At 48.8% G+C, this 216,683-nt stretch overlaps 3 protein-coding genes and 3 long non-coding RNA genes across 9 annotated transcripts; 4 read left to right on the forward strand and 2 right to left on the reverse strand.

Annotated features, from left to right (window-relative positions):
* The first annotated feature begins 217 nt into the window (after positions 1-217).
* Positions 218-49,747, forward strand: LRRC37A (leucine rich repeat containing 37A). The gene is made up of 14 exons (XM_030799785.1): positions 218-845; positions 984-2,995; positions 5,047-5,118; positions 7,878-7,949; positions 11,122-11,193; positions 11,842-11,922; positions 27,353-27,424; positions 27,981-28,055; positions 31,993-32,111; positions 34,043-35,574; positions 36,132-36,236; positions 45,579-45,628; positions 47,331-47,385; positions 47,464-49,747. Exons 1-14 carry the CDS (start codon positions 414-416, stop codon positions 47,602-47,604), a joined length of 4,890 nt encoding a protein of 1,629 aa, XP_030655645.1. The 5' UTR covers positions 218-413; the 3' UTR covers positions 47,605-49,747.
* LOC115831492 lies at positions 4,398-26,602 on the reverse strand. The gene is made up of 2 exons (XR_004026982.1): positions 26,521-26,602; positions 4,398-4,918 (listed from the first exon to the last, which is right to left on the reverse strand). It is a non-coding gene; the product is annotated as an uncharacterized LOC115831492 (long non-coding RNA).
* Positions 49,748-53,867: 4,120 nt separating the features above from the next.
* LOC115831493 lies at positions 53,868-57,804 on the reverse strand. Its single transcript, XR_004026983.1, has 2 exons — positions 57,481-57,804; positions 53,868-55,687 (listed from the first exon to the last, which is right to left on the reverse strand). It is a non-coding gene; the product is annotated as an uncharacterized LOC115831493 (long non-coding RNA).
* LOC115831491 lies at positions 57,052-64,416 on the forward strand. The gene is made up of 2 exons (XR_004026981.1): positions 57,052-57,086; positions 64,334-64,416. It is a non-coding gene; the product is annotated as an uncharacterized LOC115831491 (long non-coding RNA).
* Positions 64,417-64,986: 570 nt separating this feature from the next.
* PLEKHM1 (pleckstrin homology and RUN domain containing M1) lies at positions 64,987-118,172 on the forward strand. The gene is made up of 12 exons (XM_030799784.1): positions 64,987-65,151; positions 72,886-72,974; positions 77,267-77,514; positions 80,291-80,917; positions 87,427-87,811; positions 97,838-98,108; positions 101,999-102,916; positions 105,425-105,570; positions 110,141-110,334; positions 115,392-115,455; positions 115,984-116,141; positions 117,645-118,172. The coding sequence occupies exons 2-12, from the start codon at positions 72,927-72,929 to the stop codon at positions 117,754-117,756; spliced, it is 3,171 nt and encodes a 1,056-aa protein (XP_030655644.1). The 5' UTR covers positions 64,987-65,151; positions 72,886-72,926; the 3' UTR covers positions 117,757-118,172.
* A 4,421-nt stretch (positions 118,173-122,593) lies between these two features.
* Positions 122,594-159,627, forward strand: ARHGAP27 (Rho GTPase activating protein 27). 4 transcript variants are annotated; one of them, XR_004026984.1, is made up of 22 exons: positions 122,643-122,758; positions 123,163-123,296; positions 123,752-123,883; positions 125,204-125,878; positions 148,591-148,998; positions 149,659-149,841; positions 150,084-150,164; positions 150,237-150,320; positions 150,430-150,495; positions 150,668-150,735; positions 151,055-151,145; positions 151,947-152,051; positions 153,601-153,699; positions 154,625-154,736; positions 154,862-154,984; positions 155,075-155,173; positions 155,376-155,453; positions 155,543-155,677; positions 155,811-155,916; positions 156,020-156,218; positions 156,253-156,661; positions 159,618-159,627. XR_004026984.1 is itself a non-coding variant. In XM_030799786.1 (21 exons), exons 4-20 carry the CDS (start codon positions 125,222-125,224, stop codon positions 156,195-156,197), a joined length of 2,673 nt encoding a protein of 890 aa, XP_030655646.1. In that variant the 5' UTR covers positions 122,643-122,758; positions 123,163-123,296; positions 123,752-123,883; positions 125,204-125,221; the 3' UTR covers positions 156,198-156,218; positions 156,253-157,775. The 4 variants fall into 4 exon arrangements, 3 of the variants coding, with proteins under 3 accessions (XP_030655649.1, XP_030655646.1, XP_030655647.1); XM_030799786.1 differs by lacking the exon at positions 159,618-159,627 and having other exon boundaries at positions 156,253-157,775; XM_030799787.1 differs by lacking the exons at positions 122,643-122,758; positions 123,163-123,296; positions 159,618-159,627 and having other exon boundaries at positions 123,579-123,883; positions 156,253-157,775.
* The last annotated feature ends 57,056 nt before the right edge of the window (positions 159,628-216,683 follow it).

A 216,683-nucleotide genomic window follows, 5' to 3' on the forward strand; every position in this document is an offset into this window, starting at 1 on the left:
CCCTGGAAGGAAGAGTATTCTCGGATTTCACCTTGAAGGAGGAAGGCTGCCAGAACTGGACTAGCACTTCTGAATGTCCTGAGGCGAGGTCCCGTGACTTCCTTGGGAAGCTCTGCTGCGCCCCCACCCCACCCTACCCCACCCTACCCCACCCTACCCCACACAGCAGGCACTGGGGTCCTGGGACCACCAGGGTCTGAGGCCCAAATCCTTCCTCACTAAGGGGAGGGGAGGGGTGTTCCGGCAGGGCGGGGTGGGAAGGCGTGCTTGGGCAGGATTGTGACATAAGAGTGCCCTGGTGACATGGAGCAGATTTGGACCCAAGCCTAATAAAGGTGGCATAAATAAAGGTGTCATAAAGACAGGGCGGGGCTCACACTTGTAAGGGGCACGAGCATCTCCGGGCTGCCAGAATGGCTCCCACTCAGTGTGTAGCACTAGTGTGTGTCATGTCCCGGCTGCGTGTCTGGGGCCCATGGCCCCTCCTTATGTGGCAACTATTGTGGCCACTAGTCAAGGAGGCTCAGCCTCTGGAGTGGGTCAAGGACCCGCTCCAGCTGACCTCTAACCCCCTGGGGCCTCCTGAGCCCTCGTCTTCCCACTCCTCCCATCTCCCATGGGAATCTCCCCATGCGCCTACTCTCCCGGCGGATCCCGGGGACTTTGATTACCTGGGGCCCTCTGCTTCCTCAGAGATGTCAGCCCCACCCCAGGAATCGACTGAAAATTTGGTTCCATTCTTGGACATAGGTTCAGCTGGAGAGCTGCCCCTGGGGCCAGAGCAGTTCTCGGCTGCACAGCAGGATTTAAACAACAAGCTGACTCCGCAAGAAAGGCTCCCAGAGGTAGGTCCACTGCTAGATGGGGATCAGAGCCAGACCCTAGTTCAGCTTCCTCGCCTCAAAAGTAAGGTTCAAACTGCAGATCTAGATCGGGCTGCACATCATTAGGCAGATGAAATACTTGTTCCGCTAGACAGTAAGATTTCAAAACTAACCAAATTTATTGTTTTGCCCAAGAACCTGAAGAAAGATCTAGCTCAGCGTTGGAGCCTTGCTGAGATTGTTGGGATTACACGTCAATTATCCATACCTCGGAGTCAGAAACAGACTTTGCGGGATGAATATTTGAATATGGATACACCGTATCCCGGCAGCCTGCCCCCAGAACTCCGGGTGAAGTCAGATGAGCCTCCAGGGCCCTCTGAGCAAGTTGGACCTTCTCAATTCCATCTGGAGCCCGAAACTCAAAATCCAGAGACCCTTGAAGACATCCAGTCCTCTTCAGTCCAGCAAGAAGCCCCAGCACAGCTTCCACAGCTCCCTGAGGAGGAAGAACCTTCTTCAACCCAGCAGGAGGCCCCAGCTCTGCCTCCAGAGTCCTTTATGGAGAGTCTAACTCTACCGAATCATGAGGTGACAGTTCAACCTCCAGGTGAGGATCAAGCTCATTATAACTTGCCCAACATTACGGGTCAACCTGCAGATGTGGAGGTTACCATAACTTTAGAGCCTACCAATGACACAGAATCTTCCCAAGCCCAGCAAGAGGCCCCAATTCAGTTTCCAGAGGAGGTGGAACCTTCTGCAACCCAACAGGAGGCGCCAATTGAGCCTCCAGTTCCTGCTATGGAGCGTGAACTTTCCATCAGTGAGCAGGAGCAGCCAGCTCAGCCTTCTGAGTCTTCTGGGGAGGTCGAATCTTCTCCGACCCAGCAGGAGACCCCAGGTCAGCCTCCAGAACATCATGAAGTCACAGTTTCACCTCCAGGTTACCATCAAACTCGGCATTCAGATTCGCCCAATGTCTCTGTGAAGCCTCCAGACGTGCAGCTCACCATAGCGGCAGAGCCTAGTGCAGAGGTGGGAACTCCTCTAGTCCACCAGGAGGCTACAGCTCAGCTCTCAGGGTCAGGTAATGATGTAGAACCTCCCGCCATCCAGCACAGGGGCCCACCTCTGCCTCCAGAGTCATCGGAAGAGGCTGGATCTTTCACAATTCAACCTATTAATAATGAGAACCTCTCTCCAACCCAGCAGGAGGCTGCAGGTGAGCATCCACAGACCGCTGAGGAGGGTGAGTCTTTCCTAACCCTTCAGGAGGCCCCAGCTCAGACTCCAGAGTTCCCTAATCTAATTGTAGCTCAACCTCCAGAGCATTCACACCTGACTCAAGCTGCAGTTCAACCTTTAGATCTGGGGTTTACCATCACCCCAGAATCCACGACAGAGGTTGAACTTTCTCCAACCATGAAGGAGACCCCAACTCAGCCTCCTAAGAAAGTTGTATTCCAACTTCGAGTGTATCAAGAGGTAACAAATCCAACACCAGGTCAGGATCAAGCTCAGCATCCAGTGTCACCCAGCGTTACAGTTCAACCTTTGGACCTGGGACTTACCATCCCTCCAGAATCCACTACAGAGGTTGAACCTTCTACGGCCCTGACAACTACAGCTCCTCCTCCAGAACACCCTGAGGTGATACCTCCACCTTCAGACAAGGGTCAGGCTCAGCAGTCACACCTGACTCAAGCCACAGTTCAACCTCTGGACCTGGAGCTTACCATAACTACAAAACCTACTACAGAAGTTAAACCATCTCCAACCATGGAGGAGACCTCAACTCAGCCTCCAGACCCAGGGCTTGCCATAACTCCAGAGCCCACTACAGAGATTGGACATTCTACAGCCCTGGAGAAGACTACAGCTCCTCATCCGGATCAGGTTCAGACTCTGCATCGAAAACTGACTGAAGTCACAGGTCCACCTACTGAGCTAGAACCTACTCAGGATTCATTGGTGCAGTCTAAAAGTTATGCCCAAAATAAGGCTTTAACTGCACCAGAGGAACAGAAGGCCTCCACAAGCACCAACATATGTGAGCTCTGTACCTGCGAAAATAAGATGCTGTCATGTATTGATCTCAACCCAGAGCAGAGGCTCCTCCAAGTGCCTGTGCCAGAGCCCAACACCTACAATGGCATCTTCACCATCTTGTAAGAATCACCTTTCCTCAATTGTCCTCTGTGTCCTGCCTGACATGGCAGCCTTTTCCTGGAGGCCTTCCTGGGCCTTCTTTATCTCCCCAAGCCATACGGACAACTGACTTTCTGCTTTCACCTTTGCTTGTCAACTCTCCCTTCTCCTCATTCTCCTTTAATGTTAGGCCCCTTCTCCAGTCTTTTACTTGTACTCTAGTCTTTTACTCGTTTTCGTATCCATTTTTATTTAGCTCCATCACATCATTGCTTAACCGCTGCTCTCCTCCCATTTTCGCTTCACCCTCTTTACACCAGCCTGTCCCTCTCCCGATCTCAGTGATGATGCTCTAAGTGGTTAAGAGTTGATTCCGGAGCCAGGCTGCCTGGGTTTGAACCCAGGTCTATTTATTAGCTTGGTGACCCAGAGCAAGTTATTCTGCTCTGTGACTCAATTTCCTCACCTTTAAACTGCGGATTATGCTAGTTAGCATTTCATAGGATTGTTGTGAAATTAAGGTGAGTGAATATATGAAACACTTCATCAGTGCCTAGCATATGTAGGAGTGTTGGCTGTTCACATGATTACTCAGTCCTTTAGTTTTGTCCAGAAGTCATCTTTGTCCCTAGCTTTCTATATGTAGAAGTTGTTTTGTGTCAAACCCAGGGCCAAGTATGCTACTGTCTCCAGAACATGAAAAGGATAGGAGGGAAGAGGCTGGGCGCGGTGGCTCATGCCTGTAATCCCAGCACTTTGGGAGGCCGAGGCGGGCGGATCATGAGGTCAGGAGATCGAGACCATCCTGGCTAACATGGTGAAACCCCGTCTCTACTAAAAATACAAAAAGAAATTAGCCGGGTGTGGTGGCGGGTGCCTGGAGTCCCAGCTAGTCGGGAGGCTGAGGCAGGAGAATGGCGTGAACCTGGGAGGCAGAGCTTGCAGTGAGCCAAGATTGCACCACTGCACTCCAGCCTGGGCAACAGAGCAAGACTCCTTCTCAAAAAAAAAAAAAAAATGATAGGAGGGAAGAAGGAGAATAGGCATAAAAAAGGAGGTATATATAATTAAGTACTGAAAGATAATGCAGACCATTGGTGCTAGAAGTTGCCAGAATCTGTGATCCTTAAGGTGTGGAGATGCTACATGGGTAAGCTAAAACTTTACTTGGGTCTTAAAGAGCAGCTATAATTTGTTAAATAGAAAAAAAATGGGAGTACAGTCTAGGCAAACGCATGGCTACCGGTATGGTTGGAATTTAGTAGACCAATGTGGCTACAAAGAATTAGGTGAGGGAGCAATGAAGATACGATTCTGTAAAACCTTGATTATCAGCTATAGGAGTTTGAAAGTTACACAATGAGGTATGGAAAGCCATTGAAAGTTTCCAAGCAAGAGAGATTAAATGATTAAAACAGGAAGATTATTTTATTTTATTTTATTTTTTTGCATTATGTGCAAGTGTAGACATGCAGAGGATTATTTTAGAATCCAATGTAAAGTGCCCAAAAGGAAAAGCTTAATTCAGGGAGACAAAATAGAAAGGTCTAGCAAAATCTAGGAGTGAAGTGTGAAGGGGCCAAATCAGATCAGTTGTAATAGGAGTGGAAAGAAAAAGCCTAGGATGTTTCAACAGAGGGCACTGGGCCAAAGCTTTGATGTTACCTGGCATAGGGTTTCTTTCTTCTCATTTGTTGATAATGATAAGCTTTTGCCCGTATTTCTGTGGAATTATTTACCATTTTGGTACTGATTTGTAGGAGTCTGTTTAGACACATAAGTGCTTTTATATAAAATACTTACATTCAAAGTAATTAACTGGCATCATCTGTCCAAGAGATGGGATGGATAGGAAGTTAAGCTTCCGGGAGATGCCTCATCATTTGTGCCAGTGGCCCCGCATAATTTCTTGATGAATTGTGCAAACTGGGAAGCTGACAGCTCTGGAAATGAGAAAGCAGGTGTTATTTTCTGTTTCTGAATATCCCCAACAAGGTTGCAATGATTCCTTTACTTATCGTGTTCATTGTTTTCCTACCTATTCAAGGATATAAACTGTGTTTCTTCACAGAAATTTCCAAGGAAACTATATTTCTTACATTGATGGAAATGTATGGAAAGCATACAGTTGGACCAAGAAACTGTGAGTATATTCTCTCCAAATATGACAAAAGGCTAACTGCATTGTAAGATCCTTCTTGGTCCAGAATTTTAGGTCGGTACCTCTGAGGAAAGATATTTCTCCTCCATACCCCAAATCAACCACTGTTGATTGCAATCGTATGGTTATTTTAAAATTAAATTTGGTAGGCTCTCTTTAAAATAAGAGGCAATTTAAATTTATTTTTTATCATACAAATAATACATGGTTATATTCCTTTTTGTTCTCTCTTTTTTTTTTTTTTTTTTTTCAGAGACAGTGTCTTACTTTGTCCTCTGGGCTGCACTGCAGTGGCACAATCACAGCTCACTGCAGCCTTCACCTCCCAGGCACAAGTGATCTCTCACCTCAGCCTCCCAAGTAGCTGGGACCACAGGTGCATGCCACCACGCCCACCTAATTTCGTATTTTTTGTAGAGACAGGGTCTTCCTATGCTGCTTAGGCTGGTCTTGAACTCCTGGGCTCAAGTGATCCTCCCACCTTGGCCTCTTGAAGTGCTCATATTACAGGCATGAGCCACCACTCGCAGCCCATGATTCTATTTTTAATGTACAAAAATGCAATAACAGATATAACAAAAACCCTCCTTGTGCCCTACTCCTTCATCCCTGAAGTAATCCTACTCTGCATTTAGTATACATGCTTCCAGACTTTTCCCTATTTACCTACATACATATTTACATAAAGCAAAATAGATTTGTTTTGTGGTTTTTAAAATTTTTTCTTTACATAAATGGTAACATCTTGCAACTTGATTCTTTCACTTCATGATATGCCTTAGATTTCTTTCCTTCCCAGTACTTAGAGGGTCACCCCATTCATTTAAACTCCTGCACAATCCATAGTATCGATGCATCACAGTTTATTTAATAATTCCCCCATTGATGAATGTTTAGATTATGCTTAGTTTTCTTGTTACATGCATTGCTGCAATGAAATCCCTGTACATGCTTCTTTGTGAACATGGGCAAGTATTCCTGTAGCATAGATACCTAGAAATGGAATTGTTGGGGTGAAGACTATGTAGATATAAAATTTTAATTACCTTCAAAAATGTTGTGCCAACTTACTCGATTGTCAGCAGAATATGACAGCATTCATTTCCCAACACCTTTTCACCACTGGGTATTCTCCAACTTTTTGCTGAAGTTATGAATGAATAAAAGGGATTCCATCTAAATTTGAATTTTTCTGATTACTCATGAATTTAATTAAATATCTTTATATGTTTATTGAACATTTGTGTTTCTTCTCTGAGTTTTCTGGCCTTTGTTCATTTTCCTGTTGAATTGTTTTATCATTTTCTTCCTGATTTATAAAAGGAATTGGTTTAGACACAGAAGTGATTTTGGAAAAAATGCTTATATTCAAAGTAACTGACATTTTTCACAACAGTTTGTGTGTCACATCATTAGTTCAATGTATATAGACAAGTCATGATGAGTTTAAAAATAAAACATATGCTAGGCACGGTGGCTCACACCTTTAATCCCAGCACCTTGGGAGGTAGGCTGATCACCTGAAATCAGGAGTTTGAGACCAGCCTGGCCGATACGGTGAAACCCCGTCTCTACTAAAAATACAAAAAGCAGCCAGGCATGGTGGTGGGTGCCTGTAATCCCATCTACTTGGGAAGCTGAAGCAGGAGAATTGCTTTATTTATTTTTTCAGATGGAATTTTGTTCTTGCTGCCCAGGCTGGAGTGCAATGGTGCGATCTTGGCTCACTGCAACCTCCACCTCCAGGGTTCAAGCGATTCTCCTGCCTCAGCCTCCCGGGTAGCTGGAATTACAGGTGCCCTCCATCACACCCAGCTAATTTTTATATTTTTAGTAGAGACAGAGCTTCACCATGTTGGCCATGCTGGTCTCAAACTCATGACCTTAGGTGATTCACCCACCTTGGCTTTACAGAGTGCTGGGATTACAGGCATCAGCCACCACGCCAGGCCAGAACTACATTTTAAAAACAAGAAAATTATTACAAAGGTCAGGATAGTGGTTACCTATTAGGGTTAGAGAGAGGGATATGATTGGAAAGGGGCACACTGGGGCTTCTGGCATGCTAGCAATGATCTTTTGTAACGATGTTTACATGGGTATCTGCTTCATAATTATTAAACTAAATATTTGGCCAGGTGAGGTGGCTCATGTCTGCAGTCACAGCACCTTGGGAGGCAGAGACAGGAGGATCACTTGAGCCAGGAGTTTGAGACCAGTCTGGGAACAGAGTGAGACCCTGTCTCAAAAATTAAATTAAATTAAATATAAACAACATTTATGTTATGTGCGCTTTATGCACATTGTAGTTCTCAGATTTTTTTGATGGGGGGAAAGGTTGAATGGCTTCACTTGCAGCCCTGACATGGTTCCATGTGGGGCTTTCATAATAAGGTTTGGGAAAAGAGAGGAGGAAATGGAGGTTCTGCTGATCTTGGTGCCACCCAGTGTTGGATTCTGAAAGTGATTTTGTGATCTAGAGAGGAGGCATGAAATGATACCATTTGGTGGGAAGAGTGGGTAGGGGTGTGCTTGTGTGTGTGTGTGTGTGTTTGTGGTGGTGGTGGAGAGAGATGGACACAAAAAGGAAAACGTAAGAAAAGGTTTGAATGAAAGCACAGCAGATACCACCATCTTGAAGTGACCATGACCCAGCTTTCCTCCACATGCAGGAGATAGTCCTGTGTAGCAAATAGTTGTAGTTTGCATTTTAATCTAGAAATAACTTTTTCATTTTCCAGAATTCTCAGTGAAAATAACTTGACTGAATTACGTAAGGATTCATTTGAAGGCCTGCTATTCCTCCAGTATTTGTAAGTTAGTTAATTATATTTATGAGTTTTTAGTCATATTATCTGTAAAATGAATAAGGGGTTCAAATTAGATAATCTCTCAGATTTCTTCGAGCAATAAAATTCTGCAATTCTTTAAGTTTGTATAGGGTCTCAGCCCATCTCTAGCATTAGCTACCTCCTGTGCATTTTCAGTTTTTAAATTATATAGACAAAATACAGACAGAAAAAAATTTCACATGGTAAGAAAATCTGAGCAGTGACTGACACCCATATGAACCTTGTTTTATAAGGGTTCACATACCATTCTTTTTCTATTCAGTCTACAACCAATAGATCCAATCTAATCTATGGCCTATTTTTAAATAGCCCATTAAGTTAAGAATGGTTTTTGCATTTTTAAAGGACTGTGAAAGAAAAAGAAAAGAAACAGAGAAATATGCGAGAGAGATCATATGTGGCCCACAAAGCCTAAAATATTTACTGTCTGACCTTCACAAAAAAGATTTCAAAAAGTTGGTTCAGTAGGATGAAAGGAATGAAAGTTAACTTCAGATTGTTGCCTAAAGGAGAAGAAAATGGAGACCACCTACATTCATTTGAACGTCATTAATCCAGAATTTTTTGGTAATTTAATCGGAATTAAATTAACATTTAAATATTAAAAATCAGCTGAATTATATCAATAATATTATCAAGAATATTAAGCTACCAAGAGAATAGGCTGGTATTAAGGATTTCATTTCAGGAATTGTTATATTAAAACAGATGTTTAAAATGATGGTTAAGTGGTAGAGCTAGAAATGTTTACACTAAGAAGCACATCGGAAGGCCGGGCGCGATGGCTCAAGCCTGTAATCCCAGCACTTTGGGAGGCCGAGGCGGGCGGATCACGAGGTCAGGAGATCGAGACCATCCTGGCTAACACGGTGAAACCCCGTCTCTACTAAAAATACAAAAAAATTAGCCGGGCGTGTTGGCGGACGCCTGTAGTCCCAGCTACTCGGGAGGCTGAGGCAGGAGAATGGCGTGAACCCGGGAGGCGGAGCTTGCAGTGAGCCACTGCACTCCAGCCTGGGGGACACAGCAAGACTCCGTCTCAAAAAAAAAAAAAAAAAAAAAAAAAAAAAAAAAAAAAAGAAGCACATCAGAAATGCCCCTAACTCTTCACTAATTACAAAATAACGATCTCCCCAGCCCTGTTACCAAGAAAGGGATCCCTGTATTTCTGTCTGTTTAGAGACAAGAAGATACTATGTTCATTGCTATGAAAACTTGATTCTTACCCTTTGTCCATAGAGGCGTGCATGTCATTAATCCTTATTAAGCTCATTAGTGATGGTCTTTTGCAAACAGATTCTTTCAAATATAGAAGGCTTAGGGAAGTGGGTGTAAAGACCCTCAAGTGGATGCCAAAGTGCTACAGAGGCCATGAAATAATAAAACTACTTTTCCTTTAAGATAGCTATTTTCCTTCTACTCCCTCCCCCAGCTATTCATTTATTTTCCAAATATTTGAGTTTGCTTTATTTCCATGTGTCAGTTTTAAACATGGTGGGCAATGCAGATGAGCAAGACCTAGTCCATGCTTTCAAGGAGTTTATGCTCAGAAGAAATGGGATAAAAAATAACTACATTAAAAAGAAGAAGTGGATGTGGGCACTAGGAGGGATAAATTGTTTCTGGAGCATAGGAGGGATAAATTGTTTCTGGAGCATAGAAGAGGAAAAAATGCCTTCAATTTGGACCCGGGAGGATGTAACTAGAACAGTGCCATTTGAATAGGATTTTGAAGGGCCATTGTGTAACATCAGACACACATCTTGGGGAAAAAAATATTCTAAACTTGCAAAAGGAAAATGGGAGGGCAAAACACGGAAAGTATTCGAGGAATGCCATGAGTACCCGTAGAGTACAAGGTGGGAGGGTAGGAAAATGGAGCCAGATCTTCTAGGGCTTTGAATGCCAAGCTGAGGAGCCAACATGGGGAACCGTGTTACCACAGCAGTGCTGTAAGATAGATCTGCATCACAGTCATTGAGAGGGCACGTTAGAACTCAGTTCTGGACTCCACCCTCGTAGTTACTGATTCAGTTGGTCTAGAGTGGGACCAAGAATTTGCATCTTCAATAATTTCCTAGGAGATGCTGGTCTTTGCAAGCCACCTCTGGAGAGTTTATATGATGACTGTGTGCAGGATAGTTTAGGAAGGGAGAGGCTAGAGTTGGAGACATCAGCCAGACAACGTTACACCATCCAGGTAAAGAGGGAGGGACACACTCCATCACTGTATAACTGAAGAAATTTCTTTCATGAAATATTAAAGAAATATAAAACCAAAAATGAATTTCTATTAATATGATAGAAATTAATTCTATTAATATGATTTGAATTAGTTCAAAGTTATGTATTAGGTAAAAGGGTAACTTCCTTTCAAATGATGTGAAAGGACGTCTTTTATTTCTTCTGATATTGAACTGGCTTAGGAAAACAGACCGAAACTAAGAAGGTGTAGAAATGTGAGACTTTTTTGTTTGTTTTTGGTTTTTTTTTTTTTTTTTTTTTTTTTTTGAGACGGAGTCTCGCTCTGTCACCCAGGCTGGAGTGCAGTGGTGCAATCTCGGCTCACTGCAAGCTCTGCCTCCCGGGTTCATGCCATTCTCCTGCTTCAGCCTCCCAAGCAGCTAGGACTACAGGCACGTGCCACCAGGCCCGGCTAATTTTTTGTATTTTTTTGTAGAGACGGGGTTTCACCGTGTTAGCCAGGATGGTCTTGATATCCTGACCTCAGGATCCACCAGTCTCGGCCTCCGAAAGTGCTGGGATTACAGGCGTGAGCCACGGCACCTGGCCTGACTTTTTTTTTAATATTAGAAATTGTATATATAGAGATAAAATCTTTGAGCTCACAATCTAAGATTTGATGACACTACAAAAGGGCATCTAATCAAGTCTAGTGCTCTCAGGAGAAATTAATTCCAAAGTCCATTAAGTTGTATATTTATTAAAACCATGAAAGTGAGACTCTAGGAGAGGTATGGGCAGGGTTAGGGGCTCTGGAAAGTTCAAATACAAGTCCAAACGTTTAGAGTTGAGATGAAAAATGTGTATTCAATATTATTCTAAACTCTTGCTATTATTCATACTAATGGACATTTAATAACTAATCAAGGCAATATTTTCCTTTTCCTAGAGATTTATCCTGCAATAAAATACAGTCTATTGAAAGACGTACATTTGAACCACTACCATTTTTGCAGTTTCTGTAAGTTACAAATATAACTTGACTACATTTGGAATTTTTATAAAAATTGTAAACCTCTTTGCTATTCATTTTGAAATATGATTAAAATTTTACCAGTAGAAAGCTACTAAAATTATACAGCAAATCCTTTTTGTCTCTAGCAAGGATTATTGTGAGAATTATTACACAGATCTTAGTGAATCATCAGAGAGCAGTGGTTCTCAGCTGGTGTGATTTTGCACTCAGGTGGCATTTGGTAATGTCCGGAGATAGTTTTGGTTGACAAAACTGTGGGTGTGCTCCTGGCATCTGGTGGGCAAAGGCCAGAGATGCTGCTAAACATCCTTCAAGGTATAAGACAAACTCCCATGGCAAAGAGTTATATAGTCCAAAATGTCGATGGCACTGAAGTTGTGAAATCCTGTTCTAGAGAAATAAAGATGACTTAACACGGGTATTTACTGAGCATTCACTGTTTTGTAGCTAATGCGCCACATGTGCAGTGTTAAAGTATAAATTATAAGCCAGTATCTTCCACAGTGAGATTTCCTTAGTGCATAGAGAAAGGATTGAGGTTATGTTCCATCCTATATAAATTAGGATCATGGCAAATGGTAAATGTTCTGAAATAATTTTTTTTTCCTTTGGCTTGTGTCTTTTTTTTTTTAGAAATCTTGGTTGCAATATAATTACAGAACTCAGCTTTGGAACATTTCAGGCCTGGCATGGAATGCAGTTTTTACATAAGTTGTAAGTGAAATAGAAGATGAATACATGTAAACAACTATTTATGTACAAAAACTCATACAATGATTGGTTAGCTGGGTATAAGCCCCTTATGAACTCTGAAAAGCGTGTCTTAAGATCAATTCATTTTTCTCAAATGGGGAAACTAAGGTACAAAGAGGCCAAGAGACTTACGTAGCTTATATATGACCTCCTCTGCTTGTCCTAGTTCTGACCTATAGCATGGGCAAGAAAAGGCATCAAAGAAGTGACCCTCAAATTAGCCTTGTTGCTGGGCGGGGTGGCTCAGACCTGTAATCCCAGAACTTTGGGAGTCGAGGTGGGCGGATCACCTGAGGTCAGGAATTCAACACCAGCCTGGCCAACATAGTGAAACCCTGTCCCTATTATAAATACAAAAAAATTAGCTGGGCATGGTGGTGCAGTTTTTTGCTTCCTGGAGGATTTTGTGTTAAGCTTCCTTCCTTGCAGCTAAATGTTGCAGACCTTTAAGCAGTTAGAAACTCTGCATATGAGCAGGAATCAAAGTTAAATCCAAAGTGTAGGACCAGACTTGGTGGCTCATGCCTGTAATCCCAGCACCTTGGGAGGCCAAGGTGGGAGGATCACTGGAGGTCAGGAGTTTGAGACCAGCCCGGCCAACATGGCGAAACCTCATCTCTACTAAAAATACAAAAATTAGCAGGTCGTGGTGGTGGGCACCTGTGATCCCAGCTATCGGGAGGCTGAGGCACGAGAATGGCTTGAACCCGGGAGGTGGAAGTTGCAGTGAGCCGAGATTGTGCCACTACACTCCAACCTCCCCTCCAGGCTGGTCTCGAACTCCTGTGACCTCAGGTGATCCGCCCACCTCAGCCCCCCAAAGTGCTGGGGTTACAGGTGTGAGCCACCATGCCTGGCCAAGATGGTGTTTATGTTAAGCTATTGTGCAAAAAAAAAAAATTTTGTGAAGAAAATATATCGCTCTATCTTAATTCCATATACTTTCCTGACTACTCTTCTACCGTAAGTGCAAAAATTCTATGATTTCTCTGTATAACATACCCATCAAATCAGAGTGGGTATATTCAATGGCCTGAAGGGGACTCAAGGTGAAGATTCTCCTCTACAACTGACTTTTGAGAAGACTTTCCACCTGCCTTGTGGTTCAGAAATCTAGTTTCACACAGTACATTTTGAGATAGAGGGAGGCGTTCAGGATGTGTCTGGACTAGAGCAGCAGTTTCTGCAGATGCTCCTCTCTGTCCTCATTAATTTGCTGATGCCTAACTTAGGAAAAGGACACTAAGGGTCTGTTTTTCTTTTGCCCTCACACCAGAGAACAGGCTCATTAGGTCCCTCCACCAAGAGGTTTAGGTAGCATCAATATAAATGTTTTAAACTCACCATCTTTACTAAGCACTTTATACCACTGGGAGTCCCTCATAAAAATCTGGTGGCCGGGAGCGGTGGCTCCTGCCTGTAATTCCAGCACTTTGCTGAGGTGGGTGGATCACCTGAGGTCAGGAGTTCAAGACCAGCCTGACCAACATGGTGAAACCTGTCTCTACTAAAAATACAAAAATTAGCTGGGCATGGTGGCGGGCAACTGTAATCCTAGGTACTCAGGAGGCTGAGGCAGGAGAATCACTTGAAACCAGGAGGCGGAGGTTGCAGTGAGCCGAGATCGCACCATTGCACTCCAGCCTGAGCAACAGAGTGAGACTCTGTCTCAAATCATCATCATCATCATCATCATCATCATCATCATCATCATCATCTAGCCAGCTCCACTACAATTATGTAGGCAACACCAGGAAAACACTGGAATCACAGTTGATACAAATTAATGAATTCACTCAAAAACATTCACTGAGTGCCATGTCCATTTGTGCCAGGTACTGTACTAAGTGCTGGGGCTACAAAATCCATCTCAAAGACACACCAAGATAAGGACTTTGTCCCCAGGGGACTTTCATTCCTCAAGGAGGAAGTGGATGCTGATGGGAAAACATATGAAAGCCATGTGGGGATCTGTACGGCAGGGTGACAAGGAGAGGACAAAGCAGGAATGGGGGTGGGTTAAGAAAGACTTGAGGAGACACTAACTTTCTTATCTTGAGTTTCTGTGTTCATCTTAAACAACAGAAAAAGGCATTTGCTTCGTGGTGATGAAAAAATCAGAGCTAACTGATATTGGAAACTAGTACTCATTTCATATAAACAGAATAGAGCTGTACCCTTCAAACTAAGTCACGGTTACTTTCAAAGATTGGCACAAGGGTCTGAACACACCAAGTGTATGTTAGGGGCTGGGCTCCTTTGGGGTCAAATCTTCCTGGTAAACAAAGCTACATTGCAGAGTCATATTTGGCACATGTGACATATAGGCCCATTGCATTTCTTTCCAAAGGCAAGTTGCCAAGGGAAGGTGCCAGTAATGTTATGACCAATATGGCACCGTTTTGTGGTGTTTGTAAGTTGAAACAATATATTTCCCTGCATTACATAAGTTTGTAAAAAACAGAAAAAGAGGCCCCAGCTGTGGTTGATTGAAGATGAATTGAATAGAACGTAATCTTCAGGGCTTCTCACTTGCACAGGCCCTTCCAAGGTCCTGGGAGGGCCCCTGGAAATTTTTGTATTCATAATTTTTTATGTTTTTACTAGATAAGGTTCGGGCCCCACAAAATCCTGACATCATCCCTGGGTTCCAATAGTTACAACCCAGTAAATCCCTTGAATGAAACCTCTATGTTATTGACAAATACTGACTAGCCAAGTTAGCAGGGTGATAGGGTCAGTCTATTTTGAATCTGAAATCCATCTCAAAGACAGGCCAAGAGCTTATTAGTGGACTTAACTGGATTCTGCTGGCCCAAGCGCAGTAAAGTTAAACAACCATATTGAGGTTTTGCATTGGGGAAAGGAGGACATTTATTTGCAGGGCATCCAAGCAAGAAGGACCAGGCAGCTAACTATCAAAGTCCCTCGCTGAATGGGGGCAATAATCATATCTCTTACAGATGAAATCATGAATGAAATGGTTTATGGAAAAGCAGCAATGGTTGATAATCCTAAATGTTAAGTATGTTTATATTTTTTCCCTGACTTAAGTGCGTCTCCTTCATTCCTATACACAGGTCCAGACTGATGGCTTATTTTTGAAAATTCTCGTAGTCACTTCATTGGTTCTAACAATAATTTTAGAACCTGGATGACTTGGCAATGTAGAAAGGCTGTACTTTATTCAGAGAGAGCACACTCACATATTGGCTTGTCTATGGCACATCGATACTGTGCCAAGAATGTAAGCACTAAGAGAGAAGAAGAGGAAAATCCAGGCTTTATCCCTATTGAATTATTTATCCCACTATTAGGATATTAGTGAGGCAGGTGTGGCCACACTGTGATGGCAAATTGAGCTTCAGTCACAAACATGCCTTACTGTTCCCCCCGGTCTACTGACTTCGGCTTCCTTTACGTAGCGGTGGCTGCACAAAAGTTTGCGCAGTTGAGGGGTATTGTCATGTTTTGGTATGTACTGGAATCCTGGCAGCTTCTTCTCTGATTCGGAGAGGCACAAATATTAAAGACGAAAAGAACAACTCGGGTCTGTCCTTTGGGGTGATTTAGGGTGGCTGTTTAAATTTGTAATGGTTGAAAAGTCTTGAGATTGTCACACCTAGCAACTCATACTTTTCTTCTCTCAGCTGCCGCTTATTCTTTTCACCTGTGTAACAAGCTGTCTTCTCTTCTCACAGAAGCTTAGCATTTCTTCCTCTGCCCCAAAGCATTTTTTCAATACTTAATTTACTAGGTGCTGTTTATGTTGTAGGCACCTAAGTACTTATACAAGTGAGATAACATGTCCGAAGTTCTTAGAACACTGCTTGGCATATGGTAAATGCTCCATACATGTTACCTCCTGTGATATCTCATTTTCATTTTTCCAACAACTCTTGCGATGCGGTTATTATTATCATTTCTATTTTGCAGATGAGGAAGTTGAAACTCAGAGACGCTAGGTAATTTGCTAAGGTTCACATGGCCAATAAGTGGCAGAACCACTTACAAGCTTTGCAAGTAATTTTCAACGCAGCTCTTAGTTCCCCTGTAATAGGAGCTGAATGATGACAGTTTGGCTTTGTGTGCATTGTATCTTACTTTCTAACTTGAACAGGACCTGTACAGCAGTGAGCTCCATTTCCCTCTGAGAATCCCATGCTTCTGGAGCTCCTGGCTGTACCAGCTCTGGGCATCCCCAGGGTTTATGCTCACCGGTCAGTGCTGGTGTGACATGACGGCTGAGCACCGGCACTGTTTCCAGTGCACTGCTAGGCACTAGACACGTGCTCTTTCATTTATTCCTCAAATTGCTTTGTGCTGTAAACGCTACCCAGAAAGGCTCATGTTCATTACTCAAGTCACTTCACCAGAAAGTGACAGAGCCAGAATTCAAACCCGGGTCTGCCAGATTCCAGGTCCCTTGCTTCTTTGGTTTTCCTCATTGCAAGGGAGTCTTCTTCAAGGTTATTCTCAGGACTTTGATTAAGATACAGGCTCACAGCTGGGCACAGTGGCTCATGCTGTAATCCCAGCACTTTGGGAGGCCAAGGTGGGTGGATCACTTGATCTCAGGAGTTCGAGACCAGCCTGGCCAACACGGTGAAACCCCGTCTCTACTAAAAATACAAAAATTAACTGGGCATGGGGATGGGCACCTATAATCCCAGCTACTCTGAAGGCTGAGGCAGGAGAATCACTTGACCCTAGTAGGTGGAGGTTGCAGTGAGCCAAGATCACACCACTGCACTCCAGCCTGGGCAACAGAGTGAGACTTCATCTCAAAAAAAAAGGCTCACCGTTTCAGATTCTCTAGACTTTGCCCCTGAAAAATCATTTATGTGATGCAGTCCGAGGTCTTGTATTGAGGAGCGTGGTGTGGGGAGATGTGTGGCTCATGAACCTATGTAGATGAATAAAGGAAAGAGGTTACTTTCTCCCTAAGTACACTGCACATATTGGGTGAGGGTCTAGGTCATCTGCTTATTTCTTTGACTACCTTCCTCCATGGGACCAGTTTTCCCTGACTGCCTTGAGATTCTAGCATAGATCATTTTGGAGTTTGTCATTTAAATTTATTTTCACGGCCTGCTTTGGACATTTTTTCAGCTAAAGCTGTTAGGATTTCAGTACATTTAAGACAGTGATGACATGCTCCAGTCCTTTCATCTCTGTCTCCTCAGTTAATAGAAAGGAAACGTAGCCCATCTGTCTGGACCTGTACAGAAGAATTTGGAGGAAAAACAGGCAAGAAATGTTCCCTTATTTTGTGAGCTACCTTTATTCTGTCCCATTGTTCTACAGCAAAAGGCTTGTACAAAAATATTTCAGTTTTCCTCATCTAATAAGCCATATTTTAAAAAATTATTTAGAGCAGTACTTCTTAAACTTTTACTCTGAGACAGTCTTTGAGGCTAAGAAAAAGCTTGCCACATTTTACTCCCATAAAGATACCAAAAAGGCGATGGACTGGGAGTCAGTGCACCTTAGTTTAATGTATAAAATGAAGGAATTGAACCAGAAATGGAAATGATCATCTACTGTGAATCTAAAAACACTCGAGGCTGGGCGTGCTGGCTCATGCCTGTAATCCCAGCACTTTAGGAGGCCAAGACAGGCAGATCGCTTGAGCCCCAGGAGTTCAAGATCAGCCTGGGCAACAAAGTGAGACCCTGATCTCTACAAAAAGACTTTTAAAAAGTGGAAACATAAATATAAATAAATAAAAACATTCATATCATTTGGTTTGTGGAAAAGAGTTGCTGTAGAGTCCTCAAACTTGAGCCGTTGAGCCAGTTCCCACTCAGTCTCTCCATGGCCCAGGCACAACCTTAGTCAAGAAAAGAATGCCTTAGAACAGGAGGAAAATAGGGTAATATCGAGTGGCCCTATATTTTGATTTCATTAGGGACAAAGGCAAAGATCCTAATGTCAGCTGGAGAAGAGCTTCCTGGTTCAGAGGTAATGCTGAGCTCAAGGCTATGGATGAGCTGTCAAGAAAGAGGGAAGGTTGGAGAGTGAGATAATTTTGGAGAAAAGATAACAAACTTTGCTAAGTTGTTTGGCTACATATTGCTTTACAGTCATTGTTTTTGGTTGTTTTTTAAAAAAATAGAAACAGGGTCTCACTATGTTACCCAGGCTGGTCTCAAACTCCTGGACTCAAGCTCTCCTTCTGCTTTGGCCTCCCAAAGTGCTGAGATTACAGGCTTGAGCTGCTGTGCCCAGCCTACATTCGTTTTTAATAGCTGGGAGGAAAGTGGGCAGAGGAAGATATAGAATGAGGGAGTAGCCGACTGGTACAGAGCCCAGTGGTCTTACAAGTTTTCATGCCAAAAAAAATCACAAAGGATATTTAAAGCCCTAGTTTGAGAATCCATACTTAACCAGTCATGTGGCACTCACATTCTTCCTCTTTGTAACCTCATCTTATTGAATATTAGTGTTACAAAACAAATTAACGGCACTGAAAAACCATCTGGAATAGGAAGAGGAGGGGGATCACAAGGCAGGACAAGCTGTGTGGCTCCCAGCCTCGCCACTGACTCACTCTTGATCTTTGTCAAGGGAGAGTGAATCTTCACTCCTCTTTTTTCCATCTGCCAGCATGTTTGGTCTTCTGGCACCTGGTGTTCTATACAGTACAACATGCTTCTTTGTGTTAAATTGAGACATGATCCACATACCATCAACGCAGTATTATAAAGTGTACAATTCAGTGGCGGTTAGTATATTCTCAAGGTTGTATAGCAAACAATCACCATTATCTAACCCCAGAACATTTTCAAAAAGAAACATGGTACCCATTAGCCGTCACAGCCCAGTGCTGTCTTCCCTCAGGCCCAGGTAACTACTAATCTACTTTGAGTCCCTATGGATTTGCCTATTCTAGATCTTTCATATAAACGAATCATACAGTATGTGGCCTTTTGTGTCTGGTTTCTTTTCATGAAGCATGTTGTTTCTAAGGTCCTCCCATGCTGCAGCATGGATCATTCCTTTGCAAGGCTGAGTGATATTCCATTGTATGGAGCCATCACTATATCAGTTCATCCATTCATCACTTAGTGGACATTTGGTTCTTTCTACTTTATTTTGGCTTTTATGAATAATGCTGCTAGGGACATGCATGTACTACTTTTGGTGTGGACATGTTTTTAATTCTAGGGTGCATCCCTAGCAGAATTGCTAGATCATATGGCAACTCTTATGTTTAACTTTTTGAGGACCTGGCAGACTGACCTCCACAGTGGCTGCTCCATTTTACACTCTTCCATCTACAATGTTTGAGGCTTTCAATTTCTCCATGTCTTTGTCAACACTGTCGTTGTCTATCTCTTCTCATAGCCATCCCAGTGAGTGTAAAGTAGCATCTCGCTGCAGTTTTTGATGGATATTTCCCTAATGATTTAAGACATTCAACATTTTTATGTGTATATGAGCCATTTACATATCTTCTTTGAAGAAATATTTATTCAAATCCTCTGCCCATTTAAAAAATTGATTTGTCTTTTTATTGAATTATAGGAATTCTGTATATCTTCTGGATACTCTGGATATTAGACCTTAACAGATAATTTGCCAATATTTTCTCTCATCCTGTGAGTTCTGTGACTTTCTTGCCAGTGTTGTTTGATGCACAAAAGTTTTTAATTTTGATAAAATCTAATGTATTTTTCCTTTGGTTGTTTGTGCTTTTGGTGTCATGTGTGTGTATAAAATGTCTTATTCTTCTTTAAAAAGGTTCAGGGTTTGGTTTCAAATCAGGCTGTGTCCCTTTCATCAGTCTGACATTCTTTTCACCATGTCAGCTGCCTTCAGCTAGTAATACTTCATTAAATTCAAAAGACAAAATTGTTTTAAAAGAAAAAAAATCCAGTTTGGAGAAGAAAAAACTGTTGTCTAATCGGAGATTTACTCCCATGTTTTTGTCTAAGAGTCTTGTCGTTTTGGCTCTTACATTTAGATATTTGACATATTTTGCATCAATTTTTATAATCGTGTGAGATGTAGGGGGTCCACCTTCATTATTTTGCACATAGATGTTCAGTTGTTCCAGCACCATTTAAAAAAAAAAACATTATTTCCACATTGAATTGTTTTAGCACCCTTGTCAAAAATCAATTTTCCATAAATGTGAGGGTTTATTTCTGGGTTGTCAGTTCTATTCTATTGATTTATTTGTCTGTCCACATTACAGTGTCACACTGTGATTGCTGTAGATTTGATTTGGGTTTTGAAACTGGGACATTTGAGTCTTCCCACTTTGTTATTTTACAAGATTATTTTGCTATTTAGGGTTCCTTAAATTGCATTATAATTTTAGAACTAGCTTGTCACTTTCTGGAAAGAAGCCAGCTGGGATTTTAAGAATTGTACTGATAATAGCAAAGACATGTAATCAGCCCAAATGCCCAACCTAACTGCTATGTTATTCCTATTCCAATACTTTGCAATATATGTAGCTTTTTAGAAAGAGGATATGTTAGCAGGGCGCAGTGGCTCATGCCTGTAATCCCAGCACTTTGGGAGGCCGAGGCAGGCGGATCGCCGGAGGTCAGGAGTTAGAGACCAGCCTGGACAACATGGTGAAACCCCGTGTCTACTAAAAGTACAAAAATTAGCAGGGCATGGTGGTGGGTGCCTGTAATCCCAGCTACTCGGGAGGCTGAGGTAGGAGAATTGCTTGAACCCAGGAGGTGGAGGTTGCAGTAAGCCAAGGTCACGCCATTGCACTCAAGCCTGGGCAACAGAGTGAGACTCCAATGGAGACAGGGTTTCAGCACGTTGATCAGGCTGCTCTCGAACTCCTAACCTCAGATGATCCACCTGCTTCAGCCTCCCAAAGTGCTGGGATTACAGGCGTGAGCTACCGTGCCTGGACAATAAATGAAAACTTTTTAACTCTAAAAAACAACAATTGTGGTGAAACCGTAGATCAATTTGGAGAATCATGCTATTATTATCTGCTCCATGTTTACAGAATACTCTGTTGAATTTGGTTTGCCAGATTTTGTCAAGCATTTTTCCGTCTACATTCATAAGAAATACTGGTCTGTAATTTTTTGTGTGTGATGTGTTTAGTTTGGATACCAGGTTAACATCACCCTCATAGAATAAGTTAGGAAATGTTCTTTCCTCATCTGTGTTTTGAAAGACTTTATGAAGGATTGGTGTTAATTCTTCTTTAAGTATTTGGTAGATTCACCAGTGAAGCTGCCTGCTGGTCTTCAGCTTTTCTTAGTGGAAAGTTTTTTTATTACTACCTCAATCTCTTTACTTGACATAGGTCCGTCTATTCAGATTTTCTGTTTTTCTCAAGTCAGATTCAGTAGTTTATATCTTTCTGGTAATGTGTCTTTCATCCAGCTTATCCAATTATTAGCATATATTGTTTATATATATAATCCTTTTTATTCATATTATAATCCTTTTTATGTCTCTAAGAACAATAGTAATGTCCCCTCTCATTTCTAATTTTAATAATTTGGTCTTCTGTATTTGTGCAGTGCAATGGCTCACACCTGTCATCCTAGCACTTTGGGAGGCTGTGGTGGGAGGATCGCTGGAGCCCAGGAGTTCAAGGCCAGCCAGGGCAACATACTGAGACCTTATCTCTACAAAAAAAAATTTAAAAGTTAGCTGAGCGTGGTGGCACACGCCTGTAGTCACAGCTACTCAGGTGGCTAAGGCAGGAGGATCACTTGAGCCCGGGAGGTCAGGGCTGCAGTGAGCCATGATTGTGCCACTGCACTCCAGCCTGGGAAACAGAGTGAAAACCTGTCTTGAAAAATGAACAATAAAAAAACAAATGTTTGTGGCCAGATGCAGTGGTGCGTACCTATAATCCCTGTACTTTGGGAGGCCAAGGAAGGAGGATTGCTTGAGGCCAGGAGTTTGAGACCAGCCTGGACAACATAGTGAGACCCTATCTCTAAATTTTTTTTTTTGGTTAGCCGAGTGTGGTGGTGCAACCTGTCATCTCAGCTACATCTTAATTTTATAATGTTGTAGTTCAGATTAATTCCAACTTTGTTTCAATACTATACAAAAACTTTGCTTCTCTAAAGCTCCACTCTCACCCCCTCCTTTATACTGTTATTGTCACACATTACATCTTTATATACTTTATGTTCATCAACTAGATTTATAATTATTGCATTATGTAAGTATCTTTTTCTTATTTTTTTTCTTTATTTTGGGACAGAGTCTCACTCTGTTGCCCAGGCTGGAGTGCAGAGGCACAATCTTGACTCGCTGCAACCTCTGCCTCCCAGCTTCAAGCGATTCTAGTGCCTCAGCCTCCTGAGTAGCTGGGACTGCAGGCATCCAACACCACACCTGGCTAATTTTTGTATTTTTAGTAGAGACAGGGTTTCAACATGTTTGCCAGGCTGGTCTCAACCTCTTGACCTCAAGTGATCCTCCAGCCTCAGCCTCCCAAAGTGCTGGGATTACAGGCCTGAGCCACTGTGCCCGGCCAGTGCTTTTTATTTCTTTGTGCAGATTCACATTAGTACTCCTTATAGGGCAGGTCTTCTAGCAACAAAGTCTCTCAGTTTTTATTTATCTAGAATATCTTAATTTCTCTTCAATTTCAAAGGTAGTTTTGCCAGGTATAGAATTATCGGTTGACAGTTTATTCAGCACTTTGAATATGCCATTTCATTGCCTTTTGTCCTCCACTGTTGTGTGTGGTTGCTTTGTTTTGTTTTTAGACAGGGTCTTGCTCTGTTACCCAGGCTGGAGTGCAGTGGTGCAACCACTCACCTTGTTGCAGCCTCCACCTCCCAGGCTTAAGCAATGCTGTCACCTCAGCCTCCTGGGTAGCTGGGCCTACAGGCATGCACCACCACACCCAGTTATTTTTAAATTTTTTGTAGAGACAGGGTTTTACTATATTGCCAGTGCTGGTATCCAACTCCTGGCTTCAAGCAATTCTTGAGCCTCAAGCCTCCCAAGGTACTGGGAGTACAGGTGTGAGCAACCATGCCCAGCACCTCCATTGTTTTTGAAGAGAAATCAGCTATTAATCTTATTGAGGATCCCTTGTATGTGATGAATTGCTTTTCTCTTGCTGCTTTGAAGATATTCTGTCTTTGGCTTCTGTCAGTTTGATTACAGTATGTTTAGATGTGGATCCCTCAGTTTTTCCTACTTGTAGTTCCTTGAGCTTCTTGAATATGCAGATTGTTTTTCATCATGTTTGGGAAGTTTGGGGCCATTATTGCTTCAAATATTCTTTCTACTTTTTTCTGTTTTTCTTCTCCTGAGATTCTCATTATGTATATGTTGGTAAGCTTGATGATGTGTTCCACAAACAGGTCTCTGAGATTCCATTCACTTTCATTCATCTTTATTTCTGTTCCGCAGAGTCAACAATCTCAATTAACCTTCAAGTTCCCCATTCTTTCTTCTGCCTGCTGTGATGTGCCATTGAGAACCTCTAATAACTTTTCCATTTCAGTTACCATACTTTTCAACTCTAGAATTTCTATTTGGCTCCTTTTTATGGTTTCTATCTCTTTACCGATATTCTCTATTTGATGAGACGTTGCTTTCATACTTTCCTTTAGTTCTCTAGTCTACAGAACTGGATCGTTTCTCTTATCTCTTTGAATATATTTTAAATAGCTGAATTAAATCTTTCTCTAGGCCAAGCATGGTGGCTCATGCCTATAATCCCAGCACTTTGGGAGGCTGAGGCTGAGGCTGAGGTCAGGAGTTCAAGACCACCCTGGGCAACTTAGCAAGACTCCAGCTATAAAAAATAAAAAAATCTTTGTCTAGTAAGTCTAACATCTGGTCTTTCTCAGGGACAATTTCTGCTTATTTCTCCCCCCACCACATGTTTGGGCCATACTTTGTTTCCTTGCATTTTTCATACATTTTTGTTAAAAATTGAATATTTTAAATAATATAATGTAGCAATTCTGAAAATCAGATCTATGCTGCCAGGGTTTGGTGTTACTGCTGCTTGTGTTAGTAGTTGCTATTTATTAAGTGACTTTTCTGAACTTCTTCTGTAAAGTCTTGCATTATATGTCATGTGTTCCCACTAAAGTCTCTCCTCGGTTAGCTTACCGATCAGCTAATGATTAAATGAAGATTTACTTAAATTCCTGGAACTGATAAGTCTCCTAGTTTTTGCCAATGGGCTCTGTGTACACATTGGGGCATACCTTCAGCACTCAGCTAGACAATTTACAGCCATGCCTTAGCTTTCACTTCTTGCTTGTGCAGAACCTCAAGATAAGCCAGGGATGAGAGTTTGTGAACTTAGTAGGTCTTTCCTGACCATGCTGACAGCCTGCCCTATGCATGTGCATGACATTCCAAATCGCCAGGAATATGTCTTATGGACTTCTAGTTTCCCAAATGTATATCAGAGTGTTTCAAAATTCCTGTGGACATCTTATTCCTCAGCTTTTCCTATTAAGCTTTTTGATTAGGCTTTTTTCCCCCAAACTGTTATTCATTGCCCAATACAGTTGCCATGTTAAAACACTTGTCTGTAATTGTTTTCCAAAAACACCCTCTTGGAGAGGCTTTAGCACTAGACAGCTTTCATTCTGGTCAAATAAAGACAAACCTTTCAAATGAGGTCTTCCAGGGAACCACCAGACAGATGACATCATGACAGTTAACTGAGAATAAGGCTTTGAAGGAGCTCCAGCTCCATTCAGCTCCCTCTGGTTGGGGATGTGGGCTGTTTTTCAACTACTGAGCTAGAGAGTGAGGAATGGTCTAAGGCAAGTTAACACAAATCTCACTGTTCTTACAGAAATTTTTCTTGAATAAATGCTCCTTGGGTTGCTGCAAGACTTTGGTTACATTTCTAGAGTTCTGAAAAAGTTTATTCTGGTCAATTTTTTTTTTTGCCATTTTTTTGGTGTTTGTTGCTTTTATGAAGGGATGAATTTTTGGATGTCTTTTTTTTTTTTTTTTTTGAGACAGAGTCTCGCTCTGTTGCCCAGGCTGGAGTGCAGTGGCGCAATCTCGTCTCACTGCAAGCTCCGCCTCCTGGGTTCACACAATTCTCCTGCCTCAGCCTCCCGAGTAGCTGGGACTAGAGGCGCCTGCCACCATGCCTGGCTAATTTTTGTATATTTAGTACAGATGGGGTTTCGCCTTGTTAGCCAGGATGGTCTTGATCCCCTGACCTTGTGATCCACCTGCCTTGGCCTCCCAAAGTGCTGGGATTACAGGCGTGAGCCACCGCGCCCAGCCTGGATGTCTTTATTCCACCATTTTCACTGATGTCACTTACAACATGGTTTTAAATCTCTGAAGGCTCACTGGGCACATGCCTGTAGTCCCAGATACTCGGGAGGCAAAGGAAGAAGGATCCTTTGAGTCCAGGAATTCTGGGCTGTAGCATGCTATGCTGATTGGGTGTCTGCACTAAGTTCAGCATCAGTATGGTGACCTCCCAGGAACAGGAGACCACCAGCTTCCCTAAAAAGGGGTGTACCAGCCCAGTTCAGGAATGGAGCAGGTCAAAACTCCCATGCTGATCACTAGGGGGATCATGGCTGTGAATAGCCACTGCTCTCCAGCCTGGGCAACACAGTGAGTGAGAATGTGTCTCTTAAAAAAAAAGTCTCATTGACCATAGACTAATTAACTATTTAATCATGGGAAATGATTAGGGGAAAGACATAAAAAGAGAAACTGCAATCCACTTTTTTTTGCTCTGTCGCCCAGGCTGGAGTGCAGTGGCTTGATCTCGGCTCACTGCAACCTCCGCCTCCCGGGTTCAAGCAATTCTCTTGCCTCAGCCTCCGACACAGCTGGAATTACAGGCAAGCGCTGCCGTGCCCTGCTAATGAGAAATTGTAATTCTCATAGACGTCCTCCCAGAGGAGTAGAAGAAGGTTGAAAGGCACTTCTGTATTTAGTCTTCTCAAAATTAAGGCTGGGCCCAGTGGCTCACACCAGCACTTTGGGAGGCCAAGGCAGGCGGATCACTTGAGATCAGGAGTTCAAGACCAGCCTGGCAAACATGGTGAAACTCCCATCTCTACTAAAAACACAAAAAGTAGCCAGGCATGGTGGTGCGTGCCTATAGTCCCAGCTATTTGGGAGACTGAGGAAGGAGGATTACCTGAGCTTGGGAAGTGGAGGAGGTTGCAGTGAGCCAAGATCACGCCACTGCACTCCAGCCTGGTCAATGGAGCGAGACCCTGTTTGGGTAGGGAGGGGAGGGGAGTGGAGGGGAGAGGAGAAAGGAAAGAAAGGAAAGGAAAGAAAATAGAAAGCAGGAAGGGGGAGGGAAGGAAGGAAGGAAAAAGAGAAAGAAAGAAAAAGAATGAATGAATAATGAAAATAAAAATTTAAAAGAAAATCTAAGGTTAAAGTAAACCCTTTTTCTTCATACAGATTAAACACATGAGTTCAAATCACAGCTTTGCTGCTTAATAGCTTGGTGACCTAGGACAAGTTATATGACCTCTCTGTGCCTCAGTTTCCTCATTTAAAAATAGGGCAATAATAATATCTACCACGTAAGGTATTTGCTGATCACAAATACGTGGCAACGCAGTAGATACTCACTGTAATAATTATTATTTTTATAATTTCTGCAGAAGTACAAAGATGATTCTTGGGTTAACCTAAAGGCAGATTTTCTTTTATTTCTTCCTGTTTCTTTTATTTTTCTTGTTCACCTTAAAGAATTAAAAAGAAAATCGATTCCGGCATTTTGGAATAAAAATTTGCATCAAAATCAATTTATTCATTTTATTGACATATAAACAAAATGTCATTTGTTTATTCAGTAAACATTTGTTAAATGCCTAATACATTTCAGACATCATGCCAGGCACAGGGATGACAGGGCATGGTGGCGGGCACCTGTAATCCCAGCTACCTGGGAGGCTAAGGCAGGAGAATTGCTTCAACCCGGGAGCCGAAGATTGCAGTGAGCCAAGATTGCGCCACTGCACTCCAGCCTGGGCGACAGAGTGAGACTCCGTCTCAAAAAAAAAAAAAAAAAAAAAAATAGATGAACAACTTGAATTATGATGAGCAACTTGAATTATGGAGGATGCTAGAAATAGTGTTTCCTCCACAGTCAGGGCTTCCTACCAACATACTCACTTTTAGGGTTTTTGACCTGGAAAGTTCTGTGGCATGTTTTTTCTTTGCTATCCACTTTTTTTTCCTTGTAGTTCTTCCCCTCGTTCTATCCTTTATCTTCTAGAGACCTCGGTAGTTCCCAGAGGAATAGTGCTTTATGGAGTCTAATGGTGATTTCTTAGGTAAAAACAGGAAACATTTTTTTCTTTTTTACCTACAAGTTCCATACCAAAAAATGAATGTAAACTTTCCATGCAGTTTCACACACTGAAAATGCAGGTTATTTTAATTCCATTGCATTTTTCAGAATTCTGAATCGCAATCCTCTGACAACTGTTGAAGATCCGTATCTCTTTCAATTGCCGGCATTAAAATATCTGTAAGTACCATAGTACTCTCGTGAGTCATGAGATGATTTATGCTTTTTAAATTGTTCATCAAAGCTTAAGTATTTTACATTTAGGCTAAAATGTCATAATTCAAATTTTAACTGGGTTATTGAAAAAAAGTTATTGGCGAAGAAAAAAATTAAGAGGATGTATAATGGTCAAGACAGCCAGCAGGGGAAGAGAACAGCATTGAAGAACCCATATAGATTTGGAACATGTAGACACATGGAGGAATATTATTTAACCAAGAAAGCAAAGGGGAAAAGATGTTCATTATTCTAAAAATGAAGAAAAGCGTAAATAAGATGGTGAGTGCAATATGAAAGTGAGAAGATAATGGTAAAAAAAAGGTGTAAGTTCTGCTCTTGAGTATCATTAATTTGATGATGCAAATCAACTTTAATTTCTTTAATAAGAGTCCCCTGGAATTCTACAGCAAATAAACTCTTGAGCTGGCTTATTTAATAGAGAAGCCAAAATTGAATTGTTAAGTACAGAATTTTTTATTGGGGTTCATATCATGAATGTTTCGGCTTTCTTCTTCAGAGACATGGGAACAACGCTAGTCCCACTTACAACACTTAAGAACATTCTCATGATGACTGTTGAACTGGAAAAACTGTAAGTTATTTTTTTCTGAGATTTATTTTTACTTAGTTGGTTCTTTAGGTTCGTTTTATTATTTTCTTAAGTCAGGTTCATTGAGGTATAATTTTCATATAGTAACATTCACGCTTTTTAAGTATACAGTTTGATGAGGCTGACAAATGTATAGTTACATAACCACCACCACATTCCCAATATAAAGCATTTCTGACGCCTCAAAAAGGCCCCTCCCGTCCCTTTGTAGGCAATCCCGTCCTCCCACCATCAGCCCCTGTTAGCTACTAATCTGATTTCTGTTCCTATACTTTTGCCTTTTCCAGAATGTCTTATAAATGAAATCATATAGCATGTAGCCTCTTGTGTTTGGCTCCTTTCACAAAGCCTTTTTTTTTTTTTTTTTTGAGATGGAATCTCACTCTGTCGCCCAGGCTGCAGTGCAGTGGCATGACCTAGGCTCACTGCAACCTCCACCTCCCAGGTTCAAGTAGTTCTCCTGCCTCAGCCTTCCGAGTAGCTGGAATTACAGGTGCATGCCACCACGCCTGGCTAATTTTTGTATTTTTAGTAGAGACAAGGTTTCACCATGTTGGCCAGGGTGGTTTTGAACTCCTGACCTCAAGTGATCCGCCCGCCTCAGCCTCCCAAAGTGCTAGGATTACAGATAAGATCCACCTTGCCTGGCCTCACTCAGAAGAATTTTTTTTGAGATTATGCTGCCATCCATGTTGTTGCACCTATCACTAGAGCTGGCCCTCCATATCTGCAGGTTCCTCATCCGTAGATTCAACGAACCATGGATGCAGAATATTTGGAAAAAATAAAATATATAAAACAACAATACAATAAAAACATTAGAAAATTTAAAATACAGTATAATTATGTACATACCATTTACACTGTATTAGGTATTTAAAGTATACCTGAGGCTATATACAAACATGTCATTTCATAAAAAAGACATCAGCATCTGTGGACTTTGGTATCTGCAGGGGGTCCTGGAGCCAATCCCCTGCAGACACCGAGGGACAACTGTTCACTCCTTTTCATTGCTGAGTAGTATTCCGGTTGTGTGGAAACGCCATCTCTACTAAAAATGCACAAATTAGGCAGGTGTGGTGGCACATGCCTGTAATCCAAGCTACTCAGGAGGCTGAGGCACGGGAAGTGCTTGAACTTGAGAGGTGGAGGTTGCAATGAGCTGAGATTGCACCACTGCACTCCAGCGTGGGCGACAGAGTGGGACTCTGCCTAAAAAAAAAGTAAAAAATAAAAATGTTTTCTGAAGACCAGAAGTTTTTAATTTTGATCAGCTTTAAGTTAGCATTTTTTTCTTAAATGGCCTGTGATTTTTTGTTTCTTACCTAAGAAATCTTTAAGAACCTGTTGTCTAATCCAGCGTCTAAAAGATTTTCTCCTATGTCTTCTCCCAGAAATTATATACATTTAGGTCTATGATCCATTTTGAGTTAATTTGCATATATGATGTATCTTTTATTTTTATTTTTTATTTTTTATTTTTTTGTAGAAATTAGGTCTCAGTATGTGGTCCAGGCTCGTCTCAGACTCCTGGTCTCAAGTGATCCTCCTGCCTCACCCTCCCAGAGTGCTGAGATTACAGGCATGCGATACCGTGCCTGGCCTTCTTTGCAGGTTATATATATATATATCAGCCAGGAGTGGTGGCACACGCCTGTAGTCCCAGCTACTAGGGAACCTGAGTCAGAAGGATCACTTGAACCCAGGAGGCAGAGGCTGCAGTGAGCCAAGATTGCACCACTGCACTCAGCCTGTGTAACAGAACGAGACCCAGCCTCAAAATAAACAAAAGAAACACCTTTGTGTCAGAGTTAAGGTTGCTATATAACAAAATGCTGGGTTACGGTTCCAGGTCCATTCCATATGAAGATCAGAGGCTTCCACTGGACCCAAAGGAATAATACTAGTCACTTGTGATTATTCCTCTATAGGTTCGAAAGATGTGTCAGGCCAACTTATTGGATGCAGTTTTAATCTAAAACTCTATACATTGTACCCCCAACTCATAGACTTCATGTATCCATGAAACCCTCTTCTGTTTTCAGTCTTAATGTGGCCCTAATAAAGCCATCCTTTTGGAGGACTCAGAAGAGGCCCCCCAAAACCTCTGCAACATAATAATTATAGTTAACCCTTATTGAGCACTCACTGTGCACCAGGCATTTTTCAGGTATTGATTCATTTGATCCTCAAAATTCATTAGAGGTAGGTACTATTATAATGACAAGGCCAAGGAACAGAGATTAAGCAATTTGCCCAAATTCACATTATTAGCGGAGCTGAGATTTAAGCACAGTCTGGCTGTGGAATCTGTATTCTTAATGGCCATGCTATACTGCCTAAGATTAACCTTTTACTTCAGTTACAGGGATTGTTTTTATCTCTCTGAAAGTGCCCCCAATAAGCCACAACAATAAATTAATCAATTGTCTTGGTTACCTCTTTTGCCCAAATTTACATGTTGAAAAAAATTCAAACAAGCCAGAAAGATGAAAGAATAGTACAGAATCCAATCAAAGATCAGGCACTGCATGTCATGTCTTCATTTCCTTTAATCTAAAACATGCCTCTACTTTCTTTGATCTTTCATGACATTGGCATTTTTTAAGAGTCAAAGATAGTTGTCTTGTAAATTGTCCCACAGTCTGGATTTGTCTGTTTCCTCATGATGAAATTCAAGTTAAGCATTTTTGGGAAAAATACTGCATAGGTGATGTATCCTTCCTGCCTCGTAACTGAGGTGGCCTGTAATACTAAGTTTGATCACTTGACTAAGGTGATCTTCCAGATCTCTCCATTGTAATTATTTTGCTGGGTGCAGTGGCTCCCTCTTGTAATCCCAGCACTTTGGAAGGCTGAGGTGGGAGGATTGCTTGAGCCCAGGAGTTCTACACCAGCCTGAGCAACATGGGGAAACCCTGTCACTACTGAAAATACAAAAGTACAAAAAAAAAAAAAATTAACTGGGCATGGTGGTGCAAGCCTATACTCCCAGCTACTCAGGGGGCTGAATTTGGAGGATCCCTTGAGCCCAGGGGGGTTGAGGCTGCAATGAGGTATAATTTTGCCACTGTATTTCAGCCTGGGTGACAAAATAAAAATAAAAATAAAAAATAACAATTTTCCCCTTGGTAATTAATAAATAATCTGTGGGTTGTTACTTTGAGTTCAGTGAAGATCCTGTTCTCAAATGTCTCTTCACCCAAATGTGCATCAATGATAATCCTTGTCTGAATGAATTTGTATTACACTGATGGTTGCAAAGTGAAAGTTTTAAAAATTCTATCATTCCTTCTACATTTACTAGCTGGCATTATTTCACTGAAGAAGAACTCCCCCTCTTTCTTTTTGAATATCACTCTTCATGGATTCTTCTTTATATTAAATATGTTGTAACTTATTGTTGTTATTCTTTTGAATGCTCAAATTGTCCAGATTTGGCCAATGCAATCTTTGTTATTTTTTAACCCCGGAATCCAGGTTAAACTAAGCTATTTTTAATGCCCAGAGTAATTTATAATATTTCCCACTCCCAACAGGAATTGAGAAAGGGACTCCAGAAGTTGGGGGCTTATTCAGACTTCTTAAAAGTCTACCTTCTTCTTCTGTACTTTCAGCCCAAAGTGAGACTTTTGAGTTGGGAAGAGATACTTCTGAATTAAACTACTAATCACTGTCACCCACTTCTAATCCCAACCACCTTTATTCTAGGCATACCATACTCACTGCCATGTTTACCCTTCGGTTGGGCAACTTTGCCCTCCTTCCTGTTGGCCTTCTGGTTCCTACCCAACTGTCCAGTCCATAGGCTTCAATGGCACCCTTTTCCCACCCCTTTGGTAGCGTTGTCTGCCTCCTTTACCTACTCAAGTAACCGCTTTACCACTAATTTATTGCTCTCTGTTTTCATCTATAGGATCTTACCTAGCCATATGGCCTGCTGCCTCTGCCAATTTAAAAACAGCATTGAGGCTGTCTGCAAAACAGTCAAGCTGCATTGCAACAGTGCATGTCTGACAAACACCATACATTGTCGTGAGTCCAAATTGCGCGGTGATAAATTGTTACATTATTTGTTTTTAAACTTTTTATTTTTAATGATGATCAAATTTTAAGCTAATGACATAATTGCTTTATTTTTATTTACTCATTCAGAGTTAAACTCCCTCAATTTCTGAACTACTCCCTTGCTGAGAGTCAGGTTCTCAGTTATTATTACAAAATTTAATAATAGAACTGTTCCATATGCACAAAGGACCAAGACAAAGGAATGGGACGGCTAGGGAATACCATTAACATCCACACACTGTGTACTGTGCTCTCCGCTTAATGCTTTGCCCACAGTGATAATTTCTTCATATAGTGCAATGTAGTTTGTAAGCTGGTTTTAAATCCATGAGGTCTCAAGTACTCTCTGCCTTATAGGACAGATGTAGATACGGTTTTGGTTTTTCTGTTTTTACAGTTTTATAGGAGTACAAGTGATGCTGTTTTATTTGAAGCCTGAGAGCTTCTGGTTCCATAACCAGAAATTGCTACCTGGCTCTTCTAATGGAATGGAGGGCTTTTCCATTCTTAGACCATCCAACTCTGAACTTGCTCCGAATCTCAAACCTTTCTGTTCACAGAACAAACGCTCAAGGGCTTTCAAGAGTGTTTCTTAGATTAGATTTGTTAGCACCAACTTCATGACTTCTAAAATGTGACTGCTTTCATGTCCAGATAGCTTGAATACAGGTATCTACCAGTGATATGGGGTGGATAATTAATAATGCTTGGTTACATAAAGTCAGTGTTGCTTATTTTTCAAAACCTTTTTTTTTTTAACCAATTATATTATTCCCTTTTCCCCAAGAAGTGGGCAGAAAAGCTTTGTTAACCTCCTTTTACAGATGAGGAAAACAAGATCAGAGGTGCTAAGTGCTGTAGCCTAGTGCCAGGTCTTCTGGCCCCAGTTCTGGGTTCTCCCCAAGCCCATGTTTCCCCTTTCTCACAATCTTTACTTCTTCTGCTGACCCTCACCACCACCCAAAATACTTTTAATTCTGGAAAAGAAACCCAGCTGCACACTGGCACACTTGACCTTCATGCAGTCAGAAGCTTTGGATGATTCCCCATCCAAAATATTAGAGATGAAATGAAAGCAAAGTAGGCATCTGACAAAACTTGCTTTTTCCCTTCTGCATTTTAGGACCTCAAGTAATGTTTATCCAGAAACTGCTATCATACCACAGATTCATTGTGTATTTAACAACATAGGCATCCAATCTGGCAAATTTAAAAACCTCTTAACCTACACCACAAATCCCTGCCCAAATTTAAGAACTAGGGTGGACACAGTGCTTTTTTCCATGTCGCATCTTCTGTGATGGGGCTACGATATGTGGGAGCAGAGAATGGGGTGGGTGGGTGGAGCGCGTGCCAGATGAGGATCTATCAGCAATGGGAGGGGGCCTCCACTTTAGCATCTCCACCCTGCTCCTCTCAGAGGACCGCCTTTCATTGCATTCAGCTGTGATGGTAGCAAGAACACAGGCGCACCGAGGACGAGGAGAGCGGGAGCCTTGTGCTCTCTCTGCATCTGAGGCAGGACAGCACAGGGTACGAAGCAGTCTCCAGAGAGGCCAGCTCATCAGCTCATCAGGGAAGCCCTTGTCTTCCACCTTGGGCTTTGACTGAGCACTGGGCAGTTGGCCCCTGGGGATCAATGAAATAATCCTGAGCAGAGTTACTCTATGTCACACTATGGAATGTTCCAAGTAGGTGGCCGTGTTTTCAAAAGATGTATTTTCTCCTTTTGTTGTTGCCATTTCATAGGTTTAGGATTGGGTGTGTGTTTCTCCTCTCTGAATGGCACTCGAATGTTTGCTGACTCCTACTCTGTGTGACTGGGGTGTACAGCTATGGACTGATGCATCCCGTCCCATCATCTTTCATGATCAAAGCAGTCTCTTCTTTTTTGACAGCTGAAGAAGCATCTATAGGGAATCCAGAAGGAGCGTTCATGAAGGTGTTACAAGCCCGGAAGAATCACACAAGCACTGAGCTGACTGTTGAGCCGGAAGTGCCCTCAGACAGCAGTGGCATCAACTTGTCAGGCTTTGGGAGTGAGCAGCGAGACACCAATGACGAGAGTGATGCTATCGGTGCCCTAAGTTACATCTTCCCTTATTTCTCAGCGGCAAACCTAGATGTGAAATCAATGTTATTACCGTTCATTAAACTGCCAACCACAGGAAACAGCCTGGCAAAAATTCAAAGTGTAGGTAAAAACCTGCAGAGATTTAACAGAGTCCTCATGGGCCCAAGCAGCATCCAGAAAAGGCACTTCAAAGAGGTGGGAAGGCAGAGCATCAGGAGGGAACAGGGTGCCCAGGCATCTGTGGAGAACGCTGCCGAAGAAAAAAGGCTCGGGAGTCCAGCCCCAAGGGAGCTGGAACAGCCTCACATACAGCAGGGGCCTGAGAAGTTAGCGGGAAACGCCGTCTACAGCAAGCCTTCGTTCACCCAGCAGCATAAGGCAGCAGTCTCTGTGCGGAAACACTTCTCCAAGGGCGCGCCTTCTACCTCCAGCCCTGCAAAAGCCCTGCCTCAGGTGAGAGACAGATCGAAAGACTTCACCCACGCTATTTCCATTTTAGAAAGTGCAAAGGCTAGAGTTACAGATATGGAGGCTTCTATACCAATGATATATTCCAGAAAAAAATACCACCTTCCCAAAACTCGCTCCCACGTGGCCCACAGAACACCCAAGTTCAAAAAGAGTCCAAAGTTCAGAAAGAAAAGTTATCTCCATAGACTGATGCTCGCAAACCGGCCTCTGTTCTCTGCAGCAAACAGCCTCATAAATTCCCCTTCACAAGGGGTTTTTTCATCCTTAGGAGACCTGAGTCCTCAGGAAAACCCTTTTCTGGAAGTATCTGCTCCTTCTGTACGTTTTATAAAAAACACAAATGTAAAAGACACAACTGCAAGAAATGCCTTTGAAGAAAACGTTTTTATGGAAAACACTAACATGCCAGAAGGCACCATCTCTGAAAACACAAACTACAATCACCCTCCTGAGGCAGACTCCGCTGGGACTGCATTCGACTTACGGCCAACTGTTACACAAACTGAGACAAAAGGGGAACACAACAACGCGGGCACTGACCTGTCCCCCGAGCCCAAAAGCTTCAATGACCCATTGCTCTCGTCCCCAGGTGATCAGTTTGAAATTCAGCTAACCCAGCAGCTACAGTCCCTTATCCCCGACAACAATGTGAGAAGGCTCCTTTCTCATGTTATCCGGACCTTGAAGATGGACTGCTCTGGGGCCGATGTGCAAGTGACCTGTGCCAGGCTCATCTCCAGGACAGGCCACCTGCTGAATCTTCTCAGCAAGCAGCAGGAAGTAAAGGCATCCAAGGTAGAATGGGATACAGACCAATGGAAGACCGATACCTATATTGAGAGCACGGAAGCCCAGAGTGAACACAAAGAACAGAAGTCGCTTGAGGTGAGGACCACACAGAAACATGAGACCCAGATTTCCCATCATTTAGCATATCCCAGCAAAGTGCCCACACAGGAGAACCTGGGACTCCCAGGCCATAGCTTATCTTGGCCATGTAACTTTGGCCATGACAGTGATCTCCCACTTTGCTCATGTAAAGAGTGAAATAGATTAGGGAACAAGATGAACCATAGGCCGGGGGTGGTAGCTTACTCCTGTAATCCCAGCACTTTGGGAGGTCAAGGTGGGTGGATTACTTGAAGTCAGGAGTTTTAGACCAGCTTGGCCAACATAGTGAAACCCTGTCTCTACTAAAAATACAAAAATTAGCTGGGTTGATGACACATGTCTGTAGTCCCAGCTACTTGGGAGGCTGAGGTGGGAGGATCACCTGAGCCCAGGGAGGTCGAGTCTAGTGAACGGTGATTGCACCACTGTACTCCAGCCTGGGTGACAGAGTGAGACCCTCTTTCAAAAAAATAAAAAAGAACCTGTAAGCTACTCACCTGGAATACTGGGGTTTTGAATAGTTAGCTCTCATTCTGTTTGGTTTTTTTTAGCTCACAAAGGAAGTTCCAGGATATGGCTATAAGAAGAAACTCGCCTTCGCATTAATTGTGACTATCATAGTAACGAATTTGATTATACTTCTCTGCCTCATTGTGGTAAGGACAATAATTAATTCAGGTTTTCAGAATGCAGTCTTGTCTTTGTGTGGATTCAGAGCTCACAAACTGAAAACCAAAGTCACTTTCCCACCTGCTGCTACTTGACATACTTCTTCAGTCATTTAAGGCTGAGGTGTATGCTTTGCTCTTTTACTGCAGTGTATATTTCAGGATTTTTAAAGGATCCTCGCTTCCAGATCTCTGTGAATTGAAACCAAATTAATCCCACTAGACTATTTTAAGAAGTCAATATAATGGCAAAATTTCTCCCACCCAAAACTATGTCAACAATTGGATGTACTCACCAAATCACCGTTACTCTGCCACTAATTTATTTCCTTGTTGCTGAAATGATGAGAGGGGTATAATCTCCACCCTCACGGAGTTGTCATCACCCTGGAGAGGAAGGAGAGAGCCAAAAGAGAGAAGTATTGTCTTGTAGACTTATTAGATTCACACAGTATCGTCCTCCAGTGTATAAGGCATTGTCTAAATTGGTCCATTTAAAGCACTACAGAGTAGCCATCTTTTAAAAAATTGTTGGCCACATTTTGAAGTTCACAGGCGAGGGGGAACGTCTCATACTCCGGCCCTCCTGAGCCTAGGCCCTCTGTGAGATGTGTCACCGTTTCTTGGACCCCATGTGAGACATTCCCCCTCAGATTAGAGATGCTCAACCTGCATCAACTTATCTTTTATTTTTTATTTTTATTTTTATTTATTTATTTATTTTTTGAGACAGAGTCTGGCTCTGTCGCCCAGGCTGGAGTGCAGTGGCCTGATCTTGGCTGACTGCAAGCTCCACCTCCCGGGTTCCTGCCTCAGCCTCCCGAGTAGCTGGGACTACAGGCGCCCGCCACCACGCCCAGCTAATTTTTTGTGTTTTTTTTAGTAGAGACGGGGTTTCACCATGTTAGCCAGGATGGTCTCGATCTCCTGACCTGGTGATCCACCCGCCTCGGCCTCCCAAAGTGCTGGGATTACAGGCATGAGCCACTGCACCCAGCTGCATCAACTTTTCTAAAGCCTACATCTGGCTACTCTGGGGCAAGTCCTGTTTACAGTGCCCATTCCTGGAGCTTGCCTCCGTTTGTCTTTTGTTCGATTACATGATGTATTACTTTTCCCAACAGGCCAGTGCTAGCATATTGGAAGAGTGATTTAATAAGCTGGCAACCTTGACGCTATGCTACCAGTCCCACCCTATTTGCCTCATTTACCATTTCCATTATTGTGGCAGCCCTCCATTCCAGCCACAGCAGCCCCTCACCATACCCCAGTCACACCACCCGCATTTCTGCTTTTGTCTGTGTTTGTCCATAAAATGCCCTTATTTCACTCTGCCTGTGGGAGTCCTATGAATCTCTCAAAAGCCAACTCAAGTTTATCTTTCTTCTTGACACCTTCCCTGAATATTCCAGCCCTGCTGAGCCTAGTCCCTTTGTGAGATTTGTCACCATTTCTTGGACACCATATGAGAGACTTCAGAGGCTGAAGTGGGAGGACTGCTTGAGCCTGGGAGGTCGAGGATGCAGTGAGCTGTGGTCGTACCACTGCACTCTAGCCTGGGCAACAGAGCGAGGCCCTGTCTCAAAAACAGCCACCACCAAAAACTGTCTTGGGATTTGAATAGGATTACGTTAAATTTTAGATTAATTTGAGAATTGACATCTGTACGACATTCTAGGAACGTGCTATCTCATGTCATGTGTTCATTTCCTGTAATGTCTTTCAGAAGAGCTTTAGTGTTTCCATATATAGATCTTACACATCTCTTGTTAGATAAAAGATCTTTGTATTTTCGTTCCTAAATACTTCATACATTTCTATTGCCATTGTAAATGGGATCTTTCTTCTATTTTCTAATTAGTTATTGGTGGTACATGGGAAAAGTATTTGAGGTTTGTGTGCTGATTTCTTGATTTTGTAGATAGCCACTGTATTGAATTCTCATTACTTCCAGTAAAATCTTAGTTGATTCTCTTAGGCTTCTTTGGCTAACATTTATCATTTAATATGCAAATAATGATAGTTTTGTCTCTTCCTTTACAATACTTCTATTCTTTCCTTCCTTTCCCCTTTCCTTTTTCCTTTCCTTATTTTTTTCCTTCTCAGGGCCTTGTTGTCACCCAGGCTGGAGAGCAATGGTGTGATCTAGCTCACTGTAACATCAAACCCCTGGGCTTCAGGGATCCTCCTGCCTCAGCTTCCTGAATGGCTGGGACTACAGGCAGGCAGCTAATTTTAAAAATTTGTTTGTAGAGACAAGGCCTTGCTATGTTGCCCAGGCTGGTTTTCCTGCCACTTCAGAGGAGGGACTCAGGTTTCCTTTTTCTCCTACTTTTTTTTTTCTTTTTTTTTTTTATTATTATACTTTAGGTTTTAGGGTACATGTGCACAATGTGCAGGTTTGTTACATATGTATCCATGTGCCATGTTGATTTCCTGCACCCATTAACTCGTCATTTAGCATTAGGTATATCTCCTAATGCTGTCCCTCCCCCCTCCCCCAACCCCACAACAGTCCCCGGAGTGTGATGTTCCTCTTCCTGTGTCCATGAGTTCTCATTGTTCAATTCCCACCTATGAGTGAGAACAGGCGGTGTTTGGTTTTTTGTCCTAGCGATAGTTTACTGAGAATGATGTTTTCCAATTTCATCCATGTCCCTACAAAGGACATGAACTCATCATTTTTTATGGCTGCATAGTATTCCATGGTGTATATGTGCCACATTTTCTTAATCCAGTCTATCGTTGTTGGACATTTGGGTTGGTTCCAACTCTTTGCTATTGTGAATAGTGCTGCAATAAACATACGTGTGCATGTGTCTTTATAGCAGCATGATTTATAGTCCTTTGGGTATATACCCAGTAATGGGATGGCTGGGTCAAATGGTATTTCTAGTTCTAGATCCCTGAGGAATCGCCACACTGACTTCCACAATGGTTGAACTAGTTTACAGTCCCAGCAACAGTGTAAAAGTGTTCCTATTTCTCCACATCCTCTCCAGCACCTGTTGTTTCCTGATTTTTTAATGATGGCCATTCTAACTGGTGTGAGATGGTATCTCACTGTGGTTTTGATTTGCATTTCTCTGATGGCCAGTGGTGATGAGCATTTCTTCATGTGTTTTTTGGCTGCATAAATGTCTTCTTTTGAGAAGTGTCTGTTCATGTCCTTTGCCCACTTTTTGATGGGGTTGTTTGTTCTTTTCTTGTAAATTTGTTTGAGTTCATTGTAGATTCTGGATATTAGCCCTCTGTCAGATGAGTAGGTTGCAAAAATTTTCTCCCATTCTGTAGGTTGCCTGTTCACGCTGATGGTAGTTTCTTTTGTTGTGCAGAAGCTCTTTAGTTTAATTAGATCCCATTTGTCAATTTTGGCTTTTGTTGCCATTGCTTTTGGTGTTTTAGACATGAAGTCCTTGCCCACGCCTATGTCCTGAATGGTATTGCCTAGGTTTTCTTGTAGGATTTTAATGGTTTTAGGTCTAACATTTAAGTCTTTAATCCATCTTGAATTAATTTTTGTATAAGGTGTAACGAAGGGATCCAGTTTCAGCTTTCTACATATGGCTAGCCAGTTTTCCCAGCACCATTCATTAAATAGGGAATCCTTTCCCCATTTCTTGTTTTTGTCAGGTTTGTCAAAGATCGCATAGTTGTAGATATGCGGCATCATTTCTGAGGGCTCTGTTCTGTTCCATTGATCTATGTCTCTGTTTTGGTACCAGTACCATGCTGTTTTGGTTACTGTAGCCTTGTAGTATAGTTTGAAGTCAGGTGGCGTGATGCCTCCAGCTTTGTTCTTTTGGTTTAAGATTGACTTGGTGATGCGGGCTCTTTTTTGGTTCCATATGAACTTTAAAGTAGTTTTTTCCAATTCTGTGAAGAAAGTCATTGGTAGCTTGATGGGGATGGCGTTGAATCTATAAATTACCTTGGGCAGTATGGCCATTTTCACGATATTGATTCTTCCAACCCATGAGCATGGAATGTTCTTCCATTTGTTTGTATCCTCTTTTATTTCATTGAGCAGTGGTTTGTAGTTCTCCTTGAAGAGGTCCTTCACATCCCTTGTAAGTTGGATTCCTAGGTATTTTATTCTCTTTGAAGCAATTGTGAATGGGAGTTCACTCATGATTTGGCTCTCTGTTTGTCTGTGATTGGTGTACAAGAATGCTTGTGATTTTTGTACATTGATTTTGTATCCTGAGACTTTGCTGAAGTTGCTAATCAGCTTAAGGAGATTTTGGGCTGAGACAATGGGGTTTTCTAGATATACAGTCATGTCATCTGCAAACAGGGACAATTTGACTTCCTCTTTTCCTAATTGAATACCCTTTATTTCCTTCTCCTGCCTGATTGCTTTGGCCAGAACTTCCAACACTATGTTGAATAGGAGTGATGAGAGAGGGCATCCCTGTCTTGTGCCAGTTTTCAGAGGGAATGCTTCCAGTTTTTGCCCATTCAGTATGATATTGGCTGTGGGTTTGTCATAGATAGCTCTTATTATTTTGAGATACGTCCCATCAATACCTAATTTATTGAGAGTTTTTAGCATGAAGGGTTGTTGAATTTTGTCAAAGGCCTTTTCTGCATCTATTGAGATAATCATGTGGTTTTTGTCTTTGGTTCTGTTGATATGCTGGATTACATTTATTGATTTGCATATGTTGAACCAGCCTTGCATCCCAGGGATGAAGCCCACTTGATTATGGTGGATAAGCTTTTTGACGTGCTGCTGGATTCGGTTTGCCAGTATTTTATTGAGGATTTTTGCATCAATGTTCTTCAAGGATATTGGTCTGAAATTCTCTTTTTTGGTTATGTCTCTGCCAGGCTTTGGTATCAGGACGATGCTGGCTTCATAAAATGTGTTAGGGAGGATTCCCTCTTTTTCTATCAATTGGAATAGTTTCAGAAGCAATGGTACCAGTTCCTCCTTGTACCTCTGGTAGAATTCGGCTGTGAATCCATCAGGTCCTGGACTCTTTTTGGTTGGAAAGCTATTGATTATTGCCACAATTTCAGAACCTGTTATTGGTCTGTTCAGAGATTCAACTTCTTCCTGGTTTGGTCTTGGGAGGGTGTATTTGTCGAGGAATTTATCCATTTCTTCTAGATTTTCTAGTTTATTTGCATAGAGGTGTTTGTAGTATTCTCTGATGGTAGATTGTATTTCTGTGGGATCGGTGGTGATATCCCCTTTTTCATTTTTCATTGCATCTATTTGATTCTTCTCTCTTTTCTTCTTTATTAGTCTTGCTAGCGGTCTATCAATTTTGTTGATCTTTTCAAAAAACCAGCTCCTGGATTCATTAATTTTTTGAAGGGTTTTTTGTGTCTCTATTTCCTTCAGTTCTGCTCTGATTTTAGTTATTTCTAGCCTTCTGCTAGCTTTTGAATGTGTTTGCTCTTGCTTTTCTAGTTCTTTTAATTGTGATGTTAGGGTGTCAATTTTGGATCTTTCCTGCTTTCTCTTGTGGGCATTTAGTGCTATAAATTTCCCTCTACACACTGTTTTGAACGTGTCCCAGAGATTCTGGTATGTTGTGTCTTTGTTCTCGTTGGTTTCAAAGAACATCTTTATTTCTGCCTTCATTTCATTATGTACCCAATAGTCATTCAGGAGCAGGTTGTTCAGTTTCCACGTAGTTGAGTGGTTTTGCGTGAGTTTCTTAATCCTGAGTTCTAGTTTGATTGCACTGTGGTCTGAGAGACAGTTTGTTATAATTTCTGTTCTTTTACATTTGCTGAGGAGAGCTTTACTTCCAACGATGTGGTCAATTTTGGAATAGGTGTGATGTGGTGCTGAAAAAAATGTATATTCTGTTGATTTGGGGTGGAGAGTTCTGCAGATGTCTATTAGGTCCACTTTGTGCAGAGCTGAGTTCAATTCCTGGATATCCTTGTTAACTTTCTGTCTCGTTGATCTGTCTAATGTTGACAGTGGGGTGTTAAAATCTCCCATTATTATTGTGTGGGAGTTTAAGTCCCTTTGTAGGTCACTCAGGACTTGCTTTATGAATCTGGGTGCTCCTGTGTTGGGTGCATATCTATTTAGGATAGTTAGCTTTTCTTGTTGAATTGATACCTTTACCATTATGTAATGGCCTTCTTTGTCTCTTTTGATCTTTGTTGGTTTAAAGTCTATTTTATCAGAGACTAGGATTGCAACCCCTGCCTTTTTTTGTTTTCCATTTGCTTGATAGATCTTCCTCCATCCCTTTATTTTGAGTCTATGCATGTCTCTGCACGTGAGATGGATTTCCTGAATACAGCACACTGATGGGTCCTGACTCCTTATCCAGTTTGCCAGTCTGTGTCTTTTAATTGGAGCATTTAGCCCATTTACATTTAACGTTAATATTGTTATGTGTGAATCTGATCCTGTCATTATGATGTTAGTTGGTTATTTTGCTCGATAGTTGATGCAGTTTCTTCCTAGCCTCGATGGTCTTTACAATTTGGCATGTTTTTGCAGTGGCTGGTACCGGTTGTTCCTTTCCATGTTTAGTGCTTCCTTCAGGAGCTCTTTTAGGGCAGGCCTGGTGGTGACAAAATCACTCAGCGTTTGCTTGTTTGTAAAGTATTTTATTTCTCCTTCACTTATGAAGCTTAGTTTGGCTGGATATGAAATTCTGGGTTGAAAATTCTTTTCTTTAAGAATGTTGAATATCGGCCCCCACTCTCTTCTGGCTTGTAGAGTTTCTGCCGAGAGATCAGCTGTTAGTCTGATGGGCTTCCCTTTGTGGGTAACCCGACCTTTCTCTCTGGCTGCCCTTAACATTTTTTCCTTCATTTCAACTTTGGTGAATCTGACAATTATGTGTCTTGGAGTTGCTCTTCTCGAGGAGTATCTTTGTGGCATTCTCTGTATTTCCTGAATCTGAATGTTGGCCTGCCTTGCTAGATTGGGGAAGTTCTCCTGGATAATATCTTGCAGAGTGTTTTCCAACTTGGTTCCATTCTCCCCGTCATTTTCAGGTACACCAATCAGACGTAGGTTTGGTCTTTTCACATAGTCCCAAATTTCTTGGAGGCTTTGTTATTTCTTTTTATTCTTTTTTCTCTAAACTTCCCTTCTCACTTCATTTCATTCATTTCATCTTCCATCAGCGATACCCTTTCTTCCCATCTGCTACTGAGGCTTCTGCAATCTTTGTGTAGTTCTCGAAACTTGGCTTTCAGCTCCATCAGCTCCTTTAAGCCCTTCTCTCCATTGGTTATTCTAGTTATCCATTCTTCTAATTTTTTTTCAAAGTTTTTAACTTCTTTGCTATTGTTTTGAATTTCCTCTCGTAGCTCAGAGTAGTTTGATCGTCTGAAGCCTTCTTCTCTCAACTCGTCAAAGTCATCCTCCATCCAGCTTTGTTCCGTTGCTGGTGAGGAACTGCATTCCTTTGGAGGAGGAGAGGTGCTCTGCTTTTTAGAGTTTCCAGTTTTTCTGCTCTGTTTTTTCCCCATCTTTGTGGTTTTATCTACTTTTGGTCTTTGATGATGGTGATGTACAGATGGGTTTTTGGTGTGGATGTCCTTTCTGTTTGTTAGTTTTCCTTCTACCAGACAGGACCCTCAGCTGCAGGTCTATTGGAGTTTACTAGAGGTCCACTCCAGACCCTGTTTGGCTGGGTGTCAGCAGCGGTGGCTGCAGAACAGCGGATTTTCGTGAGACCACAAATTCAGCTGTCTGATAGTTCCTCTGGAAGTTTTGTCTCCGAGGAGTACCCGGCCGAGTGAGGTGTCAGTCTGTCCCTACTGCGGGGGTGCCTCCCAGTTAGGCTGCTCAGGGGTGAGGGACCCACTTTAGGAGGCAGTCTGTCCGTTCTCAGGTCTCCAGCTGTGTGCTGGGAGAACCACTACTCTCTTCAAAGCTGTCAGTCAGACAGGGACATTTAAGTCTGTGGAGGTTCCTGCTGACTTTTTGTTTGTCTGTGCCCTGCCCCCAGAGGTGGAGCCTACAGAGGCAGGCAGGCCTCCTTGAGCTGTGGTGGGCTCCACCCAGTTCGAGCTTCCTGGCTGCTTTGTTTACCTAAGCAAGCCTGGGCAATGGCGGGCGCCCCTCCCCCAGCCTCGCTGCCGCCTTGCAGCTTGATCTCAGACTGCTGTGCTAGCAATCAGCGAGACTCCGTGGTCATAGGACCCTCCGAGCCAGGTGCGGGACACAATCTCCTAGTGTGCCGTTTTCCAGGCCCATTGGAAAAGCGCAGTGTTAGGGTGGGACTGACCCGATATTCCAGGTGCCGTCTGTTACCCCTTTCTTTGACTAGGAAAGGGAACTCCCTGACCCCTTGCTCTTCCCGATTGAGGCAATGCCTCGCCCTGCTTTGGCTCGTGCACAGTGTGCTTCACCGACTGTCCTGCACCCACTGTTTGGCACTCCCTAGTGAGATGAAACCGGTACCTCAAACAGAAATGCAGAAATCACCCGTCTTCTGTGTCGTTCAGGCTGGGAGCTGTAGACCGGAGCTGTTCCTATTCGGCCATCTTGGCTCCACCCCTCTCCTACTTTTAAGAGTTTTTATTAGGAATTATCTGTTGAATGTTATCTAAAACAGTCAATAAAATGTATTAAGTGTCAGCTGCATGCAAGACCCTAAGTTAGATACAGTCAGCCCTCTTCATCAGCAGGTCCACATCTTCAGATTCAACTAGATCAGGCTGAATATTTGAAGAAAAAAAACCAACAAAAATACAAATAGAAAGTACAATATAACAACTGTCACCACTGTACAATATGTGTACATTTTATTAGTGATGACTTAAATTACATGGGGCCAGGCATGGTGGCTCACGCTTGTAATCCCAACACATTGGGAGGCCAACCTGGGCAGCATAGTGAGAGCTTGTCTTTATTAAAAATAAAAAAAAAAAATAGCCAGGTGTGGTGGTATGCACCTGTAGTCCCAGCTACTCAAGAGGCTGAGGTGGGTAGATCACTGGAGCCCAGGAGGTTGAGGCTACAGTGAGCTGTGATCGTGACACCGCACTCCAGCCTGAGTAACAGAGGGCAATCCTGTCGCTAAGTAAATAAAGTATAGGGGGGATGTGTGTTGGTTATAAGCAAATACTATAGCATTATATGTAAGGGATTGAGCATCCACAGATTCTGGTATGGTGTGGGGGCGGTATCCTAGAACCAGTCCCCCGCAAGATAGCAAGGATGACTGAACTATGGAAGAATCAAAGCAGTGTTACACAGCATACAATTCCTGTCTTCAAAAAAGTTACCTCGTCAGGTAGATGAGACTTATAATGAATAAAAGGAATCAATACAGATTTGGAGATAGTGGTTGTTGTCATAGATAATCTTAATTGTGTTTTCTTCTAAAACAGATTTGTTGTCACCAAAGGTCACCACAAGAAGATGAAGAAGGATTCTCAAGGTAAATATTAGTCTGGTGATTTTTTTTCTTTTCTTTTGAGACGAAGTTTCCCTCTTGTTGCCAGGCTGGAGTGCAATGACACGATCCCGGCTCACGGCAACCTCCACTTCCCAGGTTCAAGTGATTCTCCTGCCTCAGCCTCCCGAGTAGCTGGGATTACAGGCATGCACCACCACTAGTCTCGCAACGTTTTAATTAGAATTTTAGAATTAGAGGAGGGCTTAGAACTCTACCCTCATTTTTCAGTGAGGGAACTGCCCAAGACAGGACAAATACTTACTTATCCTAATGCTTAGCCTGGCTCCAGTGAAATTAGCTCCCCAGCCAAAGCTGAGCTGGATGGAACTAACAAGGACACACCTGCCGTCCCCAGCCCTTTCGGGAGGTGGGGAGGGATAGGAAGGAGAAAGGTTTTGGTCCCTGTTGCTGCTGATGGTGGGCATCAGGCCAGGCCAGGGGCCTTCTTGGAGGCTCTGGGAAAGGGGAAGGGAAGGCCACCGGGTGTGAGAGAGAGGGCACTCGTCTCCTTCAAGGCTGATGGAAGGTAGGATATGTGAGTCCTTCCTCTTAAGTGGCAGGAAACAGTACTTTCTCTTTTTTATTTATTTCTTTTTCCCCCCCGGATCCTAGAACTGAGGAAACACTATTTTCTCATCTTACTGGTTTTTGGGCCCCCACTCTATTCCTTTTATGCAAACCTCACAGAATTTTAACCAGAAAGGCCAGGCAGGATGGCTCACACCTGTAATCACAGCACTTTGGGATCACTTGAGGTTAGGAGCTCGTGACCAGCCTGACCAACATGGTGAAACCCCATCTCTACTAAAAATACTAAATTAGCTGGGTGTGGTGGCGCAGGCCTGTAATCCCAGCTACTTGGGAGGCTGAGGCAGGAGAACTGCTTGAACCCAGGAGGCGCAGGTTGCAGGGAGCCAAGATAGCACCACTGCACTCCAGCCTGGGGAACAAGAGCAAAACTGTCTCAAAAAAAAAAAAAAAAAAGAATTTTAACTATGGAGACCTTAGACAGTAGTTTGTCCTTTCATGACAGGAAAACTGAGAAGGAGAAAGGGAGAGTGTCTTGCCCCATGGTCACACAATGCACTCTGCCTTTTCCTATTTTATTCACATTCAAAAAGAACATGTTGTGCTTTAAGCTGATTTCACAGCTCACTCACTCATCAGCGACAGCCAGCCGTATGAAGACTGTGAGATAGAGAACTTGGCTAGCTGCACTCAGGCATTTGCTTGAGGTGATCCAACTTATAGAATAAAGTATCTAGAAAAGGAAGAACCACTTCATCTCCCACCCCCCATCAAATGATGCCTGTGAGACTAAGTCCGAAGGGGACTGATATAAAATGCTTCTGCCCAGCATGGTTGTGCAGTTTGTTCACTGCACAAGGGCACTTGGCCAAGGGGGTGAGTGGGACTGAACATCCTGCCCCTGCTCCGTGCTGAGCCACATACAAAGTCCCCCCAGTATATTGTGGGGCCCTTCTGGACAGACATGGAGAGCTTCTGAAAGTCCCACGTGCATGGAATTATTTTCAAGACCCCAGGTATGTGGTCTGTGGTGGTTCTTCTCACTGTGATTATGGACTGAGATACTCATTTAGTCCTAATAAGACCAGAGAAGTACATTGTGAGATACGTGGGAAAGGGCTGCACCACTCACTGTCTTGTGCATGTGTCTCCCCAGGGGCATTTTCAGATTTCTGCCACGGAGGAGATGCTCTTCGCAAAGGGAGAGTCAGGTACATTGGAGGATTCATTGCTGTGGCCAGGGAAAGCAGAGGACACGCAAAATTAATATTTCCCTTTCTGTCTTCTAGGATGGACTTTTCTCATTCAGTCAGCCGCTCTGGCTTAAAGATATGTACAAACCTTTCAGTGCCACAAGAGTAAATAATTGCACATGGAAGCTGTGCAAGTCATCGAATGAGGACGAGCTCCTCAACAAGGACCCTGGGTAAATGACGGGGCCCTCACAGTTCCCATCTAAAATGAGGGCGGGGGTGAGAAGCTTAATTGCTCCTTTCAAGAATCAAAACCTTGGCATTGTTATTCTTATCCCAGGGACAGCGAAACCGCAGCAGAGAAGGGGGAGGAGAGTGAAGCCCTGTCACAGGAAAACACAGACTGACCCCAGCCCACCTCAGGCCTCCTGCAAAAATACGTAGCATAAACAACAAGGGCCATCAGAAGGAAAAGCAGGACTGAAGCCGGCGGCCCATGCATCCAGAGGCAGGGGGCAGAGGAAGCACAGGGCCATCGTTCCATCCCTTGTTTCCCAGTATAATTAGTCACCCAGACCTGAAAACATATCCTCAGGGGGTGGAGATTTTGCAATTAAATACCATTGTTTTTGGTGCCCTGTCCCTTGGTTCATCAAGCACCAGTCATATAATCCCACATACTTGAACTCCTGCCCACAGGGGACCTCCCATCTCCTGGCCCCTATCATAGGATCACTGGGCCTACCTGCACTGTGGGGCCAAGCCCTGCCTTTTTCCCAAGCCCTCAAGCACATGCATGAATGTTCATCCAGACTTGGTAGGGGGCTTTTTACCCTTACAAGATGGCAAAAGGTTCACATTGCTTTTTTTTTAATTTGTTTTTCTTTTTAAAAATCCCAACCCTTGGATAGCAGGGAGGTGCTGGAGGGGTAGGGTCCAGAAGAGCGTGTGAGAACAGTAATTTCCCAAGACTGCCCTCTGCGGGACTGTATTTCAGAAAACATACTGGTGGGGCTACCTCTCCATTCACATGTACTGCCCTAGCCTTTCCCCATCCCCAGCTGATGCACATCCGTAACTGTACTGTTCCATAACAGCAGCAGAATGTTGCAGAAGGCGCCAGGATTCCTCCACTCCATCTTCAAAGAAAAAGTCACTAATAAATCACATTTGGTTAGTGAGCAAAAGAAAATCGGAATGAACAAGAATTGGTAGTCTACCTAATTGAACACAAATGAACTCTGGCAGTTCGGTAATAGGAGGTAAAGAACGGCGCTAACTGCAGAACAGCAGCCCCCCTACCTTCCCAGGAGCAGTGTGACTGGGAAGCAGCCCCGTGTGTGTGCTGGTGCAGGTTCTAAGCAAAGTGAGCTGCCCATCAGTTCCGATGAGTTTGCTAATGCTGGACATAAGACACCTGTTCTCTTGCTGCCTGCCCCAGTTATCTCCCAAAGTTCTTTACTGAGAATGAAAAGCATCTTTCTCTGTGTGGTGACTTCAGTGGGCCAACAAATATTTGAGTTTAAAGCACAAGACTAAATAATCATAGGCAGAGCAGCATCTACCATTTACAATTTGCTTACTTGATGCTAAACCCTGGGTTAGGCATTTTACAGTCATATCATTTAGCCCAGAAATTCATGGAAGCATAGTTGTTAAAATCATCTGACACTTTGGGAAGCCGAGGCGGGCGGATCACGAGGTCAGGAGATCGAGACCATCCTGGCTAACACGGTGAAACCCCGTCTCTACTAAAAATACAAAAAAATTAGCCGGGCGTGGTGGCAGGAGCCTGTAGTCCCAGCTACTCAGGAAGCTGAGGCAGGAGGATGGTGTGAACATGGGAGGTGGAGCTTGCAGTGAGCCAAGATTACGCCACTGCACTCCAGCCTGGGCAAGAGAATGAGACTCCGTCTCGAAAAAAAAAAAAAACATCATCTGACAGATAAGGATACAGGGCTCGAAGAACGTAGGTGACCTGCCCAAAGTGTCCAAAGCCACACATCCAAAACGACAAATTAGGGTTTTAAGCCAGCACTGTTAGACTTCAAAGCCTCTTAACCATTCCACTGCCCTGCTGTAGGGCATAGGGAGATGGGGGGATAAGCCAGGGTTGCCATCAAAGAGTTAATATAACAATAACATGCGGATGGTGAGGATGATTGCAGCTGCTGTTATTGGCACCAGCTGTGGTACAGGTACAGTGCTAAGCACTTTAATTACACTGTTAAGTCACCAGGACAGAAGCTCCCCACACCAGCTCTAACAGGGGTGAGTGTTGGACATAAGCAGGGAGCTGACAAGAAGCCAAGACAAGGCCGGGTGCAGTGGCTCATGCTTGTAATCCCAGCACTTTGGGAGGCTGAGGTAGGTGGACCACCTGAGGCAGGAGTTCAAGACCACCCCGGCCAACATGGCAAAACCCTGTCTCTACTAAAAAATACAAAAATTAGCTGGGGGTGGTGATGCACGCCTGTAATCCCAGTTACCCAGGAAGCTGAGGGAGGCAGAATTGCTTGAACCTGGGAGGCGGAGGTTGCAGTGAGCTCATAATGGGCCACTGCACACCAGCCTGGGCAACAGAGCGACATTCCATCTCAAAAAAAAAAAAAGCCAAGACTAGAGATCCTTGCACTGCTGGGCTCCCAAACTCTGGATTCCAAGCACCTCCAGATTCCTATTTTGGCATCTTTACATAATTTCACATTTTGATGCTTATAATGTTTTTATATAACAAGAAAATTTTATGTATCTCAAATGTGTACATTTTTTTTTTCAGACAGGGTCTTGATCTGTCACCCAGGCTGGAGTGCAGTGGTGCATTCATAGCTCACTGCTGCCTCAAGCTCTTGGGCTCCAAAGATCCTCCTACCTCAGCCTCCAGAGTAGCTGGGGGTCTACAGGTGTGTACCATCATGCCCAGCTGCAATTCTTATTTTTCCCAAATGCCACCCCACCATATTTCTAAAAACTCCCAAAGTAAGATTCTACTTTGCCCAGTTTGTCCTCAACTGAGCAGTTTTGTCTAAGCTCAGAGTTTCTGCTGGGCCAGAGTATGGATGAGCTGTCTCTCCCAGGCTGGTGCCCATGCCCGCCTGTAGCCTGGGAGGGGGAGTGGCACCCAGTGTCAGGTGGAACAAAACATGACTGCCTAGGGCTGCCTCTGTCTCCATCTCACTGATCGCAAATCACAGCTCAGACGGCCAGCTCTTAAGTGAGACCTGAGTGCCAGAGAGAGGTGGATACAAGGCCAACAGTTACTAAATGAATGAAAATTGTGATTCCAATGAAGCCTGCCAGAGAAATAAAGCATTTTTTAAAAGATGGAAATAAGGTGATATCTGATTAGGGCAAACATGATGCAGACAAGAAATGCAGCAGTTCAGAGGAGGGAAGGTCAGGCTGCCTGGGGAGAGTCCATGAAAAAGACGAAACGTGCCAGACGCTGTGCCTGGTGCTGGGAAAGAGTTGACTAGGCCAGCATCCCTTTCCTCAAAGGGCTCCTAGACTTGGGGGAGGGCTGGACATCTGAATACATCCTGAGGAGACAGTGTGGAATGGCATGGTGGCAGTGGAGCCAGCCGTGGTTCTGCTCTTGGTCGGCTGGAAAGGAGTAGATGTAAGGGATGGCTTAGAAGAAGGGAAGTGGAAGAAAAGTTTTCTGAGCTGACAAGAGGAAGGAAAGGCTTCTAGACAGGACACTACAAAGGCAGAGAAGCCCTAAGCAGAGTGAGCACCAGACTCCACAGGTTAAGGGCTCAGTCACACAGGACCACCCTCACGTCAGACCCCAGGTGCAAGGCCAAGCATCGCCTATGCATCTGACCAACTGGCTATAAATTGGAGGTCCCCACAACTCCCTCCTCAGGTTTGAACATTTGCTAGAACAGCTCATGGAACCCAGGAAAACAGTTTTCTTACTATTGCTGATTTATTACAAAGGATATTTTAAAGGACACAAATGAACAGCCAGATGAAGAGATACACAGGGTGAGGTCTGGAAGTGTCCTTGGGGAGTTGGGGTGCACCACCCTCCCAGAACAGGGATGTGTTCGCCAACCCAGAAGCTCTCCAAGTCCTGTCTTTTAAGGATTATTATGGAGGCTTTGTCACGTAGGCATGATCGAGCTCCAGCTCCGCTCCCCACCCCAGAAGATGGGGAATGGGGCTGACAGCACAACGCTTCCAACCATAGTTAGGTCTTTTTCGTGACCAGTCCCCAAATAAGGAGCCCACCAAGAGTCACCTCATGAGAACAAAGGACGCTTCTATCACCCAGAAAATTCCAAGGGATTTAGGAGCTCTGTGTCAGGAACCAGGTTTAAGGACCAAATGTTAGAACAAAAGATGTGCAACCATAAAAAACAGCGAGATCATGTCTTTCACAGGAGCACGGATGGAGCTGGAGGCCATTATCCTCAGCAAACTAAGACAGGAACAGAAAACCAAACACTGCATGTTCTTATAAGTGGGAGCAAAATGATAAGAACTCATAAACACAAGGGAACAACACACACTAGGCCCTACCTGAGGGTGGAGGGTGGGAGGAGGGAGAGGAGCAGAAAAAACTGTTGGGTACTAGGCTTAGTACCTGGGTGACGAAATAATCTGTACAACAAACCTCCATGACACAAGTTTAGCTATATAACGAACGTGCATGTGTATCCCCTAACCCAAAAGAAAAGTTTAAAAAGGAAAAAACCCCTGGGAGAAAAGAAAAATGATAAATGTTTTAAGAAAGGAAGACAATGCCCAGCACCCCCATCATTCAGGAGTTTCCAAGGGTTTTAGGAGCTTTGTGTGAGGAACTGGGGGCAGAGACCAAATGTATATTTCTTCTTATGTTCCACTACCCCAGATGGGAAAACAGAAATTACTCGAGATATTTCCAACAAAAGGGGTTGTATATAGGCAATTAGTGCTTATGATTGGAGGGGCTAGAGGTGGTGAAGGTTGGGGGGAGGGGGTTGCACCACTGGCTTTCAGGCTACTTTACCACAGCTGATTTCCAGAGGACGGAAGAAGTCAGGAAACTTGGGAAACCGCTGCTGAGGTCCTTGCAGTCCCCACAGTCCCCAGGCTGGTGACTGGTGGGGGAGTATGGAGTCCAGCTGACCACCAGAGCCTGCACGCCTGCTGCTACGGGGGAGGAAAGGATGACTTCTACCTCCTTTCCACATTCCAAATTCCACGTGACTACATTCTATTGGCAGCACCCCGCTGGCAAGTGAGCCTTGATATGTGCTTCCTGGGCTTCTGGCACCTGCACAGAAAGGGGTGAAATGAGTGTCACGAGCAGCCACCACTCTGCATCACACCTCCACATCCAGGAGTGCTGGACAGCCCCACTTATAATTGGAGGTGTCCTGGCACCCTACTCACTTTTGGTAGGTGTTTTCGTGTCCGAGGCTTTGCGAAAGAAGAAGGCATGGAGTCTATGGTGGAGTCACAAGGTGGAGACCTAGCTAAGTCAGAGGCCTGGAGAGGTGTCATTCTAGCTGGGCAGCAGGTGACACACAATCATGCCCTGAGTTGATTGGAGAAACACCTGGGATTGATTCAGAGTTTTTTTCTGGAATGTTTTCACTGGAATGAAAGCTGAGCGGTCCGCAGGCCATATAGTATTGGAGAAAACATACTCCTCATTGAAAAAGGCTGCCAGAGGAAAGGTATCCACAGGTAAATTCAAGAGTTTTGTTTGTTTTTTCTTCTTCTTCTTTTTTTCTTTTGAGATGGAGTTTTGCTCTTGTTGCTCAGTCTGGAGTGCAATGGCACGATCTCAGCTCATCGCATCCTCTGCCTCCTGGGTTCAAGCAAGTCTCCTGCCTCAGCCTCTCTAGTAGCTGGGGTTACAGGCATGCACCACCATGCCCGGCTAATTTTTGTATTTTTAGTAGAGACAGGGTTTCACCATGTTGGTCAGGCTGGTCTCGAACTCCTCACCTCAGGTAATCCACCCGCCCTGGCCTCCCAAAGGGCTGGGATTACAGGTGCGAGCTACCGCGCCTGGCTTGTTTTGGGTTTTGGGGTCTTTTTTTTTTTTTTTTTTGGAGACAGTCTCACTCTGTCACCCAGGCTGGAGTGCAGTAGTGTGATCTCAGTTCACTGCAACCTCTGCCTTCTGGGTTCAAGTGATTCTCCTGCCTCAGCCTCCCGAATAGCTGGGATTACCGGCGCCCACTGTCATGCCCGGCCAATTTTTATTTTTTTCTAAAAACGGTTTCACCATGTTGACCAGGCTAGTCTTGAACTCCTGACCTCAAGTGATCCGCTCACCTTGGCCTCCCAAAGTGCTGGGATTACAGTCATGAGTCACTGTGCCCCGCCAGGAGATTCAGTTTCTGAAAATACGCCTGTGGATCTCTAGCCTTGAACATCCTTGGATGCTGCTTTAAATGACTGATCCTCGATGCCTCCCTTCTAACTCACACTCCCCTACATCAATCTCCCAGAAGAAGGGACCTCTTTTATTCTTTTTTTTTTTTTTTTTTTTTTTTTCCCAGAGACAGGCCTCACTTTGTTGCCCAGGCTGGTTTTGAACTCCTGGCCTCAAGTGATCCTCCCGCCTTGGTCTCTCAAGTTACTGGGATTACAGGTGGGAGTCTCCACGCCCGGCAAAGCCTGTATTAAGCCCTTTTATGCTCACTCTGCGGTACTGCAGAGAGGGCAGGGAGGAAGCAGAGGTGCCCTGGTGTCTTCAGCTGGAGGTGAGCAGGGCGCTGAGGGTGGGAGAGGCCGGGCGCCTGGGGATGGGAGGCAGGACCGCACCTTCACACGGACGCTGCCACCCTACCCCAGAGGTCAGGGCCTCTCGCCCAGCTCTGGCTCTGAGGTCCTGGTGGGAGGGAGATGCTGTTGCGACTCAGAATATTGGGGGAGGGCCACCCCCATTCGAGAAGAGTGAAAATCCTGAGCCTGAAGAAGTGGAGCCGGTTGGAGCCTAGGCTTTAGAGGATGGCGTTCGAAAGAGGGTCTGGCGCCGCCCTGTGGACTGTTCGGGCTCGCAGGGTTGAAGGCTCGGAAGACTGAGACCTGTGAACTATGGGGAGGCTCCATGCGGATGGGGGCCACAGCCCCCCCGGAGCCCCCACACTAGTCCTGGACTTCTCCGCTGGCTTACAACATGAAAGCCCAATAAGCTCCTTATTTAACGCACGGTTGTATCAGGTCCCTGTGGGAGCCACTGGCCCTATAGCCTAATAAAGGAGCAGGTGCACGCATTGGATTGGTGAGCTACCGCCACGGCAACGCGTCCTAATCAACCATCCTAAACGGCGGCTGGAACAAGGTTCTCGCAGCCCTGTGCTTGAGCTTGAACGCTGGGCCGGCCGCTGCGCTCTGTGGCTCCCTGCAGGCCTGCGGATCGGCCAGGGGGGCTCCTCCGTTCCTTTTGGGCCGAGGCTGAAGAAGCAGTGGCTGCACCAGAGAAGGCCTTCTGGGTGAAGGTGGAACAGCACGGGGCCCGCGGAACCACCTAAGGCGACTTGAGACGTGGGCTCGGAACTGGCAGCCTTTCGTTTCTGCTTCATTCCACGGCCAGAGCAAGCCACGTGGGCAAACCCAAAGCCAGGGGGCAGGAAAGTACCCTCCACCCACAACAAAACCATGGCAAGCGGTGGGTGCAGGTAGGGCCAATAGTCTATCTATCCCGGTGAGTGAGGAGGCCTGCTTTGGGGGTTGCACAGCCTGGGTCTGCTTTTACAGTGGTGTCTGTCACTATGAAAACACCATGGGTCGCCATCAGGTCAGGGACCCTGACAAGGCAAGAACTGCATCTTCCTCTGCACACAGCTCTGCTCCCTTCCCCGCCATGCGTAACACCAAGCCCAGCCCTGAGGGATGACTCAGGAATATTACTGAGAGCATTTTAGGCCATTCCTTCATCATCCCCATGTGACTTGTTATGAAATATAGACTGACTTCCTGAAGATCAGCACATAGTGCTAAGTATTTGGCTTGTAATCTGTAGAGACTCTGCCATTTGGAGCTGGGATCTGTCCCCAGATCTGTCAGACACCAAATCCCGTATCTACTGCCACCCAAAGGAACCTCCAGAAGAAAGGGGTTATACAGGGTCAAACACCAAGGCAGGTTAGTGAAATTTCTCTAGAGGCCATTTAAAGCTGGAGTCTCACCACCTGAATTGCCCTCAGAGGAAGGCTGTCTAGGGCACAAACCTAGTCAGGGGTCCACATGGACTTAAGGACAATTTTTTTTTTTTTTTTGAGACAGTCTCATTCTGTCGTCAAGGCTCGAGTACAGTGGTGTGAACTCAGCTCACTGCAAGTCTCAACCTCCTGGGCTCAGGTGATCCTCCCACCTCAGCCTCCCGAGTAGCAGGGACCACAGGCTCGGGCCACCATGCCCAATTAATTTTCTTTTAAATTTTTTGTAGAGATGAGGTCTTCCCATGTTGCTCAGTCTAATCTTGAACTCCTGGACTCAAATGATCCTCCTGCCTCTGCTCCTCAAAGTCCTGGGACTACAGGTGTGAGCCAACGCACCTGGCCTCTTAAGAATAATTTTAAAAACAATGAGGTTCACCGTCAGAGCACCTGCTGCTCTACCAAGTCCCTTGGCCCCTCTCAACAGGGCAAAAGCAAGATCAGCCCCAGATGTTCTGCTTAATGACCACCTTTCCCAGGAGACTTTGCTCTTTAAAGGAGAACCACTTAGAGATATGAGCAACCTTAAAGAATGCCACTAGCACTAGTGAATGCCAGGCATGGGCCACGTGGGTGGAGAGTATATTTTAGGGCAGTCACTCATGGCAAATTATTTCCACCAGCCCCCAAAAGTGACTATTCAATGTCCAACTATGTCAGGCCCAGGCTGATAAAAGTAGAGGCATGAGGAACCTAGGGTTGTTTTGAAGTGCCTTGGTTATGGTATATGTGGAAGATTTTAGAGCTTGTTGTAAAAAGTGATGACCCATGGCTCTCCAGGCTGGGTCTGGGATTGCCTTTGTGGATTACAAGAGGATATTATGCAGCAGTTTTTAAAAATGAGGCAGACTGGGACAATCTGTCTCCAAGATGCATAGGTGCTGTTAAGGGAGCAAAGCAAGATTTAGTAGGGCGTGTATAGTATGCTACTCTGTGCTGTGCATTATCTGTACAGAACTGTGAGGTCTGATACAGTAGCCACTAGCCACATATGGCTATTTACATATAAATTTAGGTTAGGCACGGTGGCTCATGCCTGTAATCCTAGTACTTTTGGAGGCCAAGTGGGAGGATAGCTTGGGGCCAATAGTTCAAGACCACCCTGGGCAACATAGTGAAACCCCTTTTCTACAAAAAATTTATTTATTTATTTATTTATTTTTTTATTTTTTTGAGACGGGTCTCGCTCTGTCACCCAGGCTGGAGTGCAGTGGCGCAGTCTCAGCTTATTACAACATCTGCCTCCTGGGTTCAAGTGATTCTTGTGCTTCAGCCTCCAAGTAGCTGGACTACAGGCACGCACCACCATACCCAGCAAATTTTTGTATTTTTGGTAGAGACAAGTTTTCGCCATGTTGGCCAGGCTGGTCTCGAACTCCTGTCCTCAGGTGATCTGCCCGCCTCAGCCTCCCAAAATGCTGAGATTACAGGCATGAGCCACTGCGCCTAAGGCAAAAAATTTAAAATTGTAAAAATCAGCCAAACATGGTGGCATGCATCTGTAGTCCCAGCAACTTAGGAGGCTGAGGTGGGAGGATTTCTTGAGCCCAGGAGGTCAAGGTTGCAGTGAGCTATGACTGCACCACTGCACTCCAGCCTGGACAACAGAGTGAGGCCCTGTCTCAAAAAATAAATAAATAGGAGTTTGAGGCCATGTTCACACACCGCTGCAGTCCAGTCTGGTAAACAGAGCAAAACACTGAGTCTTTAAAAAAAAAAAAAAAATTTTTTTTTAAAGTCAGCTCCTAAGACACATTAGCCACATATCAAGTGCTCAACTGCCCCGTGTGGCTAATGGCTACCAAACTGGGCAGCACAGGTAACTGTTTTCATCATTGAAGTTCTGTTGGACAAGAATACCTCTGGAAGCACACACAAGAAACTGGTAATGGTGGCGGCCTTCAGGGAGGGAAACTGGGAGGGTGCAGGGCTGTATGCCCTTTTGTACCTCTTGAATTTCATATCGTGTTTGTATTAGGTGTTTACAAATTATTTTAAAAACATACTGGGAATTAGGAATCCCCATATGTCATCACTGCAGTGGGACACTGATTCCCAAAAAATTACTTTGCAATTTGCTTAAAACAAATTAAGCTAATAGCTATCATGATTTCATATTTAATATTTTTTCACAGCTTAGAGTTTTTTAGCTCCTGTTGCTATCTCTCTGCTCTTATGAGCTCACAGGGTGACAAAGTGAATTAGTAAGTAGCAGGAGAACATTAAAGGAAAAATTCCTGGGCAACATGGCAAAACCCCAGCTCTACAGAAAATACAAAACATTAGCCAGGCATGGTGGCATGTGCCTGTGGTCTTAGCGACTTGGGAGGCTGAGGTGGGAGGATCGCTTGAGCCTGGAAGGCGGTAACTCAATCCCAGCAGAATCCCAGGGAGCGAAGGTGGCACATCCCAAAAGAAAAACAAGAAGGAAATTCTATTACCAGAAGACAAAGGGATGAAATGAGGGATGGAGAATCAAAGACTGAAGCTACTAGGGTTTGTTTTTATTGATATTTAATTTTTTCAGAGGCAAGGGTCTCACTATGTTGCCCAGGCTGGTCTTGAACTCCTGGCCTCAAGCAATCCTCCTGCCTGAGCCTTCCGAATTGTTGGGATTACAGATGTGAGCCACTGCATCCAACTTTGGTTCTTGTTTGTTTGGTTGGTTTTGTTTTGTTTTTTGACAGAGTTTTGCTGTGCCACCCAGGCTGGAGTGCAGTGACTCAGCCTCGGCTCACTGCAGCCTTGACCTTCTTTCTGGCCTCAAGTGGTCCTCCTGCCTCAGCGCCACCCCCCACCGTCCTCCAATATCTGGGACTACAGGTGCGCGTGACCACGCACAGCTAATTTTTAAATTTTTTGTAGAGATAGGGTTTCGCTATGTGGCTCAGGCTGGTCTCCAACTCCTGGACTAAGTGATCTGCCTGCCTTGGCCGCCTCCCAAAGTGTGAGCCACCACGCCCACCCATTGAACATTGAAGCTAGCAAACCCTTAAGCCTAAACCAGTAACAGTTTTTCACAAGTTCGTAGATGTTACTGTGGTAAATAACACACAAATTCATTTAAAAGCACGTGTGTCCGCATGGTAATTTTTGGTCCTTATTTTTATTTTTATTTTTCAGTTAATGGATATTAAAGATACAACTTTTTTTTCTTTTTTTTGAGACAGGGTCTCACTCTGTCACCCAGGCTGGAGTGCAGTGGCATGATCAGAGCTCATTGCAACCTCCACCTCCTGGGTTCAAGAGATCCTCCTCCCTCAGCTTCCTGAGTAGCTGGGATTGCAGGTACGTGCAACCACACCTGGCTAATTTTTGTACTTTTTGTAGAGATAGGGTTTTACCATGTTGCTCAGGCTGGTCTTGAACTCCTGAGCTCAGGTGATCCACCTGCCTCGGCCTCCCAAACTGCTGGGATTACACACGTGAGCCACCACGCCCGGCCTAAAGATATAACTTCTATCATGAGGAGGTCCAAGAACTATTCTCTTTTTCTTTTTTTAATGTTAGAAAGGGATTCTTAACTGAGTATGTGCTGCAGCAAAGGGAGGGGAAATTAAGCAAGAAGAGAAGGGAGCCAGGAAATAAAGGCCCCAACCCAGGAAGCAGTTTAGCAAAGTTCAGGATGACCACATGTGACAAGTTTAGGGGATAACTTGAGCATATGGAGGACAGAACTTGGAGAGGGCACTGCAAGCATGGGCCCCACCTGCTCCGCCAGAGCACTGGAAGAGAACGAGGGCATGATAATGGCAGATGGCACTGAAAGAAAAGGAGAGAGCATGAGGCACCCTTGGGGGAAGCAGCCATCATCAGAGTGTATTTTATTTTTATTTTATTATATTTTGAGATGGAGTCTCACTCTGTTGCCCAGGCTGGTGTGCAGTGGCATGATCTCGGCTCACTGCAACCTCCGCCTCCCAGGTTCAAGTGATTCTCTGCCTCAGCCTCCCAAGTAACTGGGACTACAGGGGGGCACCACCACACCCGGCTAATTTTTGTATTTTCATTAGAGACGGGGTTTCTCCATGTTGGCCAGGTTGGTCTTGAACTCCCGACCTCAGTTGATCCACCCACCCTGGCCTCCCAAAGTGCTGGGATTACAGGCATGAGCCACCGTGCCTGACCTCACAGCACATTATTAAGCTCTGTGGTGAATACTATTTATATAGTCACAATTCTGTAAACACTTAATTTTCTACAAATTGTGGCATAACCAAACGTCAAGAATGGACAGGGCTGGGGTGTAAAAGAGCTAAGTCCTTGCCTGGTTTACTAGGAAGGCAACAGATAGTGTCTAAAACTATGAGACAGCTGGGCGCGGTGGCTCACGCCTGTAATCCCAGCACTTTGGGAGGCCAAGGCGGGTGGATCACGTGAGGTCAGGAGTTTGAGATCAGCCTTGACAACATGGTGAAACCCCACGTCTACTAAAAATACAAAATTAGCTGGGCATGGTGGCACGTGCCTGTAATCCCAGCTAGTAGGGAGGCTGAGGCAGGAGCATTGCTTGAACCCATGAGGCGGAGGTTGCAGTGAGCCAAGATGGCGCCACTGCACTCCACACTCCAGCCTGGGTGACAGCGAGACTGTGTCTCAAAAAAATAATAAAATACAAACAATGAGACATGCAGGAGATGTGGGGAGAAGCACCAGAAGATTCTGCTGAAAGCCTGCTCCCCAGAAGGGTGGGAACAGTGGGGACAATGAACTGCTGTTTTTTGTTTGTTTGTTTTTTGTATTTTTACTAGAGATGGGGTTTCACTGTGTTAGCCAGGATGGTCTTGATCTCCTGACCTCGTGATCCACCCACCTCGGCCTCCCAAAGTGCTGGGATTACAGGCGTGAGCCACCGCGCCCGGCCTGAACTGCTGTTGTTCGTTATGTTTCATCCCCATTCCGTTTCATTTTATTGAATTGTAAACCGTGTGTATAACAACACTTTTTAATCAATTTCTTAAAAAAGAGAGTGGAAAGAAACAGCTTCCTACAACAGAACTGAAGAGCACACCAGTGATTCCAGTGTCCAGAGAGGAGGGTGCATTAACGCTAGTTTTATGATTTCAATCAGATGCCAAGTGAGAATATATCTGGGGTTCAGACAAGAAAGGCTCTCATTCAAGTGCTTACAAGAGCAATGGAAGGCAAGCACCTGCCCAACTGGCAGGGTGAAAATTAGCCAAAACTAGAATAGTAACAGCTGTTCATCTTTGAGCACTTACTACAGGCCAGAACTTGCATTAAGGATATCATCTTTTTCTTTTCTTTTTTTTTTTTGTTGTGTTGTTGTTATTGTTTTGGAACAGTCTCACGCTGTCATGTAGGCTGCAGTGCAGTGGCGCAATCTCAGCTCACTGCAACCTCAGCCTTCCAGGTTCAAGCGATTCTTGTGCCTCAGCCTCACAAGTACCTGGGACTACAGGCATGCACGACCATGCCTGGCTAATCTTTGTATCTTTGGTAGAGATGGGGTTTCACCATGTTGGCCAGGCTGGTTTCGAACTCCTGGCCTCAAGTAATCCACCCACCTCAGCCTCCCAAAGTTATGGGATTACAGGCATGAGCCACTGTGCCCAGCCGGGATATCATGATAGTTAATCCTCACATCAACTGACATTAGCCCCTATTTGCAGATGAGGAACTGAGGCTCAGAGAGGTTTTGGCACTTGCCTGTGGTCACACACTCTGGGCTCTCTGCTTGGGGCTGAGGGCCAAGGGGCGTTGTGACTTACTTCGCTTTCCTGAACATCAATAAAATTCGATTTAGAAACTTCTGTCTTCAGTGCTATCTCAAGGGGCCTGTGAAAAATGCTGACTCGGTGGCAGCTGTCTTAGCCCCATACTCATCGGGTTGCCCTGGGCCCCACACTGTTTTAAGGAAGTCCCAGCAAATAATATGGGATAGAGGTGAGGTTCAAACCTAAGCAGCCCTGGCTCTAAAACCCACTGAACAAAGCTGAAACTAGAATCAGAAAGAACTAGGTAAGAATCCTACTTCTAGCACTTACTACTTCTGTGGCTGTGGGCCCCCCAAGTTACTTAACCTCTTTTTTTTTTTTTTTTCTTTTTTTAGAGATGAAGTTGCGCTCTGTCACCAGGCTGGAGTTCAGTGGTGTGATCTCGGCTGACTGCAACCTCTGCCTCCTGGGTTCAAACAATTCTCCTCCTTCAGCATCCCGAGCAGCTAGGACTACAGATGCGCGCTACCACGCCCAGTTAATTCTTTGTATTTTTAGTAGAGACAGGGTTTCACCATGTTGGCCAGGAGGGTCTGGATCTCTTGATCTCATGATCCACCAACCTCGGCCTCCCAAAGTGCCGGGATTACAGGCGTGAGCCACCACGCCTGGCCACTTAACCTCTTTTAAGCCTATTTTCTCATCCATACATTGGAGATAATGGCAGCACCCACCTTTCAGGTGGCTGGTAAGGAATATAAGGTGAACACAGGTGCCTATGTGGGTTCTTCCATTTTCCATAAATGTTAATTCCCTTACCCCTTATCTCTTAGGTTAGTCCCGGAGGACAGATTTGAAAACAGAAAGTAACTGCCAAAAGGGATTATTTAGGGCACAGATTCCCCCCTTTCATTATCCTTTAGGTCCTCAGTGGTGAGGGCAGGGGACAGGAGAGGTGGGGTCAAGCCCAAATTCTTGGACCTCATCCTAGAGTGACTCTTTAGGGTTAGTGTGGGGCTTAGGAATCTGCATTTTGGACCTGTCCCCAGGGCATTCTGATGCCTGCAGTTCTCCTGTCTGGCTTTGAATAACTCTAGGTAGTGCTTTAAATCTAAGCTGACAGACCAGTGGGATGTGAACCATCCTTGCAAATAGTTTGAGCCCTTCCTGCACTGGCCTCCAACTTTGCCTTGCTCAGTCTTCAGCTCCCCTTCCATTCTGGCCCTCTCCCCTTACCCTTTCCTTTTTCACTTCCTTTTATTTTTATTTATTTTTTTTTTATTTTATTATTATTAAAAATAATTTTTTTTGAGACAGGATCTCCCTCTGTCACCCAGGCTGGAGTGCAGTGGCATTATCTTGGCTCACTGCAATCTGCCTCCCGGGTTCAAGCAATTCTCATACCTCAGCCTCCCTAGTAGCTGAGACTACAGACGCACACCACCACACCTGGCTAATTTTTGTATTTTTAGTAGAGATGGGGTTTCACCATGTTGGCCAGGCTGGTCTCAAACTCCTGACCTCAAGTGATCCACCCGCCTTGGTCACCCAAAGTGCTGGGATTACAGGCATGACTCACCGCGCCCAGCCTCCTTTTTCACTTCCTACCTTCCTCCCCACCTCTGGGTGCACCCTCCCCTGAGCTCAGCCTGTATTCCTATCTGCTGGCCACTTACCAGCCAGTCCCTTCACCTGCAATGCCCTTTACTCACCTAGAAAGCTCATATCAAAAGTCGCCTCCTCTAGGATACCTCTCAGGTTCTCCTCTCTGGTCCCTTGGCCCTTTGCAGGTAACTTTTTTCTTGTGCAAGTCACATGATAATGTAAAGGTTTTTTTTTTCCCCCCATCTGGAGCCTGCCTGGTCCATTTGTGGAAACATGGCTTTGTGTTTGTGGAACACAAACATTTGTGGAAACAAATGGCTCATGGTCCATTTCTGGAAACATGCATTTCCCTCTCCTCCGCCCCCCTCCTTCATGATGCATGCTTTATGCAGCTTCCCCAAGGCATGCAGAGCAAGCTGAGAAGAGGTAGACAAGCCTGCAGACCTTTCAAAGAAGCAGGGTAGCTTGGGAAGTAAGAGCAGACCAGGAGATAGGGGCTCCTAAAAAGCAGACAAGAGATTACCGAGGGGTTCCCCACAGCTCCAGCACACAGCCGCTGCACAAAAATGCAGTGGAATTACTGAGGGACATTATGTGCTTGATGGGGGACAGGGAATGCTTGTGCCAAGCCACCAAGGATCATGCTGTGCCAGTTGTATACTATCCTTTTGCCAAGGTGAAAGGATTTCCCTACTAAATCCCTTACTTTCCACTTCGTTTAAAATGAGTTTAACACCAAGAGAATAGTTTGTCTCTGTGTCCTTATATCTAATCTTCCTGCTCAACCATTAACTGCACTAAACACACTCAAATCCACCTAGTCTAAAATTGAGAAGGGGAGGTTCTCACTCCTGGAGAGAGAATTACTGAAAGGGCGGCCCTCATACAGTCCAGGGTCATACCCGCAAGTGTTGGTTTTATACTTGAAAGCAGACAGTGGGACTCTGACCTTTGCAGAGATAGGAAGGACACCTTCCTACCCAGAGAAGCCAAAAGAGCACAGGACGCCCAGGCCGAGGGCAGTGAAGCTTGCTTCCAAGAACTGGCCCGTTCCCCAGCCAACCCATGTGCCCACTTAGGACTGGCATGTAGCAGTACCTCTCCTCATCTACACTCAGGCCCTAGGCTCCCAATTGACCAAAGCCTGCAAGTATAAAGTGTCCAGAGCATAGGTCCCCGCCAACACTCCCTGCCCTGCTCTTCACTAGCTGTGGTCACCACTTATGACATTTTGTTCCGAGTTCATCTGAAAGAGAAATGTCACTTTTGCGTTAGAAAGAAGACATACAGGCCAGGTGTGGTGGTTCATGCCTGTAATCCCAGCACTTTGGGAGGCCAAGTCGGGAGGATCGCCTGAGGCCAGGAGTTGGAGACCAGGCTAGGCAACACAGTAAGACCCCTGTCTCTACAAAATAAATAAATTTTAAAAAAAAAGAAAAAATTAGCTGGGCGTGGTGGTGCCCGCCTGTAGTCCCAGCTACTTGGAGGCTGATGTGGAAGAACCATTTAGTCTGTGAGGTCAAAGCTGTGGTGAGCCGTGAACGTGCCACAGCACTCCAGTCTGGGCGATAGAGTGAGACCCTGTCTCAAAAACAAAAACAGAAAGGAAGAAAGAAATCCTCTACATGGGCTAGAAGAGAATAACCAGGCCCCTAAGCTTCATGCCAGGCGGTGCCAATGGGTGAGTTACACACTGGAGAGTGCCCAAGGGGACCTCAAGGCGATCCCTTGGGATAAAGTGTGGTCAAAACAGCTATTTTTATCCTGAAAGCGCAAGGCGGAGGCTCCAATTTGGGCCCGGGCTCCGCCCCACGGGCTGCACTGCTGCCCTCGGGGAGGCAAAGATAGGACAGGCGTTATTAGTCCCACTCACAAGTGGGAACTCTTCAACTGAGGGAGGCGAAGTGACAGCCCCAATGTTGCACAGATAGTTCTGAGGCCAAACGAGGTCAGGAACCCAGAAGCCAGGATCTAGTTTGACGCAGACCTGCGGGAGGCGGGCGGTAACGGACGCGTTCCCCCTGACACCGGTGCCTTCGCCTCTCTGTGCCCGGCAGGCGCCCCCAGTTCCCCAGCCTCCCAGACCTCGCATCTGCCCTGGGGCTCAGCTCCCAGGGACTTCCGGGAGCAGCTGGCCCCGCCCCAAGGCTCCTCCGGGCCGCGCGATTGGCACCGCGGGCCGGGGGCAGGGCCGGAACGCCGAGCCAACGTGATGGCGTCAGGGGCCGGGGGCGCCGCTTCCTGTTGTCAGTGACCAAGAGACCGCATCGTCGGCTCGGAGGCTGAGGGGCTGCCGCGGCCGGGAGCGCCCCTCGCCTCGCTCCTCGCTCCGCTTGGTGAGTTAGGGGGTCAAGATGCGAGGAGGGCGGCGGAGGGGCAGCGGGGTCGAGGCGCGAACGGGCGGTGGGTCTCCCGCTCCCTCCGCGATCCCTGGCCCCTGGTTACTTCAGAGCCCTCAGCCCTGCCCAGCCCGCGCCCGCCCCGCTCCGACCCAGCCCTTCCCCCTGCACCGCCGCTGTGGCCCCGTCCCCTCCGCCTGTCCAGCCCCCAGCCCGCGCCCGCATCCCCTCACCAGCGGTCTTGTTTAAATGCAGCTTCACTGGTGACCTCACTTTACCCCAGTTCCAACCCCGACCTCGGCCATGTCCCTTCGCCCCGCCCTGACACACCTCATCCTCTCTCCTGACCCCTCTGGTAATCCCGATGCTCCGCGCTCACCTCCTCGAGACCCACCATTCAGGTTTCCCCTTTTCTGGCTCAGCTTTCTTATCCCAGTCACCCCCATCCCCTGTCCAGCTCCCCAAGATCTGCTCATCCCAAACATTCTACCTCTGCCCTCTCATCTGAGACCCACCCCCAAAGGAGGTGCCCTGTTGAGCTCACCGCTTTCTTCTGGATAACTCCGATCTCAGCCTTATTCCAAGTCTTAACTGTGTCTTCACATCCTTAGTCTCCTAGCCCACTGTATACCTTCCTTTGCATCTCCTGCCGTACGGAGGACACTCCATCCCTAAGTCTTTGCCAAACTGTCCCGAACTCTTGCTGCCTCCTTTCCTACCACCCTCACCCAATCTTGTTAAAAATGACATCTCCATGTCCTTTCACCCCCGCTGACCCACCGCAACTCTTCACCCCAACTCTGCGTCCATTCCTTCCCTCGACCCAACTCCCATTCAACCTGAAAACTTAGTGCAGAGTCGCCTGCCAATTCCACCAGCTGCCCCTCAACAGCCAAATGTAGGTGCTCACTCAGACCCTCAGTTACAGACTGAGCAGCATGATTGGCGGGTGCAGGGCCTCAGGTGGTAAATAAGGGTGGAGGAGCAGTGGGCTCTCCCCAACTCTTGGGTGGGGCCGGGGTTTTTCCTGGCATCTGGTCTCCTGTACCTGTCCTCAGGGATTGTGTTTCTGGCATTCATATTAAATGACTTGTGCTGGCCGCTGGAATGGTAGGTATCATTCAGATATCTGGAAGGTGAGAGATGACCACTTACTCAGCTCACTTAGCACAGAATGATGGAAGCTGTCACTTCCTTCTGGTTGGTGTTCTGGCCCTGGAGAGCCTCTGGGAAGTTCTGTGTGGTGTTGGCTGTGGTCACAGAATATTGTTCATGTTCCTTTTTCTTGGCACTTGTAAGGGCCTCTCCCTGCCAGAGCTGATGGCAGATCAGTCCTGATGCTGAATTCAGGGGATATGATGGGTGCCAGAGGCAATGTTACCTGTTGTGAAGAGTATAGGTGAGTAGGTCCTGGGGAGGCTGAGGCCTAGGTGGGTACAGAGGCTCTTGAATCGCTTTCCTTTCTTGCAAGTGCTGGATCATTGACTTTTGGCCATTTGGGTTCCATGAACACAGGGAACCATGTTATCTCAGAGTAGCTGAGGCAGAAGGACAGTCCAGAGGCACCCAAGTCCCATGCTCAGCATTTATAGTTTCCTGAGGGCTTTTTGGTACACATTTTCTCTGAATCCTGAGGATCCAGTGTCAGATGGGTGGGCCATTTGATTGCAGGTTTTTTTTTTCTTTCTTTTTTTTTTTTTTCGATGGAGTTCACTCTTGTTGCCCAGGCTGGAGTGCAGTGGCACGATCTTGGCTCACTGCAACCTCTGCCTCCCAGGTTCAAGCAATTCTCCTGCCTCAGCCTCCCGAGTAGCTGGGATTACAGTCATACACCACCATGCCCGGCTAGTTTTGTATTTTTAGTAGAGATGGGGGTTTCTCTGTGTTGATCAGGCTGGTCTCCAACTCCGGACCTCAGGTGATCCACCCACCTTGGCCTCCCAGAGTGCTGGGATTATAGGTGTGAACCACCGCGCCCGGCTGATTGCAGTTTTAAAGGGCCCCAAAGAACGTTGTCTCTGCTTGCCATTTATAGTCGTATTCCTTTGAAAAGTGAATGCTGTTTACCTTCAATGTCCTCCCATTAATATGCAGTATATTTAAGTTGTTTTCAGCCTTATTGGCAGCTTGGCTTAATGACAGGAGCTCCACAGTTGCCCCAGCACTTAAGAGTTATATACCCCAACTTCCCACAGTGTGTGAAGTGGAGGTACTTGCACCGTGCCTTGTTTTTATTTTATTAATCAATTCATTCAACAGCTTATTTTTTGAGCACCAGTGTGTGCCAAGCACTGTTCTAGGTACTAGAAATACAGTGGTGAATGGGTCAGACAACAGTGCTGTTTTCATTCATTCAGAGTTTGGTCCTCGTCAGAATCCTCTGGGATGTGGGACAAGAATACAGGGAAGCTGGGTGATATTGGATGGAAGGAAGGAGGGAGGAAAGAAAGATAGCCAGTGTTCACTGACTCCACAATTCTGCCCTCATCCACTAGCCCTGAGTCTGGGAATCACAAGCTAGAAATTTCTCACCCTTCATCTGGTATTTAATTGCTTCAAAGCTCCAACCCCCACCATTCCACCCATCACAGAAATCCAACTTTCCGCAGGTGGACAGAGGTGCAGTTTCCTCAGTCAGCACTCACATGCCTGAAAGATCAGCTGCCTTTCTGAATCAGAGGATAACTTTGTCATTCTTTTCCAACTGAAAAAACATGACTCATCAATTGGTAAGCAGTTGGATGGCTTAAAGCCAGGCTGTGGCTCTGAACAGCCAGTTACACAATTGAGGCAGTGGAGAGAAGGCCGTGGGGAGTGGCTGAGAAGTCCCTCAAGAGAAGAGGTTGCTGTTCACTGATGGTAGAGTGTTTTGAGAGTGGTGAAACCAGGTTATCCCTTTCTTCTTTTAACGTAAGTCTCATCCAAGTCATTCTCTTTTTTTGCTTCTTTGATCTCTGGAGGAAGTGAAATTGGACATATAGAGAAGGCCAGGCAGTATAATGCAGGAAACCATCCGTAACTGTTCCTTCCTAACTATGTTGGAACATTTAAGAAAGTATAGCTCTGAGACTTTAGGAGCATTGGTAGGACCTGGGCTCAGCTGGTTGGGGCTATAAACCTGATTGGCAGAACTATTTCTTGTTGGTTTTAGACCTTCTGTGATGAAATGGAGCTTCTGAGTACCTCTAAAGAAGAAGTAATAGTTTGCCTGAATTTGAGCCAAAGACCTGAGGCCTTTTGGTCCAGGGAAAGATGCAGGAGTTGGGATGAAGAAACCAGAGAGTTCTGTCCCTTACCCGAGGCCCATTGCTTTGAGCCTCAGTTTTGTCCTCTGTAAAACAGGGATAATCACTCTCTCACGGGATTGCGGTAAGAATTACATGAGGTTAGAGAGGGACATCAGAGAAGCTTGCTTTCTGCACTCTGGAGAGCTACGTGAGGGTGAGTGAATACATAGGGTGGTAGTAGACTTGGTGTGGTTTGGGGCTTCCTAAATGGCACCAGTCACCTTTCCCCTGCTAAGCTTTCACCCGTCATGTTCAAGAGCCCTTTGGTACTGTTGCCCAGCTTTGCCTTACTCCCTTCAGGTAGGTCTCCTTGAAGCCACACCTCTCTTCAGTTTGGTTCTTTGTGTCAATAAAGAGCGTTTTGAGGACAGAAAGTGGAACCAGTTCCATCGGATGGTAGATTCAGAATCTGGGCCACCAGGGTGGGTGACGCAGTGCTGTCCCCACAGTCAAGAGACACAAAGCCTCCTTCCGATTCCCGCTGTGAGTTCTTATGTCACTGACCATCTGAGCCCTGCCTCCCTGAGCATGATGGAACAGATACGGATAGGTGGGGTGCTATGGCTGCCTACAAACAGAGGTGTCCTGCATTGTGGCCGGAACCCCACAGGCTCAGTCCTATCTTGTGAATTTTCAAGTGGCTCTTCTGCTGGATTTCTCTGAGCTCTTGTCAGTCATTTTGTGGCATTTCTGACTCTGTTTTAGGCCAAGTGACCCTTCTCTTGTCTGGCTCTGTCTCTCTTAGCTTCAGTTTGTTATTATTAATGTTTTTTTTTTTTTTTGAGACAGAGTCTCGCTCTGTCACCCAAGCTGGAGTGCAGTGGCACGATCTCGGCTCGCTGCAAGCTCCGCCTCCTGGGTCCATGCCATTCTCCTGCCTCAGCCTCCCGAGTAGCTGGGATTACAGGCGCCCGCCACCACGCCTGGCTAATTTTTTGTATTTTTAGTAGAGACGGGGTTTCCCCATGTTAGCCAGGATGGTCTCAATCTCCTGACCTCGCGATCCACCCGCCTCAGCCTCCCAAAGTGCTGGGATTATAGGCGTGAGCCACCGCGCCCAGCCAGCTTCAGTTTATTATTTATTTATTTATTTATTTATTTATTTATTTATTTATTCTTGCTTTGCTGCCCCAGCTGGAGTGCAGTGGCACGATCTCGACTCACTGCAACCTCCGCCTCCTGGGTTCAAGTGGTTCTTCTGCCTCAGCCGGTATGGTAGCTGGTATTACAGGCGTGGGCCACCATGCCCGGCTAATTTTTGTTTTTTTAAAATTAGAGACAGGGTTTCACCATGTTGGCCAGGCTGGTCTCAAACTCCTGACCTCAAGTGATCCTCCCGCCTTGGCCTCCCAAAGTGCTGGGATTACAGGTGTGGGCCACGGCACCTGGCCTATTTTGTTTTCTTAGCATACAGTTACTTGGCCAGAGCACTCACTTAACCAATGGCCTGCTCCTCCCAGTGAATACTCTGTGAATACTCTATTACTCTCAGCTAATTAGTTAATGAGGTCTTAATGGGCTTGGGCTATAATTCAAATTATTGGGTCTAAGTCCTTAGGGTCCCGGCCCTGTAGCTGGCTAAGGGAAGGGCAACTTTGGGGCTTTGGGCTGTCTAGAAGGGTGGGCCTGAGGGCCTTAGGCCACTGGAAATTGTGGATTGGGATTGGAGCCCAGGGTTTCGGAGCCAGAGAAGCCAGACGTGGCCTGCTGAGCTGCAAAAGGGTAGCCTTGAAGGAGCCTGACCTCAAGACCAGGCCTGTTTCTGGAAGTGACCCTAGATGCAGAGTCACTGCAGCATACAACCGCCTTTTCCTATCACCCCATGGCCAGAATGTGGAACTGGTCTCTGGAGGAGGGCCCTGAGAATCCCTGGGTAGCTGGGAGCAGACTGTGGTGAAGGATGAGGCAGTCAGACTGAGGGCTCTTCTGGCCATCTGCAGCACCTGGCCTGTTACTGGGTCTGCAGGAACCATCCTCCATACACACCTGCTTCCTCCTGAGGGGTCTGACTTAGGGAGGTTGGCTCTGGGTCCTGACTCCCAGTGTCCTGTTTGCCCTCTGCTATCCCCAGAAGCCAGAGATCCAATCAGAGCACCTTCCACCATTTAGGGCCAGCCTGCCTGTCTGCTTTCCAAACCTCCTGCTGCTCCAGGACTGTCCAGGAAACCTTTCCTGCCACACTGGCCTTAATGTTCCCCTGCACCCCCTCTTCCCAGCCCCCAGCAAAAGGATCTTCCCAGACTACCCCTGGAATCCTAGCTCTGAGGTGATGGCACTGTTGATGAAAAAGCCAGACTCTGTTAAATATTTGAAGAGGTTTATTCTGAGCCAAATGTGAGGGCCATGACCCATGACGTAGTCCTGGGAGGTCCTGAGAATATGTGCCCAAGGTGATTGGGGTACAGCTTGATTTTTATCCAAGTTACAGGCAGAAGTTACAGGCAAAAACATAAATTAATATATGTAAGGTATACATTGGTGGGGGCAGGATAAGGTGGATTAAAAGATTTCCTGATTGGCATTTGGTTGAAAAAGTTAAACTTTGCCTAAAGAGTTAAAGTCAGCAGAAGAAAAGCTTGGGGTTAAGATAAGGTGGGTTGTGAAAGCCGAGGTTCATGTTATGCAGATGAAGCCTTCAAGAGAATAGATGGTAAGTGTCTCTAAGGTGTCAGACTCTTAGTTAAATCTCCTGTAAATCAGGAAAAGGCCTAGAAAGGGAAGGGAATCGCTGCAGGATATAAATTTTCCCCACAAGAGATGGCTTTGCAGGGCCATTCCAAACTATGTCAAAAATATACTTGGGAGTAAGATACTTTGATTTCCTTAGGGCCCGTTATCTCCCATGTGATGTTAGACCAGCGTCAGGTTGGAGTTGGTATCTTAATTGCTGAGAGTCTGTTCTGTCAGTCTTAGGATTCTGTTTTAATGTTAATGCTGGTCAATTGTGTCTAAGCTCCAAAAGGGAGAGGCTAGGATGAGGCATGGCCCACGCCCCACTTCCTGTCATGGCCTGAACTCAGTTTTCAGTTTTTTCAAAATCACTTTGGCCAAGGGGGGCCCATTCAGGCAGTTTGGGGGCTTAGAATTTTATTTTTGGCTTACAGCACTCACTCAGGAATCGAATTTTCCTAGGGCTGGGGTTGGCTTCCTCCTGGGGGCTGGTGGTGGAGTCAGGCCACTTATCAGCCCTGGGACCTCAGGAACTTCCTTGACCTGGGTCAGCTGCCATTTCTTTATCTGTCAAGTGGAGACAATAAAACAGCAGTCCTAGCGCTATAAATTAGGCAATGTATGTAAAGAGAATCGAGCCCATTTAACTTTTCTTGGTTTTGTTAACTTCTTTGTGCGGTGATTGTTTGAGAGCTGAGACAGCCATCACCTTTCCCTGCGTTCCCCTGATGCTCAGCCAGGTGTTCGCTAGAGATTTGTTTACATGTGAATGTGCCTGCCTAGCCCAGGTCTGTCCAAGTTGCTGGGGTGGGACCAAGCCAGCCAGCAGCCCCCTCAGGCTCAGGCTGTAAGTCCCCACCCCACCCCACCCCACCCCACCCCACCCACTCCCAGGAGGAAGCCGGCAGCCCTGAGGGATTTAACCACTCACTGACTTCAACTCTTCCTGCATACTCATTTAGGCGATGACATTCTTGGTCTGTAGGTTTAGGTGGTCACTACACGGGGATGACAGATACCAGGTACAACATATCAGGTACAGGTACATATCGAGCCCCGTGACAGGCATTTACACATTCTCCATCTGAGAGGTCTGTGCATGCCTCCCTGGTTGGTGGCAAATTGCGATGAGACCTCGTGGTCGTCCCGGTTAGACAAGTCCCTGTCTGTGCTGCTCAAGCCAGACCCTCGAAGCCCAAATGAGAAGCAGAAGTGCAGCAAGGGAGCCCTTCCCTTTTGAAGCCGTTCCAGTTGTACTTTTTACTGCTGAGCTGACAGACATCGGACTGGGACAGTAGTGAGGGGTGGGGGCAGGGTGTTGCAGGACCCAGTCCCTGATTGTGATGTGTGAGCCTGTGAGCCCCTGGCTTCCTGGTCCCAGTGGGTTCCTGCCACCTTCAGCTTCAGCCTCCCCCTCGAACCTACAGCTCCGTATCTGAATCAGCCTGTCGTTCCCTGCCTACAGGTTTCGATCCTACAGGGCCCTGGCTTTCTGGGCAGCATTTGATGTGAAGCGCCCTTACCACCCACTCCTTGGGGTGGACCCACCCCCGGCACCCAGGACTCCTTGCCTCCCAAGGACTGAGCCCCCTGGGCTTTCCTTCCTTGTTTCTTTCCTTCAAATCTATTATCAGTTTTTACTTTTGTGTTCTTCAAAGGCCTTTTTGGTTGCAGTTTGAGTAAGAGAGGCTGACCTCCTACTGCTTGCTGGGAATGGACTCTGGCTGGCGGGGAGTTGCCTGCCCATTCATCTGGCTGCCATCTGTCTCTTCAGGTGTCATGTGATTCTCTGAGGGAGCAGCTGCATGAGTGGAGATGCTCTCAGTGGTGGAGAATGGACTGGACCCCAAGGCTGCTATCCCGGTAGGTGGGCAAGGGAGGATCAAGGGTGGGGAAGGGCTGCAGGGGACAGTTGTATCATCAGCTTGGCTCACTTCGAAATGAATGGGCACTGTTCTGCAAGAGAGACCAGGTTGAGAAAAAGTTACAGCATAAGCAGGCTCCGAGGAGACCCTGTCCTTTCTAGATCACCTTATTGGTGATAAGATGGAGATTTATGAAAAGCAGTGGGAATTTAAGATCAGTAACCTGAAGACCAAGGATTTCCCTTCAGCCCTTCAGCCCTCTGCCCTTAGGCCATGATTTGGTCACAGTCTGGCCAAAGCACTGAATGGGTGGAAAACAGATATTCCCAGGCGCTGGTTTGTTGTTTCAGTAATGGGGGTAAATTGGTAACTTACATGTATCTGAACACTTACCATTTTCTAGGATATTCTAAATGTAATTATTTGTGAGCAGTTCACTGGAGCCCCCTAGGACCTTTTCTTGGACAGCCCTTTGCACCCTCCTGGGCTATCTTGGGTACTCCGGATGGAGCTCTCTGTTCTCTCGGAGAGGCAGGAAGTCAGGTAGCTTTGGGGCTGGTCCCTTAGCAGCATCCTGAGATGGCTTTCGGGGAGAAGCCAGGATTTCCCTTTCCTCCCCACTGCTGCTTCCCAGCTCAGAGAACTCTCTGCTTAAAAGAAACTGTAGCCCTGAGAGACATGCTCTTCCCCGTCCTGGCCACAGGAGAGTCCAGCTCCACCTGTTTCCCAGCTGGCTTTCATGCAGAAGCTCTTCCCTCCCCTCTGCACCCTCATTCTCCCACCCCCAGTGCCTGCCGAATCCCACCCCAGGACCCTCCAGAGCTAGGGCAGAACCCTGGCCAACTCAGCCTTCTAACAACAGCTGCACAAACTGACTCCATGAGGGTATGCGTTTCTTATTTCTCCCTGTGTACCCTAACCCAACACCTAGTAGGTGCTCAACTGAACGAAGTATGTATGTACTTTTAAAATATAATATACTAATAACATCTTGCATTTAAAAGAACATTTAAAATTAGACTATTTCAAGATTTAAAACTTTTGAGCTTCAAAGGATACTATCAAGAAAATGAAAAGACAGCCCACAGAATGGGAGAAAATATTTGCCAATCAAATATCTGATAAGGATCTAGTATCCAGAACATATAAAGAACACATAACTCAACAATAAAAAGACAAATAATCCAGTTATAAAATGGGTAAAGGATTTGAATAGACACTTCTCCAAAGAAGATACACACATGGCCAATAAAGATGCTCATTATCATTAGACATCAGGGAAATGCACATTGAAACCACAGTGAGATACTACTTCACACCCCCTAGGAAGGCTGTAATAAAAAAGGCAATAACTAGCGCTGGCAAAAATGTGGAGAGATTGGAACTCATATATTGCTGGTGGGAATGTAAAATAGTGCAGCCACTTTGGCACATAGTTTGGCTGTTCCTCGATAAGTTAAACATAGGGTTATGTATACAATTCCACTCCTAGATATATACCCACGAGAACTAGAAATATAAAGTCCACTCAAAAACTTGTACATGGATGTTCATAGCAGCATTATTGATAATAGCAAAAGAGTAGAAACAACCCAAATGTCTATTAACTGATGAATGGATGAATAAAATGTGGTGTATCTATGCAGCAGAATATTTTCTGGCAATAAAAAGGGATGAAGTCGTGATACATGCTACAGCATGATGGAAAATATGCTAAGTGAAATAAGTCAGATTCAAAGGGTCATATGTTTTATTGGTATCTATTCATGTGAGATGTACAAAATATGCAAAGCCACAGAAACAGAAAATAGATTAGTCACTGCATTCACTTCGTATTCCCCTTTCTCCCAGCCCCTGGCAATCACTAATATACAGTATTTCTTTTTGGGGTGAAGAAAATCGCTATTTGTTTGTTTGTTTGTTTGTTTTGAGACGGAGTCTCACTCTGCCTCCCAGGCTGGAGTGCAGTGGCACGATCTTGACTCACCACAAACTCCACCTCCCAGGTTCAAGCGATTCTCATGCCTCTGCCTCCCAAGTAGCTGGGATTACGGGTGTGCACCACCACGCCTGGCTAATTTTTGTATTTTTAGTAGAGACGAGGGTTTCACCATGTTGGCCAGGCTGGTCTCGAACTCCTGACCTCAGGTGATCCACTTGTCTTGGCCTCCCAAATTGCTGGGATTATAGGCGTGAGCCACCGTGCCCAGCCAGAAAATCTTCTAAAATTAGATAGTGGTAATGGTTGCACAATTGTGTGAATATACTAGAAACAATTGAACTGTATACTTTAAATGGGTGTACGTTTTATGGTATATGAATTATATCTCATTAAAGCTGTTATATTTTTTCAAATTTAACTTTTCAAAGAATGTTAACATTTATTGTTTTGGCTGAAATCAAAATAAAAGATTAAAATATGTATCCATAATCCTATCACCCAATAATTCAAACCAGTTTTTCTTTAATCCCTTCCAGTCCTTTTCCAAACATTTGTGATTTTCACATACTTATAATTATGCTCAATTTTTACTCTATATTTCCAAGACACTCTATGTACATTTTGTGGTGTATTCATTTAACTCAAATAACTTATTGAGTATTTCTATGTGCCAGGCATAGTGCCAAGTGTTGACACAAGGATGAATAAAACACTAGTCTTAGTGCCACACTCAGCTCTTTTATATGTATGTTTTTTGTTTTGTCTTGTTTTGTTTTGTTTTTTTTGAGATGGAGTCTCACTCTGCCACCCAGGCTGGAATGCAGTGGCACGATTTTGGCTCAGTACAACCTCCGCCTCCCGGGTTTATGCGATTCTCCTGCCTCAGCCTCCTAAGTAGCTGGGATTACAGGCACTCACCACCACACCTGGCTAATTTTTTTTTTTTTTTTTTTTTTGAGGCGGAGTCTCGCTCTGTCGCCCAGGCTGGAGTGCAGTGGCGCAATCTCTGCTCACTGCAAACTCCACCTCCCGGGTTCATGCCATTCTCCTGCCTCAGCCTCTCGAGTAGCTGGGACTACAGGTGCCTGCCACCACGCCCGGCTATTTTTTTGTATTTTTAGTAGAGACGGGGTTTCACCGTGTTATCCAGGATGGTCTCGATCTCCTGACCTTGTGATCTGCCCGCCTCGGCCTCCTAAAGTGCTGGGGTTACAGGCGTGAGCCACCGCACCCAGCCCACACCTGGCTAATTTTTGCATTCTTAGTAGAGACAGGGTTTCACCATGTTTGCCAGGCTGATCTCAAACTCCTGACCTCAAGTGATCCGCCTGCCTTGGCCTCCCAAAGTGTTGGGATTACAGGTGTGAGGCACCACACCCAGCCTCTTTTTAGAATTTATCTAGTAGGTTTCCTGGTTGTCACCAGAAACCACTTCTCTAAAAAAAAAAAAAAAAAAAAAAAAAAAAAAAAAAAAAAAGTAGTCCTGTCCTCAGGAGAATCCTCATAGTACTATAGTACTATAGATCAGAAAGTATTATTTCCACTTTAACAGATAAGGAAATTGAGGCTCAAAGAGGTTAAATGGAATGTCTGAGGAGGCCCATCTGGTTACTGACAGCTAGGACTGAGCCTAGTCCTCTGGCTTCCAGGCCTAGGATCTTTCTTTTTTTGAGACAAGGTCTTGCTATGTTGCCCAGGCTGGAGTACAGCGGTGTGATCACAGCTCACTGCAGCCTTGAACTCCTGGACTCAAGCAGTCCTCCTGCCTCTGACCTCCCAAAGTTCTGGGATCACAGGCTTGAGCCACCACGCCCAGCCTAGGATCTTTCTTAACGTAAGCCATGCTCCTGTTCTCCTCATGTTTTTATTGTTCTAAAGCAGTATGGGGTTTTTTTGGTTTGTTTTTGCCTCTTGGCTTACTGATTCTCTACAGAAGCTTGTCCATGTAAAAAAGGTGGGAAGCCCCACCCTTGTCCTAGATGGACTTACCAAGCTCCTATCACTGCAGCTATGGTGGGGCCAATATTTAAACACAAGATTCTATGGCTCTAAGTTCACTTAAGTTTGGTCTAAAAAACAAAAAGTATCTACACTAAAGGACATATGAAACAACAATAACGGTAATTACCTCTGGGTAGTGTGTGTGATTTTCCTTTTCTTCTCTATGCTTTATCTTTCTTTGCTGTAGTTAACAATGTGCTAATTTTGCAGAAGGAATCTACAGACACACCCATAGATGTGTGTGCATGTGGTTGCACATGTATTTGGCACCAGGTAAAGGATTACACTCTAGGGACTCTCCATAGGATTTTCTCCTAAAGGCTTGTGTTCTGTGTGGTGCTGCCTAGGTCATCAAGAAGAAGCTGGTGGGATCTGTGAAGGCCTTGCAGAAGCAGTACGTGTCCCTGGACACGGTGGTCACTAGTGAAGACGGAGATGCCAACACCATGTGCAGTGCCCTGGAGGCCGTATTTATCCATGGCCTGCATGCCAAGCACATCCGAGCTGAGGCCGGAGGAAAAAGGAAGAAAAGTGCCCACCAGAAGCCTCTGCCCCAGCCTGTCTTCTGGCCCCTCCTGAAAGCTGTCACCCACAAGTGAGATTTAGCTGTAGAGGTTTTGCTTTGCGAAGGAGCAGCAGAGTATGGGACACTTGGCTTTTCCTCTCCAGCTGTTCAGGAAGCCAACAGAGGTGCCCTGTGTTCTAGCATAGAGATAGGGTGAGGTAGGGGTTGAAAGTGTCTTCTAGAAAGGCTTATCTCTAGACCAAGCTTCCCAGCCAGTGTGCCAGCAGATCTTGAGACCCTCAGCACTCAGGCAAGAGCCTGTGGCTGCTTTGAGCCCTGGGACTGGTCACCTTTAGCAGGAAAAGCCTTTCTTGCCACACTGGGGCAGAGTTACATAGTTGCAACAGAGGTTGTGTGGCCTGCAAAGCCTAAAGAATTTACTATCTGGCCCTTTACAGAAAACGTTTGCTGACCCTGCCTTAGATTATTCAAACATCCGCATTGTAAATCTTTTTTTTTAGTTTGGGGGACGGAGTTTCGCTCTGTCACCCAGGCTGGAGTGCAATGGCGCGATCTCGGTTCACTGGCACCTCCGCCTCCCAGGTTCAAGCAATTCTCCTGCCTCAGCCTCCTGAGTAACTGGGACAACAGGCGCGCACCATCACGCCCAGCTGATTTTTGTATTTTTAGTAGAGATGGGGTTTTGCTATGTTGGTCAGGCTGCTCTCAAACTCCTGACCTTGTGATCCGCCCACCTCCGCCTCCCAAAGTGCTGGGATTATAGGCCTGAGCCACCGCGCCCAGCCATTAATGTTATCTCTTAAGGAGGTATGGGGTTATTTTTATTAAAGAGTGGAATCACGAAAAGCATATGAATATTCACCCTGAGACACTTATCTCTTTGACCCCTAACTGTCTGGGCTTTTGAGCAAGTAGCCGGCACTGTGCCTCTAAGGACTACTAAATGCCACCTTCAGCCCAAAAGAAGCCTTGTCAGTCTCTAATCTTCCTTTCCATGCCAACTGCCACTGCCTTGTCTCACGTTCTTTCCTGGGTGACACTGGCTTTCTGTTTATCCCCCTTATCTCACTCTGTCTTTCCTTGAGTCCATCATCTGGTCAACATTTACTGAGCTGAAGCTCCCTGGAGCTACTCACTGAGCGTAGTAGAGTGCGGTCTACATTCCCATGGAGGAGATAAACCCGCGCCAGGGACTGTGGTAACTCAGAGGGGCATGTACATCAGACTGAGGCATTCCGGGACTGAGTTTGGTACACCTGGGGTCTGATCTCCTTATGCAGAACATCTACCCTGCAGTCTGCATGACTGCGGTCAAGTCACTTTTCTAAACAAAAATCTGTAGCCCACAGGCTCCCAGATGCTAGCCTGGAGACTGATTCACTAGGTTGGGGCTCCAGAACTTGTATCCTGCTCAAGTTCCCCAGGGGATTCTTGTGCATGGCTGGGTGTGGGGCCATTGCCCCATGTTGCCTTATTGATTTGATATTTAAGACCCTCTCTTTCCTGGCCTTGCAACCAAACCACCCACTCTTCCACAACATGCTATAATTGGAGCGCTCCCCAATCCTCTTACAGGGTTGTTGATTTCCTACCCTTTATGCCTTTTTTCATCAGTCCCTTGTGCCTGAGGGCAGGGACCATGTCTTTACCCTGCATCTTCTCTGCTCCAAGGACTTTGCACTTAAAGAGCTCTGAGAGCATGCCTTGGATGAGCAGATGTGTCAGGGGCCCAGTGGTAGTTGGAATGAACATGGAAATTACCTTTCACAATTCCAATCTCAAAAAATATATATATGTAATATGTAAATATATATAATTTATATTTATATATTGTATATTTATATATTATATATAATATACTTATATATTTATATATTATATATACTTATATATAAATGTATTATATATAGATAATTATATATAAATATATATAATAAATATATATTTATTATAAATATATTATAATATATAATATAATTATAATAAATATATAATATTATAATATATAATAAATATATATATTATAATATATTATAATATATCTATAATAAATATATATATTATAAATATATATAATAAGTATATATATTATATTATAAATATATATAATAAATATATAATAATATATATAATAAATATATATTATAATATATAATAAATATAATAAATATAATAATATATAATAAATATATAATATTATAAATATATATATTATAATATATAATAAATATATATTATAATGTGTATATTATATAATAAATATATATTATAATATATATTATATAATAAATATATATAATATATATTATATTATTATATATATTATAATATATAATACATATATATTATAAGTATATATACACAATAAATATATATATTATATTATAAATATATATATATAGCCTAGGTCGGAGTGCAGTGGTGCAATCTCCGCTCACTATTGCCTAGGTCGGAGTGCAGTGGTGCAATCTCCGCTCACTGTGACCTTTGCTTCCCAGGCTCAAGCTATCCTTCCACCTCAACCTCTCGAGTAGCTGGGTAGCTGGGACTACATGTGCAAGCCACCACATCTGGCTATGTTGTTGTTGTAGAGACAGAGTTTCATCCTGTTGCCCAGGCTGGTCACGAACTCCTGAGCTCAAGTGATCCGCCTGCCTTGGCCTCCCAAAGTGCTGGGATTACAGGCGTGAGCCACCACATCTGGCCTAAAACACTATTACCCAATATTTTTTCATGCCTGTATCTATTTGCAGTGGTTAGTCCTGGTTCCTGCTAACCAGTGGATAAAAGCACATCTCTGTGATTTGGAGTAGTTTCTTGAAACACGTCTGTTCTCCCTTCCCAGACACATCATCTCAGAGTTGGAGCACCTGACGTTTGTCAACACGGATGTGGGCCGCTGCCGGGCATGGCTGCGGCTGGCCCTGAACGACGGCCTGATGGAGTGCTACCTGAAGCTGCTGCTGCAGGAGCAGGCCCGCCTGCATGAGTACTATCAGCCCACCGCCCTGCTCCGGGATGCTGAGGAGAGCGAGTTCCTCCTTAGCTTCCTGCAGGGCCTCACGTCCTTGTCCTTCGAACTCTCCTACAAGTCTGCCATCTTAAATGAGTGGACGCTCACCCCACTGGCCCTGTCTGGGCTTTGCCCGCTTTCTGAGCTGGACGCTCTCTCTACCTCTGGTGCAGAACTACAGCGGAAGGAATCTCTGGATTCCATTTCCCATTCCTCAGGCTCTGAGGACATCGAAGTCCATCACTCGGGCCATAAGATACGGAGGAACCAGAAGCTGACTGCCTCCTCCCTCAGCCTGGACACGGCCAGTTCATCCCAGCTGTCCTGTAGCCTAAACTCTGATAGCTGCTTACTCCAAGAGAATGGCTCCAAGAGTCCAGACCATTGCGAGGAGCCCATGTCCTACGACTCAGACCTGGGCACAGCAAATGCTGAGGACTCAGACCGGTCTCTGCAAGAGTGAGTACCCTGCCCCCACTCCTTCCCATCTTCTCTCCTCCCTCCTTTCTTTCCTCTCCTCCTCCCTTTCTTCCCATAGCATGTGATTGTCTGTTCCCGAACTCTATTAGTAATTAAAGAAAGCCAAGGGAGTCATCGACTTCTCCAGGGACTGGAGTCGCTGGGAACTGTAGCAGGCAATACAGGCATAGAGGAGAAAGTGGACTTAGAACAGCTTAGAGCCGGTTTGGGTTCCAGCTCTGCCCCGGTGACTTTTAGCAAGTTACTTGGCCGGGTGTGGTGGCTCATGCCTGAAATCCCAGCACTTGGGAGGCTGAGGCAGGAGGATTGCTTGAGCCCAGGAGTTTGAGGCCAGCCTGGGTAATGTAGCAAGATCCCACCTCTAAATTAAAAAAATAAAATAAAACCAAAACTAAAAACAAACAATAACAACAAAAAAACAAGATACTTAGTCTCTACAAGGCACAGTGTAAAATATTGTTGTCTTCATCTAGAAGGAAGGAAACTAATAGGTCAGAGTACATTTAAAACTTCCAACAAATAGATGAAACATAATGCATAAGAGTGTGACTTCACAGAATACCTCCTGGGGGCCACAGGACCTGAGTGCTGCATGCAGGAGGTGGTGGACAGCTGGGGACAGACAGATGTGTGGAAGAGTATGTGGGGCAGATGAACTAGGCTGAAGAGAGAACTGGGCAGAGCCTTCTTTGCACAGCCTTTTAAAAATTTTTTTGCAGCCGGGCACAGTGGCTCACGCCTGTAATCCCAGCACTTTGGGAGGCCAAGGCAGGTGGATCACGAGGTCAGGAGATTGAGACCATCCTGACTAACATGGTGAAACCCCGTCTCTACTAAAAATACAAAAAATTAGCCGGGCATGGTGGCGGGTGCCTGTAGTCCCAGCTACATGGGAGGCTGAGGCAGGAGAATGGCGTGAACCCGGGAGGTGGAGCTTGCAGTGAGCTGAGACCACGCCACTGCACTCCAGCCTGGGCGACAGAGCGAGACTCTGTCTCAAAAAAAAAAAAAAAAAAAAAATTTGCTTAATCTTTTTATGGTTAAAAAAAATCTAAAACGTATACAGTGAAAGCCTTTCCCATTCCTGTTCTCCCTCTACCCTATTCTTTCCTCCCACCCCTAAAACCATAATAATCAATTTCTTGTATATTCTTCCAGATTTCTAAATGCATCTATAACAAATACCAGTATAAAGATTTTCAGCTGGGCGCAGTGGCTCACGCCTGTAATCCCAGCATTTTGGGAGGCCGAGGCGGGCTGATCACAAAGTCAAGAGATCGAGACCTTTCTGGCTAACACGGTGAAACCCCATCTCTACTAAAAATACAAAAAATTAGCTGGGTGTGGTGGCGGGCGCCTGAAGTCCCAGCTACTCAGGAGGCTGAGGCAGGAGAATGGTGTGGACCCGGGAGGCGGAGCTTGCAGTGAGCCGAAATTGTGCCACTGCGCTTCAGCCTGGGCGACAGAGTGAGACTCTGTCCCAAAAAAAAAAAAAAAAAAAAAAAAAAAAGATTTTTAAAATTTCTTCCTTATTTATTACTTTCTCCCCTAAAAAGGCAGTATATACACACTGTTCTATATCGTGTTTTGGAGAAGATCTTTTCATATCAGAGCTTCTTCGTTCTTTTATTTTTATTTTTATTTTTTATAGAGACGGGGGTCTCACTGTGTTGCCCAGGCTGGTCTTGAACTCCTGGGCTCAAGAGATCTTCCTGCCTCAGGCTCCCAAAGTGCTGGGGATTACAGGCGTGAGCCACCACGCCTAGCCTCATTCTTTTTTTTTCTATTGCATATTGTTCTAGTGTATGAATGTACCTTAGTTTACTTAATCAGCCCAGTATTTAATGGGTGCTGGGGCCTGTGTTTTCATAAATAACCTTGTGTATGTGGTCTTTTAGTTCTGCATAGCTATCTCTGTTCAGTAAACTCCCAGAAGCAAAATTGCTGAGCAAAAGGATAGACTAATATGGAATGTTCACAGATTATTGCCCATTTACACTCCACCAGGAATGTCCTTGTTTCTTAGCCTTGCCAACTGATGGTATTAGTGAACTTTTGGAATATTTGCTCATCTGATAGGTGGAAAATGAGAACTTCTTATTAAAAGCCTCCTTCACTTGGATCCATGTTGCATCAGCGGAAAAGAAGGTCCCACGTGTTTGGGACCTTCTTTCCACTCATCTTGTGCCCTCGCCTTGGTTGAGGTCCCTCCACGGTTCTTATCCAGCATGGAAAGAGCACCAGCATTTGGTGGTGTTATGGACTGGTCTTGGAGCAGACCTAGTTTCAAGTCCTGTTCTACCACTTACAAGCCCAGGAAGGTCAGGCACATTGCTTGTTAGTCAAACACATATAAGAGATTGTCTCATAGGCCCAGAAATGGCTTCTGAGCACATTAGGTGGAGTTTTCAAATGTTAAATGGAGGAATTTAGATAGAATACATTGGGGAGGAACAATCTCTGCCTCCCGTGACCACTGGGACCATGGCATGACAGGCCTGCAGTGTGATCCGGGCACAGGGCATGACCTAGGTTCACTCACCTGTCAGTCCTTCCTGTGTGTCTGCCTCCTCTGCAGACCAGCTAGCCATCCCCTTGTCATATGTCTCGCCTTTATCTCATATGTCTTGTGATTGGAAAATTCCAGCTTAAGGTCACTGAATCAGTAACCATCCTCTCTGTGCAGGAAGTGTTGTCCTGGCTATTGTGGGGAAACTGGAGGGGCAAGGGTCAGGATGTATAGACAAATGCCAGACAGTGGTGTGAGTAACTGGCAAATGTAAGACATACAGATGCACAAACACACAGCCAGCACCAGCATTTGTAGAGCTGGGCCTTGAAGTTAGTCCTTGAGCATCCACAGAGACCAGCATTTCTTGAAGTGTATATTTCAAGGGTAAAATGTTCTCACCCATACTTAGAGTTCATCAAAGTTATTACATTTTTTAAATATTTGTAACTTGAAATTAGACATAAATTCCTTGTGCTTATCATTAGACATATGAAATCAAAACATCCACAAATTAAACATAAAGAAAAGCATAAAAGACACAACATTCAAAATGAAATTTATTAATATAAAGCGGTTCTGTTTGGCAGAAACCAAATTGCAATTGGCCTAGTGAATTGACTGTCCTGAATAGCTTCTTCCGTGTAGATTGGATCTGTATTATAATCATCACTGGATGGCGTAGGTATAGTTCGGAGGGTTTGCGTACTTAGATTTAAGTACTTAGAATGGTCCCTGGCACAGAGGCATCAATAGTGCTCAATTGATGGTATTGTTGTATTTTATTTTATTCTATATTTTATTTATTTTTTGAAACGGAGTCTCTCTCTGTCCCCCAGGCTGGAGTGCAGTGGCATGATCTTGGCTCACTGCAACCTCCGCCTCCTGGGTTCAAGCGATTCTACCTCAGCCTCCCGAGTAGCTGGGATTATAGGGGCCTGCCACCACACCCAGCTAATTTTTGTACTTGTTGTAGAGAAAGGATTTCACTATGTTGGCCAGGTGACCTCCTGACCTCAGGTGATCTGCCTGCCTCAGCCTCTCAAAGTGCTGGGATTACAGGCATGAGCCACCACGCCCAGCCTGGGTAGACATATGTTTTTAATTCTCTTAGATACGTAGGGGTGGAATTGCTGGGTCATATGTAACTCTATGTTTAACTTTTTGAGGAACTACCGAATTGTTTTCTGCAGTAGTTGCGTCATTTTACATCCCCACCACTAATATATACGAGCTTTAATTTCTCTACATCTTTGCCCACCCTTATTATTTTCTGTCTTTTTTATTATAATCAACCCAGTGGGTATAAAGTGGTATTTCATTGTAGTTTTGATTTGCATTTCTCCGATGACTAATAATGTTGAGTACCTTTTCATGTGCTTATCAAACATTTGATATCTTCTTTGGAGAAATGTCTGTTCAGATCGTTTGCCCATTTAAAAATTTAGTTATTTGTCTTTTTATTGTTGATTTGTAAGTGTTCTGTATATATTCTGGATAATAGGCCTTTCTGTATAATTTAAAAATATTTCCCCCATTCTTTGAGTTGTCTTTTTACTTTCTTGATAGTATCCTTTAAAACACAAACGTTTTGGCCAGGCATGGTGGCTCACTCCTGTAATCCCATCACTTTGGGAGGCCGAAGCGGGCAGATCACTAGGTCAGGAGATCGAGACCATCCTGGTTAATACGGTGAAACCCCATCTCTACTAAAAAAAAAATACAAAAAATTAGCTGGGTGTTGTGGCGGGCGTCTGTAGTCCTGGCTAATCGGGAGGCTGAGGCAGGAGAATGGCATGAACCCAGGAGGCGGAGCTTGCAGTGAGCCGAGATGGCGCCACTGCACTCCAGCCTGGGCGACAGAGTGAGACTCAGTCTCAAAAAAAAAAAAAAAAAAAAAAAAAAAAAAAAAAAAAAAAAAAAAACCACACAAGCATTTTTTATTTTTGTTTTTTGAAACAGAGTTTCACTCTGTTGCCCAGGCTGGAGTGCAGTGGTGTGATCTCGGCTCACTGCAGCCTCCCCCTCCCGGGTTCAAGTGATTCTCCTGCCTCAGCCCCCCGAGTAGCTGGGATTACAGGTGTGCACCACCACGCCCAACTAATTTTTGTATTTTCATTAGAGACAGGGTTTCACTATGTTGGCCAGGCTGATCTCGAACTCCTGGCCTCAGGTGATCCACCCGCCTTGGCCTCCAAAGTGCTGGGATTACAATTTATTTTTTATTGCTTTCTTATGCCGTAGATCTCACATCTAAGAAACCATTGCCTAATCCAAAGACATGAAGTTTATACCTCTCTTTCCTTCTAAGAGTTTTACAGTTTTAGCTCTTACCTTTAGGTCTTTAATCCACTTTGAGTTAATTTTTGTATACAATGTGAGATAGCAGTCCAGCTTTTTTCTTTTGCATGTGATTATCCACTTATCTCAGCACAATTGTTGAAAAGACTATTCCCTCCCCATTAAAATGTGTTGGTGTCTGTGTTGAAAATCAGTTACTTTTTTTTTTTGAGATGGAGTCTCGCTCTTTCACCCAGGCTGGATTGCAGTGGCACAATCTCGGCTCACTGCAACCTCCACCTCCCGGGTTCGAGCAATTCTCTGCCTCAGCCTCCTGAGTAGCTGGGATTACAGGTGCCTGCCACCAAGCCTGGCTAATTCTTGTATTTTTAGTAGAGATGGGGTTTTACCATCTTGGCCATGCTAGTCTTGAACTCCTGATCTTGTGATTCTACCCACCTCAGCCTCCTAAAGTGCTGGGATTACAGACATGAGCCACCACACCCAGTCAAAATCAGTTATGGATTGGTCACCTATTCTTGACTATAATGTCTTGAAATGTTGTTTGGGGTTAAGATGGTGCAGAGCTCACTGGGAAGACAAGTTTCAGGTAAGCAACTTGAATTCTAAAATCCTCATTTCCATAAGCCCAAATTAAGCAGAGCTTCATGTATCTTCTGGACCTAGTCCAAGCCATCAGGGCAGATGCATAGAGGCTTTGGGACCTTAGACAGCCTGTGGTCACCTGAACCTGGCTTTGCCCATGACATGCTCCCCTGGTTTTATAAGCAGAACAGATAGCAAATGGGTTTATTTTCAAAATGGAGCTTGGATCTTCAGAAGCCTCAGGAGAGGGAGGAGCAGTTGCTAGTCAGTGCACATTCCAGAGGGCCCAGGGCATGTTTCTGTGCAGTGTGTATGTGTGAGTGTGTGTGTGCACGCACGTGTACCAAGGCAGTAACATTTGCTCCCTGTGGCCCCAGGAAGCAGCACGGAGGAGACAGGGAGTGGCAGTCCCACCATGGAGAGTGAGCAGGGGCACATCTCAGGTGTACTCATATCCACCCTCACACACCTGGTATACACTGAGCTCCAGCAGCAGTTTCTGGGGATGTGAGGCTTCGCTGTCTCCACATCCAGTCCAGCTCTGAGGGGACCAGTCCTTGCACCTCCCCTTGCTGTCCCAGTGCCTGCACAGGAACAAAGTATGACCTCGCTTAGGAAACCTGCCTAGCCCTCGCTTCTCCTAGTCCCTGCCCCACGGCACAGAGTCCTGGCACCTCTACTCCCTGTGCTGGGGAGGAGGAGGCTCTGCTGCATACCATGTTTGGGGATATGATTGCCCACATAACCATGTGTTTGGCTGAGCAAGCTCTCCAGGCCCACAGCTAGCCTGCTCAGAATGCCAGTAAGTCCTCATTCATACCAAGTCCTCTTTCTCTGGGGAGCTTTTTCACCTGAGATCCCAGGCTCCACAAATCACCTGTCCACCCAGTCTGCCTAAATCCTGGCCAGGAAAAAAAACGTGGTGGGAGTGTCAGAGGAGGACCGTGTGAGGGGGAGTGCAGTGGATAATTTAGAGGGTGTGGGTTGTTTTAAATCATAAAACAGCAGTTTTGCATTCTTCCCTCTGCCCCAGTTGCCTTGGGCATTATCGCAGACAACCTGTCACACAGGTTTCTTTGTTTAAAACTTCTAGGGTATTGTTGGAATTCAGCAAAGCCCAGGTAAACTCTGTGCCAACCAACGGACTGAGCCAAGAAACGGAGATCCCCACACCACAGGCCTCGCTCTCCTTCCATGGCCTCAACACCAGCACACACCTGCACTGTGAGGCACCTGCAGAGCCCCTTCCTGCCCAGGCAGCCTCTGGAACTCAAGATGGTGTCCACGTGCAGGAGCTGCGTCCCCGGGCGCCCAGCACCCTGGACTTACAGCAGCCTGTAGAGAGCACCTCAGGCCAGCAGCCTTCTAGTACTGTCAGCGAGACAGCCAGAGAAGTGGGCCAAGGGAGCGGCCCGCAGAAGGCCCAGACTCATGACGGAGCTGGTCTGAAGCTGGTAGTTTCCTCACCCACCAGTCCGGTGAGTGGTGCAAGCCATTCAGGGGGCAGTCTTGGGAAATGTCAGCTGACACAGGGTTTCCCCAGCTAGTGACCCTGAGTGGTCTCTGCCTTCTGCCTGTTAGCCTTCCTCTCCCTGCATAGTGATAGTGTTAATAGCATCATGATGATGGGGCTCATGTTTCTTGGCATATGAGCTGTAGATATAAGCCCGGCACTGTGCTGATCACTTCCCGTGTGTATCTCCTGTCATTTTCACGTCACTTTGTGAAGGTCGTTCTCATCTGACCGCAGTCTCAGCTCTTTAACCACTACCACTCACCAGCATAAGGCCTTGGGCAAGTCACTTCAGCTCTCTGAACCTTCATTTCCTCCTTAGTACTTGTTATTATTAAATTAATATTTTTTGATTTTTGGTTTTTGGTATTTTTTTCAGATGGAGTCTTGCTCTGTTGCCCAGGCTGGAGTACAGTGGCACAATCTCTGCTCACTGCCACCTTCACCTCCCGGGCTCAGCGATTCTCCTGCCTCAGCCTCTCGAGTAGCTGGGATTACAGGTGCCCACCTCCATGTCCGGCTAATTTTTGTATTTTTAGTAGAGATGGGGTTTCACCATGTTGGCCAGGCTGGTCTCGATCGTCTTGCCTCGGCCTCCTGAAGTGCTGGGATTACAGGCATGAGCCAGTGCACTCAGCCTATTAAATTAATATTTTTAGAAAATACTAGGCCTTGAACATATTCACTATGCAACATGACCCAGGTTTTAGAGCTGTGCTGTCTAATATGGCAGCTACAAGCCATGTGTGGCTGTTGAACACTTAAAATGTGGCAAGTCCAAATGGAGATGTGCCATGTGAAATAAGCGCTGGATTTCAACAACTTAGCATGATAAAAGAATAGAAAATTTCGGCCGGGCGCGGTGGCTCACGCTTGTAATCCCAGCACTTTGGGAGGCCGAGGCGGGTGGATCACGAGGTCAGGAGATCGAGACCACAGTGAAACCCCGTCTCTACTAAAAAATACAAAAAATTAGCCGGACGTGGTGGTGGGCGCCTGTAGTCCCAGCTACTCAGAGAGGCTGAGGCAGGAGAATGGCGTGAACCTGGGAGGTGGAGCTTGCAGTGAGCCGAGATTGCGCCACTGCACTCCAGCCTGGGCGACACAGCGAGACTCCAACTCAAAAAAAAAAAAAAAAAGAATAGAAAATCTCATTTTTATGGATTACAAGTTAAAATGAAAATATTTGGGGGCTGGGCATGGTGGCTCACACCTGTAACCCCAGCGCTTTGGGAGGCCAAGAGGGAGGATTGCTTGAGCCCAGGAGTTGGAGACCAAACTGGGCAACAAAGTGAGACCCCATCTGTACAAAAAATACAAAAATTAGCTGGGCATGGTGGTGTGTGGCTGTACATGTAGCATGAGGCTGTAGTTCATTCTTTTCCATTGTTCTGCAGTATTCCATTGTAAAAATATATCGCAACCTATTATCCATTCTCCCGTTAATGGACATTTAGGTTGTTTCCAGGTTTTGACTATTATGAAGAAAGCTGTAGTGAACATTCTCATACATGCTTTTGGAGAACCTCGGTGCTTATTTCTGTGGGTATATATACCTGGGAATGGAATTTCTAGGTCCTTGGGTGGCTTATGTTTAGCTTTAATAGATACCACCACCAAACAGTTTTCTAAAGTGTTTGTGCTAATTTATACTCATATTGGCAACAAATGAGCATTCTAGTTGCTCTTTATCCTGGCCAATGGTGTTACCAATCTTTTTAATTTTAGCCACTCTGGTAGATGTGTAGTGGTTTTAATTTTCACATCCTTGCTGACTAAAGATGATACCTTTTCATTTGCTTATTGGCCAGTCAATCCTCTTTTATAGAATGTCTGTCCAAGTTGTCATCCCAGTCTTAAATTGAGTTGTATGTGTATGTGTTGATTTGTAGGAGCTCTTTATATATTATAGATATAAGTCTTTTACTGGACAAAAATAGTATATATATCAAGTATCTTTTTCTAGTCTATAGGGCTTGACTTTTAAACCTCCTAATGGTATTTTTATTGAACAGAGATTCTTTTAATGATGTGCAGTTCATCAGTCTTTTTGTTTATGGTTTGCTTGGTTTTTGTCCCATTTAAGAGATATTCATCTCCCCCAAGGATCTGAAGGTATTTGCCTATATTATCTTCTAGAAGCTTTAGTGATTTATCTTTCACAATTAGGTTTATGATCTTTCTGGGATTAATTTTTGTGTGTGGTATTAGAAGTCAGAGCTCATATTTTTCCATATGGATATCTGATTGGCCTCGCTCTGTTTCTTGAATATGACCACGTAAATCACAAAATTGTCAGTGTGGGTCAGAGTCTTCGAATTTGCTACTCTGAAGATGCTTCAGTACATCCTGAAGATTTCCTTCCTGAAAATGAATGCTGTAGGACCCTGAAGGTTGTGACTGCACCTGCCAACTCAAGCTGAAGGCTGAAGAGGAAAGCTCTGCAGCCCCTTCCTCGAGCTGGAGGCAGAGTGACGTCTGCTGGGGATGCAGGCTGTGCGCCCCACAGGACTCCAGAGTGGCACTAACCATGTTGAGTTCACTCTTGCCCATGGTCTAGCTTCTGCTTTGCAGGCTCAGGCATCTTATCTTGCCAGGGCCTCAAAGCTGATGGGACAGAATAGCATCTTTGCTCACTAAGCTCTAACCCACCGGCCTTCTTGCAGCTCTGTAGTCCAAGCGAGCTCCTTCCAACATCAGGCTTCTTTAAAAAAAAATTTTTTTTTGAGGCAGAGTGTCACTCTGTCACCCAGGCTGAAGTACAGTGGTGCAATCTCAGCTCACTGAAACCTCCGCCTCCTAGGTTCAACTGATTCTCATGCCTCAGCTTCCCAAGTAGCTGGGATTACAGATGCCTACCACCATGCCCAGCTAATTTTTGTATTTTTAGTAGAGATAGGGTTTCACCATGTTGGCCAGGCTGGTCTCAAACTCCTGGCCTCAAGTGATCTGCCCACTTTGGCCTCCCAAAGTGCTGGTATTACAGGCATGAGCCACCATGCCTGGCCCAGCCTCAGGGTTTTACATTTGCTGTTCCTTCTTTCCTGACTCACTTCATTGTTGTCTCAGCCTTCCCTGACCGGACCCCCGTAGCTCAAAAGCACCATCCTCAGTGACTCTCTGTCCCATTCATCTGCTTGACTTTGCTTATAACACTCATCACTATGTGCAATTACAGTATATTATCTCTTTGTCTCCTTGTTTATTTTCTGTCTTCCTTACTAGAATATTAGCTCTATGATACAGAGCACCAGGCCTGTTCACTTCTGTATCATCAGCACCAAGCACTGTACCTGGGAGAAAGTAGGCATCGATGAATAGTTCTTGAACTCCCAAGAGACTCTTGAGATGCCAATTCCTAAGTTTATTTTATTCCCCCATCCTAGCTATAAGGCTGTTTGGAATGGTTCTTTTTCTTGGTATCTCCAGCAAGTACCTGGCCCAGAATCATACAAGATGTGTGAATAAATCATGACCATCCCAATGTCTTTAATATAAAATGACAAAGATAAGTCAAGGGGACTGGAAGGAAGGAGACAAATGTGAAATTTAAGATTATGGATGTTCAGGCTGGGTGTGATAGCTCACACCTCTAATCCTAGCACTTTGGGAGGCCAAAGTGGGTCATCGAAGTGTACCATCGAGTGGACAGGGTGGTCAGGTTGGTGTGATCATGGCAGGCTCTGTCTCTGTGCCAGCTACAGGGGACTCTGATTGCTGGAAGTTTGCTTAGGGAATGTGACATCTAAGCGCTTGGTGCTGAGTCTGATGTGAGAATCTCGGATCCTGCCCCCGTCCTGTGTCTGTCTCACAGGGACGTTGTGGATTCATTCACTGCTTATTCAGTAGGTAGTCGCCAGGTGCCACTGAATAGCCTGCCAGCTTACGTGGGCCTGCTGGGCCCCTGGCCTGTGGATGGTGCCAGGCTGTGCCCTGCATGTCTGCCCCTGTGGTCCTCATCTTTCTATACTTCTGTCAGTTAGCTCCGTGCTTTTTATTTGATGTTATTTTGGGGGAGATGTTGGGGTCACTGTCAAGTTTTATAGTGTAGAGACCCCTTCAGTCTTTCTTTTAAAAACATTTATTTTTAATTCATTGAACCCAAAACACCTACTATAAGCCAAGCACCATGTTAGGTGCTAGGGGTAGAGTGATACAACAGGACAGACAAAGGCCCTTTGGGAACAGACATTAAATTAGACAAATGATTATCCACATCATAATTACACTTGTGCCAAGCACTGGGAAGGAGAGGTGCAGGGAGTAGGGGCCTCTCAAGCGTGACGCATGTTTGGGATCTGGGGGTTGTGAGTTCATTTCAGTTTAACTCCCAAAAGGCAGTGTGAGTTCTAGGACTTGGTCTTAATCACTGTCCCCATGGACCACTTGCCCATGGTATGTGGTTCCCCTTCCACAGTTATGAGTACAGGCAGTTCCTTTGCCTGGCATAATGAGGACAGGCTGGACAAAGTCTCATCCTTCTGAAAGTGTCCCAGAGACCTTCGTCTCACTCCTCAGCCACACTCCTCTCGGGGATTCAGCTGTTGTATATGGTGTCATGAGCCCTTTAGTAACGCAAGGTGGCATTTCTCTGTCTTGGGTCCCTGGTGGCAGTTGCAGCTCTGGTATAGATCCTTAGTCGGTGATAGTTTCTCTCCACTGTTAAAGGGCAGGGTGCTGGCCAGACATGGACCCTGAGTGAGCAGGTTGTCGGAAGGTGGTGGGAAAAAAGGAGAGAAGGGGGCCAGGTGCAGTGGCTCACGCCTGTAATCCCAGCACTTTGGGAGGCCGAGGCAGGTGGATCACCTGAAGTCGGGAGTTTGAGACCAGCCTGACTAATATGGTGAAACCCCATCTGTACTAAAAATACAAAAATTAGCCAAGCATGATGGCATGAGCCTATTATCCCAGCTACTCAGGAGGCTGAGGCAGGAGAACCACTTGAACCTGGGAGGCAAAGGTTGCAGTGAGCCGAGATCACACCACTGCGACCCAGCCTGGGCGACAGAGTAAGACTCCATCTCTAAAAGAAAAAAAGGACAGAAGAGAGAAACACTGGTGTTCATGCGTGCACTCTCTCTCACACCCTCTCCCTGCTCCCCACCCGCCTGGGGCCAGGGGCACACAGCGTCAGAGCTCTGTCCAGGCCCACGTGCAGAAGCTCCAAGGAACCTGCATTTCCACTGTTTTTTCCCCGTTGCTTAAGAGAGCAAAAGATGTTCCCTAGTTTCATTTCCTGGCAGCTGTGCTCAATGGACTGTGTCTGAACATTTCCTAGTAGTCTCTTCCCTCAAAGGAGAGAGAAGTCCTCCCCAGTGAATGTCCATAAACTTTTTTTTTTCTTTGAGACAGACTCTTGCACTGTTGCCCAGGTGGGAGTGCAATAGCTCCATCCATCTCGGCTCACTGCAACCCCTGCCTCCAAGGCTCAAGCAATTCTTGTGCCTCAGCCTCCCGAGTAGCTGGGATTACAGGCATGCACCACCACGTCCAGCTAATTTTTGTATTTTTAGTAGAGACGGGGTTTCTCCATGTTGGCCAGGCTGGTCTCAAACTTCTGGCCTCAAGCAATTTTCCTGCCTCAGCCTCCCAAAGTGCTGGGATTACAGGCGTGATCCATCACGCCTATTCTGCATGTCCATAGCTTAAAATTTACATTTGCCTCCTTCCTTCCAGTCCACTTGACCCACCTTTGTTATTTTATGTTAAAGACATTGGGATGGTCATGATTTATACCCTCATCTTGTATGACTCTGGGGCAGGCACTTGCTGGAGATATCAAGAAAACCATTCCAAACAGCCTTATAGACGCTAGAATGAGGGTAAGCACAGAATATTGTGGGATCCCAGTAGGGGCCCTAACCCAGCTAGGGGGTGGGAAGGGGTGGAGGCTGGGGAAGGGTGAGAGAAGTTTCCAGGCAGAGGTGATGGATGTCTCCTGAGCTGAGTCTTCAGGGACAGTGCCCTCTCCCACCAGGCGCTGGAGATCACACAACTTCCCAGGTGTAAGTGAGGCTGCCAGGACAGCCACAGGGTTGCCGGGGAGCTGTTTATTCCACCCATTTTCCTCAGGGAGGTCCCCCAGGTCTTGATGACCTAGGCAGACTTTGCTCAGAATCTCGTGTTGTGGCTGGTCCCCAGTGGCTGCCCTGACTGGCACATCATCTGTCAATGGCAGGGGGAAGCACCTGCCAATTCTGAGGGCCCCATGGAGGAGTCTCTGGGGACCTAGTTCTGTGAGCCACCCCCCAAGTTGCCTGAGTCAGAACTTGCCACCCTTGGCTTGAGGAGTCGTGTAGCATCTGAATGGATCCAACTGTCCAAAGCAACCCTTCCCTGTTTACAAAGCAGGGAGTGCAGTCTTGATTCAGGGACTGGAAATGGCGATGTCAGGGTGAGGTTAGTGGCACTTAACAAAACAGCAGGGCTGGTCCCACTGCTTGTGTGACTCATTTCCTCTGTGTACACAGCCACTTAGAGTGGCCCAGCCAGCTTCCTTGCCTCTACCCTTCCATGTTGAGGCACAGAAAGCCAGGGAGGACTTGAAATACTGGAGAAAAGGAACCAGAATCCACTCCCACAAGCCCACTCACCCCAGATGCTCCCCGCAACCCCATCTTCCCCAGCCAGTGAGCAGCTTCAGATTCAAAAGAGAACAACAAAGGGAAGGGGCAGGGCCTGGCTGCCTGGGGTCGCAGGGGCCTGTACAGAAGTGGGCGGCAGAGGCAGAGGCAGCCAATGAGGACCCTGAGGCCTGCTCGCCAGGACTCCCTCATCTCAAACCCAAAAGCAGGACTGAAAAACCCTACATGCAGGGACAGCTGAATACCCACCTGCAAAATAATAACACCCCTTCCCTTACACCTTACACAAAAACTAACTCAAAATGGATCAGAAACCTGAATGTAAGAGCTAAAACTATACAGCTCTTGGCAGAAAACACAGAAGTAAATCTTTGTGATACTGACTTAGGCAATGGTTTTTTAAGATACAACACCAGAAGCACAAAAACAACAACAAAAATAGATAAACTAGACTTTATCAAAACTAACAACTTATGTGCTCCAGAGGGCACACCATCCGGAAAGTGAAAAGACACCTCACAGAATGGGAGAAATTATTTGCAAATCATAAATCTGATAAGGGTCTCGTATTCAGAATATATAAAGCACCTTGCAACTTGAATTAGTTCCTAGGGCCGCCATAACAAAGTACCATACACAGGATGGTTTAAAACAACAGACATTGGCCGGGCGCGGTCGCTCATGCCTGTCATCCCAGCACTTTGGGAGGCCGAGGCGGGCGGATCCTGAGGTCAGGAGATCGAGACCATCCTGGCTAACATGGTGAAACCCCGTCTCTACTAAAAATACAAAACAAAATTAGCTGGGCGTGGTGGCAGGCACCTGTAGTCCCAGCTACTCAGGAGGCTGAGGCAGGAGAATGGCGTGAACCCGGGAGGCGGAGCTTGCAGTGAACCAGGATTGTGCCACTGCACTCCAGCCTGGGCGACAGAGCAAGACTCTGTCTCAACAACAATAACAATAACAACAACAACAACAACAAAACAAAAAACAAAAACAGACATTGCTGGGCAGGTGGCTCATGCCTGTGACCTCAGCACTTTGGGAGGCAAAGGTGGGTGGATCACTTGAGTCCAGGAGTTCAAGACCAGCCTGGCCAACATGGTGAAACCCCATCTCTACTAAAAATACAAAAAATTTGCTGGGCGTGCTGGTGCATGCCTGTAGTCTCAGCTATTCAGTGGGGCTAAAGCAGGAGGATTGCTTGAGCCCGGGCAGTCAAGGCTGCAATGAGCTCTGATTGCGCCACTGTACTCCAGCCTGGGCAAAGAGCGAGACCCTGCCTCAAAACAAAACAAAATAGGCCAGGCACAGTGGCTCACGCCTGTAATCCCAGCACTTCGGAAGGCTGAGGCAAGTGGGTCACCCGAGGTCAGGAGTTCAAGACCAGCCTGGCCGACAAGGTTTTGTCTCTACTAGAAATACAAAAATTAGCCTGGCGCGGTGGCAAGCATCTGTAATCCCAGCTACTCGGGAGGCCGAGGCAGCAGAATTGCTTGAACCTGGGAGGCGGGAGTTGCAGTGAGCTGAGATTGCACCATTGCACTCCAGCCTGGGTGACGGAGTGAGGTTCTGTCTCAAAAACAAAACAAAACTGATATTTATTCTCTGATAGTTCTGGAGGCTCCTGGAGAATCTAAGGAAGAATCTGTTCCCGCCTTTCTCCTAGGTTTTGGTACTGCAGGTGCTCGTTTGCATTCCTTGGCTTGTAGACATGTCACTCTGGTCTCCCCTCTGCTGTCACACATGTTCTTCCTCTGTATCTCTGTCTTCACTTGGTGTTCTCCTCTCTTTGTGTATCTTTTCTCCTCCTCTTATAAGGACATCAGTCATACTGGATGAACAGCCTATTCTACTCCAACATGACCTCATCTTAACTAATTACTTCTGCAAGACTTTTTCCAAAAAAGGTCACATTCTGAGGTACTGGGGGGTAGGGTTTCAACATGTCCTTTTGGGGGGGGGTCACAATTCAACCCACAACACAACTCAGCAACAAAAAGACAGCTCCATTTTAAGACAAACAATGGATTTGAGCAGATTCCAATGGATTTGGGTAGATTTCCCAAGGAGAGAAATTGGAACCCTCGTTCATTGCTGGTGGGAATATAAAATGGTGCGGCCACTTTGGAAAACAGCTTGGTAGTTCCTCAAAAAGGGAAACATAGAGTTACACATGACCCAGCAAGTCTACTCCTGAGTATATACCCAGGACAATGAAATATGTCTACACAAAAACTTGTGTATAAGTGATCATAGCAGCATTATTCATAATAGACAAAAAGTAGAAACAACCCAAATGTCTATCAGCCGAGGAGTGGATAAGCCAAATGTGGTGGATCGAGACAATGGAATATTATTTGGCAATAAAAAGGAATGAACACTTAAACATGCTTATATAACATGGATGCACCTTGAAAACCTTCCACTAAGAGAAAGAAGCCAGGCACAAAAGGTCAGGTGTCATATGGTTCCATCTATATGAGATGTCCAGAACAGGCAGGTGTGTAGGGACCGAAAGTAGATAAGTGGGTGCCTAGAGCTGCAAGTGGCCAGGGGAAATGGGGATGACGGCTAATGGGTATGGGGTTTCCTTTTTGGGTGAGGAAAATTTGCTAAACTTAGATGGTGGCGACGATTGCACAACTCTGTGACTAAGCCAAAATGATTGAATTGGACACTTTATTTATTTATTTTTTTAGAGATGGGGTCTCATTCTGTTGCCTAGGCTGCAACCAGGCTGGAGGGCAGTGGTGTGATCACGGCTTACTGCAGCCTTGACCTCCCTGGCTCAAGCGATTCTCCCGCTTCAGCCACCTCAGTAGCTGAGACTACAGGTGTGTGCCATCACACCCAACTAGTTATTTTTTGTAGAGATGGGTTCTCACTGTGTTGCCCAGGTTGGTCTCAAACTCCTGGGCTCAGGTGATCCTCTCACCTCAGCCTCCCAAAGTGCTGGGATTACAGGTGTGAGCCACCATGGCTGGCCGAATTAAATACTTTAAGTGGGTTAATTTTATGATATATGAGCCATATCTAGATAAAGACTTAAAAAAAAAAAAACTTCAGGCTGGGCACAGTGTCTCACACCTGTAATCCCAACACTTTGGGAGGCCGAGGTGGGTGGCTCACCTGAAGTCAGGAGTTCTAGACCAGCTTGGCCAACATGGTGAAACCCCATCTGTACTAAAAATACAAACATTAGCTGGGCATGGTGGTGGGCGCCTGTAATCCTAGCTACTCGGGGGACTGAGGCAGGAGAATCGCTTGAACCCAGGAGTCAGAGGTTGCAGTGAGCTGAGGTTGCGTGATTGCACTCCAGCCTGGGCAACAGAGCGAGACTCCATCTCAAAACAAAAAAACAAAAACACTTTAAAACAAACAACTGTTGTCTTCTTTCCCAACAGAAAAACAAGAGCTGGATCTCAGAAGATGACTTCTACCGGCCTTCCCAGGAGCAACCCCTGGAGAGTGCTTCAGACCACCCAATAGCTTCTTCCAGGGGGACTCCAGAGTCAAGGCCTGGTCTCCACAGGCATTTTTCTCAGGGACCAAGAAAAAGCTGCTCCCTGGGGGCGTTAGACCAAGCGTGTGTACCTTCCCCAGGAAGAAGGCAAGCCCAGGCAGCCCCATCCCAGGGGCATAAGAGCTTCCGGGTGGTACACCGGAGGCAGATGGGTAGGTGACCAGAAGGGTCCTGGGTGGGTCCCATCTGCAGGGACCAGGCCTTTCAGAAGGCAGCTCTGAAGTTCTGTTTTCCATTGCTAAAGGGGTAGTGTGTTCCCACAAGTGTTATAAAACCTCATTCCAGAATCATCATAATCATGTTCATTCAGGGAAGCATTTCAGGAAAAGTAGTATATTGTCTCAAAACTGCCTACAGAGGACAAAAATACTGTTTCACCAAATAGGAAAATATTTTCCCTGAAAACTATGCAATTTATGATCATAGAAAACTCTTGATTCCACCTGTAGCTCAGAGCACATCTGGCCCCATGAAGCCCCAGGTGTTTTAAATGGTCCTTCCAAACGTGTTTACCCTCAGTAGTTTATGTAACAGCTCTGGGGGGCTTGATCAAATCTGCTATTTGTTTTGTTTGTTTGTTTTGAGATGGAGTCTCCCTTTGTCACCCAGGCTGGGGTGCAGTGGCATGATCTCTGCTCACTGCAACCTCAGCCTCCTGGGTTCAAGCAATTCTCCTGTCTCAGCCTCCCAAGCAGCTGGGATTACAGGCACCTGCCACCACACCTGGCCAATTTTTGCTTTTTTTTTTTTTTTTTTTTTTTGAGGCGGACTTTCCCTCTTGTTGCCCAGGCTGGAGTGCAATCATGGGATCTCAGCTCACCACTGCCTCCCGGGTTCAAGCAATTCTTCTACTTTAGCCATCCAAGTAGTTGGGATTACAGGCATGAGCCACCATGCCTGGCTCATTTTGTATTTTTAGTAGAGACAGGGTTTCTCCATATTAGTTAGGTTGGTCTCCAACTCCCGACCTCCAGTGATCCACCCGCCTCGGCCTCCTAAAGTGCTGGGATTACAGGTGTGAGCCACCGCGCCTGGCCAATTTTTGCATTTTTAATAAAGATGGTGTTTTGCTATGTTGGCCAGGCTGGAGGATCTGCTATTTGTTTAATGTCCTCCAGTGCTGCTTTTTTTTTTTTTTTTTTTTTTTCTGAGACAGAGTCTTGCTCTGTCACCCAGGCTGGAGTACAGTGGTATGTTCTCAGCTCACTGCAGCCTTTGCCTCCCGACTCAAGTGCCTCAGTCTCCCCAGGAGCTGGGATTACAGACATGCACTGCCACACCCAGGTGATTCTTGTATTTCCAGTGGAGATACGATTTTGCCATGTTGGCCACGCTGGTCTGAACTCTTGGCCTCATGTGATCCACCCACCTTGGCCTCCCAAATTGCTGGGATTACAGGTGTGAGCCACCACGCCCGAACTCCCCAGTGCTTTTTACAGCAAGGTCAGCTTGATCTCCACACACTGTGAAATTCCAGAAAGCCTTAAATAACCATAACCAAATTTTTCTGTAACCCTCATGATGGGTTTCCTCTTCAAAACAAAAAAAGTATGCTCTAGAATCGGTGTCTTTCTGTCCTCATTTTCTGTTTGCAGTGACCCGGCAGAGAATCCTGCCTAGCTCAGGGGGCCTTGCTGTGAGTAGCCCTGGCATGGGTTGTGTGGGTAGAGCCTGTCTCCGGGCTGGCTTCTGTTAGGTTTGTCTGTCAGCCCGTGTGATGGCTGTGATCTCTAACCTGCCAGCGAAGCTGTGCTTCAGGTCTAGGCCATCAGGTTTCTTGAGGGGCAGGGAACCCCGCTATACAATAGTGTGAAATCTTCCAGGCTGGTGGAGAGAGAATTGTGTGTCCTTTGGACACCCTGGTTGTTGTCACACCCCAGGGAGCAGGGAGCTTTGGGCAATATGTGATACATAGGCACTCACCTGCTCATTCATTCAGCAAATATTATTGAGCCTCTGTGATGTGCCAAGCACTGTTCTAAGTGCTGGGGACATAGCAGGAAGCAAAGCAGTGTCCCTGTCTTCATGGGATTTAGATTCTAGTAGAGGAGATGGGAAATAAAATTAACAAGTAAGCGTAGTGTGTGGTCAGGTGGTAATAAGTGCTATGGAGGACAGTAAATCTCTGCCTGTCTACAGAGGTAGAGAGTGGACCACTGCATATAGGATGGCCAGAAAAGCCCTCACCAATAAGGGGATGTTTGCGAAGATGCGAGGGGAGAGGGGGAAGGAGGCTTGAGGTGATGTACATGTTTCAAGCAAGGAGAACAAATGCAAAGACCCTGCGCTGGGGCTGCGCTTGACACATCCAGGGACAGTGGAGACCAGAGTGGCGGGAGAGAGGAGATGGGGGCATGGCAGCAAGCGATGAGGTCAATCTGACGAGGCCTGTGGGCCACTGGAAGCACTTTGGCTTCTGCTAAGGGAGATGGCAGCCACTGTGGAGTTTTGGGGCAGAGGGACATTCTCTGACTTCCCTTTAAATGGGTCATCATGGCTCCTACGTTGAGGGACTACGGGGGAGAAGGGGAGAAAGACCAGTTAGGAGGTTGTCATCACAAGCCAGGCCAGAGATGACAGTCGGTGGGGTGCAGCTGGGGAGAGGCAGGGATTCCGGATGTGTGGAAGGCAGAGCCAATGAGATTTGCTGATGTAGGCTGCAAAAGAAAGAAAACCTGGGGTAACAACAAGATTTTTAGCCCAAGCATCTGGAAGGATGAATTTTGCTATTTGGTGAGATGAGGACCATTCAGGAGGAAGCAGGCTGGCAGCAGGAATTCATCCTGGACATGTCAGCTGAGGTCCTAGTGGACATGGATGGCACAGGTGGATATGTGAATGTGGATTTCAAGAACAAGGTCAGGCTGGTGATAAAAATTGGGAGCTAAAGCCTGAGAGCAGGTAGAGTGGTGAGAAAGTGGCATCTACAGAGAGGAGACAAGGACCCAGGACTGACATCTGGGCACTCTAACGTGAGAGGCCACGAGGAGGACCGAGCCAGAGAGATAGAAGGGTGGGGGCGAGGGCTGAGGAGTGGCCTTGGGGGTTGGCAACGAGGAGGGCATTGGCCATCTCAGAAGCAGTGTCAGTGGAATGAGGGGAGAGAAGCCAACTTGGAGCAGGTTCGAGAAGGAATGGGAGCAGGGAAACTAGAGACCAAGAGGTTTTTTGTTTTGTTTGAGATGGAGTCTCACTCCTCTGTTGCCTAGGCTGGAGTGCAGTGGAATGACCTCAGCTCACTGCAGCCCCCTGCCTCCCGGGTTCAAGCCATTCTCCTGCCTCAGCCTCCCTAGTAGCTGGGATTACAGGTGCTCACCACCACACCTGGCTAATTTTTGTATTTTTAGTAGAGACGGGGTTTCACCATGTTGACCAAGCTGGTCTCAAACTCCTGACCTCAAGTGATCCACCCACCTCAGCCTCCCAAAGTGCTGGGATTACAGGCGTGAGCCACCGCTTCCGGCCAAGACCAACAGTTTTGATGCCTCTTCAAACAGGTTTTCTGTAAAGGGGCCTGAGAAACCTGGTGGTCATTAGGGAAGTGTGTGGAGATGAGAGGTGTTTCTAAAGATGGGAGAAATGACAACGTGCATGTGTGCTGATGGGAGTCACCCCACAGAGAAGGAAGAAAGCAGCAACAGACGAGAGAAGGACTGCTCCTTGTCCTTGAGTAGTTGGCCAAGGGAGAGACCTCCTGCACAAATGGAGGGTTTGGTCTCACACAGAAAGAAGCACACTTGGTTCATCCCTGGCAACGGGGGGGACGGCGTGGGTGTAGGGAACAGGGCGTGTGGAGGTGATCTTTTGGGTGCTCTTATTTTCTCAGTGAAATACAGGACTCAAGAGCAGCAGTGGACGGTGAGAATGGTGATGTTCCCATCCAGCTTTCAGGGTCCCATGTGATAGTGCCCCGTGGCTGGCCTGTGTTCTGGGGACCGTCACTGGCCACACGCACTGCAGGGCATCAGGCAGCAGAGGCTGCCTTGGGCAGGACAGAGACAGGCCCGCCAACTAATGTGCCCCTTTTTGCCTCTGCCTCCAGGACTGTCCAACCCATTCCGGGGTCTCATGAAGCTGGGCACCGTGGAGCGGCGAGGGGCAATGGGCATCTGGAAGGAGCTCTTCTGCGAGCTCTCCCCGCTGGAGTTCCGCCTCTACCTGAGCAACGAGGAGCGCACCTGTGTGGAGAACTGCTCCCTGCTTCGCTGTGAGTCTGTGGGGCCAGCCCATAGTGATGGGCGCTTCGAGCTGGTCTTCTCTGGCAAGAAGCTGGCCCTGCGCGCCTCCTCCCAGGATGAAGCTGAGGACTGGCTGGACCGGGTGCGGGAGGCCCTGCAGAAGGTCCGGCCTCAGCAGGAGGATGAGTGGGTGAACGTGCAGTACCCAGACCAGCCTGAGGACCCCCCCGAGACGCCCCAGGGCTGCCCCTCTCCCTCAGACCTGCTCTCGGAGCCCGCAGCCCTCCAGGGCACACAGTTTGACTGGTCGTCCGCCCAGGTTCCAGAGCCAGATGCCATCAAGGAGTCCCTGCTGTACTTGTACATGGACAGGACCTGGATGCCCTATATATTTTCTCTGTCCTTGGAGGCTCTGAAATGTTTCCGCATCAGGAACAATGAGAAGATGCTGAGTGACAGCCACGGTGTGGAGACCATCCGGGACATCCTGCCAGACACGAGCCTTGGGGGCCCGTCCTTCTTCAAAATCATCACGGCCAAGGCTGTCCTGAAGCTGCAGGCCGGGAACGCCGAGGAGGCCGCCCTGTGGAGGGATCTGGTCCGCAAAGTCCTGGCATCCTACTTGGAGACGGCCGAGGAGGCGGTGACCCTGGGCGGGAGCCTGGATGAAAACTGTCAGGAGGTGCTGAAATTTGCCACCCGGGAGAATGGCTTCCTGCTGCAGTACCTGGTGGCCATCCCCATGGAGAAAGGCCTTGACTCCCAAGGCTGCTTCTGCGCAGGTGCCGACTTGCTCTGCTGCCACCCCCAGCCTGCCAGCCTCACTCTGCCTCCTGCAGGTTCCTGATTTAGGCTCCCCACCCTTCTGCCTCCCCGCAAATGCCCCCATCCTTCCCCTAGGGATGAGGCCACAGATCAGGCTTGCTCTACAGCTTCTGCTCCTCCCCAGCCCTGGCTGGGGCCAGTGCCCTGCTCATAGGCTGTGGGCCCTGCTCACCTGTCCCTCTCCTGCCACCTCCCGCTGATGGGCGACAGGCTGGCTACTCACTGCACTGCTCAGGGAATCCCAGCCTGCTTCATTTTCTTCTTGCTCTACTGTCCTGTTCTTTCAGAGCAGGGGCATGGTTTCCTTCCAGATATTTCTGCTGCTTTTATAAGTGTACACCCTTTTTTTTTAATTACAAAAATGGGCTCGTGCTATTCAGTGCTGTCCAATAGAACTTTCTGTGATGATGAAAATGTCCTCGATCTGTGTGTCCAGTGCCATAGCTGCGAGCCATGTAGTGCTACCAGGTGCTTAAAGTGTGGCTAGTGTGGTTAAGCAATTGAATTTTCCATTTAAATTCATTTACATTTAAAGGGGACACACGGGGCTCTTGGCTGCTGGATATATTGGTCCACAACTTGGTTTTTTCCTACACTGTGGATGTTATTCCAAGTCAATACATCTGCTATGTCTTCCTCATCATCAAATCTAATACTTCTGTGCTGGGCACTGGGCCAGCTGCTTTATTTGGATTATCTCATTTAAGTCTCATAACAAGCCTGTAGAGATAGGCGCTGCTATTATCTCTGTTGATAGGGGAGGAAACTGAAGCACAGAGCTGGTAAGCACCTGGTTGGTGTCTGCTACTGAGCTCACACAGCTAGTCAGTGGCAGAGGCAGAATTTTCCTTTTTTGTTTGTTTGTTTTAGTAGAGATGGGGTCTCCCCCTGTTGCTCAAGCTGGTCTTGAACTCCTAGGCTCAAGTGATCCTCCTGCTTCAGCCTCCCAAAGTGCTGGGATTACAGGTATCAGCAACCATGCCTGGCCAGAGGCAGAAATGGGACCCTGATGGTCAGGCCCCAGAGCCTGTGCTCATAGGCAGGACCCTAGAGGGCATCCCTCTAGGGGCAGATGGCATCCCATCACCATGGGACCCTTAGGTGACCTGTGAGGGGGTTGCCCTGCTGCAGAAGGCCAGAGCAAGAAGCTGAGCCTTGGTTTGGGAGCTGTCCTGTTGGCACAGACTGGAGGGAAGCCTGTTTCAAGCGTCTGAAAGGAAGCGGTCTGCGGTTGGCCCCGGGAGGATGGGAGAAGCTAGGCAGAACAGAGCTTCCTGCAGAAAACACCTGCAAGCCTCGCTTGGCCTCTCCCCTGCCTGCCCCAGCACTCACACTTTGCTCTTCAGCCTGTGGAGGCCAGGCTCTGAGGGGGCCGGGACTCCAGGGCTTGCAAGAAAGGGTTCCTCGCCTGTGGGTGTGAATGCTGCAGGGGCAACTCTCACCATGGCTGCCACCCACCAGCGGGTGGGACTGTGCCACCAGGGAGTTTGGGTTTCCTTTCTACCCAGCAGGCATGGCTCAGTGGCAGACACCAACCACTGGCATCTGGGTTGTATTTCATAATTTGCAGGGTACTTGCAGAACCTTGTCTCATTTAAGCTTTGTAATAACCCCACAAAATAGCTGGTAGTAGCTGAATTTTACAGTCACTGAAATGGAACCTTGAAGAAATTAGGTGAAGGTCAGGGTGAGGCTGCTGGTGAGCAGCAGAGCCCGCCCTCTGGTCCCAAGGCCCGGGGACCCTTCTGCCTGCCCCTGGAGGAGTCAGGGCACATGTTCAGGGTTTGAGTCAGGGCCTCTGCTTTCTGCCCAGGGCACACCCCACTCCCATTCCCACTGGCCTCGGCTGTGGAGACGCCTCCAACCAAGGGGGCTGAAGCCACCAACCAAGGGGGCTGAAGCCAGCCCTGCCCCACAGTCCCGAGGCATCAGACACTGTACAGACTCCCCTGCCCCCCGCTGGCTGCCCATCCGCTCCCTGTTGCCAGTGCCGACCCCAGTCCGTCCCCCAGCTACTTCGCTGCTTGCCACAGCCCCTACTCTGCTGCTTCGATTCTGGCGCCTGAGTGGAGGGGTGGACCTAGAGGAGGTTGGCATTGCCAAGCCAGCAGTGGGGACACGACACAGGCAGCAAGGGGTAGTGGAGCAGAACTCAGGCTCTAGAACCAGCCAAACCCAGATCTGAATGCCAGCCACGCCACTTCATCACTATGTGACCAGACAGATTTCCTAACCTCTCTGAGCATCCATTTCTTCAGCTATAAAATGATAGTTCTTCCAGTGTGTTGTTGTAAAGATTGATTAGTAGGTGAATTCTGAGTGGTGGAAATACAAGTGGTGGTTATTCTTGTGTTTGTGCCTACCTTAAAAAGAAATCAACTAGCAGATCCTTTCCACCACAGCAGCTCCCAAGTTACTAGGAGCTGACTCTGGCCACACCACTCACTCTCCACCCATCTCCCCAGGCTGCTCCCGGCAGATCGGCTTCTCCTTTGTACGACCCAAGCTCTGTGCCTTCTCTGGCCTCTATTACTGTGACATCTGCCACCAAGACGATGCCTCAGTGATTCCGGCCAGGATCATCCACAATTGGGACCTCACCAAGCGCCCGGTAAGTCTCGAGCCCAGCCTGTCACAGCCACTCAGGGCTGCTGAGGGACAGAGGGGTGTTCACTCCTCTTTGCTGCTGCTGTTCATCTATTTAGAGGAGTTTGGCTCCTCTAAACAAGGGAAGCCAGGGTCACTGGTTCAGGCACTGTGATGTGAGGGAGCTAATCAAGAGAAAAGCTTGGTACCTGTTCACAGCCCTGGGCAGAGCTCTATCGGTGGCTGTCTTGGTCCCTAGGAGGGAGTTTGAGGATGGTTTCCTGCAGCTACAAACGTAACTGCTTAAGGCACCAGCAGATAAATGATAGAGAGATAAAATAGATTTGATAGATTAGATAGATAGATGGATGGATTGTGGATCGGCAGGTAGGTAGGTGGATAAGCAGGTGGCTAGGTGGATGGTTAGGTGGATGGGCAGGTAGGTTGGTGGATGAGCAGGTGGCTAGGTGGATGGTTAGGTGGATGGATAGGTAGGTGGATGGGGGGTGGGGTGGGGTGGGGGATGGAGGTAGGGGTGGATGAGCAGGTGGCTAGGTGGATGGTAGGTGGATGGGCAGGTAGGTAGGTGGATGAGCAGGTGGCTAGGTGGATGGGTAGGTGGATGGGCAGGTAGGTAGGTGGATGAGCAGGTGGCTAGGGGATGGTAGGTGGATGGGCAGGTAGGTAGGTGGATGAGCAGGTGGCTAGGTGGATGGGTAGGTAGGTAGGTGAATGAGCAGGTGGCTAGGTGGATGGGTTGGTGGATGGGTAGGTGGTTGGGTAGATTGGTGAATGGGTGGATAGGTAGGTAGATGGGTGCCTAGATAGGCAGATGGGTAAATGGTTAGGTGGATGAGTGGATGGGTTGGTGGGTCAGTGGATAGGTAGGTAGATGGGTAGATAGGTGGGTGAATGGGCAGATGGCTAGATGGGTAGATGGTTAGGTGAATGGGTGGATGGGTAGGTAGATGAGTAGATGGGTGGACGGTGGGTAGATGGCTGGGTGGATGGGTAAATAGGTAGGTGGATGGGTAGATGGGCTGGCCAGCGAGCTGGCTATACCTTGGAGCAGTCATCCCTGCCTTTGCCAATCCTATGAGGCCCAGGTGACTGCACTCCCCTGTAGGCCCTACATGGGCTTATTTATTTTATGTTTTTGAAAAGCACTTTTTCTGTGGCTCCCCCCATTATTAAGATAATACACGGTTATTGTTTAACATTTTAAAGTTACAGAAAAGCCCAAAGACCAATCAAAATTCTGTGTCATAACCGAGAGATCACCATTATTAACATTTCGGGGTATACCCTTTTCTGTGCATTTATTGACATATGCATCTATTTTTTATAAAGTTGGGATCACACAGGACTCATAGTGCTTTATAAGAAGCTTGGTTCACTTAATATTATACCTTGAGTACTTTTTTATGTTCACCAAATGCTTTTGAATAAGATGTATCCTAAAGTCTTTCAGAATTTTCCTTTTCTCCAGCTGAACTTAGCCACTTTCCTACCTGTGTTACCATGAGCAAATTAGCTTCAGTTTCCTCATCTGTAAAAGGAGGGTTAACAACAGTGTCTGTGTCAGGGTTGTTGGGAGGGCAGGTGTGGCACAGTGTGTGCCTGTGAGAACAGTGTCCTTTCCCTCCCTGGGGCCTGTCACACCTCCTGCTTATATTCACCCACCCATCTACCCATCTACCTAATTCACTTGGTCAGTGTCTGCCTCAAGGGGTGCAAATTTGGTTTTCTTCCAAAGGCACAGATTTCTACTAAGACAGACACAGAAACACAAGGAAGAAGCTGTTTGCTCCTCTGGAGAGCCAGGGCCTGCCAGCTCTGTAGTCCTGATGTGTGGATGTGTCTTCATCATAGTACAGGGTGATTCTCTCAGTCAGTTCTACCTCAGCCTCCACCTCCCTGGGGCGGGGAAACCCCGCAGAAGTTGGCTTCATTTTGATTTTTTTGTTGTTTGCCTTGTCCCCACCCTTGCTCTCAGTGTTAAATATTTAACTAACTACATAGAGGAAATTAAGCCTCAAAATCACCAAAAATGCAAAGAACCCTTTAATCATAAAACACGTTAACTATTTACAGGACCCTGATACTTCCGTTGAGCCATCTCCTTATTCACTGCCCTCATCCTGGTGCCACTTCCTCTTCTAACTAGAAAAGTACAATCCTAGCCGGGCGCGGTGGCTCACACCTATAATCCCAGCACTTTGGGAGGCTGAGGTGGGCGGATCACCTGAGGTCGTGAGTTCAAGACCAGCCTGACCAACATGGAGAAACCCCGTCTCTATTAAAAAATATAAAAATTAGCTGGGCGTGGTGGCACATGTTTGTAATCCCAGCTACTCGGGAGGCTGAGGTAGGAGGATCACTTGAACCTGGGAGGCGGAGCTTGCGGTGAGCTGAGATTGCGCCATTGTACTCCAGCCTGGGCAACAAGAGTCAAACTCCGTCTCAAAAAAAAAAAAAGAAAAGTACAGTCCTTCTCTAGGCATATCTGAGATCAGGAAATCCTCAGCTTGCTCTCCCTCTCAAAGATTGCTGGCCTAGGAAAGACAGGGAAATTCAAGATAGAAAGTGGCTGGCCCACAGGTTTGGGGCCTTATTGTTCGCCGTTGCTGTTCTGGCTGACCCACTTGTGCTGAGGTCTGGCTGGCACTGACAAGATGTCAGCCCAGGAGTGGGGCTTCTTTCTGTCTGTCTCCTCCATTCCCACAGGATAGGAACAGTCGCTGGGGAGCACAAAGCCCCTGCCCATCTGCAGTGCTTGGCAGTGTTCAGCGCACATTCCTGTGTGTTATTTCACTGGAGCCTCACCCAAGGCCTGGGGCCAAGTCATGGGAAGAGCTGAGTTAGGGTTAGAGAACAGCAGCTTGACCCAAGTCACCAGGAGTTTGCCATTGGGCTGTCCCTAGGCTGGGGGGCTGGTACCTCAGGGCTCCAGGCTACGGGAATAGAAGAGGTTGTCCATTGCTGGGGGAGGTGAGAGATGCTGGTGGAGCTGGGAGACAAGAGGTTAGAGGCCCCCTCAGCCCCCAAATACAGGGGCAGGTCTCCTGAGGGCCAGTTTAGTCTCCCAACCCTCAAGGGGACAACAGGGCCACACCAGGAACTCACACAGCAGCTGTTAGCAGCTCACATTTACTGGGGATGTGCCACCTGCCAGGCCCTGTGCCAGGAGCTCTCCTGGAATACCTCTTTTAATCTGAATTCAAAATAATCCCATGAAAAAGAAGCCCCAGTCCCGGGCTGACATCCTGCCAAGTGCCAGGCCTCAGCACTAAAGCAGCAGCAGCAAACGAAAAGGCCCCAAACCCGTGAGCCTTAATTGCTCTCATTTTTCCCATTTTACAGATGAGGAAACTGAGTCACAGAGAGGGATAAGTTTCACCAATTCATATAGGTATAAAGTGGTGGAGGCATGATTCAATTCCATTCTGACTCTGAAGCCAGACTTTTTTTCCCCTACACAATTTATTAGAATTTGAAAAGGTTGCTGGATACGACAGTCAAATAAATCAATTTCATTTCTATATATCAGCAAACAAATTACTACTTTAAAAGATAATCATTTATAATAGTATCAAAAACAAAGCCACCAGAAATAAAATATGTAACAAGAGGACTAGTTAAGATGTTAAAGATCTGAGCCAGGCCAAAGCCAGACTTCTAATCACTATGCACTTGTCGGCTGTGGAGACAACGGCTCCTCTGTCCTTATGATGCAGCGAGGCCACTGCAGGGGAGGCGGCTTCTGGTTAGTGCAGCAGCCTGGTGTTCAGAGATGACAGCTCAGCTCAGACCTGGCAAGTTCTGCAGGCAGGTTGTATAGTTACGTTAGCCCCTCTAAGCCTCCATTTCCTCATCTAGAAAACGGGGACAGGGACATCCTCCCTAACGGGTTGTTCTGAGAATGACGGGAGGATGTGGTCAAGTTCCTGACCCAGTGTTTTGCAAATAGTAGGCGCTCGATTACTGGCGTTGGTATTAGGATCAGGGCCAAGAGTAGAACCTTCAACACCCTGTCAGCCAGGAGAGACTGAGATGGATCACTCAGCTGCACACGGAGTCCCGGTGTTGCTACTGGTGTGAGCCGAGGGAGCTCAGGGAAGCCTGTTGGTGAGCTGTGTCTGATCTGCAGCTTCCTGTGGCTGGAGCCTGACTCAGCCCGTCACCTGGTTCCTGAGTCAGGGCACAGAAGGGAGTGCCTGTTTCCTTTAGTCAGGGGAAATCGGGGCTGGGAGGACAGGAAAAAGTGGGAAGGATCTGTGAGGCCCAGAGGGAGGGGGCGTTACCAGAGCGGTCCCTCCCTCATCTCAGCATGATTGGGGAGGGGGCAGTGACCCTTGCCATTAGAGGGACAGTGGGTTTGGGAGTCAGATAAACTGGGTTCAGAGCTTGACTGTACCATTTACAAGCTGGGTGACCCTAGCCAAATCTCTTCATCTCCCTGAGAGCCTCAGTTTCCCCATCTGTAAAATGAAGATAGCCCCTCAGGTAAGTGAGCAGGTCATGTGGCACCTGGCCAGGCAGTGCTCACTGAACAGCCATTCTTTCCCATCCCTAATGCCTGGTGGTACCCCCAGATCTGCAGGCAGGCCCTGAAGTTTCTGACGCAGATCCGGGCCCAGCCCCTCATCAACCTGCAGATGGTGAACGCGTCTCTGTACGAGCATGTGGAGCGGATGCACCTCATTGGGAGGAGCCGGGAGCAGCTGAAGCTCCTGGGGGATTACCTGGGCCTGTGCCGGAGCGGCGCCCTGAAGGAGCTCAGCAAGAGGTGAGCAACCTCTACGTGTATGCGTGTGAGTGCACGTACACACGCACATGCATGCATACGAACACACATACATATATGCACATGTACACACAGACACACATGTGCACACACACCCACACACATAAATTTATACACAAATACATAGACATCCACACCCATGCACATGCACACAAATGTACACACATGCAGGCACTTGTGCACACGCATACACACACGGGGGCAGTGCCCAGGGCAAGGCGTCCACCTGGAGGAAACCAGGGCAGAGATCTTCCCACTGGGCCTGGGAAATGATCACATCTTTTGGGGGTGATTTTGGGGTTTTGTTCATGTATCTATTTGTTCACTCAAAAACATGGACTGAGAACATACTAAGCACTGCACGCCTGGAGAGGCATGTGGGCTCCAACACTGAGCAGGGCAGAGCCAGGGCCGACCCGCCGGAAGCCTCTGGCCTGGCAGGGAAGACAGGTGGGAAAGCCAGCAACTCCATCCGGGGGTGAGGGTGAGAGGCAGGATGTCCTGGAACCACAGAGGCTTGACATCCAGCCCAGATCAGAGGAGGACAAAGCAGAAAGGACTTCCTGGAGGAAGTGACTTCTAAGGTGAGACTTGAAAAATTAGGAAGAATCAGAAAGGAGAAGCAAAGGGGGAAAGAGCGTTCTAGACAGAAGGAATGGCACGCACAGGCCATGAACGAAGGCACCATTGGTGGAAAGCCCAGGGAGAACTTTGGCTACAGTGAGGAGGGAAGTGGGGAGTGTGGCGAGAGGCAGGCGAGGGCCGGATGTTCCCACCTCTTCCCTGTACCAGCCAGCCGTCTGGCCCATGCCAGCCTCCCTCCTGAAGTTCTCCAAAGAAGTGTGATCGGGGCGGGGCCCTCAGGATGTCCTTCAGGAAGCTTCTCTTACCTAGGGCCTGGGGCCTTTGGTGCTCAGGAATGGGATGTGATGCTGGGCTTCAACAGGGACTTAGGCCTCTCCATGCCTGTCATAAACGCTTCCTAGTCCTCAGGTCACGCCCAGGCCGCAGTCTTCCCAGGGCTGTGCTCTCCCGGCACCCTCAGGAGGGCAGACCTCAGGCAGAGAAGCCTGCTGGTGCCTACTGCCCAGAATGGGCTTCGAGTCCACCTCTGCTGGGTTTCTGGGGGCAGGGACCAGTTCACAAGCCCCTCCAGGTTCCCCTGTCTGGCCTTCCCTCCCCACAGGGCTGGCCTAGACAGCGCCTCTCTGAAGACTGCCTCCTCCATCCTGGCTGCAGTGCTCCCAGAGCCGGGCCTCCTCAGGGCCAGGGTGTGCCTCGAGCAGGTCCCCAGGGGGCTCTCCCCTAGGCAAAGAAGAGAATCTGGCCCCACAGCTGCCAGCTGAGGCTTGGTCTCCTCTGCAGGGCCTGGAAGAACAGAAAGCCCTCTGGGGACCACCATGTGGGACCCTAGACCCTTAGAAGGCTTCACCCCAGGAGGCTCTGCGCATCCCAAGCATCACGGGTGACTGGGTCTCCACCTCTTGGCCAGTGCTGACTCACTCCCTACCTCTGAGAGTCCATGACCCAGGGCTCCAGAGAGACTATCCTCCTGCCCACCTAACCAGGTGGCAAAATCTCTGGGGTCAGGTGGGGCCTCATCACCCTCCTTGGTCAAGGAGCCAGGTACCTGCACAGGCCTGCAGACCTGTGTAGACCAGATGCCTGTGGGGTGGGTTGTGGACCCCAGCCCCATTCACCCATCCCCGCCCTGCTGAGAGAGTTTGTTCATCGGCTTTACTGACCTGTCTCTGTGGGCACCAGGGGCAGCCCTGTCTCTCTCTCCCTGACCCTCCTGCTATGCACTCAGCCTGCTTCCCATGCCTGTGGAAGTCCCATGGAAACAGCATGGGGTAGGGGAAAGAGCATGGGAGGCCCTCACCCACTGCAAGTCAGGAAAGTTGCTTCACTTCTCTGGGTCCAGCTTTCCCATCTATAAAATGGGCCAGTGATTCCTCCATTCCTGTGGCCTCCTGAGCAGTGGTGAGGGCTGCATGAGGGACCCAGAGTCTGGGCCACAGATGGCCCTGGGTCAGCATCGTGTGTGCCCTGAGGGCACCTGATCCAGCCTTGGCAGGGCCCAGAGGAGCTCCCAGAGGAGATGGCATCTGAGCTGAGGGCATGCAGAGATCTTTTCCAAAATGTTTTTCTTCTTTACAAAGGTCAATCTTCCAAGCGAGGAAAATTTATGAAAGGGAATAAAGGAGACCATTCAATCAGCCCTTCTCAGAGCCCACCACCACCTGCTTCTGCACCTCACTCCATCCACACACACACGTGTTGCCACACCAGTGGCATCGTGTGTTTGTTGAACTGGTGCTTAGAAAAATGAGAGAAGAGTAGAAAGGGCAGGGGAGAACCTGGCTTTCCTGGCTAAGAGACCGGTAGCAAGAGGCGGGCAGGAGCACAGCTCACTGACACCCTTGAGGGGCTCTGGGCAGCTGGGCTTCAGGTGCAAGGCCCAGAACTCAAAGGGCCCTCGAGACCTTTGGATTTGATCTGCCACCTGTGGGGAACGATTGAAGGATTTTGAGCACGGGGCTGTCACTTCCAGTCAGCGGCTTAGAAAAGACCACTCTGAAAAGACCAGGTGTGGTGGCTCATGCTTGTAATCCCAGCACTTTGGGAGGCCAAGAAGGGTGGATCACCTTCGGTCAGGAGTTCGAGACCAGCCTGGCCAACATAGCAAAACCCCGTCTCTACTAAAAATTAGCCGGGCGTGGTAGCAGGCACCTGTAATCCCAGCTACCAGGGAGGCTGAGGCAGGAGAATCACTTGAACCCAGGAGGCAGAGGTTGCAGTGAGCCAAGATCACGCCACTGCACTCCAGGCTGGGAGACAGAGCGAGACTCTGTCTCGAAAACACAAAACAAACACACAAAAAGACGATTCTGGCCCCAGTGGAGTGCAGTTGGTGAAGGGGAGCGCCCTGGGTGGCAGCTGGTGCTAGTAATTAGCCCAGGGAGTTGCGCTTGGACCGAGTCAGCCAGAGGGAAGGTTGAGAGGAGAGGGCTGAGGCATGGGCAGGTCGTGGATGTCAGGGAGTCAGGGAGGAGCTGTCCTGCACTAGTGGCAGCTGCCTGGCTGGGTTCTCTCCGGCAGACCTGGCACATGTCTCCAAGGGCCAGAGAAGCCCCTGAGAGTGTCCTCTCCAGCCCTTGGGAGGAAGCCATCACAGAAATGCCCCACACCCTGTCCACCCACCAGACCTCATTGTCCCTCCCGACAGCCAGGGAGGGGTGGGCAGAGGAGAAGCCAGGGCTCAGGAGACAGGTGGCACCCAGGCCCCCCACCCACGTCCCCCCGATCTTCCAGCCCTTGCCTGGCCCTTTCCTTCCCCATCACTTCATCGGTTCCAGGAGCTAAGATTCGACCTCTCCCCTCATCTTCCTCTCTCCCAGAGAGCCCTCCAGATTCCTCTGGTCTCTTTCCCAGGTAGCCAGCCTCACGCCAGAGGACAAAGAGGGTTCTCCTCATTGTGTGGGTGGAGAAACTGAGGCCCCAGGTAGGCCTGGCTGTGCCCCGGTGCATGAGAGTTTCTCTCCTGGAGGCCAGGAGGAGAAGTGGCCTCTCACCCCTGGGTCAGTGCCCTCTCCCCTCTGGCCTTGACTAAGCCACTTGCAAGTCCTTGCTGAGAGGGTGACAGGCCCAGGGCACAGGGGCTCCCAGGGCTTCCATGACTGTGGTCAGAGGACAGATGGCAAAGCTAATTCTCCATCCAGATCAGCCCACCCTCCTGCCAGCTGAGGGCCAACCTGTGTCCCCCCAGCCCGCTGTGTCCCATGTTTTCTTGGTGACAAATGGCAGCTTCCCTTCCTAGAGTGCAGGAAGTTTACTGGGGATACCAGCATGGTAAACTGAGGGGCCAGTTGGCATCTTGGCCTGTGTGGCTGCTTGGTGGGACTCACCCTCTCCACCCCGGATTGGGCTCCCCTGGACCACAGCTGAGGCCACCAGCTGGGACAAGGCCAAGCCCCCATTCCAGATGCTCCACAGCTTGCACCCCAGAGGTCCAGACCCAGGGCTGGCACCATCCTGTCCCCAGATATCTGGGGCATCCTGGGGCAGGTTCCCAAGCATCCTCTGACTTGGAGTAACCTCCCACCCCCAGTACCCACGCAAACACACACAGCCAGGCCAGGCAGGTTTTGCACTAAGGGACTTTCTGCAGGTGTTTCCTCCCCATCAGGATGGGGCCCACTGGATCCCTCCCGTTGGTGTGGTGGAAACTAGAGCTGCGTTGGTGGCTGAGCCCTTGTTCTCTGCTCCCCCAGCCACCTCTGAGATGGGATCTGCTGTGCTTAGGACATGTCTCAGTTGCTTTCATGTAGCACTGAAACCAGACACTTGAATGTCTGTCCCTCGGCCAAACCAGGGGCCACAGGAGGGCAGGGTCATATCCTGTGCATTGCTGTCCCCAGCACTGTCCCTCGTATGTAATGGTGGCAATAATGACAACAGCCTGCATCTCTAGGCATTTGCCAGGTGGACAGGGGTGCAGGCTCTGGAGCCAGGCCCCTATGTTCAAACTCCAGCTCTCCCACCTACTAGCTGTGTGACCTCAGGCAAGTGATTTAACCTCTCTGTTTCCTCTTCTCAAACTTCGGATTGTGATAGTACCAGCCTCACAGGATTATTGTGAGGATCAAATGAATGAATGCGTATGAAGCTCTTAGCCCAGTTCCTGGTCCCAGGTGTCTGCACCCATCCTCCTCCTCATGGTTAATTACGTGTTTACTGTGAGCTCTGTACCAAGCCAAATGCTTTAAATAAGTTACTTAATCCAAACAACTCCATTTCCCAGAGAGGGAAACCCAAGGTTCAGAGAGGTTAAGTAATGTGCCCAAGGTCCCACCAGCTAGTTAGTTACCTTGAAGACCAGGCCCCAAGCCCAGGCAGGCCCAATTACACTCCTAGCCCCTGCCCCGCCCAGGCGGGAGGTGTCTGCCTGGTGAGCAGCGCCAGGGGAGTATAAACAAACACAGGCTGGCCTGGGTCCTGGAAACCTTTCTAAAGAATCGCTTGTGTTTTGTTTGAAGGCTCAACCACAGGAATTATCTCTTGGAGTCTCCGCATAGGTTCAGTGTTGCTGACCTCCAGCAGGTGAGAGTGTCATGCTTCCCCCGCCCAGACCTCTAGAGAGACTTCATTCCCAGAGAAGTCAGCAAGGAAGATGGAAGAGGGGGTGTCTGTAGTTTACTGAAGAAGACAGCAGTCTGTAGCTTTTCTGCAGCTCAGGGTGGGTTGCCCTGCTGCCCCAGCTTCCTGGGCAGGGACAGATACCCCCAGCACCCCTGGAATAAACAAGCACTCCAGCAACCCCAGGATCACAGGGAAGAGAGTTTGGAATACTCCTATCCCCAAGGGGAGGGTACAGTGGATTTGGGTCTCATCTATAAATCCCATTAGCCCCCAGTGACCTCAGTGCCCACGGGCTGGACGCTGGCATTGCTCAGCCTGATTCAGGGAGGTTTTCTTTTCTTGCCCACGTGGAAACTGCGGGTAGAAGTTCTCCAGGCAGGGTGCCATGGCGCCTCAGTGCAGCTGCTTGAAAGGCCTAGGGCCTCAGTTTACCAGCCCTCCACAGATCGCAGACGGGGTGTATGAAGGATTCCTACTTGCCCTCCACAGATCGCAGACGGGGTGTATGAAGGATTCCTCAAGGCCCTGATTGAATTTGCCTCCCAGCATGTCTACCACTGCGACCTGTGCACCCAGCGCGGCTTCATCTGCCAGATCTGCCAGCACCACGACATCATCTTCCCCTTTGAGTTTGACACCACAGTCAGGTATGTGGGACACCCAGACAGCTGCCTCCCAGCCCCACCCTTCCCCACACCCACAGCCTGGCCCAAGCACGCAGGGCAGCAGGCTTTGCTCTGTGGGCAGGAACGTATTGAACATCCACTTTGTGCTGTGCCAAGGGGTGGTGCAGTTGTTGGGGCAGCCCATGCTGTGGGCAGTCATGGCCAGCTCCAGTCCAGCTCAGGGGACAAGACAAGCTTTCCCAGGACTCCTCTGCCTCTACGGAACCATCTGTCTTCCTAAAGAAGAGGTGGCTGCCGGCTCTCTGAGTGGAGCCTCCTGGCGCCTCAGTGTATGCATGGGTTGAGGAGGGTTGTATGAGTTACCACCCTGCACTGTTGGCATGAGACCGGGCACAAAGTGGGCACCTGGTGGGTGGTACCTGCCACTGCCACTGTGTCTGTTGCTGAAATGATCCCTCTTGTTCCCAGTTATTGCTCATTATCCGCAACCTCTCAATGGAAGAATTTGTCCAGACCTTCCTGCAACCCATGTGGGCGTGGAAAACTGAACTGGGAACATTAGTTCTTTTTCTGTTGGTGTCCACTGGCCAGGATTCAGCCCTGAATGGGCCTGGGGCTGAGTTTTTAAAATTATACCATCTTGGCCGGGCGTGGTGGCTCACACCTGTAATCCCAGCACTTTGGGAGGCCAAGGCAGGTGGATCACTTGAGGTCAGGAGTTCAAGACCAGCCTGGCCAACATGGTGAAACCCCGCCTCCACTAAAAACACAAAAGTAAGCCAGGTGTGGTGGTGGGCACCTGTATCCCAGCTACTTGGGAGGCTGAGGCAGGGGAATCACTTGAATTCGGGAGGCAGAGGTTGCAGTGAGCCAAGATCGTGCCACTGCACTCCAGCCTGGGCAACAGAGCAAGACTCTGAAAAATAAATAAAATAAGTAAAAATTTTTTTTTTTTTCTTTTTGAGATGGAGTCTCGCTCTGTCGCCCAGGCTGGAGTGCAGTGGCGCAGTCTCGGCTCACTGCAAGCTCTGCCTCTCGGGTTCATGCCATTCTCCTGCCTCAGCCTCCCCAGCAGCTGGGGCTACAGGCACACACCTCCACGCCCGACTAATTTTTGTATTTTTAGTAGAGATGGGGTTTCACCGTGTTAGCCAGGATGGTCTCGATCTCCTGACCTTGTGACCCGCCCGCCTTGGCCTCCTAAAGTGCTGGGATTAAAAGCGTGAGCCACCGTGCCTGGCCATAAATATTTTTTAAATATAGGCAAGAGATCTTTAATGAATCTCAAGCAGCATTTATAAAAAATGCAATAGGACAGAGAATATCAGTGTGCATTGTATGACGTATGGGTAAGCACTGTTTCGAGAATCTCCTGTTCCAGAACGGAGAGGCACGGTGTGTATGCATCGGTTACACAGTACGTCACAGCCGTATCATGGGTTCTGATCAAAAGGGCTGGCCAGCGTGGCCACAGGGCAACCTCCAGCCCAGCCAGCACCAGCAGGCATACTGCTCTCTCCCCAGGTGTGCTGATTGCAAGACCGTCTTCCACCAGAGCTGCCAGGCTGTGGTGAAGAAGGGCTGCCCCCGCTGTGCCCGCCGGCGCAAGTACCAGGAACAGAACATTTTCGCCTGATGCCCACCTGCTGACCCCGCTCTGAAGGCCGGGGGTGAGTGTGGCTCAGCCATCCCAGCTGGGTTTGCCATCAGCCCAGGATACTCACCGTGTCACAGCTGTGTCCCCTTGTCAGGAAGACCCTCAGATGTGACCAGAGCACCGGCCTCCCAGAGAAAGCCCAGGAAGTCCCCGTGATGTCCCCTGGCCCTCCCCCCACCCCTCTGCTGCAGGAGGCGTGGCCACCGCCAGATGCTCCCTGTCTCGGGGCAGACAGGGCCTTTACTCACCAGGCCCTGGCTCACCAGCGGCCCGGCGCCTCCGTGAGGGCTGCCCAAACACTGTGGAAAGGGGACTTGGGGAGCATTTTCAATTCCACATTCCTGATTAAAAGGTCTAGTTTTTTAAGGTGGATTTTTCCCATTCATATTTCAACAGAAAGTATTTTTTTATTCTTGACCCTACGTGAGTCACCCATGAAATCCAGACATTCTCACCCCCAGCGGATGCACAGGAGCCACTCAGGCCTGGCCTAGAGGCAGCGGGTTAGGCTGGCGGGCAGGCCACTGCTGGGACAGGGCCTGTGGGTCTACCCGGTGCCTTTCCTAGCCCTCACTGCCAGTGCCAAACCGCCCCTCGGCAGGGCAGGGCCAGTCCTGGTGACCCCACTTCCTCTCTGTCTCCTCTTTACTCCCCACCCCAGTGCGTCTCACCTGCTGAGCCCACCGCTTTCTCAGCGTCAGAGCCCCTAGCTCTTCTCTAGCCTGGGGCCTCGGCCCCATTAGGAGAAGGAGAAATGACTGGAAACCAGCACTGTCAGCACTTTGAGCCCTCCTCGGTTTAGGGAGGGTCGCCGTCTTGCCCACCCCCGATCCCCGTGCCCTCCTCACCCCTCTACAGACAGGGGCGCTGCTGCAGATGCTCCAGGCCCACCTTGGTGGGTGCCCGGGGTCACACTCTCTGCCTGACTGACCCCTGCCAGGGCACAGATAGGCAGGACCCCACAGAGGGCAGGCAGCCGCACCCTGCACTGTGGAGAAGTGACCTGGTCCTTCGCCCTAAGCTGTGCAGGGCGTGTGGGGGAACTGCCCTGTGGATGCAGCTGCCGCCTCACAAAGCCATTCAGCATCACTGAACTTGCCCAGCCAGGACACTGGAGACTGAAGAACTTCCCCGGAGCAGGACTGCCTTTGAAGGGGCCTTGGGGCTGGGGCGGGAGCCTTTCAAAGTGAAGTTCAGACCCTCCAGGCTTCAGGGAAGTGTGGGTTTGCTGGTCTGTCTGTCGCCTTCCCCCACCTCTCCTGGACCCAGCAGGCCCTCAGTCCTAGCTGTCTTATCTGCAGGCCCTCAGTCCTAGCTGTCTTACCTGCACTCAGCTTGGAGTCTGAGGCCTCAGGTGGAGAGCCGCATGTCACTGTCAGAGATGAGCCCACCCCCACCCTTCCCTGGGGGCGATTAGCTGCTGAGTCACCCACCCAGCCTTGGAGCTGGATGCCTGTGCAGCAGAACAGAGGTGACGGTGGCAGGCAGGTGGAGGCTGTGCACAGCTTCTCCCAGTCATGGCGCACACCTGTGCCCAGATGCCAATGCCTCCTAAGCCAGGAGCTGGGTTATGCACCCGCCATGGCCCCCATTAACGCTCCACCACAAGCCCGGCCTAGTCAGAGCCCTCATTGCCCCATCCCTGTGTGGGCAGGAGCCTGGCCTGGGGAGGGCTTGGGCCTGTGAGGATTCTCCCCGAAGGTGCCCTCGGAGGCAGCAGGGTTGAGGCCCTGGGGGGCCCGTTCCCCAGAAGCTGCCAGTGCTTTCAGATGCATTGACTCTTCCCGCCTCCCCTCCCTCAGAAAGGTAGTGCCCACACTATTTTTAAAATGTTATTTTATGCAATACACTGTTCCTAGTGAGCGGGGCTCTGGCCCTGAGGAGTCTTTGCAATGTATTGAAGGAATTGCTGCCGTGTGAGTTTTGAATGATTTTGCAGTAAAGACCTGATCTTTCTCATCACTGGTCTGGCTTCTGAATTCTAGCACTGCCACTGCCTGGGAGGAGACCACCAGCCATCCGTTACCATCTGTCAGGGTCCCCTACCCTCATGTTAGTCCCTGGCAGGGGGGAAGGCTTGGGAGGTCCGTGGCAAACACTTGTAGGCAGAGGGCTTGCATGCCAGGAGTGGGCAGGGAGAAGAGAGTAAGAAAACCACCTTGCCAAGCCCAGCAGTCAGGCTCTCCCTGGGGTAGGATCTCAGGGTCTCTGGGGAGGTGTACTCACACTTGTATAACAACTCAAGCTGATCCCACGCCGGTGGCTTCTTTTCCTGTGACTTAAATGTCAAAGCACAGACCCTTGACACTGGATCATGTGAAACCTCAGGATACAGGGGACATTTCTCAGAGGAGAAATAAAGGAGAGACGGGGCTCAGGAAAGATGGGTTATTTAAGCGGAGCCCCCGATTCAGGGCTCATGGTTTTAGGGCTCAAAATGACTTTTACTTGGCTGCTGACCTTCCTCAGAAGTTCCAGGAGAAGCCCAGGGGACCCCTCCAAGGGGAGGCCCACACCATTGTCCATTTTAAGAACAGGAGCAGGAAACAGACTAATTCTCAGGGAAATCAGGTTGCAGTAAAATGGGATGGAAACAGACAACATTCAGGTCTGAGATTTCCTGTCCTTAAAGGCCCCTTTCAGATTACAAGGTGGCACCCTCTGCCAATCTAGGTGCCCCAGCTTCCCCCAAGGGCCTCACCTCCCTCCAGGACAGTAGATGGGTAGGCCCGGAGAAGAGAAGAGAAACTGGGAGAGGGAGGCCCACAGCACGTGACCTGGTGCTGCCCTGCCGGTGGGCTCAGGCCCTCTCCAGCCTCAGCAAAGCGCCCCTGAGGGCACTTGTTTCCCCTTCTCCCCTCCCTTTTTTTTTTGGATACGGTCTCACTCCGATGCCCAGGCTGGAGTGCAGTGGCGTGATCTTGGCTCACTGCAACCTCCACTTCCCAGGTTCAAGCAATTCTTCCACCTCAGCCGCCTGAGTAACTGGGACTTCCCCTTCTCCTCTTCTCCCTGAAAGAGGACAGGTGGTTTGGAGATTCCAATCCAACCCCCAAGAGCTTATCACATAATATAAGTAGTCATAATAGCTGATATAGCCAGGCATGGTGGCTCACACCTGTAATCCCAGCATTTTGGGAGGCCAAGGAGGTTGGATCATCTGAGGTCAGGAGTTCAAGACCAGCCTGGCCAACATGGTGAAACCCCATCTCTACAAAAATACAAAAATTAGCTGGGCATGATGGCAGGTGCCTGTAGTCCCAGCTACTCAGGAAGCTGAGGCAGGAGAACCACTTGAACCCGGAGGCGGAAGTTGCAGTGAGCCCAGATCGTGCCGCTGCACTTCGGCCTGGGAGACAGAGTGAGACTCCATCTTAAAAAAAATGGCTGATATATTGTGTACGCTGGGCATGTGGTAAGCACTGCTTAGTGGAACTCATTTAATCTTCCCAATAATCCAGTGAAGTGGGTGTTACTATCCCATTGACAGGAAAGAAATCTGAGCTGCAGAGATAAGGCAGAACTCCCAAGGCCTACCAGCCGCCAAGCAGCAGAGTGGGGCATCATACCTGCCTGACCCCATGCAAAGACCACCACCACTGCCAGCTGCTGCCTGGCTGTGCTGCAGGTGGAGAGGGACCTAAAAGGTAGGGAGGGAGAGAAGATTCCTCCAGCCACTATTTTCTTTTTTTCTTTTTTTGTTGTTTTTTGAGATGGAGTCTTGCTCTGTCGCCCAGGCTGGAGTGCAGTGGCATGATCTCAGCTCATTGCAAGCTCTGCCTCCTGGGTTCACACCATTCTCCTGCCTCAGCCTCCGGAGTAGCTGGGACTACAGGCTCCCGCCACCACGCCCGGCTAATTTTTTATATTTTTAGTAGAGACGGGGTTTCACCGTGTTAGCCAGGGTGATCTCGATCTCCTGACCTCATGATCCGCCCGCCTCAGCCTCCCAAAGTGCTGGGATTACAGGCATGAGCCATCGTGCCCGGCACCAGCCACTATTTTCTAAGCATGTCGGACACCAAAGACCAATGCTGAGTTCTGCTGTGTGCTCACCCTGGAGGGTCCCAAGGTGCCACCAAGGCTCAGATACACTGAGATTCTCAGAGGAAGTGTGGACTCACAGGTGGGCAATGCCTAGCAGAGGCAAAGATACAGAGGTAAGGGAGTTCCAGAACGAGCGTGGCCCGATTCAGCTTCCCACCCAACCCTGGGTCCCCAGGAGGTGGTGTCAAGAGAGGCCATGGCCTGGGATGCGGGCCCTTCTTCCTCCCAGAACACTGGCCTGAATCAGCCAGCTCTTGGCACACACAGCCAGGTCCACAGGCACAACTGTTCCTTGGGGCCCCTGAGGGCAGGGGGTGTGCTGGGGCTGTGGCTTGTGATGTCTGGAGTGAGTGCAGGCTCAGTTCAGGGCGAGGCTGCTTGTCCAGAGAGGCAAAAAATTCCCAAACAGAAGACCCCCAAGGCGGAGGGCCCTGGGGCTGGACTCCTGGAGGTTGTTCTGAGCTTACCCTGTGGACGGATTGGAGGGTGGCCCTCCTTCCCCACAAGGATCAAGAAGGGGTGGGGGATGGTGGGAGGGCAATCTGGCCAGGAGAAGCTGCGGGGGAGGCTCCCGGCCTCCCCAGTCCCACCATCTCAGCCCGGCAGCCTCTTTCTCCCTGGAGACAGCCAGGTGTGGCCCAGGATCCCGGGAAGTGCAGGGGAGGGGGTGGCGTCTTCGCTCCTCAGGCGCTGGCCCGGCCCAGAGGGGACAGGAAGCCAGGACACCGGGGATTGTCTCTCGCAACCGCAGCCCAGCCCCAGTCCGGGAGGAAGTTCTGCCGTGCGCTCTCCGCCGGTGCCTCCCTGGTTATATTGTTGAACAGGAAACCCGGCAGCGCGGGAGCCGCACGGTCGAGGAGGGAGCGCGGGACGCCGAGCCCACGCGCGCCTGCCGGGGCAAGTGGAGGCGAAGCCGGCGAGCGGACGCCCCGAGGTGCCCGGGCAGGCAGGGTCGGGAGTGGGGCGCCGAGCGGGGGTTGGGGGGTGGGAGGTGGGGTGGGGGTGGGGAAAGGGGCAGGGTGGGGGAGGGAAGGGTGCGGCAGGTGGCGGGTCCGCACCCGGGAGCTCCGCGCGCCTGCTCCCCTTGTCTCCGCACTGGGGCGGGAGCTGCGCGGGCCGCATCCCACGGGGAGGAGAAGGTAGGCGAAGGGCTGCCCTCCGTCTGGGGGCTGGAGGGGAGCAGGCCCGGGCCCCCAGCGCCGACCCAGGCGTTGACGCCGCTGTAGCTTGAGTCGCCTGGGCAGTGGACGCAGGGGACCTCCTGGCGACTGGTGCGCGTTCGCGCTCCAGGGATCCTCCCGGCTTCCCCAATCCCTCCCCTTCTCTGTGTTTCCCCAGGGTCGGGGAAGGAACCGAGGCCGGGTCCCCTTCTTATCCAGCCCGAGACATTGAGCTCCGGTGGGTGTCCCTGCGCTGGGAATCCCGCTCGGAGTTTTTCCAGGCCCGGCCGGGCTGCGCCGGGAAAGGCCCTGGTGAGGGAGGAGGTGGGCCCGGAGCGGGCGGGTTTGCAATCCGGTTGAAAGGGCTCGCAGTGGGTCATTCAGGGTGCAAATAACCTCACCGGGAACGGGAACGCCCGCACGAGACAACCAGCCCCAGCCCGGCATTCCCAGAGCCGCGCACGGGAGGGACGCAGGGACTCCCGGACAGCAAATCCCGGGGCGGGGGGGGCTGGGAATGGAGGGGGAAGGCGGAACAGGGGCGGTCCCATCCTCCTTGGGCTCCGCTCGCGACCCGCCAGTGCCCCTTCAGACGCAGCCGTCCCGGCTCCAGGTGCCGGCCTTCCGCTCTGGGCCTCGTCCCAATGCCCCCCAAGGTCCCCAGCAGAGGCATTCAGGCTCCTCCTCGCCCCACCCAGACACGGCTGCTTTGGGTATCGGTGACAGCACTCCTGAGCGTCCCTGTCCCTCTTCGCTCTACTTGCCAGCTCCGGTTCCGCGCAGCCTCTTCGGCCTCGCCCCTGGAAACCCCGCCCAGGGCGATGGTAGGGGTTTAACCTGCAGCCACCGCCGGCTCCGCCCACCCAGCCCATGGGCTCCCTGAGGCCCGCCCAGCCGACGTGAGTGCGCTGCGGGGTCCAGGGGGAAGGGGCGCCGGGGGAGTGTCCTGCTTGGGGTTTGTTGGCTCAGCACTCGGTAGCTCGATGACCCTGCCTCCGGGGCCCAATGTGCTTAGTGACTCAGTTTACACCCTTTCCTCGTCGAGGAACGCTTGACAAAGTGGCGGAGGAGCCCTGCTGGGGCCCCCGTTGGAACCTGCTCCTCTGCCTCGGCAAGCGGCGGTCTCCTGGCCCCGGGTCCGGGCCACCTTAGGGGGCAGGAGGAGGTGTGGTCAGTGTGGGAGTTTGGAGGGGCCATGCACTTCCGGAGAAAACCACCGACTCATGGCTTTGGTGGAGGGGCGCAGGCAGATTTAGTTAGGCTCTCCCCCATCCCTGACACCCCAAGCCCGGGCGGGAGCGGGGCTTATGACCACCACTCCGGAGAGCTTTGGGTGGCCCTGCTCTGGGACTCCGCATTTATAGTCACTGTCTCAGAGTGCATTCTCCAGGAGCCACTCGTGGGGACACTGTAGGGGTGACAGGGCAGGTGGGCAGGCCACAGGGGCAGGGCCTTTCTCGGGAGGCGGCGTGAGAGCCGGAGAGCAGGGGGTGGTGCGGGCCGGGCTGGGCGGGCCGGGCTCACGTCTGCGGTGATGCAGCTGGGGAAGGAAAGAGAAACCAAGAGAACCGGTTCCCCCGCATTGGCAGCGGAGGCCTCTACATCAAGGTCCTTGGACTAAGCGGGACAGGGACAGCCCCCAGGTAGAGCTGTTCGCTGGGCCCCCTACAGAGCCCGCATCCCAACTCTGACCAGGGGGTGGGGGCGCCAGCTCCTGGAGGGAGACAGTGCCAGGAGATCGTCTGCGGATTCTCTGCGGGCGGGAGGCTTCCAGGCGGGACAGAGCCGGGGAGCGGCAGTAAATGGGGTGTTCTTCCTACTTGACGGACGGGAAAACTAAGGCGCAGTAAGCTATTAAGCAAGCGTGGTGTCGACCTTAGAGCGGGCAATCACCCCTCGTTTTAAAGCCAAGACTTCCCTCGCAGTCGATTTGGACCAAGACTACCCACAATCTCCCCACCGCAGGACTGAAGCAAGGGTGAAATCTTATAATCAACCCCACAGAACGAAGGGTTGTCCCAATTCCAGCACTGAGTGTAGGAATGGAAGCCTTAGATGTGATTTTACGCAAGTTGCCATTTTAGAGATGGGAAAACTGAGGCCCGAAGGCGAACGGCGAGTGCAGGATCGGGACTCGAACCCAAGTCTGTCCCCGAGTGCGGGGCTATTCCAGGCTCGGTGGTCTTGACCTCCGCGGCCCTCCTTCTTGTTGCCCGCAGGAAAACGCCGCGGCCGCGATGGCGGCGGACGTGGAGGGGGACGTGTACGTGCTGGTGGAGCACCCCTTCGAGTACACCGGCAAGGACGGGCGCCGCGTGGCCATCCGGCCCAATGAGCGCTACCGGCTGCTGCGGCGCAGCACCGAGCACTGGTGGCACGTGCGGCGTGAGCCCGGCGGCCGCCCCTTCTACCTGCCTGCGCAGTACGTGCGCGAGCTGCCCGCTCTCGGCAACCCTGCCGCTGCCCCGCCGCCATGTCCCCACCCGAGCCCCGCGGCCCCTGAGTCGCTCGCCTACGACTACCGGTTTGTGAGCGCGGCGACGGCCGCGGGCCCCGACGGCGCCCCCGCGGAGTCCGGAGGCAGAGCCAGCTCCCTGTGCGGCCCTGCGCAACGCGGCCCCGTGACCCAGCGCAGCAGCCTGGCGCCCGGCCTGCCAGCCTGCCTGTACCTGCGGCCCGCGGCGCCCGTGCGGCCCGCGCAGTCCCTGGACGACCTGGCCTGCGCCGCCGTCTCGCCTCCCGCCGGCCTCCTAGGAAGCAGCGGTAGCTTCAAGGCCTGCAGCGTGGCGGGCTCCTGGGTGTACCCGCGGCCCCTGGCGCGCAGCGACTCAGAGAACGTCTACGAGGTCATCCAGGACTTGCATGTCCCGCCGCGGGAGGAGAGCGCAGAGCAGGTACCTCCCCGGGCGCAGGGGCGTGGAGGCGGGTGGCGCGCTAGGGACCGCGCCCGCACGGAGCCGGGGCGCGAGGAGACCCGCTCCTCTCAGCGTCGGGCACGACGCCCACCTCTGTCCGAAGACTTCGGATGAGCTCCCTCTCCCCAACCGCGAAACGTGAGGGGTGCAGGCCCGCAGTCCCTCATCAGCAATTCCCAAGCTCCAAAGCTCCGTGGAAGCCCAGAGGTTTTTCGTAATCCAATTGGTGGCAAAATTGCACTTGAACTGATGTGAGGCTGCTGATGGTCTTTATTTATCGCACTTGTGTGAATATTCATGTTTCGCTGCAGAAATGCAAATGAGCTCGATGGTCGGCTGCTGCCCCAAGCCCTGCTGGGAGGTTATATAACCTACTGCAGGTGTGTGCACTATATTATCTTTCCAAGTCCCAGCTGTTCTGTATTCCGAAGCGCATCTGGGCATGGAACGGGGGATTGCGGGCCTGCCCCGGCTTAACGGCCTTGCCGGTCTCCCAGGAGCCTGGGGTCATATGAGAGGGTCGATGTGAAAGTCAGGCGTCTGCTTCCCTTTGAGGGTGCTTCCAGCATTTCAGTTCCTTTTTTTAAAGAACTCTTGATGGGTTTGTTTCAGAAAGACGTCCGGTTAAGTGAGGTTGTTTTTTTTCCCCTCTTCAGAGTCCAATTGTGTTAATCTGGGAAATCGAAAATAGAGCACGTTTTAAAAACAGGTCTTACATCCTCAGAACACTCTGGGCGACCCTGACATTTTGAACTTTAGGAACTTTTCAGAGAGGGGCAGCCCTAGGGGAAAAAAAAATGCTCAGAACCGTTCTGCCATCTGCCACCGGCCGTGTGGTGATGATCTAGGGGCAGTTCTTTTCCTCTCTTAGGGTCTCGGTTTGTTCTTTAGCCCAAAGGGAGGGGTTGGACAGATGACCTCTGATCCTTGGGAGCTTCTGACTTCTTTCGCTGTGCCTGATGTCATTACCATGAACACTGATGCCCACCATGTGCCAGGACTGAGTCCGGAATGCCTAGACGAAGGAGACACGCCTTAGGCCCGCTGCTGGGTGTTCCCTCCGCCCGACTCGTTATAATGCAGAGCTCAGGTTTTGAGACTAGGGAAAGGGGAACTGGATTCTGCTGGGTCACCTGCCAGCTGCTGACAGCCACTTAACTTACACCGAGGACCCTCCCCCAGGCCCAGTGTCCTCTGGTGTAAGCACAGTACTTAAGGATTAGGGTTGTGAGCCTTAAACGAGGTAAGGCTTCGAAGCGCTTGGCAGCAGCAGGGGGTCCACCCAGGCTGTCTGGGTAGTCCTCCTTCGGCTTCCCTGGGTCTCCGCCGCCTTCACTCGGGCTTCTGCAGCGGCAGCCCGCCGCCTTGTGGCCAGGGTGGGGAACGGCATCCGGCGGGCGGGGCTGGGCACCGCGGCGGGTTCCTGTCTCGCGCCCCTGCCAGCTGGCCAGGCAGCTTCTCTGGGATGGGTGGTTGGATCCCAGCGCTCTTCCCCCACCAGGGCCCCTCCAGTTCCTGCACAGGTTCCCGGTGGCACACTTCTGGGCCTCTCCACATTCTCTGTCCTAGTGACGGTGGGAGGGTGCCTGCCCATCTGAGCGGAGCCCCTGGAGGTGGGGAAATGGCCTTGCTCTTTGAACTTCGCATCTGGCCCACGGTCTGGCTCAAACAGAGTGCACAGAGAGTGTGTGTTGAGGAGCGCAGAGGTGCGGCAGCCCTTTACCTATGAGTCAGGGCTCTGTAGGTCTGCAAGGGCCAACACCCCAGGCCCCAGGACCAAAGAGGAAGGAGACTGCCCAGGTCCTGACATCTCCTGAGAAGACAGATCACCCCAGCTGCCAAGGCACCTGCCAGGTGGCCCCTCTGCCTATCCTTCCTCCAGCTCCCAGCAGGTTCCCAGTTGCAGTGGCATGTGGAGGGAGGGGCACTGGTGATGGGGGTAGAGGACTTACCCAGGGGGGAATCTAGGACATTGGCCAGAGACAGGCAGCTCCCTGGCCCCACTTGTGGCCCTAATTCACTGTGTGACCTCCACAAGTCACTTTGCATCTCTGGTCCTGTTTCCTCCCCTGTGCGATGGGTGCAATAATACCACGTTCCCTGTCACAGAGCTTTATTCAAGAGGCAGCTGTGGGTCTCCCTGGTGCTCCACCCCCAACAAAGTCCAGGGTAGGGAGTTGGTCCTGCCCCCCACAAGGGAACCCCACCCCTGCTCTTAGTTGTCCCAGGCGGTGTTTCCCCACCATGATCCTCCAGGCCCATTCTCTCGTTCATTAGGCATGAACTAGCTGAATACCTGCCAAGCCCTGGCGAGCCTTTGGATCTAGAGAGGACTGAGGCACAGCCACAGTCCTGGGGGACTCACCCTCTTGGATAGGAGGCCAGCAAGAGAAGACATGGGGCCGGGGCTCAGAGTGGAGCATGGGGTTGAGAGTGGGTGCCCACCCGGGCAGGGCCTCATGGGCCCTTGCCAGGAATGTGCACATTATCCTGCAGCCGCTGTAAGCCTTTTAGCAGAGACAGGAGTGGGATTGAGAAAAACATCCCTGTGGCCAGGGCTTCAAGAATGGCTGAAGCTTTTGGTGGTCTCGTGGGCATGTGGTGGTAACAGAGGTTTGGGAGGTGGATGGGCAGGGTCTGGGGGCTGAGGGAGGTGGGAGGGAAATCGAGTTGAGTTCTAGATTCCCAGTGGGCACTCGTGGGCAGACAGTGGTGCTGCTTACTGAGGGGGGAATGACTTGGGGAGGAGCAGGGTGGAGAAAAGATGGGGCCCGCCTGGATTTAGGTGCCAAAGGGAAGAGAAGCATGACAGTGCTGGCTCAGAGGCCACGAAGTGTCCAGAAGAAGGACACACAGGAAGGTCATGTGAGAGAAAGGCCATATAACACTTATCCTAAGTGACCACTAGACGCTCAGCTGGGCACGGGGCTGCTGAAGGCAGAGGGCAGTGGTCAGTAGTGAAGTGAGGGTGCGAATTGAGCGTGTGAACAATGGGCAGAAGGAGAGAGACACAGTGTGGCCAGAGGGGGTGTAGGGTCATGGATGGAACCGTCCCCAGGTTCAGGTGGGTGGGCAGGAGACGGGGAGGCTAAAGATGGGGAGAAGGTTGCTGCTGAGAAGATATCTCAGAAGAAAATGGGTGCAGAACAGAGGGGGCAGGATGTGGGGATGGCATGGCACAGGGGCACTGGGGAGTGTGTGGGGACGCCCTACTGTCAGGCAGCAGCTCAGGGCTTAGGGCAGGCTACCCGGCAGGGCCAGGGACGCCCAGAACAGAGGAGCTCCTGCCATGGATGGTGTTTTACAGCCTTGTCACTCCCCGTGCACTCTAATCGTGCATATTGAGCACTTGGGGTGGGCTGGTCACCGTGCTGGACACTGGGGACAAAGTGTGGTAAGATGCAGTCCCAAAGGGGCTAACAGTCATGTGGGCTCTTGCTCAAAGGCTTGTAACCCAGGGTTAAGCTCCCAGGAGCTTGGAAGGCAGGCGTAGGCACCTCCATTTGCCTTGAGTACAAACAGAGGTTCAGAGAGGTTTAGTGACAGGACGAAGCTCACACAGCCAGGAAGTGGCTGTGTTCAGGACAGTTCCAAGCCCCCTGACCCCAAGCCCCACCCTGGCCACCAGGTTCAGTTTCAGGCAGGTGGCCTTTAGGGTTGGCTACCCTGTTCCCCTCAACAAGAACAGTACAAGCTGAAGGCAGGCACACGCTCCTTCTTCTGAGCATCCTGTGTGCCCAGCCCTGTTGTGGAAGAGTTGATGTCCCAGGAGAGGGACATCTGTTCTTTTGCTGCCCAGGAGAGGGCAGAAGCAAACCCTTCTGAGAGGGGAGAGAGGGAGACAGGGAGAGCTAAGCAGGGATGACTCCTCCCCTCCCCCCAAAAGGCCACTCAGGGAGCCCTGGGAAGCCAGGCCAAAGGCGGTGCAATAAAGGGGCCTCTGAGACTCTTCCCGTGGCTGTGGTCCTGGCTCTGGGATTTCAGGGTGCGGTCACCATTCCCGCCCAGAGGTGGGAAGGCCCAGGCAGGTGGAGCTGGCCTGGAGCCCGCCCCTGCTGCTGGGGCATTGGCCGCTGGGAGGGAAGTTCCAGCCCGGCCGCTGCACCTTCTTATACAAGCAGCCCTGGAGGCACCGCACCTGAGCAGGCAGCCCCGACTGGAAGGAGCCCGGGGCCCTCATTCCTCCTCCTCCGCTGGGAACTGAGTGAGTCCTCGCCCCTGAGGGACTAGAGGGCAGCCACAGCAGTTTCCCCACTCTCTCCCCTCCCTTTCCCGAATCCTAAAACCCACCTGGGGGCCCCTCCTCCCTGGATCCAGGCCCAGCACCCACTTCCTAGGACAAACTCCAAGGACAGCCCGAGGCCGCTGTGATTGAGAGAAAGAAACTGGCCTTGGGACAGACCCTCCTGTCCCCCTTCGGGGCCAGCCAGGGGGCCTTTGGCAAGGGCGTCGGTAACAGCAGGAAGCTGAGGCCAAGTTGAGGGGACTCCAGCTAGCCCCTTGCTCGTACTTTCTCCTCTGGCAACCCCCACCCCCAACCCCCAGGTGGGGCAGCCGCCCTTGGGTGGCCCTGCTGGTTTCTTTACACCTGACCCAGTTCCCTCCCAGTGACTCACCTGCAGCCCCAGGCTGTCCCAGGAGCCCCTCTGCCTGCCTAGGACCTGACTTAGGAGAGAGCAGCTTCTTGGATCTCCCTCCCACCCTCACCCCACACTGCTGTCCACCCAGAGATCTTCCTGCCCACCACCCCCACCCCCCGGCTCTTCTGCAGGCCCCATGATCTCATCAGGTCTCGCTGGAGCTTGTGCCTGGTTCTCACCTCTTAGTCCCTGGCTCCCTTCACCGCCCAGGGGCCTGAGATGGGCCCCAGGACAAGCCCACCTGCCCCCTCCCTTTCTTCCCAGGCCTCAGCAGTTGACCTCACTCTAGACCTATTTTTTGTAATGTTTACTTCAATGGTTTTGTGGAGCAGGTGGTGTTTGGTTACGTGAATAAGTTCTTTAGTGGCTATTTCTGAGATTTTGGTGCACCCATCACCCCGAGTGGTGTGCACTGTACCCAGTGTGTAGTCTTTTATCCCTCACCCCCCTCCCACCCTTCCCCTACTCCCAAGTCCCCCAAGTCCATTATATCAATCTTAGGCCTTTGCGTCCTCATAGCTTAACTTCCATAGACCTGTTTTCTCTGCCCTTCTTAGAGCTGACTGTGTCCAGTACAGGGAGGGGTGGGCATCAGTACTGAATGCCAGCCTGGATGGGTGGCCAGTGCCAGGCCCTGGGGAATGGGAAAGTCCATGATCATGACCAGTGGGTAGCTGATGACCAGGGATGTGGTCGAGTCTCCATGCCTGAATGTTAGGGAGATTTGGAGCTGGATCTGTGCCGGGGAGTGAGAGGTCAGTGGCTGTTGGTTCATATTGAAGGGGAAACAGGGCTGCCAGGACTAGGGCTCTGGGGCACAGGGGCACAGGTGCTCTTGCCAAAATTTGGGAAGCTCTGTTTCCAGATTGCAGAAGGATTCTGGTGTTGAGGGAACTTCCAGAGCTGTTGCCTGGGCCGGGTGAGGCCTGCAGGACTCTTCTGTCCAGCTGAGGCTGCTGTGGGTGCCCACCCTGCCTCCTCGCCTTCTCCTGGCTGGGGGTCCCCTGTGAGGCATGAAGGGAGGGGGGCATAGGCCCCTGCCTAGGCCTCCGTGTCTGTCTAGGGACTGGGCCAGAGAGAGGAAGCAGAGGTAGCAGAAGGGCCTGCCTGCAGAATCCTCCCAGCCTCCCCCTTCCTTTCTCCTCCTTGGCCCAGTTAAATGTGTAAATCACTATTCCCTCCCTACAAAAATAGCTTAACTCCATTACAAATATTTGAATAATAGGAGGAAATCTCAATCGAATGACTGTTAGCATGTTGGTTTCTTCCCATTTATTCTGCCTTCTTATGCGTATGTCTTGGGCAGTTCCCGTAGAGACATCACAGCGTAATGACTATCGTGCCTTCTGCTTTTTCACTTACCATATTCACCTAGTCAGTGAATGTTCAGCCGCTGTACTGGGGGCTAGGGAGCAATGAAAAATAAAGGACAGTTCCTGTCCTCAGGTAGCTTACTGTCCAGGAGAAATTGAACAGCAGATCCAGTGATGATATTGTATGGCATGGCAGTTATGGTATGGAAGATTATGATATGATATGATATGATATGATATGATATGATATGATATGTCTGCAAAGACCTGTGGGGGGCATGTTGGAGGAGCTGCCCTCCCAGAATCTTGTTGGCAAGAGGGAAATCCAAGAGTTCATCCTGGAGGAGGAAGGTGTTGGCAGAGATGAATTCAAAAGGTTTCTACAGTTCCCTCTCATGAAACCCTCTGGACCGGGTGCCTTTTTCAGTGGCAGATTTTTTTTTCCATCAGTGGTAATTAGTTTATTTGAGTTTCTACTCACTTTCTAGTTAATTTTGGCCATTTTATATTTTACTAGGAAAGCATTCATTTTCTCCAGATGTGTAAACTCTCCACTTTTAAAATTTATTATGAATTTCTTTGTGACCAAGTAAATTATTTTGCTAAGTTTTTCACAGACATATAAGAAAAATGCATATTTCTTTTTTTATTTTTATTTTAATTTTATTTTTTTGAGATGGAGTCTTACTGCGTCACCCAGGCTGGAGTGCAGTGGCATGGTCTCGGCTCACCGCAACCTCCACCTCCTGGGTTCAAGTGATTCTCCTGCCTCAGCCTCCTGAGTAGTTGGGATTGCAGGTGTGTGCCACCACACCGGGCTAATTTTTGTATTTTTAGTACAGAGGTGATTTTGCCATGTTGGCCAGGCTGGTCTGGAACTCCTGACCTCAAGTGATCCACCTACCTCAGCCTCCCAAAGTGCTGGGATTACAGGTGTGAGCCACCACGCCTGGCCGGAAAAATGCATATTTTCCATTTAAGGGATATAAGGTACTATCTGCATCAAATCATGTTTATTGATTATATTATTCAAACTTTCATTTCCTTTGTATCCTTTGCTTGGGGGCAGGGGTCTTTTGCTCTAATTCTGATAGAGATGTGTTATGTTAAACCTTCCACTCAAATTTTCTCTATAAAGCTCTTCTGGTGCTTTTCCTAGTTTTTGCTTTTTATGTTTAACTACGATGCTGTCGGGAGGATGCAGATTTCAAGTGTTCTGTCGTTACAAATTGTGCTTTTCTATCATTACATGATGTCCCTCTTTATCCTATTATAGTGCTTAACCTTAAATTTCGCCCTTCTATTGTTAATATGACCACTTCTTATTTTACTTTATCTTTTTTTTGTACTTGCTTAGCATTCTTTTATTTCCTACTATTATCATTTTTTGAAACTACTAATTTCTTGTATATGTCACATCACTGTTTTGTTTTGTTTGAGACAGGGTCTCCCTCTGTTGCCCAGGCTGGAGTGCAGTGGTGTGATCATGGCTCCCTGCAGCCTCAGCCTCCCTGGCTGAGGCAATTCTCCTGCCTCAGCACCCCGAGAACCTGGGACCACAGGCTCACGTGCCACCATGCCCAGCTAATTTTTTTTTTTTAATATTTTTTGTAGTGATGGGGTTTCTTCATGTTGCCCGTCACCACTGTATTTTTATTATTTTCATGGATTTTTGTTTGTTTTTTGAGATGGAGTCTTGCTCTATCACTCAGGCTGGTGTGTGGTGCTGCGATTTCGGCTCACTGCAACCTCTGCCTCCCAGGTTCAAGTGATTCTCCTGCCTCAACCTCCTGATTAACTGGGATTACAGGCAGACGCCACCACATCCAACTAATTTTTGTATTTTTAGTAGAGACAGGGTTTCACCACGTTGGTCAGGCTGGTCTCAAACTCCTGACCTCAAGTGATCCACCTGCCTCACCCTCCCAAAGTGCTGGGATTACAGGTGTGAGCCACTGCACCCAGCCTATCACTGTATTTTTAAACCCAAGCTGACTCTTTGTCTTTTAGTGGGAGAATTCAGTCTGTTCACGTTTCATTTAACAACTGATCTACTGTACTTGATTTGATTACCTTTGGCTTATTTTACATTTATTGGTTTACCTTCCAGTTTTTTCCTTCTGATCTCGTTATCGATTTCCTTTTTCTTCCCGTTACACTTTCCATTTCGTTACTGGCAGCTGTCCCTTCTCTGGGATTCCTAATCAAACACATTCTTTAGCACATGCCTCACTGGGGATTCTTTTCTCAGCACCCTCATCTGGAGCTTACAGGACCTGTCACTCTGTAGACTCTGGTCTTTTTTCAGCTTAGGAACATCTATTTGTTGCTTGATTTGATTATTGTTTCTTTATTTTTTATTTTTTTGAGACAGGGTCTTACTGTGCCACCCAGGCTGGAGTGCTGTGGCACGATCACGGCTCACTGCGGCCTCGACCTCCTGGGTTCAAGTGATCCTCCCACCTCAGCCTCCTGAGAAGCTGGGAATACAGGCGCACGCCATCACGCCCAGCTAATTTTGTTTGTATTTTCTGGAGAGACAAGGTTTCGCCGTGTTGCCCAGGCTGATCTTAAATTTCTGGGCTCAAGCAATCTGCCTGCCTTGGCCTCCCAGAGTTCTGGGATTACAGGCATGAGCCACTGTGCCCGGACTGTTGCTCGATTATTGTCTCTTTTACCTTTTCTTTCCTTTGCATGTGAGCTCTCCTGACTGGGTCTCCCCCAATTTATCTTTGGCCTCTTTATTTCATTCTTGTACTTCTGCTCTGAGGTTTGATATTTCTTCTCGACCTTCCAGGCTGCAAATTTGAATCTCAAGAGTGAATTTCTTCTCCTTCAACTAGTACAATGACATATTTTAAGTTCTAAAAATCAGTCCTTTTTTTTTTTTTTTTTTTTTTTTTGAGGTGGAGTCTTGCTTTGTCGCCCAGGCTGGAGTGCAGTGGCGCGATCTCGGCTCACTGCAAGCTCCGCTTCCCGGGTTCACGCCATTCTCCTGCCTCAGCCTCCTGAGTAGCTGGGAGTACAGGCGCCCCGCAACACGCCTGGCTAATTTTTTGTATTTTTAGTAGAGACGGGGTTTCACCGTGTTAGCCAGGATGGTCTCGATCTCCTGACCTCGTGATCCACCTGCCTCGTCCTCCCAAAGTGCTGGGATTACAGGTGTGAGCCACCGCGCCTGGCCAAAATCAGTCCTTTTTTAAAACTCTGCTTGATTTGAGTCTCCTTAAGAGTTTGTATTCAAGTTGTAATTGCATTCTCCAGCCCCTCCATTTTGCCAATAGCCTTGAATTTATTTTACTAGATAGTATATTTACAGGTTTTTTTTTAAATCAAAGCAATGTTTTAAAGTCTATAGTAAAAATCTCACATGTACACCGTTTCCCTGCTCTGTTCTCCATCAACTCAAAAGTCACCCCTTTCATTCATTCTTTCTTCATTCTTCCAAAGTTTCTGAGTACAAACTAGTATAACTATGTATCTGATTACTTAATTTTCTCTCTCTCTCAAGCAACACTGTCCTGTGTGTAAAACAAGGTAAAAAACAAAACAAAACAAAAACCTTGTTTACTTTTTGTTTTATTTCTTTGACAACGTATCTTGGAGATTGTACCTAGAGAAGTCTGTCTCCTTCCCTACAACTACAAATAATCCATTTTACCAGTCTCCTGTTGACAGGCATTTGGGATGTTTCCCATTTTTTTCTGTTACAACAATGTCATAATGAATACTCTTTTATATACTCTTTTATATATGTACAGGTAGAAGTAGGAAAAATTCCAGAAGTGGGATTTTGGGGTCAAAAGGTAAATAATAGGTATTTGATGAGTATGTCCCATGAGGCGTATACCAATGTGCCCTCACCAACACAAATTAGAGTGTCTGGTCCCCAAAGCCTTGCCAACTGACTGTTGTCAAACTTTTGTTTTCTGCCAACCTGACCATAAAATGTATTATCTTAAGGTACTTTAAATTTGCATTTCTCTTTCCAGTAAGATTATCTTTTCATATATTTAAGGGCTGTTTGTTCCCCCCCCTTTTTTTTTTCTGTGAATGGTCTATTTATATCCTTTGCCTGTTTCTGTATTGGGTTGTTGGGCTTTTTTCTTACTGAGTTCTAGTAGCTTTTTCTATACTAGGGAAAATAATCCTTTGTCTATTATTACATGAGTTGTAATTCCCTCCCCCACCCTGAGTTGTTTTTTGACTCTGCTAATAGCATTATTTTGCCACACAAGTTTTCTTAAAATATACTTATGTAGTCCAATGTATCACTCATTTATTTTATGGCTTTTATATTTTGAGTCTTCGTTACAAAGTCTTTTACATATATATATATATATACACACACATACAGCATATTTGTCTTTTATATATATACACGCCAGCATAGTATATATTATATATATTTACATGTACATACAGCATATTGAAGTCTTTTATCTATATAGACACATATATAAAATATATAGGCTTATCTATATGTATATACATACAGCATATTAGAATTTGTTTTCTTCTTTGATTGTATTTATGGCTTCATTTTTAAAAATGTAAATCTTTAATCCTTTCAGGGTTATTGTGGATGGACAGAGTGAGATGTGGACCCTCCCTTATTTATATACTTGTTTATTTATGTTTATCTCTGGATGGGCAGCCAGTTGTCCTGTGACCTTTCACTGACAAGTTTGTCTTTCCCCATGACCTGTGATGGCATCTTTAGTGCGTCCTGCGTCCCGGCTGTGCTGGGGTCTGGTGGTGGCAGCTGGTTTGGTGGTTCTCTCTGTTCCCCCTGCTGAGCTGTCACAGAGTGAGTTTATATGACTTTGCTCCCCGGAGCTGGGGTCGAGCTGCAGGAGTACCCCACTTGGTGGGGGGGCCCTAGAGTGGAGAAGAGATGGTGGTCTCTGCCAGTGGGCCTGTGGGCATGGGACATCTGTGATGTCAAAACACCAGCAGGAATTCTCCCTGTCTCCTTGGTGCCCTGGCCTTATGGGTAGAGATTACCTGGCCCACCTGTTTGGCCCCCCTCAGCTCCTGGGCGCAAGGGTACAAGAGCCACCCTGCCTTCTCCCCAGGGTCCCATGATGGGCCAGCCTGCCCCAAGGTTCCCCTGGGAGCCTCCACCTCAGACACAGCCTCTCACCTATGCCAGCCAGGTCCCACCACCCACCCACTGCCCCAGCCTCTGCTTGACTCAGGCAGTAGTAGCAGGTGGCAGTTGGGAGCAGAGGGGAAACAGGGCGTGTTTAAGTGGCCTTATTCCCAGAATCCTGGCTCCAGAGCTGTGTCTGAAAGGGAGAGGAACTACTTTGTAAACACTTCGGGGGCAGGGGGAGCTGGAAGGGCAAGTCTGTTTCCAATTGAGAAATAATGAACAACTTTTTTTTCTTTTCTTTTTTGAGACAGGGTCTCGCTCTGTCACCCAGGCTGGAGTGCAGTGGTGCGATCACGGCTCACTGCAGCCTCAACCTCCTGGGCTCAAGCAGTCCTCCCACTTCGTCCTCCCAAATAGCCGAGACCACACGCTTATATGGTAGTGACAGTGAGGATGGAGAATAGTAAAAATTTAAGGGATTTTTTTTTTTTACTTTTTATTATGAAAATGTCCAAATAGGCTGGGCCTGGTGGCTCACACCTGTAATCTTAGCACTTTGGGAGGCCAAAGTGGGAGGATTGCTTGAACTCAGGAGTTCGAGACCAGCCTGAAAAACGCAGTGAGACCTCGCCTCTATATTAAAAATAAGTAAATAAATTTAAAACTAAAAAAAAAAGAAAATGTCCAACATGAAGAAAAGTAAAAACTTTTTTTTTTTTTTTTTTTTTGAGACAGAGTCTCGCTTTGTCCCCAGGCTGGAGTGCAGTGGCGGACTATAGGCGCCTGCCACTGCACCCGGCTAATTTTTTATATTTTTAGTAGAGACGGGGTTTCACCATGTTAGCCATGATGGTCTCGATCTCCTAACCTTGTGATCCACCCGCCTCGGCCTCCCAAAGTGCTGGGATTACAGGCGTGAGCCACCGCACCCGGCCAAAAAAAATTTTTTTTTGAGACAGAATCTTGCTCTGTCACCCAGGCTGGAGGGCTGTGGCAGAATCTCAGCTCACTGCAATCTCTACCTTCCAGGTTCAAGCGATTCTCATGTCTCAGCCTCCTGAGTAGCTGGAATTACAGGTGCGTGCCACCACACCTGGCTAATTTTTGTATTTTTAGTAGAGACGGGGTTTCACCATGTTGGCCAGGCTGGTCTCAAACTCCTGATCTCAAATGATCCACCTACCTCTGCCTCCCAAGTTGCTGGGATTACAGGTGTGAGCCACCATGCCTGGACACAAAGAATTTTTTTTTTTTTTTTTTTTGATACTGAGTCTTGCTCTGTCGCCCAACCTGGAGTGCAATGGCATAATCTTGTCTTATTGCAACCTCTGCCTCCCGGGTTCAAGTGATACTCCTGCCTCAGCCTCCCAAGTAGCTGGGATTACAGGCATATGCCAACATGCCCCGCTAATTTTTGTATTTTTAGTAGAGGAGGGGTTTCGCCATGTTGGCCAGGCTGGTCTTGAAAGTCTGACCCCAGGTGACCTGCCTGCCTCGGCCTCCCAAAGTGCTGGGATTACAGGCATAAGCCACCACGCCTAGTCAAAAATAATTTTTTTTTTTTGAGACAGAGTTTAGCTTTTGTTGCCCAGGCTGGAGTGCAATGGCTCGATCTCGGCTCACCACAACCTCCACCTCCTGGGTTCAAGTGATCCTCTGCCTCAGCCTCCCAAGTAGCTGGGATTACAAGCATGGGCCACCATGCCCAGCTAATTTTTTTGTATTTTTAGTAGAGACGGGGTTTCTCCATGTTGGTCAGGCTGGTCTCAAACTCTCGACCTTGGGTGATACACCTGCCTCAGCCTCCCAAAGTGCTGGGATTACAGGCATGAGCCACCGCGCCCGGCCAATAATATTTTTAAGAAATGAATACAGGCCGGGCACAGTGGCTCACGCCCGTAATCCCAGCACTTTGAGAGGCCGAGGCGGGTGAATCACAAGGTCAGGAGTTTGAGCCCAGCCTGGCCAAGATTGTGAAACCTTGTCTCTACTAAAAATACAAAAAATTAGCTGAGTGTGGTGGTAGGCGCCTGTAATCCCAGCTACTCAGGAGGCAGAGGCAGAGAATTGCTTGAACCTGGGAGGCAGAGGTTGCAGTGAGTCAAGATTGCACGACCGTACTCCAGCCTGGGCGACAGATCTAGACTCCGTCTCAAAAAAAAATTAAAAAAAGAATACAGTTACTTATTGCCTAGATTTAACACTAGCAAGGAGCCAGCTCCTTGCTGGCTGCTCTACTAGAAAAAAAAAAGAGAAAAGAGAAAAAATAATATTTGCCATGTTTATTTTTATTTATTTATTGCTGATGACTTTAAATTCTAGGCCAGGTGCAGTGGCTCACGCCTGTAATCCCAGCACCTTGGGAGGCCGAGGTGGGTGGATCACGAGGTCAGGAGATCGAGACCATCCTGGCTAACACAGTGAAACCCCGTCTCTACTAAAAATACAAAAAATTCGCCGGGCGTGGTGGCGGGCGCCTGTAGTCCCAGCTACGCGGGAGGCTGAGGCAGGAGAATGGCTTGAACCCGGGAGGCGGAGCTTGCAGTGAGCCGAGATCGCGCCACTGCACTCCAGCCTGGGCGACAGAGCGAGACTCCGTCTCAAAAAATAAAAAAATAAAATAAAATAAATTCTAGACATCATATTTCACCCCTAAAAACTTCAGCATGCATCTCTGAAAAGTGATGTCTTTCTCCCTAAACACCCTACCATTATTATATCTGACAAAATTAACAATAATTCCTTAGTGTCATCTATGACCTAAGCTATCGTCAGATTTCTGCCTTATCCTAAAACATCTCTCTCCCAGCTGGTTTGTTTGGTTCAGGATCCCGTCCAAGTCCATGCCTTGTATCTGGCTGTCTCTTCAATCTCCCTTGAAGAGCCCCGCCCTTTCCTTCTGCCTGGACATTGACTCATTGCCCTGCCTGCAAGGTGTCTGTTTGCTTCCTTGCAGCAGTGTTTCCGTCTTCCTCTAACCCTGGTGTTACCTGAGAACTGGTAGGCAGGTCTGCAAGGCTTAGGCTGGTCAGATCAACGGGGCTCAGTGTCAGATGAGGCAAAGCCAGCAGGAGGCAAGTATGATTCTACCTTGAGTGACAGAGGTAGATGTCACTCAGATGCTAAGATCGGGGAAGGAGGAGGGAGAGAACAAATTTGATTTGGGGCACACAGTTTTCGACATGTACAAAGGACATCCAGATGGCAGTGGGATATGGGAGCCTGGAGACTTTGCTGTGAGTTGTTGATCTACAGCTGGTGGGGCTGGGCTCTCCCAAGGCGGTGGAGTGAGAAGCCAGGTGAGACACCAAGCATGAGGCCGTGGCAGAGGAGGTGGAGTCTGGGAGCCAATTACTGAGCAGTAGCAGAGAAAAAGGAGGAAAACCAGGAGGCCTGGCCCGAGGATGCCCAAGGAGAGGATTTTAAAGAGCAAACACTGGAGAGAAGTCAGGCCAGAGGAGGACCAGATCTGTCATCAAGGAAGTGGTGGAAGGCCTCTAAGCAGTGGGCTGGTTGTCTAAGTGAGGGGACAGAGAAGTTGGCTCAAAAAGAAGGAAGGGAAAAAGGAATTAGTTGTTAAAAGGGGATGCAGAGCTGGGTCCAGGGAACAAAACATTTTTTTTGTTTTGAGATGGACTCTCTCTGTCACCCAGGCTGGAGAGCAATGGTGAGATCTCTACTCACTGCAACCTCTGGGTTCAAGTGGTTTTCCTGCTTCAGCCTCCCAAGCAGCTGGGACTACAGGCACCTGCCACCACGCCTGACTATTTTTTTTTTTTTTTTTTTGGTATTTTTAGTAGAGATGGGGTTTCACCATGTTGGCCAGGCTGGTCTTGAACTCCTGACCTCAAGTGATCCTCCTGCCTCAGCCTCCCAAAGTGCCGGGACTGCAGGCCTAAGCCACCACGCCCAGCCCCTCATGGACCATTTCTGATCCCTCCTGTCCCCAGTGGCCCTGCTGGGTCTCTGCCAGCCTTACTTAGAGCACAAGCGGTGTGAGCCCTGTGGAGGCCCCACCCCAGCTCCCACCCCACCCTGGAGGAACAGGCCAGGCAGGCAGCCCCATGAGGTCACCCAGAGGCTGGGGACGGAGTCCAGAGCTGAGGGCCCCCAATCGAAACCTGAAGTCAGAAAAGCAGAAGTGCAGGCCTGCTTTCCCCCAATCCCCATGGGTGTGGGAACCCAGGGCCCGCTCAGTTCTTTCATAGAATCAGCCCTGTGACGGGGTAGGGTTGACAGCTCTGTTCTACAGATGAATAAACTGAGGCCCAGAAATTCAAGCAGCTGCTCGGCGAGACGCTGAAGTAGAGTCTAGACAAGAGTCCAGGTCTCTGGACTCCGGCTCCACTCTTTTTCCCTCTGAATCAATGGAAGCTTCTGCCCCAAGCCCAAGAAAAGGGTCTCATCTGAAACCGTTACATTTGGAATCTCACCCCACATCCATGCAATAAGATTACACTGAGTCAGCCGGGCTGCTCATGCCTGTAAGCCCAGCATTTTGGGAGACCAAGGTGGCGGATCACTGGAGGTCAGGAGTTTGAGACCAGCCTGGCCAACACGATGAAACCCCATCTCTACTAAAAGTACAAAAATTAGCTGGGCACGGTGGTGGGCACCTGTAATCCTAGCTACTCAGGAAGCTGAGGCAGGAGAATCACTTGAGCCTGGGAGGCAGAGATTGCATGCAGCTGAGATCAAGCCACTGCACCCCAGCCTGGGTGACAGAGTGAGACTCCATAAAAAAAAAAAAAAAAAAAAAAAAAAAAGATTATACTGAGCCGTGGCACCTCACCTGGGGGGCACAGTCAAATCACCCAAGGAGGCTTAAAATTCAACACTTTCCCCAGGTCCCGGCCCAAACCACTTCCATCAGAATCTCAGAGGGCTGAGCTAGGCATGGTTCCCTAAAGCCTACTGAGGCCTGAGGCCCAGGACCCTGTGGGGTCACCCCCAGCTCCCCTGGTCCTGCCCCTGGACATGTAGCTCTTGGCCAGGCCGGGATGGTTAAAGGGAGACCCAGTTTCTGTCCTGGAGAACATGTGTTTGGGGGAGTGACCTCTTGTGTGAACATGGCTGAGCTCCTTGAGGCAAGGATCACCATTCCTTCCGGCTCTCCCTCCACCTGGCCTGGGTGGCACAGAGCAGACTCACTGAGTCAACAAAGGACACCATGTCCCCTTGCCAGCCCCTGAGCCAGTTCCTGGGCCAAGTCCTGGTTTGGAGGCGTTCATTTTGCCTCTAGCCCCAGGGGACTGGGTCTTCCTAGTGCACCTGCTCCTGCCCCAGCACTTCCTATGAGGGTTTGGGAGGGAAGAGTGAGGTCAGAGTGGAGAAAGGAGGGGTGTTGTGCAGGTGGTTTGTTCTAGAACCTCTCCTGACCCTCCCCCTTGTGCCTCTCAGAGGCCTGAGGGTGTGGTGGAGGGAGGTGGACCCCTCTGGGAGCCACTGTGGTAATCACCTCCTCTCACTGGGGGAAGGGAAGCCCAGACAGGGCCTGAGAGCCAACTTCTGTGGCCAAGAGCAGGCAGGAACTGTGTAAGTTTGTTCACTCCCTATAGTTTGGGGCTGGAGCCCCCTGGGAGACCCACATCATGGAGGCCCAGCTTCCTACTGGGGAAGAGAAGCAGGTGAGATGCCAGATGAGTTGCTGGCTGCCCATTTGGCAGTCCCAGCCCTGACACTGACACTCCTGGCCCCTGCCGTAGGGAGTCACTGCCCCCATTCTACCTGCAGGGCAGTGCTGAGGGCCTGAGTTCCACACCTGTCCTCTTCTCTCCCCTCCCCACCCAGCTCCTCCCTGGTGGCTCAGAGTTTCTGGCCTCTCTGGAATTTACAGAGGCTCTTCCTGTCTCTGGGGCCTGGTTGCATATCCCTTGGTGACCTGTCATATGCCCACACATGTGTGTAGTGTGTGTGTGTGTGTGTGTGTGTGTGTGTGTGTGGGAGAGAGAGAGTCCGCATCCCTGGCCTCAGGGTGGGGACAGAGATGGGTCAGGTGTGTGATAAGCATGAGGCCTCCAGCCTTCTGTGATTCCCGCTGTCCTCCACCCTGGTAGGGAGGAGGGGATTAGTCTACCCCTGGAGTCTGGGCTTCTCAGTCAGGCACAGGGGATGGGACACTGGTATGAGAGCTTTTGTGGGCCGAGCAGGGCATGGGGCACAGTCTTGCTCCTAGTGTGATCTCTCCAAGTGTCTCGTGCCCCACATTCACACTGTGCCTGGCTCTGCTTGGGGTCCTTGTCCCCAGCGCACAGTGGGTACAGGAGAGGAGGGGCTGAGAGACATGGCAGGGGAGAAAAAGAGAGCCAGGGCGGGGGCCGGAGGAGGAAGAATGGGCCTAGAGTGGGAGGGTGGGGGTCAGAGCCTGACCAGGAAGGGAGGTGGCCTTCAGCAGGGGTGGGCTGGTGGGCTTAGTGCTGCCTGGCCCTTAAGCCTGGGGAGGAAGCATTTCTAAGGGAGGAGGGAAGATAAGATGGACCCATGGGCTCAGAGGAGGGGCTGTAACTTCTCACTCAGGGCATGTGTCCACTGTGCGTGGCTGGGGTCTGTCACCCCCACACGAGGGGGTGAAGGGAAGAGAGGCCAGGAAGAAGATCTAACCTTCCTCCTAGAAGAAGCTGGTGCCTGGCCCTCTTCTCTGGGTCCTTAGAGAGGAGGGGACAGGCACGGGCATACTTGTACATGTATGTTGACACGCAAGTGGGAGTGGGCGCATGTGGGCATGCAGGCGTGGGAGGGCATATGCATCTTGGTGATCGAGTCTGCAGGAGACAGACCCAGGTGGTCAGGCGGGCAGATGGTGGTGTGGTCAGAATCCTTCCTGTCCTCCTCGGGGCTGGCACAGTCCAGACGCCAGCTCCCTGCGATATCACATCTGCCCAGACCCCTTCCTCTTTGGGAACCCTTCCCCTCCCCCCCTCAACAAGCTTCCTCTTTCCCATCACGCCTTCCCTGGGCCTAGAGGGAGTGGACAACCACTCATTGTCCTGTTTCCGCCCCAGGAGCCACTCCAGGCCAGCCCAGGCCCCCGGCACTCAGCGCCCCCTCTGCTCGTCCTGTCTGTGCAGCGCGCCCCTCCCCCACAGGCTCAGCCGTGATTTTCTCTGTGCAGTTCATGCTGTGGCTGGGTCTGGCCGTGATCTTCCCCTGTGCAGCCCACACCATGGCCGTGTCTGGGCCTGGGATGCGGCTCACTGGTCATTAGAGCACTGAGTGGGGCAGCCAGCAGTGTTTCTAGAAGCATAAAAATACCCTCGACCTGAGGCCCCTCCACCCCCCGCGCCCCAACTCAGGCAGCACTTCCGCAGCCCTGACAGGAAATGGGCTAGAGTCTCAGCCTCCCGCCATCTCGGCAACTTCTTGTTTCCCTGTTGCCCTGTGCCAGCACTGGGGTAGTGCCCCTGGGCTCCACCCCCAAAACCTTCCCAGGGCTCTGTCCCGGCAGCTCAGAGGGGCCAGGATGGTGGACATGATCGCCAAAGTGACCAGGAGGCAGAGTCGAGCCTTGCGGGCACAGGTAGGGGACACTGGGGTCAAGGGGTGCCCAGTGGGCCTCTACCCCAAGCCCTTTTAGGAGCTGGGTGAGGTGGGGCTCAGAGCAGGGAGCCTCTTGGAAGTTGGGGCTCATACTTCCTTTTCTCTTTCCTTCTCAGCGGCCCTGCCCATCCAAGAGGTGGTCAGCTTGGGGCAAGAGTGGCGGGGTTGCCACCCGCTTGTGGACAGGGGAGGGAACTGGAGACAAGGGGTGAACCACTGTAAGGAAGTGCCAGGGGGCTGGGCAGCCTGAAGCCTGAGAGCCGGGTCCCTCTTGGCTCCTCCTCTGGCCTGAGGTGGGAAGGCCACTTCTTGTCTCTAGGATGCGACCCAAGAGCCATTGATCCTGTAGTCAGGCCCCTGCTTATGAGCTGCATCTGGGTCTTGTCTGGGCCTCCATGAACAGGAGCCAGGAGGAGGGTAGGGGTGGCAGGCGCTGCTGTAACTCCTTGAAGGCCAGAGGATGTGGAGGGCGTAACTGCACCTGGCCCCAGGAGCTGGTTAGAACCCAGCTGAGGCTCTGCCAGGAGAGAAGAGCATCTCTATCTCAGCACTGTGCGGGGTCTGCCGAGAGTTCTAGAGTTTGAAGGGGCCTGAAGGACACTGTAGTTCAACACCCACAAGGCTGTGGCTTCCCTAACAGGGAGTAGACTCTGCTCAGTCACCTCCAGTGAGGGCCCCTCACTACCTCCAGAAGCAGCCTGTGTCTCTGGCAGCCCCAGTCCTCAGAATGCTTCCTTCAGAGGAATGCTGCTGTGCCCCTGCAGCGTGATACCACGTCTTCTCTTCCTTGTGACAGCCCTGTCATGCTGGGGACCTAAACTTCTACCTCCCAAATCTCCTCTGTACCTGCTGGGGACATTCCTTCGTGTGAGGGCCCCATCAGCCTCACTGGCCTGGGACTCCTCGTGGACTCAGAGCCATGGCCTACAGCCTGCCAAGTAGAAATTCCTGCTCCAAAGAGCCTGCTCCTTGTCAGCTCATCCACCCCTGGTGGAGCCTTTCAACCCCTGCCCCAGTGGGTTCAGCTGGGAGGATGAGAGGTGTGTCTGGTTCTTCTGCCTTCCTCTCCCTGCTGCTTCCATCCTGCCCTCCCCAGGAATCTCCTGGTTTCTGTGGCTCCAACCCTCCTCCTCAGAAAGCTCAAGCTCATTCCAGGCTCTCCTGTCATGTCAGGCATGTTTGTTGCTGAAACTGGGCATGGGTTAGATTTGTGTACTCAAGCAGTTTGTGGCAGACCTGCTGTGTGCTTCAGGGCATTGGCTCAGCTGCTGGGGGGCAAATGGAATCAGCTACATTATCCTTAGTCTTGCTCTCAAGAAAATCCTGCCTTTTGGGGCAGAGGAGGTGGGCAGATGGTTGGACAACTGGCTGCCCACCAAGGCAGAATGCCATTGGGCCTCAACAGAGCAGTGAGCAGAGTGCCAGCAGGTTTGACCTCTCCCTGGAGAGGCTTGTCAGCTGAGCACCGTGAGAGAGCACGATTTGGGTAGGCAGAGAACCAGAGAAGGGAATTCCAGGCTGAGGGAACGGCTGGAGCAAACACATCGAGATGGGAGGATGCCTTTTCTCTTGGGGGCCAGTGAGAGGCCTGTTGTGGTTGGACTACAGGATGCCACATCAGAGCTATGGTGGGGGTAGAGAAAGGACAAGTGGGGTGAAGGGTCCCCTCTCAGCCACACAGGAGCCTGGAGGAAGGAGAGAGGAGCGAAGAAATGATGGGCTGGGATTCCCCAGCTCTCCCTGCCCCCCGGGCGCCTGGGGACCAGCACCCTGTCTAAAACTGTAACATCCTCTTCTTTGACAGCGTTTTCATTTCTTGCTTAGCAGTGATCAGCACGGACATGCTGTCCAATTACTCATCACCCCCACCATTTACACACAGGTGCACTTGAGTGCCAGCTCTGCCAGGGAGGGATTTTTGTCCCTTTCTTCCCTGCTGTATTCCCCGTGCCTCAAACAGTGCCTGGCACAGAGCAGGTGAATCTTTGCTGGGTAAACAAATGTTCTTCTTTTCCTTCTTCTTTTCGTTGTTTTGGTTTGGGTTGCTTTTTTGGCATCAGTTTGGTGAAAAATGTATTTTTTTTGTTTTGGCATCTGCCTAAGGCTCAGGGAGAGGCCACCTTGAACAGATGCTTCCTCTTTCGAGGAGTTTACAGCTTAGTGATGGTGTCACAGTCAGCAGAGGAACTACTGTGAATTTTTAAAAGTTTTGTAGTACAAAATTTTGAGGCTGCAGGAAAGTTAAAAGAAAACAAAACAAAAACAAACCCCTATAATCACAGTGCTCAGAAGGGACCTCTGTTAGCATTTTGGAAAGTTTCCGAAAACACAAAATTGAAATGTAGAAATCTGCTTTCCCCTGAAGTATTGTGTATGCTTAGAAAATAGTAGTAATCGGCTGGGTGCGGTGGCTCACGCCTGTAATCCCAGCACTCTGGGAGGCCCTGGTGGGCGGATCACCTGAGGTCAGGAGTTCAAGACCAGCCTGGCCAACAGGGCAAAACCCCATCTCTACTAAAAATACAAAAATTAGCCAGGCGTGGTGGCGCATGCCTGCTATCCCAGCTACTCGGGAGGCTGAGGCACGAGAATCGCTTGAACCCAGGAGGCAGAGGTTGCAGTGAGCTGAGATCACACCATTCCACTCCAGTCTCGATGACAGAGCTAGACTCCATCTCAAAAAAAGAAAAAAAGAAAGAAAAGAAAATAGTAGTATCCCCGTATGCCATGCTGCTGCCTGGGGTTTGAGAATGTAGTCATCTGTCCCTCTGTGGGGCCAAGGGTGCTGGGCTGAATGTGGGGGCACAGGGATGGGGGGAATCTCGGGAAAAGGCTGGAACCTGGCACCTGAGCTGAGTCCTGAAGAAGGAATTGGAGTCAGCCAGGCAAAAAAAGGGGTGGAAATGGGCCTGGGCAGGCTGCAAATGAGCCTAGGCCTGGAGGAGACACAGCAGGGAAGGTGGGGACCTCTAGCAACTGGTGCTACTGGAGCTTAAAGTTCAAGGCAAGGGGCAAGGAGTGGCAGGAAATAATAGTGGAAGCACAGGCCAGTGAGGGACTGTCTCTTGTGCCTGGTTAAGGGCTTAGACTTTGCCCTGCAGCCAGCAGGGAGCTCTGAGGTGTGAATCAGGAGAGCCTCTGTTCCGGGAGGCTCTGTTCCGCGTGGCTAGGTTTATGTTCTATGTAATTGAACCCCCAGCTGCCCTCACTCTCCTTTGGGGTGGAGTAAAACAATTTACCTCTCTTTGCCCCTCCATTCTCCAGCCCATCTGGCTGTCCTGTCTCCCTCTCTTGTCTGGAATTGGTTCTGACACCTGCAAACTTCACCTTGGAAAGTTCAGTCCCCAAATCCAGACAGGGTACTGATTCCAATCCCAGAGCTTTCTGGGCTGGGAGTAGGGTGGGGCGGGTGCTCTCAATGGAGCTGTAAGAATGCAGCTTGAACCCAGGGGGCGGCGGTTGTAGTGAGCCAAGATTGTGCCACTGCACTCCAGCCTGGGTGACAGAGCTAGACCCCATCTCAAAAAAAAAAAGAATGCAGCAGGGCCCTGAATGGGCACCATAAACAGGGGCACGCCCCAGGCCACTTCTCAGTTCCTGCCCAACCTCTGACTTGCCTCTGTGAGTGCACAGTTGTGAGAACTGGGTTATCGATGTTTTATTATTATTGATAAATATAATTAATGTAATTGACCCACCCATCTGGGACACTAAATACAAAGTACTTTCAAGAGCATTTTCTCATTCACTCTTCACTACAATTTCCGGAATGGGCAGAGCAGACATTTTACACCCAGGAAACTGAGGCAGAGAGGTAGTGTGACTTTCTGAAGGTCGCCCAAGGGGCTAAAGCTCAGGGAGAGGCCACTTCTAACAGGCACTTCCCCTTTCAAGGAGTTTACAGCTTAGTGATGGTGTCATAGTCAGCAGAAGAACTTACGTGATTTTTAAAAAGCTTTGTTGTACAAAATTTTGAGGCTGCAGAAAAGTTTAAAGAAAATAAAACAAAAACAAACCCCTATAATCGCACTGCCCAGAGGGGACCTCCGTTACCATTTTGGAAGGTTTCTGAAAACACAAAATTCCTCCTTTCTCCTCCCGCAGGTGGACGATCCCCCGGAGCCCGTGTACGCGAACATAGAGAGGCAGCCCCAGGCCACTTCACCGGGCGCCGCTGCAGCCCCGCTTCCCAGCCCGGTGTGGGAGACGCACACGGACGCGGGCACCGGGCGCCCCTACTACTACAACCCAGACACGGGAGTTACCACCTGGGAGTCGCCCTTTGAGGCTGCCGAGGGTGCCGCCAGCCCAGCCACCTCCCCTGCCTCGGTGGACAGCCACGTGAGCCTTGAGACCGAGTGGGGCCAGTACTGGGATGAGGAGAGCCGCAGGGTGTTCTTCTACAACCCGCTGACGGGCGAGACGGCCTGGGAGGACGAGGTCGAGAACGAGCCCGAGGAGGAGTTGGAGATGCAGCCGGGCCTGAGCCCTGGCAGCCCCGGGGACCCGCGGGTGAGGGGCAGGGCCAGAGTGGGCGGTTCTACCTCTGAGCGCCTCTGATCCCGCCTCCTGCTCCCAGAGGCCGGAGGACAGACGGGTGAGGGGTGGTGATGGGTGGGCGGGGCTACCTCTGAGAGGCTTTGACCCCTTCTGCTCCCACAGACCCAGGGACCCCAGGGTGAAGGGCGGGGCTGGAGTGGGCGAGGCTACCTCTGAGCGCCTCTGATCCCGCCTCCTGCTCCCACAGACCCAGGGACCAGAGGGTGAGGGGTGGGGCAGGATGGGTGGGGCTACCTCTAAGCGCTTCTGACTCCGCCTCCTGTTTCTGCAGACCCAGGGACCAGAAAGTGAGGGGCAGGGCTGGAGTGGGCAGGGCTACCTCTGAGAGCCTCTGAGGCCTTCTGCTCCCACAGCCCGAGGGACTAGAGGGTGAGGGGCGGGGCCATGGTGGGCGGGGCTACCTATGAGTATCTCTGACTCCACCTCCTGCTCCCACAGCCCCAGGGACCAGAGGGTGAGGTGCCGAGCAACCTCTGAGCGCTTCTGACCCCGCCTCCTGCTCCCACAGCCTCAGGGACCAGAGGGCAAGGGGGTGGGCCTGGTCCAAAACGGCAGGGCCAGCAGGCAGTACTGGCACTCAGAGCCTCTGACTCCACCTTCTATTCCCTGCAGCCCCCCACTCCCGAGACGGACTACCCCGAGTCGCTGACCAGTTACCCCGAGGAGGACTATTCTCCCGTGGGCTCTTTCGGTGAGCCCGGCCCTACCTCTCCCTTGACCACACCCCCCGGCTGGTCTTGTCATGTCAGCCAGGACAAGCAGATGCTCTACACCAACCACTTCACCCAGGAGCAGGTAGGGGCAGGGGGCAGATGGACCCGGACAGCCTCAGAGTCCTCCCCACAACCTTCCTCACTAGTAGGTCGCCTCAGTGCTCTAAACTGCAGCTCCCACACAGAGCCTAAACCAGCCAAACGCAGTCACCTGCACCTGCCCCTCCAGACTCCCTGGTGCTGTCTTGGAACCTGGTTAGAGGGAACCTTTTCCTCCCCTCTCATGAGCCGGGCTGGAGGCCCTGACCGTTCCTCTCCCCACAGTGGGTGAGGCTGGAGGACCCCCATGGGAAGCCATACTTCTACAATCCAGAGGACTCCTCTGTTCGATGGGAGCTGCCCCAGGTAACAACCTGGGGAAAGAGGGGTGCTGGGGAGAGAGGAAGAGATCACATACGACTGTGTCTTTCTCCCCAGGTCCCTGTCCCTGCCCCTCGAAGCATCCATAAATCCAGCCAGGATGGTGACACCCCAGCCCAGGCCAGCCCTCCAGAGGAGAAGGTAGGGGAGGAGCCATTGAGGTCCTGGCAGGACCACCACAGAAGCAGTGGGGGGCTTCTGGAGGTCCTGGGAGGAGGGACTGGGTGGGATATATCTGTCTCCCCCATAGGTCCCAGCAGAGCTGGATGAGGTTGGGAGCTGGGAGGAAGTCTCTCCTGCCACAGCTGCTGTGAGGGTAGGCATCGCCCCCTACCCCCAGCCAGGTGGTGGGGCTGGCGAGGAGGGTTCACTGGAGACATGGGCCCAGACCATACAGAGTGGCAGCTGAGCAGGTGACCAGCCTCTACTCCCCATAGCTCACCCCTTAACTACCCACTCTTGCGCCTGCTCTCTCTTCTCTCTCTTAGACCAAGACCTTGGACAAGGCAGGCGTGCTCCATCGCACCAAGACGGCAGACAAGGGAAAGCGGCTCCGGTGAGAGCCCATCTACACCCAGGCCGTGGCAGGGTGGGCCTTGGTGACAATGTTCACTGAGCACTTCCTGTATGCCAGGCTCTTATTAATCCTCACAACAACTTTGTGAGTGGTCCTCTATGGACCCTGAGACACTGCGAGATAAAATGGCTTGCTCAAGGTCCCTTGGCTGCTAGGTGTTAGAGTCGGAATTCCAGCCCTCATAATGGGGTGCCCTAGCCTGTGTTCCTAAGCTCTGACTTGTTCCTGGGGTAGGAGGGGCCCTCAGCCCAGGACCACATCTAAGTCCTGCCACCCCCGCTTCCCCACCCCCACCTAGGAAGAAGCACTGGAGTGCCTCCTGGACTGTGCTGGAGGGTGGCGTCCTGACATTCTTCAAGGACTCAAAGACCTCGGCTGCAGGCGGCCTGGTAAGGCCAGGCCCTCAGGGCAGGGACCACCCCATCTGCTTTTTTTTATTTTTATTTTTATTTTTTTTTGAGATGGAGTCTCGCTCTGTCGCCCAGGCTGGAGTGCAGTGGTGTAATCTTGGCTCACTGCAACCTCTGCCTCCTGAGTGCTCCTGCCTCAGCCTCTCGAGTAGCTAGGACTACAGGCATGTGCCACCATGTGCGGCTAATTTTTGTGTTTTTAGTAGAGATGGGGTTTCACTATGTTGGCCAGACTGGTCTTGGACTCTTGACCTCAGGTGATCCGCCCACCTCGACCTCCCCAAGTGCTGAGATTACAGGCATGAGCCACTGTGCCCAGCCCCCATCTGCTCTCTCTAGTCTGGCTTGGAGATGACCAGGTCTGAGAGAGTGGTCCATGAGTGTCAGAGGAGCTGGGCCTTGGCAGGAAGGGGGTGATGCTGGCAGATTCACTCCAAGATAAGTAGTTTTAGCCCATTGGAGATGGGGAACAGTCTTGAGGGTGGCCAGCTCCAGCCTGGAGGGCAGGGAGGCTGGGGGAGGGCGCACCTGCTTGCAGGGATGCAGACTGCACTCCTTTCCTGCCCTCCCCTGGGTGGGTGGGCAGCAGTGGACATGCCAGCCAGCAGGCTCCATGGTTAAGAAGCATCAGGGTCTCTGGGTTCAGGAACCCTTGGGGCTCTTTTCCCCAGAGTTGTTTCCTGGCCATGCCAGTGACCCCATCCTATTCCTAGGGTCAGAGTGCCACAGCAGACACATCTGAGCTGAGGGCTCCCTGTGACCTTCCTCCCTCTCCCACAGAGGCAGCCTTCCAAGTTTTCCACCCCTGAGTACACAGTGGAGCTGAGGGGGGCCACTCTCTCCTGGGCCCCCAAAGACAAATCCAGTAGGAAGAATGTGCTGGAGGTGAGTGGCGGGGTTGGGGAGAAGGAGGGAAGGGGCTTAGTGATGCCTGCCAGCCCTCTCACAACTATTGACCTGGAAATGACCTGGGGGTTTTTGACCCTTAATTCCCTATGATCCAACACTGAGTGCAGCTTTTGGCTGTATTAATAGAGGTAGGAACCCAGGCCCAGCTAATTTTTTGCATTTTTAGTAGAGACAGGGTTTCACTGTGTTAGCCAGGATGGTCTCCATCTCCTGACCTCATGATCCACCCGCCTCAGCCTCCCAAAGTGCTGGGATTACAGGCATGAGCCACCGCGCCCAGCCTGTTTTCATTTTAAGCAGTTTAAATAGTCTTCAAGTATAAGTTTGAAAGGACAGCCAAAGATAGTCCATTCCAATTCTAGAAGTTGTTTCCTGGGGTCTGAGACAGTTTCTGTTGTCTCTGACTCTCGCTGAACCGAAAGCGCAGGGTTGGTGTGAGCTGTTGCCGCCAAACATTCACATTAACCTGGAACACTGGGTCCTCAGAGCCAGAGGCTGATAAGGAATCCATCTAAGCTACCATCCAACTCAGAAAGGGCTTTGGGCATCAGTCCTGCGGTGGCAAGTTTCCCTCTGGTGTTTTGTTTAATTCATACTTCATGATGAATCAGGCTAACAGAAGATGTGTTGCCCAGGCTGGAGTGTGGGAGGTGGTGGGGACTCCTGGCTGCAGAAGGTGGGGCAACGTTTCTGAGTCCTCAGTGTGTGTATGGGGAGGGGCAAGGGGAGACCTTGCTTTCACTGGGATCAGCCATGATCGGCTTTCAAATCCTCTCTCCCTATATTCACTGTTGCTTCTAGTAGACAGGGGTCTCAACATAGGAAGTTTCTGGGTTTTTGTTTTTTTTTTTTGAGACGGAGTCTTGCTCTGTCGCCCAGGCTGAAGTGCAGTGGCATGATCTGGACTCACTGTAACCTCCGCCTCCCGGGTTCAAGCAATTCTTCTGCCTCAGCCTCCCAAGTAGCTGGGATTACAGGAGCCCGCCACCATGCCTGGCTAATTTTTGTATTTTTAGTAGAGACAGGGTTTCACCATGTTGGCCAGGCTGGTCTCGAACTCCTGACCTCATGATCTACCTGCCTCGGCCTCCCAAAGTGCTGGGATTACAGGTGTGAGCCACCGCACCTGGCCTCACATAGGAAGTTTCTTTCACCTAGTTTGCAGGCCAGTGCTCTGCATGAGGCCTGCCATGTTCTGTGGCTTGCAGGGAGGCAGGATGGGGGAGGGAAAGTGTACCAGACAACTGAGCCATGCAGCTCTGTGCCCATCACTCACTAGCTGTGTGCCCATGAGGAAGCAGCTAAAACTTGCTGAGCCTCAGTTTGCTCATCTGTAACACAGAGATGCTGTCAGCCACTGCTTTACGTGAGGCAGAAGATCCAAGACTTGGCCTGGGGTGAGGCCCTTGCTCCATTAAGCTCTGAGTGCCTGGGGTCAGGGACAGGTCACCTCTATCTCTGTACCTACCCCCAACTAGGGCCAACCCCCGTACCAGAGATGACCCAGTGACTTGTGTCCCTCCAGCTACGGAGCCGAGATGGCTCCGAGTACCTGATCCAGCACGACTCAGAGGCCATCATCAGCACCTGGCATAAGGCCATTGCTCAGGGCATCCAGGAGCTGGTAAGCAGAGCCCAGGGCCTCTAGGGGTGGTGGGGAGGAGGTGGCCATTATGAGTGGGGCCCTCTGCTCAGGCTCAGGGAGCTCTAAGGTACCAGTGGGTAATGCAAATGCAGTCCCCACTAATGGCTAGGATGGCAGGGTAGGCTGCTGAAGAAACTGCCTTCTGTAAGTCTGCGAATCCAGGCCTGGGGTTGGCCCTGCAGGAAGACTCTCCAGGTGAGGGTAGGGGCACATTCTAAAGGAATTTCCCATTTCACGGGAGGCAGAAGGCCAAATAAGTACTCTGTAAGCCAACCAATGGCAGGCTGAAACTAGCAGATACAATTTTAAAGGATTGATTTCAATAGTCGACCATTTTTTTAAGGCTCAAAATACCAATTGCATAAGTAGAGCTAGGACAGGGGCCCTCTGAAAACTACTGACCTGGAAATGACCTGGGGCTTTTTGACCCTTAATTCCCTATGAGCCAACATTGAATGCAGCTTTTGGCTGTATTAATAGAGGTAGGAATCCAGAGCCAGAGAGGTGATATTGGTGCAGTTGTTGGCAGTGCTCTGGCCACAGCTGGAGGTGCAGGCTCAGAAGTGGGAGCCACGTATTGAGGAATGCTGACCTAGTTAGAGGAGCTGAGGAAAATAGAGAAAGAAGGCACCAGGTGGGTAGGAGTCGCCCGGATAGGAAGGGGTGTGGGAGAACAGGATGACTGTCTCTGCACCTTAAGGGCTCCATGCAGCTAAGGGAGGTGAATGTTCTCAGGCTCACTGGTGGAGGTAAGGAGAGTTAACCTGGTTAAGGGAAGAGAGGACTCTTCGCTGAGGGTCTCCAGGCCATGCCTGTTGGGAGCGCATTTCGGGTCCCTTGCCCCATCCTGGAAGGCCCCGCAGCTGGCGCAAGGCCCCGCCTCTCTGAGGCTATGGGAATCCAGTCCGCAGACCTGCCCCCAGAGGAGGAGAGCGAGAGCAGCAGAGTGGACTTCGGGTCGAGTGAGCGCCTGGGAAGCTGGCAGGAGAAAGAGGAGGATGCGCGGCCGAATGCAGGTGTGCGCAAGGCAGGATGGGGTGGGGGCTCCAGGAGGCCTCTCCTGGGGAATGACGATTGCTGGGGCCTGCCTGGCCTGCCCTGGCGCTGCCTCCTGACTCAGTCCTGCCTTTCCCCGCGGCAGCCGCGCCGGCCCTGGGCCCCGGGGGCCTGGAGAGCGACTTGAGCAAGGTCCGGCACAAGCTCCGCAAGTTCCTCCAGAGGCGGCCCACACTGCAGTCGCTGCGGGAGAAGGGGTACATCAAAGGTACCCGAGGCCTGCGGGGAGCGGGGAGCGGGGACCCGGGAACGGGGACGGGGCGCAGGCTGGGCAGGAGCTGATGAGCCTCTGCCCTAGACCAGGTGTTCGGCTGCGCGCTGGCCGCGCTGTGTGAGCGCGAGAGGAGCCGGGTGCCACGCTTCGTGCAGCAGTGCATCCGCGCCGTCGAGGCCCGCGGTACGTGCGCTGCGGGGGTGAGGGCGGCAGGCATTGGGGTGCCAGCAGGCCTCCTGCCAGGACCGCAGGCTGGAGACCCCTGGATGGACGCAGGGTCCAGGGGGAAAGTACGGGAGGCCCCGAGTGGGAGTCATAGCAGGGACCCGTAGCCCCACCCTACCCCCATCCCTGAACCCGGGATCAGCGCCTCCCTCTGGCCCAGGGCTGGACATCGACGGGCTGTACCGCATCAGTGGAAACCTGGCCACCATCCAGAAGCTACGCTATAAGGTGGACCACGGTGAGGCCCGTCCCCAACCCCTGCCCCAGGGCCTGAAGGCGCGAGGGGTACTGACTTCCCTTCTATCCTCCTCCCTTCCTCCGCCACAGATGAGCGCCTTGACTTGGACGACGGGCGCTGGGAGGACGTCCACGTTATCACTGGAGCCCTGAAGCTCTTCTTTCGGGAGCTGCCCGAGCCCCTCTTCCCCTTCTCGCACTTCCGCCAGTTCATTGCGGCCATCAGTGAGCACCTGGGGCAGGTGGGGCGGATGGGGTAGGGGCGTGGCGGGCCACCCCTTTAGCAGGCTCCCCTCGCCCAGCCGACACCCCCTACCTCCCGTTCCGACTCCCTCCCTCTAAACCTTCCCTCACCCAGAGTTGCAGGACCAGGCCCAACGCAGCCGCTGTGTGCGTGACTTGGTGCGCTCGCTGCCCGCCCCCAACCACGACACTCTGAGGATGCTCTTCCAGCACCTCTGCCGGTGAGCCGGGCGGGCCGCACGGGAAGTGGGAGGCAGGTTCCGGCTGGAGCCCCCAGCGCCTCCCCGCAGTTCGGAGCCCTGAACCCACCCACCCCTGCCACAGGGTAATCGAGCACGGCGAGCAGAACCGCATGTCGGTGCAGAGCGTGGCCATTGTGTTTGGGCCCACGCTGCTGCGGCCTGAGGTGGAAGAGACCAGCATGCCCATGACCATGGTGTTCCAGAACCAGGTGGTGGAGCTCATCCTGCAGCAGTGCGCGGACATCTTCCCGCCGCACTGACTGCTGGCCTGTGGGGCGGCGGCCACGGTCCTGCCACACAAGCTGGGCGGCGGAGGCCACGGTCCTGCCACACAAGCTGGGCGGCGGAGGCCACGCAGCCGGGCCTTCTTCTCTCTGGGAGCCTCCGCCAGCGCATAGCCGCAGGCCGGTGTGACTTCTGCACCCTCGGTTCTGAGGGTACGGTGACCCCTAGTGGGCAGTTTGCAAAATGTGATTCCTTCCCCTCAACTCCCCATCCCCCCCCCTCCTCTCCCCGTCACGTCCTGTTTGGGGGTTAATTAGGTTTTTTTCTCTATTGCATCGCGCCTACTGTGCGTGTGCGATAGCGTGTGTGGGGGTGAGAGTTTGTTTTCTGGAATGGTAGGTGCTGGGAGGAGGAGTTTGATGGGGGGCTTCCTGGTTGCTTCTGGCCCTCCCCTCGGGGAGGCCTTCACAGAGACCCTGTGAGCCCTGGCACTGTGCCAGTCATGAAGCAGCTGTGACCACTTCCCCACTGTGGAAACAGGACTGACCCAGCCTTCAGCGTGGGCAGCTGAAGCTATCCTCCTTAGGCCTCAGGGATGACCTCCTGCCTCAGCCTCTCACAGGCTGGCTGTGGGCCAGTTTCATCTGCTTTCCTGTTGGGGGTCCCCGGCCTCTGCTGTTGCTGACCCACTGGTGTTCTGTGCAAGGCTTCTTCCCATTCACCAAGTGCACACCTTGCATCTGCCGCTCGGCATGCACCAGTTCCACACAGCATCCCATTTTACAGACAAGGACGCTGAGGCCTGCAGCAGCAGTGTGACTTGCTCAAGGTCCAGTGAGTGACCTCATTCCCCAGAAAAGGCTCCTCCCACACCAGAGTACAGCCTGGGTAGGGGGGAAATCAATTCTTTCAGCTACCACCCCTCCAACCTTTGGGCCTATGCAAAAAGAAAGGAACTAAACTGGGTGTGTTCTGTCTGGACCTGGGGACGCCCCTGAAGGCAAAGAGGGAAACTGCCCCAACTATTCTGTCCTAGGGGAGGGGAATATAGCCCTAGCAGGAGCTCCCAGCCCCTCTTGGCACTCTGACACACAAGTACGCCCATCTGGGGCCCACTTTGCCATGAAGAGCTGGGCAGGCCTGCAGGGTGTGGGGAAGGAGGACACAACCTCAAGAAAGGAAGCGTGAACCCCAGGGAAACAGCCGGTCCCTTCCCTCCTGAGACACAAGCCACCTCAGCTTGTGGCTCTTGGCCCCCAGCCCCACCAACCCACCTGTTCATTTATTCAACAGACAATGACAGCTGATATTTATTGGACATTTGCACCATGCCAAGCATTTGGCTTGGATTATCCCATTTGTTTCTCACAGCCGGTATTTATTGTCTGCTCTTCTGTGCCAGGTGCTGTGCTCTGGGCAGGGGCACTGCATGGGCTGCCTGCTCTGGTGGAGCTTGTGGTCTGATGGGTGAGGCTGACCCAAGCCCACCCCATTGCCAGCAGGGCCAGGGCAAGAGTACACACAGGGGCCTCATACCATATGTCTAAATATTTAAAAGTTATCAATCAAGCTAACAACTGTTAAATAAAATATGTTCTATTCTCCTACTTTGACAAATGTGTCTTGATAATGACCTGAAAGGCCAGTTTCTAATTTAAACTTCTTTGACTTTTCCAAGTTCCATGCCCAAATGTGGTGGCCGGAGAAGGGCAGGCCTTGGGCTCAGCCTTCCCTCTCATCTTCCCCCCCAACAGAGCCCTCCTCCCCCAAGCAGAGGCTCACGGGCACATATGTGGACATCATAGTCCATGTGTGCAAACTGCCCATACCCCCTGCAGCCAGCTGCCACTTGGCTACCCCACTGGTGACATAGCCCACCCTTGAGGGAATGGGCTTGGAGCTATTTGGGCAGGGCATGCTGGGGCCCCATGTATCAGAAGCATGTTCTAAAGGGCGGGGGTCCAGGCTACAAGAGGGCTCCCCAGATTCCTCATCCTGTGGGAAGAGCCACAGACACAGGAGCCTTCAGAACTGCAGAGGACCCATGGCAGGGACCCCTCTCATTTGAGTCCAAGGGTGAAACTAGACAGACAGTAAGCAGCTAATTACTTGGTTACCACATTTGTACAAGAGCTAGCAGAAGTGTAGAGTGCTCAGAAGGTGTGTCATGGGGTGTGAATGTTCCCCAGGGACCTGAGATGCTTCTGCAGAAGCCACATTTGAGAGAAGCAGTAAAGAATGAAGAGGAGTCGAGCAGGCGAGGGCTTAAGGGAAGGGTGCTAGTCAGTGGGAGTGGCACGGGTAAAGGCTGTGGGGCAGGAAAGCTTGTGGGGAGAACAAAATCTGAGAGAAGACCATTGTAACTGGAGCCCAGAAAACCAGGGAGCATGGGTACGAGGTGAGGCTGGAGAGCTGTAAGGGACAGAGCATGTGGGGCCTTATGGCCAAGGACATTGGGTCCCCAAGACAAGGAGCTGAAAGGCAGGGAGATCTTGGAAGGTGTCCGCTCCCCACCTCCTTCACCACCCCAGGCTTCTGACCCTGCCAAGGCCTCAGTGGGCAAATAATACAGCAGCAGGCAGGAATTATCACATTTTTGTCATCAAGGGGAGCTTCAGAAATCACCTACCACCAATGAGGAAACCTCTAGAGAGAACATCATAAGTCACCTGCAGCCACATGGCAGGTTGGTGGCAGAACCTGGCCCAGAGCTTCATTTGCACAGTCTAGGGACCTACTGTGCCCCTCACCAGAAGTCCGAGGCTCAGTCATATGTCCCCAGCCCTGAGCACATGCATGGTGAGCACTGTAGGTGTGCATCGAATAGGTTTGGAACGAATTGGATTGTTCTGAAACACAAAGAATGTAGAAGTGGTGTCTTCCCTCTTGAAGCTCCGTCTGGTTGGGGAGAGCTATGAAAAGGGGCTACAGTGGCACAGCTGATAAGGGCTGCCACGGGGATCTCTCCCCAAGCCTACTGCCTCTCAGCAGATGCCCTTAAGTCCTCCTGCAGCCTACAGTCTGCCCCTGAAGCTACTCTCAGAAAGGCCATGGTGCCACTTGGTTGCTAAGTCGGGGGACGTGCTGAATCCTGTGCAAGTAAACACATAAACTGTCTGTTGTCCTTCCTGAGACACACTGTTCCTTTGCCTGCAGCAACATGGGGTTTCCTTTTTCTTTCTTTCTTTCTTTTTTTTTTTTTGAGACAAGGTCTCACTCTGTTGCCCAGGCTGGAGTGCAGTGGTGCGATCGTAGCTCACTGCAGCCTCAACCTCCCAGGCTCAAACCATCCTCTTGCCTCAGCCTCTCAAGCAGCTGGAACCACAGGCACACACCACCATGCCTGACTTTTTGTAGAGATCGATCTCACTATGTTACTCAGGCTGGTCTCAAACTCCTGGCCTCCAGTGATCCTCCTGCCTCAGCCTCCCAAAGCACTGAGATTACAGTATGAGTCACTGTGCCTGGCTTACGAGTCTTCTCTACCACTCCACCCCTCTCTTCTCAGCTCCCTGTGTGCTCTGCTTGCCCTATAAATGGTGATGCCGCCACCCCTAGATTGTGCCCTTGGCCCGCTGCTCTCTCCCTTCCATATCCCTCATCCATTCCACCCTGCAGAGTCAGCCACCAAGCCTGCACCCATGTCACCCAAATCTCTAGCACCAGCTTGGAGTGCTCTCTTGCGAGTCCTGTGCAAAATCTACCTGCTCAGGAGACACTTCCATGTGGATGGCTGCCAGACACCCAAAGTGCAATCCATCTGCAACAAAGCTCAAACCACCCCTGCTCCCTGTCTCTGAGCATGGCACCCCCAGTCCCCAGAGTCCCAATCTTCTACTCCTAAATATGTCCCATCCTCCATCAGTCTCCCTCATCTGGGTGATCACAGCGGCCTCTGAATGGGTGCTCTCCTCCCCATTTAATACTCCACCCAGCAGCCACCCCTCCTACCTATGCACACCAGCTGTGCCCACGCTGCCCCGGGACACTCCAGGCTGCTTCTTGCCTCGATACTTTTGGGCCAACAGTCTTCCTGCCTCCTTCCCTTTCCCCTGGCCAGTTCCTCCTCCTCCACCACCAAGCCTCAGTTCACACCTGCCCCCTACACCCTCCTCAGATCTCACCCATGTGTCTCTCTCATCACACTTAGCTCACTGGATACAATTGTGCTTCCGTGGCCAGGCCTTCCCACTGGGCTGTGAGCTGGCAGAAGTTTGCAAGGTTCATCCAGGTCATGGCCTGCATCATTACCTCATTCCTTTTTATTGTATTTATTGTATTTATTTATTTATTTAATTTATTTTTGAGACAAAGTCTCACTCTATCACCCAGGCTGGAGTGCAGTGGTGCAATCTTAGTTCACTGCAACCTCCACCTCCCAAGCTCAAGCAATCTTTCCATCTCAGCCTCCCAAGTAGCTGGGACTATAGGCGTGTACCACCACACCTAACTTTTGTATTGTTCGTAGAGACAAGGTCTTACCATGTTGCCCAGGCTGGTCCCGTACTGCTGAGCTCAAACAATCCTCCGGCCTCCACCTCTCAAAGTGCTGAGATTAGAAGCATAAGCCACCACACCTGGCCCTCATTCTATTGTCAAATAACGTTCCATTGTATGGATATATCACATTTTGTTTATCCATGTGTCAATTGATGGATGTTTGGGTTGTTTCCACTTTTTTTTTTTTTTTTTTTTCTGAGATGGAGTCTCACTCTGTCTCCCAGGCTGAAGTGCAGTAGCATGATCTTGGCTCACTGCAACCTCCGCCTACCAGGGTCAAGCAATTCTCTGCCTCAGCCTCCCGAGTAGCTGGGATTACAGGCGCCTGCCACCACACCCAACTAATTTTTTTTTTTTTTGTACTTTTAGTATTCTCGGGGTTTCACCATCTTGGCCACGCTGGTCTTGAACTCCTGACTTCGTGATCCACCTGCCTCAGCCTCCCAAGGTGCTAGAATCACAGATGTGAGCCACCGCGCCCAGGTGGGTTATTTCCACTTTTTGGCTAATATGAATAATGCTGCCATGAACACTCACATACAAGTTTTTCTGTGGACGTATCATTTCGGTCAGCTAGGGCTGCCATAACAAATACCACAGACTGGGTGGCTAAAACAACAGAGATTTACTTCCCACAGTTTTGGAGGCTGGAAGTTCGAGTAAGGGGCCAGTACAGTCAGGTTCTGATAAGGGCTCTCTTCCCGGCTTGCAGACAGCCACCTTCTCACTATGTCCTCATGTGGCACAGAGTGAGCTCCAGTCATTTCCATTTACTACAAGGACACTAATCTCACCTTTATGGTCTCACGTGAACCTAATCACCTCCCAAAGGCCCCACCTCGATACCATCACATTGAGGGTTAGGGCTTCAACATATTAATGGGGTAGGAGGCACAAACACTCAGTCTATGACTCATGTTTTAATTCTCCTGTGGAATTTCCAGGAGTTTGCTGGATTAAATTGCTGAAATAAAAGGTAACTCTACCTTTAACCTTTTGAGGAACCATCAAATTGTTTTCTATAGGTGCACAATCTCCCACCAGCTGTGTTTGAGGGTTTCTGTTCCCTCTCGCCTTCTGCAACAATTGTTTCGGGTCTTCATTCCCTCCAGCTCCTGGCCCTCCCGGCCTTCCCTCTCTCAACAGGTGACCCACCTCCACCTCCCGGAATGGTGGACACACTTAACATCCCACCACAAAGCTCAGCCCTCCCTCACCACAGCCTCGCTGGCCTCCTTTCCTCGGTACCTCAGAGCAGACATTTCTCCAGGGTACAGCTCATCTGTTTTTTCAGGAAATAGCCACGATCACTGGCCCCTCTTCTTGCTATTTAGCTGCTGTCTCGGGTTGAATGTCCCAGGAAACAGAGACGCTGGCAGGGGGCTTGCTGGGTGTGATCTCGGGATCAATGCCTGAGGGGCGGAGCCAGCAGGAGTGGCTGAGGGAGAAGCTGAGCTGGCGCGCAGGCCCATCTAAGGCCTCAGCCACCCCATGGGAAGCCCTGGAGCTGGGACAGCCTCAGCCTTGTGTCCCGTTATGGCCAGGGGGGCCAGGCCACTGGATATGGGCTGCCTTGTAAGGTGGGAGAAGGGAGGGCATGGATTTCGGCAGAGCGGCTCTCTTCAGACCAGGACACATCCTGGAGAGAGGCTCAGATGAGCGCTATTGGCCGCTGACCCTCCCTGCACTTTGGGAAATCCTTGCTCAGTCCTGGAGGACGGCATCTGAGCAGCACCCATGGTATCCACTGCATCAACTGGCCACTTCCCCTTGCCACGGGAACATGCTGAAGTGCCTCTCTCTGAAACCCGCCACAACCCCACATCTCTCTGCAGCTGCCACCATCCTCCTCCCCCTCCCCTTTGCAGCCAAACTTCTCAGAAGTCATCTACACTCACGGTATCCATCCGCTTCTCTTGTTCGCTTCTCAACCCCACCCCCCACCCACATCACACCACTGAGTTTTTTCCCCTAAACTCACCGATGATTTCCCATTGATAGCTGCTGGATATTTGGGGGTCTGTATTAATTGCTTTTTTAGCGGCACTCTATCCTCTGCTGACCACCCCATTCTTGGAAATGTTCCCTTTCTCTTGGCTTGCACATTCCCCTCGTTTTCCTCCCACCTCGGGCCATGTGTCTCATTCTCTGCTGCACAGCCAGTACAGGCAGAGTCCTTGGGGTCCACCCCTCCTCTACTGTCCTCCCTCCCTGGATGAAACTGTCTACACTCACAGCATCAGCAACTCACTGATCCATAGTACCAGGCCTGACTGCTCTCTAAGCTCCAAATCCTGGTGTCCTCTGACAACCTGACATCTGCTCCTCTGGGACGGTCCTCAGCCCAAGACTGGATTTGTGATTTTCCCCAAACTTGTACTCCTCCGGGGTTTTACCTGTCCCAGGCAAAGTCTCCATCATCCCCCAAGTGAGGTGAGCCAGAAACCTGGGAATGTGGCCTACTTCCTCCATCTCATCTGTCTCTCCTGCCTCCATACCTGATCTGTGTCAGTCAGTCCTTCCTGTGTGATCCACCCCTCACCATCACTAGGGCCCCTTCATGGTCTAAGGGGCTAATATCTCCGGCCTGGACCCTGCAGCAACTCCCAGCCCCCTTCCCCATCCAGCGTCCTCATTGCCCCCACTGCATCCAGCCTCATTTCAAAACACGTCTGATTAAATTATCACCCTGCCTAAAAGCCTTTCCACTCATCTAAGGAAAAGACCAAGCTTCAGCATGGCCTGCCTTCTCTCGTGAACCAGTGTGAGGCAGTGGCTCAGAGCGTGGGCTCTCGACTCAGGCTCCCTGGATTCAAATGTGAGCTCCACATTGCCCCTGCCAGATGGTTCTGGATAACTGACTCATTCCTTTGTGCCCCAGTTTTTTCATCTGGAGAATGGGGATGTAATAGCAGCACCAGCCTCACAGGCGGTTGTGAAGATGCCATGAGATGATACTCACAAGGCTCTGAGAACGCAGTCTGGCTGCAGTGAACACTTGCTGGATCCTGTGCCTTACATGCTCTTTGGTTTCCAGACTGCAGCTACACTGGCCTCCCATCGATTTCACAAATGTTTCACACTCCCCTCTGCCCTAGGACCTTTGCATGTGCCGTGCCCTCTTTGCAATTCTCTTCTCCCTTTGCTTAGTCATCTTTTAGCACTGTGCTCAGGTAACTTCCTTGGGCAGCTCCTTCCAATGCCCAGCTAGGTCAGCGTTCTTTGTTACACACCATCAAAGACCCATATGCTTCTCTTATCTAAATTTGTCATTTTACAGTCATATATATCATGATTATTTATTGCTGTCTGGACCTCCCCGCCATGATACTATAAGCCCAGGATGGTGGGGACTCTGTCGTTGCTCACCATCGTATGCACAGTGGCTGGCACATAAAAGGTGTTTAAGAGACCAGGCGCGGTGACTCACGCCTGTAATCCCAGCACTTTGGGAGGCCGAAGCAGGCGGATCACGAGGTCAGGAGATCAAGACCATCCTGGCTAACACGGTGAAACCCTGTCTCTACTAAAAATACAAAAAGTTAGCCGGGCATGGTGGTGGGCACCTGTAGTCCCAGCTACTCAGGAGGGTGAGGCAGGAGAATGGCGTGAACCCAGGAGGCAGAGCCTGCAGTGAGCCGAGATCGCACCACTGCACTCCAGCCTGGGTGGCAGAGCAAGACTCCGTCAAAAAAAAAAAAAAAAAAAAAAAAAAGAGTGTTTAAAAGATACCCATTACTGAGCTGATACATGAAAAGGAAGACAGAGTTCAATCCCCAGCGCTGCCATTTCCTATAAAGTGATCTTGGGCAAGTGGTTCACTTCAGTATGCTCATCTGTAAAGTTAGGACATTCACGCCTACCTCAGAAACTTCTCACCATTATAAAATGACATGTGTAACATGCATGGCCCAGCACCTGGTGGTGGAACATTTGCAAAGTCTTGATAGTGTCTGTTCCTCAGGCCCAAGGATAGTCCTGGGTGCTGGGGTGAGACAGCCTCTGTGGTGGGACAAGACGTGGAAGGGCTGTAGAGAAGCCCCTGGGGTGCAGCCAGATCGCCTGGTGGACAGTAGAGCACATTGAGTCAGTGACTCTTTGGTTTTCAGAGCACTGGAACCGTCCTTTTTCAAGTCTTCAGTCCAGCAGTATTGTAGGGAAAGGTACTTTTGTCTGGTTTGGGCAAGAGCATCAGAAGCAGAAGACTGTCTCCTCAGGTCAGTACAGGAGGGGACCCACTGGTATCAACAAGAGAGGCTCTGCTGGGTAGAACTGGAGCTGTGAGTGAGGTACAGCCCCCTGTGTCCTCCAAGAGTGGATGTTCTTGTTTTGTTGCCAGTCTCAGAGCAGGGCTTGGTATATTAAGGGAGATGGCAAATGTCATTCCAGAAGAAAGGGCCAGCCCATGAAGGGCTCCTGTGCACTGCTGGGAGAATGGACTTCATCCTTTATGGCCCACTGGGGGCCACTAGGTGATGACCAGGTGGACAATATGGCCAGGGATGCTTTTCCCTTTTTATAAACTTTTTATTTTGAAAGAATTATTGACTCACAAGAAGTTACATAAGTAGTACAGAGAGGCCTGGTGCAGCCAGCACCTGACTTCCCCTGGTGGTGCCATCTTACGTAACCATTGTGCCTTATCAAAACCAGGAAAGCGATGTAACTAACTATAGACCTTGCTTGATTTCACCATTCTTTGCATGCACTCATTTTTGTTTGTCTTTGTGTATAATTCCATGACATTTTATCACGTGCACAGATTCATGTATAGCCAGCACTGCAGCAACCAAGATACAGAATGTTCCATCATCTCAAAAGAAACTCCTTATGCATCCCCTTTCCACTGACATCCTCCTGCTCTTTCCCTAATCCCTGGCAACCTTGTCTGTATCCATCTCTATAATTTGCTTCTTTTGAGAATGTTAATGGATGGAAATATACAGTATGCAACCTTGCAAGGCCGGCTTTTTGCACTCTGCATAATGCCCTTAGGATCCATTCAAGTCATTGTTGAATATCAATAGTTCATTACTTGTTACTCCTGAGTGGTATCCTACAAATATGCTTTTAAAGAGATTTTCCCAGCTGTGGCTGAAGGAGGGAGGGATGGGACCAATTAGGAAGCTGCTGGTGTTCAAGTAAATATCACAAGACTTCCATCCTGGTCCAGCCCCCACACCACCTCTCTGCAGCCTGGAATTGGCCCTAGAATTGTTCAGGCTGGACCTCACTTCAGACAGGGTTGAAGCGTTGAGGGATTGGGAGTCTTGAAGCTGAGCTGCCAGTAGGGGGCGCCAGAGGCCTTTTGCCCAAGGGGCGATTCCGAGGCGGGAACAGCAGGGAGTGTTAGAGGGAGCTTTGGGCTGCTATGCATGGGGCCAAGAAAATCCTGAAGTCTTGGCCCTCTCTCGACCCCAGCCCCCATGTTTCCGGCCAGTCCTGAGCTTCGAGGCTGGGGGATGAAGCTGATGACATGTAGTCGAGGAGGAGACAAGGTGAGGTGAGGCTTGGACAAGGAAGAGGCGGTCTGGGGTCAGGCAGAGGGAGGTCCCTGTGGGCCTGGGGTTCCCCATCAGAGGGCGGATCTGGGATCAGGCCACCAGGCTGGGCATTGGCACCTCTGCCTCGCCCATCCTTCCCATCCTCAGCAACCAAGGATTCTCCCAAGAGAATCCCTCTCCCAACAGAAGTCTCCCCAGACCCTGGAGTGTGTGCTAGCCCCTCTTTGCTCCCGCGCTCTATACCTGGCTCTTGCCTCCCTGCAGGATGCCTTTCCTGATGCCCCACTGCCCTCCACTCAGTGCCTTACCCAGCATGCTCTGGGCTGCGTGGATCCCGCACTTGTGCAGGGCGCAGAGTGGGCGCTTACTAAGCTCTGGCACCTGCTAAGTGCTGAGGAGCCAGGAAGAGATGCCCTGTCCCCAGTATCCCAGGGGCCTTGGCATTCAGCCGCCTCTGACTCCTGTCTGCTTGGTGGAACATTCCTGAGCAGCAGGTACTCTCCTCAAAACCCGCACGGGTCCTCCATGCCCTTCAGAGCTCAGCTCGCTCTCCCTGTGCGATCTTTGCCCCATCCTCGGCTCCTTGTCCTCTGGCTGACTCTCTCTGCTCTCACGCCTATCCCCAGCCTCCCGGGATGCCTCTGCTGTCCGTGCAAGCCCTGTGGGTCTCGCTGCCACGCCCTCGCCCCCACGCCCTCGCCCCCATTCTCTGCCTCCTGCCCCACCACCATGAAGCCTTCCCCAGGGCCTTGCACATATCAGGCTTAAAAAATGTGAGCCCCCATCTTCTGTGCCCCCACAATGCGTGGGCATGTGGACTTCGTAATAGAATCTCCTTCATGTGGCCTGGTCTCCTCACTGGCACACAACACACCTGTCGCCTCCAGAGGCTTCTCATTCATTTCTGATCACCCAGAGCCTGGCACACAGAAGGAGTCAAGTGAACTTAGATTGAATAAATGCATGAATATGCCAGTTGCCATATCTTTGAACCCTCCTCCTGTGACTGGTTGCCCGTCTGATTGCTCCTTGGTGGTTTTCCTTGTGGGCACTCCTTCCCCTGTGGCCTGTAAATGCTGGCAGGCCACCCTCCCCTCTGCTCAGCTCACTCTGCCCCCTCCCTAGGCAAGCTCACCCATCCAGCCAGCTGTAACTGCTGCCCTTCTGCTTCCAGGCCCCAAATCCACTCCACAGCCTGGAGCCCTGAATCCCAGGCATACCTCCCACCACTTCCTCTTTATTTGCTTGTCTTTATCTGTCCTTCCCCCTATCTGTCTTTCCCACAAACGTTAAGCTCCATTAGAGCAGGAATTTTGTCTTGTCTGATGGACGGCTGCATGCCTGGTGCCAGCACATGTTCGGTAAATATGAATGAATGAATGAATCTCCCTCTGAGGTCCTGTAAACACTTCCAATTCAACGTATCCCAGATTGATTTTGTCATTTCCTCTCTCCCCATAATTTCCTTCTCCCGTCTTTGCTACCTCTCTCCTCCCGGTCCCCCAGTTTAGAAATCCCAGTGTTGGCTGGGCGCGGTGGCTCACGCCTGTAATCCCAGCACTTTGGGAGGCCAAGGCGGGTGGATCACGAGGTCAGGCGATCGAGACCATCCTGGCTAACACGATGAAACCCCGTCTCTACTAAAAATACAAAAAATTAGCCAGGAGTGGTGGCGGGCGCCTGTAGTCCCAGCTACTCCGGAGGTTGAGGCAGGAGAATGGTGTGAACCCGGGAGGCGGAGCTTGCAGTGAGCGGAGATCGCGCCACTGCACTCCAGCCTGGGCAACAGAGTGAGACTCCATCTCAAAAAAAAAAAAAAGAAAAGAAATCCCAGTGTCACTTAACACATCAACCCACCAAGCAGTCACTGCTTTCCCAGATTCTACCTCCAGTCTTTCCCACTCCACCCCACCCCAGCCCCTGGCTCACTCCTGGCTTAGACCCTCCCCATTTGCCACCTGGATCTCCTCAACTGCTCCTCCCTCGGGCTCCCCTCCTCCACTTTTGCTTCTGTGCTCATTGCCACTTGATTTCTCTAAAACACCACTCTTATTATGTCAACCCCTGCTTAACAACCTCATTGCATCCACATCCCATACAGCTGTGTTTCCCTAAGTGGAGGACTCACCAAGTGAGTGGCACATGGCATGATTCTAGGAGGTTCAAGGACCCCCATACCATGTACCAAAGGTGCACTGCAGTGATCTTTAGTAGTTGCAAGATGAGGAACTTGTTTCTTCTCTAACTCTGTCCAGCCTTTTGAGTACACCAAGGAGAGTCTCCCTGTTATCCTTCACATCTGTTTTTCTCTTGCTAATCTCTCATTTTTGCAGGGATCAGGATCCCAGCCACAGCCACCAGCAGCAAGATATCAAGCTAGAATGGAAAGATAACATGGTCTTAATTTTATTTATTTTACAGTTACCTACTATGTGTGACATGTGATATTGGGTCTTTAGTTATGGTAGTAATGTTCCATAAAATAAATTTATCTGGGAGACAATATTGCAAATTGCATATCTATCAAAGAAATAACATCCCAAATATATCAAGAACTCTTGGCCGGGCGCGGTGGCTCACGCCTGTAATCCCAGCACTTTGGGAGGCCAAGGCGGGCAGATCACGAGGTCAGGAGATCGAGACCATCCTGGCTAACACGGTGAAACCCCCGTCTCTACTAAAAAATACAAAAAAATTAGCCGGGCGAGGTGGCGGGCGCCTGTAGTCCCAGCTACGCGGGAGGCTGAGGCAGGAGAATGGCGTGAACCCCGGGGGACGGAGCCTGCAGTGAGCCGAGATCGCGCCACTGCACTCCAGCCTGGGTGAAAGCGCGAGACTCCTTCTCAAAAAAAAAAAAAAAAAAAAGAACTCTTGCCGGGGTGCAGTGGCTCAGCACTTTGGGAGCCTGAGGCTGACGGATCACTTGAGGCCAGGAGTTCAAGACTAGGCTGGCCAACGTGGCAAAACCTGTCTCTACTAAAAATGCAAAAATTAGCTGGGCATGGTGGTGCATGCCTGTAATTCCAGCTACTCAGGAGGCTGAGGCACGAGAATCACTTGAGTCCAGGAGGCGAAGATTGCAGTGAGCCAAGATTGCACCACCACACTCCAGCCTGGGTGACAGAGTGAAACCCTGTCTCAAAAAAAAAAACCACTCTTACTTATCAATTTTAAAAATCAATAGAAATAAAAATGGGCAAAGGCCTTAAAACTTAACAAAAGAGGATATGTGAGTGGCCAATAAACATGAAAAGTATCAATTTCATTAGTCATCAGAGATATGCAAAACCACAGCATGATATCACTATACACCCACAGGGCTAAAGTGAAAAAGACAGTATCAAATGTTGGCAGGGTGTGGAACAATTGGAAGTCTGATTTACTTCTAGTGAAGATATAAACTGTAACAACTGGAAACTGGCCATATCTACTGAAGCTAAACATATCTACACTACCCTATGACCCAGGAATTCAATGCCTAGGTATAATTCCAGCAGAAATGAGTATGTGGCATTTACCAAAGTCATGCACAAGCATGTTCATAGCAGCTTTATTCATCACAGCCAAAAATGAAAAATAACCTGTATGTTTATCAGTGGAATGGGTAATGTGGTATATTCACATAATAGAATACTGTATCAAGTGAAAATGAATTAAGCCACACAAATGCTGAGCAAAAGAAGCCAGGCACAAAAAGAGCAGTTGTTATGTTTCCATTTATATAAAACTCAAAAGCAGGCAAAATTAATCTATGCTGTTAAAGCTTGGAGGGTGGTTGCCCTGTGGAGTTGTTCTTGGGAGGGGGCTGCTGAAGACTCGTAATATTCTGTTTTTGACCTGGGTGAAAAATTACTGTGTTCTCACACAAATGAAAAGTGATTGATTTGTGTACTCTTTCATATGTACATTATGCATCAAGAAAAAATTATTTAAATTTTTTTTGAGACAGAGTCTTGCTCTGTGGCCAGGCTGGAGTGCAATGGTGCTATCACAGCTCACTGCAGCCTTGACCTCCTGAGTTCAGGCGATCCTCCTGGCTCAGCCTCCTATGTAGCTGGGACCAGAGGTGCATATCACCACACCTGGCAAATTATTTGATTCTGTGTAGAGACGGGAGTCTCACTTTATTGCCCAGGCTGGTCTTGAACTGGCCTCAAGTGATCCTCCCACCTCGGCCTCCCAAAGTTCTGGGTTTTGGGTTTTTGTTTGTTCGCTTTTTGTTTTTTAACGTGAAACATTTAAAGACAAACATTAAGAAAGTGAGCCAGGTGCAGTGGCTCACGCCTGTAATCCCAGCACTCTGGAAGGCCAAGGCAGGCAGATCACCTGAGGTCAGGAGTTCAAGACCAGGCTGCCCAACATGGCAAAACCCTGTCTCTACTAAAAATACAAAAAAAAAATAGCCAGGCATGGTGGCGGGTGCCTATAATCCCAGCTACTTGGGAGGTTGAGGCAGGAGAATCGCTTGAAACAGCAAGGCGGAGGTTGCAGTGAGCCGAGATCGCGTCACTGCACTCCAGCCTGGAGCAACAAGAGTGAAACTCCGTCTCAAAAAAAAAAAAAAAGAAAGAAAGAAAATGAAAGTTCTAGGCTCTGACAGCTTTAACTTGAAGGTACAGCGCAAATAGCAGGTATTTGGGGGAACTTTGCCTTGGATCAAGTCCAAATTGCCATGCCTGGCTTATGAGGTCTTGCATCATATTATAAAGGCAGTTCCTCATGGTAGTTCAGAGCACAGATTTGGGAAAGGGGAGCTTAAAAAATAAGAGCACAGATTTGTGAAGCTGACAAACTTGACTTTGAATCTGAGCTGTGCCACTGGCTGTGGCACTCTAAGCAAGTTACCCAGCCTCTCTGAGCATCAGCTTCCTCACCTATAAATCACCTTAGAGGATGATGGACTTGCTAAGTGGGATGAAGAGGCCCAGCACTAAATACACCGGGTGAGTGGGATAGCTGCCTGCTGCTCCCTGAACCAGCCCTGCTGTTTCACACGCACCTCTGCACCCCCAGGTGTTTGCACATGCCATTCCTCTGGAATGCCTTTCCACCTGGCGATCACACTGCTCATCCTTCCATGTCTAGCTCAAGCGCCTCCTCCCATGTGATGCCAGCCCCAGGTGGGGGCGGCATCACTCTCTCTGCACCATTCCACTCACGACATGTGCACGTCCGATGCTAATTATATCCTATTTGGGCTATTTATATGGTTGCTATTCCTGTAGCTGTTGGCACCGTACTCGGCTCCTAGGAGGAGGCTTTCAGTACCTACTTACTAGACAAATGAAAGAATGGACAACTCTTCAAATGATTCTAATTTCCCTGCAGCTTCCTGGCAGGGAGGGCCTGGTTCCTTTTGCGTGCTCATGAGAACATCAGACGTGCAGCCCTGTGTTAGGGACCTTATCCATCTTATGGAGAACTGGCACCACAAGATGTGTTGTGGGTGAGTGGTTATCACCATGACGTCAGCCTCAAAGGTTAGGGATGTCCCCAAGTCATTCCAGTTCCCTTTAGCACCCTATATGGATAGGTCACCCATAAGAGCACCTCCAACTTCTACTTCATTGCAGAAGGGTAACAGGTTCCCTAAGCCAGGCACTTGCTGCGTAAGAAAGGGATGCTTTTATTTTTTTTTGAGATGGAGTCTTGTTCCATCACCCTGGCTGGAGTGTAGTGGTGTCATCTCAGCTCACTGAAACCTCCGCTTTCCAGGTTCAAGCCATTCTCCTGCCTCAGCCTCCCGAATAGTTGGGACTACAGGTGCGCACCACCACACCCAGCAATTTTTGTATTTTTAGTAGAGACGGGGTTTCACCATATTGGCCAGGCTGGTCTTGAACTCCTGACCTCAAGTGATTCACCCCCCTTGGCCTCCCAAAGTGCTGGGATTACAGGCGTAAGCCACCACACCCAGTGCTTTATTTTAAACTTTTATAAGTAATCAGCAGGTGCAGGGGGAAGAAAGGGGCATCTTGTTCTGATTTGACTTTGCATGTGACTGAGTTCACAGTTCCCTTTGTGGTTTGATAAATTGGGCCATATTCCTTTAACAAGAAAATTGCCATAGAACCCCTTTGAAACCTGTGCTGCCCTCCAAGATCTGGCGAGACAATGAGCATCTCACTTCACCCCACTCCCCTGCACTCGTTGCTCTCCCCAAATATGCAGGCACTTACACAGCACCTGGCTGTGGCCATGCCCGTCCCTCAGCCCTACCTTTTCCACCGGTGGAAGTCAACCCACAGGTACAGTTACCACCAAGTGCTGGCCTTGTGCTGGTCAGAATAAGATGGAAACGGCAAGAACCCTGTCGTCTTATCTCCTATGCGGAGTCAGATACAGACAGAAATTCACAGTACAGGATGGTGCGTGTCGTGGGGGAGGAGCATGGGGCCTGAGGGAGACCAGAGATTTGGGGACGGGTAGGGAAGGCTTCCTGTAGGAGGTTGACGTTTTGATTGCTGGTGAGTTTGCTCTGTCCCACTAGAATGTGAGCTGCATGAGGGCAGGGCCCTCCACCTTGTCCTCAGCTCTTTCCCCAATTATGAATGCTCAGGACCACGGTGAACATACAGGAGCTGTTTAATCAACAACTGCAAAGAAATTGGGCAATTGCTAAGCTAGCTTGGGAGGGCTCCGTGACAGCTGGCCCTTCTGAAGGCATTCTAGGATGGAGGTCCTTGGTGAGCAGAGGCCTGGCACGGGGAACCAGAAGGATGTGTGAGGGGGATGGGATGCAGTTGGAGTAGACAGGCAGAGGCTGGATGCCCAGCAGGCAGGGCAGGGCCGGGCAGCGGGAGCCCTCGCCCTCCCTCACCCCCTTCCTATTCTGAGACCCCATTGCCCCTGGCTCTTTGTGTATACTTCCTACACACCCTAAATCCCGCCTCGTGTGACACAAGTTCATTTATCAGCACTTATTGAGCACCTACTGTGTGCCAGGTGTGGTGCCAGGGCAAAACACCTACCATGTGCAGCATGAGGCAGTTTCCAGAGTGATTTCCCATCCAGTACCAGCATCCCTAGAGAAAGGGATCCATCCATCCATACATCCCTTTATTCATGCAATCAATGACAGGCAGGGAACACAGCAGGTACAAAGGTCCTGGGTGGGACAGCGCTCAGGCACTGGAGGAGGAGAGGAAGGTGGTCAGTGTCTATGGAGAATGGGAATGTTTGATGGCGGTGAAGTGGGAAGTGGAAGGTTTGAGGTAGGAGCCAGCAGCCAGACTGGGAAAGGCCTGTAGACATCTGGATTAATTCTGCAGTGAGATGCAAATCCACGGAAAGCCTCTACAGAGGTGAGGATGCATTCTGGTTGACATTTTAACAAGACCATGGGGCCAAGCTAGAGTTAGAGGACGTAGAAAGACTGGCATTAGCTTAGGGTCTATGCAGGAGGTAAAACTGTGGAATCAATTGTGGAAGCCATTGTTGCTGTCCCAAACCTTTCTCCCCATCATTTCAGAAAACGGTACCACTAGAACCCTATTGCCCCAGCCAGAAATTTCTAATTTCTGCATCCTTTCTCTCTTTCACCTCTTACATTCGATCAGCTCTGACAGTGTCCAGCAAGAAAGTGGAACAGCTTCCAGGCAGTGCCATGCGTGCATTTCAGGTTAATGTGCACCATCAGGCAGCCTGGCTATGAGATGGGCTCAGCAACTTCGGCTTCCCTGGTGCAGCCGGGGGAAAAGCGCACAGTTGTCTCTGCCACAGTGAGGTTCTGCCAGCTGAAGACGACAAGGGGAGCAGGAAACAAGAGCTGGGGCTGTTACAAGACAATAATCAACATGGTAGACCACGGACCCCGAGGTGGGAAAGGAGGGAAAGAAGTGGGGGATGGCCGGAGAGAAAGTAGAACTTTAGAAGGAGCCTGCCCCAGAGAAAGGGAACTGGAAGGATAAGAGGTGTGGTCAGGATAAAAATTCAGGGATGGTGCTGTGATAAAAGAGGACAAGGTCTAGGATGTGACCGTGGGAGCGGACAGCTGGGTGCAGTGGAGAAAGTAATGTCTGGAGGCGAGGAGGTCGGGATGCAGACAAGGCACCGTGTGGATGTTAGAGTCATTTTGAATGAGGCTGGGTGGACCACAGGCAGTGAGCCAGGAGCTAAAGGTGCCCCAGTGAGGGGGAGTGGCTGGGAGGTGGTGGGCACCAGCACTGGCAGGGGCATGGGTGGTTGGTGTGTTCAGAGGAACCGAGGGGCTGGGCGATGTGGCTTACACCTGTAATCCAGGCACTTTGAGAGGCGGAGGTGGAAGGATCGCTTGAGGCAAAAGTTCAAGACCAGCCTTAGCAACATAGTAAGACCCCTGTCTCTATACATAGGTTAAAAATTAGCTGTAGGCCGGGTGTGGTGGCTCCCACCTGTAATCCCAGCACTTTGGGAGGCTGAGGCGGGCGGATCACGAGATCAGGAGATCGGAACCATCCTGGCTAACACGGTGAAACCCTGTCTGTACTACAGGCGCCTGTACAGGTGGCACGCGCCTGTAGTCCCAGCTACTCAGGAGGCTGAGGCAGGAGAATCGCTTGAACCCAGAAGGTGGAGGTTGCAGTGAGCCAAGATTGTGCCATTGCATGCCAGCCTGGGCAGCACGGTGAGATTCCATCTCAAAAAAAAAATTAGGTGAGTATGGTGGCATGTGTCTGTAGTCCTAGCTATGCAGGAGGCTGAGGTAGGAGGATTGCTTGAGCCCAGGAGTTCAAGGCTGCAGTGAGCTTTGATCACCCCACTGCACTCCAGCCTGGGTGACAGAGCAAGACCCTGCCTCAAAAAAAAAAAAAAAAAAGCAGCAGCCAACGGTTGAAGGAAGCAGGGTTTGGAATTGGCCTACCTCCACGTCCTGGCAATGAGGTGCTGCCTCTGAACAGGGCTGCTGGGACGCTTCTCCCCGGGGCCAGGAAGTGAGAGGTGGGGGTAAGAGAAGGATGTGGGGATGGTGGGAGGATAACACTGGAGGGAGGGAGGGTCCCAAGGAGGGTGCAAAGTTAACTATCTGTTTAGCACAGGCTAGCTTTTCTAGGATGGCCTTTAGCCCCTAAACTGCTCAAACTGAGTTTTGCCGAGGTCTTTCCAGGCCAACACCACCAGTCTCCCTCAGTTCACTCCCTTCCTCTACACTCCGGGGCAGACCCAGGTGTAAACAGCTGAAGGGCACAGGGGGCAGGCCCCATCCCTTCAGCCCTGCTCCTTTGTAGATAATCTCTGCAGGCACCAGAGAGGTGCCACCTAACGGCACAGAAACTGCTCTTCGACCATCAGGAGGGTTGGGGGAGCCTGGGGCTCTGTATTAGCCACCAGGACCCCCTCATTCTCTGCTCTGTTTGAAGAGAAAGCAGGTGCCTCCCAGAGGGCCACTGCTGCCTTGTCTGTGTGTGCAGGTGGGGCCTGTTTAACGGCAGCATTTCCTTTGTCCTGATAGGCTCGGCATGAGATTTCTACCTTCTGGGCAGGAAATGGGAAGACATTGGCCCTGTGATCCATCGTCTTGGCTTTTTCTTTTTCTTTTCCTTTCCTTTCTTTCCTTCCTTTCTTTCTTTCATCAGGTGATCTCAGGGGACGCTCTGAACAACTCATTTTCCATTCTCCAGCGCTGGGCAGGAGGGGTATAGACCCTGGGATAAAGGGGATGAGGCCTGGTCCTGAAACTCCAGGATTTCAACAAGTGATCAGTGGGCCAGAGCTGGAATTGGAGTACAAACAGTGAGGGAGTGTGGGATCTCTAAGGAAGCTCACAGGTTGGGTGTCTTCATGGAGTCTGGGCCAGGGGCAACAGAAAGCCTGGATTTGTCTTTCCAGATGGAGGGACTCGCCTAGTGGCCCTGTCACAATTGAGAAAGGCAACACTCCCAGCAATCCCCATCTGAGCATTAGCAACGTATTAGGTCACCCTTTCCAGTGACCTCACCACACCCCTGATGGGTAGGCAGTGCCGCAGCTTCCATTTCACAGAAGAGAGAGCGGTGCCCAGTCTACAGCTGGTTTTGGCCTCACAGTAGCAGGCATGTTACGCATCCATTCACTTATGCGTTCAGGGACTGTTTATTAAGCACCTATTATGTGCTAGGCACTGTTGTAGGCATTGAGGATGCAGCAGATTACAATGCAAAGAAACCTCCCTGCCTTCATGGAGCTCACACTCTACTGGGGAGAGAGCTAAATAGTAAAAAGAGCTGACGTGGTTTAACATCACAGACCACCAGGCGCAGTGGCTCACGCCTATAATCCCAGCACTTTGGGAGGCCAAGGTGGGCAGATCACTTGAAGTCAGGAGTTCAAGACCAGCCTGGCCAACATAGCAAAACCCCATCTCTCAAAAGTACAAAAATCAGCCAGTCGTGGTGGTGCACGCCTGTAATCCCAGCTACTCAGGAGGCTGAGGCAGGAGAATTGCTTGAACCCAGGAGGCAGGGGTTGCAGTGAGCCGAGATCACACCACTGCACTCCAGCCTGGGCAACAGAGCGAGACTGTCTCAAAAAACAAAAACGAAAACAACAACAAAAAGAAAAATCAATCAATAAATAATATAAATAAATAAATAAATGTCTTCCTAAAACGAAATCTCTAAAGATACTGACTACAATAGAAATACAACTCCCATGTAACTGCCAAACCCACAAAATAAATAAATAAGATGACTCCACAAATGCTGACCGCCCTGAGGGAGTCTGAGGGCTTATAAATAGCAAAGGGTTTGGGATTGAAGAGCCAGAGAGACCCAGGAGAAAAGGTCTTGTGCCGGCTTTGAGGAGAAAAGACACAGACTTCAGTTTCTTTTTTTTTGAGACAAAGTCTCACTCTGTTACCCAGGCTGGAGTAGAATGGCGTGATCTTAGCTCACTGCAACCTCTGCCTCCCAGGTTCAAGTGATTCTACCTCAGCCTCCCGAGTAGCTGGGATTACAGGCACACGCTACCACACCCAGCTGGTTTTTGCATTTTTAGTTGAGACGGGGTTTCGACATGTTGGCCAGACTGGTCTCAGACTCCTGACCTCAAGTGATCTGCCCACCTCAGCCTCCCAAAGTGCTGGGATTACAGGAGTGAGCCACTGTGCCTGGTCAGACTTCAGTTCTTGACGGGAGGAGTGCCAGATAATTTGCAGACATTTAGAACTGCCAAACAGCTAGGAGTGGTGGCATCAGAAGGTGAATGTGGGGTGTCTGATGACAGAGTCTACACACTAGGACTCCACACACTGCCAGGCTGCAGGGAAAGAGAGGAGAGGGTCTCTGCTAAGGCGGTGGATGTGTGGATGGGGATGGAACAGACAGGAGACATGCTAGGAAGGTCAAAGTGTTGTCCTAGCTGGCATGGACACCCCAGCTTGGGCATGCAGAGGCTGGTGGACTGCTGGGTTGGAAGGGGGGCTCTGTGGGCTGGAGATGTACGTGCTCAGGAGGCCCCTTCTCCCCTGCTGGGGGCCTGGATCAGTCCCTGGGGCCAGGGAGAAGGGAGAAGGAGGGTCCTGCATTCAGTTAGCCCAGCGGGGTTTTGCAAGGAGCTGGCGAGAGAGCACTGGGGATGCCGTTGCCCAGATTGTAGCCACCACAGCCCTTGGGAAGTGAAACTTGTTCAAGGCCAGCTTTCTCATTTGTTTGAGGTTGACGTTCAGTGGCTCTCCTGTTCAGGGAGGCAGACAGAGGCCTGGTGGCCCCAGCCCAGGGCCTGAAACACACTGAAACTTGCATGGGGGATGTGGGAGAAAGGAGGCCTCCCAGATGACCCCCCTTCCCAGTGGGGATTCCCAGTTGGGTAGCGGGGAGGGCTGTGAACTCCCAGGGCCTGAATTCACTGGGTCCTTCTCCTTTAACACTATACTCAGGGGGTAGAGGTGGGGGTGGGGCAGGGACTCTGGACTGGCTTTTGGTAGCCGCTCCACCAGGAAAGATTTTTGTGACTTTCATAGGTCACTTCCCTCCTGAGTACTCAGTTTTCTCATCCACCAAATGTCAGGTCAGGCGATCTTGAAGGTCCTCTGCTCCCCCAGCATCACCAGAAAGATTATTCACCTCAAGCTCCTTCTCTTAGCCCCCAACAACGGTTGGCTGGCTGGACGAATGCCCAGGAGGTGTTCTTAAAGATGAGGGTGGGGTCAGCCCGGATCCACCATGACCTCAGTCTGGGCCTTACGGCAGCTAGACCTGCCACCTCCCAACTTGCTCCATTCACAAGTGAAATGGGGAGAGAATGTGGGTGGCTTGGGGTGGGCTCAGGCCCCCTTCACTTTTTTTTTTTTTTGAGACGGAGTCTCACTCTGTTACCCAGGCTGGAGTGCAATGTCACGATCTTGGCTCACTGGAACCTCTGCCCCCCCAGGTTCGAGTGATTCTCCTGTCTCAGCCTCCAGAGTGGCTGGGATTACAGGCACGCGCCACCACACCCGGCTAATTTTTGTATTTTTAGTAGAGACGGAGCTTCACCATGTTGGCCAGGCTAGTCTCGAACTCCTGACCTCAAGTGATCCTCCCGCCTTGGCCTCCCAAAATGTTGGGATTACAGGTGTGAGCCACCACGCCTGGCTGAGGGTATCATTATTATGCCCCTTTATGGATGCGGGAACTGAGGCACAGAAGGGCTAGGTAACCTGTCCAAGGTCACACAGCTGAAAAGTGGCCAAACCAAGGCCAGGGCCTGGGGAGCTGGAGCCCTGAGTCTGGGCTTAGTTACCGAGATTTCTTGTCTCCCAATAACTGCCTGTAAGAATGCAGGACCCTCCTTCTCCCTTCTCCCTGGCCCCAGGGACTGATCCAGAGCATTGGCTCTGCCACCCAAGAGGGGAAAGGTGTTTGCCAAGGATGATGTCTTTGGCTGTAGTGGACAAGGAGAGCTTTCCAGAGGAAGGACAGGAGAGGGAGTGGGACAGACAGGGTGGGCACAGCCTTGTGGGCAGCCCCGTGAAGAAGACAGGAACTCGGGCTTAGACCCACTGGCTTGTTTCCGGCTGTGACTTGACCTCTCTGAGCCCGGGCTGCTCTGTAAAATGGGTATAACACAGACCCACAGTTTCTTACTTAAAATCTTGGGGCCAGATGTGCTTTGGAATTCAGAATTCTTTAGATTTTAGAAACAAAATTTGGTGGGTGTATAGAATGGCACCCTCAGGGTACCTGGGACCGCATTCTTGTAATCAAACATGTACTTTTACTTTTTTTTTTTTTCTTTTTCTTTTTCCCTCAGCAAACATACAAGTATTCACGTGCAGCCGGATAAGTGAAACTGCAACTTAATCTCAGGTTGGTTCAGGTCAGATTTCGCCATCCTGTAAGCTCGGTTTTCAGGCATTTCGGGATTCTGGAATTGAGGAGAGGGGAACGTGGTTCCTTAGATCAGGCCTGCGAATCCCCGCACGGAGAGAGAGGGCGCTTCCTCCGCAGGCTTCCCTGCCTGCTGGGGGGCCAGGGAGGAGACCAGCTTGTTGGAAGCGGAGGCGTCTAAGGAGTTTCCAAATAGGAAAACCAGCGGCTGCAGGCCTCAGGACGTGGCCAGGCGAGCCGCAGTCTCATCCCGCGAGCGGGCGTTCCTGAGCTGCCTGCACCGTGAGTCACCCGGGCAGCGCGCAGGAATGCGGCCCGGCCAATCGGCGGGGAGCGGGTGGGCGGCCGGCAGGCGAGGGCACCTCCGGGCCGAGCCGCTGCGCGTGACTCATCAGGGACCCCCTGAGCGGGCGAGCCGGCTGCTGCCCTGCAGGGGACCCACCCGCTGGGACCTTGGTAGGGGATACGGGAAGAAACTGTACACCTTTCCATTTGTATTTATTTGTATTGCGTCCTTTTACGTTTCAATTTATTTTCAAATAGGTAGTACCTTCATATGCTTTAAAAAAGTAAAGCGGCCGGGAGCGGTGCCTCACACGCCTGTAACCCTGGCACGTTGGGAGGCTGAGGCAGGAGGATTGCCTGAGACCAGGAGTTCGAGGGCAGTCTGGGCAACAGAGGGAGACCCCCGTCTCGACAAATAAAATAAAATAAAGATACAAAGATCTGGAAGAGATACTTGTACACCCATGTTCATAGCAGCATTATTCACATTGGCCAAAAGGTGGAAGCAACCCAAATATCTATGGAGAGATGAATGGATAAACAAAATGTGGCCCACACATATATGATTCAGCCTTAAAAGGGAAGGCGCTTCTGTCACATGCTACAACATGGGTGAACCTTGAGGACATTGTGCTCCGTGAAATCAGCTTGTCACAGAAATACGAATACTGTGTGATTCCACTATATGAGGTGTCTGGAGCAGGCTTCTTCACAGAGAAACAGGGGTGCCAGGAACCTAGGGAGAGGGGAACTGGAGTTCTTTTACGGGTACAGAGTTTCAGTTTCGCAAGATGAAAAGAGCTCTGGAAATGGATGGTGGTGATGGTTGTACCAAAAGGCGAATGTACTTAGCACCACTGAACTGTACACTTAAAAAATAGCTAAGATGGTAAACTTTGTTATGTGTATTTTACCAAAATTAAAAGGAAAAAATGTAAAGGTACAAAAATCACTCTCCCAGTCCTGGCCTGCAAGCCATCCACTTCCTTCACCCAAAACACCTAGTCTCACCAGTTTTCGTGTATCCTTCCAGAGCGTCTGTGCAAATCCATATAGGCATGTGTAAGTATAAACATATAAATATAAATCTGCATAATAGTCTATATATACACACCTGTTCCTCTTTAAAAAACACAATGGGGCTGGGCGCGGTGGCTCACACCTGTAATCCCAGCACTTTGGGAGGCCAAGGCAGGCGGATCACTTGAGGTCAGGAGTTCGAGACCAGCCTGGCCAACATGGCGAAACCCTGTCTCTACTAAAAAATACAAAAAATTAGCCGGGTGTGGTGGCAGGTGCCTGTAGTCCCAGCTATTCAGGAGGCTGAGGCAGGAGCATGGCACGAACCCGGGAGGCAGAGCTTGCAGTGAGCAGATTGCGCCACTGCACTACAGCCTGGGCGACAGAGCGAGACTCCGTCTCACAAAAAAAAAAAGAAAAGAAAAATTAGCTGGGTGTGGTGGCAGGCACCGATAATCCCAGCTACTTGGGAGGCTGAGGCAGGAGAATCGCTTGAACTGGGAGGTGGAGGTTGCAGTGAGCCGAGATTGTGCCACTTCGCTCCAGCCTGGGCAGAAGAGCGAAACTCCATCACAAAAAAAAAAAAAAAAAAAAAGACAAAACAATGGTAGCATATTCTGCGCTTTGTTTTTCCATTTAAAAATACACCTTGGAGGCCAGGCATGGTGGCTCACACCTGTAATCCTAACACTTTGGAAGGTGGAAACAGGTGGATCCCCTGAGGTCAGGAGTTCAAGACCAGCCTCACAAACATGTTGAAACCCTGTCTCTACTAAAAATACAAAAGTTAGCTGGGCATGGTGGCAGATGCCTGTAATCCCAGCTACTGGGGAGGCTAAGGCGGGATAATCGCTTGAACCTGGGAGGCAGAGGTTGCAGTAAGCAGAGTTCATGCCACTGCACTCCAGCCTGGGTGACAGAGCAAGACTCCGTCTCAAAAAAAAAAAAAAATCTTGGAGACCTTTCTAAACCAGTACCTAACAAGCTTCCTCATTTTGTTTTTTTTTTAAACAACTTCATTGAGATATGATATAATTTACATAAAACACATCCATTGTAAATGTACTATTCAACAGTTTTTTTTTAAGTGTATAGAGTTGGGCAGCTATCACCATAAGCCAGTTTTATAACATTGCCATCATCCCCCAAAGTCCTGTTGGATCCATCTGCAGTGAATCCTCACAGCCATCCCAGCTCCAGCAATGACAGATTTGCTTTCTCTACAGATTTGTCTTTTCTGGAAATTTCATATAAATGGAAGCATACAATATGTAGTCTTCTGTGTCTAGCTTCTTTCACTGAGCATAATATTTTTGAAGTTCATCTATGTCATAGCTCGTTTAAGAAGTTTGTTCCTTTTTTGCTTTTTGTTTTTTGTTTTTTGATACCGAGTCTCATTCTGTTGCCAAGGCTGGAGTGCAGTGGTGCGATCTCGGCTTACCGCAACCTCCGCCTCCCAGGTTCAATCGATTCTTGTGCCTCAGCCTCCTGAGTAGTTGGGACGACAGGCATGCGCCACCACTCCTGGCTAATTTTTGTATTTTTAGTAGAGATGGTGTTTCACCATGTTGGCCAGGCTAGTCTCAAACTCCTGGCCTCAGGTGATTCACTTGCCTCAACCTCCCAAAGTGCTGAGATTATGAATGTAAGCCACTGCGCTTGGCCAATTTGTTCCTTTTTATTGCTGAGTAGTATTACACCAAATGGATATTTCACATTTTGTTTATCCAGTGACCAGCTTTTGCACATTTGGATGATTTACAGGGTTTTTAAAATGCACAATGCTGCTATGAACATTCACGTACAAGTCTTTGTGTGGCCACATGTTTTTACTTCTCTTGGGTAGTTTCTGTTTAACTTTTTAAGAAACTGCCAAGCTGTTTTCCAAAGTGACTGCATCATGTTACATTCCCACCAGCAGTGTATGAGGCTTCCACTTTCTCCACATTCTCCACCACACTTGTTATTATTATCTATCTTTTTGATTATAGCCATCCTGGTGGGTCTGAAATGGTATCTCATTGTGGTTTTAATTTGCATTTTTCTAATAACAAATTGAAATTGAACATTTTTGTATGCTTATTAACCATTCTTTTTTTATTATTATTAGGAGAGAGACAGAGTTTTCCTCTGTCACCCAGGCTGGAGTGCAGTGGCACGATCATAGCTCACTGCAGCCTTGAGCTCCTGAGCCCAAGAGATCCTCCTGCCTCAGACTCCTGAGTAGCTGGGACTATAGATACACACCACTATATCAGCTAAATTTTTTTTTCTTTTTTTTTTGTGGAGATGGGGTTTTGCTATGTTGACCAGGCTGGTCTTGAACTCCTGGCCTCAAGCAATCCTCCCACCTCGGCTCCTGAAGTGCTGGGATTATAAGTATGTGCCACAATATCTTGAGCCATGCCAGCCCATATATTTTCTTTGAAGAAAATGTCTATTAGAGTCTTTCATCTTTTTTTTTTTGCAGCGGGAGTTTTGGGATGGCGGGGGGGAGTCTTGCTCTGTTGCCCAGGCTGGAGGGTAGTGGCACAACCTTGACTCACTGCAACCTCTGCCACCTGGGTTCAAGCGATTCTCCTGCATCAGCCTCCTAAGTAGCTGGGATTACACGCGCCTGCCACCACACCTGGCTAGTTTTTGTAATTTTAGTAGAGACAGGGTTTCACCATGTTGCCCAGGCTGGTCTCGAACTCCTAGCCTCAAGCAATCCACTTGTCTCAGCCTCCCAAAGTGCTGGGATTACAGACATGAGCCACCACACCTGGCCTGTTTTGTCCATCTTTACATTTAGTTGTTTGTCTTCTTATTATCGAGTTATAAGACATCATTTTAAAAAATAGGTCAGTCATAGTTGATTGTATGGATGGGACGTCATTTGTTTAACTTGTTTCCAGTTGATATCTCTTAAATTTTTCGTTTTATACATATTTTTATAATGGGCATAATATATTAATGCAATAGTTTATGTTCCTGACATAAATAAGTAAATACAATTGGAATACATCCTCAAGTTAGTTTGCTGAGAGGGGATCATTAAAGCCTGGTGAGCCCTGACCTGAGCCTTCCTCCCCCTCCCCCCCTCCCAGCCTGTCCCACCCCATCCATCAGGCCCTTTCTAGCAGTCTCAAGGTTTGTAGAAACCTTGTTAAAAGCCCTCTCTTCTGGCAGCCTCTGACCTCCAAAAAGCCTGATTGGGATCCCCTAACTGATGAGGGAAGCTGAGGCTGAGGGAATCCACCCAGGGTAACATTGGCACGGTCTGAATCGCAGGGCTTTCTGGAATGACCCAGAGGCCACCCCTTCCTTAATTTGGGAAGCTCCAGGCTAGAGGACGTGATGAGTGTTCATGTTAAGGTTATCCTGAGTCCAGCAGCGTGAGGCGAGCTCAGAGCCCAGGAGTGTGGTTCGGGATGGTGCTGCCCTCAGCCCCCGTGCTGTGTCCTGAACCCCCGCCCATCCATCTGCCCAGCTTGTCAATGTGGACTCACTCACACCTGGTGTCACCTCAGAGCAATCCAAAGGAAAAGACCCTGCTGGTCCATGTCTCCCCTCCTGGTGGTTCCTTCATCTCCATTATCTTCTTCTTCATCATCATCATTGTCACCACTTACTGCAGACATGTCCCATGCCTTCAAGTGACATCCGGGATCCTGTTTAATCCTCCAACAAATCCTATGAGTTGGAGCTTATTAGTTCTCTATTGCAGAAGAGAAAACTGAGGCTCCAGGAGGCTATGTGACTTCTCTGTCCCATCTTAGCAACAGAGGTGGAATCCACAGTCTGCACTTTTGACTGGGACATGGCCCTACCCACCCTTCAGGGGCTGAGAACTGGCACAGACTCAGCCTTCAGCTGATTTTCACCTGATTCTTAGCAGACGTCTTGGAAAAACCTCCTGGTGACATAATAAGAGCAGTGTGGCTCCAGGGTCAGGGGAGGAATTTAGGGGGTGAGAATTGGGGGTGCCCCCCTTGCCCTGAGCCAGGGCAGCTTCAGAGAAAGTACTATTCAGGGCAGGGCAGGAGTGGACCCTGGAGAGCCTGAGGGTCCCACAGGGAGAGCATGCTGTCTATCCCCAGCACAGCCCCCGCCTATCCTGGGACTCAGCAGACAGAGGGGAGAGGGCAGGTTAAGCCCAGAGAAGAGGGACTGTCACAGGTACCCTATCTGCTTTGGCAGGAGAAAGCTAAGGTCTGTAATCACACTTTCTGAGTAAGCATTTCTACTGGAAAACTCCAGACTTGTCTGAGCTGAACGAAAGGAAAAAGGATCTGTGGGCACCCAGAGCAGGCCAGGGCTGGGGGTGGGGAGCTGGGCACCTGAGTGGGTAGTATGCATTTCCAGGGGCTCAGATCTGATGATCCCATCCTTGGCTCCGCAAATTCAATCCATGCCCCTTAGCTTGGCATTCGAGGCCTTTCCTTCATCCGGCTTCAGCCCCTGCTTCTCTCTGGGCTTACGTCCAGGTTTCTGCTCACGTTATTCCCTGCGCCCACAGTGCCCTTTCCTCCCACCCTAAGAGATCCAATGCCCAAACTCTGGTCATCCTTCAAGGCCCAGCCCAGATGCCTCCTCCTCCATGAAGCCTCAGCTGGATATGACATCTCCCTCTTCTGAATTACCACAGCCCTTGGTTCATATTTCTCTGAGGGCGTATTCCATTCTCCCACCAGCAGCAGGCCTTTGTTGTGACTCTACCCAGCATCCTTCCTCCTCCTGATCAAAACACTCCAATATTCCATGAGAAACATCTGTCCCCCCACCTTCAGACATGTGGTCCAGAAGAAGCTGATTCCACCCCCCGGATCCAGAGAGGCTTATGAGGCCCAGGCCTCGAAGTCAGAGTAGCCCATCTTTTCTCCCACCCCCTCCACTCCTGAACCCTGTGCTTGCTACGGGATCAGTTCAGGTATGGGGCTGTGACTCAGTCACAGCCAGAACTGTATCAGGGCTTTTTTTCTCTCTCTCTCTCTCTTTTCTTTCTTTTTCTTTCTTTCTCTTTCTTTCTTTCTTTCTTTATTTATTTCTTCTTTCTTCTTTCTTTTCTTTCTTTCCTTCTTTCTTTCCTTCTTTCTTTCCTTCTTTCCTTCTTTCTTTCCTTCTTTCTTTCGTTCTTTCTTTCCTTCTTTCTTTCCTTCTTTCCTTCTTTCTTTCCTTCTTTCCTTCTTTCTTTCCTTCTTTCTTTCTTCTTTCTTTCCTTCTTTCTTTCCTTCTTTCCTTCTTTCTTTCCTTCTTTCCTTCTTTCTTTCCTTCTTTCTTTCCTTCTTTCTTTCCTTCTTTCCTTCTTTCCTTCTTTCTTTCCTTCTTTCTTTCCTTCTTTCCTTCTTTCTTTCCTTCTTTCCTTCTTTCTTCTTTCCTTCTTTCTTTCCTTCTTTCTTTCCTTCTTTCCTTCTTTCTTTCCTTCTTTCTTTCTTTTCTTTCCTTTGTTGTTGTCGTTGTTGTTGTTTTGAGACAGAGTCACCCTCTGTCGCCCAGGCTGGAGTACAGTGACTGCAACCTCCACCTCCCAGGTTCAAGCAATTCTCCTGCCTCAGCCTCCTGGGTAGTTGGGATTACAGGGGCATGCCACCACCCCCAGCTAATTTTTGTATTTTTAATAGAGACAGGGTTTCACCATGTTAGCCAGGCTGGTCTCAAACTCCTGACCTCAAGTGATCTGCCCACCTCAGCCTCCCAAAGTGCTGGGATTACAGACGTGAGCCACCGTGCCCAGCCTCTCTATAGATCTTACCCTGGCCCTGGGTTCGCATCACTTGCAAGTGAAAAATCCCTGACTGCTATTTGTTCCTTTGCTCTGTTTCTCTGCAGCTAATATCCTGCTTGGGCCTGCAGGATGGAGGCTCCTGGAAGTCAGGCGCCATGATCTCTTGCCTTTGTGCTCCCACAGCACCAAGCACAGGGCCAGCCGCACAGAAAGTTTCCACGAGGGTTTGCAGAACCGTCTGTGGGAGGAGTGAACACGCTGGCCGTCCTGCCCCTCCCCACCCCAACCAGGAGCCCATCTCAGGCCTGGGACTCTCCACCTTCTCCCCAGACCTGACCTGGCAGCGGACAGCCCAGACTGGAGCTTCCTGCCTGCCACACTGGCTCTCCAGTCAGCAGAGGCCAGAAAGTGGTGATTTCCTGTATTGCAGGATCAGATGGCAGAATCGCAAGAGCTCCGCATCCCCAGGGACTCATCTGAAAGACAATGTGAAGCAAAGACAATGTGAGGTGTGGGGAGACTTCCAGGCACTTGGCGGCATCTGGGGAGGGGCCAGTGGTGTCTGAGCTTTAGCTTCTGGAAGCCGGCTGCTGGGGGTGGAGACAGAGGGGCTGTGCCAGAGTGGGGAACAGCTCTAGAAACCAGCAACAGGGAGAAGTTTGATGCAGGCCAGAGGGGAAGCTGGGATGGGAGGCTGGGCAAGGGGCTTCTGCTCCCCAAGGGGCTGATGAAGACCCTTGGTGTTCTCCCACCTGCCTCTGGGAGCTTGTGGTGTTTTTGTTGTTGGGTTTTGGTGTTTTGTTTTGTTTTGTTTTGAGACTGGACTGAGTCTCACTTTGTCGCCCAGGCGAGAATGCAGTGGTGCAGTCTTGGCTCACTGAACCCCCGCCTCCCAGGTTCAAGTGATTCTCCTGCCTCAGCCTCCTCAGTAGCTGGGATTATAGCGCCCGCCACCACGCCCAGCTAATTTTTATATTTTTAGTAGAGATGGGGTTTCACCATATTGACCAGGCTGGTCTCGAACTCCTGACCTCAAGTGATCCGCCCACCTTGGCCTCCCAAAGTGCTGGGATTACAGACGTGAGCCACCGCGCCCAGCTGGGAACTTGTGTTTTAGAAAGTCCTTCAGTTCCATCCTTACTCTGGAGCACTGTAAAGTTTATAAAACAAAATGTCTGAGAGCACTACCTTGTCAGTAAGCAACTGAGTGGAACCCTACTCTGTCTGGTGTCCTGTTCTGGTATATTGGTCAGGAGAGGCTATAGTGTGCTGAGGTAAACATTTACCTCCAAATCTTAGCAGCTTCTTGACGCAACCAAGGTGTATTTTTCTCGTTCACACAAAACTGCTGCAGGTTGGGTAACTGTCCAGGTTAGCTGTCCCCTGTACAGGCTACTTCCTTCTAGTGGCTCTACCATTTCAAACCATGGCCTCTGTGGTTGCCACTAAAGGCTAAGAGAGAACAAGAGGGTTGGACACCAGCACTTCAGTGTTTCGGTCCAGAAATGACACCTGTCATTTCCATTCACAGCCTGTTGGTCAGAGTCTGTCTCATGACCCCACCCTGACTGCATGGAAGGCTGGGAAGTGTGGAGGAGGACATGGGTAGTCAATGAGCATTGAGTGCCTCTGCCATGCTGGGTATCCCAGGGGAAGAGGAGACAGAGGCACAGAGGACTGGAGGACTTTGAAGTTGGATATCTAGGTTTAAACCCAAGCTCTTCTAGAATGACTAGAAGCTATGTGACCTTGGGAAAATGACTAAATGTCTCCGAGTCTTGCTTTTCTCCTGTGCCAAATGGGGATAAAATAAGAGTTCCTACCTCACTAGGTTGTGGGGAAGGTAAATCAGACCATGCTTATAAAAAGAGCTAGTGGTGCCCAGCACAAGGTTGGCATTTGTATTAGTCTGTTTTCACGCTGCTAATAAAGATATATCCAAGACTGGGTAATTTATAAAGAAAAAGAGGTTTAATGGACTCACAATTCTACGTGGCTGGGGAGGCCTCACAATCATGATGGAAGATGAAAGGCATGTCTTACATGGTGGCAGGCAAAAAGAGAATGAGAGAAGCAAGTGAAAGGGGTTTCCCCTTATACAACCATCAGATCTCATGAGACTTATTCACTGTCATTCAAACAGTATGGGAGAAACCGCCCCCGTGATTCAATGATCTCCCACCGGGTCCCTCTCGAAACGTGGGAATTACGGAAGCTACAATTCAAAATGAGATTTGGTTGGGGACACAGCCAAACCATATCAGCATTTAATAAGTGGACACTATTTGATTAGTCTGTTTAGAAAAAGTTGAAGATGCTCAACATATGACTGAAAAATAGAGCTGATTGAAAAATATAGCCGAAACCTCCCTTTCAATAGCTGGCTCCCTTGTCTGCCCCTGCCCAGGGTCCCCTTGCTCTCCTTCCCTCCCCTCTGCAAGGACTTATAAGGATCCCCCAGTCAACCACTCCCCTGTGTGCGAGAAGATCTGCCCCCTCCCCCCAGGGTGTATGTATCTGACGTCTTAGTGTTGGGTACACGCATCTGAAGTCTTGGTGTTGATCGTGGGGAGAAAACCTTGGTGCTCTGTTGAAGAATACCAAACATTAGCAAGCAGATGAGAGAGGGGCACATATGTTCCCCAAACAGTGCTCCTACTTGTGTTTATGGCAAACAGGGTGCCCAGAGAATGGAAGATGCTGAGATCCTTGAAAAGTGTCTTGGAGGAGGTCAGGTTTAGGCAAGCGACTAGAAGGAGGGGGACCCCGGGTGGCTGAGGGAGGTGGGAAGGGCTGGAGAAGAGCCTGTAACAACCTCAGCAATGGAGGAGACAGTAAGAAACCATGCTGGTGATGGGGTGGGAGATAACTCCTCACATCCAGAGAGCTCTGCACAGTTTAAAAGCAAGGCCACCTGACTGGTGAAAACTCAACAGAGCTCAGTGGCAGGGACAGCAACATCTGAACTCTCCTTTCCAGTGTTGCTGTCACTAGGAAGCAGTTGCCAAGCCAGGGACCACATTTCCCAGGCCCCCTTGGCCCCATGCCACGTTCTTGCCAATGGAATGGGAGCAGAATAACGTGTGTCACTTCCAGGCCAAGGCTTTTGAGGAGTGGTTATGCCTTTCATGGGGTCTCTTTCCCTCCTATTAAATGAGTGTAGAAGATGATAGTAAGACCAGGGGGTGATAGAGCCTCAAAATGGAAAAAGCCTGGTCTCTAAATCACTGCATGGGGGAAGGTCACCTGCAAACCAAGAACATCTGCAACAAACTGGTAAATGAGTGAGAAATAAACAAAATATATTTGGGGGTTTATTTGTTGTAGCAGCTAGCATTGTCTTGAAGCATGGCGAGTACGTCTTTCTTTGAAGGGGCTTCTGGGGCACTGTGAGGGGTACAGAGGGATGAAAACCCCCTTTGGCACTGCCACTGCTCCTCCCCCAATGGTCCTCTTGCTTCACAAGGGGGAAGCTCTCTTGCTCTCCTTCCCTCCTTCTCCACCCACATTCTTCCCATCAAGACAGGGACAGGACCCAGCATGGGTGGAGTTCTGGACTGTCCAGTTTTTTATTTCTTAAGAATCCTTCCTCAGAGCATGAGTTGGAAGTTTTGGCACTTTTGAGAGATGTGGCCAGCTGACTCTATAACTGGGTGGGGCAACATGGGAAAACGGGATCGAGAGACCACGAAGGGAGGCAGTCAATGGAAGGGAGCGGAAAGGAAAGCCGGGCCAGGAGCTTGGATATGATTTTTTTTTTTTTTGAGACAGAGTCTTGCACTGTTGCCCAGGTGGGAATCCAGTGGTACGATCTCCAGTCACTGCAATATCCACCTCCCCAGTTTAAGTGATTCTCCTGCCTCAGCCTCCCAAGTAGCTGGGATTACAGGCGCCTGCCACCACGACCAGCTAATTTTTGTATTTTTAGTAGAGACAGGGTTTCACCAGGGTTGGCCAGGCTGGTCTCGAACTCCTTACCTCAAGTGATCCGCCTACCTCGGCCTCCCAAAGTGCTGGGATTACAGGCGTGAGCCACCGCACCTGTCCTGGCTATGATATTTTGAGTAGAGGGAAGTCCAGGTGTTTCAGCCCCCATCTCCTCCCTGCAGGCTGAGCCAGCTAAGTAAGGATCAGGGGCCATTGTGGCTTCTCCTGGAGAGGGGAAGAGTATACCACCTGTACCACTGAGGCCAGCTCATCTGTCCCCAGAGGACCATGCTCATGTCAGGCCATGGTGGCAACAGCCCCCACAGAGGGGTGGCTGCATGATGCAGCTCAGAAGGCTTGGGGGAACAGGAACACCTTCCCAAGGCTCCTTGGCATTGTCCTGCCTTCAGCTCCCAGGAGAGTGCTGAGGAAGAACATTCCTTCTTAGTAACAAGGCAGAGAAAGGAAGACAGTCTTCCCCGAAGTGTTATGCATCCGACTTCCCCCCATCACATGGCCACCTTTCTTTTCCACCCTCCCAGATCTTGCACAGCCATCTGCAAATAAGTGGTGTTCCTGCACCCCACTTCCCCACACCTAGGATATCCTGATGGACTGTCTTTTCTGGTTCTCACCTCTGCTACTGTCAATAGAAAATGAAATTTTAAAAATTTCCTGGCCGGGCGCAGTGGCTCATGCCTGGAATCACAGCACTTTGGAAGGCAGAGGCAGGGGGATCACCTGAGGTCCAACCTGCCCAACATGGCAAAACCCTGTCTCTACTAAAAATAAAAAAAAAAATTAGCCAGATGTGGTGGTGGGCACCTGTAATCCTAGCTACTCGGGAAGGTGAGGCAGGAGAATCGCTTGAACCTGGGAAGTGGAGACTGCAGTCTTGCTCTGTCACCCAGGCTGGAGTGCAGTGGCACAATCTCAGCTCACTGCAAGCTCCGCCTCCCGGGTTCATGCCATTCTCCTGCCTCAACCTCCCGAGTAGCTGGGACTACAGGTGCCCGCCACCACGCCCGGCTAATTTTTTGTATTTCTAGTAGAGACCGGGTTTCACCATGTTAGCCAGGATGGTCTCGATCTCCTGACCTCGTGATCCGCCCGCCTCGGCCTCCCAGAGTGCTGGGATTACAGGCGTGAGCCACCGCACCCGGCCAAAAACAATGTTTTTAAAATTCCATCTTTAATAGCTCTTTTTAAAACCATGAAATACTTAGACATAAATTTCACAAAAGATACGTAAGACCTCTACATTGAAGATTACCAAATATTATTGAGAGAAATTCAAGACCTAAATAAATGTTCATGGATTGGAAAACTCAATATTGCTGGGATGACTATTCTTTCCATAATGATCTCTAGATTCAACTCAATTTCAGTCATAATCCTAGTAGACTCTTGTCAAAATTGAATGTGTTGATTCTAAAATTTTTATGGAAATGCAAAGGACCTAGAATATCCAAACTGCCTTGAAAACAAACAAAATTAGAGGATTTATCCTGTCTGACTTCATGACTTTTATGACTTTTTTTTTTTTTTTTTAGATAGGGTCTTGCTCTGTCACCCAAACAGGAGTGCAGTGATGCAACGATAGCCCATGGCAGCCTGGACCTCCCAGACTCAAGCAATCCTCCTGCCTGAGCCTCCTGAGTAGCTAGGATTACAGGTTCACACGACACCTAGCTAATTGTTAAAATTTTTGTAGAGATGGGATCTCCCTATGTTGCAAAGGCTGGTCTTGAACTCCTAGCCTCAAGCCATCCTCCCACCTCAGTCTCCTAAAACACTAGGATTACAGGTGTGAGCCACTGTGTCCAGCCTTCATGACTTATTAATTATAAAGCTATAGTAATCAGAACATCGTGGTAGTAACATATGGTTAAACAAACAGATAAATGGAATGAAGACCTCAGAAATAGACCCACAATCAAACAGTCATTTGATTATTGTATAAAGTCATCAAAGCAGTCCAATGTAAAGTCTATTTCACAAATGGTTCCAGAACAATGGAATATCCATATGGAAAAAAATAAACTTTTTTTTTTTTTTTTTAAGACAGGGTCTCACGCTGTCACCCAGGCTGGAGTGCAGTAGCGTGATCTCGGCTCACTGCAGCCTCTACCTCCCAGACTGAAGCAATTCTCCCACCTAAGCCTTTTGAGTAGATGGGACCACAGGTCCTCACCAGCACGCCTGGCTAATTTTTGTATTTTTTGAAGAGACAGGGTTTTGCCATGTTGCTCAGGCTTGTCTCGAACTCCTGGGATCAAGCAATCCACCTGCTGTGGCCTCCCAAAGTGCTAGGATTACAGGCGTGAGCCACTGTGCCCAGCCTGGAAAAAAATAAACTTCAACCCCTCCTCCCTCACACTATTCATAAAAATTGATTTTAAATAGATCATAGAAATCAATCAAAAGCTAATTTCTAGAAGCAAACAGGAGAATATCTTTGGGACTTGGGAATAGGTAAGGTATCTTAAAATAGATCACAGAGAGCAATATATATATTTTTAAGATTGATAAATTGACTTAATCAAAATTAAAAATTTCTGTTCATCAAAAGACACTATTAACAAAATTATATGCAAGCCTTAGGGATAAAATATTTGCAAAACATATCTGACAATGGATTTATATGCAGAATATATAAAGGATACCTACAACTCAATAATAAAAAGATAAATACCTCAATTTTTAAAATAGGCAAAATATTTGAATAGACACTTCACAAAAGAAGACACACAGATGGCCAAGAAACACATGAAAAAATGCTCAACATCATTAGTCATCAAGAAAATATAAAATAAAACCATAATGAGACACCAACATACACCCACCAGGAAAGCTAAAATTAAAGATTGACAACATTAAATGTTGGCAAAGATGTGGAACAACTGGAACTCTCATACATTATTAGTGAGAATGTAAAATGATGCAACCACCTTGGGTAAAAAGCTAGTAGTTTCTTATAAAATGAAACCTATCTACGACCCAGCAATTTCATGTTTAGGTATTTACCTAAGAGAACTGAAAGCATATGTCACAGAAAGACTCATAAAAGAATTTTCACAGCCGCTTTATTCATAATTGCTAAAAACTAGAAACAGCTCCAGTGACTATCAACAGACAAACAAATAATTCTTCTGTTATAATTGCCTAATACAATATCACTGAGCAACAAAGGATATTAACTACCAATATGAGCAACAACAACATGGATGACTCTCCCACTGCAGTAAGTGAAACTAGCTAGATCCAAAAGAGTACTTACAACCGGGACTCATATTGTAAGTCATAAAATAGGTGAAAACTAATCTATGGTGACAAAAATAAGAATGACTGAGAAGTTGCATGAGGGGACTTCCTCAGGTGATGATAATGTTCTTGATTTTTTTTTTTTTTTGAGACGGAGTTTCGTTCTTGTTGCCCAGGCTGGAGTGCAATGGCGCGATCTCGGCTCACTGCAACCTCCGCCTCCCAGGTTCAAGCAATTCTCCTGCCTCAGCCTCCCAAGTAGCTGGGATTACAGGCATGTGCCACCACACCCAGATAATTTTGTATTTTTAGTTGAGAAGGGGTTTCTCCATGTTGGTCAGGCTGGTCTCGAACTTCCACCTCAAGTGATCCACCCACCTCGGGTGGCTCATGCCTGTAATCCCTGCTGTTGATATCTTGATAGGGGTTTGAGTGACACAGGTACAGGCATTTGTCAAAACTCACCTTAAACTCACTCATATTTAAGATCTGTGCATTTCCTGTATGTAAATTTTACCTAAAAAAGGCAAATATTGAACTCTAGTTAATTATATTCATCCTGAAGTGTTTAGGGGTAAAATATACTGATGTCTGCAACTTTCTTTAAAATGATTCAAAAAATAAATAAAAAGGCGGAAGGATGGGTGGATGGGTGGGTAGACGGATGGGTGATGGAATGATGGACGGACAGATGGATAGATGGACGGATGGATAGATGGAGACAGAGATGTACAGATATGTGATTAAGCAAATAGAATAAAACATTAATTGTAGAATCTATGTGGTAGTTATATGAATGCCCACTGTATAATTCTTTCCAGTTTTCTGTCTGTTTGAAATTTTTCACAATAAAATGTTTTGGAAAAAAGGCAAAACAAATCTTGGGCAGCACAGTCTGGACCATTTTTTCTCCTCTTAAGAGACCGCTGGGTTGGGCGCAGTGGCTCACACCTGTAATCCTAGCACTTTGGGAGGCCGAGGCGGGCAGATCACGAGGTCAGGAGTTCAAGACCAGCCTGACCAATATGGTGAAACCCCATCTCTACTAAAAATACAAAAAAAAAAAAAAAAAATTAGCTGGGCGAGGTGGCACGCACCTGTAATCCCAGCTACTCGGGAGGCTGAGGCAGGAGAATCACTTGAACCTGGGAGACAGAGGTTGCAGTGAGCCAAGATCGTGCCACTGCACTCCAGCCCAGGCAACACAGCGAGACTCTGTCTCAAAAAAAAAAAAGCAAAACAAAACAAACAAACAAAAAAACAAACAAAAAAACAAAACACTGAAACTACCCCATCAGGCCTGCATCCTTGTTCACTGGAAGAAGCCACCATTGATCCACCATTACCAGACACTCATCCCAGGCGGCCCAAGCCTTCTTCTCATCTTCCCAAGCCCTCCCCCTGGGCTCTCTGGAACTCCCACTCTACCCGACTCTCAACCTCTCCTGGAAGTTTCCCCCTACTTCCTGGCCCTAATGGAAACCAAGCAACTCCCTGAGATATACTTCCTCCTGACTCAGAGGAAGCTATTGTTTCTCTCCGATTCCAAGATCCTCAGAGCCAGGAGGTGAGAGGGGCACGTGTTTTTCTTACTCCCTACTACTCTTTCCAAGTCCTTTCTCTTCCTTCCTCCTTCAAAAACCCTAGTTCTTGCCAGGCGCAGTGGCTCACACCTGTAATCCTAACACTTTGGGAGGCAGAGGTGGGTGGATCACTTGAGGTCAGGAGTTTGAGACTGCTGGCCAACATGGTGAAACCCCCATCTCTACTAAAAATACAAAAATTAGCCGGGCAGGGTGGCGCACACCTGTAATCTTAGCTACTCAGGAGGTTGAGGCACGAGAATTGCTTGAACCTGGGAGGCGAGGTTTCAGTGAGCCAAGATCATGCCACTGCTCACCAGGCAGCCTGGGTGACAGAGTGGGACTCTGTCTCAAAAATACAAAAACAAAACCAAAAAAACCCTAGTTCCTTTGAAGTGCACACTAACTGGCTAAACCACTTTGGACCTCTCCCCAGTGCATCCATCTGTCTCCTGCCCAACCTCCTTCTTCATTGTGGACTTTAGCTCCAGGCACTGTCTCCACTCCAGCCCCACACCCTGTCAACATTCTTGTGACCTCACCATCCACATGTGTGAACTTCAATACCCTGGCTTCTCAGTCACTTGACCTCCTCACCTCCAAAGACCTTTTGCTCCACTCCAACTCTGCCACCCATTTGTGTAGCGCACTCTAGACCTTGTCCCACCTCCAACATCCTGATTTCAGGATCCCACACTTAGACACAATCACCCACCCCTCTGGCCCTCTGGCTCTCATTCCCCACTGCACCAGTGTTCTGAGTGTGAGGAGAGCTGCAATGCGGCCAACCCACCGCTTTTCCTCCACAATCCTTCTCTTGTTTTCTTCTTCCCATCAAAATGCCCTACCTTCTTGCTTGCTTGCTTTACTTTTCTCTGTAGCGTTGGCCACCTTCTAACATCGATAAAACTGACTTATTCATTTTATTAGTTGACACTCTCCACCCAATAGAATGTGTGCTCTAGGAAGATAGGGGATTTTGTATGTTTATTTGCTACTATAGTCTCAGTGTCTAGAGCAGTGCTGTGGCATGCAGTAGGTGCTTAATAAATGCTCATTGAAGGAAAGAGAGAGAGGGAAGGCAGGAAGGCAGGCAGGCAGGAAGGCAGGCAGAAAGGCAGGAAGGAAGGAAGGCAGGCAGGCAGGCAGCAAGGCAGGAAGGAAGGCAGGAAGGCAGGAAGGAAGGCAGGAAGGCAGGAAGGCAGGCAGGCAGGCAGGCAGCAAGGCAGGAAGGAAGGCAGGAAGGGAGGCAGGAAGGCAGGAAGGCAGGCAGGCAGGCAGGCAGCAAGGCAGCAAGGCAGGAAGGAAGGCAGGAAGGAAGGCAGGAAGGCAGGCAGGCAGGCAGGCAGGCAGCAAAGCAGCAAGGCAGGAAGGAAGGCAGGCAGGCAGGCAGCAAGGCAGGAAGGAAGGAAGGCAGGAAGGCAGGCAGGCCACCTTTAATTAAAAAACAGTACCTGTGCCTCCTCAGGAATGCCCTTTCCTTCCCACCTCTCCATCAGTGCCATGTTCTCCTCCTCGTGACAATTGGAAGTGTATCCCTGCTCCTCTCCAAGGCCATTTGCTCCGCAAGTGCAGTAGACGCTGTCTCGTCTCACCTCCTTAAGAACTGATTGGACTCGTAAGACATTCTCCCTCCTCTGCCATCACCAGTCTCTGTCTCTGAATTAGATCGTTTCAACTGGGCGTGGTGGATCATGCCTGTAATCCCAGCACTTCGGGAGGCTGAGGCAGGTGGTTTGTTTCAGCTCAGGAGTTCCAGACCAGCTTGGCCAACATGGTGAAACCTGTCTCTACTAAAATATACAAAAAATAAAAATAAAAATAAAATAAAAATGAGCCGGGTGTGGTGAAGCGCGCCTGTAATCCCAGTTACCTGGGAAGCTGAGGCAGGAGAATTGCTTGAGCCTGGGAGGCAGAGGTTTCAGTGAGCTGAGATCGCACCACTGCACTCCAGCCTGGGCGATAGAGTGAAACCCTGTCAAAAAAAAAAAAAAAGATATTTCATTTGCCTCTACTATCTTCCATCTTTTAAAATTCCTCTCCTGATGCATGTGCACATGCAACTACTGTGCCATTGCTTTGCTCCCTCTGCCTCAATTTCCATTCATTATTATCATTATTTATTTATGTATTTATTACTCTGTCTCCCAGGCTGCAGTGCAGTGGCATGATCTCGGCTCACTGCAACCTCCACCTCCCAGGTTCAAGCAGTTCTTCTGCCTCAGCCTTCTGAGTAGCTGGGACTACAGGTGCGCGCCACCACCCCCGGCTAATTTTTTTTGTTTGTTTGTTGTATTTTTTTTTTAGTAGAGATGGGGTTTCACCATGTTGGCCAGGCTGGTCTTAAATTCCTGACCTCGTGATCTGCCCACCTTGGCCTCCCAAAGTGCTGGGATTACAGGCGTGAGCCACCACGCCCAGCCCCCATTCATTCTTAGACCCACTTCAACAGCCATCTCGGCCCAGGAAAATCACGTGCTAGGACGACACAGAGAGACATAAAGAGCCTGAATTCCCAGTGATGCCAAGGAAATACAGAACCAGCCCAGGACTACCTACTTCCAGGCTTCTATTTTGTGTAAGTGAAATAAGTTCTATCTCATTTAAGCCATTGCTATTTGGGGTTTGCTCTTATGTCAACGGAATCTTCAGTGATAGATCTTATCGCTCCTACTAGGCTGAAAGCAACTTGAGGGCAATGGCTGTACTTATTTTCTTCAAGTGCTTTTAAGAACATAGGTTCTAAGTAAATGCTTGTTGGGGTGAATGAGATCTTGAAAATTAGCCAGACGCATCACCCTAGAAGACTGAGGACCCACGCTGAGCACCAGCCTAAGGTTAGCGGCCAGGATTCCTTTGTTCTGTGGATAAGTGTTGTCACGTGTGGGATGGGGAAGCCAAGGGGAAACACACTGAGGACGGAAGAGGAAGTGAGAGGTGGAGGTAATGAGTCATGCTTGGTCTCCTCCTGGGTGTGAGGAGGCTGATTGATCAGGGGGTGCAACTGGAGTTCCATCCCTAGGTTTCTTTTCTTACAGTTTTATTGAGATATAATTCACATACCATACAATTCACCCATCTACAGTGTACAATTCGGCTGGGCACAGTGGCTCATGCCTGTAATCCCAGCACTTTGGGAGGCTGAGGTAGGTGGATCACTTGAGCTCAGGAGTTCAAGACCAGCCTGGCCAATATGGTGAAACCCTATCTCTACTAAAAATACAAAAATTAGCTGGGTGTGGTGGGGGGCGCCTGTAGTCCCAGCTACTCGGGAAGCTGAGGCAGGAGAATCGTTTGAACCCAGGAGGCGGAGGTTGCAGTGAGCAGAGATTGTGCCACTGCACTCCAGCCTGGGCGACAGAGCGAGACTCCATCTCAAAAAAAAACCATTTAAAACATTAGCCTGGTGTGGTGGCACATGCCTGTAGTCCCAGCTACTTGGGAGACTGAGGTGGGAGAATTGCTTGAGCCTAGGAGGTTGAAGCTGCAGTGAGTCATGATCACCCCACTGCACTCCAAGCTGGGCAACAGAACAAGATCTCCCCTACAAAAAATTAAAATTAAATCAAAAATAAAATAATAAGGTGTACAATTTAATGATTTTTAGTATATTCACAGAGTTGGGCAACCATTGCTACAATTAGTTTTAGAACATTTTTATCACCTGAAAATGAAACCCCATACCCATTGGTGGTCATCCCCCACTTCCCCAACCCTCATTTTAACCCTAAGCAATCATTAATCTACTTTACATCTCTATGGATTTTTACTTCTTCTGAACATTTCAAATAAATGGGATTATACAGTACATGGCCTTTTGTGCCTGACTTCTTTTACTCAGCATGCTGTTTTCAAGATTAACCCAGGTCATAGCATGTATCAAGACTTCATTCCTTTGCAAGACTAAAATAATAGCCTTGTATAGATATATCACATGTTATTCATCCATTCATCAGTTGATGGGCATTTGGGTTGTTTCCACCTTCTTTAGCTATTATGAATAATACTGCTATGAACATTCACATGCAAGCGTTCTTGTGTCTGTATATTTGTAGTTATCTTGGGTAGGTACATAACTTGGAGCGGAATTGCTGGATCATACAACTCTGTGTTTAACCTTTTGAGGAGCTGCCAGTCTGTTTCCCAAAGCAGTTGCACTGTTCTATATTCCTATCATCACGTTTTCTCCCCCACATCCTTGCCAACAATTGTTATTGCCTGTTTTGGTCTTTTTAATCTCAGCCATCCTAGTAGGTGTGAAATGATATTTCATTATGGTTTTAATTTACATTTCCTTGATGGCATGATAGTGAGCCTCTTTTCACGTGTTTATTGGCCCTTTGCATGTCTTCTTTGGGGAAATGTCTATTTAGATCCTTTACTCATTTTTAAATCAGGTTATTTTTTATTGAGTTGTAAGAGTTTTTATATATCAGGCCCTTATCAGATACATGATTTGTAAATATTTTCTCCTATTCTGTGGATTGCCTTTCACTTTCTTGATGGTGTCCTTTGAAGCACTAAAGTTTTCAATTTTGATGAAGTCTATCATCTATTTTTTGTTGCTGTTGCTTGTGCTTTTATTATCATATCTAACAAACCATTGCCTAATCCAAGGTCATAAAGTTTAGCCCCATGTTTTCTTCTAAAGAGTTTTATAGTTTTAGGTCTTTCACCCACTTGTAACTTTTTTTAATATAATGTGAGGTAGAGAGGCAACTTAATTTTTTGTGTTTGTGGCTATTCAGTTATCCCAACACCATTTCTTGAAATTCTTTCCCCATTGAATTGTTTTGGCATCCATGCCGAAAATTAGCTGATCATAAAGGTGAGAGTATTTCTGAATTCTTGATTCTATTTCACTGATCAATATGTCTATCCTTATGCCAGTACCATACTGTCTAGATAACTGTAGCTTTGTAGTAAGTTTTGAAATTGGCAAGTGTGAGTTCTTCAATTTTGTTCTTCTTTTTCAAAATTGTTTTGCCTATTCTGGATCCCTTGAATTTTCATATGAATTTCATAGTCAGTTTATTGATTCCCGGAAAGAGGCCAGCTGAGATTTTGATATGGACTACATTGAATGTATAGATACATTTTGGAAGTATTGTCATCTTAACAACATTAAGTCTTCCAATCCACAAACATGGGATGTCTTTGCATTTATTTAGATCTTCTTTAATTTCTATCAACAACATTTCGTATTTTTGAAAAGTATAAGGTTTGTACCTTTTTGTTAAATTTATTCCTAAGTACTTTATTATTTTTGATGTTCCTACAAATAGGATCATTTTAAAATTTCATTTTCAGATTATTCAATGCAAGTGTATAGATGTACAACTGATTTTTTTAATCCTACAACTTTGCTGAACTTGCTTATTAGTTCTAATAGTTTTTTTAAATGGATTTTCTATATAAAAGACCATGTCATTTGAGAATATTGACAGTTTTACTTATTCCTTTCCAATCTGGATGCCTTTTATTGCATTTTCTTCCCTAATTGCCCTGGCTAGAACCTTCAGTACAATAGTGAATAGAAGCAGCAAGAGTGAATATCCTTGTTTTGTTCCTGATTTTAGGGGAAAAGCATCCAGTCTTTCACTATTAAATATGATGTTAGCTGTGAGTTTTTTGTCTACGCCCTTTATCAAACTGAGTTCTTTACTAGTCTGAGTTTGTTGATTATTTTTATCATAAAGGGGTGTTGGATTTTGTTAAATGCTTTTTCTGTGTGGATTGATATATGATGTTTGTCTTTTATTCTATTGATACAATGTATTATATTCATTTTTTTTTATTCAACCAACTTTGCATTCCTAAAATAAATCCCACTCTGTCATGGCGTATAATCCTTTGATATACTGTTGGAATTGGTGGTTGGTATTTTGTTTCTATTTTTATATTTTAAATTTTTCTTATTTTTAAAAAAATTTCAATAGCTTTTACGGTACAAGTGTTTCAATAGCTTTTATGGTACAAGTGGTTACATGGATGACTTCTATAGTAGTGAATTCTGAGATTTTAGTGTACCCACCACTAAGTGTACACTAGTGTACAACCAAGTAGTGTACACTGTACCCAATATGTAGTCTTTTATCCCTCACCCTCCTCCCAATCTCTGCCTCCCGAGTTCCCAAGGTCCATTATATCATTTTGTGTGTCTTTGCATCCTCATAGCTTAGCTCCCACTTATAAATGAGAACCTGAATTACTGAATTACTTCTTGAATGACTTCACTTAGAATAATGGCCTCCAGCTCCACCCAAATTACTGCAAAACATATTATTTTGTTCCTTTTTATGGAGCAAAAAATATTAGTACTTTTTAGTAGTAGTATTCCATTGTGTATATATACCACATTTTCTTTATCCACTCGTTGGTCGATAAGCACTTAGGTTGGTTCCATATGTTTGCAACTGTGAATCGTGCTGCTATAAACAGGCATATGTATGTGTCTTTTTCATATAATGACTTCTTTTCCTTTGGGTAGATAACCAGTAGTGGGATTGCTGGATCAAAAGGTAGATCTACTTTTAGTTCTTTAAGGAATCTCATACTGTTCTCTGTAGGAGTTGTACTAATTTACATTCTCACCAGCAGTGTAAAAGTGTTTCCTTTTCATCACATCCACACCAATATCTTTTGTTTTTTGACTTTGTAATTATGACCATTCTTGTTGGAGTAAAGTGGTATCTTATTGTGGTTTTAATTTGCATTTCCCACTGATGTTGAGCATTTTTTCATATGTTTGTTGGCCGTTTGTATATCTTCTTTTGAGAAACGTCTATTCATGTACATTGCCCAATTTTTGATGGAATTATTTGATTTTTTTTCTTGCTGATTTGTTTGAGTTCCTTGTTGATTCTGGATATTAGTCCTTTGTTGGATGCATAGTTTGCAAATATTTCCCCCATTCTGTGGGTTGTCTGTTCACTCTGCTGATTATTTCCTTTGCTGTGTAGAAGCTTTTTAGTTTAATTAGGTTCCATTTATTTATTTTTGTTTTTGTTGCATTTGCTTTTGGAGTCTTAGTCACGAATTCTTTGCCTAGGCCAATGTCTAGCAGAGTTTTTCCAATGTTATCTTCCAAAGTTTTTATAGTTTTAGGTCTTAGATTTAAGTCTTTGATCCATCTTGAGTTGATTTTTGTATAAGGTGAGAGATGAGGATCCAGTTTCATTCTCATGCGGCTTGCCAGTTTTCCCAGCACTATTTATTGAATAGGGTGTCCTTTCCCCAGTTTATGTTTTTGTATGCTTTGTTGAAGATGAGTTGGCTGTATTTAGTTTTATGTCTGGGTTCTCCATCTGTTCCATTGGTCTAAGTGCCTATTTTTATACCAGTACCATGCTGTTTTGGTAACTATAACCTTGTAGTATAATTTGAAGTCCAGTAATGTGATGCTTCCAGATTGTTTTTGCTTAGCATTGCTTTAGCTATTTGGGCTCTTTTTTGGTTCCATATGAATTTTAGGATTGTTTTTTCTAGTTCTGTGAAAAATGATGATGATGTTTTGATGGGAATTGCATTGAATCTGTAGATTGCTTTGGGTGGTATGGACATTTTCACAATATTGATTCTTCCCATCCATGAGCATAAGATGTGTTTCCATTTGTTTGTGTCATCTGTGATTTCTTTCAGCAATGTTCTGTAGTTTTCTTTGTAGAGATCTTTCACCTCCTTGGTTAAGTCTGTTCCTAGGTATTGTATTTTTTTTATTTGTTTATTTATTTATTTATTTATTTATTGCAGCTGTTGAAAAAGGGATTGATTTCTTGATTTGATTCTCAGCTTGGTCGTTGTTAGTGTATAGCAGTGCTACTGATTTGTGCACATTGATTCTGTAACCTGAGACTTTACTGAATTCATTTATCAGATCTAAGAGCCTTTTCGATGAGTCTTTAGGGTTTTCTAGGTATACGATCATATCACCAGAAAACAGTGATAGTTTGACCTTCTCTTTTCCCATTTGGATGCCCTTTGTTTCTCTTGCCTGATCGCTCTGGCTAGGACTTCCAGTATAAATTTTTCTTATTTTTAATTCAACAAATCCTCATTCTGTACCATAGAATGCATCTATATTCATAATATATATTGGTCTGTAGTTTTCTCTTTTTTGTGTTATCTTTGCCTGGTTTTGGTATCAGGCCTCAAAGAATGAGTTGGGAAGTGCCAAAGTTTCTTTTTGACTAAACTGTTGGTCAAACTTATATCTTGATATTTACAACACTCAGAAAAAGCCAAGGCCCTGCAAAGTTTATCTGGTATTCTCAAGTGGAACATACATCACCATCAACTGGGCACTGTTCAAAGCAAATTCCTGGTTCCTGGGCTCCAGAGACTCTGATTTGGAAAGTCTGCAGCAAGGCTGGGTACTCTCTATTTCCTTTTTTTTTTTTTTTTTTTTTTGAGACGGAGTCACTCTGTCGTCCAGGCTGGAGTGCAATGGCACAATCTTGGCTCACTGCAATCTCCGCCTTCCAGGTTCAAGCGATTCTCCTGCCTCAGCCTCCTGAGTATCACCATGCCCAGCTAATTTTTGTATTTTTAATAGAGACGGGGTTTTGCCGTGTTGGCCAGGCTGGTCTCAAACTCCTGACCTCAGGTGATCCACCCACCTCAGCCTCCCAAAGTGCTGGGATTATAGGCGGGAGCCACCATGACCAGCCAGTACTCTCTAACAAGCACCCCTAAGAGATTCTGACATGAGCCCCCTCTCACTTCCCTTTAAGAAACATTGATAGAGTTGCCCAAGCTGACCCAGCTAAGCAGCCAAAGAGGATGGGCTAGAAAAGTGATGTTTCTTCACCCAGGAGTCTGAGCTTTTAGCGTGTTTGTGTCCATAATGAATATCTAAGGCGGAAGTTAGAGTATGCATTATTTCCCAAAATTATTTGTCCACAAAAATCTCTTATCTTTGGATAAGCACCTCATAGGATTGATGTTTCACAGCATATACTTTGGGAAGCACTGCCCCAGAATTATGCAAATGTCCCTCTGGAATCTCATGGGGCTTTTTTTCTAAGCACTCACGCATTGTGGCTTGAAGCTGCTTTTGTATGTGTCGCCATCAGTCAGATGTTTGTCGGGGCCTCCATTAGGATTAGCTGATTTAGGCGCTTGCCTCGAGAGCAAAATTTCAGGAGGTGCCAAAACTCCATAATCAAGAAAAATTATTATTTGGAGGCTGGGTCAACAAGATAGCGCATTGGCAGCCAGTGGAATAAGGAAGGGATACAATGGTGTAGTGTAGGGGGTGCTTAATACTCACCATGAGTGGAACCGAGAGCCAGGGTCTATCTCGGTGGGGCAGCAGGGCAGTCAGGCCAGGCATCTGGTCTGTCTCTCCTGTAGAAACTGCTCCAAAGGAGGGGCAGCCCTCTCTCACCTCTTAACTCCCATCCCAGGCACAATACATGGAACATGGGATTATTCAACTCCCTTAGAGCACAGAGATGATGCCAAGTTGACTTACCTCCCAGCTCCTGCTCAAGTATCTAACCCACTGAGCACAAGGAGACTCAGTCAACGCCTGTGGGCAGACAAGGGGCTGGATGTCATCTGGAAAGCGTCCCTGGTCTTTGTGTGGGTGCCTTGCTTTGGATGTGCTCCCAAATCTGACTCGGGGGGAGAGAGGCTGGGTGCCAAAGAGTTTCTGGAAAAAGTTTGTCCTTTTCCGAATACCCTTCCTCTCTGTGTCCAACAGAACTTGACCTCAAATGTGCAAGTTCTAACATTCAAAAAAGTTGAGTTTGGGCCTGATTGGGCTAGTGCTAGATGTTTGTGATTTATGCAATCATCGGGGTCTGATTAAGCTCCACAGCTGGGAGGCCTTCAGCCATGACTTTGGGGAAAAAAAAGAAAAGAAAAAAACACACAACCCTGAAAGCCAAGAGTAGGAACACTTCCTGGGCCCACCCTTCAGGCTGGTTCCAGGACACTCCCTTACTCCACCACTACCCACTCATGTATCTCATTAAAAGGGCTTTACAGGTCTGTCTCTTCCTTGGAATTTCCATTTCTTCTTTATTCCAAGAACTATAAAAGCCTCGTCAATTAATTGCTAACCACATGAATCAGAACAGGGTTCCCTTTAAATAAGTGTGCAAAAGAGTTATTACAGAGGCTTCACGTTGATCTGCTCAAAAGAGGAAATGTTTTCTCTTAGACATCTAACTGAAGATAAGCCTCCAGCTGACTATAGAAGATTATTCTTAATGCAACAAAAAGCCGGTTCCCCACGGCCTCTACTTGTCAACACCTCATAAATTTACTTTGAGTTGCTTCATAAGCTCAAAAGTACAGTGATATCTTCTGGGAATTAAGCTTTGTAATAACTTGATTGTGTTAAACAAATAAACTTCAGAAGGCAGGGCAAGCTAGACCCCAGGGAAGCTACCCGGATGGGGTAGCCTTGAGGGTTGCTGGAAGGCAGGTTCTTAGGGACTGTGTCCCTAGCTCTAGGATGCTGGCTTTCAAACAAATGTCATTTCACAGAGCAGGACCTGAGACCTAGAGTGAGAAAGGGGGTGATTGGTCCATGTTCACACAGTGGCAAATCTGGGGTTAGGATCTGGATGTTGTTGCCAGATCCTCTCTCTCTTTCCCTACCGACCCCCAGGGTCCAGCCCCTCCACTCTGCTCCCCATCTTCCTAGGAGGGCAGGAAAGAATCTGACAAGACTGGGCACAGTGGCTCACACCTATAATCCCGGGACTTTGAGGGGCCAAGATGGGAGGATCACTTGAGGCCAGGAGTTCAAGACCAGCCTTGTCAACATAGCGAGACCCCCATCTCTATTAAAAAAAAATAGAAAAAAAAGGAAAGAATCTTACAGCTGCCCAATGGAACACGTGTGGAATGAGATTCAGCCATTTTCTCTCCTCAATCAGTCTCTGCATTTTAAGTCATTTATCTTTATTGTGCTATGACAGTCTTTGGGTTGTGTCAAATGGATTTCAGGCAGGGAGGGAGGAACTGGTGAGAAGTTCGGAGGCTGCTGAAGTCGTACCTGGAGTAAAACAGATGTTCTCACCCCAGATTGCACAGTAGAATCACTGGGGGTCATTTTTTCCTTGTGTGTGTGTGTGTGTGTGTGTGTGTGTGAAGCACCTGTCTGCTATTGAAAGGGGGGTTTGTTTTTTTTTTTTTTTTGAGACGGAGTCTCGCTCTGTCGCCCAGGCTGGAGTGCAGTGGCACCATCTCGGCTCACTGCAAGCTCCACCTCCTGGGTTCACGCCATTCTCCTGCCTCAGCCTCCCGAGTAGCTGGAACTACAGGCGCCCGCCACCACACCCAGCTAATTTTTTTGTATTTTTAGTAGAGATGGGGTTTCACCGTGTTCACCAGGATGGTCTCAATCTCCTGACCTCGTGATCCACCCACTTCGGCCTCCCAAAGTGCTGAGATTACAGGCGTCAGCCACCACGCCCGGCCGAAAGGGGGGTCATTTTTAAAATCCCAAACGTGCAGACCACATCCCAGACCAATTACATATAAATCTCTGAGGTGGAGCCCCAGACTTCAGGCTGGAGGGCAGTGGCACTATCATAGCTCACTGCAGCCTTGACTTCCTGGGCTCAAGAGATCCTCCCATCTTAGCCTCCCGAGTAGCTAGGACTACAGGCACAAGCCACCATACCTGGCTAATTTGTTGTTGCTTTTTTTTTTTTTTAGAGATGGGGTCTCACTATCTTGCCCAGTCTCAGGATTTCTTAAAGCTCCCTAGTGATTCCAACAAGCAGCCAAGTTCCAGAACCATGGAGTAAAACCATTCTAGATCAGGCACAGTGGCTCTTGCCTGTAATTCCAGCACTTTGGGAGGCCAAGGCGGGCAGATCAGGAGGTCAGGAGATCAAGACCAGCCTGGCCAACATGCTGAAACCCCCTTCTCTACTAAAAATACAAAAATTAGCCAGGTGTGGTGGCGCGTGCCTGTAGTCCTAGCTACTTGGGAGGCTGAAGCAGGAGAATCGCTTGAACCCGGGAGGCAGAGGTTGCGGTGAGCCAAGATCACGCCACTGCACTCCAGCCTGGGCAACAGAGTGAGACTCCGTCTCAAACAAACAAACAAACAAAAAATTTCTAAACCAGATGAAGCCAAACAGGGGTGGGACAGTTGCAGTTGTGGCGATGAATGCCCAACATTTATGTAGACAAAGCTGTGTGATCTTGGGCAAATCACTTAATCTCTTGGGGTCTCTGTTTCCTCATCTGTAAAGTGAAGATGATTCTATAACCTTCCTCATAGGGTTATTATAGGGTTGAATGGGACAATGCTTGTAAGTCCTTGGCACAGTGCCTGGCACACAGAAAACACCCAGGAACTTTAGGATTTTGCCTATTATTTTAGAGTTTACAGTGATGTTTTCTATGCAGTATCTCAAAATTATACCTTACTTCCTCAATTATAGGGGTGCACATTTTTGCATTTTAACATCTTTAAAAGTGTAATGCATCTTATCATAGATAGTGTCTTATATTCAGTGACATGACCCTCACCTGCGCCAAGCACAGTTCTAAGGGTTTTATGTTAATTACCTCCTTTAACTCTCACAATATCCCTATGAGAAGAGGATGATTATATCCATCCTCATTTAAGAGACTGGTAAACTGAGGCCCAGAGTGAAGTGCCTTGTCTGTGTTCCCACCGTCAGTGGCAGAACAGGCATTGACCTTGGGTCGGGCTCTAGAGTCTGTGCTCCTAACCACTCTGCTATATAGCAGCTCATGGAAACTGAAAGGCAGGTGAGGTGAGCAGAGTCACCCAGCTGGGATTTGAATCCATGACAGCAAAACCACCATGCTTGTTCCCTATCCTGCTTCTGACTGGAGGCCGATTCCCAGCTGCAGCTGGGGGAGAAGTCCACATGTGGCTGTCAGTGTGTCTGCACAGAGGGGGAGCTGAGACCTAGGGTGAGAAAGAGGGTGATTTGTCCATATTCACACAGTGGCAAAGCTGGGGTTAGGATCTGGGTGTAGATGCCAGAGCCTCTCTCTCTTTCCCTACCCACCCCCAGGGCCTAGCCCCTCTGCTCTGCTCCCCACCCTCCTAGGAAGGCAGGAAAGAATCTGAGAAGACTGGGCACAGTGGCTCACAACTATAATCCCAGCACTTTGAGAGACCAAGATGGGAGGACTGCTTGATTTACCTACCCTGCCTGGTCTGTCTGGCTGGTGCCCCCTCTCCTCCTCTCCCCTCTTCCTGTGCTAGCCGCGTCTCCTCTCTTGCTGACCTCCATAGGCAACCACTAGGGTATATTCTCTGGCCCATCTGACATGATTTTAGCCAGTGTCAACGGCAGGGATGAATTCTTTCCTGCCATCCCAAAGCACATCGGGCCCCCTGCCTCACACATGTTCTGTTCACCATGCATCTGCCTGTATGATGGATCCTGGGCCCTCGCCCTCACCATCCCAGCACAAGAGGGAGTCTCATCATAGCGGCTCCTATCCCTTCAGTGTGTACTCTGCCCCGCCCGGCATTCTGCTAATTGTTGCATGTGCACGCCTCAGTTTCCCCACAGCCGCCCCGTGAGCCCGGTGGAACGATTACCCCCACTTTGAAGGTAACAAGCCTGAGGGACTCAGGCTGAGCAGCTTGCTGAGATGGAACATGAACCCAGGCCCATGTGACTTCCACACCCATCTTCCAGGAAATATTTGTGGAGTCCATCATTTTATTACATTACAATATTAATCCATACAATAATGGGTTCAACAAATATTTCCTGGGTTCCTCTCGTGGGCTGGCTGAGCTGGGCATAGCATGGTGAGCAGAGCAGGGTGAGTCTCAGCCTTCAGGGAACTTAGAACCCACTGGGCCAATGGACTCGATTTGAAGAGTCGCACCCGGATGCGGTGCATCTTCAGATGCAGAGGGCCGTGGAAGAGGCCAGCGGGAGGCTGGAGCCGGGAGCAACCGTGGAGCCTGTTTCAGCAGAGTGGCAGGAAGTGAGGAAGGGAGGCCTGGAGAAGGAGCCAGCCTACCTTCAGGAGTCAAGCGGGCAGGACTTTGCTGGGATGGGGAGGGCCTCGAGCAAGCATCCAGCCACGCCCTCTCCACCCCTACTGGGAGAGCCACAGGATGCCCCAAGAGCGAGAGCGCAGGCAGAGCCCTGACAGGATCCAAGTCGAGTCATTAAGAGACTCTCCACCTGGGTGGATCCACTGTCAGTCTCAGCATCCACCAGCTCCCATCCTCCTCTGGCAAAGGAGAGGTCATCCCCCAGGTCCATGGCTGACGGGGCAGAGGACCGTATTTGTCATCCAGCTCCAGCTCAGATTCTTGGGAAATAACAAAGTAACAAGAGATCAGAGAGGTCTAACTCAGCCAGAGGCGCTGGAAGATTTTAATGAAAAACAGCACAGAAGTTAAAACCTTAACCCAAACCATCCCTGCCAGATAGAAATTCAGTCTCTCCTGGAATTTCTTTAAAAAGGGTTCTCCATGCACTACACAGTACACAGTCATCAGTTTCTGTGCTTAAATAATACTCATGGGCTGTGAATCCTTTTTCACCCTAAGCCTAAATCTTCTTTACTGGAATCTAACATGAATACCAGCTTCTCACTATATTTCTATTTGTGAAATAATATATATTTGAAGATGGTAAATTGTTTTCCAATACAAACTTAAAAATTACACCAGTCGCAGTGACTCACACCTGTAATCCCAGCACTTTGGGAGGCTGAGGCAGGAGAATGGCTTGAGGCCAGGAGTTTGAGACCAGCCTGGGCAACATGGCAAAACCCCTTCTCTACTAAAAGTTTTAAAAATTAAAAAATCCGGGCATGGTGGCACACACCTGTATTCCCATCTACTCAGGAGACTGAGGTGGGAGGATCGCTTGAGCCCAAGAGGTCAAGGCTGCAGTGAGCTATGAGCGGACCATTACACTCCAGCCTGGGAAACAGAATGAGACCCTATCTCAAACAAACAAACTAAAAACTTAAAAATTTTGTGATTCACACCTACAATCCAGCACTTTGGGGGACCAAGGCAGGTGGATCATTTGAGGTCAGGAGTTCCAGACCAGCCTGGTTCCAACATGGTAAAACCCTGTCTCTACTAAAAATACAAAAAAAATTACCTGGGCATGGTGGCGTGCGCCTGTAATCACAGCTAATGGGTAGACTGAGGCAGAAGAATCGCTTGAACCCAGGAGGCCGAGGTTACAGTGAGCCGAGATCACACTACTCCACTCCAGCCGGGGTGACAGAGTGAGACTCTTGTCTCAAAAAAAAAAAAAAAAAAGTAAAAATTAAAGATGACCTTAGAGCTTTGATGTAAAATGGCAGGGTTATCTTAAGCCACTTTGCTCCTTTGGTTCTGTTGGCACTGAGACAGCCAGTGAGGAGGAGCAGGGGCACAGGAAGGAGGGTGCAACTGCAGCAGAGCCAAGGAGACAGGGACCAGGTCCCACCCCAGCCCTAAGCAGAGCAAAGACAGGAGCCCAGATGCCCAGGGACCCCTGTGAACCACCAGTCAGCACATCCCAGAAAGGTCCTGAGGACTCCAGAGTCACTCCAGTCCTTCTCACCTACCTTGTCACAAGAACCATCATACACACACACATACATACTGACTGGCATGAACAGTTTGGGGTGTCAGATGTAACAGTGCCAACTGAGGGTAGGCTTGACAGATCTAAATGCTTGTCCCAACTCTGCCCTTTCTAGCTGTGTGACCTTGGACAGGTACCTACCTCTCTGATGGTTGGTATCCTCTCTGGGAGAATGGGGTGAAGAATCACACAAGACAACCCTCATGAGGTAGTTGTGAGGACCGATGGAGTCATGGAGCCAAAGTGGCTTGTGAACTGGACTAACACGATGTATTAGATTCCTGGTTGCCTTAGGTCTGACCCTGAGCAGGAGTCCAAGAGGGACAGGCAGGAGAGGAGAAAGAAGTGAAAGGTGTGGCAGCCCTGGAAATGTCCCTAAGCCCCAAAGCTAGGCACCTTGCTGCTGTTGGGGTCTCTGCCAGGGTCTGAGGTGAACATACATGGTGAAAACAGTAGGGGGTTATCTGGGTCAGGTCCTGGACCTGACACTTTTCATGGGATCATCTCAAAAGAGCACGAGGGCTGGGCGCGGTGGCTCATGCCTGTAATCCCAGCACTTCGGGAGGCCAAGGCAGGAGCCTAACTTGGGGTCAGGAGTTCAAGACCAGCCTGGCCAACATGGTGAAACCCCATCTCTACTAAAAATACAAAATTTAGCCGGGCATGGTGGCATGTCCCTGTAGTCGCAGCTACTCGGGAGCCTGAGGCAGGAGAATCGCTTAAACTTGGGAGGTGGAGGTTGCAGTGAGCCAAGATCATGCCACTGCACTCCAGCCTGGGTGACAGAGGAAGACTCCGTCTCAAAACAAAACAAAACAAAACAAAACAAAAAAAGGCACCAGGAGGCAAGCATTTTCGTTCTCCCATTCTACAGAAGAGGAAACTGGGGCTTGGGGAGGTTCAGTTTCTAGGCTGGGCTGGCATTCCCCTGGGTGCTAATGGCCATGCTGCATGGCTGTGTGGGGGTACATGGCTTCTGCAGGACAGGAAAGCGTTAGAAGCTTCCCCCATGGGGCCAAATTCTCCATTAGACACAGGAGGCACACTGACACTTTTGGGGCCCCATGAAAATGTTGGTGGTGGTGGTTTTTTTTGAGACAGGATCTCATTTTGTCACCCAGGCTGGAGTGGAGCAGTGCAATTGCAGCTTAGTGCACCCTCCAACACCCCGGACTCCGGTGATCCTCCCACCTCAGCCTCCCGAGTCTGGGACTACAGGAGTGTGCATTTTCTTGTAGAGATGGGGTTTTGCCATGTTGCCCAGGCTGGTCTTGAATTCCTGGGCTCAAGCAATCCACCTGCTTCGGCCTCCCAAAGTGCTGGAATTACAGGCCTGGCTGAAAATGTTTTAATTTTATTTTATAATCAGAAGAAACGCTGAACAAAATAATCAATATATAATCATGAATCCAGCTTGGGTTATATTCATCTTTATACCAACACAGTTGTATAATATACTTTGTAATATTTTTCTGTGGAGGAAGGGACCCATGAACACAAAAGGCAGATGTGGCCCTGGTGCCCCAGGGCTCTGTCTCCACATGGGAGAGAAAAGTCAGGAGCTCCTTCTCTGCCTCCCCACCTCACTGCTTCCTCCCAGCCCCTGGTCTGGCTCAGCAATGCCAGGCCAGACCAAGTCCGGCCGACTGAGCCAAAGCCAAAGCCCCAAGGGCAGCCCAGGTCACCCCGGCTTAGCCTGTGGAGCCCCCACCCCACACCCTGTCCCAGGTTCTTCTCCCAGAGCCCCCTGCCATCCCAGCATCCTTGCAGCCCAGAGCTGAGGAAGGGAGTGTTCCGATTCCTGGCAGTGCCCAGTTTCCTGTTTTTCTCCAAGTGGACGAGGTCAGGCTGCTGGAAAGGGACATGGGGGCCATTTGTGGGCCAACAGATCCCAGCCATGTGGATGGACTCAGTGGCTGGGGGAGGAGCCAGGGAGCTGCCCTGGGCCCCTGGGCCCCCCACTGTCCACCTAGAGGGCCTCTCTTCCTGATACCCCCGCAGACTCCGACAGATCCCCACACACCTCTGCAAGGCCTCCTTGTTCTCTCTGACCTCCTGAGCTTCAATTTGCTCATCTGTGACACAGTGAGGGGGCTTCTGCAAGTGCCTGCCTACCTGCTGTGGGGATCTAGGCCAGACCGAGAGTGGGGTGGGAAGGGCTCTGCCAGCCACCGAGCAGTGAGGCTGGTGACGCAAGCTGCAGGAATCACAACTGCGCCCGTTTACCGCACCCCCGCCCTGTGCCAGGCCCTCCCCCTGTGCAGTTTCAGCTTCACCATGGCCTTATGAGGATGGACTTCTTATTTCTATTTTGTGACTGAGGAAAATGAGGCTAAATGCCTCACCTGTGATCACAGGGATAGGAAATGATGGATATCAGGCCGGTGCCCACACCACAGCCACCTCCCTCCTCACATGGCTGCTGTGGACGGTGCTGTCTCAGAACCCAGTGAATACAGGTTTCCCTCTGGTGGGAGGATCACTGGGTCCTGACCCGAGTACATGGGCGGTTACTTCATGGGGAAGATAAGACGCTTCACCAAACGGGGCCAAAAGACACCAGGGATTACATCTGTAATCCCAGTGACTGGGGAGGCTGAGGTGGGAGGATCACTTGAGGCCAAGAGTTCGAGGCTGCAGTGAGCTATGATCACACCACTGCACTCCCGCCTGGGTGACAGAGCAAGACCTTGACTCTTTTTTATTTTATTTTATTTTATTTTATTTATTTTATTTTATTTTTTTGAGACAGAGTCTTACTCTGTTGCCCAGGCTGGAGTGCAGTGGTACAATCTCGGCTCACTGCAACCTCCACCTCCCAGGTTCAAGTGATTCTCCTGCCTCACTCTCCTGAGTAGCTGGGACTACAGGCCTGAGCTACCACACCCGGCTAATTTTTTTATTTTAGTAGAGACGGGGTTTCACCATGTTGGCCAGGCTGGTTTCAGACTCCTGACCTCAAGTGATCTGCCCACCTTGGCTTCCCGAAGTGCTGGGATTACAGGTGTGAGCCACCGTGCCCAGCCATGACACTGACTCTTAGGAAAAGAAAAGAGCCAACTCAGAGTCTTCAGCCTCCCCACATCCCCCAACACACACACACACACACACACACACACACCCCACCGTCCATCCAACATGATTCATTGCACACCTTGGGATGCCTTTTGAGAATTCTGCACCCTTCTGGGGTGGTGGAGTCAAACTATTCAAGTTCAAATTCCAGCTCTGCCAGTTGCCAGCTCCAAGGCTTTGGGCAAGTTTCATAACCCACTTTGCCTCAGCCTCCACTGTAGAGTGGGGATAATAACAGCTCTGACCTCCTAGGAATTAAGGCATGCATTAATCAATCATGTCAAATGTCATCATCAGCATCCTCTCCTCCTCCTCCCTCTCAACCCCTCTTGCCTGACTTGGCATCTCTCTTTTCTTCCACTTGCCTCTGCCCTCTTCTCTCTCCTGTGAACTCCTCCCTCATCCCTTCTAGGCCCTTTCCTGAGATGGAGAGCGGCCACCCAGAAAAAGGAGGCTCAGGCCAGGAGTACACGAGGCCATGGCCAAGGGAGGATCCACGTGCAGGAGGCGCCCATGAGAGGGGCAGGGCCCCCCCCCTGCAAAGGGCCCAAGTAAACCGCTCAGCCTCCTTTCCCGCTGAGCCCTCTGGGGTCTGAGAGGAGGGCCTAAGGGTCATTCTCATGCTCACTCTAAGCCCAAGGACTCAGACCCAGCAGCCAGAGATCCAAAAGGGAGAACAATAGGCAGCTGAGCCACACAGAAGCTGGTTTTCATCTGGATGACCTTGAGCATGAACAAGAAATGATGGGGAATGGAGCCTCCCCTGTGCAGCAGAAAGCAAGCCTAGGTCAGCCTGCCCTTAAGCTCAGCGACTTTTGGGATATAGGAAAATAACACAAGAGTTCAATGCCTGATACGTGAGTAGGCGCTCAAGAAATACTTGTTGAATGAATAAATGACTCCACATGGGGGTAAAGTGTTGGAGATGGGAGCAGACAAGGAGTGCTAACAGCCACATTGGCCACACTGAATGTGGACCAAGATGGTAGCTCCCAGGGTAATGCCTGCAGCTAACCCTGGCAGAGCACTGCTCTAAACGCCTTACCCATGGTGACTGATTACTTCACCTAAAACCCCTTATGATGGTTCTATTATCATTACCCCTGTTTTACAGACAAGGAAACTGAGGCACAGAGACATCAAGAAGCTGGTCCAAGGTTACAGAAACCCAGGCGCTCTGGCCCAGAGGCCATGCTGTTAACCCTGTGCTCCCCTGCTCTCAATTTTGTTCTGAAGAGGGAATATCCTGAGCTTTCAGCTCATGTGCTTATCTCTCGGTTCAGATACCATGCTTTTGGCTTTCCTGGAGTTTTCTCAGTGTACGTGCTCTACTTGGGCCTCTGTCCATGGCCTGTTTCTGCTGTTGTTTTACTGCTGTTATCTGCCTTCTCAGCAGATCCATGCTGTTGGCTACCTGGGCTCAAAATCAAAACAATGTCAGCAGTTAGGGGAGCGATGGTGGTGGTTTGCACCAAGATGGAGGTGTTGAAGACAGAGAAAGGGAATGGCTGGGCTCTGTTTTGGAGGTAACAGGGAAAGGACTGCCTGATAGTTTGGATGTATGGGGTGAGAATAATAATTACACCCACCTCACCACAAATTAAAGAATAGAATGCATGGAAAATGGGTGATAGAATGATATGAAGTAGGTGATGTAGCATGTGATAGCCATGACTGGTTCTATAAAGCAAAGAAGCCAGGCATGATGGTGCACACCTATAATCCCAGCACTTTGGAAAGCCGAGGCAGGAAGATCACTTGAGTCCAGGAGTTTGAGACCAGCCTGGGCAACATAGTGAGACCCCGCCTCTACAAAAAATCAAAAAATTAGCTGGGCATGGTGATGCACACCTGTAGTCCCAGCTACTCAGGAGGCTGAGGTGGGAGGATCCCTTGGACTCAGGAGTTTGAGGCTACAGTGAGCCATGATGGCACCACTGCACTCTAGCCTGGGCAACAGAGCGAGAACCTGTCAAAAAAAAAAAAAAAAAAAAGCAAAGGAAACAGGTGAGAGAAAGGAGAGACAGCCATGAAGAGGATGCAGGTTGAGCAAGCCCTGGGCTTGTTCCTATTGCTGGGAGCTTTCTGCCACCCCACATTTGTGCAGGATTCCAGCTGAAACTGGCAGCACCAGCCAGGTGCTCTTGCTGTGGGTACTTGGGCCAGCCCTGCAAACGCCTATTATCTGGACATAATTATCAACAGTGCTTCTGTGGCGGATGCTGGGAAGTGCCACCCAAATCCTTGGCTATTGGCAATGGGAAGACACCTTCAGCTGTCAGCCTTCTTTGAAGGCTGTCTCAACTGAGAACAGCCTCGCCCAAGGTCATACCTCCTTCCAGAGGTAGCCAGTATCCAGTGACTTATCAACATAATGGCATGAAGGCCAGGCCTCCTCACTCCAACCGGAGATGAAGCTGAAGGGCCATCTCAGCCGAAGGTGCCCTGTGGGATTGGCTGAGGCCTTCGCTGAGACTCCATCACATCCCAACATCTCCCTCTGCTCAATCTTGCTTTGGTCCCTTCCTTTTCAACAGGTGTTGATCCCCAAGGCCTCCTAATCAACTTTCTGCACACTAATCTACATTTCAGAATCTGCTTCCTAGGGAATTCAACCAGCAACCATCACTTTTACTCTCAAAAGGTGTCCCAGTTAGGATAATAAGTTATACCATCACCCTAGCTCTATGAGACCTACCAAGTCACAGTGTTTGTTACTACTCACTGTAATTACTTATTTAATGACACTAGACTAGGAGCTGGAGGAGGCAGGAAATGTGTAGGTTCATTCCCAATCATGCAGAACCCAAGGCCTGTCACAGCAG

This window comes from Nomascus leucogenys, chromosome 19 (genome assembly GCF_006542625.1).
Source record: "Nomascus leucogenys isolate Asia chromosome 19, Asia_NLE_v1, whole genome shotgun sequence".
NCBI classification, from domain to species: Eukaryota; Metazoa; Chordata; class Mammalia; order Primates; family Hylobatidae; genus Nomascus; species Nomascus leucogenys.

What these genes read in the sequence shown, in the direction of transcription:
- LRRC37A (XM_030799785.1), top strand. Translation starts at nt 414, where the DNA reads ATGGCTCCCACTCAGTGTGTAGCACTAGTGTGTGTCATGTCCCGGCTG. An exon ending in CGCAAGAAAGGCTCCCAGAG is followed by an intron (nt 846 to 983) that starts GTAGGTCCACTG and finishes CTAGACAGTAAG; the next exon opens with ATTTCAAAACTAACCAAATT. An exon ending in TACTTCTCTGCCTCATTGTG is followed by an intron (nt 36,237 to 45,578) that starts GTAAGGACAATA and finishes CTTCTAAAACAG; the next exon opens with ATTTGTTGTCACCAAAGGTC.
- PLEKHM1 (XM_030799784.1), top strand. Translation starts at nt 72,927, where the DNA reads ATGCTCTCAGTGGTGGAGAATGGACTGGACCCCAAGGCTGCTATCCCG. An exon ending in GGTACACCGGAGGCAGATGG is followed by an intron (nt 98,109 to 101,998) that starts GTAGGTGACCAG and finishes CTCTGCCTCCAG; the next exon opens with GACTGTCCAACCCATTCCGG. An exon ending in GGGACCTCACCAAGCGCCCG is followed by an intron (nt 105,571 to 110,140) that starts GTAAGTCTCGAG and finishes TGGTACCCCCAG; the next exon opens with ATCTGCAGGCAGGCCCTGAA.
- ARHGAP27 (XM_030799786.1), top strand. Translation starts at nt 125,222, where the DNA reads ATGGCGGCGGACGTGGAGGGGGACGTGTACGTGCTGGTGGAGCACCCC. An exon ending in GGGAGGAGAGCGCAGAGCAG is followed by an intron (nt 125,879 to 148,590) that starts GTACCTCCCCGG and finishes CTCCTCCCGCAG; the next exon opens with GTGGACGATCCCCCGGAGCC. An exon ending in CCTCGGCTGCAGGCGGCCTG is followed by an intron (nt 151,146 to 151,946) that starts GTAAGGCCAGGC and finishes CCTCTCCCACAG; the next exon opens with AGGCAGCCTTCCAAGTTTTC.